Source organism: Pipra filicauda, unplaced genomic scaffold (genome assembly GCF_003945595.2).
Source record: "Pipra filicauda isolate LSUMZ 115617 unplaced genomic scaffold, ASM394559v2 scaffold167_size3244652_pilon, whole genome shotgun sequence".
NCBI classification, from domain to species: Eukaryota; Metazoa; Chordata; class Aves; order Passeriformes; family Pipridae; genus Pipra; species Pipra filicauda.
The window spans coordinates 2,351,039-2,600,634 of record NW_024104184.1 but is presented as its reverse complement, the minus strand read 5'-3'; the positions used below and the strand labels follow the sequence as shown (position 1 = coordinate 2,600,634).

General features: G+C 39.6%; 2 protein-coding genes and 2 long non-coding RNA genes across 14 annotated transcripts; 2 read left to right on the top strand and 2 right to left on the bottom strand.

The window, feature by feature from the left end:
* The first annotated feature begins 2,610 nt into the window (after positions 1-2,610).
* LOC120322904 lies at positions 2,611-7,705 on the top strand. The gene is made up of 2 exons (XR_005562858.1): positions 2,611-2,721; positions 7,523-7,705. It is a non-coding gene; the product is annotated as an uncharacterized LOC120322904 (long non-coding RNA).
* A 36,399-nt stretch (positions 7,706-44,104) lies between these two features.
* On the bottom strand, positions 44,105-46,386 carry LOC120322903. Its single transcript, XR_005562857.1, has 3 exons — positions 45,352-46,386; positions 45,100-45,166; positions 44,105-44,876 (listed from the first exon to the last, which is right to left on the bottom strand). It is a non-coding gene; the product is annotated as an uncharacterized LOC120322903 (long non-coding RNA).
* Positions 46,381-109,445, top strand: KMT2E (lysine methyltransferase 2E (inactive)). Of its 8 annotated transcripts, XM_027751800.2 has the most exons (30): positions 46,381-46,979; positions 55,565-55,621; positions 60,092-60,213; positions 64,992-65,176; positions 72,294-72,405; positions 72,755-72,984; positions 74,588-74,668; positions 75,695-75,753; positions 79,750-79,922; positions 80,932-80,970; positions 82,586-82,798; positions 84,100-84,230; positions 85,317-85,434; positions 85,583-85,692; positions 87,672-87,933; positions 88,716-88,814; positions 89,539-89,703; positions 90,682-90,990; positions 92,830-93,084; positions 93,262-93,406; positions 94,148-94,401; positions 94,552-94,608; positions 95,510-96,073; positions 98,979-99,280; positions 101,022-101,110; positions 101,212-101,325; positions 101,475-101,566; positions 102,450-103,916; positions 105,284-105,392; positions 108,226-109,445. In XM_027751800.2, the coding sequence occupies exons 4-29, from the start codon at positions 65,106-65,108 to the stop codon at positions 105,353-105,355; spliced, it is 5,583 nt and encodes a 1,860-aa protein (XP_027607601.1). In that variant the 5' UTR covers positions 46,381-46,979; positions 55,565-55,621; positions 60,092-60,213; positions 64,992-65,105; the 3' UTR covers positions 105,356-105,392; positions 108,226-109,445. The 8 variants fall into 8 exon arrangements, with proteins under 8 accessions (XP_027607601.1, XP_039235378.1, XP_027607600.1 ...); XM_039379444.1 differs by lacking the exons at positions 55,565-55,621; positions 60,092-60,213 and adding an exon at positions 62,792-62,840; XM_027751799.2 differs by lacking the exon at positions 60,092-60,213.
* Positions 106,478-248,985, bottom strand: SRPK2 (SRSF protein kinase 2). Of its 4 annotated transcripts, XM_027751805.2 has the most exons (17): positions 248,853-248,955; positions 248,662-248,746; positions 151,466-151,617; positions 144,559-144,667; positions 143,945-144,032; positions 143,739-143,826; positions 138,249-138,355; positions 134,587-134,752; positions 132,551-132,576; positions 130,871-131,117; positions 129,409-129,897; positions 125,563-125,663; positions 125,362-125,469; positions 116,044-116,113; positions 115,236-115,328; positions 114,707-114,799; positions 106,478-108,129 (listed from the first exon to the last, which is right to left on the bottom strand). In XM_027751805.2, the coding sequence occupies exons 1-17, from the start codon at positions 248,866-248,868 to the stop codon at positions 107,945-107,947; spliced, it is 2,223 nt and encodes a 740-aa protein (XP_027607606.1). In that variant the 5' UTR covers positions 248,869-248,955; the 3' UTR covers positions 106,478-107,944. The 4 variants fall into 4 exon arrangements, with proteins under 4 accessions (XP_027607606.1, XP_027607609.1, XP_027607608.1 ...); XM_027751808.2 differs by lacking the exon at positions 115,236-115,328 and having other exon boundaries at positions 248,853-248,985; XM_027751807.2 differs by lacking the exon at positions 114,707-114,799.
* Between the last annotated feature and the right edge of the window lie 611 nt (positions 248,986-249,596).

The following is a 249,596-nucleotide window of genomic DNA, read 5'->3' as shown; positions in this document are numbered from 1 at the left end:
AAGCTACTCAGATAAATATGACAAAAATGTGTAAGTAGGAGGGTCATTCATTCTTAGTACATAGCAAGCTGCCTCCATTTCAAGTTTTGACTCAAGATTTTCAGCAAAGCAACATTTGTCCTTGATCAGGGCATTTCTGAGTACAGTGGTATGTGTATGGAGATGTGTATCACTGCACGTAAAACCCAGACAGCCCTGACAGACAGGCTTTAGGAAATCTTCCTGCTGTTCTTCAAGAAGGGCTTGCCCCTAGCTCTTCCCTCCACCTCCCTGCCAGGGGTTCCTGAGCCCATCACGAGGCTCACAGAAGGGAGTTTGCCACTTACATATAAAAAGTCATGTGATTGTTAGAAACTGGCAATTAAGATGAGTATACAGGGTCATCTAGTGACTCCTCTGAAAGCATTAACATCAGCAGAGGAGTTAGGAAGGAGGGGAAGAGTCACAGACAGAGTTAGGAGGGAGGAGAGGAGCCATGACTTGGGAGAAGCAACTTAAACTGAAGGAAGGGGATTAATTGGAGTTAATTTACCAGCACACTCCAAACAGCTCACAAAGCAGCCTGGCTTTCAGCTGACATAAGATATGTTATATGAATGTAGTATAATTAATGTTATATGGCTGAAAAAGTATTTCCAAGTTTCAGTAAGCTTATATGAACACAACCTCAATTTTAGATGAACATTCCTGAGCAATAAAGAGTTGTAGATTCATGGTTGATGTTGTTTGCCATGGCGAGTTATTTATGTATAGATGCTAGTGAAATTACCCAAAGAAGGCAGGAGAAGCAAACAACCTTTGGTTGAATGTGAAGCACGTGCATTGCACTGAGCACCATCCTTCCCTCAGTGTGTTCTGCTTTCCCTCAGTATCCATTTTATCGAAGCTTGATTGAACTCAGGGTTCATGAGAAACAAGGGAGTGAGTCCCAGCAAAAGGATATTTTCCCCTTGTTTTCCTGTGTCGTATACAAGCATGAGCAGTGAAAACAATGAAAAGCCAAGCTGCACCCTTTTGCTCTGCACAACTTCCTGAAATTTCTCCTGAGCCAGATAAACCCGGCTACAGCAAAACACAGGTCAAGGTTAAAATGGCATCTGCTAGTATGCTGTGGAATTTGGGAACAGTCACATTTTCACACCATCTGCTTCTTTACGATAAATTACTTTGTAACCCAGGTGTATAATAAGGTGTAAAGGGGAAATTTAAGATGAATGTCCTTCTAGCTTTTACTACTCTCAACAGGGAAACAACAGAAGTCTTGTTTTGAACTAAGGAAGGACAAAAAGCACTAAAAACTGCACGGGAAATGGCCCAGAACTGCACAGGATCTGGAGGAAAGGCTTTCAGAGCTGCAGGCGGAGGTCTGGCTGGGGAGCGGCAGAACCAGCCGCTTTGTCACTGCCCTGGAGCCACGGCCGACCTTCACCCAGAGCAGCGCATGTGTCAGCCGGCCCCGCCAGACCGACCGACCCGCTCGGATTAACCAGTTCAAACTGGGTATTTGAAATAAGCCGCAGGAACTTTCCTGGAGGGGATTAGCGAGTCCCTGCAGTGCCTGCCCTGACCTGACAGCAGATCTGAGGGCATCCCTGGCATCGCAGCTGCAGCGAACAGCTGAGAAGGGGTCACGTCTTCATCGGGCACCAACCAAAAACGTGGCAGGCAGGACGGCGCTCTGTGGGGAGCAGTGCCAGCTGGAGGTTTCCATTCCCACCCCAGCTGTCACTGCCCTGCCTGAGGGCACCACGGTGCTGCCGCTCGCTTCTCAGGCTGCCCACCAAATGAACAAAAACAGGGAGATGTGTCATGGCATGGGAGGAAGTCCAAGCAAGGACAACCTGCCAACAGAGGCCCAGAGGGAGCTGCGACATCCCCGAAGTGCCCATATCTGTTTTCATTTTAAACCAGTTTTACAGTCTGGACTGGACTGGGATTCATATGCATTTCATGTGGCCTGCACTACCCACTGTGCCTCACAGGAGATGACAGCTGCTGCCACGAGTGGTTTACAGTCCCAGAGCGACTGCAGATGCCCAAAGACCACGGCAAAGCCTGCTCACTTCTTTCTTTCTGTGACTCTTCCCATGGCTGGCCCGATCACTTGGTGGTTTCTGCATCCCTTCCCTGCCTTGAGGCAACTACAGCTTCTCTGTACCAGCTTCACAGGCTTCACATGCTTTCTCTGGAGTCTGGAGCAGCTTTACAAATCTCAGAGCTCTGCATAGGTACAGGAAATGTCCTGCTGGCTGCTGCTACCACCCAGGACGAGAGGGTGAAACCAGCCAAGTGGGAGGTAGTGGTGGCAACATCCAGAAGGAGGCCTTGGGAAGGGGGGGACCTACTCAGCACCAAACCTTACAGCATCTTTGCTGAGGACACCTTGTTTTCTCAGGTTTCCTGTTTGTGCCCTGCTGTCACCGGTCTGTACAATTCCACAGACTAAAAGTTGGAGGTTTTTTTCAGGTGAATTTTGGGGAATTAGGAACACAGCTCCCAAGATCATAATTTTCCCAGTCCAGGACTGTACCTGCAGACCAACGACCAGTCTGGCACATGCCAGCCCACTGATACGTTGCTCCTCTGTAACTGCTGTGGGACAGGAGTACATTAGTGCACAACAGAAAAAAGACCAGCATTGAAGAAGTGTGTAATAGAGGAATGTTGCACACAAAATAATGTTTGGGGTCATCCAAGGAAGATGGACAGGATGGAGGGCAGGTAGAGCATGTACAGTATATTCCTTATTACGCTCTTGTGATGTTCAGCAATTTACAAAGATACCAAACCAATGCCAGACTCAAACTGTCTCACCAGGAACTGACACGTTACAAACCACAAGCTAAAAAATCAAACACAAGGGCCTCACCTTCTTGATAAAAACAGTGAAAGTGGTTTCTTTATATCTAATCACTGATAAGGAAAGAGATACATGGTCTGGGACAGCAGAGGTGGAAACTCATAGAAAGTAATATAATCCAAAGTCCTACGTATTTTTAACCTGTTCAGCCCTGCCCCCTCATAAAGCAGGCATTTCAGTATTCAGCACTTATGTTAATTGAATGCCTTCTTAAATGCAAACGAGGAAAGCCACACATAAGTCTCTCAAGACTCCAGATAAGATTTGCAGCTAGCATAAATAAGCAAAATGTCACTAAGGCCAGAGGAATTGCTCTGTTCCTCCCTCTCCTGCTGCTGCAATCCCTGAACTTGCCCCTATATTTCCATGCTCCTACAGGAGTGGAGTACAGCACCAAGCACGTTGCTGCAATCCTCCTCCCTCCCGCTCCAGCCTGCCCTGGCCGTGCTGAGCTCCAGCCCTGGCCCTTCCCCAGGGACACCGGCGTGTCAAGCGGGCTGGAGGGAAAAAGAGCCAGGGAGTGTCTGGCCGGGGCGGGAAGGGAGGCCTGAGTTCCTGTCATTTCCTCTGTGATTATTTCAAGATTTTTTCAGTTAAAGTCTTTACAGGATGGGTTGGGCTGTTTTATCCGAGCCAGATTTTGGCAGATCAGTTTTCAGGGAGGTCCTTGTCACCCTGCAGCCCTCAGCCAGAGCCTGCAGACCTCACCTCTCCAAATCCAGCACGGCCTGGCCCAACTGATGGGCAAATTCAGTCCTGCTGAGGGAGACAGGAGGGACTGCCAGCTCTCCATGCAGGAGGACAGACTTTTGATTTCATTTAAGAAATAACACTTAGACCTCAACTGGTGACAGGCAGTGACTGATGGTTCAAACACAAATCTGGTAATTTGCTTGACAAGGGCAAGCTTAATCCTTCATAAGCAAGGAGAACACTTGAAACTTTCCAAATAGACTCTGCTTTCCCAATCTTTCTCTTTTTGGCCTCACATTTTAAGCAGAACAACAGCCAGTAAAGTGAGCAGGAAACAACAGCTCCTTCCTGCTGTGCAGCCCCATCCAGCAGGGAGCTTGCCTGCTCTGGGGCTGGGCTTGGGTAAGGGCCAGCACTGACCAGCATCCCTGTCTGAATCACGGAATCATACAATAGTGTGCGCTGGCAGGGGCCTTTAAAGGTCATCTAGTCCAACCTACTGTCACTCTCCTGTTGACATTAAACCTAAGTAAAGGACTGGGAGACAGATTATCCCATCTGAATCCCAGTAAATGGCAGCAGAGCAGTAGCTCTGTGGCAGACGAGATAGCTAATGCTTTTTTGTCCAATCATTTCTAAATTCTCTACATTTCACTTGTGTTCAAAATTTCTAGACATTGTATGTGACACATGACAGAAGAGTGTCCAGATAGAGATTGGTGACAAGTGGTGTCCCTCAGGGGTCTGTACTGGGATCAGTGCTAATCAATATCTTCATTAATGACATAGTGAGATCGAGTGCACTCTCAGCAAGTTTGCAGATGACACCAAGTTGAGTCATGCTGTTGATATGCCTGAGGGATGGGATGGCATCCAGAGAGACCTGGACAAGTTCAAGAAATGGGCCCACGGGAATCTCATGAGGTTCAACAAAGACAAGTGCAGGGTCCTTCATCTGGGTTGGGGCAACTCCCTATACCAATACAGGCTGGGGGATGAAGGGATTGAGAGCAGTCCTGTGCAGAAGGACTTGGGGGAACTAGTGGGACAAAAGCTGGACATGAGCCAGCAATGTGCACTTGCAGCCCAGAAAGCCAATTGTGTCCTCAGCTGCATCAAAAGCAGCATGGCCAGCAGGTCAAGGGAGGTGATTTTCCCCTCTACTGCGCTCTGGTGAGACACCCTCTGGTCCAGCTGGGCCTCTCAGCACAGGAAAGGCATGGATCTGTTGGAGCAGGTCCAGAGGAGGGCCATAAAGATGACTGGAGGGCTGGAGCAGCTCAAAGAGTTAGGGTTTTTCAGCCTGGAGAAGAGAAGGTTCCAGGAAGACCTTATTGTGGCCTTCCAGTACCTAAAGGGGGCTTTTAAGGAAGATGGGGCAGACTTTTTAGCAGGGCCTGTTGCAATAGGACAATGGATGATGGTTTTAAACTAAAAGAGGGTAGATTTAAACTAGATATAAGTAAGAAATTTTTTACAGTGAGGGTGGTGAAACACTGAAATAGATTGTCCAGAGAAGGTGTGGATGTCCCATCCCTGGAAGTGTTCAAGGCCAGGTTGGATGGGTCTCTGAGCAACCTGGTCTAGTGGAAGGTGTCCCTGCCCAAGCAGGGGGGTTGGAACTAGACGAACTTTAAGGTCCCTTTCAACCCAAACCATTCTATGATTCTATGAGACAGCATCTGTTAGGGGAAGTGAATGTGCTGTGCCAAACACTGAGTCCAACTGAGATGAGAAATATAATAATAAAGCAATTAAATCAGAAGGATACCAACTATTTGAAAACAGAAAAAAAATTACTGAGAGGAGGACTCAAACTGCAGTGGATTAGAGGTTTATTCAGCATGAGGGAGGGAAGATGGGGGGATGACATAGAGTGACAGGATTATAGCACAAAAGAGGTTTTTAACACTTACACTAATTTTACTGAGCACAGACATCAAAGTCCCTATGTAAGATATGTATCACGTGTCCTGAGTGAAGAGAGCAGAGCTGAGCCACATCCCTTCTCCTGCTCCATGGTCTAGCTTTTGGAGTTCAGTTGTTACATTATGCTTCACTGGATGCTCTTTATCTTGGCTCTTACAAAGCACATGTGAGGGAGCAGTACTGGGCACTTTGGTATTTTCTGGGCTTTCCCCTGTACAAGCGTGTCCTGTTTGTGAGGATGCCAAAACTCCTCCTTCCATTTTGTCCATAATCCACTACCTGAAGGGTCTGGCTCTCTGCCTAGGCAGCTGCAAAGAATTAGCCCAGCTGAGGTCCAGCACACAGGGAAGGAGTGCAGAAAATACTTCTTTTTTTGCCATACAGTCCACTCAACCTTCAAGAAACTCTGGAATGAAGAGCCCTAAGTACAAGTGTTGAAATTGACTGTAGGGTCTGTGGCAATCTTGATTTCCCTGGTGCAGATTTGCATCACTTCAAAAGTGCCCTGAGAGGCCCTATTTCTTATTTTTGCCTTGCATCCCATCCTTGGGATGCACTGGTACCTACAGGTTTTAAGAATTTGTTTAGATTAAAGCATTTTAGAAAGTACGTTTCCCATCCATCCTCGTATCAGTGGTCTTTATCTTTCACAATGCTTCCAAGAGTTGTAACAGTTGAATATTGGCCTTGAGAACTTCTGAAGTGTTCAAACATTCAGGAATTCTAGAAAAAAGTCAAATTATAAGCCATTCTCTGCTGAAAAGAAAGGTTTTCTAAATAACTTCTATAGCATTATTCTTAAAATCATACCTGAAAAAGACCTCAAAAAGCATCCCAAGCCACCATTGTCCCCAAGACAGGGTCAGCTATGCACACCAGATATGCTAGCCTCTTAGCCAGTTCCAGCAAGGATAATTACTTGCTGATGACCAAGTCAGAAAGTATTTCTCCCTGGACAAAGCAGTGGATTATTTATTTCTTGCCCTGTTACTGATTATTTTTAGTAGTTCTCATGTTTCAATTTCAGAGCTGACACGAATTGGTTTGAGGTGAACTGAATTATTCCTGCGTACAAAGGGGTTCGATTTCATGTGTGGCAGGACACAGTATAAACTGGAAAAGGAAAACTACTTGCAAGTAGGGGGAAATACAACCTTTGCTACTTCTTCCACCATCTTCTTCAATACTGATCAACACAGACTCCATCCTCTTGTTAGTCTTATGGGGCTGATGCACAAATCTGCCCCGTGGTCTGTCCCTTTCCAACCCAGCATGGTGTTAAACTCAGGTCACCCTTGTTCCCCTCCTGCGGTCTTCCCAGAATAATACCAATACAAACCTGGCTCTTAGGATCATCACCATTATTAACACTCCAGAATAAAAGGAAGGGAAGATGTACCAGACAGTGGACAAGATGGGGAGAACTGCACATCCTTGTACTGTCACAGGGAGAGTCTCTGTAGTATTATCAGTCCTACTTGCCATTCTCCTGGTGAATGCATCCACCCTGACAAAAATAATCTGCAAACAGCAAACAAACCCCTCTCTAGTAATCTGTCCCTTTACAGGAAATAAACAATGGCCCAATTACTCAGTAGTATCTCACAGAAGTCATGCTAATTGTTTTTGCTGAAGCTTCAGCCTTCCTTATCAAACCTGCCAGGCTGAAGTAACTGAAAGTCTATAAAACAGTAAATAATTAGCTTTGAAAATCCCCTTTTTGCATCTCCTGGTGCCTCTTTTGCCTGCAACAGGGAATCCTTGAGCAGGAACTCACAGGATTTCTGAGGAGAACTTGTTTGCTCTTTGTGCTACCTTGATGAACACTTTAAATCAACTTAACACTTCCAAAAAAATTAAGCATGTAAAAAATATTCAAGAGAGCAGGGGCTGGAGGTGCTGGGGACACCCCTCCAACTGGGCTCCTGCTACAGCAAGAGTGAGGGCTGACATGGCAAGGGAGTAGTACTCAGCCCCCCAGCACCATTCCTCTGGGTAGTCTTTTCTCTAATACCTCTGCATACTTACTCTCCTTTGCAGGAAGGTGCCAATGGCTGACATTTGGGCGAGAGGTCCTCTCTGAAGCAAGCATCGCTCTCCAATCCGTCGCAGTCAAATCCCATGAGGGAACACCACAAGATGCTCTCCTTCCCGAGGAATACCTGCCTTCTCCTGCTCCCCTCTGTGGTTTAATTAAAGCATTTTAGAAATTTCTGCTCAGCAGCTTCACCTTGTAGGAACTCTGATTTTGGCTTAGGAGTGTAGCCTGGGCATCAGGGCCTACCCCTCACTTATTTTTACTAGCTCAAACATGCTTTAACCCACAAAACCTCCTTAATGAAGCTGCACATTCTGAGCAAACCCAGCTCTTTCAAGACCATACTGGTACTTTATCGTTCCAATCACCTTGTTTTCTGATAGGGCCCCAGTGCCTGCCTGCAAGCATGTATGTTTACACAAGAGATGCTGGTCCTCAGCAGATTTCTTAGTCCTGACTCAAAACAGCCACTGCAAAGGTACAGCAGCAGGAGGCAGATGGGGGTTTGTACCTGGTAAACAGTTCATACGCTTAGATGCACATACGCAACCATAGGTACCACAATCTTTTTCCCATCCTGCCAACCTGTGTGGGTCAGTAGTGATGGGTTTATCAACACAGAGTAAAGCTGAAATATGCCTAAAGAGTGGCCTTCATCAGTCATTGACACCTGGTTCACAGGTTCTCCCCACCAGCACAGAGATAGGACAGCAAGTCTCTACATGAGGTCCTACTCCTTTGGGAAAGGTTTCCTTCCCTCCCAGAAGCTGATCTGTAGCTGGGGCCTCCGGCAGGGAGCCAGCAGTGCAGGGTAATGCTGATGCATTTGGGTGTTGATACCACTCCTGCAATGGCCACTCTGCTTCCTCACACCTCCCCCTTTGCTACCACACTGTGTGGAAGTTGGGAGCAGGAGACACGCTCCTCCTGTGCAGCAGCAGAGCATCCATGAACACGAAGGAAATCTGAATCCCCTGGGGCAGGAGGAAAGCCAAGGCAGCTGCAGTGCCCGTCTCTCCAAGGTTTCACCTACACTCCACAGCTCCATGTATACAAATTAAAATTAACTTATTAAAGTAAATTAAATTTGTCTGAAACCATTCTCTGGCAGAGAAAGGCCCACACCCTTACTATTGAAGTCGCAGCCTCCAAAGCAGCATGGCTTCTTCACCTGAGCTACCCACTGGGAAGGCAGCCTGGCACATGTTAATTCTCAATTCTTAGCTCAAACTCATCTGGACCACGCTCTTTGCCTCAGGCCAAAGCCAGGCTAGGAAACACTGTGCTGGTATAGGTGGCTTAGCTCCACTCCCCAAAAAAAGCTCCCTGATGGTATTTAGTTTGATGCAGAACGTTAGTCTCACCCAAATTTACCTCCCTACTGGACTTGCGATGCCTACAAAGATGAGGTCTGACTCTGAATTCAGTGGCCCTGTTAGTTCACTGTCCTTAAAAAAGAGAAAACACTTCTGTGGATGTATGTTATTTGTGGATTTCTCAGATCAACCTGGGTCTTAAAAAATCCAATTTAATCAATCAGTGTGACCAAACCTGACTTTCCTATAATACTGCACCCATCTGGTGCTCTTCACATTTGGGACAAAAGAGGTTTGCAGCTGACCTATAAAGTATGTTATTAACTTACACCTTGTTTTGGTTCTCCAGAAACCAGTTTCTGGGAATGCAGACCTGCCACAGCAGATCCGAGAATAGCCCATGGTGCCTGTGTTCCTCCTGGGCTCTGCTCCATTCTTTAGGCAGCTCCCCACACACGTGACTTCTTTTTCGGAAGAGGGAGTACCAAGTCAAAGATGAAGGGAATTAAGGTCACCAAAAAAGTACAAGTTGTCTCCACACAACTTTCTGTCCCATGTGCTAATTGTGCTTTGCATAGGGCTGAGACACTTTGCTGAGAAACTTCTGAGGGAACTTATTTTAATAAACAAGTTTAATTTTTAATAAGGATGCTAAAAAGTTTGTTAAATGCTGTGGGCAGGCAAAGTGATGGCATGAAATCTGAGAGAAAAAAATACATACACATATATACACACAAAATACCCCCTGGTACTACAGAGGGAGGAGTGATTTTCAGTAGGATTTGGGTAAAACCCTCAATTATTAAAAAAAGTACCAAATGACTAACACTGACTCACTGTCTTGGCATACTTACCTCCAGTAGGTAGGTTTCCTACTGTTATTTATAGTTGTGTTCTGGTCTGGTTATGACATGCTGTCAGTAAAGTGGTTTGAAAATTGTTAGCCTGGGGTCCAATAGTTCTTTTGTGCTGTTCAGTGTCCTATAAAACATACTTTTTAAAATTTCCTCCCATAACTCAAAATTCAGCCACCAGTTTTCCTCCTGCAGTCCTCCATAATCCCTGTAATTTGGCTTGCTAGCACTAGTGGAGTTCAATTTACAGGTTTCTTTCCCTGTTAGCTGTTAAGTCCTGTCTCTCTTCCTGGCTGCTTGGCCCAGAAAGGGCCTCTTCCTTATGCTGATTGGGAACAAGAACCCTTGTGAGACACAGAGATTGTCCTGTTTTGTCTTGCAAACTCACAACCCAAAAATCAAGTTTCAGAACACTTTGTTTGGAAAGAAAAGCTTTGGTCTGCATTTATAAAAGTGGTCACGTAGTTCAGGAGCTATTTTTGTGACTAATTTTTTTAAGGGAATTAGGTGCTTACACAATTTCTAGGCTCTGTGGCCCTCGTGTAACATTAAAGAGCAGCTGGTTTGGCATTACAGGATATCCTATGTTCTTAAGGAGACAATAAAGAGCAATGGTATGTTTTGCTTCATCTTGAAGAGCATAGTAAGGTATTTATATGAGAATTACTTCATTGATTAAGACAGAGATAAATATAGGGAATTATATGTTAAAGTACAATATTATACAGAGAATTTTATCTAAACAGAATACAGAGAAAGGGCATCAGAGCTGTGCCTAGATTTAGGGGAACTGGATGCTCTGACCTGCATGGTACCTGGTAAAGCATCTCCCTTTTGGCCAACATGACCGGGTTTCCTTCCCTGGGGAGCCAGGAGAGAGGGAGGGGGAACATTTAGTGCATATTGTTGTGAGTAAAAAACTAGAAGATAGAAAGTGCTTAGGAGCTCCAGCATATATCTTGGTATGGCAGGCAAATAAGGGAAAAAACAGTGAAATGGAAAACAAGACAATTGCAAATGGCATATTTGGAAGAGCAGAGAAGGGTGACACCTTAAGCTAACCTACAAAATCCCTGTCAATAGGTATTGTTGAGATTTAGGATCCAAAACATCACTAGATGGCTAAGCAGGTAATGGGGATGTCTGACAATTTTTAGACAGGATTGAAAAAATGCTGGAGTCATAAACCACTATTCTTCAGAGCCCAGTCCCTCACTAAATGCTCAAAGGTAGAATTCAAGATTATTTTATATTTGTCCTCTAAGGAGTTTCTTAAATCTGCTGAAGCAGCTGGCACTGGCTGCTCTAAAACCAAAATACTGCAATACAATGCCTTGGGTTGTATTTGAGATTAAAAGAACTCCTGTGAATTGACTGAACAAATCCTGACCCAATATTTAAGTTAAACAATATTCTATATAAAAAGGCAGGAAGAACAGCCCTTTTTCTGTCAAAAAGAATGGTGGACTACAGCATCAGGGGAAATCATCCCGTTAGTTACAGATGCCAGATACAAATGTGGAAACCTTGTGTTTTTATCTGCACAAAACCCATCTAGCCATAATCCACTGTTGAATGAAAGAAGGTCTATTTGCTCTGCCACAGTAGGTGCAAACAGGATTCATGGATTGATTGATGTAATTAAGCATCATGGCTTCAAATAGGTGCTTTTCTATGTTTGGGAATCAGTTTCGAGGTCATTTTGCAACTGGCAGCGTCACAGAGAGAAAGAGCTCAGTCCTATAGCAGGGAAGGCAGTATCTTTCTCTTGTCAGTAGATTAACCAAGAAAATGTTGATACAAGGCAATGACACACTGTCCTCCTAAACATGCAGATGAGTCTACATAATATTTGGATATGGAAAGTGCAGTGCTGTTATCAGGACCCTCTGCTGCCACCATTTTAGAAATTTAGGTGAACTAAGGTCATGTAGCCACAGAGACAAAAGGCCAGGGCAAAATGTATTGACAATAAAATATGTCTAGTAGATTGTGGGCAATTTCAGATGCGTCACTTGGACAATAATGGAGTAAATCCCAGTATTGTGAAGAGCAATCCCACCTACATATTTTGGAACCATTCCAGTTTGCTTAGCACTTTCCACAAGGATTTTAGCAGGGATGCCCTTTCACCATTTTGCTACATGACTCTTCTGCTTTTGTGGCTTCAGTCAGTTCCCAGACTATAAATTTTAAGTCTCAGATGTTACATTTATGCTACAGTTTGTTTCTCTGGGTTTTTTCATGCAAGATTTAATAATTACAGTGATATTTAACACTGTAAAAATCTGTAAGTCTTTGGGAGAAATTCAAGTCTTTACAACTTGCTGCAGAGAGTCATATTACTTCTATGGTTTATAAACTTATTTCCTCTAACTCCTTGTTCTACTGCCCAGAGGGTAAAACACTGGGTTAATTTAAAACTTTTGCTTTATTTCATGCTAACTCACATCATTTGAGAAGGTCTAGCTATATGTGTTGCTGGCTGATGAGTTCTGCCATAACTTAGCTTCCTGTTGTATGTCTGACCTTATTAATCCATGTGCCTTGTTTACATTCTGTTGGAGAAACGTTCTCATGTAAAGCCTTTGTAACTCAATTGTCTGTCAGATGAAATTAATTTGATCCTCAGCTTGGAAACAGAACCTCCACATAAATTAGATCTATGTGGATACTAATGAAATTATAACAAATGTTGGTATGTAGTTTCTCTTATTTTCTTTTTAATGATAACTGGCATAGAAAAATAAGCTTTTAGGTGATTGCTTTTACTCACAGTTGACTAGAGTAAGAGAAAGAGCCTTTTTTTTTTTTTTTTTTTTTTTTAGTAAGCTGTTAAAAAAGCAGTTTTGTGTTACAAAACTTGAGGTAGTTCTATCTCACCTAGTATTTCAGTACCTGAAATGGTTTCTGTCTCCTCTCCCGTCCAGTATGACAAAAGAAAGTTATAGCTGTTTAGTTGACTGTATTTCCATTCTTTGTTGAATTTAAACTCTCCTCAAAGTCTCCTTACTGAACTCAGTGTTGTAACAGTGCTATTCCAATAGAAGAGGTGACACAGCACTGAGCAGCTTTGGTGGAGCTCAGATAGCAAATTGTTACCTACACCTGAAGTTCCCCTAAGCCTCCTCAGTTGCTCTGAAGCACAGAGACATTACATTTTATGATACTACATTTTCCCAGGAATCCTAACACAATCCTCTTGGTGTTGATAGCACTGAATGCAGGTAAGATCCAACACACTTTACAACCAGGCACTCCTCTCCTGGCTTTGCCTGGGGGCCCTGCAGTTTTCAGTAATCAGAGCAAACAATACGTCAGAGGTCATCTTCACTCAGCCTCATGGTTCATGATTTGACGAAGTTGGAGCAGAGCCTTCTAGAGCAAACCTACAGGCTTAGAGTGAGGACCTTTTTCAACACAGTGGGCAAAAGCACCACTTACCACGCCATGGATGAGTGAGGACATCACCTGCATGCAACCCCTTGTGGATTCATGCTGTAAATCAGATCAGTGTTGGGCTTCTCTGGCTTTAAAGAACATCACCACCCTGCCCCACAAGTGTTCTGGTCTTCAGTGCTGTTTATAGAAAGATGCATTAATCCAGCCACAAGTATGGTGCCCCATGGCATGGAAATCAGAAAGGAGGAACAGAGAACAAGACAGAAATGTGTAGGCTGGTATTGCCACCAAAATTGCCACATCATCACATTGCAGGATGATTTCAGCTCTGCCAGATAGTTCCCTGAAGCACCCAAGGCAAGAGACACTCTGTGATCCACCCCTCCACCAACAGCATGGACATCTTGCTCGTATTTTCCCTGTACCCAAAGCTCTGGGGCTGGAGCATCTAACAATTCAGTGTAGGAATGCTTGTGGGGCAAGTTCAGCTTTCCTTTTGCTCTGATGGTATTTTAGATTGAAAGGATTTGGAAAAGATTTTCCTTCTAACCATATTGAACAGTCTAGGGTGAGGGAAGGGTGGAGAAAATGTAAGAAACAAACAGAGATTTTTCTCATAGGATTTCTTACTTTCATCCTACTTTAAAGTCTCCCTAATAAATAATTCTTGCATCCACACAGTGCCAGGGTATTTCAAAAGGACAAGCTGAATTTTTTCCTTATGCAATAGAAACTGAACTCCCTTTTTTGAATATACTTGATCAAGGCATGCTGCTATCTTACCATATGCATCAACCAGATACTCTCCAAGGTACATATGTCAGGAACAGGAAAGAGTAAAGTCACACAACCAGCAAATCACTTTGGGTTTGTGCCTCACTCTGAAGCACATGTTCAAAGTATTACCGTAAGACAGACAATCCTGGGAAGTAAAGCTGCATCCTAAGGGTACATGGCAACAGACTCATTTTATATCAACATAAGAGTTTGAATGAATCCAGGCTGAAGTGTTCAAAGGTTTGCTAGATCGGAGTAATCTATCAGGTGAACAAGGCCAAGGCATTTCCATTTATGCAGTTAACCCCATCCTGGAGGAAAGAGATTAACATACCACCTGGCTTCCTTGCACTTAAATAATCCCAAAAGACCTCTTTCACCTTGTTTGGTGAGGGGCTAACACATGAAGACATATACTCACATATCTGGCTACAGAGTGGGATGCCCTTTATTACTCTGCTTCTCCACCCTCTCCTATGCAGAAGAGTGTGCACAATGCCAGCCCAGGGACCCACAAACTCCATGTGTCACTGTATCTATCTTGTTTAGGAGATTGAAAAGCTGACAGCAGATAAAGCAGATACTCCAGACATTCAACAATTTCCTGTTCCACATGAAAAGACAGCTTCCAGGTGTTGACTCCAGACTGCTTTTCCTACATAGCACTTGCCAACTGGGCTCCTGCTAGCAGGTACCTGTTGGGATGGCAACTTTTTTTTTTTGGCCATTGCCACATGCAGAGGACTTATAGGAGCACCAGCCTTTTCAAACCAGGCTTAAAAATAGCTTGTGCGGTCAGAATCGGGCAAAACTTACAGGAGTTAAGGATTTGGCTCCAGTATCTTCATAACCGAGCCACTCCCTGCAATGATCAATTTCTCCAACCAAATTACTCTTACACAAAATAAAAAGCTAGGATATAAGGTCTACAGAGAGTAAGTAGACCGAGGTATCCGTGCTATTTATAAGGCTTATCTTGGAAGGAAAAAAGCAGCTCACAAAACTATTCTGTCAGAAACATGCATATCTTTTTTTCTCCCAGAGGGGTAACTTTCAGTACAAACCTGTACAGTTCAGGAGATTTGGACACTCAGGGTCTCATTCATGATAGCACCTCAAACTCCAGATAAGCTCATGAAAATTACCAGGCTGTGAGTTCTGCAGCACTCCGCTTCTTTTTTTCTAATCATTTTCGCAATCTTGAAATTACAGGTCAGTTGACTGCTGCCAGACTCACCTTGTGTTATTTCTGAAAGCTTTTCTTTGTAACAAATCACCAGTGAATAGCAACCACTGCCTCCTTGAATAGGCCTCACGTATTTCATCCCTGATAAGATAGGATGATTACAAACTTCTGCTACTCTCACGGCTGAGAGAACAACTAACCTTTATTTACTTCATAGATCCTGACAATTACTGGTGCAGTTACACTGGAAAGTTCGTCAGAGGTCTTAATTAGGCTTCTTACAGCTGTGCATCCTCATCCCCGCGACAGCCATCTGCCCACAGCTCTGTCACCCCAGGCCCTGTGAACTGATGAGTTTTCATAAGCAAATTAATTTCTGAGCAAGAAATCTCCAGGTGAAGGTGCTTCCAGGAAAGCAGCACTGGGGACATTCTTCTCTACTGCAGAGCTGAGTCACTTGCCCCAACATGTCAGTGGAGGAGCCGTCTGACTGGAAACTCCCACTCCTTGATGAGATCTAAGGATAATACTCCACCTACCTCGGAAGTGAAATTTCTCTGTAGTTCTGCATGGCTCTCTGTATATATAAACCCCCTCTCTTGTAGCCAATACCTTTCTGTTCAAAATTCCTATACCTACCATAACAATATTCTACAATCAGTTATGCAACCATAACAAAACCCACACCTCCTTCCACTGCCGTTTTTATAATCCCAAAGGTTTTCAGACTGTGGGAAGCACAAGACGTCACACAGGTCTCTGATCAATCCCAGGCTGATGAAGACAGGGCAGTGGGCCTGACAGCTACCCGTCACTCAGGCTAAATGTAACCGCAATTCCTTTACAGAGGAAGATGGTTGGACACAGCAGGAATCACTGCCCAAGTACACCAGGTGGGACATGAATTTGCCATGGATGCAGGTGCTCAGAGACAACTGGCTGAGCTACAGGAGCCTTTGTGAAAGAATCAGCAGGCCAGCAGAGTAAGCAGCTCCAGTCTTGATCAGAAAGGAAGCAGAGGCTCTTTGAAACATCAGTTTAGCTAAAAATGGAAAGTTGGGCATGGTCACTAGGAAAAGTACTAATTTTTGTGTGTTCCTGCTACATTCAGAGATACTGCACCAAAGATGTATGGATTTATCAATGGGTTTATTCTCCTAGAAGAACCTGGGTAACTGACTGGGTCAGGAGGAAGCACTGTGTGACTGCAAGACACATATAGTGAAACACTGCAAATGTTAGTAGAGAAAAACAATCCTTTCCCGACGTATTATCGAGCCTCAAAACAATAGCACAAACTCCTCTACAGATACTAAACGGCCTGTAAAATCAACACAAGTTATTTTCCTAAAATACAGACTGCAGTTGAAAGGTAAATAACTGACTTAATGAAGAAGTTAGTGAAGATTCTACAGGTTATTTGGGAAGTGAGGATAAAATCATACTTGTACCTCCTGATCTTAACATTTTGATCAAAGTAGACATCTTGTCAAAACAAATATTTTGTTTACTCCTTTAGTTTTTCTTAGAGAAAATATCCATTAAAGCCAGTTGATCTACACTGTGCCTAAGGGGCTGTTTGGCAAAGGACATGAATGGGAGGAGATGCATCCTCTTCCAAGCATGGCATGGGGGAACACTGCTTAAAAGCGGAGGAGTTACTTAGCTTGATACAGTTAACAGAAGTATGTGCCTAATTTGGGAATTCAGTTAATAAAGATGAAAGACAATAGTTCACACCTCGTAAAAATTTATTACAACAGGTTTGGGGGGGGAGGAGGGATTGTTTTGGGTTTTTTTCTGTTTATCCCCTATTAATTACCTTGCTTGTATCTGCTTGTGGATGGCTTTCTGTTGGGTTACTCGCCTTGCCAGTGCTGCATCCATATTTCTTAGGACATAACTTCCTAGCCATGATTTAAAACAGAAGTGATACTGAAGGGGGTGCCCACACCTACTCCACCCATGCCCAGCCACACATACTTGTTTCCTTGCAGACTCTACATGATCATGGATCTGGCTGTACAATAACACAACACTGCAAATAAAGAATCCTTTTCAATCAGAGCAGAATAAGGACCACATGAGCTCCAGAGTCAGTGCAATACTAGTCACGTATGTCTGTATGATGGGAAATGATGGGCAGTAAACGTAGAAACATTAGAGGTACAGACTGTGTGTATAAAAAAAAATATCCAGGAGAGGAAAGAGTGCATGGTAGAAATCAGCTTTCCAGAGACTGTGTAGCAGCCACATTAAGTGTAAAATACACAAAAGGCATTATTTTGCACAGCTGGTTTATTTCTAAGATTTCATATAATTAACATCCTCCACATTCTCTGCATCAAGAAAAGCTTGAGAATTTTTTTTAATCTTTTAATTTTCTTTTCTCTAAGCACTAGAAAATAAATTATCAGTGTGCAGTGCCAAAAGGCAGGTTTCTTTTTATCATGAATGTACAAGAGATTACTTGCATGGCAGAGGGAGAGACTACCTTACACATTTCAGCTCTGCTCCTACAATACTTGGAGTGTGTCCTGGACTTCTGTATGTGTATGGCTCGTGTATATTGCCTGGTTGAACTCGAAGAGCTCTAATTTGCTCATTAATCTTTAACGAATAGTCCAAGTTGCCAGAGTACTTTCATAGCAGGCCAAATTCCATCTTGCTTTTTATTTCATTCTAGTGTAAAAATTCTCAGAGTCACCAGAGGGCATCATTACAGAGAGCTTTATAAGTTTCACCTAACTGATGCTGTAAAAAAGTAGATTTTGGAAAAAGTGCCTGCTAATAGTCATGGGAGTCCTCATAGAGACTGTGCCATTCACAGGACAAGGGAGTATTTCTGTTTGCCCTTTCTTTAGACTCAGCACGGTACCACACATACTCTGCATTGCTGCAAATACTTCAAAGAAAAATTCCACTGAAAATAGTTTAACTTAATTATAAGCAGATCCAAACCAGAGAATTAGCAATGGAGTAATTAAAAATGTGCGTTTCATCTTCAGCCATCTCTTCCTCTCCCCACCTTCCTCATATATCTTCTTCTTTTAGCTGAACCCATTGTGATAAATCTAAGAGATTATGACAAACTAAAATTGAAATCTTACATACCATATTTCCTTTGACTTTATTTATTTAAGATCTTATTTCCAGTAAACACTTATTTTTTTTCTTCTCGATTGTGGCTTTGCCTCACAATGTGTTTCATCAGCAAAGAAAAATAATTTACCATCCTTTACCCAAAGGGACTTAAAAATGAGGAGTCAGTCTCCTATTGGTAGTATACAGCCTCCCAGCCCTCCTTGCCAGCAGGGAGTCTGTTCAGCTAATTCCCACACCTCTTCATGAGCTGTTGCTGCCAGACCCGCAGCTATGTTAAGAATAAAGCAGTTCCTTTCCAAACACATGTTTTCAAGGACTTGTATATTTTTATACAGTATCAGACTTCACATTATGACATCCTTTCCACTGATTATTGATAGATTCATTTGAACTCTATTCATGCTTATCTGTAAAGATAATCTTGCATGCAAGGACAGAATGTGGCAAGAGTCAGAGCTCAGAGTTGGCTCCTAGCACGTCTAGGAAAGCATTTTATATGGAATTTAAACAATTCATTTTGTAAAAGACAGGAATTAACTGCTGCAATACTGAGTAAGGACTGCTGCAAGCCAGCAGCTCTGCTACATACACCCTCTTACCTGCCCCCTCCCTTCTTCCTGTAAATGCAAGATGCTACTTTTCAGTTATGTCATACTTACTATTGTGTATTTTAGGGAAAAGCATACACACACACCTACTGTGAAACACCAGATGAACAGGATGTGAAGCATCAATTTGGATTCAGCCTTTTACAATGTGTTTAGGAGTAAATTGCAAACGATCTCTCACCAGCAGCTACATCAGACATGGCACTGCCAGATTTTCAAACACTGAGGTTAAGTTGCACAGTCACAGGGAGCCTTTTATTGACATTTTAAGGTAGGTAGGGTTCACAAAAGAAAAACAATGACCACACACTTTGCTCAAATTATTAATGACAACATTCTGTGCTCAGGAATGGCTGATTTTGCTAAGGAGATTTGTCTCTGAATTCATTTACATTAGCTATTTCAGCCATGCAAGCCACTCAAGTGAAATCCTGTGCCTTTTGAAGGGCTTCACCAGTACTTTGCAGAATACTCAACTACTCAGAAAACTTTCCTTCTTTATCTCTGCCTGGAGCCTTTCCCCATCCTCTTCAGGAAAATAAAAAGTAAGGACAAAGAGTTCCCTGGGCAAAGGAAAGGTTCTTCCTTTCCCCCTCCCCCCAGTACTCTGCAGATTCCCAAACGGCAGTCTGGACTATTTTACACACAGCATCAGGTACGGTCATGAGATGGTCCCTCATACTGAACAAAGCAGTTAACCACTCATGGCAGACGGCCCCCAGAGCAGACTGAAAACTTCTAAGACTGGACCTGCTCTGCTGGAAACAATCCTTACAATCTGATCCCCCAAAACTGCTCATGCTCAAGTGTGTTTTCAGTCCCAGACCCTGAAAAATTCTACTTGTGGGCTAAAGGAATTTCTAGTCTTTACTGGATCAAATTCAAGTATGCCATCAGGTAGGTACAAGCAAATATTGAAATTTAGTGACTTCAAAATACGTACAAATCCTTTATTTGATCCATTTTGTTGTATCCACGCCGTTGCTGTGATGGGTGGTAACTCCCATTAAATTTACACAGCAACATTAATTCTGTGCATTTCCACAGCATTGTCTTTTTGCTTGAAAATACTTCACAACCATTACTTGCCCTCTACAGACACATCACTCTGGCATTTCTGTGACCTGCTAGATAGAACACAAAAAAGTACTAAAAAATGTAGTCACATTGCCAAATTCATACCACTATTGGCAGAGTAATAAATCTGTACAAAGTTTCACTGATAAGCAAGTAGTAGAAACTATAATAAGGAATAGAATTAATAAACAGATCAACATGATACACTTTGGAAGAACCCAGATGTTTGTTGGGTTTGTTTGTTTGGTTTTTTTTTTGGTAAATGGGAAATCTGTATCAAGTACTATAAGACTTCTCAAAAGGGCTCTGCTTTCAATTGTGCTCCTCAACAAGACTTTTAAGATAACCAAACAGCCATTGCTCAGGAGGGAAGGGTCCTTCTGGGGCAAATAGCTGTTAAAAATAACAGACAGGAGACAAGATGGTCAGTGCTCACCATGGACCAAATGCATCAGTGCAAAAAGGATGCTGTGAATGCAAAAGTTTAACACTAGCTCAGTGGAGAACTGGAAAAATCTTAGAAATTAAATCTGTCAAGGTTAAATGCACAAACACCATATTCAGCTTAGGACGTGAAAATTGTTGGAGGTTGGATAGCAGTAAAGGAAGAAGCATTTATACCTACTTTCTTCTTAGGTTTTTATCAAGGCATCCACTTACAGTGTCTGCTGGAGTCAGGATTGATATCAGCCAGGCCCAGCATGGCCATTCTTCTTTTATACTCTAGTTACTGCTCTGTAGTAGTAATCCTCACGACCTTTTGGGCAGAGAGGTACCTTGATAGAAACTGCTATTTTGCTAGAAATGTCACAGAATGACAGGTAGCCCAGCCTAAAACCACTCTGGGTCAACAAGCCTGAAATAAGCAACAATTTTAATCCTTGAAGAGTCAGGAAGACAGAAGAGTGCTGCCAAGGCATGTTATGTTTAGTTGTGTTTGCATCTTAGTGGTATCAGTAAGTTCAGGACTTTGCATCAGGCCAGGAAAACAGTAACATTTGTGTCCTTTGGACAACTGAGTTCCACATATCAAAAAAAGGTGAAATTTATTTCTTTAGGCAGCAAGCCATCAAAGAATTGTGTTTTCAGATGTGTCATAGCTATTTAGTTAATTTTGTAAACTGATGTACTTCTTTTACTCTGGAGTTTGCATTTCTGCTTATGGTCTGGTATCTGGAGAAATGAGTATTTTCTGACATTTGCAGTGAGCAATCTGAAGAAAAGTATTTGACTAGACCCAGAGTTGACTTCCACAGAGACACGGCACATTTTCCTGATATTATTGCAGCCCAAGGAGGTGAACAATTTTAAACATACAGTATAATCTAAACAAAAAGAAAATCTAAACTTGCATATTATTAACAGTCATTGAAGTCTGAAATCCAACTTAAAATCTGGCCCATCAGAGAAATTTAGTATTTAGTGAACACTGATACTTTTGTGTGAATCTAAAGATTTTATTTTTGTCTTTTGGAAGATGTCTATTTTTTCCCACTCAAAGCTTCATTTTGAATGGTCATACTGTACAGCTGGAGTGAAGTTTGTGAACCCATCAACAAATAACTCCTACACATCAGAACTGCACTGGATCACGATGCAGGTGCCCAAGCACACACCAGTCTCCCCCAGACTAAAACAGAGGCTGAAGCTCGGCTCTGCCTCTGCTCCTGGAGGCTGCTCGCCTTGTGACGCTACCAGAGAAACGGCACAAGAGGGCGTCTGATGCCTCCAACATTTGAAGTCTTGACTTCCACATACTGTCTTTTCTGCAATAGTATGTTATATTTCCTAATGATTGCAGCAAGGGGACATGAAAAAGCCCTGAGCAATACCATAGCCGCATATGGTTTAGCATCACTTTTGTTACCCTACTGAAAGCATTTAAGAATATTTTCATAATCTACTACATAAAGACTGGATTCTCTGTTAACAATTTCACCTTTTTTAAATAAAAGTCTGTACTAGTTTCTGTGGGGGGGAAAATCCTGCCATATGTGAGCTCTAAATGGTAGGAAGCAGGAAAAACAGATCCAGAAACAGTAAGATAAAAGCCAAAAAGGTTAAATAATTTTATGTCAAATTTAGTCTGGCAATCACCCAAACCATGGACTTTGGCAGATTGCTTGTTGGTTATAACAGAAGCCACTTCCTCTGCAGCAACAGGCATATCAACACCATTGTCTGCTTCCTGGGGATGGACTTGGGGTGTTTCAGTCCTCTGGGTGGAAGGTCCAAGCTGCGCAATGTTCTTACGTGGGGCCGAGAGATTGAAAAACACAAAGCCACAAACCCCCACCGGTGCCCCCGTGGGGAATTCTCCCATGTATATCTCGTTAGGCACTGAATCGGGTATTTTTCTCCCTGCCCTGGCTCCGGGCACTCTGACAGCTCCATTGAGTAGAGGGGAGGAAGGCTCTGCCCATGGCTCCTCTACAGCTGCAGATGACTCATGCTGGAAGAGCCCCTTTGAGCCAGATTTCAGAAGTTTTCCCAAGTTCGTTTCAACACACTGAGTTCTATCACTTTAAAGTTCCCCACATAACTGTTGCTTGCACAGCAGAGCCTGGCCTGGTGCACAGGGACAGACCTCAGGAAGCAGCAGGCCGAGGCTGCTCCCCAGGGGTGAGGGGCCGCCTGCTCCCTCCTGGCAGCCACACTCCTCCTTCTCCTGCAGTAACATCCCCAAGGAGGAACTGCTCCATCCATGCTGCCTTCTTGGGAAAGGCAGAAACAGAGAAACAAACCCTGCTGCTCTCCTGGTCTATGAAAGGAACACTGGGCAGATAAGACTTTCTCAGTGCCCTCCTCCCATGACCAGCAGTGCCTGGCCAAAGGAGCAAGGATATGTTTGAAGCTCCCATTCCTGTTTTCCACTGCATCTTCCCTACCCTTGCTTTCTCTACAGCTCCAGACAGGGCTATGGAGGCACACAGAGTTATGCTGGCTCCAGGGGCTCACCCACATCAGGTCAAGACAGACAATCCTGTAAGTAGCTTCCTACCAAAAATGGAATGAGGAAGGTTGCCTCTTCCTCCTGCTCTGCTTCCCACTCCATACAGGGGAGGCTCAAAAAAGGGACTTTCCATTTGGATTTCAGCCATCAGAGCAGAAGCAAAGTCTTCTTGAAGGGCACGAGAAAGCCTTTCTTGCAGGGGGGATTGGGCAGACCACGCGGCCACGCACTCCCCTACAGCAGTGTGCAAGAATGACATCATTACACCAATACATGAGACAGGAAGTGCAACCAAGCAGAAAAACCACTGAAAGTATCTGTGAAGTGCTGCCAAGAATGCTAACGATGGTACTAAACAGAAAACAAGAAAAGAGGTTTGGTTCATCTAACTTCTTCCAGCTTTAGTCATCTCTAGTGTCACTTGTAACAGTAGATAGTAAAAAAATAAGTCCTTGGAAAGACACTGATAGGGGCCATTTTTTTTTTCTCCAGGTGATAGTGACTCTCTATTGTCTTATCCCAGTCCTCAAATTAAATTCAGTACTTTGACACCAGCCTAACGAACCAGATGAACTGTCTGGGATTTTTAAACCTCCCTCTCCGTTGTTTTTTTTTTTTTTAATTATACTAGTGCATTACCAATGATCTTGGTAAGCCATTCTTGCATTTGTCTTCTTACTATGTAGATTCCTTTGTTTTCCAGAAAATTGCACTGAGGTCTACAGTCTCCTTCAGCACGGCTCACTTGTCTAATTGCAGCTGCTCAAGCCTGAGCCAAGGCTTCTTTGTTGTCACCCAAGAGTCACATATTTCATCTTGCATTAATGTAAACATACAGGGTCACCTGAGCCGCACTTGGTCTGTAAGACTTCTTTCCATTAGTCCTAAAGATTTCTAAACAGATCCTAGAAGCTCACAGCCAGCCGAGTTTGTGTCCCCTACCTGCCTGCTGAGAGAGTGGCAGCACCCAGGACAGGGTTGGCACTTGGCAGAGGGGAAGCAAAACCATCAACAACCACAGTTTTCCACCGTTACAAATGTGCACATAACTTACAGATAGGACTTCATGAAACCACAAAGCCAATCTAATTGCTGACTGCTGCCAAAACAGGAGGTTTCTCCTCCTGCTTCCCTTGCACTGGCACTTATTTGACTCTGTAACCAGCCATCCACAGAGTTACACTCACATCAATTGCCCACTGCAAGAAAAGTGAGGTTTCTTCTGCTGACCCAGCTCACTGAAAGTTCACCTGCCTGACAGTGTTGGTATGCAGGTGGACTGACTGGGGAGAGAAGGAAGCTCACAAATCCTTTAAATTATGATACCGAATCTGTACAGCATAATACAAAGTATTGCAGCCTTAGCAATGTATCATTCCCCTCAAAAGCTTGTTCATAAACTGCCAGTTTGTACAAACATAAACCATCCCACGCAGAAATTACTAAATGAAATACTGTTACTCACATGACATTTTCAGTTCTCTGCTGTTGTATCTGTAACATCTACCTAACATTTGGAAAATACAGTAAATATGTCGTTACTTCTCCTCATAATTCAGCATCAGATCTTACAAACCAGCAGGTATGAAAAATATAATTAATTCCTTAACCTTCTGGAAATTTTATTTAACGATCCTGTTTAACTATCATACAGCTGGAATACGATGAAAATATCAATGGATATGTAGCAATTGACAGATTAATTCAGCCCCAGCTTTTACATGGCTTCTGTACAAAATACACCAGAAATCAGAGACCTTCCAAAAAAAAAATCCCAACCTTAAACAGGATTAAGCAGCCTTCAAATAACCACCAGTCCTATCAGCAGTCTGCCATCAAATTAAGTCAGCCTGCTTTCTCTCATTTATACCCTCCTATAGATGAGAGCAGAGAATCTGACCCTCTAGAAACAAAAGCTGTGTACAGCTGTGACAATGACATTATTGAGTGCAGTCACCTGTGGTGTGAGCTACAGGCCCCAAATCTACCTCCCTTAATTCTATAAGTGTGCTCCCCATTGTAAAGGCTTTCAAAAGAAACAAACAACAAGAGAAAGAACAGCAACTCCTGATTTAGAACCCATAGGAAATAATTCTTTGCTTTGGTTACAATGGGGGGTATACAAATGAATGAATTTGCTGGTTTTGACAGTGGCAGGAACTGGGTTGTCTTGCCTGTTCCCAGGGCTGTTCTACTTCTTTGCAGCAGGTGCAGAAACAAAACCCGAGAATTTCTGATGTACGTTTCTTCAGATAACTGAAAATTCTCAGTGCTGCTATTGGGTCAAAGCTCCACAATTACAAGAAGTTTAACCATTTCTGTTCAGAGTCACCCCTAAAACAGGTAAAGTCAGTCAGTGTAAGGCTGTGCTGTCCAAAGGCAGAGGGCAGTCTTCCATTCTGTAGGGATCTCTTATCACATTCCTCACCAATACTCAGTAGCACATCAACAATGCAATCAAACACAGGGCATGTCTGGAACAGTCACCCAAGTGAATTTATGAATTCCTGTTATTTTAAGGACAATATTCACAATTGCTGCTTTTGCCCTGGAAGGAAAGCCTCCATACTGTGGTACACAGCAGCACCTCCACGAAGCCAAGACAAGGCCATTGGCTCCTGAAGCCTCAGGTGAAAGGAGCCTTCCAGTATGTAAAGGAGGCCTACAGGAAAACTGGAGAAGGACTTGCTACAAGGGCATGTAGTGACAGGACAAGGGGGAATGGCTTTAAACTGAAAGAGGGCAGGTTTCAATTACCTATTAGAAAGAAATTTTTTACTGTGAGGGTGGTGAGACATTGGAACAGGTTACCCAGGGACGCTGTAGATATCCCCTCCTGGATATTCCACCCTGGGAAGTGTTCAAGCCCAGGTTAGATGAGGCCCTGAGCAACCTGGTCTAGTGAAAGGTGTCCCTGCCCATGGAACTAGATGATCTTTAAGGTCCCTTCCAACCCAAACCATTCTATGACAAGGGGAACACTACATTCCCCTGGTGACTAGCATCCACCGGAAAGGTAGAAGGACAACATCCATTTGAGAAAAGTTTTTTAAAACTATGACAAAGAGCTAGAAAGGAACCCAAGTCAGAAGGCTTTGTGCCCTGATATCCCACACAGCATAATCCTGTGGAGTAGCAATGACAGTTTGAGTTATTGAGGCCAGGACTGGATGCAGGGAGCAGGTCTGGAAATGTTCCCTGCTGAGACCAATACAATTAGCCTCAACAAAGAACTTGAAAGTACTCAAAATGCAGACTGAACCTATCCCAGGTTGTGTACTTTCAACAGAACAGGCTGAACAGGACCATGAAATCACAGAAATACACTGTTATCCACCAGTATACCTGTGTGCTCACAGAAGCACACAGCTTTTTACCTTCAAGCAGTTACTTACCCTTGAACACAATTCACAAAAGCACTGGGCCACTTTAGCAATACTGTACAATTAATGACTGATACAGTTGTACATTCACTGCAGATTTTTGGCAGCTACAGCCACATCATGAGACTGGTCATTTATTGTTACATACAGACACTGAAGAGACACAGAAAGGATTATTATTTTCCCTTAACTTGTAATTGGGTGTGTCCCTTCTGAAAACACTGCAAAGGGGAGCTTCATTGTGCCAGCCAAGAGGAGACTATCTCCAAAATATGGAGGTGCCCTAAAATGGTCTCTCACTCTTGGGGTCACCAAGAGGAGAATCTGTTCCTGGTGAGGGAATGAGGCTGCAGTGCCAGGCTACAGCACACAGGAGCTCTGCATGGAAAAGCAAATCTCGTCCAGAGGGAATTTCTGTTTACTTGAATGCCTTCCCTATAATCCCATTTTATGGGCCACATGTTTTGGGAATGCTGCACAGTCAGGAGACTGGTAGAGACTAAAGGGAGGTGATTCCTTTCAGAGGGCTGCAGAAAAGCAGGACACAGCCTCAAACACGCTCACGGCACCCTTCTGCTTAGCTACATCTGTATTATCATAACAAATGTTTTGGTCTTAAATAAGTACTGAACTCTAGCAAGAAATACACGTTGTTGCTTTTTTTAAAGTAAGAAAACCGTAATATGAGGATTTTAAAATTCACATTGAAACACTTCTCCTGTTTGAAAACTAAAAATTAAATCATCTTTTTAAAAAATAAGCTCCAAGATGGTAATGGAGGGTAAACACAAACAAAAAAAGGAAAGAGTGAACAGATTTCACCATTTTTGGCTTGATAACTCCTTTCTTTATGGATACATCCATTAACTTGCAAATGGACACATAACTGAGCAATAAACATGGTAGAGATTCAGAAACACTAATCACTATCTCTTTGGAGGGGTATTAGATCTAGATACCCCACACTCTCTCCTTTGCAGTTCATGACTGAGTAGTGGTGAAGCAATGTCGAGGAGAATTCACCATGCCTGAAGCAAAATCCTTACTCTGTGACTCCTCCCCCAAGACAGTAAATACAAACAACTTTCAGGTTGAAAGTATGTCAATTATCAATTGATTCACATAGCTAATAAAAGCTACTTTTACCAACACAAAACCTTTGTTCTCTATCCAGGGAGCCTAACGTTTTAATCCCAGCCCCCCAGCTTTTCGGTAAGAGCCCAGTGCTCAGTACCTGGCAGGACCAAGCACTTGTTAAGCTGCTGTGGTTCCTTTGCATTAGTATTTTCCATACAGTACTTTGAAAGAGAAAGCATGCAGAAAATACAGTGACTTATAATCCTGAAGAACAATGGGCATTTCTGTGAGCTAGTTTTCTACACAGGATGTGGGGTGGGCCTTCTTGAGCTTGTGTAATCTGTCTGGAAGTCCAAAAACCACACTACAAAAACATGCTTTTCCTTTAACAAACAGTCACACACACAGAGAGTCTAACACTAGTTTACACATCTGTCATTCACCATTAAGTAAAATTTTCATTAAAAAAATGGTTGAAAAAAATCATATTATGCCAAATTACATAAACAGACTCTATCTAACTAAAAAATATATCCTTTTTTAACCCAGCAAGAACCATATTTAGGGATGGAAGATTCACTCATTTAAAATGAAGTGAGAATTTGCACCTCTGATAATGCTTTAGGTGCCAGTTCATGTCCTAGGATCACTAGAGCCCAGAGAAGAAAATGCAAAGGCACTGGAAACATTTTAATTGAATGTGCTGGGAGGGATTATCCTATGAAATGGCTTTTCTAGATACTCTAAGACATTAGGTTTAACAACTTCAGGCAGCCCTTTGAAGTCCCTTATTTTGGACACTCTGCTAAGATCAACTCTGTCCCTTTCCTCCAAACAGCACCAGAGGAAGGTCCACTAAAAGAAACTGTTTGCTGCACAAGGCCTGGACCAAGAACAGCAGAGGTTAAAACCTGAGAGAGAAATGCCATCCTCCAGAGCTCTCCTTTAGCACTGCAGGGTAAAAAGACAGCAAATCTGAAATAAAGTGAAAAAAGAGCATACAGGAGTAATGCACTGATTCACACTATTCCACATTTAGAAAGCTTAACTGTCAATTGGAGTTGACCTTCCTGAAAATTTGACTACCACCCCTTCCCCCCAATGCCTTTCCTGTTTGCCTCTTGAAGCTGCAAGACCTGGTTTATCAAGAACAACTACTGAAGAACTAGAGTCCATATGAATTCTCTTGAAGTTTGTCTTCATAGTAAATGCGCCTATCTTATATTTGACAGTAAAACTCAGTACTGTAACAAACTGTTAGGAATACTTTCCTTCTAGGAAGAAAACAGCTGTATGAAGCAGATAGGTATGTCAAAATACTCTGTATCAATTTACTACAGTAACTTCCGGGATTACATATTTTTAATTCCTAGTGAAACTAAACAGTAATTAGAAGATCTATCGTATTTCCAATGCTCACAGTTTACTGAGTTCATATTTTTGAAGCTACAGCGAGTAGCTTTTCTTTCTTTCTGTGGGAAATCAGAAAGAATGGGAATTAAGACTGAGCAACTGGGGAAAAAACCAACATGAATACTCCAGCACACTGAAATTTATTTTTGTACACTATCAGGTTTCAAGTGGCTAGAAAACATCAAGAAATCTCTCCTCCACTTCTATATTTTAATTGACATTAGCATATTATATTCATTTAGGCAAATTATGAAGGAATAAATCCTCAGTAATGTTAGACACAGCAGTTCCTACCACACCCTATGATATTTTGACAATTTGAGTCAGAAACTATTACATTCTGCACAGAACTGTTTGTCTTCAACTTCAGCAAGTTCCTCCCTGAGAGGATGCACTATGCAAAAACAGCTCCTGCAGCCATGCAAGGAAATCCCAAACGCCAGCAGGAAGCAACGTCTCTGTGATTCAACATGTTGAGTCTTTTCCTCTGAGAAACCAGTGTAAAAAGCCCAGCATTAACTGCCCTGAAAAAAATCCTTATCCTGTCTGCAATACAGATCCTGGAACCGCTGAAGTTTTGGGTGACTGAGCCTGCCTCCCTCCTCAGATTTCAAGGAGTATTCCTTTACTGTACTTTCACCTAGGGTAGTTTAAGGGAAAAGAGAGAAAGACTTGTTAAATGTTGCAAAACAACTGCGCTTCACCTCCACCAGCTGTGCAAGAACAGAGGAAAAGCTTTTCTGTCTGGATTAACCAGTTCTGATCCTTTCACTTGGAAAAAAACCCAAACCACTCCACAAAAACATAATATGATTATACCATTGTCTGTCACTGCAGTGGAAGTAAAGCAACATATCTCAGCGAAGGCTTCCAGTGCGCTGGGGTGAACTGCTGTAAGAAGACTGCACGTTACAGTGACTGCACAGAAGGAAGGTACAAGCCATTTTCTAGGCAAAATAACAATGAAAATTACCAAAGAGTTTTGTTAACATCACAAGCCACATAACAGAATTAAATTCCATTCTGCTCCCTGCCGTTCCCATCTGGCTTTAATTTGCTAGAGGACTGAAGCCTGTATCCAAAAAACAGACTTGAGTTGTAAACATTGCTCTCTGCCAGCATTATTAGTAACTCATGAGGTACTGAAGTTACCATGGTAAGGCAAGGGGGGTGGCAGAAAAAGCAGTCCTATGAAAGCAGGACTTGCTCTGTCATTAAGCTCACTGTTTTTATTGCATTATTTTAATCCATGAAATGAAAGTGAAAAGTGTTTGATGCTCAGAACACACACACTTGTAGAAAATCCAGTTCTACTCATCTTTATGTTTTGTAACATCATGAAATCAAGCAGGAGAAAATTAAGAAATGCCAGAACAGCCTGCCTGGATTCCCTTGTTTTATAAAGCTTATAATTAACATGCTGCATACTGTTGCCTAATTTACTTCTTGTCATGTTATCAGTAAAAGATCCCTGCTTCATTTCTTGCAGGAATAGTTTTGTTAAACTGTGACAAACTGAGACTACAGCTAAGAGCATCTCATGGTAATATTTAATTCCTTTAACAAGACTTTGCCCTGTCTCTGCCTTAGACTTCCTATGTGACAAAAGTCCTCAAGCCAAGAGTTTCTAATTGCGTGATGTGCTTTGGAAAATCCACTTACATGCTTTTAAAGAGTAGTGAAAAAAAAGGAGGAAGAGGTGTTTCTGCAGCAGTATGGGCCTGGAGGGACTCTGTTTCACACCGTACAAATCTCTGCCTCTATATTGACTAATCTTAGATCCACTCTGAGCCCCAATTCAAAAATTATATTCAAGGGTAGGAAAAAGTGATCTCCTTGTCAAACAGATCACTCCCTTGTTCACAGCATACTCCCATAAATGATCAACAGCTGAAGCCATGGAGCACTACGCTGTGGTGTCAGAACAATAACCCTTAGGACTGGTGAAGAACACCCCCACAATGCCCCCCCCCCCCCCCCCCCCCCCAGTTCCTAGTTTGGGCACATTACAAAGCTGGCAGTGTTTCAACATTGAGTTGAACTCGTTCAGTCACCTTGATCAATGTGGCCCTACCATTAATCACTTTTTACTGAGTTGGGTTACTACCCAACTAGTTATGTTCTTTCTTCCAACCAGCATAAACACCCCCATGACTCCTCCACCCCAAGGGCCAAGTTAACAGCTCCACCAGCTGTCTCAGTACTTTCTGTCCATCCCATGATTCCAGATCCAGCAGACTTCTCCACTGACTCCTTGATGACAGGTGTCATTACCTAACAGACATTAAGTTTCAGCAGGTTCTCACGTAAGGCTTCCTGTTCTTTTGCTGTTGCTAAAGATGGTTCCCTTCCCTACAGGCCCTTCTCTTATTCCTGGATTAGCTCACCACACTTTTTGCTTCATATCCTCTTACCTCAACAACTCCTCCTTCCCCTTTCTTTAGCTTTCAGTGCTGCCTTCATACCTGGAAGTCCCTAATTTCATCTTAATGCACTCCCTTTAGCCTTAATATGTGTGTGTATGTATATATATCAATTTACACATATATCAATCTACTACTTACATCCTGTTATTTTGATCTTTAAACAACAACAAAATGCTTCAATAAAGTGGTTTCTTCTTCCTTTCTACTCAGATGTTGGTGTAATTATAAGTAATTACCAGTAATACATGGTCATACACAGCTCAGAGCAGTCCAGGGTGTGCATTATATGAAGAATTTACCCAAGTCTTCTAAATTTAGCTAATGTTATTCTCAGCCTGCAAGGGATGTGTGAACAGGCTACATTATACCTGGCTAAATGACATCTGTTTCACATGTCTAAGGTATGTATAATCAGACCAGCATCAGGAATTGTGAAAGGCTCATTGTGAAACACAAGCTTCTTAAGCCACACCCATCAAAACCCCCCACCTACCACACGGATATACCCTTCCATGAAAGGTTCATAACTCAGACAAGTTTTTTGGTGAGTTCCCAAATAAGCAGTAAAAGACTTTATTCTGAAGCGTAAAACCCAGAACTGGAGCATGATTCCCCTTGAAGCCCCAATTCTACCATCTACAACTATCAAGAACAACAGGAGGTGCCCTGCTTGTGTTTGGACCTTTCCATACCCAGAAAGGACTAGTCTGCAGTTTGCAGACTCTGTGGTCTGAAGGGAAAGTATGTTGATTTAAGCCCCTGTCCTTCACGTGACTCACCACCTTCAGCTTATGTTTATATAGTGCTTCATAACAAGGCCTCTTTTTTATCATTTGATAAGGGTACACCTATCAATATTCAACTAGCTCAGAGTTCACACAGTTTAGTTTATTACATAACTGTAAGAAAATGAGAATCCCCTGGATGGAGCTGCAGTGCAAACTGCAGAAGTCCATAGAACTACTGATGAAAAAGTTTAACTGGCAGCAAAAAACTTGATTTTCATCTGCAAGTAAATATATTTGAGGCCAAATAGAATTGCTTAACTTTCTCACTAGTCAAGTGACAACACTGCTATGTCTTTTTAACTGAATGAGCATGATTCAGACATGAGGGAATTAAGGTTTGACTGCCTGTGCCTAAGTAGTGATGCAAGAGGTTGCAAGTCTTTCTGTAAGCAGACACTCATTTTTTTCCCAGAGTTCAAGATTTTGAAAATTGTTTTCTCAGTTGGTATCCTCTCAGATATAGCTGGTTTTCCATGGCAGTTAATACCAGCACGAAATTTTTGCTTCAGCAGGATGAATCACAGTAAGCAAGATCTGTTCAGTTTTCTAAAATCTTGACTTTAAACGAAACAAAACCCCAGACCAAACTGCAAACCAATATCCCTAAAGAGAGTATGACCACCATCACTAAGTGGAAAATATGCAGAAGACTGGAGAAAAAGCACAGTTCTACATCGTAGTGACATTTCTGTGTAGCTGCTGGAGGAGCATGTTAGGACAAGCCTGCTCTTCCTATCCTGTCTCCACACAGGGGGACACTTCTGCATGCCAAAGCTAGGATTTAACTGCTTCTTGCCTGAGTGATTCTAGGTCTGTTCTGCACATGCTTCCTGGTGCCAAGAAGCTTCATACTTCTAGGGGGATTGCTGCAGACTGATTTTTGTCAGGAAGAGTGATTATTTTTACTAAGGGTATGTGCACATCAATTACAAACACAATGAGATACACACAATAGCCCCAGACACTTTTCCTCCCGAAGTTAACACCTGTGTACTGCTGCCAATACTCATGCAACAAGAAAAGAAATAATTGTGTTGTCTTACACAATTTTTACAGTACCAGTAACCAGGACCATATGCATTTTTTGCCTCTGCCTCTTAGGAGAAAATTGAAGGCACTACTATGAATTTCTTTATGCCTCTATGGATTAAGGTAACAAAAACCCCTGAACTGCCAAGAGAAGCGGGTTGGTATAGCTCAAACTAGACAGGTGCTGTTACCAAGTTATCATATTCCTTTGTTTTGTAGCGTGGATATGCATCAATATGTACAATTATGAGTAATTTGTAGCTATGTACAAGAGAAGAAGAAGCAGCTGATGTGAAGACATTAATGGTTGTTACCTAAATGTATCAATGTTTTAATGACTAAGAGGCACTGGAATATTCAGTTTCACTGATTTCTCATGTTAGTCATGGTTGTGTAAGCATCAAAGTTCCCATAACAGCAACTGGAGTTGCTGGAGACTAATTCTAGTTACAAGCTTTAGTAGCCATGTTTTGGGCACTATTCATACCCAGTTATCAAGTAAGATGCAGCTTGTTTCGGTTGAGAGGCCCGATGCCTTTGTGTTGTTTCAAAAGGAATAATATTGTCAAAGTGCTGCAATGTAACTGCTGGGGCTGTTCTCCCCCTTCCACAAACGGGGTCAGGAAACGTACGGACATTGTTCAATTCGAACTGATAAACCAGCTCAGGGGTTGTTACTTTTCTTCTCATCTGAGGTACCCCAAGTTCCTGGGGGAGGGGAAGACAGGAAACAAGCACTCTTCCTGCTCCCCCAACCTAAAAATAACTGAGACAGTCTTGCTGCAACATTTAAGCCACACAAGCAATCCATAAAGCCTGAAATATTTATACTCTGGCCAAGCAGTCACAGAACTCTTGGGGTTTGCCCAGTATTTTTTTTATCCAAACAGATCAGGAGATTGTGGCAGGAAAGTTTACTTTTCTGAGGGCAGACATGTGCCTGTTGCCAACTGTGTTCTTAAACTATAGTTCTTTTCCTGCCAGTTAGTTAAGCTGTAACTACAAGCTACGAGCCTATTCTGACTTGTGAGCTTGAGCACCAGCTTCCCCCTTTGAGCACCTCTTGCTCTCTCTTGAAAAATCTGCAGATTTAGCAGAGTCTCTCTTTCACATTAGAAAACAAAGGAAACAAACACCTCTGTAACAATATTCTGGAGAAAACCTGAAGTTAAACAGTGAGCAAATAGCTCGGAGGGAGGGGGGAAATCACACACATTATAAAATAGAAATTATTACATACAGTCAGCTGCTACCAAATGGATTTTCCATGACACTATATATGGAAAAATCAGATATAAAAAATCAGACTGCACTAAATCATGTTCTTTCTACTTCCATCTACAAACATTGAAATTAAATTCCTAGTAATTGAGAGTTGTAAAACACAAGACTGATCATGCTACTCAGACGAATTTAAGTGATACAGAGCACTGGCAGAACTTTAGAGGCATGCATGCTCACAGGCTTCCTTACTCCAGTTTCTCCTGCATTTAAAAGACTACTGATTTTCTGGTTAGAACTTCCCTTTCAGAAAGCTACAAAAGGAGATTGGGCATGAACACACAGCTCCAAAACAGGATTCAAAGCAAAAGGTATATCTAATTAAAGATAAGCACCTTCCTGTTGTGTAGTGCTGATTCTTCAGCAATCTTCCTTGTTCCTCAGCCAGTTTACATGACTACTTTATGTACTTCTCACAATCTATCTACCGCATAGAAAACCTACAAGCTGATTCTGGCAGTCTGTTTGGCTGGTGAAAATTCAGGCATAAAATTGCAATTCTTTGAGCTAGCCTCCAGTCCAGTCATTTTCTTTTAATGTTTGGAAGTAACACGGAATCTTATTCAGATAGCAAAACTACCTTAAGTTTTTAAGGAAAGAGTCCTTAAGTTTGAGAATAAGAAAACTTAAATAAATTTTACATGCTATATTGTTAGCTCTTACATACTACCAGCTGAGCATGATATACCATAAAGTACACCCAGTTGTACCCATGCAGAAAGCTGGGGAAGGAGACAATCATGGAATTACTTTACTCGCACATAAAGATGTCTCCCAGTCACCCTCCCCACCCTGAGACTCCAAAGCTTACTCAAATTTCACATATGGGCAGGAAACCAAAGTATACCACATGGCCAGAAATCCGTAACAGTTCAGATGTGAGTTCCCAATAGGAAGGAAGTTATAGTTAAATACAAGTCCAATCTGTGTTTCCCTCCACGAGCTCCAGAAGATGAATGGAAAAAAGTTAGGCTTTCCTGTTGCACAACAGCTAGGAATCATGTGATGCAGGATGCAGTGTAACTGCTTGAAATAGGGATGTTACTCACATGCAGATCCCATCTAAACCAGTCTTTCAGAATTCCATAGTTGCAGACAATGCCTCTGTTTTCGTAATTTCTATGATCAGTAGATCAGAGACATACATAGCCCTGAGCTACTTAAAAGTTGTACAATATTCAAGAACTACAGGTTAGGCCTGCTTATTTTCCAACCAAGAGAGCCAGATTTCAGTCAGGTTTCCTTCTTACAGCCCACCCTTTTGCTGCAGCTAGTTCTATTGACGATGTACTCAAATTCAGGCTTTTTTCAGTCCCATTTTTTTAAACATTAAGTAAACAATAGCTTAGAAAACCCACAAATGTTGATGAGAATACTTTTCCATCACCTGTTCTCTGGTTAACATCAGGAGTACATCCTTTGGTTTAACCCATCCCTTTAAAGAGCTGCAGTTACCATCATCCTCCCTTTAGTCATCTGTAATCATAAGCACAGTCATTCACATATATTGGTATTTTGTGCTTTCACTGTTTCAGCTTGCATGTGCTGAAAAACAGCTACTTTAAACAGGTTAAATGGGTATATAATGTGTATGTGCATTCTGTTTTCAGAAGAATATATTCAATTCTTGTTTTTTCCCTTTAACAGTCAGAAAGACCAGGAGTCCCCTTCGAACATTTCCAGTTGAGCATCAGGTATTTGATACTAAAGGAGTTTCAAAAAGGTATCATGCCAGACATGCTCCTGCTTAATGAGACCAAATACATACTAAAATAAATGCTTACTTCAGTCTCATGTAAGGGAAAAGCAAATGAGTTTATTGAAACATCTCATCTTTATTTATCATATGACAAATAGAGCAAGATTTCAGCTTATAAACTGTGTTCTAAGTGTTTCTAAGCGGCAAAGACCTCTCCCTCACTCCAGTGCCAACTGGGCACGTACAAAATTCTGATTCAACCAAGAATCTTAGAAATGTACATAAAGAAAAACGAGGTCTACTGGACCTGCTTTGTTGGACCCAGTTCAGGGGTTTTGCTCCTCTTTGCTTGTCTATTACTATAGCAGGGACTGATGATGCAGAAGGATAAAGAATACCAATTGTAAAACAATACCCATTCTTGCATCATGCAAGAAAAACCCACTGCTTAAACTGTTACTTCAGATATCCTTTAAAGACTTTGGATTTGAAATGTGATCCAAGACTGCAACATATTATTTCTAGAAAGATGCAACAGATATTTTACACATACTAATATGTTCATTCTAAACAGAATGTAGTTTACTTCTACTGAGTGCAATCAGTACATAAATGTTGCTCAACACTATTCAAGCAAAAAAACAGGCACCCAGAGCAAAACGCTTTTTTCAATAAATAGGTGGCTTACAGGGAAAAATCCAACCTTTATGCAGCATCTACAGACACACACAAGTATTTTTCAGCAAGCCACTTCTGTATGGAACCAGCATTTGTAGACAGCTCAATCTCTGCCTACTTGTGATATGTTATTTACAAAATATATTGGAAGGATGTGAGGATTAATCATAGAAGAAATTTGAAGCCTACAGGCCTGATCAGAGTAGGTAAGGCAGAGCCATTACACTGAACAGAAAGAGGACCCAAGTATATGAATATTCTTACTAGCTTACAGAAATATGTGGAATTGAGGGAGTTTGTTTTGTTTTACATGAGGAAACAGTTCTAGAACCCATTTCAGTGTCATTGCATTACTGAAATATGAAGGGCCGGTTAAGTAAACAGACAAAAGGTATTATACCCTTCAAACAGATTACTCCCTGCTTTGCTAACTGTAGGATGAGGTTAAAATGGGTCTGATGATAAGTTCCCCTCCCTTCTATAAGCACTAACACTTAGCCTCAAGGTAAAATTCAGATAGCTGCTCTTCTCCTTGGTTTCTGTTAACAACTTCAATTTACTCTAACGGGAACAGGATTATTAAAACAGAAGACAAGACAAACCAATTTAGACAACAGCTGCACTTATAAGGCCACTAATATTTGTAGTCCACAATCTGCAGTGCACTATTTGTAGAGGACAATCTGCAGAAAGTGTGGAAGAACAGCTTGCCTGTTCTAGAAAAAGAAAAACCAGAAGACCCTGTACTGTCAACTCTTACAAATAGTGCAGGCTTAGCTACAGCCTTCAGGCTACAGTCCTAATAATGCTTTGATTCCCTCCCATCAATTAGGTCTACACTAGCAACTGCAGAGTCCCAGGAGCGTCTCAAAAGAGTTCTAAGACACGTAGAACACAGTATGTTGATTTTACGCTGTATAATTCATTTTATAGCAGCATGTTTTTTTTCTTCCTGTTCATAGTACTTTCTCCAGTTTGAAATATCCCTGCCTGTCAATTTTAAGAGACAAACAAAATCAAGTCTAAATGCTTCACCAGTATTCTTTACTTTTTGCCCCAAGCTATATAATATATATTCTCTGAAGTGGTCTTTCAGTTTTGCAATTCCTGCCCCAGTACAGCAGGAGTATGTTAACACTCATATATAGTGTCTGTATTTCAGGCCTAGTCTAAAGGAGGCAATGTCAGACACAGGGAGAAAAGCCTTAAAATACTAGTTCTGCTTGCCTATGAAACCCAATTGCATTTTTATACAATTTTCTAACGTTAGTGAAAATTCAAAGGTGGCATACAGTAGTGTCACACAATTATAGTAAATTGGTTACTGCAAATCAGTAGCAGATTAAGCAAACATGATATGTTGAAGACTCACAAGGAGAGACCTCCTAAGTGTTCCAGCTCTTCTTGTCCTCCCTTGAGAATAGCAAAGCAGGTGCTCTCACACTTAGCCATCAGGATTCCTGTTGAAGTTTGGCTAGACTGTCAAGCACCATAGAGCTAGAATCACAGAATATGCCAAGGTGGAAAGGACCCATCAGGATCATCAAATCCAACTCTTAGCCCTGCACAGGACCATCCCCAAGAATGACAATATGTGCCTTGAGTGTTGTCCAAATGCTTCTTGAACTCAGCTTGGTGCTGACACCACTTCCCTGGGGAGCCTGTTCCAGTGCTCAACTACCCTCTGGGTGAAAAACTTTTCCCTGATACTTAACCTAAACCTCCCCTGACACAGTTCATGCCACTTCCTCGAGTTCTGTCACTGGTCACAAGAGTGAAGAGACCTGTATCTTTTATTATTGGTACTGACAGTCAAGGACTCAATAGCCCACTACCACTATTTCCTAGTTATTGTCATCACTCCTTCCCAAGAGAAGTCAGTGCAGATTCAATTCTACTACCTCTGAAGAGGACATACTCAAGTTCAAAAATTATTGTTAGCTGAGCCCAGACATTGTGGCTCCTGCATGAAGTATAGCCTTTCCTATGACCACGCAGAGATAGGAGACAGAAGTGTTTCTCAGAAACAGTTTAAAAATAGGATCTGACAACTGCCCAGCATGCCTTTATAAGCTTATGAGCTTGTTCCAGCACACGTATGGTGGGGTAATGGAGCACAGCTTTGGAGATGAATTCAAAGTGTAGCACCACTCTGATAAAAGAAATAGTTTCACTTTATGAAGACTAGTCTTCCAAATCATATTTGTGATATTTGTGACAATGACATTTAGTAACACGTTCCTATAAAATTCTCTAATTAGAAGGCCCATAGTTGTTCTGGATGGAATTTGAGACAGCTTACCCTGGCTCAGCAGATAAGACCACATTGCACAATCTATCATCAGCCTGACAACACCGGGCCACAAACACTGTGACCCAAAACAAAGCAGCACAACCAAAAGCAGCACAGTTGAGCACTTACCCCAGAATAAAGCTGGTAAAAGATCTCTTAGGCTACAGATTCAACTCCTATCTCAGTATCATGACCAGCTATAGTCTCAGTCTTTTCAAGGGATTGCTTTGTCTGCACTAATAAAGAGGTACAGTCCTACATCTCCAATTTTTTTGCCTTATTTCACCAAAATTTGACAGTCCTCTAACCTGCTAAGTAAAGGCAGGAATATGGGAGGAGGGAGTTTAGCACAAGAACTGGATGTTAATGCTTGTTTCCCAGCTAGCTCTTCAGCTTTTCTTGTGCCCTCCCTACTAGTTCCGACATCCCATATCTGCCACATAAGGTAGTTTTGGACTCATATTTGGTTCATCTATAGCAGTTGTACTAAGATTGGATCAAGCAGCTATCAAAGATCCATACACATGACAACCAACTGGATGAAAGACAGATACTGCTTTCTTTAGACAAGATACTAAGAATCAAACTCCACCAATACAAAACTTTATTAGTTGCCAATCTACTGAAGTCTGCTGGAAACAAATCCATTATTATAGCCAGTAGTACTCAATGTCAGAAAGCTACCCATTCTGAGTGCACCATTCTGCTGTCAGACATCATAGAATGGTTTGGGTTGGAAGGGAACTTCAAGATCATAGTTCCTACACTCCTGCCATGGGCAGGGACATCTTCCGCTAGACCAGCTTGTTCAGGGCCCCATCCAACTTTCCCTTAAGCACTTTCAGGGATGGGGTATCCACAACTTCTTCAGACAACCTATTCCAGTGCCTCACAACCCTCTAAGACTCTCTTCCTAACATCCAATCTAAGTATCTCATCTTTTAGTTTAAATGCATTTCCCCTTGTCCTGTCACTATCTGCCCATGCAAAAAGTCACTCTATTTTTCCTAAGCCTCCTTTAAATACAGGAAGGCTGCAATGTGGTCTCCTCAAGAGCCTTCTCCATGTTCAAAAACCCCAGCTCTCTCATCCTGTTGAGTACTTCTGAAACTCTCTGAGCCCTAACAGACCACACCGAGTAGGACTACAGCAGTCCTCAAAAGCTAAACCTTTGAAGAGACACAATATACTGCTGCAATCAAGCTGCGTTTCTACTTTTGAGTAATATCCACTGCATGACCATGCAATATTAACAAGCTTGCAAACAGAGCAGTCACAACAAGAATCTTCAGTAGAGATAAGGGACCTCTTTTATGCAACACTTAATAAGCACACAAATATAGCAGCTAAGATTTGCTTAGTTTCTAAGCTTACAAGGAACACAAACACCTGTGACAGGAGCACGTTCAGCTGCACTTCTGGGGTGCTGGAGCCCACAATTCAGTAACTTCCCAACTCTAGCACAGCCCAAGTCTCCAAAAATGGCAGTATTTTCCCCCATTTTCTTCCTAGAGATCCTCAAAAATCTTATATTACTCAGGAACCACTGGTTATTTTCAGCATCTTCATCAAATTGTTACTGATAGGGCTTGCGCTGCATTATAATTGGGTCTGAGCACTATCTCACTTATGAAAGGAACTACACGGAGCTTAGTACTGCCCTCCAAAGCAACCAGAAGTTCATCAGAAAGACTACTTCAAATAACAAGGTCAGGCTAGAAGGAGAAAACAAACCACTGCCCCACTTCACTACCCAAAGGTCATAGCAATGAGCTGAACCTGGTGCAAATTCCCACTAATCCCAGGATTAGGAGGCCACACAACAGCTTTAAAGTTGCTCCTTTAAGTGAGGAACTCAACTGTTAAGAATTGTAGGACCAGCCAATAACCTGTTTTCCTCCTAAAGAAAAACCTTACCAGTCACAACTTTTTCAGAAGGGCTCATTGTAACACAAAGCCTGAAGTGGTGTGCAAAGGAAGTTCCTGTCGTGCTGCTGTTCGAGTGTTGAACACAGTCTTTCCATACCCAGGTGGATAAACTGATCAGTTGTCAGTCACTAAGACCTCCTTTACTACATGCAAATAATGCAAATTCATTTGACTAGTGACCACTGTGACCCACAAGTATAACTAGCTTATAACATTTTATAACTAGCTCGGAACTCATCCTGTAGGAACAATTCTTCATTGAATACCCCAGCTATTAGGCTACCAGCCACTTCTGGAAGAAGCAAGCCTATTTCAAGTTTTACCCTGTTCCAACAAAATAAGCTGAACTTAACTAGGCTACAGTTCAAAAGTAGTAACATTTCACTTTTGTAGGCTACAATTTCAGTCAGTCTAAAGTGGTCTTGCCACCTACAACTGCAGGTCAATCTAGAATCATGCTCGACCCCTTTAAGCAGTGATTCTAGTTACACCAGCCTTTAAGAGCTGCCTGTCAAAATTCCCTAATAATTGTATCTTTGGTGAGAAAAAGCATACCTAACTTCACTAACAATAAAAACCTGCACATCTCCATTTTCCCAGCAGCTGCTTCTTTCTACTCCTTTTCAAAGGGAAGCATTTGTGAATCCACACAATGAACATTCACATTAGAAAGCCATCCATTACAATTAGGCTTATGTTAGATCCATTCCTCACTACTACTTCCCCCCCCCCTCCCACTTACAGAAGCAAGAATGAACAGCTGAGAAAAGGTGCAGGATCATCTTTCAGCATGGGTACCACTTCAACTGTTTCAGCTATGACATTAATGCATACTCTGATCTATTACACTGTTAGTATCCCTCTCCTTTCTCCCCTAAATACCCTTGAAATCCTGTCAGTCCCTTTGTAGGCTAAAGGTAAACAACAGTGTTTAAATAACAGGTCTTCGCAAAGGCTCAGACCACATATACATGCACAGACAGGCTTCCACGGCAAGTCAGAACCACAACTCTAACTGCTGGGTAACGGCTGGATAACGTCCAGCCAACTGAAATATCCTCATTAAAGGAGCGAATTGTAGTTCAGTAGAAATTGTTACTCTCCCTGGTAAGCTGTGACCATAAAATGTAAACTTACGTGCCCGTTTTTACCCAGTCTCCCCCTCCTACAGCTCTTTTCCCTCCCCTTTCCTTCCAGATTAACACACAGCTTGCATCAGACTGGCCTTTGGGCAAATCCCCTCCCCTAAGGTTTCCGTCTCAGAGAAGTATGCGCATTTGGTTTTTACTCATCGCCCTCGGCAGAAGTAGTTCAGAATACATCAGACGTTGTTTTGAGACTGCACTGCAACACTGCTGGAGCTACTGTTTCTTTCAAGATAACTAATACTGCTTCCCTGTGAACAGCTAATAAAAACACCTAAAAACAAACAAGAAATTATTACCACCTCATTAAAACTTGTCTTCATTTCTATAGCTTCATGAAAGCACAGCCACACCTCTGTTCAAGTACTGCGGCAATAAGCTGCCAGTTACAGAGAACTCTCAAAGTAGTGCATTTCTTGGTTTCCAAGCAAAATCTGATACAAAAGTGAGCTACCTAAAAGGCTGCTTTAAGAATTAAAACTCTAGGTGCCATTTTTAAGTTTTTCATTCCCAGGTATTCTATAACATAAGCATTCAAACAAGTCTCTTACAGTGAGGTAGGCAATTACTCCCTGTTTCATAATTATAGAACACAAGCCTAAACGTAAGTACTAATAAAAATATGGAGGTTTTCCTCATCTTTTAGTTCAAATTAATGCTCTTCCTTTAACACATCTGCAAAGAGTATTCACACATAAATCTGTTCTGTATTAAACGAGTCATTGTACACTGAAAGCCCCTCTGGAAGCTTCCATTACAAAGTATTTTCCTTGTGTCATACTATGACTACACAAGAAGAATCAGTAATCCAGTGGTCAACAAACCAACTGCCTCCTCCTAACACCATTTCCGGGAAGCCACCTTTCCCCCCTCAAAAAAAAAAAAAAAAAGAAAGCCCACAACCTCTAGGACTCAAGAATCCTGTTCTTTATACTAGTATGCACAGAACTAGGTTGGCACAATGCTCAGCTGACAGCCACCTTCAGACACTCAAAAAAAGGGGAGCTGCTGAAACTGAGCTTATGTCCTAAAAGGTAAACTCAAATGAGACTCCGGACTTTTGAAAGCTTCACACTATGTCATTCTTAATTACTGCCTTCTCTCTTTCTTTCCTGGTATCCTCTATATAACCTACAAAGGAAAAATGTAGTGCTATTAGATGCTTCCAATCCTGTTTTTCTACCCCTCCTCCCACAACATAGGGATGCCCTGCAGGCTGTATATGCAACCAATATGGACTGGTTAGAGTAACTCCCAAGGCCCCAGTCAGTTCTTATGTAACTGGACTCCACCTCACCATACTACTTATGTAACACATATTAAGGACCACCTATTATACAGGAATCTTCTATATTACTCATACACTGTTACTTTCATTCCAGTAGTTCTCAAATACCATTCACGAAATATTCAAGCTTTGTCCCCTACCAGCTTACTACTGGGAAAGTAAAAAGAAAAAAAAATCTTATCTATCTGGGGACAAACTAACAGAAAAAGTGAAACATTTTTAAATAGAATAAACCTCCACCCTTAAAGCATCAGCAATTTTAACTGTTAATTTGTTCATTGGGTTAGATGCAGTGGCTAAATTTACACCGTGGCATACAAGAACAAGACATGGGAACTGGCACTGTACAGCTTTGAAAGCTCAAGAACCTCACCCAAACAGTAAGATTTGCATTCCTTAAAGAAAAGCATTAGGATTGGTAAACATACATTTTTCACTTCCCCTGCATCAAAATATTTAAAAAATAGAAGACCCAGAAAATATATTTGCCAATCTTCCAAGCCTACCCAGACCTGTGTAACGAGTTCATTTGCCTGTGAACCTCAGAAAATACAACATGGGGAGTCCTCACAATATTCGCAAACCACAGTTTTCATCTGCACTAAGTATATACATCAATTCCTGTGTTATAGAAACAGGCCCCTGTGACCTGACTTCGGAATACACACATCGCCCCACAGAAAAGCTGCTCAACACCCTACAACAGGATCCAACAACACACAAATAAAAGAACAGCGATCCACTTTTCCTGTTCAAACAGAATAAAGTCATGAACACCTCGCAGATTCTCCCTTGGCCCCCCCGCCCAGTACTCCCAGCAGAGCAACAATGGAGCAGCCACGACCTCCTCGTCAGAAGAACAACTCCGCATAGCCTGTGCGTTTTCCTCAGCGGCTTTAATGAGGTCATTTAAACATCGCTTAAACCGACTGTTTCGGTAGGAACCACTCCGTGACCCCGGGAGCCTAACCGGGAGCAGAGTGCCCTCGCACCGGGCGGGCACCACCGTGAGCGCACCCGGCTCCCACGCTCGGGCGGAGCCAGCAGGCGCCCAGGGGGAACTTTCCCTGGCGGTGGGTAAAGCCTTGCGCAGAGAGGGGGCGGAATGGAAAGCTTCCCCCGAGAGCAGCTACACCCTGGAGGTGGGTGGAGAGTAAGGAGAGAAGCGAGAACCTTCCTCGGTAGCAGCTACACCCTCGTGCACAAGGCTGATGGGGGAAGGGAACCAGCGCGGGACCGACGGCGTGGTGCGGGAGGAGGGGGGGAAGCCCGGGCTGTCCCGGGCAACCGCCGCCGCCTAAGCCAGCTTGGTCCGCAGCCAAACCCCACAGGAATGCAACGCGGTCACATGACCTCCGGCGGACGTGCAACTCCCTTCCCTCTCCAGGGACACCCTGCGCCATCTTGTACTGACGCAGTTACAAAGGCAGACACGAGTTGCTCCCCTCTCGCTCTTCCCCCGCTCCTCTCCGCACAGCCCCAGCACTGTTTGGGAAGAAGCCCAGGCCTGGTTCTCCTTTCCTTTTCCACCAGCTCTTCGCGGACGCCTTGCCCGCGGAGTTCCTCCCTGGCGCTGGGATCATGGCGCCCGTTTTCTCCCTTTGCCTCCCCCGGCAGCTCCCGACCCTGCCCAGCTGCGGCTGCCCCTGCTGCAGGATGATGTCAGCGCCAGCCAATCAGGGCGCGCCGGGCCACCCCAGCCGGCCCGGCCATTGGCTGCCGCGCCGCTCCCGCCCCCCTCCTGACTCGAGCTCCGCCGCGGTTCGCTGCGGAGCCGCAGCCAAGGCACAAGTGCGGGGAGGGGAAGAGGAGGGGAAGAGGAGGAAAAAAAAAAAAGGCAACCCTACACAAAAAACCGACAACCAAACCCACCAAGACGCCAGCCGCCATTTCGCGCAACAACAGGCAGAACCCGAGCGAGCAGCCCCAGCCAAGCGCCCTAAGGAGAGAGAGAGAGAGAGAGAAAGAAACAAGAGACACACGCACAGAAGAGTTAGACAGGAAAAAATACCCATAGACTCCGCCATGATCACAAGACGTTTAATCGCCCCCCCTCCTCCCTTAGACTTAATGCCCCATTACAGCCGCCTCCTCTGCGTCCAACCAGCTAGCAGATCCCTTCACCTCGGCTCCCTCCTGCCGCAGCAGCAGCTGTTTAGAGCCCCAAACTCTCTGTGCTCAAGGTGTGGGGGGACGCTAGTCTATGGCGCTGCTGCTAACTGCTTCTCCAGTCACCCGAATGTTGCGGCTCCATCGAGGCAGGGTAAGAGCTGCCAGCCCAGCTTTTATCTGGTGCCCCGAGTTTGCGCACTGAAGGAGGCTCGCTCAGCCCCTGGTGGGCGTCGAATGAAACCCCAGCCGCCGCCTCCCCTCCCTCAATCAGCCGTATCGCTGGAGGGGCTGAAGTCGGGCAGGGGAGACAGGGCGGTGTGCGGGCAGAGCATGGACCTGGGAGGAGATATGGTGGCAGGAAGAAGGGCTTGGTATAAATGGCAAAAGCTGCATCTGCCCCGAAACGCTGAGCGAGCTCCTGGCTTTGCCAGCGCCGCTGGTCCGGATGGAAGCACGCTATTCCTGCTCCTGAGCGCCGTTCCCTCAAGGGCAAACGAGGCTCGTTCGCTGTTCGTCTCGTTCCCCGCTAAACGCGTTGTGCTGTCCCACTTGCTTTAAGGAAAGAAGCTCTCTCCCACTTGCCTTATATATGAGTCCTAAACGCTTCGGGGAAGATTCTCAGCCTCGAGTGTCTTACTGAGAGATTCAGTCAAAACCTCCTGAGCGGGTCTCGGCCAAAGCTCCCGCTCTTTGCTCGCCCCCCTCTTCCCCGCCCCTCAGTAAGTTCCTCTGCGTGTGTGAGATCCGGCGGGTCTGTCCGGCTTTTCGCGCAGCTTGTGGCGAAAATGTGCTCAGTCTAAGGTTCACAAAGAACATGCATGCCGAGAGCATCGACGGTCGTGAGGAAGAAGCCGGAGGTCGGGGTGGGGGAGAGCGGCCGACGAGGGAGTTTTGGCATTCGTTCATCGGAGGATGCAGCTCTGACTCAGACATCCTCGCTCCCGCCCGCGCTCGGCCCCACAACAGGCCGCGAAGGAGCCCCCGCCCCTCCCGCGCGGGCTGCGCCGCCGGGGCTGCGGATCGCCCCCGGCGCCAGCCCCCGCTGCAGCCACCCCTCCTCCGCTGCCCTACTTCCCTCCTCACGGCCCCCCTGCCCAGCCCCTGCCGCAGTCTGGTGCCGCGGCCGCGCCCAGACCCCCCGAGCTGTTCAGCCGTGTTGTAAAATGGACACTGAGGGCTCGGCGGGCGCGGACTGCGCTCCGGGCCCGTAAGTAAAATGGCGGCTGTTTGGCTTCGCCTTGGTAACCCTGCCCCTGTCAGGCGGGGCGGGTGAGCCCCGTGCAGGGGGAGGGAGGGGAGAGCGGACGCCATTTTCCCAGAGAGAGGCAGTGACATAGAAGGGAGCGTAGGAGGCTGGAGGGAGGGAGGCACGGGAGCAGCGGCGGCAGCAGAGGGGTTTGTACACAGGTCCCAGGGCAAGGGCGCCTCTGAGCTGGTCCCTGTAGGGTTCTGCGCACTGAGCTAGGTTTGGGGGGAGGGGGGGTCTCCTCTTTCCGTTTTCTTTCTTTTACTAGAACCTGCTGAGGGCTGAGTCCTGTCTAGGGTAGGGATATCCGCAGTGGGGCTGTTGCATTGTTTTGGTTGGGATAGAGAAGGGGCTCAGCTGAGGGGTCCTGCTGCCTGGCCTGTGACCATTACAGGTGAGTCTTTGGTTATTATCAGCATATTCTGCTGTGGGTGCTTTGGGGGAGGGGGGGGTGGCAGAAAGGGAATGAAATGCGACGGGAACGTCTCATTACCCTCGGTGCGAGTATAACTCCTTCCCACCATGAAATGCGTTTAATTTCTGTTTAAGTTGCCTTGAATTTGCTTTTCCTTTTGTGGGGGTTTGGTTAAAAAATGGCAGGCTGTCGCTATATCTTGTGAATATGGCGGGTTACTGTAACTGGAGGAGCTGAAGAGAATTTTTTGGCAGTTACGCCAGATTTATGCATTATGCTTGGAAAATGAGCCAGAAGGAGCTATTATGTGACAACATGGGCTTCCTTGGGCTGGCGGATTTCAGAACGGGTTTGTGCCTTATTGGGACTGCGTATTGAGTTTTACGAAGCTTGGGGAAGCCTATTCTTTTCCTCCATCCTGTATATTTTTGCTTTGTGGTACTAAAATGGCTCGTTATAGGCCTAATCTCTCTGCCTTCCACACCCCCGCCTCCCTGCCTCCCTCCCTGTTAATATCTCCGCTTCGAGGTGTAACCTGGACAAACGGAGAGCAGTCCCCAGGAGTTTCTGTGCCAATTTAAAAGGGGATCATTCTCCCCACCCCCTTTCCCCAGGCTGTAAGTAGTTACACTGGTGCATCCCTTTCTTGCTTTAGTTTCTGCAGCCGGTGTTCGTGTTCCCTGGGTGGCATATTTCAGTCTCTCTCTTGAAGCGATAAGTATTGGTGGGTTAGGCCCTATTGCTGCAGACATGGGGGAGGAAAAACAAACGGTTCACTGTGTAGTACTAAATAGGGTAGAGAAACATAATATAGCCTGATTATAAAGGTCTTGTATTCCCCTATACTCGGCCATTAGGGAATGTGCGGTGCTTGAAAGCCCTGAGGTCCCCTGAAATGGTACATACTACGTGTCGTAAAAAGCAGAAGTTCAGTGCTGCATCTAGATTTAGGAATGTTTTAATCTGTTTATTTACACTACCTTAAAAGAATAATAATGAAGCGTTTTTGTTACTCAGGGCTCAGATCGGCGAAAAGAAAGAGATATGCATGGCTTCAGTTACAATGCATGATTAATTGATAATCGTCACTATACTTTTAAAGTTACTTTTAAAAAAATGTGGAGCAAATTTTTTAATTTCCCTCTTTTGTCCTTTAGAGATTCTAAAAATGGCGGCCTCAGGCTGATGTTGTGGTAATCTAATCAGCTCGGGTCCTCCACACCCCATGCAGTGCGTTTGTCTGCAGCATATTAGAGTCTTACTATGTTTAAATGAAAAGGCTGTTCCCTTCAAATAACGTACAAAACATCTCTTGACTTTACTACGATTTAAAAATGCTGTGTTCCAGCTGATTAATGTTATTGGTTATGTGTGTGAAAGGCAAGTGAACGAGACCACTCTGTTCGGGGAGAAGGGGGGTGGAAAGAGGCAACAGACTCAAGCAGCTCCTTCGAGGGGTGTGTATATGTTGCTGTAAGGTTAATATGTATGTCAGTTTAATAATTTGGAAAAGCCCCTGCGTTTGTGATAGACACTGTACGTCTGTCCGTCCTGTTAACGACACAAAATCAGTAATATTTATCAACACAAGTAGTGGATTAAGATCACTAAGCTAAATTCTTTGTGGAAGCACATTTGTGAACGTCATGTTCACCTTCCAGGAAACACCTTCGCTGGACATCAGTGTAGTAATTGCATGTATTCCTAGTGTGAGGATGCAAAATGAACTTAATACTTAAAGGAATAATGCATGCCGGATTATAACCTGTTACTTTATTAAGAAGCGAAATTTCTTTTACCATGTAATCTTACCATTACGTTTTTTCTTCAGTTTATTTTGCGTATTGCTGTATAAATTGTGTATGTGGTAATACACATCCAAATGTTGAGAGAAGGTGCAGTTCATAAGCTCTAATTTTTTTCCTAAATGAAATATGAACCTTTTAGTATCACCACTATAAATATGTTTGAGTGGGGGGAAGGGAGGTCACAAGGATTTATTATTTGGTAGTTGGTGTAGTGTACTCTGATACATACTATGGAGGCTGCAACTGTATGTTTTAAAAAACATTAAAAGAAATTTTCACTTTAATGCTTATCTTTAATCTCATCCTTAACTTAATGAGATATGAATTCCTATTCCAATATAGATTTAGAACCTTCTGGATTTAAACAATCAAAAGTGAGGCATTGAAATGGAAAAACTGTCTTCAATCTCTGAAAAATTTTAATTTAGATACTATTTAGAAGCACTGATGTGTGATTTAAAGTGTACCTAAAGTTGAACAGTAAGATAATTAGACTTCCAGGGTGTTATTAATGCATGCCTTTAGTGTGTTTTGAGGCCAAAGTCTAAGGGATTTTGTTAATTCTCCAGTAATGCATGCTCCTATCATTTTTATTTATAAAGATAGGATTTTTTTTTTCCATAAACCATGTCTTACTCTGTTTGTTTAAAAATACATTTATAAAAGTCCAAAGAGTGTATTGGCCTTTATGGAAACCTTTTGCCTTTTTCTTTCCTCTCCCTAGGTTGAAAACTCCTGTTCTTGATTTTTTTCTGATATTATGACCTAGAGGGCTATACAGCTGCAGCTCTTCATGGCCTCAGTCATGTTCTCAAGCAGACATCTGATTCACAATTAGGAGAAAAGAATTTTGTACAGTTTACAGAAAGTGATGGGGGAGTAATGAAATAAAACTAAAAATACTAATTTTCAAATTTTACAGCTTATTTTATAGATTGCCAAATTTTATGCACTAAAAACCTCTTGGGAATTTATAGAGATCTTCAGAGTTTTCCTGTGTGAGTTCTAATGAGTCAGTTTGCCTTCGTGACTCAGTTTCTCCATTTGTAAAAAGAGATTTGTGATTTGTTTTAAGGAGACAACACTACAAAACAAATTCTACTTTATTTTGTACTCCACTGATGTTTCTATGTGTATATTCATAAAGAATGACATACCCTGCCTGCAAAACTAATGCAAACTTCTTGAAAGAGGGAAGGTTTGAAATCTAAATTTCATTTTTTTTCAAGGCAGACTTCTGTTTGACAAACATTGTGTTACAAATGCAGTAGTATGGACTGGAGTTATCAAACCATTTATGTATCGTGAAGCTTTTCATATCTGAAGGAAAAGTTTGCTTATGTTTCACTTAGCCTTTTGGGTGAGATTTTTTTTGCCATCTGGGAAATTCCAGAGGAGAAATAATACTGACTCTTTAGACTAAATCTGGGGAAAGTTTCTCTTAGAGTAACCTCTTTAGGTTACTTTGAGGTAATGCAGCTCCTAATTTCCTCTTGGGCAATTTCAGCACACACCACTGTTAATATTGTGTTGGAAAGCAACAGAAATACAGAAATAGGTGTGTCACTTAAGGTTGTAGTGTTTCTCCAGGACTGATCTTGGTTTGATTTAAGGGCAGTCTTAATTTTGCATGCATGCTAATACTAATTTTAGTAAGGACTATTTGTGGGACTGATTTAAGGAGTGGTGTATGTAATTGTGAAATCTTAGTATTATTCTAACTAGATTAATGTAAGTGAAGGTTTAATGAAAGTATTTTGCTGTTGTCATGTGCCGTTTTGATAAAATCTGGTGGGGGGATGTAGATGAGTGAAGATATAAAATAGAACCCAGTTTAGATTTCTGGAGTGATCCTAAAGAACTGCATCTATGTTATTGGCCTTGAGACTTCCATACAGATGAGCATTTGTGAATCTCTCAAAAGCAAATTTTGTTGGACAGTGTTTTTTGGACAGGTATAGTGTTTAAATGTTTCCACTATGCAAAGAGTAGTTTTGATTTATTGTCAAGAATGAAACTTAAGACATATCTGTGGGGAAAAAAAGTTTTAGCAGATGTACAATGTGGATTAAGAAAAAAACACAAACTTTTAAATTCTTCCAAATTGTGGATTATTTAAAATAGTAATTGTAGTGGGCTTTTCAATGGTGTAAGATGGATTTTTCTATGTACTTCAGTGTTCACATTTTCTTAGTAACCAAAGAATTGTGCCCACAAAAGTTAACCTAATGTCTTTGAAGATCCAAAATTCTGCTCATGACCTTCATACTACAGAAAAAACCTTCTATAGTTGTGTTCAAAGAAAAACTGTTGTTACCTTTAAGGCATAACAAACAAATTACTTAAAAGGAACCTTTTCAAGATTTCATATACTTGCTAGGAGATACTGAGATTATTTTTATTTCCTTTTGCAGATATTAATGTATTAATGAAACAGGCAAGATTTTAAGCTCTGCTGGTGGTTAGAAAATTTTAATAATTAAGGTTATCTGTAAGCCTTTGAAGACAATTTTATTGAACAAAACGTATGGTTTTTAACGTGCCTGATTTAAGTGTTTGGTTATCTTATCTTTTAAAATTAAAACACCGGTAAGAACTATGGTAAATCACAATGTCCGTTCAAGTTATGTGTTTCAAAAGTGCAAGTGAAAAATATATTGTAGTAGCACACAGATTGCATTTTGTGCCAGTGGAATGTATTGGTTTTGCATATTGTATAGCAAGAGTGCTATCTCATTTCATGTGATAGTTCATACACTGCTGAGATGGTGATGCGGTGTTGTAAAACCGAGGTGAGACTTGGAAGGGCCCAGCAGTTTTGCAAATCAGGCAGTTGCCAAAATAGTATTGTTCCTAGTTTCAGAATTTAGTTTTAAGCTAACACTTTCAGTAGCGGAGACATTAAAATTTCATATTGTAGGCTCAGGTTAAGGAAAGTTTTTTTATTTTATTCTTGTTTTGCAGTTATATTTTGTGTACTTTATGGCATCATAATCTAGGTAATCATTTACTTTTATATCTTCGACGCAAAAATAAATTGCCGTCCAGTTCAAAGACGAGATGATAAGACTAGATTTTAATGACATTATTGTACTTAAAAGGGAAGGTTTATAATCTGTTGTTGGTCCCCTTATTGTAGAATGGCGTGAGTTGGAAGGGACGTTCAAAATCATCTTGTTCCAGCCCCCACACCATGGGCAGGGGCACCTCTCACTAGATCAGGTTTCTCAAAGCCCAATTCAACCTGGCCTTGAACACTTCCAGAAATGGGACATCCACAGTTTCTTTGGGCAACCTGTTTGAGTGTCTCAGCACCCTCACAGTAAGGAATTTCTTCCTGACATCTCATCTAAATCTCTCATCTTTTAGTTAAAAGCTGTTCCCTGTTGTCCTATCTATCACTGTCTACTCGTGTGAAAAGTCACTCTCCATCTTTTTTCATAAGCCTTCTTTAGGTACTGAAAGGCTTCACTGAGGTGTTCCCAGAGCCTTCTCCCGGCTGAACAAACTCTCTTCTCTCGGACTGTCTTAATAGGATTTATGCCTAGGCCTCTGGATCATCTTTGAGGCCTCCTCTGGATCTGCTCTAACAGGTCCACATCTTTCTTGTGTTGTGGACTCCAGAGCTGAACACAGCACTCCAGTGGAGTAGAGGGACAAAATCACCTCCCTGGACCTGCTACCACACTGCTTTTGATGCAGCCTAGGACACTTGGCTTTCTGGGCTGCAGGCGCTCATTGCTGGGTCGTGTTATGCTTCTCATCAACCAACATCCCCTAAGTCTTTGTCTTTAGAACTGCACTCGATCCATTTTCTGCCCAACTTGTATTAGTCTTTGAGATTGCCCTGACACTGGTGCAGCACCTTGCACTTGGCTGTGCTGAACTTCATGAGGTTCACAGAGGCCTACCTCTCAAGCCTGTCAAGGTCTCTCTGGATGACATCTCTTCACTTGTGCATGTTGACCACATCAAAAAGCTTCATGTGGTCAGCAAACTTGCTGAAAGTGCACTCAGTCCATATTGCCAGCAGAGCAACGGTCCCAGTACTGATTCCTGAGGAATGCCAGAATGCCAGTCATCACTGGTCTCCACTTGGACATCGAGCTGTTGACAGCTCACAGCTCTTAAGAGTGAAACCATCCAGCCAGTTCCTTGTCCACCAAAGGGTTCATCTGTCACATTCATGTCTCTCCAATTCAGAGGCAAGGATTTTTTCTGGGTCAGTGTTATGTATCAGTCACAGAAACTGATGAAACAGCCTGTATTGACCAGTTGAGGATTTCAGATGGTGTAAGGATGGTAGGTTTGGATCTTTTACCTTGTGCGGTTCTGAATACTAAAATTGGTCTGATGTTCATTACTCTTTAAGTCTTCTAATTTGAGGAGGGCTAAAGATGCTTTTTAACAAGCTCTTGGTTTGCCTTGAGTAGACAAAGGGACCTAACTCCTAATTAGAATGGTTATAATGGGGTTTGTTTAAAACCATATCACAAGACAGATGATATTCCTTGTCTAGACAGTTAATCCTGTTTTAACTGTTGTTTTAAAGAAACTTTTCCAATAAGGAATGTTTTTAGTTGCTTGTGCTTAAACTGAAGGTGAAGACTTAAGAATTACAACTTATTTATAGCTTTTGAGGAAGGTACAGAGAGAGATTACACCTCTCGTTTGGTTTCTGAACCTATAAGTCTAGAACAGTGAAAGAAATGTGAATACCTTATATACAGCTGATAAACAATACAGTAGTTATTTTACTGGTTATAAGGGTATGGTTTCTCTCTTAGATGCTTTACCAAGTAATTCAGCTAATTATTTTCATTTTTTTTCTCTTTTGCTTTGGGTAGGAATGCTTGATGTGAATGTGTAATATCATTATGCAGGATTTTTATGAATGACTGTGGTGTTGGTTTTTTTAATGTTCTCTACTGCCTTACTTTCCAATCGCATCTGCTGTGCTGAAAGACAAATAAAAGCCAAATGCTGTATCTTTTTGTCCCCTTCTGTGTGGCAGTAGTATTGAAAATTAAAAGCTGTGCATTGATCTTCCATTGCTGGGCAGAATTTCTTTGTGCTTATTCAAAGATTACGTATTTCATATCTCTGTTGCTACAATTCGAAACACATACTGAAATCTCCATTGACAACACAAAGTTATAGAGTTAAAATGCATGAAATCTAAATTACTTCACCCAAATAATACAATTTTGCAAGATATTTGCAATTGGAAATAAATTGGGTTTTGTTTTCTTGAAAATAGGAAAGATCTTTTGATCTTACCCTTCTGTATTTTTTAATCTGTCCTTGAACATGTTCTAGTTCCCCCCAATCTGTTCTCTCACTACTACTTGCCAGTTTCCTCCCCAAATTTTTGTGAAGAACATTGAAATACTGCCAAGTTGTTATCAAAAAATACAATCCAGGTTGAACTCTGGTTAAAATAACACAAAAGAGTTCTAACTGCTAGAAAGAATTAAAAGTTTGTGTTTGAAAGAGTGTGACTTTCTGACTTGCTTGTGTTTAGATTCCTAGGCGTAAGTGTAGCAATTAGGTGAATGTCTACAAAATGCTTCCACAAATAAATGTAGGAGCACTGTTGAGCTGTTCATGTAAATCAAATGCTACTGATAAAACAGGGGAACTGTTTTTTGGAATCTACTACATGAAAACATGTCAAAACAGAAACATGCTCAGCTGAAATGTCAGACTTGAAATAATTTACTTTTTCTGTAGTAGGTAGCTGATAATTACAGCAGACTCCCACATCTTACTAGGCAACATAGACAAAACAAATTAATTAGTTTATTTGATGACATGAAGCTGGCAAAATATTTAGATTGTTGAAGGTAGTACAAATACATATTTTTAGCCATGTGTTTTTCCACCCCAAAAGCCTTAGTTCTTGAGGGAATACTGGTCATTAAATGCTTCCAGTGATTGAATCACCATGAGATATACTGTTATATTTAATAAAAAATAAGTTTACTTAGCCATTACAGTTGTAGGCATGACTTATATTCTTAGAGAATATGGACTGTATATACTTGCATAAATGCATTATATATTTGTATGTTTGTCAGGAATAATAGTTTAGGGTAATAGCTGTAAATGTTTTCTTGGTCAGTAATTGGTAAGTCACATAGAGGCATTTTGTATAAGTTTAATCAACAGCTTTTTATCATTTTGTGGTAGAAGGAGAAATAAACGTTTGGAGTAAAATAGCTAACACAAAGAATGACTTAAAACTGAGGTCTTTTTACTGGGAAACTACTTGTTTTCTTAACTTTTGAATTTTTCTTTAAAGGAATTTTACATTTCTCAGTGATATACTATAGCATGCTAATGTTAGGTAGCTAATACATACTTCTCTAAGCAATAAGCAATATTGCTACCAAAAAGTATTTTTTTTTCTCTTACTCTTCTCATGTGTGGTACTTGTTTTGTATTTTGCAATTCCTTGACTCTCCAGCTCAAATAACTGATGATTTTTGAGTGGAAAGACCTTTGTGTGTGTGATTTATTTTACAAGGTACTGCAGGTCTTTAATAAACTCAAAGACTTCAAGCAGTTGGCAGGTAATTTTCAATCTTGGGCATTGAACTCTGTAAATACAACGTCTAAAATCTCTAAGCATGGTATTGGTCTGTATATCTCTGATTACTGCTTGACTTCTGTTCAATAAACTAATCCTTACTCTTTCTCTAACTGCTTTTACCTTTATTTCCTTTCTATCACTCATTCTTTTTCTCTTCCTAGTCCCATATTTTGTCTAACTTCCACTGAGAGAAGAAAAGGAGTGAAGAGAGAGAAGAGGTAAGGGCAAGTCTTCCGTGTTTTAAGGCACTGGCATAAGTATTTGAGGAAGAGATACCACTTTCCATCATCGGAATGCGCAAGAGCAGCACTGCTGGACTGGATAGAAGAGGGAAAGTAGCCTACCTGCAGGGGAAACCAGCTTTTCTGTATGACAGAAACTTGGCTAAACTGGCAGACTTGAGTCTAGGTTTATACTTGAAAGGGTGGCTCGCTCTTCATAGATTGGAGTCTGTGTAATGCATGACCTGGGTACTGAAGAATTGGTACTCAAGGCTTTTATGCATAAATCTTGGGTACCATGGAGGAGGCAGGGGGTTTTGTCTCTTTGTTCTAGATCCCAAACTCAGGACCAATTCATGAAGTTTGGCTATCATTCCAGATGTGACAGAGGTCTTTGAATTTGAGGTCCTGCATTTGTCTCATGATGTTCATAAGTAGGCCAAGTTGCCCAGAGAAGTTGTGGATGCCTCATCCCAGGAAGTGTTGAAGGCTAGGTTGGATGGGGCCCTGAGCAACCTGATGTGGAAGGTGTCCCTGCCCATGGCAGTGAGGTTGGAACTGGATGATCTTTCAAATCCGTCCTAACCCAAGCTGTTCCGTGATTCTGTGCTAATGAACTCGTTAATTCACTGTGCTTGCTCTTACTCTGTATTGGCACTGTTTCAAAAGCAAAGTTGGAGGAGGAGTCCTACCTTGTAGTTGGTTGTAGTAGCAATGTTTCTTAAACAGGTTGGTCTGATGATCACTAGGTCTGTGTCAGTACAACCAGTAATGTAATAAAACAGAAATTTGATAGGGTTAGCAACTTAGTACCATGGAGTAGCCTGAAGCTTAATGAAAATCCAAAAGAGGATGGGAGCAGCTATGAGCAGTGTCCTGGGAGAAGCTGGGAGAGGAAGCCTAATGATTTTACCCGTTATCTGTCACGTGTGTAATTTCAACCAGCACATAGCCAGTATTTTTTGGGGTTTTTTGGCAGTCTGACAGGGCAATTGATAAGGAAGTTAGATGGATGTGTGATTGCTGACTGTGTAGGTTGCTGTGAGAGCATGGGAGGTTATTGAGGGCCTTGTGAGTGAGGCTGGAAGCAGTTAATATTGTGATGAGGAAGATGAGGAGGAAGATAACTGCTGTGAGAGGTATAGAGAGAATATTAGGTCAATTGGAATGTTTGGGCACAACCTACAAAATACATAGGAAACCAGATTTCTTTTAGAACAAGTTGTTTCTTCTGTATGATTTGCAGAAGTTGGTCATTAATAGATCCTAATTTATATATTTGAGTGTCCTTATTGTGTCTTATTTTCCCTACTCCTCTTTCTTTTTTGTCTCGGCACGAATTAGAAGTAAACTGCTAATTTACCTGTTACCATAGAAAGCAGCAAACAATAGCAAAGGTCTGAATTTGGACTCAGAGTTGTTTTTAAGCCTGCATAGTTCATACTGCAGCTGCAGTGGTGTAACATTTGGAAGTTGGATATCCATCCTGATCTCTTAGCAAAATCTGTACAGTTGTGGAGCATGTCAGGGGAAACAGAGAAAACTTCCTGTGGGTAAGATTAGTCATTTATTCATGTATTCTGCTCCTGGGTCTGATTAAAGATGTTACCTCCGTAGAAACGGACAGCAATGAATACGTATTGGTTACTTTGATAGGTGTATTTATGCTACCTATATGTATGCTGCATATTTCTTCCAGATTTATGTGCTTCTATGTGGATATATATACACATACCCACACCGTGTAGTTCACTATTTGAAGGATATTTAGAGTATGCCATTAAAATGTCAGTTTCTGTCACTGTTTTTGCAAATAACCCAACTACTGTATAGACATGAATGCTCAGAGCAGTATAGAAAGCAGCAGTTTAGCAAAACATACAGTTTTATTTAGTAAAGTCTTAATGTCTTACTCTCTTTTTCGTCCCTCAATTAAAAATAAAAAGTTTTAATAAAAAACGAAAAAGGAGCTAAAACAAACAAACAAAAAAACATAGGCAGGGAAGCCAAGTAGGAAAGCTCAGTTTGTTGGCTCTGTGACAGTTCAGGACAGTACTTTTCACGCTGTGTGTGTGGACTGTGACAAACTGTTGATATGTGCATTTTTACTTAAATTTCTCCTGTATAGGTTGTGTTAGGGCATAGATGTATCGACTTCCCTTACATCTGTTCCTGTGGATTTCTTGTGGGCAGGGGTGGTTTTCAGGACCACAGGTTAAAATTGTTGGCCTGTAAATCTGAAGGAAAGCGTGACAACAATTGCTTTTGCTCATGATTGCAAAACACGTGTACATGTATGATGTAACCAGAGGGAGGGAGGAGGAGAATGTTTATGCTGCATTCTCAGTAAATGCACCTTACACATAGAAGATGCATGCTGTGGTAATAAAACACAATAAAACAGAATACTACCTTTTGGTCATCTGTCTTTATTACCTGAGATGGCTTGTATTAGCAAGTAACGCTAAGATCTGCAGAAATCAGCAGAGGTCTGAAAGCAGTAATATTCTTTTGGAACTCTTTGCACCTTGCCTGAAAAACCCTGTTGAGATGGGAAATTAATTTCAGAGTGATCCTTTGTAACTCTGGAGCCAGCCTGGACTCATAGTACCGTGAATTTTCTACTGGGAGCAAATGGAAGTTCAGAGTTTTGGTTTGGGCTTGGTGCTGTACATTGCTTTTACATTCCAACTGACTTGAAGTTACAACCAGATTAGCATTCTGTGCTGGTTGAACTGGAGGGTCTTGCTTGACTCAAGACTGTCGTGCAGATAATTGGTGTTTTAACTCTGATTTATTTTTATCTGTAAGTCTACCCCTTCCTCTTCTTCCTTGGTCAGTGCTCAAGTGGAAAATTGACTATACGAGTCTGCTTGGTTGTTTCAAGTTAATTCCCTTAAGATTTGTGCATATCCTGTGAAAATGAGCCTTTATGTACACTCTGTGTATTCTGATAATGCTGCTCCAGGAAATGGTTACTGATTTCTTGCCTGGATTGTAAGGGTGTGAGGCAAGGGATTTGCTGGTACTCTCAGTTTAGGAAAGAGAGTCTCTTCTGTACTTGTGCTCAGGGGAAATAAGCACTGCTTAAACATGAGGTGCACTGCCCATTGCTGCATAAGTTGGGAACTGCATAAGGCTGTAACTTTTTAGTTACAGACATTTTAGTTGCTCAGTTTACTACATATGGGCAAATTATCACTTCAACCTTTTATGTATTTTTAATATATATTTAAAGTAATATCATTTGGTTTAAGGGAAAGATAGTTGTTATACGTAGATAGGTTAGAAGGTTTTGATTAATTTTTTTCAGCTCTAGTTATGTGTATTTTTTACATGGACTCTAAAAATACAGAGTAGATGAAGTATAGAGATGGTATTTTGGTTAGTATATTAATATTTCTGTAGTGACATTAGTTAAGGATTTTGAGGTAACGTTAGATACAGCAGCATAAAATCTAAATAATAATTTACGTTAAACCAGCACTGTTTTCTCTCATTAAATAGCCTAATTATAGGCTAATTATAATTAGATTTTTGTCCTTAAAATTCTGTGTTTAGGGAGGTCGTGGTAATTCTCTTTGCAGAGACATTCTGTGATGAAATCTCCCAAGTCTTGAAACATCTAAACTATCAAAAAACTATTTTTTATAATCTTGTAATTGTCGATGGGTGGTGACTAATGGATGGAATTGACAAAGAAATTCTTTGAGAACTTCAGATGTATATTGAAGTCATAAAAACAGTAAAAAAAGACTCAGTATTTTTGTAATGCCTAGTGATGTGAAACTTGAAGTGATTCAACAATCAAATTAGTGTAGTCTTCTGTGTATGTGAGAAAACACTTAGATTTGAGGTAGGATGTAATTTGATCATAAGCTCAGTTCATGATTTCACTGATGTCCCTTTATAAATTAGAAAAATTATATTTGCACCTTGTGTTATATTGCACCTTGGCTTGAATTCTGTTTCTAATTTCTGTAGTGAATGTATTTTCAGTAACTTTTATATGCTCTTTGCTTTTCGTATTTGTCACATGACAAATCTGAAAATTGATTAATGGCAAATGAAAAACAAGCAACAGTGACACCATCTGTGTAAAAAGCTGTCAGATGTATGAAGAAGAATAGTAAAACCACCTTTCATTAAATGTCTTTCCCTTCTTTGTTTTTTGTAGTGTTAGACATAATTGTGGATTAAAAACCCCTGCTATATTGTAATAAAAATATTATTATTATAAGTATTATAAATAACATTATCTTGATATATTAATGTTTTTTCAGGAACTTTTTTTTTCATTAAGGCAAATAAGTTGTTACTGGTGGTGCCACTACCTGTTACCTTTGATTTTTATGAAAAGTTTTGTGTCTGTGCGCCTAGATGAGAACTTTAGTATTCTTAGACATACAGTATGGGTTCTAGGAGGCTTCTTAGTCCTATTTCCTTTCTTCTCCCTTCTTAAAAAAGGTTAAATGTCTTGCAGAGGTGAGCTACCAGTGTAGCAAATGACTGTACCTTTCACAGTACAGCAAGTACTGCTTGGTTTCTTCTGGCTTGAAAAATATGCTTCATGATTAGTAAAAATAAAGGTAAGTTAGAGTTCTCTGATTAGATTTATATTGTTACATTCTGTTTCAATGTGAGGACTGGGAACTCAGTTTCTAAATCTATAAAAGAAAATACAAGTGAAAGTAGGTAAATGTTGAAAAAAATGTTTTTTCTGCCTTCTTGAGGGTAAAAATTTAAAAGAAACAAAAAGAAAGTTACATGTAAAATGCATTGGAAGAATTTGTCTGGACTCTTGACACTTAAAGGATGATTGATAGCTGGGATTATGAAACCTTGTTGGAGTCATCTGGACAGTTTGGCTACACTTCCAAGTTCTTATTTTTCAAGTGTGTTTTCTGTCTAGGTGATCTGTCATCTGCTTGTTTCCTGAGTCTGTTGTATATAGAGTTTGATGGTCCTACAAGAAGAAAGTAGGAGGAGAAAGATAATGCTGATAAGCAGGCCTGGAGTTCCCTCTGCCAGCATCTGAGCATGGCAAGTGGGTTTCATTTGGAATGTTTGGATCCTGTATTGATTAGGTTCAAAACTACTGATGTAGCTTCAGGTGATTACAATTCACCTTCTGATTCAAGAGCTGAATTTGGGTTTTTTCCTCCACTGTGTACCAGTGAAAAGGTTTTCCTCTTGTGATGTGATACAGTTGATCTTAGAAGGACGTGGCAGAAAAGAATCATGTGGTCTTTGTTAGACCACAGATTAATGTTGTGTAAGTGGAATACCTCAGGGATAATATGTAAGTTATTTTCTGTTGTTTAATGCATAAATTATGTTCTCTGTACAAAGCCACAGAGATGAATATTTTGGCATGTATTGTGCTTCTCTGTTGTGAGAGCACAATTAATTTTAAAAAAAGAGTTCTCGTGTCATAAAATGGATCATGAGAAGTATGGTGAGGCTTGACATATTTTAGACTTGATACAGCTGTTAAGTCAAGAAGCCCGTTAGTATTCTCTAGAGAGAAAACGTGCCATGGAAAGCGTAAACCAATGTGAATGAATGGTGAAGTGTGATGGGTTTCAGGCAGGAGGTTGATCTTGCACAAAATACATGGTTTAACCACACTAAACAGAAAGCTTTTTAGGTTTTAGGATGAAAATGGTACTATTAGGGCAAGATAAACTTTTACTGCAATTAAATAAAAGCAAAATTAATTTGAATAAGGAATATTTTTTTCATATAGGGAGGGTGATAACGAGAAAATTTGGTCAATCTAAGAAATTGCCAAAATTCTTTCAAAGCTTAGAGTGTATTATCACTAAAAGAATAGAGTGGACTAGAACAAAATTGGAGGACCTCTACTCTTGTTAATTAGGGTACAGTAGATAAGTTACTTTGCCCAGAAAGAGCTGATCAATGAACTTTGGCCCAGCAGTTTTTATGTTGTGGCTTTTAGCTATATGACCCTGAAATTAACTGGACAAACCAGTGTGACCTTCCTAACATTCAAATTCATGTACTGTTGAAGAAAGACTTTTTTTAAACAGTAAATTGTGTATAAACTGCTTGGACTGTAGGAAGACTTCTTTTGTAGCACCCTTCTTTCTACTTCTGGTCAATTATTTAAATGGATGCACCTATGAAAACAGTTTCTTAAAGACCATGGATGACGGATTATCAGAGTTCTGAAAGAATAACTACTTGAAATAGATGGGTACTTGCAGAAATTGGAAAGTACCAAATTATGACAGCAGATAGTATTTTATGACTCATCTAAAATATCAAGCTTCAAAGGATAAACAGTCACTTTTAAGATAGATAAAGTTCCCCAGTGGTTGTGTTATTTTCTTTCTGAAGTTATAAAAATACTGGGAATATTTTAGTATGTCATGACAATGCTTCTGGTTCTGACTTGACTGAAAATAATTGCTTTCCATCATCCTCAATTTGATATCACTGTGGTGTTCATAAATGGATGGCCTATATATAAGGTCGCAGTTCTGTGTAATAAGTGGGTGTAGTGTAATTAATTTATCCTAGATCCCCCCCACCCCAATTAGAGGCATTTGTTGGGGATGGCTACTCACAAATAACGAGCAATATTCGTTTGAATTAACTTGGCTGTATAGGTGTTGCGAGCAGGTGACTGCCTCCGTTCTTCCAGACTTAACTGTAGGCAAAGAAGAAGCATTAGAGGATTTTGTGTGTGTGATGAAGGGTGGTAAAAAATAATGAAGTAATATTACCATCATGTTCTACTTCCTTTTAGATGAAACAACTGTTTAATGCTATTTAGCAAAATAAATTTTGATTCCTCAATTTTCTGCTTTTATTCCATTTAGGTCAGGCTATTAGAATTTTTGAGTGAATTCTGACAAAGGTCAGAATAGCCTACCATAGGGTAAAAAGTTAGTCCTGGCTGTGTTCCCCTTCTTTTTTGTTTGGTTTGTTTTTTTTTTTTTTTTACCAGAATGGTGATGTATTTGCTTTGTCAGAGATTGTCATTAATTGGGCCATGCATTAGCAATTAATTCCCAATCTATACATTGCTCTAAAAAATATGCATTAGCTCTTCTTTTTCTATATTAGTTCTAAGAAAGATGTCAAATTTCACTTGATTCTCAGATTTGGTAACCAGATCTCTTCTTTCTGCATTGACAGTGGAGGTCACTTGAATATATAATGATTGGGTAACTTCAGTTGTTTTTAGGTAAGTTTGGAGATGTCATAGCCCATGAGACAGCTGTCTAAGCATGTTCTTTCTTCTATCAGTCTCCTGGGCATTTTTGCTTACATGAATTTTCAGTTGTTACTCTACCTGGCCAGAAGTGTCTAAAGAAAATGCTATTAAAAAAATGACACCACCACAAAAAGCAATTTTAAGTGCAAGAAACATCTTAAGCAGTGATGTCCAATATGTCTTTTGGACCTACTTTGAGACACTAAAACTGGGTTTTTTTGGAATTACCTGATAAGAGGTATAAAATAAAAGCTGCATTATGCTAATGCTTTGTTAGCATAGGTCACTCTGCAGCTAGTAATGGAACAGCCCTTAACCGTGGGATAGCCGATTTACCTGGACTTAAAAAATGGTATGGTTTCCTTTCAGTTATTGGGTATATTTTTTACTCTTTTTAGAAGAAGAGAACTAAATGGTAAGTTGATGTTTCCTGTAGGTTGTAGATACGGCTGTTCAGAGTCCCACCCTACAAGTAGAGGAACCTATATGGTGGCAGAATGAGTGCTCATGTAAACTGTTGGGAGGGGCTTGGGGTTTTTTCATACCTGCTCTGAAAAATACTCAGTACCTACTTTTGGTTTAATGGGGTTTTCTTTCTGCTTATTCATGAAAATACTATGTTTTTTCTTAATTTTATGCATAGCTAGTGATACAGGTTGTTATTTGTGGTATTTAGTAAGAAAATGCTCAGTGTTTAAATGAGGAAAGCAAAATACTCCTATGGTTGGTTGGCCTGACTGCTTTCCAGTTCGTTGTGTTTGGTGTCTCATGTAATAGGACCAAAACACAACTTTTTCTGTCTAGAAGGAGAGCGAACTGTAGGTTTAGGCACTTTAGACATCTCTGCATGTTCTTATGTTAATTGCCAAACTTCAGTAGGGTTACAGAATTTAGGAGGTAAAATGAAGACTTGCTGCCATCTCATACTTTAGAGATGCCTTGTACGTGCCACGTTATCACCCTGAAGGAATCAAGTGTAATTCCACAATGCTTGTCTGAGAAGTCCATTTTACACTGGAGGCTTGTTAGCTTTTTTCTTGGCAATCTAGTGTTTGGCAAGGATAAGCATGTTAAAATATGTTGATCTCAAAACTATTAGGCTTTTGTAGAGTTCGTGGTATGAGAGGAGTGTATTTAGTATGTGTTTCATTGCAAGTGAAGGGTTTGTGTTCTTGGAATTTTGACATCTTGGAAGGAGTTTGCATTTGCTCCTTATGTAAGTACTGAAGTTATTGGGCTATTTTACTTCAATTACCTAGTCACTTGTGGAAAACCTTGTCTATATTAGTGTGTAAAAGTGCATTAGTTTACTAATCTGTGAGTAGCTGAGGTGCTGTTTACATCTCCTGTACTTGCTGGGTGTTCTGCCCTGTGCAGTAAGAGAAGTGGGAGACTGGTAGTAGCTAGCAGTCGTTGTGCTCATGCATGTCAAGCAGATTGTAGCTTTGCTCTACAGTTAAAAACTACTACTGATTCTTTTTATTTTACTACTTAAAAAATAACTTCTAAAAGTGACACCAAAGGTGTGACATCTTTTAGTGGCAGTCTATTAAAATAAGATGGAAAATTTTTCATTATTGTGAATCATTAGAATGATTTTGCTTTAAAAAATACTGAATGGAAGCTAAGACGTTGAGTAGTTGGGGTTTTTTAAAAGTACAAAATAAAAGTGAACAATGCTAAGATGTGCTTGAAAAATTCTGTAACCAGGTTTTTGTTGAAAGGTGTATAGCAACTGGGCTTTGACAACATAGGGCAGTAAGCTGATGTACTTCATGTTTGGTAAATCTGCCATTAAAGCGAGTCTCTGTCATCTCCCTGAATATGCTGGGGGTTTTAATCACAAATTTGAATGATAATATTTTTTGTCAGTTTGTAATATTTTTAAGTTCAGACAATAAGATCATCACAGTCTTAAAAGAAGTGTATTGGAAGTTAACTTTTAAAGATGATTGAAATGCAGTGTTTTCCTCTCCTTTTGCTTGTGTAAAATAAAACTAATGAAATAAGTGTGACAGATACAGGTGATAAGTTCTTTGTTAAAATTAATGTGATGTAAAATTGCCTGGTTTTAAAATAAACTGACTCAGTCTCCTGCATGTTTTGTTTTGTTTTTACCAGGGTTTGTGGATGCACTTAGATGTTTGCAATGAGCACTGTGGCTGGCATGCCCCAGTGTTTTGGATACCAATGCATAGGACTCCGTAGTAATCGAATTTATCAGAAACGAACGTCATGAGCATAGTGATCCCATTGGGGGTTGACACAGCAGATACTTCTTATTTGGAAATGGCTGCAGGCTCAGAGTAAGTATGTGAACATGATTTGTAAGCGTTCTTACTTATTTTTAAATTATTTTTATGTTTTCCTTCGTGAGTATTTTTATGAATACAGTTGGAAAGAACTTAGGAGTCTCCTTAGTTTTGTTGAATCTTTAATTACTTAAATTAATAACTGTCACTTTATTCTTAAGTCAGTTTCTTCCTCTTCAGGGGGAGCAAAGCAGAGAAGCTAAACTTTACTGCAGATGCATATTTTTCTTGGTCATCAGACTGAGAAATAAAGATGCTGCTTGTTTTGTTTTTCATGCTTAAAATACTTGCCATTTCAGTTTCCTTTTTAACTGTGTAAAAAATATTTTTGACTTCGCATGTTAGAAAGGTAAATTAATGTTGTGTCTTAAACTGCAAAACAGTGGTAGTAATTGAGACAAAGGTGCCTTTATTTATGAAAATTGAAGGCCTAGCTTAATTAGTTAATACCATGTCTTCACAAAGTTATTTCTAATTGGAAACCTAATAGAAATTCATTTGTTACTCATTCATTTACTTAGTAAGTGCGTATAAAGGGTTACAAAAAGCCAGTGAAATCCTGAATTCAATCAACTCTGCTTTGCATGTAATAAATGGAGTGAATTTTTGTGTTTTGGGGGATTGGGAGGACTTGTGGATTTTTCTGTTTGTTTTGTGGGAGGTTTTTTTGGGAGGTTTCCCCCACCACCACACTGGTATTGATGGGTCAGAGTTTAGGTACTGATGGGCTCCAGTTTAGGTATTGGTGATCACTGACTGTTGCTTTTGCATTAGTAGAGTGCGTGATTGGCAAGTTTTTTGGGGAAGAGAGGTGGGTGTCAAAAGATACTAAGGATCGGGATAGTTTGTGTAAGCCACAGACAATCTCATATAACTTCTTTGCATATACAGATGAAAAGACCAACATGAATTTATTAGCAGAAACGTGAAATTCATCATTTATATTGGATTGGGTTTTGGTTTGGTTTTTTGGAACCACTTGAGATGGTGTTACTCTTATCCTTCCTCTGAGCCTTTCTGTAGTAATCTTAAAGGCTCCCTATCTTTGGTTGCCACAAACATACATTTGCTTGCATTAGATACTGAAAAAATGGATTAGACTTTTAGTTTACATACATGCTTGAGATTTTTTTATAAATGTAAAACATTTGAATAGGTGTATTGGATAACAAATTTCAGTAGCTTGCACACAATCTTCGCTTGAGAGCATGTGCTAAGCAATATTAATCTGTTTAAGAAGTGTTTTTCTTCCAAACTTTGACAAAAAGTTTGAACAGAACTCTTGAACAGCTTTTAAAAGGAATGTTTCTCTCCTGTGTTTCCAGATATATATAAGGCTATTCTAAGTTTACACCATTTCTCTGAAGAGAACCAAGAATTTGCAGTTCAGTTTTTTGTCACATTAAATTTTTAATGTTTTGTTTATCTCTTCATATAATGAATACTAATTACCTTGGTGCAGAAGATTTTTTAACTTTAGTGAACTGTTCACAGCTCTTTTCATTATCTTTTCCTGTACTTTTCTTTTATGTTTAGAGAAGGTCATGATTCCTGAGGTTGCTAACATTCCTTGCAGACACAGCATGCCATGCTGGAATTAAGATAAATAAATATAGTTGTCAGTATAAACAAGATAGAGTTCATAGTGTGTTATTTGCTTGATACCGTGGCAGAGCAACCCAGTTAGGAATTGCTTTTCTTCAGATGTTAAGTGACTGTTACCAATTAGATTAATTCTTATCATCTCTGCTGTACTTACACTGAAATATGTGTAGTAGTTGTATGATTGGCTCACGCTGATTCAGAAGCCATGTCAGTGTCTAAAGCAGTGTGACAGAAAGGTGTGTCCCTAACCTACTGGCTTACACAGTTGTAAACCTTTTTTATCACCATCTATATGACTTATATATTTTTTTTGTACATTTTCTTCCAGAGAGTAGCGTGTTGGATATAGATTGTATTAATAACAGTCATAGATGGTCTTTAAGCAAGTTCTAGGGTTTTCCCAAGAGGGAAGAGTTGGAATTTCTCCACTGTGACCGGCAGGTCTGATATTGCTTCATCAGTTGCTGAAGCATGAGCAAACACAAGAATGGGGGAGTGGCAAACCCAATTATGCAGGAGAAGGAGCCCGGGAAAATGCTCTTTGTTTAGTACTGTTTCTGCTAAAAGATTCTACCCTATGCTTTGAACCAAGGCATAAGCCTCTTAAAAAAGTGGATAGTTTATGTGACTGATAGTTTCACATATTATTTTAATAATTGTATCAAGTAGGTATGTGTAGAATAACTTATTAAAAGGTTTAAACATCTTAAAAATTGGATTAAATACTCTTGTTTCTTATGTGTGCTTAAGTGGGATCTCCAGATAGATGTTCATAATACTGCAATAGTCAGAACACACATATTTTGCTTTAATTTGTAGATCTTACTGACAATGAATATGTGTGACTGCTGAACTGGTAAGGACCAATAGCAGAACCAGCCATTTCGGAAGGTTCAAAATATGCTTCCTGACTGCAGAGAGTACTAGTGTAGCTTAGAAGATGAGTATAAGCTACACATTGGGAAATGCCATTGATGGTACTGTTTTTCTGAGTTTAGTATCTGTATATGTTTTTTAGATAGAAGGCCTGTATAATAAACCTCACAGTCACAGTATACAGATCACTGTGTTGAGTTCAGTATCCCTAAGAAAAAATGATGAGCATTGTTGTAGTCTTGCGTACAGACGATAGCGGGCCAGCCTGGACTTGCAGAGCCTGCTACAAGGTGCTTAGGTAGCAGAACCAACTCCCTGGTAGAGGAGCAGTGCTTGGTTCTTTGTTGTCTAGGTGTTGAATCCTGACAGATGTGTTTGGTTAGGTGAAGTGTCATACAAAATATATTGTATTCCTTTATCTAAGATGACCTTTAGGCAGATACTGCTCAGGTGTGCTGGTACAAGTGGAAAACAAACCTGAACTTGAAAATCAGACCTATCAATTGGCATGTGGCAGATTGATATTGCTGAAGCATGTGTGAAAGCAGAAGGTTCCATTTAGAGTTTTGACACGTTTTCAGAAAGTACTGTTAGTTAAGTGTTCATAGCCTAAAGCTTGGATACCCACTTGGCTTTGAATATTTGAGTTCTTAGTGAGATTTTGAACACATACATTTTTATAGAAGTCGTTAATAGCCCCAAATTCTAAGGACTGATTGTATATTGGGTATTAGTCAAAAACACACTTTTTAAAAAAATTATTAAATGGTCAGAAACAAAGCAGTAATTAAAAGGAATGGGGTAGGGGAGGTCACGTTTTAGGGAACAATTGCTTCTAATCGTTGACAGTTGATTCCCTTAATATAGGTTAAGTGTAAGGTTGTAGGGACTGTTTTGGTAAACTGCTCTCGTGTTGTTTTTGATTTCTCAGTAATGCCATCTGCTGGCAACATGCAGAAGTGACCCAGAACATGAGTTGTTTCACTTGCAGAATGAAAATTCTGTGAAGTTTTATTTCTTGTTTTTTTTTAAAATACAGGCATCTCTCCTTTTTTAATTGATTTGATAAAATACTATGTTCCTGTTTTCAGGTTACAGGAATCTCTTAAATCATTGCAGCCTAGGAGCATTTTATTTTGTTCCTTGTGAATATTTTGCACCGTTTTGAATTGCTAACCACAGTGCTTAATAAGTATATATGATATTTTAGCAAACTATGAGGGTCAGTTTATAACAGTAATGATTGTTTATTTTAGGAAATGATATTAGTATTTTGGTCAAACTTCAGATATATTGTAATGCAGACACTTCAGTTTTGATGAATACCAAAAATAACAAATATCTGCCTTAGTTAGACACTGAGACTGTAGTTGTTTGAGGTGAAGCTGAAAAATGTGGTATGATCAGAAGGCTTACAGGCTTAGTACCTCAGTCTGTTACAGAACTGGCTTATGTCCAAAAATGCAAGCAAGGAAAACCTTGTAGTGTTCTCACACATCTGAATGCTTACACTTTTCTTCCTGAAAACTTGCTTCTCGGGATGCCTGTAAGAACGCAATGGTGAGATGGGGGGGTGGGTGTATAATACAGTAGTTTTGCCTTGCTGCCTGGGCCCTGCTACTTGAGCCCCCCAAAAATTTAAAACCTGATTTTTAAATTAAGTGTTATCTCATGCTTTAATCATCTGTGCAATTAAATGTTTTACCAAGAGGTACTCCTTCACTAAATGTCCAATTCTGAGATGCCCCTTTCAGAAGAAAGATTTGACCTTTGAGCAAACAATAATGTAGAATGTGTGTTTTCTGTTTTAAGGTCATGCACATGGTGGGCATGACAGGGGTGATAAGGAATTTGGTGACCTGTCTGCCAAAGTTACTTCTGTGTGTGGTTCTCTGGAGAAACGATACTCATTCTGTACTGCTTATGGGATCCTTATCACTCTTCTGTTGACTGTAAAGGAAACCTGTGAGGGTTAATTTCTGGCTTCAGTGAATGCTCTGCCACCTCCTTCCCCAGCCCAGTGCAGTGTAGTGGATAAATGGAACAGCAGCAGTTATGTTCAGAGCTCTAGTGAGCATCTGTTATAAATTAAAGTAGTATCTGTGCCCCCCAGATAAGCCGACTGTGCTCTTAAATTTGTATTTGTTACAGCTCTTTTAATGAAATACTGAAATGCCTTTTTGTATCACCTGATTTTTCTCCCACTGTTTTCCTGATTCTCCTTGTTCAAGTAAAGCTGTGCTTTTTCCTTATTAACCTTGTGATCTGAATCTGTTTTATGAGTATTTAAATAGTTGAAGATATATGTATTTTGGTTTTGGAAGCCTAATGCTTCTGCTACCCACAACTCTTATATTAAACTTTGTTTAATAGAACTTTTGCCTCTAAATATTAAAGTTTGTTCTCTTAAGTGGTTTATAAATTGCTAGAGTAGGTAGAAATGGATTTAGGGAGGAGACTGTACTGTCTTGCCTCAGATTTTGCAAGAGATTTAGAGTATCTTTTCAATTTTTTAGATAGTAGATGAAATACACGACCTCTCTTTTTAGGACACTTCCATTCTGGCATCTTTCACTGCGTATTCCTCTGTTAAAGTAGATGGTATTTAGGTCATAGTAATACTTATTTTTAATGAAGGAAGTTCTCCTAAATTAGTTGTGGCATTGCTGAAGGGTGAATTGTACCAGAATTCCCCCTGCCTGTCCTGTATCAGTAAGCCTTCCTGCTCTGAAAACTGAGTTTATCCCAACAAGACCAAGGCTGAGCATTGAAGGCAGAGTGGGTAAGAGTAACTTTGCTACCACTTGTCTCATTCAGGAGAGGGTGAAGAACAGCAGTAGAAGCGACGCAGTGGTCAAGACTCATGTACAGGAGAAAGAGAACTTGATTTCTGACCTAGCCATGATGGAGGGCAGCTAATGCCTCATTCATTGGCATTTTGTTTGGCTTGATCATCAGAAGGATTAACTGGGTGACAGAAGAGATGTATGTTTACCACACAAATGTTGGTGAAGGCAAATTGGTTGGAAAGGTGCAGCTTTTTCATCTTTTGTGGTTTTCTGTAGTAATGGGTTTGATAAACCTGGCAAGTTCTGAGCTGCTTCTAGAAGCTAATTCCAGCAAACTCTGAATAAATTCATATTTTCAAGTTGTGAAGTGGTATAGGAAAGTAAATGAGAATTTTGGGGAGTTTATGAGGTAACAAAGAGCAGGTGTTGTCAGAGTTAGTCTCATGCTAGTCAGAAGTTGTATTTTTAACGTTAGTACTTCATATTCTTTGTGTGCTCACACGTTTACTCACTCTCTACAAAAGGCAGCTGATGACTGTTGGAGACACTGATCTTTTGAAAAAGGTTTTTTTCTTTGCACTCTAGAAACTGAAGTCTTTACCCAGTAGTGCTTTTAAATAGAGTTTCTTTTTAAACAATTCTGTCACGTAGTGATCTCACATGGGGAAAAGCTCATAAGAAGAAAGGACCTACCAAAACCTTTAGTAGAACACTTTCAAATAGATGTCAAAATACTGTATTTTGTTTTGAGAAAGCTAATAATTAATTATATTTTTACAAAACATATTACCAACAAATATAGGTTGCTGGTGTCCTTCAAATCAAGCTAGTATAGCTTCATGGCATAACAAAACCTTTATTAAATATTTTAGTGTCTAAGAAAAAAAAAACATCAGTCTCTATTCCTTTTCAGAAATACCGAGTTTGTTTTCAAAATCAGCTCAAGGAATTAGTAAGATATATGTGATGGGAAATAGACTTCAGTTTTAATAAAAATAAAATTAGAAAAGTGAACCAGGCCTGATTTGTGATGGGAGTCAAAGCCACCTTAGTTTTAGGTGTTTATATTTTGCTATGCTTTTCAGTGTAAAAAAAAAAAAAAAAAGGGCACTTTAGGTAACCTGGATTCATTTGTCCTACTGTGATTGAATTGTATGGTGCAGTGAAAAAACTTCAAGTTCTCTGTCATGAGAGTATGCTTGCATGCACTCATGAATGTAACTGCTGAAGAAAGGTAATAAAGGTATAATTTCTTGTGCTCAAATTGTGTTTGTTCCTGTTTTAGTATTCCTTTATCTTGTCTTTCATGTTGTGGTTTAGTGTATATGACACATAGTTTGTATATTGAAGAAGGCCCTGCCTTTGATTACAAAACCTTCTCTCACAAATTGTTAGCACTTTTTTTTCTTTCTATTTAAAGATAAATCGATAGAAACTACCTCATTTAGTTAGATTTGCCCTAGTTAGGATTTCTGCTTGTGGAAACAGTAGGTGTGGGTGGTGCCCTGTCACTGCCACTGTGTGTCACTGCAGGGCTCTATCCATGAGCAGTGCTTGGAATTACAGCTTCAGTCCTCGGTCACAGTTCCTTTCTGCAGATTCTGTTACTGCTCAGTGTGGTTTGGTTGGGGTTTTTTTCTGTTACCACTCTTGGTTTTTTTGGTTGTTGGTTTTTTGGTTTTTTTTTGAGTGAGGGGTGCAAGTTTGTTCCTACCCCTCTATGTGCCTTTAAACAGAATCAGCAGGGAATTAATTAGAAGTTGTGCAGCAGATACTTCCAATTTATTAATATAAATTACATACTAATTGCATTTGTTCTTCATCTGTCTTTTGCCTTGCAGACCAGAATCTGTAGAAGCTAGCCCTGTGGTAGTTGAAAAATCGAACAGTTATCCGCACCAGTTGTATACCAGCAGCTCGCATTCACACAGTTACATTGGTTTGCCCTATGCAGTAAGTTTGGTGCTAAGTGTTCTGTACAAAATATACTATGTAAAATCTGCTGTTCTTAGCTGGAAAACTGATTCATGCTTATATTTCTATATCTTATTGGGAGCTGGGTAGGTTGACTAAAGATGGTTGATTAGCAGTAGAATACAGAACATAGTGCACTTACATGTTAAACATAGTTAAGAAGTTAGAAAATAAGATTGAATAATGATAAAAATAAAACTTTAACTTTTCACTAAAAAATAACACTCTGAAGTTCTTTGCCAAGTGAATTCATACACTTGGGCTTGAATAACCATCAGTGTATGAGCATTTATGAGTTGTTATAACTTACCTTTTAACAAAAATCTAGGACCATAACTATGGTGCTCGGCCTCCTCCAACGCCTCCAGCTTCTCCTCCTCCATCAGTGCTTATAAGCAAGAATGAAGTAGGCATATTTACCACTCCCAACTTTGATGAAACCTCCAGTGCTACTACCATCAGTACGTCAGAGGATGGAAGCTATGGAACTGATATTACCAGATGCATTTGTGGCTTTACACATGATGATGGATATATGATCTGTTGTGACAAATGCAGGTAATGAATATTAAAATAATTTAAAAGGTAAAAATTACTTAAAATTTCAAGCTGCACTGAAGGAAATGTAACTAAATGATGTTTTAATTCTGTCCAGGGACAGGGAATTTCCCTCCATCAAAAAAGAGTTTGTAGGTTATGTGGTTTTTCTAATAGGTAAGATAGCTGATTAAGGCCAGTGAATATTTTATACTTTATTCCAGTCTGTCTTGACTACTCCTTCTTTTGTTCATGCCTTTACTTGTGCACTACAGCTTAATAAGGGCATATCTTTTTTTCCCTCTAAAAAGGATGTCTCTCTGGTATTTTGTCCAAGTTGTTTGTTACTATGATAAAACAAAGACCTAGGAATCACTTCATCTGCATGTACTAGTAAAGCATCTTGGTGAATTATGTATGTGTAAATCAGGTAACTTGAAGGATGCAAAATAACATGAAAGAAGGTTTTCAAGTATTGATTTCTCTGTGCATGATCTTTCTGATAAGAACTCTTTAATTTTCAAAGGATATAGTTTTAAGAATTTTTATTAAGTATGAAAAGACTAACCTAGATTCTTACTGGAGAAGCTGAAGTTAAATGTTTAAACTTCTGTCATTATGTGTAAGCACCTATTTGATCATTGTATAGTAGAAGACTGCTGTTAAATACTTGGAGTTGGAAAAATTATCAGAAGACAAATCTCATGTTTCTACTAAATATTAGCCTCTATTTTTACATTCAGTATGGTTAATGAATGCTGCTGAATTTATTAGATCTTCATGTATTTAATGATTGTTACAGCTAATTAAAACACTAATTTGAGTTCCATTTTTTTGTCTGCTTACGTAACAAGCTTGTTGGTCATTTCTCATGGTTCTTGATTCTGATAACCTTTGCCCCTTATTTTGAAACATATTAAGGTGTTCTCTCAGCAATGGAAATGTAGGCAGTCACCAGTTAGTCTGCTTCCTTTGAAGAAGCAATTATCTGTGAGGAGTTGGAAAGAATTGTGGTAAATCCACAACTGGGAAGATAATGATTTTTGTGTCCCTGATCCTTCTAGCAATGCAGGGGTGAGCACAAACTACTGTTTTAGGTTAGCCTTCAGCAAGCAACCTCTCTTCCCTCACTGTGGGAATCAGTTAAAGCTCTTTCTGTGCTGCACAACGGTACTACCAGTCATGCCAGGTGTATTTTTATATGTTCTCTTAAAATATGTAAGTAAATAAACCTATATCTTTCTGTTTATTTCTGTATATAAAAATAAAAGTACATATCTATTCCTAAAAGAAAATTGAATCCTTTTGTTTAAAAACAAAACACTTTTTGCTATGTGGAGCATAAGTGTTATTGCTGAGGGTATTTGTCTGTCTCGTTCTCTATTGTGATAATTTACCATTTTATTTCTGGTGTTAGAGGAAAATTTCCAAGAGAGAAAATAGGTCAGCTGGCAGACTGGTGGCAAAGATGGTGACTGAGATATAGGCATTCAATTTGAGTAAAGATCAAAAATGATAGAGAAAAAAAAAAAGAATGGCTTGCTTTCTGTCTCTGTGTGTTGTGCACATAATTTTTAAATTTGTGCTTAGAAGTTGAGGGTTTGTTTTTTTTTTTTCTTAAAAGCGTCTGGCAGCACATTGACTGTATGGGGATTGACAGACAGCATATTCCTGACATATATCTGTGTGAACGTTGTCAACCCAGGTGAGTAGTTTGGTTTATTTTGAATTCTGAATTAAAGTGGATTGAGTAGAGAGATGAAAAAGAGGAGTTGTTGGGGAAAACAAAATTGGTTATTCTAACAACCAGCAGATAGACCATGTAGCATAGTCCTGACAATTCTAGTTAAAGAGCTACATTTCTGATATAGGCAGTGTTACCAGCCTCCATTCCCTTGTGCACAGTAGCCACTGTTTCACTTCACTAGGCAGCAGGAATAAACCCTTGGAATGCATATGAAAATAGCAGTGATTCCTGGATACTTTCTCAGGCAGATTGATACACAGACAGTCCATTCCATATTTCATTTCGTGGCTGTCATACATTAAGAACTCTTAACAGCAGTGTTCTCAGGTTATGGCCCTGTTCTAATATGCTGCAGGGATCACTTGGAGGATTTCTTGCTCTTGAACAAGTACTTGCATGTGCTCCCCCTCTGCCCACCCCCACCCTCCATTCTCCCCAACTTGCAGTCATATGACATGGCAAGGAGGGCTTTTTGTTCTGACTCTGGTAGGCAGGTTATACCTGACTGTCATCATAGTTGCTGTCCTGTGATGTAGAGTATAAAATGCTGCTGTTGCTTATGTTGCAGATTGTTAATTAAACAGCAAAAAAAACGTGTTCAGAAAATTTTAAATACCAGGAAATTGTTCTTTTTTTTTTTTCTGAGAAGTAATTTGGAGCTTGTCATCGTAGAATATTTGTTCAGTATTGTATTGTGATGATTGTTCTCAAGAATCTGCAGGAAAATGGTGTAATGCCTGCTTATCTGTAATCCCTGGACCAACTGTCAGTCTCTGTTCTGAGCTATCAAATTTTATTTTGTTTTCAAGTGATTTGGATACGTGTATGTGCCTTCCGTCAAAATAGAATGGAACAGTGCACAACTGATGTTTTTCTAAGTATCTGAACATTCAGTTAGTTTACTGTTTATTCTGTAATAGTCATTGGGAAATAGTAAAGATCTGTTTTAATACTTAGATGCACTGATTTATTTTCTCGTTTCAGGAGTTTAGATAAAGAAAGGGCAGTGTTGTTGCAACGAAGGAAAAGGGAAAATATGTCAGGTGAGTAGAACTTAAAAGCTTTTTCCTCAGTAAAGCTTATATGTATAAATCAACTGTATAGACTTAAGACTGTATACATGGTTCCTGCAGCTTTGACAGACTTCAGCATATAAGGTTCAGTAAACCAATGCCTTTTACTTGACTGTATTATTACCAGAATAATATTGTATCAGAATTGTTATAGTTCCATGTGTTTTGTTAATGGCTGTCAGAACTACTTTTTTTTTTGTATTAGTCTGTAGTAATTCAATCTGTTGAACATTCGGGTTTCTTTTGAGGTGAGAGGATTTCTAAGTCAGCTTTCTTTTTGAAAAGAAGTTTTGAGGAAATCCTAATTCTGATTTGTTGGATGTAGATTGGGGGCATGTTTTGGTATGGTTTTGGGTTTGTTTTGACAATGAGAACAGTTGCTTGGGTAATACGATGTAGGTGATAAGATGTTTTGAGGGTTTATTTGCCTTTGATAACTAGATGAGGCTTGTAGTGCAAGTACCCACTTCAGTCTATGTGTTTTATGAAATTAGCTCTCTTACCCGTTCACACAATTTTAAAACTCATCTAGCCTAACTTGTCAGGAGTTCTGTCCAGCCATTACCAAAATGTGTTGTAGAAGTCTTGATTGACCGGGGGTACTTTCAGACTCTTATTACAGAAGTAATAAATTGGGAGGAAGTCATCTTCCTAAACATGTTTGACTTTTAAATCATGTCTCTAAAGTAATGGAGTGTGTTTTAAGATTTCTTTAAAAAATACCATGTACGTAAGGTCCTGATGCCCACTTCACATGCCTTCAGAAAATCTGAAGTGTGTGGTCTGGCTTAATTGTGCTTCTTGGTGCAGTTGACACTTGATGTTGTCTGGGGCTGAACTGCCTAAAATCTGTTAAAGGCATTAATGTCTTACTCATAAAACTAAATCATGTGGTTTTTTCTGTTTTTATTTTAATGAAACCAAACTTCTTTTATGAAGTTTTTGCTAACCTACTAGGTCAACAAAACTTAAATTCTAAAATTTTTTTAGAATTTAAAATTATTTTTGCTGACTATTTAAAGAATAGAGCAAGTAGGTTTATAATTCATGTGGAGTTAATGCGTTTACTGAGGGATAGGATGATACTGTGACGATGAACTTGAGTTTACATACAGGATAGGGGAAGTTGATGGTCTGAGCTATTTCAGTCATCTCTTGGGATTTGTAGGCACACTATCTGATCATTTACAGTAAACTTAAGGGAAGAGAAATTGAAAATCTTAACAGAAGCTGAAGAGATTGTACCTTTGAAGTTAGTGTTCAACCCTCCTTATTCCTGATGATGAGTCTTTTAAATCTGTTACATGCATTCAGTAGGAAAAGAGATTACTAAGTGGTAAATCTGAAGTATCCAGAGTTAAAAATAAAGACAAATACTGGTTCCTCTTTAGTCTAAAACTCAAAGTGTAGTGTTGATTACTGTGATTTATAATACGTAACTTGAATGTGTGTGCTTGCACCTGTACCTTGGCTAAATCCACTTCATTTTGATGGTTGTTACACAGTTCAGGAGGACTTAGTGATTCTGGATATGAACTATCACAAGACATCAGTAAAAGGGCCAGTTTTCATAGAGGATTCCAATTAGGAAAAGCAAAAGTGACATCAATTCAAATGCATCTTTTCAATGTTTTAAATATTCAACAGTAGCAGAATGTTCCTTGTAATTTGCTTGTTATTAAGTTACAGGTGTTTGATAAAAAGTAAGATTGTATTATATGAATGTTTTTTGATGAGTGTGTATATATAGGGCTTTTCATTTAGATATGGGAATTCTTTACAGTACAGTGGTTTTTATTGTAAAGATACCTAAAATATTGCTGGTTTAGCAACAGTGGGGAGCAAGTAGTAGATCAGTTGGTTTGCTTCAAGAAAATAGCTTTTGGATGAACATTTCACATGATACAAAACTGTGTGTCCTAAATTTCTGTGTGTAACCACATCACATCTTTTTCTGGCAAAATATTTAGCCTGTGGTTGTATGTGGTGATGCTGATTTTTGTTGTTCTGTTATAAAAGTGTAATTCTCATGCATCTTACTGTCCATTGGATTGTGTACTGTGGTTCAGTGAAGGGAGCACCTTTGTTAATCCCCTACCCAGCTGAATACTGGATGTTTTGGATTTGGGGTTTTTTTGTGTTTGGTTTTTTGTTTTTTGCTTTTTTGTTTTGTTTTTTGTTTTGTTTGGTTTTTTTTAAGATAAAGTATCTAGATGTGTAACTTATTCAAGGATGTTGCTTCAAGCTGCCTGGTCTTGAAATTGTTACTGTCGAGGTCACTTGCTGCCTATGGATAAATGAATCTGGGCCCATAATGTTGTGAAATTTGGAGAGTTTGTATCTTGCCTTCTGACATGCAAACTCATGATCTTCACTTAGTGTGCTTTACTAAGGCTCTTCAAAGTGAAAGCAGGTTATGTAGGTTAGGAAGGAGTGTCCCAAAACAACTCTATGTAATTATATGTTCAGTCAAGGTAATTATTCTTTACAGTAAGTTAGAGCACAGTGTAGACAACAATGTTGAAATGTTGCTTCCCTAAGGAAGATGCTGTTTTGTGGGGTTTGGGGCAAGGGGGAGAGGTGTGTGGCAGTGACATCATGATTCTGCAGGCATTAGTGTATGGACTACAGACCTTGACAATTGCAAGAGGTCCTTGGGTTTCTATTTCTCGGGCTTTGGTTATTCTGCTGTTCATTCACCTTTGGTTAGATATTTCTTCTTTCTGTGTGCTTTTTATTCTAGTTTAGAAAATATTCCCAGCAAAAATGTAAACAGATTCAGAAATCATCATCAATTCCTAATTCATAAAACATAATTATGTACCTGACAAATAGTTGAAAAGAACAGCCAGGATGGTACAATAGGATTGTTTACTATGCACAGAAGAATCTTGTTAAGGAATGTTGTGAGCAAGAAAAATCCAGAGTAACCAATAGCTGGAGTTCTTTATTTAGTAAAGAAGGTTTCAAGAATTAGGACTGAGTGCACTGATTAAGGCAACATCCTTCTGAGCTCAGAAGGAATGTTTTCTCTCTTCTCATATTAAGTATTTGTAAATCTGGCATCTGTACAGTTTGAGGAAAAAGTTTTGCTTAGTGTGAAGTATATTTATTGAAGGCAGAATATTTGGAAAAGCTGCTAAAATCCAAGAGATCTGTACTGAGCACATATGAACTTTTCTGCGTGCACCATCTCTCTTCCAGTCCTCACCATCCTTCACAGCCTTTCATCTTGACAGAACTAGGGTAATCCTGTTTCAGGTCAGGATATGTGTTTGACATAAATGCTGATGAATGCTAAATTTCAGGCTTTGGCCTTCAGGTCTCTGAGTGCACAGCACAAAGAAAAAATGTCTGTCAGTTTGTATGTCATCATCCGTTTTCTTTTCCCCAAGTAGCAGAATGTTACTGTTAGGGGATTTTGAGCAGAAAGGGCTTTTGGCTAAATTGACAGATTTATCCTAAAAAAGCACTTGATACTGCAAATTACAGCTGAAATAGTTGATTATGACTTACATGTGATTAATTAATATGGCTTCACAAGAAATGCTTATCAGTCATTAATTTTAATCCCTTCTAGAATACAGTCATCTGAGAATACAGTCACCTAATGCCATATTTCAAGTAAAAGCTAGATATAAATGAACAAGTTAACAAATATATTTTTTTAAGCTTTTTGTTCTGATTCTAATTTTGCTTATAATGGAATATGGTACTATAATTCCATTCAAAAAATGGAATTGATCTGGTACCTTTTTCTTACCTGGCATTACAAACATCTGTTAATTACCAGTTCCTCATTGGTTCTTCATTTTCATGCTGTTGCAGCTGTTGGTCAACTTTGCATATGAGTGCTTGGAGCATTTGTCAGTATGAATTTTTGGGTTTTGAAGGCAGATGTAGAGTAACTAGTGAATGTTCTTTCTGCAGTACTTGATTATTTACAGAATATTCTTTGTTTCAAAGATGGGGATACCAGCGCAACAGAGAGTGGTGATGAGGTTCCTGTGGAACTGTATACTGCTTTTCAACATACACCAACGACAATTACTTTAACTGCTACAAGAGTTACAAAAGTCAATGATAAGAAGAGGAAAAAAAGTGGGGAGAAAGAACAGACCATAGCAAAATGTAAAAAAGTAAGTGAATGTAGTTTCTTGTATTACTCTGTGTTATAAATTATAACTGTCTGACATCTCTTACCGAGGGACACTGGTTTTTAAAAACCAGGCTATTTTAACACTTGGTTTTAGCTTGAAATGTATTACTCTTCAGTAAATGTTTTCCCTTGGTGGCCCCCCCCACTTATTTCAAGTTAATATATGTTAGCTATGAAAGTTTAATTTTATAATTGAGGCAGAATTTTACATCAGGAATTGCATTTACTGGACTATTTGATATAGTTAGAGATGGACAGAAGAGGCTTTGGGATGCCCAAAGAAGAATTCTTTTCAAGTGTTCATTTGTGGTTGTTTTACATTCAGAAATGGTTACCATCAGTTGTCCTGATGTGACTCCGTGTCCATTTATTTCAGTTGAAATTGTGTGGAAGTGTGCTCCCTAAGTTAGCCAGTAAACTGCTTTGGTAAACAGGATAATGACATTATATGGTTTAGCTACAGGTGTAAACAGTATCACATACGTGAAGACAAAATATATATTAAGAAGTAAAGTACATGGAACCTACTGAATGAGGTTGCTTTTTGTAGTTCTGTTTCATTGGCTTGGATGAGAGTTTTGTCTTTTAAAAGAAGTCAGAATTAGTTACTGATGTCTTGTAAGAAATTTTTAGTAAGATGTTTCCTCTTCAACAGGCAATTCTGAACACAAATTTACTGCCATGTGTTATTCTGTTACCTCCTATTTTGGCTTGGATTCTGAAATTCTAGAGAGTCAAGTTGTAATGTGGGAGAAGGGTAGAGGTACCTGGACTCTCCTATGGCTTACGTTGAAATGCTGAATTGGTTTTTAAAATGCATTCTGTGAGATGTAACAACCTCTTACCTTCTTGAGATTTCACCATAGTTTGTTCTGTTGTTTTCGTCTTGCATATTTCACTGAAAAGCTGTTAATTTGTTAATAGATTTTGAATTCCTTAAGAGAGTTTGTATTTCTTCCAGTGAATATATATATCTAATTTTATTCCAGGCATTTCGAGAAGGATCCAGGAAATCTTCACGAGTAAAGGTAATGTGATTTTGTTTGGGTTTTGTGTCAAACCTTAATTGTATATTATTTAAATAATAAGAAGCATTAAGGATGTAATTGGGACTATACATTAAACACTAAGATATTCTGTTCTTGATAACTAATGTACTACATATGCATCACAGTGATTTTAAATTATGCACTACATCTTTATGTCCTGGAATTTAACTGAAATAATGTAGTGCAAATTTTTATCCTGAGAATAGGCCATTTTCAAGAGCCTAGTAGATGAATTTGGGCTCATTTGTGCTATATAAGGGAGTAAAGTTGAGTACACACCTCATTCAAACTTAGTAGCTCCAGCTTTTTATAACTCTTAAACAGCAAAATAATGAGATATCTGTATTGCATTTAAAAGATAAATTAGCATTTCTGCTCTGTCATACCCTTCGTGTATACATCTGATTGGACTCCACTCACTAGTACTTTCACAGCCTGAGGAGTCATGCTGGGAGGTCTGTTTTGTAAGATTTAAGTGTTACAACAGACTTTAAATTTTCTGTGAGATAAAAATATGCATGGTATGAGAACTAGGTATTTGCCATAGTTCACTCATGCTTGGGATGTATAAAAACAAGTGGGATGCAATTTATGCCTCAAATTTATAAAATGTGGCTTCTGAGTAGTGAAGATAGAATTGGGGAAGAAAAATCTCTATTGTATGGGGGTTTTTTGAATATGGTGCTCCTAAGGTTCCATTGTGGTTTTTTCATGGTTTTCTTAGCATCACACCTTTTTTAATGCTGTTTGTGTGTATGGTTTTCTTCATGCACAAAAGAAATGTAAACAGGTAATTTGAATTGCTGAACTACTTGTGTTTTATTAATATTTAATAGTGTCTCTGCTCAGGTGGATAGAAAAGGGAGCGTTGGCTGGCTGCTGCTGTCCATAAGGAGCTTTGGTTGGCTGCAGCCTGGCTGCTGCTTGTGAGGTCTGGAGGTACAATGGCACTTTCTTTAAAAGTGAAAGGATCTGAAGCACTGCAGAAGAGAATTGTGTAGTGAGGAGCAGAGAAGGAGGGAAAAATACGTGCAAAGCCTGTGACGTTGAGTCACAACCTTAACGTAGTTGGTGTAGGATTAGTAAAGTTTAGTAAGTTGTGCAGTGGAAGAAAAGATACAGCATGACCCTTGAAGTTAAAAGGGGAAAACCAAGTCTGTGTATTACAGGATAAAAGCTGGAGTTCTGTATATTTGCATATGTTCACAAAAGTTGAGTGGGCGGGGAGATGTGACCCTCCAACTCCCGCACTCATAGATTCGTGATACAGTGCAGTTGTGGGAGGAAACAGTGTCACTCTCCATTCTCATCCCACTGAAAGCTAGAATCTTTGTTGAGGAGGGAATGTATTCCTGAACTTGGGTGATATTAGTGAAATAAAATTCTTGAACAAATGTGATGTGACTGAATTCAACTTGAATGTTTTTAAGTAATGCAGAGTTTTATACTAGACTTCCTAAAAAACCCAAATCTTAAATCAATTCAGTCAATACCTCTGCCCTTCATTTTGTGTCTTCTTGTAGAATTTTTTTTTTTTTTTTTAATTTTTGTATAACTTGCCTCCTAATATCTGGTCACTTACTTTAATTTTTAGGGTTCAGCTCCAGAGATTGATCCTACTGACACTTCAAACTTCGGGTGGGAAAATAAAATCAAGGCATGGATGGATCGTTATGAAGAAGCAAATAATAACCAGTACAGTGAAGGTGTCCAGAGGGAGGCACAAAAAATAGCTCTGAGATTAGGCAATGGAAATGACAAAAAAGAAGTCAGCACCAGCAATTTGATTTTCAAACCTCCAGTAGAGGTAATGAACGGTGCCTTGTTGTGTTATTACGTGCTCTGTTTGCCATGACAAAAAATATTCATATAGATGCCTTTAAAAAAAAACAAGTAAAAACCCCCAGAGACTTAACATCAGAATTTTAACATTTTTCAGAATTTGAAATTTATTTTTATACATTCTGTATCATCCCTGGTTATGTTTATATTAGCATATCATTTACCCTAAAAAGCAGCTAAGGTGTTAGTCAGAGCCTGAACATTGGATTGTCCATATACTGGTTTTTGTCAGGCAGTCAACTTTGTTGCTGTTTCTCTGTGAGGAATATAAGGAGTGGTTAGAATAGATAGAAGCATAGAGGCTGAATCCGTTTGGTTTTTTTTTCTATGTGTATCAACATGTTCACTGTCTACATTTTTCTTAAGGTGTGGTAAGTGTTCTGAATGTTCATGAATGATATTTCTTATACTGATTTTTTTTTTCTTTTTTTACTCACATGATCCTGTGATTTCTAGTTCATGAAGAAAATGTGCAATGTCTTTTTTTAGCCTTACTCTCAGTTACTTGCAGGCTTAAAATCAGAGCCATGTAAAAGACCATAGCACTTTGTAGCAGAAATCTTGAGGAATAGTTACTGTAGCAGATTAATGGAAGCATCTTTGCTTCTTTTTCTTGAAGACCATCATGGCATATGGGACACCCTCCTTAGAGGAATATCCCTACTTACAGAGCCTTTTGCCTACATAGAGGCTACTTCCTTTTTGGTTGGTGATGACAGTTATGAGGTGTGAGTTCACTAATTGCCAGGGTATGTATTGGTTTTTAATTAAAAGCCGTCCTTCCGTCTAAAGACATGCAAATAAATTTGGAAACTCTCTCAGGATTCTGTTATTATGTTACTTTCCTGTTCTGTTTTTCCTTGAATGAATTGTGAATGTCATTTTATGTGTGCATGTTTTGTTTTGTTTGAAGGAATTGGAGCCTTTTGAAAGTGTTGTGCAAAACAATGCAGCAATTCTTCCTAGTCATGGTGATAGTTAAGTGCACTAAGGGATATATAGTACTTGAATTGTGAGAACATGAATAAGTTGGTTTTCAGCCATGTGCTGGAGAACTAGGGCTGAAGCATTCCTTTAATCTAAATTCATAACTAGTCACATTGGTAGGGGAACAGGACAGTTCGGTCACTTCAGTCTGGAGGTTTACTTACTAGAAGGGTTTTTAATTCACATAAAATTGCTTAGTAGTTGTGAAAGTGTAATCTGCTGTTAATAATAGTGGAAAAATTATACTGATACCTCATAAATGAATCTATGTCTTTGCAGAGTTACGTGCAAAAAAACAAGAAAATTTTAAAAGCTGCCAAAGACCTGCCTCCCGATGCACTTATTATTGAATACAGAGGAAAGTTCATGCTGAGAGAACAATTTGAAGCTAATGGATATTTCTTTAAAAGGTTTGTTTATTCCAGATGTTTTAGTAAAGTAACTGTTAAAATGGTGTTTTGCCAAACTCTTGCCTCAAGTACAAGTGGGTCTTAGTTATCAGCACTGTCTTGCATTTTACTGTTGTCTGATTAAAAGTAATGGCAGCTGGAATCTGGTCTCCCCCTTTCTCTTCTGAATATCCTTACAGATCTGTTCAGGAGCTAGTTTCCTCTTTCTTTGTTCTTCCCTGGTTACAGGATTCCTACATTCTCGGTTGGGTAGTTTTGTACCTTAAACCAGGGGTTGACAGGTTCTACCATCCTAAAATAATTCGTAAGTTAATGGCAAAGATATTATCTTTTGTGAGAAAAACAGATTTTAAGTGCATCAGGCTGAGAATGAAATTGGACAATGGTTGACTTGGGGTCACTTTACTGCCGGAGTTCTCTAATTGGTTAAATTATTGAGCCATGCGTGACTGCTGCCTTCTTTCTGTGGGTTGTTTTCAATGCTGCCACTAGCTGCATGGACACACCTAGTTGGGAATTTTCAAGAGGCCCGTTGGAGGAGATAGAACACATGGCTTTAGCTCAGTAAAGATGGACGGGTTCCCTGGCATTTGCAATAGCAGAACTTAAACCATGTCCTGGCGAATTATTTGAATGTCCCCTTGCTTCAGGAGGGTTAAGTGCTAGTGGTGCTGCAGGTGTTAGCCAAGCACATGGAGGTGTTACTTTTTTTATATGGTTCTACGTGGTGTATAAATTTCTGAGTTTCACTTCAGGGCCTGTCAGAAGTTTTACGAAATCTCATAAATCTTAACCTTGTGTCTTCCATGTCTGGTGGTTGACCTGTTACTGTTCTCCCTTTAGATCCTTTGCATAAGGTACTGTAATTCCAACTTGAGGTATTCTGAGAATAAATTTGGAGAATGTACCAGTTAAAATCATGAAGCTTAAATGCAAGCATGTCATTCTTAGATTAACCCACAAATTTGGTGTATTGTGTCAAACAGCATGTTATCATGTCAAACAGCACATGACTAATGTGAAGAATAAGTGCTATTTAGCATCTTTAAAATGATAAAACTACTGGGGTTTTTGTATGTTTTTCAGGCCCTACCCATTTGTTTTATTTTATTCCAAATTCCATGGGCTAGAAATGTGTGTTGATGCAAGGACTTTTGGGAATGAAGCTCGATTTATCAGGCGTTCATGTACACCAAATGCAGAGGTGAGTATATATATGAAGTTAAATTAGGTTTTATTTACTTAGAAGTCCCCTTTTCCTTCAATAATTTAAGCAATCCCTACAGTTGTTATACACGTACTTAGAAAAAAAGAAAGTAACTCATGATAATATGATATTCCCTTGAATATAGGTGAGGCACGTAATTGAAGATGGAACAATTCATCTTTATATTTACTCCATCCATAACATTCCAAAGGGAGCAGAGATTACCATAGCGTTTGATTTTGATTATGGAAATTGGTAAGTGTTTGAGAATTGTGTTCTAAAATACATCAGATGCTCATTTGGTTACTTTGCAATTCAGAATGGCTTTGGTTTTATGTCTTTTACTTTCTTGCATGCTCTAATAACACAGGGCTCCTTAGGCACTGTATTTACAGTAAACAGTGTGTGTGTGCGCAGTTTCTTCTGTATTTTTATTACTGCACTTCTGTGGTCTGCTCTTTTAAGCCAACTTGGATGCAGTGCTGTGTAGACGTGCCTTTGCTTCCTGACCTGAACTGAGTATGACCATAGAGTACTATTTGCATTAATCAGCTTTGGTTCAGACTGCCTCAGGAAACCTGGCACTTATAAGAATTGTTCTACATCCCTCTTTAATATCTTTATCAGTGACATAGACAGTGAGATCGAGTGCACCCTCAGCAAGTTTGCAGATGACTGGAAGCTGAGTGGTGCAGTTGATACAACAGAAGGACAGGATGCCACCCAGGGGGGCATGACAGACTTTAGAATTGAAAACACATGAACCTCCTGCAAGTCTCCCTGCACCTGGATTGGGACAGTCCCAGTACAGACTGGGAGAAGAACTCGTTGAGAGCAGTCCTGCAGAGAAGGACTTGGAGGTTCTCTTGGGTGAAAAGCTGGACATGAGCCAGCAGCATGTGCCTGCAGCCCGAAAGCCAACCACAACCTCGGCAGCATCAAAACAGTGTGACCAGCAGATTGAGAGAAGTGATTCTCCCCCTCTGCTGTGTTTTTGAGATCCTGGAGTACTGCATCTAGGTCGGGAGTCCTTGGTACAAGAAAGTTGTGGACCTGTTAAGAGCAGATCCAGAGGAGGGCCACAAAGATGGTCAGAAGTCTGAGAACCTCTCCTAAGAAGACAAGGCTGAGAGAGCTGGGGTTGTTCAGCCTGGAGAAGAGAAGTATCAGGGAAGACCTCATTGCAGCATTCCTGTTCTTAAAGGGGCCTTTAAAAAAAAAAGGGGGAGAGGGACTTCTTACATAAACAGATAGTGATAAGACAGGGGAGAATAGTTTTCAACTAAAAGATAATAGAATGATAGCATGGTTTGGGTCAGAAGGGATCTTAAAAGATCATCCAGTTCCAGTCCTCCTGTCTTGGACACCTCCCACTAGACCAAGTTACTCAGAGGCCCTGTCCAGCCTGGCCTTGAATGCTTCCAGGGATGGGGAGTCCACAGCCTCTCTGGGCAGTATGTTCTGGTGCCTCACCACCCTCACAGCAAAGAATTTCTTCCTAATATCTAATCTAAGCTAAAAAAATTGGAGAAGTGTTCAGGGCCCGGTTGGATGGGGTCCTGAGCAAGTGAGTGGCATCTTTGCTCATGGCAGGGGGTTTGGAAGCAGATAATCTCTAAGGTCCCTTCCAAAATGAGCATTTGTATGACTCTGTGATCTCTCACGTGAAAAGAACCTGAGAAATTGCTGGTTGATAGTTTTTTTGGGTTTTGTTATTTATCCTTTTAAAAATGCATCGTAGTTGTGTTTAGTACCTACAGCTGACAGCTCTGTCAGTTGAATGTGTTTGAATAACATTTCCTATGTATCCCAAGTGCAGCTTAAAATTGTGCAAGTGACTCTTGAGTTCACTGTGCTCGTTCTGTAAATTGTGTCTGTCTTGGCATAAAGAAAGAACTCTGCCTTTCGTGCATCTGTTCATTTTGTGGTGGTTGTATTTCCACCTAGGATTATACTCAGATTTTAGATGTCTTCTGTCTTTTAAGCAAATACTGAACTGAATTTAAAAGAATTCTGTGTGGCAACCAACCAGTTAACCGGTAGATGGGATTTTTGAGTTACAGCAGTATTGTATATCGTGGTGAAAACTTGAGTCACCTGCTTTTTAATGTGGTTGGTTTACATTACAGCAGATGTCTAATGTGAAGTACATCAGCTTATGTGATTTAGTATTGAAAGATCTCGTTGCTGTATAGCCTAATCAAATACACCTTCTTGCATTTAATTACTTGCAGTAAATACAAAGTGGATTGTGCTTGCCTCAAAGAAAATCCTGAATGTCCAGTTCTCAGACGTTCTGAGCCTACAGAAAACATCAATACTGGATATGAAACCAGAAGGAAAAAGGGAAAGAAGGAGAAAGATGTTTCAAGAGAAAAGGAGACTCAAAATCAGAACATCACACTGGACTGTGAAGGAGCAGCCACCAAAATGAAAATCACAGATAATAAGCAGAGAAAGCTCTCTCCTCTCAGGCTGTCCATTTCTAATAATCAGGTATTGACACAAAGATGCTCAGAAATAAAAGCTTTTAAACACAGATACTCTCCTTTTGTAACTACTAAAGGAATTTTAATAAGTCACTGAAAAGGGATATGGAGATCTATCAGAAATCAGAATGGTGGATAAGCTGTTCAGAATTTTGTATACTATTCTGAGTTTTCCTTAATATTTGATTGTATTTAAAAATATGTTGGTTCCCATACCACCTTTAACTATACTTTTTTCCTCTGAATTTCTTTGTGGCTCTCTAATGTGAATACCTCATGTCGTGCTTTCAGGAGCTCATTTTGTCCTGAAGTGCCTTTTGATTAGTTGCCTCTGTTACTTAGGAGCAGAGTATTTTAAACATGGCAATAATTAACCCTGCTCCTGTAACAAAACTCCAACCCAGAATACTAAGTGTTGAATGCAGCTAGCTCCATGTTTAATAGAGCTCTGCAGCTCTGTGTTTAATTCAAAACATACCTTACTCCTCCCAACTGAAGCTGAATACTGGATAATGGGCAGATAGTATGGTACAGCCACCTGGTAATGTACCATGATGGTAAATTTTAAATTGATCTTTCTTTTAATATATCCATATTTGAAAGAGCTGTTGGAAGAGGTCTGTGACACATAAATTATGAACTTGTATTGCAGAGCGGCTATTAAAGTTAACTGTTTAGCGTTACTTTTGATATAATGATCTGAGGAATCTTAGTTCTGTGTAGCTTTTAGTTTTCCGTAGTTTGCAAGAGGGGTAGAGCTTCTGTAAAACAGTCGTTTCCATCTTTCAGGAGCCAGATTTTATTGATGATATAGAAGAAAAAACTCCCATTAGCAATGAAGTAGAAATGGAATCAGAGGAGCAGATTGCAGAAAGGAAAAGGAAGATGGTAAGTAGCTGCCTAAAGTCATCACTAGGGCTTAGTGACACCTGCTATTCCCATGCTAATTGCTGCCTTTTTGTAGGCGTGTAGAATCCGAGTATGTGTGAAGTCAGATCCTTACATGAACTTACCCTTAAAATGCAAGAGTTTCTATTTGAGAACATTTCATCTGGGTTGATCACTGCTTTCTGACAAAACCTGCTTTTATCTTCAACTGTCTGTTACTTTTTAACTGCCTTTAGATGATTTCTACAGTGTCTCTCTTAGATTTAACTATTTGTTCTTTACTATTGTGTGCTATTTGCGATGGTCATTTTTAGAGAGAGTGTTGGGAATTAGTATTTTGGCTGTTCTATTTGAGTTCTCAGCTTAAAAAGCCCCAGAAATCCTGTCTTTTAGAGGTTGGTAGAACAGTGTTACAAAAAGTAGCATTTAAAAATATGGGGGGTTTTGTTAGCATTCAAACATTTTTAGCATGTTCTTAAATCTGAAACTTGTTTTTTTGTCAGGATTGGTCTGATTGCAGGCCTTTCCTCAGCAGTCTCTATTAATGGCAGTGATTGTAACATCTCTCTTTAATCTGAGCTTCTACTGAACTTTATCTTCATGTCAACATATGTTTAACACATTCTGAAGTACTTTAAAAATTGGGAGAGAGTATTTAATTACATATTTATGTGCATGAAAGATTATGACCGAAATTGATCATGATTATTGTTAAATCCATCAGACAAGAGAAGAACGGAAAATGGAAGCTATCCTGCAAGCTTTTGCCAGACTAGAAAAACGAGAAAAAAGAAGAGAACAGGCTTTGGAAAGAATCAGCACAGCAAAAACTGAGGTTAAATCGGAATGCAAGGAAGCACAGATTCTCAATGATGCTGAATTTATTCAGGTAGTTATCTGGAGCTTTATTTTAAATCTAGCTTTTAACATTGCATATTTTGTCAGTTTGGATGTCGAACTGCACTTCAAGATGTAGGAATACGTTTTTTTTCCCTCCCTCTGAACTCAAATATGTTTGACCAAAGTCTGGGTGCTTCTTTGACATTATATTAGCTCCTAAATTTTTTTCCTAATAAGACACATATAGAATTATTTAATGAGGAATATCTGTTACATGAATTTATGCAGACATGCACACACACCCCAGCTGTGTAATTCAGTCTGTCTTTGAAGTTCAGGATAGAAGCATTTACCAGTGTTGACTTTAGCCACAGGAAGGGGCTTTCCTTAGGCACTGTCTATAACCAGTGGAGAACAATTTGCTTCTTTGGTGGTTTATTCAGGAACTCATTATAATCCTTTCTGTTATTTTAAAGGAAAGAAGTTATTAAAATGTATTTTTTTCTGAGTTCTTGCAGATGATACTTAATGTCTTATAAACAGTTATTTACCTTATTGTTGCTGGATGCTTCTTAGTTTGCAAATACTCATACAGGTTCTCAGTTCAGGTCGTTTCCCTGAACAGTTCCTGTCAGCATTCTGTGAAGTACCTTCTGTGCAGTGCTAAATACCTAGTAAACTATAAATTGCAGAAAGAATATTGGACTGAAAGACATCATGATGTAAGCAGTTGATTTTGAGCTTACAGATAAATTAATGCGGTGTGTCAGTTCTTACACAAATCTGTCCTGGTCTGACTGGTGTGTGTGAGTACTCTACAAGTGCTTGGGAGGAAAATACATGAAATCTTCTCATTTGCCTTTAAGAAGGAGAGAAATATTATCTCTGAAATATCATAGTTCTGACAATAGAAATTAGAGGCTTTTTGGACCTGTAAAAGAAGAGGGAACTGACATCTTCACCTAAGAAAGATAGATAGCTCTAAATGTGTGTGGGATCTGCTTATGAGACTTCTGTGTTGTACCAGGAACCTGCAAAAGAAGAAACTGCCACCAAGCCTACCCCAGCCAAAGTTAATAGAGCTAAACAGAGAAAAAGCTTCTCACGGAGTAGGACTCACATTGGACAGCAGCGCAGGCGGCACAGAACTGTCAGCATGTGTTCAGATATCCAGCCATCTTCTCCTGACGTGGAAGTAACTTCACAACATAATGAAACTGAGAATGCTGCACTGGTAGCTGAGCCTGAAGCCGAAACTGTTGTTACAGAAATGGTTACTGAAACAGAAGCTCCAGCACTTAGTAAATGCCCTACTAAGTATCCTAAAACAAAGAAGGTATGTGTCTTGAGGTATGGGGAGAAGAAAATGGACTTTAACAAGAGTTTTAAAAAGTTACAGATTGCTTCATCAGTATGCAACTGCTTTTTTTTTTTTTTTTTTAAACACTGACTCATTTCTTTAAAAATCACCATTGTATAGCCAGTCACTGGTAATAGATTTAAGTTTGTAACATCCTCTGGTAGAAGTTCTTTTGGATTTTAAGAGACGTCCAAAATACATCTTTCAGAGCAATTTTGGAATAAAATGTTTCCTAAGTGGGCTTTCTGAATGGATTGAAATACTACACATAATCAAAACATACTTAATTTAAATAAAAAAACCCAGGGTAATAAGTTGCCTTTCTGTCCTTTGTTCATTGTATGCTTCAGATAGCAAACAGAATATCTCCAAGGAAGTAATTAACTTATAGTACTTTCCAAATGTCTGTTCTGAAGTGAATGGGTTTAAACACTCAAAATTTATGTGCATGTTTGGAGAGAACATTCTTCTTTAGTGTTTTGTTTTTAAGGTTTTTTCCATTGGACTACATTGCAGAAAACTTCTAAGAAATGGCACAATATTTAGAGACACTTCAAAATCTTAAATCTGCAAGTGTGAATAAAGCAGTAAAACTTTCTGCTTTGAAATTCTACAGACTGCATTAAAAAGTGTTTGTAGCTTGATTTACAAGAAGTTCTGGAAATTTTATATAGTGGAGGGAAAGGGGAAGGAAGTCATAGGTTGAAACTTCTTGTCAGATGAACAATAGCAGTTTTAAGATGGTTTTATCTTAAACCCCCAAACACACCTTAGATTTTTTTTTTTTTTTCAAGAGGCACCTGAGTTGTCCTGTAACACTGCTTATTGCATCCCTATTAAATTCTTATGAGAAGGAAGACTAGGATCTTTCTTCCTTTCTTCTGCATTGCATAGCAGGAAGGAACAAAGATGTCCCAAGTCTGAATTTTACTGCACTTCTTTGTTGTTTCATAGTATTAAGGATGAATATCTGTGAAGTGTCTCATTACATTGCACTCAGTGTACTTTAAGTGCAGAGAAAGTCCTGCTTTAAAAATTAATTAAATAGGTTTGTAAAAGACAAGCAACTTAAATATATTATGATAATCTGTGTTAAAGCCTTACTATCACATTATTATTATTTAGTGTACTATTTTTGAATGTCCTTAATTTTTAATCATTGTAAAATTTAGGAGGTTAGTTTATCTGTTAATAGAAACTCAAATCCACTGGCATGTTTTTTAAAAACACTGAACTACCTAAAGAAAACCCTTTTTTGACTAATGTGCCTTAGTCCATGTGCTATAATTTAATACAGCTACAGTTGAAGATTCATGTTCAGGGCACCTGCCTGAGATGTTGACTGAGGCACAGTCCTGACAGTACAGAAATCTGATGAGGAGTTTAAGTTTGTTATATTAATGTTACAATATTTCTCCTCAGCCTAGTTGCTCAGGCACAAGTTTAAAATTTGCTTTGGAATTTTATTACTAAATTGACATTCTTAAGTACAGTTGATAGGGGCACTTGTATAGTATGTTCAGTGAGAATTAAATTCAGAAGAACTAAATGTAGTTTACAACAACAACAAGAACAACAACAACAAAAAAGCCCCAAACTGGTACGTAAACAAATCTGTAGTGATTTCTTCTGCTATCCCCACTATTTCACTGAAACTGTCCTCATTCTCGCTGTGTATTTTTAAACTTGCAGCCTGGACACTAACTGTTTAATTTGTGTAATGGTTGACAAGATGAATAATTAGACTAAAAAATTTTTAAATGCCACTAATAAAAACCCTCATAAAACAGTAATTTCTTTTCTCTCTCTGTTTAGCACTTGGTCAGTGAATGGTTAAGTGAAAAGAGTGATAAAGCAGGGAAACCTACAGACAGTCTACCAGAAAGGCCTCTACGCATAACTACAGACCCTGAAGTTCTGGCTACTCAGCTGAATTCTTTACCTGGTCTCACTTACAGTCCACATGTTTATTCAACTCCAAAGCACTATATTCGTTTTACTTCACCATTCCTTTCAGAAAAAAGGAGGAAAAAAGAACCTGTGGAAAACATTACTGGCTCTTGTAAGAAGGTAATGCTTCCCTTCGCTATGGTTCCCCATCCCGTATTAATTAAAAAGCAGTCTATTTGCTAGCATAAATTTAGGCAGAAGAAAAGCTGGTTGGCAAACCATTTCGGTGGTGATACGCGCTTTGAAATGTTCATCATTAAACTTCTAAGTCACTAATGTGAACTTGTTGTCTTACAGCGTTGGTTGAAGCAGGCTCTGGAAGAAGAAAATTCAACAATGATTGATAGATTTAATTCACCATCACAAGAGAGATCTAGAAGTCCAGCCATCAATGGTGAACATAAAAGTCCTCTATTACTGAATGACAGCTGTTCCTTAACAGGTGTGAAACTTTTACTAGTACACTGCATAAGAGTTATATCAACGTAGCTGAATGTGGAGAACTGTGTTTTTTAAAGTGATGTTACTTTCTTTGAAAGAAATGCTTCATTGCATAGGACTTGGGATTTTTCCCCCCTTTAATGTACATTAGATAAGAAACCACCATATCTCATAGCATTTACAGTCAACAAAAGACTAATGTTTTTGACTGTTAATAGTAAGAGATCAGGTGTTTAAATTACTTTCCATGCTGTTCTGTATATTTAGATTCCTTTAAAACTCATTAGGCCTGTGTAGCACACAGGGGAAAAGCTGTGTAATCTTGTAGGCATAATAGAAAATGGGAATGGACTAAAAACTAAACACACTTCCATAAAGATATGGAACCTGTCAGATGATTGCTGTTTACAGTCCTGAACTTACAATCTCCACTTTTTAGCTGAACAGTCTTAAAAATGCATAGAAGTTGACTTTCCCTTTTCTGGAGACACAGACAGTTCTTCCCAGCATCTTAACACACAGATTTCAGTTACTGATATATCTGTAGGCTGTTAAAGAGTTTATTTTTCAGGAAGTCTGTAGGCTGTTAAAAGTTCATCTCTCAGGAAGCCTGCCCTTAAAAGATTTTTGTAACCATGCAGGTTTTTAATGTGGAATTCGTAATTTCATTACATAAAGTGACAACTGTAAGTGATTGCTCTATCTAGATATCTTCCAACTTTTTTCTAATTTTAACACACAGATCTAACCACACCACTGAAAAAGCGAAGACTGTATCAGCTGTTGGAGTCTGCATTCTCAGAAACCTCCACACCTACTCCTTCTCCCTATGCCACACCAACCCATGCTGACATCACTGCCTCCGAGCCATCCTTGTTTGCTACTCCTCCTAGGGTAAAAACAGAAGATGAAGCTTGTAGAAATGGTTACAAACCCATATATTCACCAGTTACTCCTGTAACTCCATGTATACATGGAAATACCATGCACTTTGAGGTGAGATTTATGAAGAATTTTAATGTGTTCAGAGAATGTGTTTGGACATTCCAGTGTCAATCGGTATTTGTACTCCTCTTACAAGGGGGGGGTTTATATTTCTCCAAGGTAAAAAATAAATTGACTTGCAGTTTCTTCTTCTTTATTTAGAATATTTCCTCACCTGACAGTTCCCCAGAAATAAAAAGGCGAGCTTACAGTCAAGAGGTAAGGAAACATGCACAAACCTGCAAAGGGTATCTTGATTTCACCTGTATGGCTGCACTGTTCTTAGTAAATGCTGTTCGCCAGCCATTGCAAGTTTCTCACAATGTAAAGGGTAAATTCCCTATAGGTTATTTGCGTACTGCTTTTTATTTCCACTTTACCTGTTACATTCTCTATTTTAAACTGGTTTCTTTCTTTTTCCGTATCATTTAAAACTCCTCATGACTGTAATGGAAAGGAGTAACTACTGTAATTTCCGGACAAGAACAGAAAAAGAACACTTTGCTTTCCAGGCTGTAGTTAGATTCAGATTAACATTTCTCCTTGTTACCAGCGTCTCTTAATTGTTTTTGTTGATCCCAGTTATGCTCAGAGTGAGAGAGCAGAGCACAAAGGTAGTAAATGGGCTTAGGTGGATTAACTGAGAGCCATCAAGTGCTGTTGGAATGTGCCTGGGTACTCCCAGTGTGCAGAATGCATGTGTCCTGCTTTGTCTCAAAATTCAAAAGTATCTTGGAAAAACTTTTCTCCCTCTTTGAAATAAGTGTTTTGACATTGAGGAGAATCTCTTTTATGTTGAGTTGAAGCAAGTGCTTTGTAGCTTCCTGGCCAGGGACTTACTGCTGTTACCACTGCTCTCCTCCTTCTGCCAGTCATAAAATAAAATCTGGCAAATAATGTTTATTTTTACTTTGATTAATGTGCATTTTGTTAAAATGCTTTAACCTAATACATGGGAACAGTAGAAATAAGTGTCTGGCTGTAGAATTGTTTCTTAAAACAGATAAATTCATGGTACTTTAAGACTTTTAATCCCACTTAGAGGCACAGCTGATTGTCAGAGTAGTTGCAGTTTTGATGGAGTGTGCAAAAATAGTTGATGTGTGTTTTCTTCACACAGGGTTATGACAGAGCATCGATTCTAGCACTGAATTCTTTCAGAAATTCCAGCCTGACAGAAATGGGCCTGCAAGAAATAAAGACTATTGGATATTCTAGTCCAAGGAATAGGACTGATGTCACACGGCAGTGCACTGGAGAAATGGAATCTGTGTCAGACCTCCAGCTGGGACTCGAAGTAATTGAGCAAAGTGCACTGCATAAAAACCTGGAAGCCCCCACACATGATAGGACTGATGCAAACAGCCAACTAGAAACTGCTCATTGTGGACGGGGCACAATTTATTCTTCCTGGGTAAAAAGTCCTGACAGGACAGGTGTAAATTTCTCAATGAATTCTAATTTGAGGGACTTGACCCCTTCACATCAGTTGGAGGTAGGAGGTGGATTCAGAATAAGCGAGTCCAAGTGCCCAATTCAAGATGATGGAAGAGGCATGTTCATGGAAGCATCTGTTTTTTGTACTTCAGAAGATGGAATTGCACCTGGCTTTGGAAGGACTGTCAGTAACGACAATTTGATGGATGGAAATTGCACACCCCAGAATCCTCCACAAAAGAAAAAGGTTATAATTTTAAGAATCATTTGGTCTGCCTTTCGTCAACTGCTAATGATACTTCCATAACAGAGAGAGCCCTAATGTAATAAAAACCAGCTGGTGGCTCATCTTTACATACTACAGTGTAATAGACATTTTTGAGGGGAAATAATGAAGGGCAAAGAGTAAAGCTTAATACAGCCACCAGTAAATTTATTTTTTCCAAGTAATAGATACAAATTAACTTCTATTTCATTTGAGTCTTAAATTAATTGCTCAATAAATTGCTTTGCAGGTTTGAAAATGGTTGCTTATGCCATTTGGTGTTACACTGTTCTATTATACAGGATATATAGTAGCATCATAGAGATGATATACGTGAACATCTGTTATGAATTACTGCAAGAAATTGCACTAACAGATTTAGGATACTCTGACTTTTAAGTCAGAACTGCACAGAAATACTTAGTTCCAAGGAATATTTTTCTTGACTTAATTTGGTTGTTGGTTTGGGTTTTTTTTATCAAATACTATGTTTGAAAAATAAGTGCAATTTAAATTTGCTGCTCTTCATGAAACAGTTCTTGTGGGTAAGTGGTGTGGTCATGGGCAACTCGAACCAGGATTGGAAGTTGCTTTGCATAGCTCTTAGATTGCATTGTAGTGTCAGGTGAGAGTCCCTTTGCAGGAAGGGCAACAGACATGTAATGCAATGATCTCCAGAGCAACAGCTTGCCAGTTCTGTCTCATCAAAGACTGTAGTATTCTTTCTTGTTTGAAAGATGTGATTTATTTTCTTTATGGAAGTAGTGATGAGGGGGGTGGGGGCATTTTCTGTGTGTGTACATACATGCACCATGGGGTTTTGGTTTTTTCGTCACATTACAGCCCCTTGTATGTGCCTTTTCCCTTGTGGGCAGGGAGCATCCTGCTGGGGAGCACTTGGGATTCTTCCTTCATCAGTTCTCCAGCAGAACTGGGTTTTTGTTTACTTTGCTTCAGGCTGAGACATAAACAGAGCGAGATTGGTAGGAATTCTGTTCTTACCTGGTCAGGGTCCTGAGAATTTTATAGATCTGTGTGTTTTACTGTAGCCCTGCTGTTTTGGCAAACCCCAAAAGAAAACATAAGCCAAAATTTCTGTAACTTCACATTCTTCTTTGTCTGAAGGCTAAATCAGTCTTAACAAATCCCAGCAGCACTTCATGCTTCAGTAATCCTCCTCCTTTCTCTTGCTGACAAGGATTCTTCCAGACTGTCACTGATGAGGGCTGATGCTACACTAATCCCTGAATAAAAAAAAGGTGTGGCTGCCCCCTGTCACCCCTGAATCCTGGAATTCCTGTCTAAAATTTTCAGTTTGAAGAAACAACCAGAGGAACTTGTATCTGTATCGCTGAAGGAATGGGCTTTAGGATTTCCAAAGACACACACAAAAAAATTTGCAGGTTTTGACAGTATAAAAGGAGGTGGTGGTGGGCTAGATCTCACCAAAGGTGAAAGGCGAGAATTCAGGGATTTTGTAGGAAGTAAATAGAAGCCTTTTTCCTAGGATCACATAAGACAGGAATATCCTAGGGCAGGTCTTTGGAGGAGTTTTTTTCATATTTCAGTGTTCCTGTGAACATTTGTTTCACTCTTTTCTCTTACCATTGCACAAGTTTTTCCCTTTTCAGTACAGTCCTGTATATAGTGGCCACACCACAAAGGCTTTGTCTGCTCTTAACATTTAAGCTTTCTTTAAATCAATATTCTTCAAGGGGTCTCTGTCACATGGTGTGGAAATACAAAGTTATTTGAAAGCAAGATCAGTTCTTAACCTGAACTTTTTTATGAAAAATCAGGTGCTTCTGTTTTTACCCTGACATGTGGTTGAGTCTCTAACAGATAGAGATCTGTTTGAAAGCAAACAAAGAAAAACCCTTAGGACTGCAAACAAAGCAGGCTGCCTTGCTTTTCTCTGTGTGTAAAAATGGATGACGGCTTTTATTGAGGACTAAGCCAGTTAAACATTAATTTTTTTTCATTATTGCACATTAGTTTCTTGGTTTGGATGTTGTGTGGTTCAGAGTAGGTTGTTGATAACTAGGAGAATTTATAGATATTAAATGTCATTTTCACCAAACTAGTGTAATTTCTGAATAAAGTAGGTCTGAAGGTCAGTATTTCAGCTCTTTGCTTCAAATCCTGAAGATTCATAGTGAAAATGTTGGAACATTATTTTTCTCACTGATGACAACTTACTATTTAAACTGATTTCTATTCTGTGGAAGGTCTGCGTAGAGATTTTACATACATATATATAAAGTAGAAACCACTTTTCATGTGTCATTATTTTTGGTAATTAACTTAGAATTAGCTTAAGAATATGTTCTTAATCAGTCTCTTTTAGCATGCAGTAAAGACAGAAATTCAAAATAAACTCTGGGGAAAGAATGAAAATTTAAGTTGCAAATTCTGTATGTTAAGAAAAATGTATGAAGAGCTTTGATACATGCAGCAGAGTGAAGCAGAAGGGTAGTGGGTTTTTCATACAAGGGAGTCAGGCTGAGAGCAGGATGTGACCTCGAAATTTGCTTTACTGTATCAGTATACTCTTACTAATGCTGCAGTTCCAGGAGAAACTGTCCCTTGTAGCTACAACCACAGGGAAACTTTTTGCTGACTTGTGTCATCTGCTTCTTCCCTGAGGCAGAATACATACTTGTTCTCTTGGCAGAAGCTTTTTTATAACATCGTCTTTACAGTTTTTAGTAGCTCAGTGCTCTGTAAATTCACTGCAGATGTGGTGAAATGTCTTCATTATATCCTCATTTTCTTTTAGAACCAATTAAATGGTCTTACTAAAATATTACATTTAATTGAAACTGAGAAATGAAAGAGGTAAAACTTCCCTTCTAATGTTTGTTTTCTGGGTTTTCTTGCTCCTTAGGTGTCCTTGTTAGAATACCGTAAGAGACAACGAGAAGCTCGAAAAAGTGGCTCAAAGACAGACAACTTTCCCCTGGTTACTGTATCTCCTCATGCTGCTGGTGGAGGAAATACAAGTAATAACAATGGTGCTAATGATGGGTATAACAACAGTGGTGAAAATGGGGAGCAAACTGATAACACTGCAAGCCTGCCTTTACCACTGCCAGCTACTGTTTATAATGCAGCTCCAGAGGACAATGGCAACAACTGTACAATTAAGGAATCTTCCTCCAGTGAGAAGAATGAACCAGAAGTTCAGTGGTAAGCCACAAAACTATAGGACTAAAATTCAGAAGAATTATGTACTTAAATCCAAGTCTTTCCTGTTTGAAAGTAGTTTCCATTAAGGGTGCAGTGGCAGATTACTGACTGGAAGTCCTTTCAGATTAGTGTTGTCGTCTCACCTCTTTCCTCAGAAATACAGAAGATACATCATAAAGATTAAAATATATTAAAAATTACCCATAAAACATTGGTTAAATTATTTTAATTCTGCTTTCCTTTTTTTATTTTTTGAGAGCAAAAGAGGTATTAATTTGAGCATTTGTGTCCTTGTTTCCACTCCTTTGTCTGTGGACTGAAGAGAATGTTTTTCATGTTAAATTTCAGACCTTTCCAAAAGTGCTGTAGAGGAAGAGGGTGGAACAGGAGAGTTATCTGTATTGATTAACAAAAGCTTCTGGAAGACCTTAGGAGGTCTGTGTTTCAGTCACGTGGCTGGAGCATGTGTGGGATGTTTGCTGTAGCTCAGTTGCCACGTGCAGGGCTGCAGCCTGGCCACCAGCTCCTGCTCAGGGAGGGAGCGTGTGATGACACTGACAGTGTTGTTCAGGATGGTTAAACGGTTTGCAGACCATGTGGTCAGTTGAATGCCATGCCAGGTACTCCTAACAACCAAAAATCCTGAGGAGAGATGGAGTATGGATGGGGATGAGATAGAGTGACTTCAGTCTGTATAAAACACTGCACATATTTTTCACTGTGGTTTTGGTAGCCTTAAAGTAGATGGTCAGCTGTGGTGACAGTGTTTCCAAAATGTTAGTGCAAAATAAACCCTGCAGATGTTCTTCATGCTGTAGTGAAGACCTAACTGTGTTGGGGATGAACATGGGCTGAGGAGTTGAACATCCTTCTGCTCACATGCTCCAGCTGTTCTAGAAACTGTTCCAGAAGGATTTTGTAGAGCCAGTTGAAGGGAGAGAACGTTAATTAAGTGCAGTCTTAAGCATTCCACTGAAAAGTAGCTGTAAGTTCACTGTGCAGAAGACACTGCACTATATTGTAATCAAAGGATGTGGAAACAGGCTAAACAGGCTAAACTGCTAGGATTTTGCAGTGACCCTGCACAGCAGCACCAAAATTTATTTCAGTGCACCAGTATCATGGAATAATGCCATATGTCCTTGCCATAAAGGAAAGCAGAGTTTTGTGGAGTGTTGTTACTTATGATGTTCTTGATCAGGTTGTGATTGAGAGATGTAATTGATTGTAAGAGAGAAGATCACTGTCATTGTATACCCACTGTCTGGCAAGTAAATGTAAAAGCTTAAACAGAGGTATATTTGTAGTAGTGCACTATTTACAATTCTGGATCCACTGTTAAAGAGAAGATTCTTAACAACAAACAAATAAGGTGATTGTTTCTAGTTTCCAGTTTTGGAAGAAGACAGTTTTCTACAAATGGACACTAGGAACTAGTACCTGTGACCTTTATTGTTTTACTTTTCAGTTGTTTAGAAAACAGTCCCACAGATCTACAGGTATTCCCTGATTGAGAGGAATTACCAGTTCCTGTAATGTAATCAGGAAATCAGTGTATTTGAAGTGGGAGAAAATACATACAAACCACTTAAGTAATAATGTCCCTTATGTACATCCAGTTATTTGGTTTTTACATGCAGCCAACACTGTAAACTCTCTGACTCTGTATTTGCATATACATTGTCCTAAATTTGGTCCGTGGGAGTACATTTTAAATTTAAAATGTGCTTTTCTCTTGCAGGACTGCATCAACCTCTGTGGAACAAGTAAGAGAACGAAGTTATCAGAGAGCTTTACTTCTCAGTGATCATAGGAAAGACAAGGACAGTGGTGAGTTGATTTATCATGTTGATGGTGTATAAATCTAACCAGTTCCCCCATGGTAGTCTGTAATCATTCTAATACTGTGTTTGGGTCTGCTTCATCTGTAGGGGGAGAATCATCTTGTAGGCCATGCTCACCGTCTCATGTTCAGTCTCCATCTCATTCAAATCTCATTTCCCAGTTGCAGCTTAAGGTCCCTTCTTTGACTGAATTTATGGAAGGTCAGTAAGCAGATGACCTTGTGTGACACTTAAAATAGTCTCTTGTAACAGCTTTAATAGCTCTTTTAAAGTCACATATAAAGAGCTTAGTGATCTCTGCAAAAGATTTGATTTTCCCACTTTGATTTATCTCTGCTTTATTTCTATAGAGCCTGATTCTGAAAATCCAGAGCCAACTTCTGAATGTCCGTCCCCAGATTCTTCACAAAGGACTTGTAAGAGTCCGTCAAAAGCAAGCAAGGTAAAGCGACAGTGTTTGCACAATAAGCATAGGAATAGCCATATACATCTGTGATTTATCTTTAAAAATGTTAATCTTATTATTTACTACTTAGGTTACATACATACACGTTCATCTATCTGTGCAGTAATTTTACACAGGTAAACACTTGTAAGAATATTTATCCATACACTCTGAAAGTCGGTTTGTGTGCTGTTCCTTCAGTATCTGTACGTATTTATAGATGATCTTGCATTTAGACAGAGAAGAGATGGTGTCTGGATTCAGTACCAGTGCTGTTCTGAGGGGTGAGTGCTGAAGAACTGGCACTCGGAACCACCAGCAGGGATGTGATTTACCCTTAACAGGAGGTTGCTCTTGTCGTGACAGGGTCTGGCACTGTTTTGTCAGTCAGGGCACTGATAATACAGAGGAGGATGTTGAGTAATTGCCTGTGCCATATTAAATGAAGTAATTCAGGTTGTAATGTTTAGTCTGCTTACTTGCACTACCTCAGCTTTAAAAAGTTAAATCATGCTAAAAATGGCTTTATTTTTGTAAATGGTCTTCTCTGGAATTCTTTCAGATTCAGAAATCCAAAAGTTTGACATATAACAGATTCAGACTTTGACCTGATGGGTCATATTTCTGTTACAACTTTAAAATACCATTGCTAGTCTTTGACTTTGAAGACTTATTGACACATACTTGCTAAAAGTAATGTCTTTCTAAGCTTAATCTTTCTCTTGTTCATGTTTTTCTTACACCATATTTTCTTATCCTGCACCTTGACGCTTTTTTTTGCCATTGGGGAGGGTATTCTGAGATCTTCTTTTCTCTCTGCTGCATGCATAGTTGAATATTTTGAATGTCTAGCACTGACTTGACTTTCTTTTCATTCCAGCCCTCTTCACCGAATCCTGTAGTTTCAACGCAGTCACTTGGGAAAACACCCACAAAACCAGATTCGCACTGGGAAACTGCAGCTAACGCACCTGAGACCGAATGTGCGAACCATCCAAAATCTGAGCTGCAACAAAAACAGCTGACAAACAATGTCCAAGCACTTTCAAAGAATCATCCATCTCAATCACATCTGCGCAGTTCTGCTGAGCAACTCTCACATTCACAGAAGTTGCCTTCTGCACCTTTGAAGCTGCATTGCCCCCCTTCGCCTCATGTAGAAAATCCTCCCAAGTCTTCTACCCCTCACGCGCCTGTGCAGCACGGTTATCTGTCACCAAAGCCTCACTCACAGCAGTTGGGATCTCCATACAGACCTCATCATCCACAGTCACCTCAAGTTGGAACACCCCAGAGGGAAACACACCGAACCTTCTATCCGGCAGCACCGACCCTTCAGCCCAGTAATCAGCCACAGGCGAGCGGGCCCCTGTTCACTCAGACAACATCAGGACAATCCTCAGCTTCTTACAGTCAGTTTAACCAACAAAATTTGAACAGCAATGCGCCACCTCCCCCACCCCCTCCACCCCCTTCTTCTACTTACTATCAAAGCCAGCAGCCCTCTGGAAACTTTCAGAGCTACAGCCAGCTGAAGGGCAGCATACCCCAACAGACTGTGTTTTCATCTGGACCAAATCAAGCACTTCCTGGCACTGCAGGTCAGCAAACAGTGCCGGGACACCACGTAGCTGCAGGGCATTTTCTGCCGTCTCAGAACCCCAGTATTCATCACCAGGCATCGGCATCCGCTGCTCCGCCGCCGCCTCCACCACCGCCTGCGCCAGGGCCTCACCTTGTCCAGCAGCAAAGTACTCATCAGCAGCACTCTGTAGCACATGTTGTCGGTCCGGTCCATGCCATGGCAGTGGCTCCTGGATCGCACATTCATTCTCAAGCTGCTGGTCACCATTTGCCACCACCTCCTCCGCCACCGGGTCCTCTCCCCCACCACCAACCTCCCCATCCTTCAACGGGACACCAAGGTTTGCAAGCACAACACCAGCATGTTGTAAACTCAGCACCTCCCCCCCCTCCACCCCCTCCCTCCAACGTTATCGGTTCGGGCCACCACCCGGCATCAGCACAAGGGTTACACCACCCCTCTCATCAAGGACCCCCCCATTTCCCTTCAAATGCTCACACAAGCGTGTCCTCCTATTCCTCGCAAGCCCCACATCACACGACGTTAGGACCTGGACCTCAACATCAGCCTGCTGGCACAGGACCTCATTGCCCACTCCCTGGTCAGGGTCCTCACATCCAACCTCAAGGACCAAACAGTATTGCAACACCTACTGCTTCCGGGTTCTGCCCTCACCCCGGCTCCGTGACCCTTCCCCACGGAGTGCAAGGGCAGCAGCAGGCCTCGCCGGTGCCGGGACAGATCCCCATCCACAGAGCACAGGTGCCGCCCACTTTTCAGAACAATTACCATGGGTCAGGGTGGCATTAAAACAGATCCCTTTAGTTATAAACATTTTTAAAATGTTCTGTAATATAAACTGTGTATATTTAATATGTACCTATTCAAGGTACTTTTTAAAGCTTGTACATGATACTTTGTATAAAAGCAAACACCAGTGCTCTTCCATTGTATCCTTTCCATTTTTTGCTTTTTAAAATTCCTGAAAATGTGCTGTTAAGCCAGTATTAGGTATTTCTTTTTATTTTGTAAGTGGACATTCCAGCTGTTTTTTCTGGCAGTAGGTTTGATGCTGCATAATGTTTAAAATTTTATTGTTGCAGTTAAATTCATTTAGTGAAAGTTTTCTATATTACTTTTATACATATGTAATTAAATAAGTACACAGGCTAAGTGATGGCACTAACAGGTTTTTTTTTTTCATTTTCTTCTGTCAACAGTTTTTTGTGTGCATAGAGATAGGAAACAATGCAATACAGATTTTTATAGTTTTGGTGTGGACATGGCTTTTTGTTTCATCAGTTATTTGCAGAAATTGTAATTTAATGTATAGACTGTTTCTAATGTCTGACGAGTGCTGTAAATACTGTATTTCTTTCGCTTGTAAAGTTGCTTAAAGCTTCTTTCATTTGATATAGTATTGTATATAATAAGTCTTTTGCAAAAAAAAAGTGTGATCTTTGTGAAAGTAGTACAGTATATGATCTTTAATTTTTTTTAATATACTGTCACATTGCAGCACTGGTTGGGCATTTTAATTCATGTTAATAAATCACAATTATGTCAGTTTTAACTACTTGTCCTGAAAGGGTGGTATGTCAGCAGGGAAGTGGCCTTAGGTCTGTGGAACACCCCCTCTGCTCCCTGCGAGGCTGTTCACTTCCCTGCAGTTTCCAGCTGTGGCTTTACTTCTGTAGCACAGACAGATGTGGAACAGGCTGGAGGAAGAATCCCCCCAGGCACAGCAGGGTCTTGGGTCAGTTTACTGAAATTAATCAGGGGCAGTGATGTGGTACAATGTTGTGTGCTAGAGGTGTTCTGACCTTGGTTACAGCCGTGGAGCCACCTGCAGCTGTAGTTCATTGTAGTTCCTCTTTCCCTTTTTGTAGCTCTTCAGGCCCTGCTGTTGGTGCAGACTTTGAGGAGTTGAGTGTGTGATGCTGCAAGGGGGCACAGACTGTTACAAACTATGTATGTAGCACTTTGGTTTTTTAAGGGCAGTGGTTTTTTCCTGCAGCAGAAGAGCAGCAGCTGCTGTAGTGCTTATGGGTGCAGTTATTCTGTAATGGGTGTGTGACAGTGTCCTTCTATCTCAGCAGTAACTGCTCTCAATTCTGCTCACATAACAGGACGGTGCTCAATGGCTCCACCTCAGAACCAGAGAGGAGAACCAGTGTGGGAGGAAACCTGAAACGGGATAGGAGGGGAAGTGGCTGCTCCTACTCACTGAAAAAAGTGGTAATTCTTTTTAACCTGTAGACAAGACTGGGGCCACTTTTATTTCTAATTTGCCTCTAATTAATTTTATTAGTTAAAATCACACACTTAGAAATGCTTTCCTGAACACCTGCTGGCTCTGCAGAACACACACTGTGGGGAGTGCACTATGTTTTGCACTAGCCTGATGTAGGACAAGATTAGGCCATCAACAGCAGAAAAACTGAACCCACTCTAGCTAGGAGTTGCTCATCACTGTTTTTGAAAAAAATCTACATCAACCTCTTGAGCTCAGTATTCAGAACTGGTTGTCTGCCCCCGCTTCCACACCTCCATGAAGTGACAACATCATTTTGAGTGTAAAACACACACTGCAGGGCAAGGTCTTAAGTGCAGCACAAGGAGATGCTGCACTGGGGTGCAGAGTGGGACAAGGCCTCGCTGCCCCATGTGCTTCTGCAGTGCCATGGCCAGGCTAGAGGGGAGGGCCGTGATTGTTGTGCTCACTTGCCTGCCCTGGCTTGACCTGGCACTTTAATCCAGTGCCAGCATTTTCTGTGTATTCAAGAACATGGTTCTAACGTGCAGCAATGGGCACTACAGGGGCCAGGCTCGCTGTGAAGTTGAACATAATTTTTACCTCCAGTTCAAGTCCATTGTGGCATCATCCTTCGCACCAGTGTTGTCCTTGCAGCCATTACAAGCAGTTCCAGGGATGCGGGTGAAGGCACATGGTCCTGAAACCCAATTGCTGTCAGGGCCTCAGCACTGGATGAGTTTCTCCCACCCGGGGCTTTGGCAGTTCTCTGGAGGAGTGGCTGCCCCAGCCCTTCGCTTGTGCCAGGAGTTAAACAGCCGGTAGGAAAGGCTCTTGTTTGCTTTTGCCAGGTTTCACCCAGCAGCCACTCCAGCCCTCCTGCCACAACAGGACTGCTTGGGCTGCTCTCACTGACACCGGGGGGGGGGGGGGGGGGGGGGGGGGTATTTCATAAGGAACACAGGAAGCTGCATTTCTCTGGCCAGGCTATGCCAGCCCCCACCCCCCACCCCTCCAGCACAGCAGCTGAGTCGTGGCTAGGCAAAGATTCCAATGACCAGCAACACTGTCTGAAAAAACAAAACACTTTAATTAGACAACTTGCAAGCACCTCAAACAACTGGTTATTGTTACAGCATGGGGCTATCTTCTCACAATCTAGTTATTGCAAAGGCATGTGAATAAATTTCATATGGACAAAGTCAAGAAAAAAAGTGGCACTGTAGTTACATGAAGATCAGGAGTAAGCTTACATTCATCCCACTGACTTCTAAAAGAGGCCCAAACACACCTCCATACTGTACATTCTAAAATCTGTATTGCCTATAAGCTTCAGCCTATGCAGCCTTTCCTAGAAAACACGTAATTGTTGCGTGCAACTTACAATGGGCAGTCATATGTCTACGGATGGGAAAGAATAAAGCTAGTGCAATTTCTTTTAGAAACATGTAAAGCTATGAATGGAATGAGCATGATCTCGCTTCTTGGATTATTTTACCCACTGCCCTGTAAATATCTGCAGCTATATCCTTCCTTAACTGACGCCAAGCACACACTTTTATTATAAAAGATCAGTAATTCTACACAGAGAGTGGTTCTCATGCTCTACTTTTAATTTTTTTTCTTTTTCTTAAGGTATAGTACAACTTACAGTGCTTATAAAAAGGCAACACCATATGGTACCATGTCTTCACTATCACATTGTAGGGAAATTGCTATTTTTCTTTTCTTAAAAGCACTTAAAATAGGCAAAAGTTCTAAAAGGGAGTGCTAAATGATAATGCATACTTTATTAGAAAGAAGTCTAGCCTTCCTTTAAAGTGCCATTTGGGGAATGAAATCCTGTAAACCAGAGCCACTTTGTTTAAAATCCAATGAACGGGAACTGCTACAGAATAGAAAGTTTACACAATTCCTTAAAGCAGTTTAAAGTCCACTACATGCAATTGGTTTGCTATAAAGCTCTCTAAAACTTAAGTCGCTTTACTCTGAAATTGAGTCCCCAGTCCCATATTTAAATGGAAATAAACATTTACAGGGTGCATTTACATACACTATAATACAAGAATGATGTCCCTTTGCCAGAAGATAAAATTGTACAATTCCTCACTGTAACTCAATTCTGACTTGATAAATTTCTTACACTCGTAAATTATATAATATGCATCAGCTAAAATATTTTTTTTTCATAAATAGTTACAAAACTTGCCAAAACACATGGGGGGAAGTTTCCTTTGTTCAAAAATCTGACATCTGAATGTCACACAACACAAGAAACAATGCTTAAAGACACGTTAAGTGTTTTCTGAAGAAAGTGGGTGAGTAAACTACTAGCTGAAGACAAAAAGACTACCCTTCCCCAAGAACACAGTGCACAAAAAGCAAAATGTCAAACAGTACCTCAAGCAAAATAAAGGTCTGAGGATTGAAGCCAGCTCACGTGTGATCCTGCTAAAGATTTTGTGACAGTCACCGTTTAGGTCCAACGCATTGGAAAGTGGTTGCTGGCTTTTATTTTACAGCTGGGAGATTTCTGCTAAGAATTCAGCCATGGATGCCTAAGGCATTCTCCAGCTGAAGCGCGTTTCTCTGGGACCATTTCTAGCATGGGGATCAGGAAATCTGTAAACTGTGCAGCATCTTCATGAGGCCAACCGTACTTCTCCACAAGCACATCAAAAAGACTCCAAGGTTTCAGCTTGGTAATGTGTCGGAGTTCTCCTGCAAACAGAAAGATGAATGGCATTAAAAAAACACCTCATTATCCCTGTTAGTGACTAATCCCTGTTTCGTTTTTCTCCCACTCTGCATTCACAGCACCTTGACCAGGCTGAGAATCATTGCTGATGAAGGACAGCACACAGCAAGCTTGAGGTCCTCAAAGGAGACGAATATGTCCGATGTAAAAACCAAGAAACCATTCCTACAGCAGACAGCACGTTATACCTGGACTCCACTGATGTTTCCTGCTGTCTCCACTCTCCCACACACAAAAGACTCACACACAGGCTCACCCTGTGGGCAAAGAACACTGCAGGCCTTTCCTTCTTCATCAGCCAGTGAACCCAAGTTTTACAAAATCTGCTCTGATCCCACGACAGAGGTCTCAGAAACACAGGTCCCTGCCTTGCTCCATGGCACTTGCCAACAATGCAGCAGAGCAGCGATTCATTCCTAACCAAGCAGAGCAGGGAGGTTTGGCACTCAAGGGATTCTACTCCGTCTCCCAGGTAAACACCCCCAGGAGGCTTGGTCCAAATCCTTCCTGAGAAGGAAGCACCTGCTGCTGCACACGTCTCCTAAAACCAACCACTGAGACAAGTGGTGGCAGCAGTTGCAGGATCTGAGTTCTCACAGAGGGGGGAATTGTACATCTGGCCAACCTGGCAACGTGTCTCAGACCAAAGCAGAGGCGAGCACCTGTCTGCCATTAAAACCAGCAATATTGTCCAGGTCTGCCCACAGCTCATCTGGCATGATGGGGAAGACTCTTCAGTTTCCTGCTCCTTCACTGCGTAGGAATGAGGCCTAAAGCCATGAGATGGACCATGAGGTATGTGATGAAGGGATTACCATGGATTACCAGGTTATCAAGCCAGATGACCCTTACTGCTGCAATCAGCTGGGTGGAAGAGGGACTGAGGTGTCACCTTGTGCAAGACCCGCAGCCTTTGTAATTGAGGCTCTTGATATCCCTTGTTTACGTATGATGTGGCTGCCCCCCCACCGTTTATGATGGCAATAGCAGGGAATTTGACTATGGTATCGCCTCCACTTCTACCAAAAGGATCAATCTGACATTTGAAATCCTCTGTGAGGAGGATGAAACGAGTCAATGGGCTCGCTCATCTCTCTATCCCAAAGCAGAGACACCCGTCTAGTAAGATTTGTGCTTCTGACTGTGTTGGAGCATACCCAGGAACACTTGTACGCAGTGCTTGCTATACACTTATATTTTGTACATCTAGTACATTTATCACCAGCAATCTCACGACAACCTATAGCCTGTTGTTTCAATAAACTATACTTGTCACAGATCTGCATTTGTGAAAGTTCTTACTGAACACAACCAGACTTAAGAGCGCCTGATCTGTTCTAAGCAGTAACAAAGCCCAGCGGCACCCAGCCCTCTGATCTCTGAGGACCAGATGCAACACAAAGGGCAGTTGTTTTCTGCCATATTTCTATACTCTTAAGGCAAGCCATGGCCATCTCCCTTCTTCTCAGGCGTATGTCTGACCCAGACAGTCTCCACGCGACACAGCAAAAAACTTGAGACCTAAAGCCATGAGATGGACCATGAGGTATGTGATGAAGGGATTACCATGGATTACCAGGTTATTCTGGTAATAACCATGGTACCAGGTTACCCTGTGGTGTTTCTGCAATGTCCCCTGAACTGCTGAGGAGAGTGATGGGGTCTCACCCACAACAGGAGGCTGAACATGGCTCCTCCACAGTTTCACAAGCCCACTACGCCATCTGGTAAGGGGGCATGCAGGCCATACTATATTTAAGCAAAGTGGTCTGCCAGCTTGGTGGTTATGCGTGGCTGTAACCTACTGCCCATAAAATGCCATCAGACATCAGCTCGCAGTCAGAGTCTCTGTACATCCCTGTGGCTAGAGAAGCTCCAGGGCAGGAGAAGAAACCTGTGTCAGACTGCCCAAGAGTCTGAGCATCTCAGTGCAATGGAACAAAACCCCCAAAGGCTCAGCAGGCCACATATCTGCTGGCTCAGCCCTCAGCAGGTCCTACAGGGTGAGGTGCCTGAAAAGGAAGCTCTCCAGCCCCTGTCACCAGGTCCCCAAAAGTGCAAGTCTGCAAATGATCCATCACTTGCAAGTGAACAAAAATCCTGCTGGTAAGAGAAACTCAGGATGTGCTACCCACAGCTGGCCCACTGTCCTCTTTCCATCTCACAGGGCAGCAGGGTTTCTGAGAGGGGACTGTAAGCAGAGGCTGTGTTCTCCTGTTTTATGTCTGAACATTTACAGCACAAATGTGTCCCGTCAGTACCTGCCAGTCAAACACAAAAAGGCTCCACTTTGGGCCCACAGCTGTCCCACAGTATGAACGTACAGGAAGGACAGCACATCTCAGAGCAGCATATTCATTTCCAGCCTCACTCTCAGCCCTTTAAATCTTTGTGCAACTATGAAACTTAACTGCTGAAAATCTTACCTTTTGGAAGGTTTCCAAAAGTGTATACTGATGACTACTTACAAGAACAGGTAGTAAATTATGTAAGCACAGACTCAAATACTGCCTTAAAAGCAATAGAAAACAGTGATTTATTATTGAGTGCAAGCAAAAATTTACTAAAAAAAAAAAAAAAAAAATCAGGCTGTGTCCATGGCTTCCCCAGCTGACAACAATCATTGCAAGGGTTGTCGCAATCATTTACCAAACTAGGCTATCTCTGGGGGAGGGTGTGTGTTTCCATGCAGCACTGTCTTCCTCTCTGCATTATATTGTTTCCCATTATATTGTTTCCAGCATCTTTCCTCCCTCAGATTTGGTAAGGTAAGACTGCATGATGAGGCTCCTGGCATCACTGTGGAAGGCAAGTTCATGCTGTTTGAGTACTCCTTATTTTGTAAATGCTCACACTAAGACCAGCACAATATTCTGTAGAGTTTTTCTGCTGAGGAAGGAACTGTTTTAGCACTGTGGACTCAAGTTTTCCACAAGAAATTCTATGAAGATTGTAAAAGCGTTTAAGAAGGTAGGATACAGTAAAAATTATGTGTGGGGGCCACAAATTAAACTAGTGCTTCAGTTTTCAATAAGAATCATGATGCTGACCATGGAATCAAAATAGGGTAAGTAAAAGACAATTACCACAACTGAGGTGGACAAAACACCCTAAGAATTAATTTTCATGTGGTGGGTCCTTTTCATTTCCATCCTGAAGCGGAAGAGAGCAGCACAGAAAATGGAGGTGTCTGCCAACATGTACTTTCATCTATTTAATGAGGCAGGGTGAGGAGAGCAAGCCTGTACCTGTATTTAAGGGAGAAATTAAAAGCACAGGCCCCACCGGTCTGATGCCATCCGTATTCAGGGCATTACCATGAATTTTCAAAGAAATGCTAAAAATGTAATACTAAGTGAGATCTTCCTAGCAGAAGCTCTTTATTTAGATTTTTTATAGTGAAGCACATGGGAAATAATCTGCAGAGGACAACAGAGCTGTCAGAGCTGTAAAAACCATGTTGCCAAAGCAGAGGCAGCAATGATCCCTCTGAAAAGTGCAATGTTAAGTCAGAAGGAAATCACTAAAAAAATTGCTGGAGGACCTGGGGGGGGAGATGCTATTTAAAGCTCTCTCTGCTGACGATAACACAAAAAACCAGAACTAGTCTATGAAATTTGCCAAAGACAAATTTAAGATGTGTCACCAGGCAAGAGGAGGACGGATTATTGAACAGTAAGACATGGATGACATGAAGGACTGGGGAAGCAGCAGTGTTATTCTGCATATTCTGCTGCTATGTACATATGACATGGTCCCCAGAACTAACACAAGGACTGCTGGAAAGGTCTCCCAGTACAGCAGATGGAAGCGAGGGAGGTGGAGAAGAGCCCTCCCCTTCCCTTCCAGGATAGCAAATGAGCAGCAGTACTTCTCTTTGTTACATCTTTCAAAAGGCAAAGCCAGCACCTGGCCAGCATCTTGCACAGGTTTAGCTCTCAGGGAAACAGAGTTAGCAAATACTAGAAGAAAAATAAAAGTGTTTCAAGTTTTAATGCCAAAACGTATTAATCATTTTTACAGTCAAAATAACTGCCATGAAGACACTGCAGAAAAGGACTCCCTAGAGTTATTACTGGGCTCAGTCAAGATCAGACCCTATAAAAAGTATGTGAGCATTTGTGTTATAGTGACTAAGAAGTGACTTGCAAATGCTTTTCCTTTTTAAAACGAACCCTCCAGTTTGAATGTCACAAACTGCTTCAGTCAATTACTGAGAAGGGGCTCGATCCTGTAGACTCATTAGTTCCTAACACCTTTCTTTTTGTGCCTGTGACTTCAGTGACTCAACTGAAATGCTTAAAGCTTCTCTCTGAGGTCAAACTTATGGACAGGAGCAAAAATCATGATTTTTTTTTTTATTTTCCCCCGAGGCTGATGTTTTCAAAACAGGGGCCTACAGCAAGTTTTTTAAGCCCACCTTTACACCACAAAGAGAATTCTCTGAAGATCCTCACGCCTGTGCCACAGGGCTTCTGATCTCCAGTGCTCAGGTCACAAGCAGATGAATACAAAATGCATCAGCTTGCTGGCCTATCTCTGCCAGCCCACCACATGCAAATCCCTCCCGGGGGCACCGGAGGCTGGCAGTACTGGGATGGCAGGGAAAAGGAAAAGGATACCTCGTGCCCAATTCAAAGAAAAGATGCTCAAGTGAGAAGGAAACCTGCTACCTCTGTTATTCCTCCACAAAGCACTTTAGTTTTCCCAGCCTGCAATAGCAGAATAACTGGGATGATCTGAATATGCAGTTTAGGCTTATTACTCCTTCATCTTGCATTTGAGATTTTCTGGTTTGAGCAGAAACAGGTGGAATCTAGTCTACTTAATCTTCCATAGCAAACTTGCACTTATGTTTTGTATGGTGGGTGAACCCAAGCCTTTTAAGGTGCTTAAATCCCACCCTGTGGGATTCAAGAGGCACCCTCAGTGCCTCTGAGGAATGTCACTGAAGTTCAGGTCCTAGAGGACAACAGTGACAGTCTGCAGTTGAAGATGCTCATGGAAGCAGGAGAAACTCTCCACTTCACAGGAATTTTACAAACTGCCCTCTTCTGTGCACTGCCAACACTGCAGTTACTGAATAACTGGTCATTTTATAGTTCTGTGACATCACTAGAAAATGCCAACCCATCTGCTGTAAGGTGAAAATTAGGAACATGATACACTTTAAGGGAGGGTCAGGCTGGGGGGGTCTTATTAATTTAGTCGCAGCCTCTGACAAACAGGAAGGGGCAGTGAGGGCTGGCAGAGGAGCCCTTCTGCAGGCCCTGCCTCACTCCAGCAGCCGCACTCTTTGTCTGGGGGTGCCTGTGGGCCTTGAGTTTGTTCATCTCAGTTAACAGGAGATTGTTTTAAGCCTGTTGATAACAGCCTCTCCCTCTGCCCCCTGCGGCAGCTCCTGAAGCTTACTGCCTGCTGAATAGGGAAGTGCTTGTTTTAAAGCCACCCCCTCTAAATTTCACTGGGTTTCCCCCAGCTTTAACGCGGTGGGTGCTGGCAAACAGCTTATCCACTGAATTCCCAGTTACGAAAACCTCGACAATTCCTCCAGCAGCCTTCTCCGCTCCACACTAAAAAGCCCCGGGCACTTCAGACTCCCCTAAAGGGCAGCTGCTCTCTCCTACATCATCACTGCTGCCCTTCTCTGCACTGTGCCTAACACCATTAACAGCCTCCTTGAGGACACCAAGGCTGCAGAGTTCCCTGCCGGACCAGGAATATCCACGCACAGAACAGGCAGCTCTTCTACAAGGGAGGATCAATCACTGGATCTTGTCCTGCCTCATGACCCCAAGCTGCTGCAGCCCAGCACTGCCCCTCGGCCCCCCAGCACCCCACGTGTCCGATGTCACTGCCTGACCAGCGCCAGCCCTGCCGACGAGCTGCACTCAGGCCTGCGGCGTCACGGGCAAGAGGGAATCCTGTCCAGCAGGAAAGCACTCACCAGCTGCAGCTGATAGCCCCAGATCTTCCCCCAACCATGTAGGAGGATGCTTCATACACCCCCTGTCCCTGGATACAGCACAGTGCTGTCTCATACACCGAGGGGACAAAAGACACTTGAGGCATCACCACATTCCCTCACGTGTCAGAGAAGCCCCTGCCCTGCCTGCTCCTGTGAGACCGACTGCACGCAGCCGAGTGTCCACTGCCCGAGTATTCCCTTCCCACCTCCGTTATTTCTTACCAGCACCTGCTGGACCACCACGTATGATCTAAAGTTGCTGACAGAGGATTTTCCATCACATTACAAACTACGCAGAGAGTCCTCACATTTGCACAATCAGACAACAGATTCACACAGACACTTGTTAACATCCACACTTTGTTGAGCACTTCCCAAATGAATTTTAAATGAAATACTGAAATGAATACTGAAAATTGTGGCTTTTCTCAGAAAGCCAAGTTTACACCAAAATTCTTCTTCAATAAGAGCTCTCCATTTAAACGGATATATTTCTTCAGTACCCATAAATGAACATATTCTCCTTTTGGATAGCATTATGCTTTAAATTAGTGTTGCATAAATACCGTTACCTTTTTTGGTGAAAAACTCCTTGGAATATTTCCCCAACATAGCGTATTTTCGAGGGATTTTTCCCAGCAGTTCAATGATCAATGCTATGTGGTCTGCATTGGAGAACATTGCCAGCAAAACAGAAACATACAACAGTTTAATCAGTACATTGCATGCACACACTAACACTGGCCCGGTACAGACAGAAATAGATTGATCCTGGTAAAAACCACATGTGCACACTGCTTGCTCAGTGGCTACTTTGGAAAGATCCTTTCAGCAAAACTTCCTTCTCAAAACATCGTTTGAGTATCAGCTGCCACAAACAAGTTTTGCCACGTAATTTAAAATGTACCAATAGTTATTTTTCAGAACGCGTGGCTAAAAAAATAAAAAATTTGTCAGAGATTCCTGCGCATCTTGCTTTTCAAAAAGAAAATTTTGTTGTATGATTTCAGGAAATGCTCCTCACTGGGACGTGCTATAACCAGCAACAGCAATTCCACTTCTGTCTGCATCACGGCACCTTTCAAAAAGAAGAGGTACTACCTCTGCGATTGAAGAATTCCCGAGAATATTTTCCAGATAGAGCAAAGTGCCTTGGGATATTGCCTAGCAGCTCTATGATGTGTGCTATGTGGTCTATGAGGGAGAGAAAAAAAGGATACGGGAGTGGAAGGGGCAGGGAAAGGATGGGATAAAAAAGAAGAGGAAAGAAACTGGAATTAGTAAAAAATCAGAAATAGTTTCAAATCAACAATGTTTGCAGCAAATCCATGCAGAGGTTTCCAGGATCAGCAGAGCTCTGGCATCATTAGTAGCATTTAGGAACAATGAATGATGCCCACATTACCACTGCAAAGAGCATTTACAAGCAAACAAGCATGAAAATGGACAGGTATACAGATGGAAGCAGGAGTTAACTCTGATTTAAAAAAAAAAATTAGTAATTGCCTAATTCTAATAAGAATACACAATGTAAACATTATTCCAGTGTCACTCTTATAAAGAGGAAATACTATCAAGTTCAAATTTGTCGTTTCTTTTCTAAACTAAAATGTTGTTATTTTCAATCAGGTTTCCACACATATGCAGTCTTACAAGAAGGGCAGTTTAATTCCTTCAGGCAGTTGTTAAGTAGATGAATATCTGCAGAAGGGACTTTTTGCCCACCCATTGCTAGTGGTGGAACTTAAAACTAAAAAGAAAAAAAATCATATTTATATTCTGAAAACAATGTGTATGAACAGTTCTACTCAAACACAAAACTTAAACCCCATGGTAAGCTCACTGGAAATTTAAGAAGAGGAGTATGAAAATATGTAGAAACTCTTACTGTGTCTCAAAAGATTCATACCTTCATCCCTGGAATAGTCTTCACCAGAGTGTGGTTCAAACAAATAATCTCCAGTCGCTAGTTCAAAAGCCTATAACATAACAGACATATTTATGATATTACAGAAATAATGTTTTTGATTGTAAGATGTCAGCAAAACATCACAACTGTCTCAGAACCGAGAGGGAATTAACATTCAAAGGTCAAGACTGAGGAGAGGGACCATCTTACCTGGGGACCATCATTCCTGCAGTGCAAGGACAGCAGGAACCTGGGCTCTGGAGAGCCCCACACTCAGCCTGGGGCTGGAGGCCCGGCAACATGTTCAACGTGGCTTTACATACTAATGTGTTCTCTGGTGATCATGTTAAGATTGTGTGAGTTAATGAGGCTCAGAGGTATTTCTAAATATATAATAAAAGCTACACATGTACCTGAAGGCTCTTTACCTGTCAGATTGCACACTGGAGACTGAACTAAAAAAGTCTGAATCACAAATAAAATCCATTTACAGCTATAATTAACCACCTGAAATAAGCAAACAGGGGAAGCTTCTTGGAAGACTCAAATTCTAGAAAAAAAATTTTTTTAAAGTATTTTTGTTGAATCAGAAGTCATCAAAGTAAATACTGCAATAATGGGGTAAACAGTGAGACTGACGCTGATGGGGAATCCAGAGCAGACAACATAACATTTGATCCCTCCAGGCCATGGCAGTGCTTCAATGGGATGAAAACCCTGTGCCATGGTACAGCAAACCTGAGTTTCTCTTTATGGGTGCAATGAATACGAAATGCCAAGAAGCACTGAAGCAACTATGAGAGCCCCTTGTGTATGGATTCCTCTGTTTAATGGATTCCTCTAGTTTAATTTGTTAAACTATTCTCTTTCAGCTCTGGCTCAGCAATTGCCCAAGAAGCTACAGGAATCTAATTTTTTCCAGGTGGTTTAAACACCAAAATATTTTCCACGTCCAAGACCCGGGAAAACATCTGATCCAGAAAACCATTCCAAAAATCAGGCAGAACTTCCTGGCACAATTCTAGGATGGGATTTCATTCTGTTAGAACATTTACTACAAAATATCTGCCTCCTGAAAATAGACAGTTTTCTGTTGCAATTTATAATCTGGAGTTGTTAAATCACCTGTAAATTTAGCCTATTTATGGGTACTTGTCTTTTTCAAGCTGTGAACTGCAGTGTCATCCAAGTGGGCTACAGCCAACACAATTCACTGCAATCACACATAGCAGCCAAGAAAACAAGAACGCTCCTTGATGACATTTCTGTTGATCATATGAATGGGCCTTTAATTTCTAAAGTCACTATCACTTAATAAACAGCCATTCACTTTTTCTTTTATTCTACTCTTAGCTCAACATTGACAGTTTTCATTTTACAGCTGGAAAAAGTCTGAAGGACTTCATAAAATACCAGATTTCTAAACTGAAATAGATTTTAACAGCAGCCAGAAGAGATCACTGGGAGAGACCCCAAACACAACACAGAGAACATTGTCATTCTCTTGAACATGAGACTGAGAAGATCCAAGTGTCCTCTCCATATCTCATGGACCAGCTTTCCTAGGAGAACACACGCTGATGGGGCTGATTTCTGAGCACATTAAGAAACTCACTGCTGTAACAGATTCCCAGAGAACAACAAAAATGTAGCTGAATTTAGCCACAAAGGTAGACTCCACAAGAATACCGTTTCTGTCCCAAAAAATGACGTATTAATAGCTTGATATGTCTGCGTGGGACAAAAAAGATTAAAATGAAAAACTGTAAAAACTGTCCAGAGAGGAGCACAAGAAGTAACATATCACTGTGCTGCTCTGAATGTTAGATCGGTTTGTGTATCGCAAAAGCTGCAAACTCTCATAGGCTTGGGATATTTATACCACCCTCTCGCTGAAGAGAAACTAAAGGTTTTCAAAATGATGCTGCTTCTTTTTTCCCTTTTGTGTATAGCTCTGACTATCCCAGGAAGGGCTGGAGCCACAGCACCTCACATGTTTACTTCCTGACTCTCCCTAAAGGGTTCTGCACTGAGAACGAAAAAACTTCCAACTCAGATGCACACAGGGAGAGCCTAGAGACAGGTGCTGGGATAAATATTTGTAATAATTCTTAGCATCTATGGAGGACAATGTCCCACAGTTTCATCTGTGGCAACCTGGTAACACGTTCCCAGATATTTGTAGGACGGACTGGCTACGCAGCGCAAGATAAATGAAATTAATTGAGCCTTACTTAGAAAAGAATAAAACCCATATCTAGGTTTTTATCATAAAGAATCAGCATTAAAAATACACTAATAAACACATAAATAGCTGTAAGAAGGACAAGGACACCTTTAGATTGTATCAGTCAGGGTTCTTCTGCTCTTTAAACCCACGTCCAAATGCACGGTGCACTAAAAAGCCCATCCCACTAGTGAGTCAGTGCCGCTGGAAGAGCAGCTCTCTGTCACTGGTTACTCAGAACCACAGTTTTGGCCATACACTGCTGCTCTGGACTGCCTGGTCACTCCCAGTACTTACCCACACTTTACACCCAGTTGTAGGTAATACAACCACCCAGGCCCCGTAAGGGAAGTCGCTGACACTCTGCGATGGCAGCAGGAGGCCAAGACCCACAGGGTGAGCACAGTGCTGTACGTCACAATCCTGTCACCAGCCCTCTCCTCAGCACTCACACGTGTACCTGCAGACCTGTGACCAGTCTGGGGCCACCAGCATGAGGGCGAGCCTGTCAGACTGGAGAAAGGCCAGGGAAAACCTGGCCTCAGGTGTTCTGAGCAGAGGATATAGGATGGGAGGCTGGTGCAGCTGGGTTTGCTCAGGTTGGAGAAGGAGAGCAGGAGGGATTCAGTTGCTGCACTCCACTGCCTGGAGGCAATAACACAGAAGACCAAGATACACTCTTCCCAATGAAAGGACAACAGGGAGGAAACAAGAGCTGCGAGATGGGAAATTCCAATCAAATACAAGGAAAAAAATTCTTTGGCAACACTGGCTGAGTAATGGGACAGGCTGCTCAGAAAGGCTGTGGAAATGCCATCCTGACAGGTATGTACCCTTGAACTGGACGAGGCTCTGAACTTCATCTGAATTTTCATCTCTGAAAATCATCTAATTTTCATGTCAATCCTGGTTCAAGAAAAAGGCAGACTACTAGAAATCTCTTTAAACCTAAATTTGGCTGTATTTTTCATGATGCTACAAATACAGAGTAACCATAATTTACTTAGTTTCCCTTTGAAAGTATTAATTTATGAAAACTAGTTTCTTGACAGAAACTCCAACTTCGAAATACCATAATATTTTTTACTCAATGTTGACATTTACCTCAATAGAAGCCAGCATTTCATTTATTATATGGAGATATAAGCTGAGATGCAGCACACTCAGCATATGCTACAGAAGCCCAAGGCAATCATCCATCCTTACTGACTGTACTTGCAATTTCCACTTACCACTTTCCTAAGGTTATGACAAAAAACCACTTAAACTGCTTTCCTCCATCTGCAGATGGAGAACCTTTAACATCAATAGGCTCTGGAGAGGCTCTGTTTCTTTCCTGCCACACGACTGTATATGAACCTACCACACTACTGAACTGTTGGCATCACTGCTGGATATTATGGATCCATGTCTAATCACGCAATTGGAAATAGCTTCATTTTCACTGTGTGACAGCTGTGTTCTCAATCTGGTCATTCAAAAATGGATGCATGCCTAGGAAAAGCTGTCTGGGAGAGGACTAGAAGAACAATTCACTTGGACTGCATCAGCTTCCCTGAACTGAAGCTCCAACTGGAAAAGGACAACAAGCTACAGGCCAGAATTATTGTTTTGACAGATGAGATCCAGCTCTTGGCCAGAGTTTCTCTGCCCCAGCTGAAACAAAGAGACGTGAATGAGATGACTGTAACTGCTTTAAAAATAGGCTTGTTTTTAAGAATGCTGTTCCACAGGTAAGTGGGAGCATGGAAAGAAGAGCAAAAAGCTTTTTGAGATACGCACACCTCCTGGCAGTTTGTTCTTCCATGGATATCTGAAGAGCCGGACAATGGAAAGAATATGAAAGGCATTTTGCATGGTTAGTACTTGGTAAGAAAGGCCAGATATACAAAACAGAGACTTGAATGGGATGCTTGGAAAGAAAACAGGATTCTTTCATTTGCCATACTCCTATCTCATGCACATCCCATGGAAAGTCAGCTTCTCTGGAAAAATCATTTTCTGTTAAATGTTTCAGGTTGTCCACCCACCACCCTCAAAAAGGGTGTACAGTGATTAATAACAGCATTCTGTACTGTATCTGCCTACTGAAAAATATGTGCATAACGACTTCAGGTTTTTCTCCTCTCAAACCCACATTTTTGATTTCCCATTTTTCCTCACACTACTGCCTCTGTGCAGGCTGAGGCTTGTCATCACACCTTTAGTATGTGCCACTCACACATACTAGCATGATAATACTCATGATCCCATGGAGACATGATCATTTTTCCCTGCTTACAACACTATAAGAGTAGTTAAGGACAGTTACCTCTCCACCCCACGTTAGAGGACATCATACAAAGAAGTAAATCAGGGACATAAGCTCCCAGTTACCTACAAGCACTTACATGTAGGTTTTATTTTGACATCCTAAGTTACTATATCCTGCTAATTCTTCATTCTGTTCCTCCGAGTTCTCTCGCATGAACAGAAACGTTCATACTAAAAACTCACACTGTAAGCTTGCTTGCTTGCTTGCTTGTAGTAGCACCTCCCTCATTTTGAAAGCTCTTTGCCCATCCCCTTCCCTTCGCACTCAGTAGTGTTTTCTTTCATCATTTATATTCTCTTTGGGTAGATAAAACACCAAGTACAATTTTCACCTTCCCTGACTTCCTGCTGATCTGCAGCTATGATCTATTTGCTAGTTCTTATTGTAAAAACAAGATACTGCAGGAATCACCATTCTCCAGAAAAGCCACCTCAGAAAAGCATTAAAAACATATCTTGTTCATGTCCCAGCTTGTGATAAAATCATCTCCTCCCTGCAGCTCAAACAAGAGCGCACATCATGAACAACGAAAGTCATGATGAGACTCATCACTTCAGGTGTTTTTCCTGTCTCAAATCCAGAGCATAAACAAGGAAAAGTGGTAGAATTGTGGTGCAATCATTTCCAGGAGCAATACAAAGGGATGCCGTCTGCCAGTACTAACTCCCCCATCTTGCCAGGATTTCTTGGCAGCAGCAGTGGCCTACTGTGTTCCATGTTTTCTGGGATTTAGGAAATGCTAAATCATGCAGTGTCTGTTCAGTTTCTGCTCTACACAAAGCAACCCTCTCAATACTGCAAATGTGGAAATTCAGCCTGATAAAATTAAATCATCAAGAGTGGTTTCAATCCTGTCAAAGGTACTGCTGGCTCCAAATCTATTCCTTTTTTGGGGTGAAACTGAGAGATGCACCTCCCCATTGGCAGAATTAAATTAAGGCTTAGTACAGCAAGGGAACATTTTCTGGAATTTAATAAATATGGAGAGTGAATCCCATATCTAGCTGTGTCTAGCTTTCCATGAGAGCATCTGGGTATTCCACTTAAATAGGCCACATTGTTAAAAGAAAAATACAAGAGCACTGTACAATTTCCCTAGCAAAATTTATAAACGTCCAGAAAATGACAGCAACAATCACTCCGCCTGAGGTCACCAAAGTCTAGGGAAAAAAATATATGTTACACTTTGTTGCATGCTTTGCTGAGCACAGAACAAGTGAACAACTCCGTCGTGGTCCGGAAAAGCCCACTGACATCCAACCTCCTTCATTAGTTCCCCAGCACTTTGTGCATGCACTGATTATAAGCTCCCAAAGATACATGTCATTCTCTTTTTTTTCCCTTCCTTTTTATTTAGTTTTTCTTAAAGACTGAGACTCAGATCACCTGAGCACAGGACTGGTAGTGGCCTGGGGATACTCATGCCCATCCTTTAAATCTGATTTGAAGAAGTCATGGGCACAAGAACTGGGCCACGTCAAACCATCTCAAATTAGAAGATTCAGCTCAGAGGCTGCTGGCTTTACAATGCTGCTTATTCACTGACATAACATCAAAGAAACGGCACTGTAAGGTTATTAGCGTTGAGTTATTTTGCCCTCTTCTGCTATTTGGGTGGAGGCGTTAACATGTCCCTGATTAAGTCTGCTTCCAGCACAAGTAATCCTGACCAGAAACTCTGGCTACTCACACACTGAAGACAGTACAAATAAAACAGACTATTCTTTCCTGGAAGCGGCATTGAAACCACAGAGCTCATGCCTAGGCAAAGCCAACCCATACCAGCAGAGGCCAGGTAAGGAACCCTCTACACACAGACGTGACATTACATGTCCCAAAAGCAAGATTCATAAGGCGTATTCTGGAAGTTGCTGTGCACACAGGAATACAGATGTTTTGCATGCCTAAGGCCCATTTATCAGAGGCTTTTGTTTAAAAACATCATTTCCATCCTCATTACGAAAGATTATGTAAAACTGATGAGCAAATGGTATGATGAAAAAAAGAGTCTGCTGCTGCTGTGATAGAACACAACCTCTGCGCTTGCCTTAACACACTTTATGCCATAAATACAAGCCAACACAAGAACCAGCAGCTTTGCTTCTCTTTGTCAATGCTATTCTCAGTGAGCAAGACTATTTCATTAGCAAACACAAGGCAGTGAAAACCTGAGGCTCATACGGAGATCCATAAAGCACAAGACCAAGTTAAGAACCCAGGTGAATCCTGGTACCATGCATTCCACATCCTCCATCATAAAATCCAAGACACATAAAAAGATTGATGTTTTTTACATACACATACATCTCTGACACAGAAACCCTAGGGACACTAAATTTATTATATTGCTGGACCACTCATTTTGCATATTACTGCTTCCAAAAATGCCCTTAATGACTCTGGATTTGTACAAGCAATGGAACATGACAAAGTCATCTCTTTGTCCCATGTCTTGGACAACATGGCTAATCGGGTACCTGAGCTGTATTTTGGCTGAAAATAAACACCTCCCGGTCCAGCAGACAATCCTTTTGAAAACACACTTAACAGTAAAAATTATGGAACAAAGTGAATTAAGTATGAAAAAGCACAGTAACCTCGAAGGGCATTTTCTAAATCACAAGCAGGTACAACAAGGAAACCAAACCTGAGAAAGCAAGTTTGTAGTGGCATTAAAACACTTTGGTACTTCACAGTTCTTGACTGCTCTAGGGATTGGGGAGATTAAAATCATAATTTCCAAAGACAGCCTAAATAAGTTATTTGGGAGTTTGCAGTTCCACATCAGGAATGTTTCCCTGGCTGTTAATCTCTGTTACAAGTCCTCTGCAGAAAGAGCTATTAAGGTCTTCAAGGCAATCCCTACCTCAGAGCTGTTTTCCATCTGATGCAGGATCAGTGTTCACAGTGCTCTGACCCATTTTCTCAGCCACACAGGAAGGAAAGCAGATTCTGGGAGGTTTCTAATGATGAATTTTTTGGGTGAGCTTGAGAACCTGCTCTCTGTTTTTCACACAACTATACAATGATGACAACTGAATTCAACAACTCTGTCAGTGCTGTAAGTGTATAAAATTTCTACTGCATTTTTTAAGGGGAAAAAACCCAAAGTCTATGGTAGAAGACAGAATTAAAGCACTTCTGTCTCAAATGCTCTGCTATCTCTAAAACCTACATAACACAAAACCAGAAATATAATTTCCTGATTAAAATATTTCATATGTAATTGTGAATCTGAGTTAAGATACCTCCAGGGGCAATGATGCTTTAGGCTTTATTTCCCTGAGTTTGAAGAAAGCAGTAATGCTTATATAACATGGAAGAGAAAGTGTAAGAGGCTGGGCAATCCCAGGTATTTTAAGAATATTTTATTCCCTGGGTACAACATTGCTATTAAGTACCCCACTACCTTTAGACACAATCCTAGACATATTTCAGCCTTCTTTATATGTCTTTAGCTACAAGACTGTACATAAAATTAGCAAGGGCAGGTACAATCCTAAAGAAACGTGAATACAGGGTATAATACTATAAAAGGTTATCAAGTTAACTGAGGTTTACAAAATATCAGGTAATAGGAAGACTCTATAATGATTTTGTAGTTAGTTAAGAGAAGAATCATAAAGGAAAAAAACTGTGGAATATTTTCTATGCTTTGTTTTCAATGTAATAGAAAACTTGTACATTTTGTCCCCAAATGGAAGAGTAAATTTGGAAATGGATCTTTTTTTTCTGTATACTAAAGCGAAAGCTTTATATTTCCAGAATACTAAATAGTTTAGTATTCAACTCCAGAGAAAACATACTTTAATTTCACTTACGGGTTAGTTACTTCCAACACATGGCCTGCTGAGTTTATAATATGCAGGATTTTATGTTCCTTTCAATCCTCCTCCTCCTCTCCCTCTGAGCTGTGCAATTCTTCTCATCACCCACGCCTGCAAACTGTGTCTAGTATTTGAGCCTTCTCCTCCTCCTCACACTCTTACTCTTTTCAGACATGTATTTGTAAAATATAAAGACTTGATTAAGTTTTCACTTTTAAAATAGACAAAGGTATTTTTAATGCATTTTTTTGGAAATACACACTAGCTTTAACGAGAAGATGCACGTAGTTTGTTTGTCCTCAAAGAGATACTACAAAAAAGAGTGTTTCAAAAAGCTGCAAGATTAAGTTTTCACTTTTTCTGCTCTCTAAAGATTTTTAAAAATCTGTCATTTCAGTTCCCATATTAAAACTAATTCTACAGAATGTTACCACATATTTTACACTAATAAACTAAATTCCTTCTCTTCAAAGTTTAGAACTCGAAGCTGTGACTTGCAAGCCTGATCTGATCCATGTTTTCACTACACTTGGCAAGAATTTAAAGTATTTCACTGTTTTGCTACTTTACACAAGAGAAAAGAATGTAAACACAGCAAACAGTAGCACAGATTCTAAGACTGGAAGGAAATATGCAGTTGTACTATTTCAGTTACATTTTCTCATTTAAAATACACATATATTTGCCTCTAAACTTGCATGTTTTTGACTACCAGTTTAAAATGCATCACACGAAAATCAGAAATGTTCTCCAAAATACTTCCTTTTGATTAAGAAGGCTTGAGAAATTGAGATAAAGGGAAGAAATCATCAGTAGCTACCTGATACAACATAATTCATGAAAATGTATTTGTGTCAAAATGTCAAAAGCATCCCCATCAGGTTTCCTCACTAAATAAACCAGTTTTTAGGAGGTTTACTCTCGTAAAATACACATTGTATTGTTCTTACCATACATGCTGTACTCCAGATGTCAGCAGGTGTACTGTAACCTGCTCCTATTAAAACCTCTATGGATCTATACTGTCTTGTCTGGATGTCTTCTGTGAAGTGTTTGTGCTAAAACAGAAAGAACCACATTAATGGGAAAAAAGGACAACAAAAAGAGTTGTTCTAAACAGGGAACAGCTAAAGGGATGTAGTAACACTTACCACCCAGCAGGCATTTCCCAGGTCAGCAATTTTAACTCTAATTTTATCTGCATTTCTTGGGTCCAGTGGATTCACCAGTAAGTCAGCAGCACGAGTTTTTGCTAACACAAGCAAAATGCAATATAGTTAATATTTTGAGTGTACAATTCATTATCTCTAAGCAGTTTTGCCTTGACATTTCATCCAGTGTTCTCATACACTGAGACATCAAAATAATTTGCTGAATGTTCCAAGAAATTAAAGCAAAATAAATAGGATTTCTTACCTTGATTTCTAAATATCCTTATACACTTCGAGTGCACATTTTTTGCATTCTTTAACTGCCAAACAACTATTATTAGAATATCCAGAGTAGCTTCCAAGCAAAACCAGTGCATATTCAGACAGAATTCACACGGAAAATGTTAAAACTCAGACTCCAAGAACTCCACATGAAAAGATATGTTCTTGGAACAGTTTGGTTAAGAAAATAAACCCTGCACTTCCATGCCTGGCTAAGGTAAATGAAATTTGGCTCGATTTTTTCTTTTTTTTTTTTTTTTTTTAATCTGCCCCAAGGGGAAAAGACTCACCAAAACCTGGCTGATTTGAGAGCCTGGGGACTGTCACCCTTTTCACAATTAACTCAGCAGTGAATCAAAGTTCTCTGAAGGTCCTATCTGCATTGAGTATGATCCAGACTGAAAAGGCAGAACTTCAATAGAATTAATCTTGGCTCCTGGGACACTGACAACCTCTACACAGATCAGTGGAGGTGCTGCTTCTCTTTGTTTTGACACACCACCTGCTAGTTCCTAAACTGCATTGGAAAGAAAGCAGATGACTTGATCGTGGAAGACAGAACGAGGTATCACAAACCACAGAGCAGCAGAGAGCTGGTCTCAGTTTCCTTGTCCCTGAGCTACAAAGACTAAATTGGAAATCAATGGTAAGATAAGAAAGAGGTACTAGATCCAAAAAGCACTTGTGATTCTAATGATCTGTTAAATTGGTGTAAGAATTCGACAAGAAAAATATACAAGACAATGAGAAAAAACACTGGATGTCCTAATGGGGAGTCAGGAGTGACTGAAATCAGGTGAGGATCTTCAACTGCTGGCACAAGAAGCCTGAACTGGTCATCAGAGAACTGAATACTGGCCAACCAGAAAAGAAAGTTGGCAGGGTCCCCCAGAGGAGAGAAGGAATGAAAATACAGGACTACATTGCAGAAGATAGAAGGGGTAATGACCTCAACAAATAGTCCTCTAAAAAAGCTGGATTGGAGTCCCAGACTCGAGTTTATGAAAAGCACCAGCATAGGGCACAGAAGTAAAATACTGAAAAGGAACTCGTAAGACTAGTGAGCTTAATATTAAAGTCTTCCCTTACAAGAATGCTGCATAGTGCAGTCTAATTTTTTTTAACACAATCACATGCATTAGTCAAGAAATAACAGGACCTTTCTCAGTTCAGTAGTCTTTGCAAAAAAAAAAAAAAAAAAAAGTCAGTGCTAAATAAATCCTTCCCACACATCTTGCTGAAGGTGAAGGACTGCAGTAAATAAAGTGGAAAGGGGGGGAAAAAGCCTCATGAGTAGAACATCTGAATATGACATTAGAAAACAGCTTTCTTCAACTTTCTTCTAACAGAGCAGGCAATAGGCAAGTGCCTATACTTTTGTGTTTTTCTTAGGAACATATGACGTTTATGTCCTGTATCTTCTGAGAGATGAATTCTTGGATCCTGAATTTGACAAACACAGATCATTTACAACTGAAAGTGAAGTCAGAAGGAATACACCTTTTAGTAAGTATTTGCAAAAAAGTATTCAAAGAAGCTTAAACTAAGCACAAAATAAGTGAGCACTTCTGTGTCCTAATTCTGTAAAACATAAGAAATATCACCTTAATTCTCACAGTCTCAGCATGACAGTGTACTTACTTAGTAAACATTCAAACACTGGAAGGAGGAGGAGAGTCATGAGGAAATTACAGATCTATCTTCAGGGCATTTGGCCATGCAGTGAAAACTTTAAAAAGATAAAAACTGCTCACCCACTGAACATAACTTGGTCTGTGCACCGAATGAGACAAGTACCCCAAAAAAAATGAGACCATGTCACTTACTAATGTATAGCAATGCCTAGACATTAATTAAGTCTACTTCAGTACAAGAAAAGGGCACTAAAGTGAAAAAGTAGCACCATTTAAAAATACTGAATAGCCTGCAACTCTTGTATGCTTTTTCTTTCTAAATACTTCATATGCTTTATTACTGTTTATTATTATTGATATCACTAATATTCATAACATTCAGCTTTTCCTCTTTCTGCAGAAGAAGTGAGCTATCACTGAATTTACTGTCTTTACTCTTTCTTTGCATGAAAGGTGTGTGAACTGGTGAGATAACATCAAGGAAGAATAAAGTAGGTTTGTTTCTCCAGCTATGGAGATAAGCTGCTTCCATGAAGACAAAACTGGTTTTACTCCCTGGAGGCATGAGGATTTTACACATCACCCCAGGAAAACAGCAGTAGACTCTTTCTGCCTATATACAGCTAGCAGAACAAATGAAGAAACTACCAGGCATCCAGGAATCTCCTGTATATTGTTCCAGGGACTTCAGAGTGTAAGGAGATGGACTGGAAGCCTCATTTTCCAGGATCTTAGCATCTTCCAGAAATACAGCACTGTTCAGTTGTATTTTGTTTCACATTTCTTACCTTATCTGTCTGACTCTGTAATAAACTGTGTGAACTGCTCTCATAAAGTCTTAAACCAAGAAATACACTTGGCTGCCTTTTTCAACACGGTTCTATTTAAATTTAGTAACTTCATCTGTGACAATGCTAATGGCAGGCTTGGTGATCTTCTCCCTAAGCTCTCTCATTTTCTTCTATCTGCTTACAGATTTAGTCTCTCAATATTTTCTTTATTAAAGTTGAAACCCATACATTTATGATTTAGCCACGGGCGCTATAAATAAGACCTACGTGTAATACCCCGAAGCTATTTAATTTAATGGCAAAAATCCAGCTCTTTAAAATGACACAGAGATTTCACCTTCCATGTCTTCAAATAAACAGGATTTACAGGCAAAAGTTTTGGATTAGAGCAGTTCTGGTGGCCAGAATTTAGATGTCCAAACAGAGGCTGAATACAGAAAAGTCATAATGAGTTGATGGTTGGCAACATGCCCTGATGAGTTTTAAAAGGTTAAGAGAGGAACTGTTTGACACAGAAAGAACCACTAATGAATGAAAACACAGCATATTACAGATTTTTTCAATATGACTGAGAAAAGATCTGACAAGAAGTAACAGAGAGAAGCTGCAGCCAGACAAATTCAAACTTGCTACAACTCTTCTGAAACAAGTCAGAGTACCAAGCAGTGGAACACACTTCAGCCACACTAGATTGTTTAGAATTTCATCTGTCCAAATCAAAAGCAGGTATTTCTTTGAAAAATATGTTTTAAGCCAAACATAAGGGTTACTGGGCTTAACAGACGGTATATTACTGACTCGTTATAAAAGCAAGTCAGGTTACATGATCTTATGATCACCTGCTACCTTTAAACTATGGGAATGATGCTTACTGGCAACTATCAATTTCGTTCTCTCTTTCCTGTATAGACTGACTTGTCAATGCAAATATTTTATCTATAATAATCTATCTATATTTAAAAACAAGTTCTAGAGGAGAGAAAAATCATAAATCACAGTTCTGCAAGAAAAATCATCCAGTTTACTTTAACAATTTTTTCTTAACCTAACCACTGTCTTTGTATTCCACTTATCTGACTGTTTAATGTAATGTAACATACTCATGCTACTAGACAGAAGTCACTTGGAGGAACACTTACTTTTTGGCAAATCCCCCGTGCTTGAAGCTGAAACTGTTCTGCTCCTGTCATGAGATGGGCTGCTCTCCTCTCTTTCTGTTACAGTTGATCCTTCAGAAACAGCAGAACCACAAGCTACAGACTCTAGAGCCCCAGAGAACACTGAAGCTGAAAATTCAGAGAACTGTGATTCTGGTATTTTATGACGTCCATTTGGCAATTCACCATTAAACTGTTCGTAGGAGCTGCTGTAAGAGTAATCACTTTTTGCATTTGGCTCATCAAGATTATACTCCTCTGGATTTGGACATTCTTCCTCTTCCTCATCTTCATCTTCAATCTGTTGTTCCAATAGGAATGGGCCGTTCACAATATGGCCATTTGTTTTGGGGGACTCTATCCACTTAGGGTCTGTAGAGTCAGTGTTGACAAGATCCTGCTCAACGTCGTCATCCTTTTCAGTGTTTTCCTTCTCTGTGTCTTCTTTTTCATCCTGATCTTCTGCTTCACCTGAAAAATTTCAGTGAGCAACACATTAGATCATACATCAATAAACCAGACTGAAATCAGGCATTCACCATTTTTAACTCTTCAGTAACTACTTGACTTCTGACATATCATACAAGGAAACACTGAATATCAGTGAAACACACAAAGACCTTAAAATCTAAATTAAAGGCAAAAGAAAGAACTAATAAAGCTGTTGGAAAAATTGAGAATGGAAAGTCGCTCAGGAGGAAACAATTCAGAAAAGAATAACGTTATGAAGGGAAATGTATGAGACCCTGAAAGCAAGCTTTATAAATCTACAACTCAACCTGTGTCAATCATGGAGTCATCAGAGAAGTAGGAAAATTCTCAGTAAGAGAAGAACAAAACCAGACCAAACTGAACTACAACCTCAGTAGTTAAATCTTCATCAGGACTGAAGAGCTGTCAAAAAAATGAGGGAAGCCAGAATGGAGCTGGACTGTAACAATTATGGTCCAACTCACCATGACTAAACAGTAATTTTAACAAGACATCTCAAAAATTTTAGTTAAGAAGCTGCAATCATTACTACCTCGTAGGTCATTCAAACAAACAAAGCAAGAAGAAAAGGGGAAAGCAACAATGATTCCAACTACTACATTAATGTTATAGAACACAATGCATCCTATTTTTCTTCTCCCTCACCAGGATATGCAGTTATTCCATTCAATGGGGTATGACAACTGACTGTTCTGTCAAATTTTCTACATGTTCTTTTGTGGTATTTGATAGCTACAGACTGCTATTGATGGTCTTCTTTACGTCTATAGAAAATTTGATTTTTCTTTATCTTTTTAGGCTTTGTAGTTACAATTTTACCTACAGGAGAAAATTAAACAATGATCTAAGACAGTTTGAAAATTTTGTTCTTAGCACCAGATGCAACACTGCACAATTACTTTCCAGTCTGAAACAGTAAAACTCAGGGTCAATAAAAGCAGGTAATACTAACCATCATCATTTCCAGGTTCTTCATCGACTACCTCTTCTATATCAGCTGTTTTTAGTTTCACCTCTGGGTGGTACTCATCTTCTTGTTCATTTGATGGTACAGCTGAGGTTACATTTTCTTCTATTTTTTTCCTTTCCGCTTCCCGCTCTAGTTCTTCTATTTCCTGCAGGCGTTTTTCTAGCAGCTCAGCTTGTCTCTTCTGTTTTTTCTTCAGCTTTTTCTTTTTGTTTTTGGATATTTTTCCAACCTTAAATATTAATAAAAAAAAAATCTTATCAATTATTCTCAAGGCATCTCAAACCAAACTCACTTGCAGTATAATTACTGCAGCATGATTTTTTTTTTTAAAATACTAGATGGCAATTAATTTAGTAGTTATACCACTTTTTCCATTTTACTTCAAATCAGGAATGATTAGGGTTATATGAGGCAAAAAGCCACCAAAATTTTACATAATTAATCATGTTTTTACATGGTTGTTTATTAGCTACATGAGCAAAATACATCTAAGATGCCATAGTAAAATTCCTATGATCCTATAACCTCAAATAGGCATAATAATCTTAAATGTCGATGTAGATTAAGATACGATACTGTATGTGGAAGATAATCTGCCATCATATTAGTTATTTGCATATAAATTTAATACATAACTTCTCTCTCTGTACAATGTAGGTAATGACCAGTAAAAGAATGCTGAGAAAAAAGGCACATGAAAGCTAAAGAGACTGAAAACAGTGAAAAATTTTAAACAAATCCTGTGTTGTTCAGCTATTTCCCTGTGAAAGGAAAGCATTTTTATTATTCCCTTCTGGCCCCAAACATATGAGTCACAAACAACAGATGGCCATTCTGAAGTTTCACATTTTATATAACATAAGGATTGAAAAACTCAGGTACAACAACAAGGAAACGAAAAATTAACACATCTGAGCTAGAACTGAAACACTTTCTTACATTTTAACTTAATTGTGACTTCTATTTTTACTATTTGATAAATGAGATCTATCCAGTTTTCATTCACGGTTAAGATATCACAGCAAGAAATGCTCATATAATTATTTCCTCAAAGGTTTATCTGTAGATCCTGTTATCTTCAAAAGAAGCCATGGGATAGTCAAAACAAGACAATTAATTTGACGGTTCTGTTAATTTTCATCCATGTTGTATGTCCATTGAAATTATGTATGTTCTGTATACACAGAAAGCAGGTTTGACCCTAAATATTTCTAAACAGCTGTATTACCATTAGTTATTTGCTACATGCATATGGCAAAAAGATCTTTCAAACCTCATAAAACTCCCTCTCTTTTAAGGCCCTGCTGATTAAGGCCTTGATGCCCTGAAGCTATCTGTAATGCATAATATTTAGAGCATGCACCCATTTTTGTCAGGATTTGAACGAATGGATTATTCCTCAAGAGATGAAAACGGCAATGCTTAACTTCCTTTGACACAGCTATAGAACTGCATGTCTGTGAGAGTTTCCATCAGAGAAATACTGTGCTTAAAACTGGTAAGGCCAAAGACATGAAAAGAAAAATGTTCTTTGAAAGATAAAAGCTTTATTCAAAGGCAGCCTTTAAAAAAGGTAGAGACTACTAACAGTCTAAGAGCTATTAATACCCACAGACACACAGAAAATAAGATAGTTAATTTGAATTATATAACAATACTTACAGGCTTTTGTTGTGGAGCTGTACTCACTAAAAAGAAAAAAAATATAAATAAAATAAAGACATATTTTTACAAAAACAACTCTTTAATGAAAGCAAAAAGCAGTATAAATCATGTAAAAATATTCTTAACTAAGTAAGGCAGTGATTTTTTTGTTAGCTAGATATTTTACTCTTTACAAGCGTTGCCTGAAATCATTTGATGTCTCCACTAGAGCACCTGGAACTGGAAGGAGCTGGCAGCAATTTGTGTTTAATGTGTTGTGGTTGGTGGAGAGTTTACGAAAGTCAGAAAGGAAAGTCTGAATCTGTAAAGAATGGACAGAAAACATCAAATGACTGCAGAGTTGTCACAGATTAAATGTATGTAGTCAGCTGACTGAGCAGGTATAGACACATTTAAACAGTTCAGGGAATATCAGCAAAGATACAACTATGGTGTATTCAACAGAAAAGCCAAATATTCATGTTTCCTTTATTCTGAAACACGGCAGTTTGACTGCTAGGGCTGGAGGCAAGAAGAAGTGCCTAAGGCAAAAAGTACAACGTCACAGAAAAAGCACCTCCAGCAGGGCCTCTTCCTAAGCACCTCTGAGAAGGATCCCATCAGTGACTAGGTCTGATGAGATTACAATACTGACTGTGAAAACTGCAAGCCACATAAACCCTCCCACCAATAACCAAAACCAGGAGAAATAACCTAATATGGGAGACAGAATCAAAGTGGAAGTGAGAAAGAGGAAGTAAACAGGGCAGAAGAACCTCTCATGAACTTCTTCAGGCAACAGGCATACGGCAATTAACAAACGCAAAATAAAACAGAGACGGAGTTATTTTATGGGTTCAGATCCTGAGTAAGTTCAGGGAAAAACCTGCTTGTGTGTCCCTTAAACCTGAGCACTATCACTGCTATAAAAAGAGAAATTATGCAGAACCTCTTCTTGGAAATGCTGTCAAGAAAACACATCTTCAGCTCCTGTGTGGAAAGCCATATATTTAATTACAACTTTATAAGAACAAAGTGTGATAAGAACCCCATCAGTATATTCCTTAAAGTACTATTTATTTTAATGTCAGCAAGAAATATAAAGGCTGCATGAACAAAATCAAGCTACTTCCCACACAAATAACACATAATCTTTAGCTATGTGATTACACATTATGTAAAATTCAATACAATGTACTCACAAGTTATAAGATTTTGCATCTAAAAATGTATAATGCCGTGAAACGCATTCTGACCACTGTATTTGTCCCTGATACAGCAGGCATTTTTATTATAACTCGGAGATTTTAATCTGTGATATATTTTCTGACAATATTACAGAGGTAATAATTTCTCCACTGCCTAAAACTGATGTGCTCAACTGGCAAATTAATAGCAACCATAGTACCGAAGATCACCAAAAAAGCCACATTTCCTCCCTGTTAATCTTCACTGATTGCTGTGAACCTCTTCACCTTGGTTTCTCCTAGCTAAACATAATGTACAGTTCCTATCCAAACTCTTGGCAAGTTCAACATGGAACGTTTTACACCCCTAGGAAGAAGGGCGTATCACGAGTTCAGTTAGGTACAATACATTCCATTTTCGAGGGTGAAAAACTACAAATCTAAAACTTTTTATTGCCTCTTGAGAATCAGTTTTAACTGACAAGAAGGCAGATAATTTCAACAAGGACGCTGATGAACTTGTAATGGAATTAGACATAATTTAGATAAGATTATTAATTATTGTCAATATTAGAGATGCAAGCTTCCAGTGTGACTAAAACCCAGGCATTAAAGCATGTGGGGTGGGATGAGAGTAAGTTTATACCAATAAATCTTTTTCTGTATCTGGGGACCCAGAGAACTTGAATGTGCAAAACCAGGAAGAAAGTATTTCTCTGATGGTTTCCAGAGCAGGAAAAAGAATTGATCAGACATTCATTTTTCTCACGCCATTACTTAAAATGTTGATTTTCATTGAAGAAAATACTGTTAGCAGTAATATACTGATGGAACTTTACCACACTGCATTTAAATACACTGTCTTACCTGCTGAGCCAGAGGGGGGAGGAGCACCAGCTTTCTGCCACTCGGTAGCCTCAGCAGCCATTCTACGCACATAGGCATCATCCACGCACATCAAAATATTTTCTGGCTTTATATCTGTATGAATGATCTTGCACTTGCTGTGGAGGTAATCTAGACCTTGAAGTACCTAATTACAAAAGCATTTTAAAAAAACTTGCTTGAAACTGCAATTAAATTTCTTATTAAGAAACTCAACTCTTATCCGCATTTTAAAATAAAGCTAGTTTTATCCCAATGCTCAAAAGTAGTCAAAAATTGGAAAAAAGATATTTCCAGATCACAGTGTAAAAACATAATTTTCCATTGTACCATAGAATTATAGAACTTTCTGAAACAAAATTGTTCGAGGCACAGTAACACCAGTGCAATAACTGAATTGTTTCATATTCAACTTTCATAAATCAGTTTTCAGAATGTTCATGGCACGCATTTTGTCCAAGCAGAAGAAGGAATAAGTATCTAGATTATCCTTACTGACATGAACAACCTGGAAGTCTTACCAAACAATGCCACTCTCACTAGTCCAAACTGTTAATTCCAGTCTCACAAAAATTGAAGCTTTTTAATCTCCCAGGACTAAGTTGTTCCTCTTTTCTCAGGTATGAAGTGATTGAATTACTTGTAACTTTTACCTTTTCTTACATTCACAGAGCAATTTAGGTTGGAAGACTGTGTGATTCAAACCCTCACCATTTAAGCCATACAGCTTCAAAACTGTATTTAATCTCAAAATCAGACCAGTTTGCTCAGTCTTTATCCAGTTCATTTCCAACTACCTCCCAAAATGCAGACAGCATAACACTGTAGTTCTAATGCCTGACTACCCTCACTACGAAGAATTTCTTCCTACTATGTAATCAGAATTTCTCTTTCTGTAACTCATAAACACTGCTTCTTGTCTTATCTCTGTGTATTGACAAGAAAAGTCTGGCTCCATTTTCTCTATCTGTGCTGAAGAGATGAAAAGCTTCCCCCTTTATCAGCCTTTTCTTCTTAAAACAAACCAAACAAGTACTCCCAACACCTTTCATTCATCATATGCTGCTCGCCCTCTTCGTTGCCCTTCAATAAACTCACTTCATTAGGCCAATGTCTTACACTTTGAACCCAAAACTGTACTGAGTCCTAAAGAACTGAAACAGACTCCTTATTCTGCTGCCTACAATCCTGCTAATTTGGCCTACTACATGGTTAGCTCTGGCCATCAAAGGAGCCCACCACTGACTCACATTCAGCTTGTCTGCCACAACCCCTCACACCAAGCTTGGCATCCAGTCTTCACATTTTCAACTTGTTTATTCTTATTCATAAGCAGTCCAGCAAGGTGCATCTCCAGCTTGTTTCCCTGCTGATATGCAGCTCACCCCATGCTACAAAGTTGTCCTCTACGCACTCCAGAAACTTCCTTGAGTGCATGTACCCCACAGAACAGACATCAGGGTGGTTAAAAGTAGCCCGAAAGAACTAGCTTATTCCAGTTGTCTGAAGATGCTTATCATCCACTTCTGAAATTGGCAGCCTGTAGGGGATACACACCAGGATGTCACCCTTTTTGGACTCCTCTCTGACTCTGGCCCATCCTACAGCAGATTTAAGCATTTAAGCTCACAAAGGAGGGCTAAGGAGAATCTCCATCCTTTCTGGGATGCAGGGGGAAAACATAGTGACATCAGATGAGGAAAAGGCTGAGGTACTTCATGCTTTCTTCCCCTTGTCCTTCAATAGTCGGATCAGTTGTTCTCTGGGGACCCAGCCCCCCCAGCTGGGACACAGGGACAGGGAGCAGAACAAAGCCCCCATAATCCAAGGTGAAATGGTCAGTGACCTGCTACACCCCTTAGACACACACAGGTCTATGAGGCCAGATGGGATTCACCAAAGGGTACCAGGCTCATTGGCTTGGAGGGGTGCACTGTTTCCTGGGTAAAACCCTGGATGGATGGATGGGCCCACAGAGTGGTGGTGGTGATGGACCAGCTGATGGCTGGTCACCAGTGGTGTTTCCCAGGGTTACATGTTGGGATGGTCCTGTTTCATATCTTCATCAATGACCTGGATGAGGGGATTGAGTGCACACTCAGTCAGACCGCAGATGACACCAAGCTGGGGGAGCATGCTGATCTGCTGGAGGGTAGGAAGGCTCTGCAGAAGGATCTGGACAGGTTGGATCAATGGGTCGAGGCCAGTTGAGTGAGGTTCAACAAGGCCAAGTGCTGGGTCCTGCACTTCAGTCACAACCACCTCCTGTAGTGCTACAGGCTGGGGGCAGAGTGGCTGGAAAGCTGCCCAGAGGGAAAGGACCTGGGGATGCTGGTCGACAGACGGCTGAACATGAGCCAGCAGTGTGTCCAAGATGGCCAGTGGCATCCTGGCCTGTATCAGCAATAGTGTGGCCAGCTGGACCAGGGCAGTGATTGTCCCTCTGTACTTGGCACTGGTGAGACCACACCTGAACTCCTGGATCCAGTTCTGGCCCCTCACTACAAGAAAGGCACTGAAGTGCTGAAGCGTGTCCAGAGAAGGGCAGTGGAGTTAATGAAAGGTTTGGAGCACAAGTGTGATGAAGAGCAGCTGAAGGAGGTGAAAACTGTAAAAAAAGGAGGCTAAGGGGGGACTTTATTGCTCTCTGTAACTCCTTGAAAGGAGGTTGTATCTAGGTGAGGGTCAGTCTCTTCTCCCAGGTAACAAGCAATAAGACCAGACAAAATGTCCTTGATTTGAGCAAGAGGAAGTTCAAATTAGATATTAGGAATAATTTCTTCACTGAAAGGGTTGTCAAGCATTGGAACAGGCTGCCCAGCAAAGTGGTGGAATCACCATTCTTGGAGGTACTTAAAAGATGTGTAGATGTGGCATTTGGGGACATGGTTTAGTTGTGGACTTGGCAGTGCTGGGTTAACAGTTGGAATCGATAATCTTCAAGTCTTTTCCAACCTAGATGACTCTATGACATATGCTTTTTCCTTGCTGAAACACTATTTCTCCTTACAATCATCTCTCAGCAACTTGATTTTCATAGCATAGCAAAAGAAAATATTTTGAAAGAACACTTCCTAGTGAAATGTTCTAAAGCATTTCACCTTTTTAAAACTCTGACTCTATGAAAAACACAGACGGACAGCAATTTTTCAAAGAACAGGTTATTTTCATTTATAGTCTGTTTTTCAGAAAGAGACAATTTTTGTTCTTCATCATCATTCTCATCATCATAATGTATTATTTCCCACAGTTCTGATGATATATTTAAAAAGCATGACGTCAACCAAAACCGCAATTTAACAGGAATATCCTTACATCCATGAAGAAAGACTCATTACTTCAACTTTTTATTTTCTAAAGCGGCTCAGGAAACTCCTTTATCAGTGGAAAACTTTGATTAAAAAAACACAACACAACTCCCCGAAAACCCACCAGCATGCGGAAGTGCAGGCTACCCAGAAAGATGCTCTTGCAAACCCCTGAGAATACCCATAAAATTATCTTATCTTAGATATTAATTAGTAAGAGTTCAGTTCAAATATCATAATTCTAACCTTCAAATTATTAACAATGGTGGCAAAACCTAATTAAATTACAGAAGTAAACCTAATTATTAAATAAACCTGATTATTAACAAATCTTACCTGTCGAATTATACTTTTTACACAACGGATAGGAAGGCCTTGATAGTTGGACTTGATTATCCATTTTAGAAGATGATGTCCAAGTACTTCAAAGACCATACAGACATCTGGGATTTAATTAAGGATAATTTCCAAATAAACTTGTTGATGAGATCAACACAGACATTTGCTTGCGTACTGGCTAAACAATCATCACCCGGTTTAGAGGGAAAGCAGTTCCCCCTGAAGTGAGCAGAACATGGTATATGCTTCAGTACCTCATTTCAATTATATATAAACACATACAAAACCAGTGCCCAACTGCAGAACAAATTAAAGTAAAACATTTTAATTACACAAATCTTATCCATTATTTCTACGTGTTAACAACAGCACCAGGATGAACAATTAAATAAGTAACTGTAAAAAGTAACTAATTAATTTTTGTTCTCTTTGAAACACTTAAAAGTACTGATTCGGTCTATTACCTCTAGTTTCTAATAAATTTTAAATTATCTGCATAGGAGGTTTTAATAACGAAAGCGCACAGCAACAGTGTTTTAGAAAATGAACCATACTAAAAATCCCTATTAGGCTCAATTAAGAATCACTTGACAACAAATTCCAGAGTAGTAAGAGAATGGGTCTCTTACAACCTACAATGCCAAAACATTTACTAATGTGACCCAGCATTTACTACTGGCCACTGACAGAGGCCAACAGTAGGTCAATTAGGGAAGATTATTAGGAAAAAAACAAGGTGCAGGAACTTCCTGTAATTTGTGGTTCAAAGGCTTACTAAGTTAAGCGATTCTACACTTACATACCTGGGTAGATTATCTTTCTATTGAGAAGCTCTTCAGACATTAAAGCTAATTTTAATTTTAACCAACCACAACACTCTGACAAGAAGTTATACAGTTTGACTATACAGAATTAATCCTCAAACATGAACTGGGAATGACCTTAATGCCCCTGGAAATCAGAAAGGATGCTAAAATCTTAACTATACAATACTATAACCTTGCAAAGAATAATGTAATACAAATAACAGAAAATTAATTAATTGATGTATACTGCAGGAAAATCTCAATTAATTAAGTTGAACTATCTCAGAGACCATTCATATGGAACTACACTGTTAGTGGAGAAACCTCACCTAACTTCTCTAAGCTTTATTAACTAGAGTCTTGGCAATGATCTTGAGTCATTGTCTTAACTTGTGTCAAAATGAGACTTACCTTGTCAGTTTATCATTTACATTCTTCTCAAGTACCTACTGACACACATAAAGATAACTTGAGTTTTAAAATCCACATTCCCTATACTGAAATTAGAGCAAAGGTAAAAGGTCTAAAGACTGGTCAAAGCACCTTGTGAAGAACTGTAACGAAACTGCTGCTAAACTTCATCTCGCTTCGTGTTCCTGAATTCCTGTATTAGAGGAGACACTGAATAGTCATTTCCCAATCACACCAATCAGGTCTACTTAGAACATTACAAAATTCTGTTCATTCAGAAGAGGAAACAGTCTTGTTTTCTGTACCCCACAATGAACAGAAGTCACTAGCAGAGCACCCAGCCTTCATAAAGGATGAGCAGAGCACATCAGCTCTGCAAGGCTTATTAACTGAGCCCACGCAGGGAAGTCGCAAAGCTACAGCAACACAGATTTCATAAAGGCAAGACACTGCAACATTCAGAAATGAAATTTAGGACATCCACCCACAGTACTTCAGACCACTGCTGCTTCAGACTCTTCAGTGCACATTCCTGCCATTCCTCACACTTACAGAAGTGTTAAGCCTTGCCAGTAACCAGAAGAAAAAGGGCTGCAGAGAAGTGAATGACTGAAACAGGAGGGCACCAAGAAGTAAGATGTAAGAGTAATGGCAGAGGCAGACAAAAAGAACGAGGGTCACAAGAAAGAGAAGTGATGTCTACCCGAAAAAAGACTGCAACATTTTGCTGGGAGGACTCTGACAAAGTCAAGGCACACTCAGTACTGGAGAGACAACTGGAATGGGGAGAAGACAAAGAGCAGGCTCAGTGTTGGGAGCAGGCATGCAAAAATGTAACTGTTGTCTGATTTACTATCCTGGTCTCAAAAACATTAGCTGTAAGCCAGACTGTCCACAGCCAAGAGTCTGGGAAAAGTTATGCATTAACTATTAGGAAACTAGCCTTGCAAGCCTAGGACCCTCCTACAGCACCAACATCCTGACAGGTGAGTAGGTCCAAAAAGTCCTCCAGCAGAAATAAACCCGCCCAGTGGACATGCCTCTTGTGGAATGCTCTTCAAAGCAGTATGGGGGATGTCTGAAAGGGGAAAACGAAGCAAAGCAGCAAAAGTGAGAGCAAACATAACATTAACTAGCTGACAGGCTTAAGTACTGAGAGCTGTTCCTTCTTGACTCAAATCCTGTTAACTATCTATCTGCAAACACACATTACTACAGCATTTAGGTGAGGGTTAAAGGCTAGTTGCGAAGTCTGGCCATTACATTACAAAGGCTAGTTAAGTTAAATGAAATGAGGCTCTAGTACCAACACAAAAGACTTCAGGAGGTATTTCAGCTGCTTCTGGATTAGGAGCATTTAGGTGCCATGGTATTTAATTAATGCTGTATATTCTTTGGAGATACATTTATTACAATCATTATAATGTCTGATGGTGTGGGAATGTTTCCTTCTTTATTGTGTCACTTGTCTCTCCAATTTCTTGTTCCATTATGTGATTATCTGATCTTTACTTAAAAAAAGCTACACTCAAATGAACCTTTATTAAGGCTCTAATAAATATCCAATGCAAACAAACATAATAATCTACCTTACTGAAAACACCAAAGTGCCCAAGTTCTGGAATTCTGTTATTTCATAACAAAATCGTAACTGCCATCTTTTTAAAATATACAGGTAACTAAAAAATTTTCAGTCTAATGGAGCATAACACACATTATTAGAATTCCTCTGTATATAAACACTTATTACAGCTCCTAGGAGAAAGATGACTGTTTGCAGATACACAGTGCAGGCCAATGGCTCTGCACATTCCCAGCTCTGTTCTACACTGGTTCTTGGTAATTTTTTCTGTTTGGAAGATCCATGATATTTCGTGATATTAGCCATCCAAAGGTTTCACCCACCACTCTTCTGTCTTGCTTTAACTTTTAAATGTAATCCATAACCAATAATTAAGTCTCTAAGAAGCATATGTTGTTTTAATTTATAGTCAAGGAACAGATCTTTAGTGACTTGCCCAAAGGAAGCTGGAAACAGCAGACCATGGAAAAAATCTTAAATTACTCTATTTCTCTCAACCTGTTCAACTCAATGACACTAATGTAGCACCGATATGGTATTTTAAAAATGTAAACAGCAACAAAACATTAAAATCGATTACTTGCTCTCTCCCAAGAGAACATGCACCAAAGATTATTTTCCCTAGAAGATAAAAATGAGTTGATCAAATAATCAGTGCAACCAACCACTGCTCAAACAACTCAGGATGCATAAGATACCTGGTATCCTATTTTCATTGGCAGCCTTCAGACAGCTGCAATTCAAATCTGAGTCCAGTATCAGCTCATCCTGTATACTGGTACTTGTCTGGAAAATCTACTTCTCAGTAAGGCAAGGGCATTTGCCTTCCACAATAAAACTTCTATACTGTCAGAGTTCTCAACATGAAAACTGTAATAGAATAAATCAACATGAGGTGTCCAATTTTAATCTGCTAATACAAAGCTACCTGAACCCTTAGCACATGATCTCTTTTGGCTTTGTCAACGTAAGTGCTATATTTCAAAAAGATACAAGTCTGGATATGCTTTCAAAATATTATTACTAACAAAATCTACTCTTCACACTTAGAAATGGTTCTCACCTTTAATACAGTTGTATACATACATGTGAATCTTAGCAAGAATTTAAGAACATTACTGGGAAACTGCTCTGATAAATGGGTAAGAGTTATTTCTACGTATAGTTATGAATGCATTTTCTGATTCCCTATTTCATAACAGAGTTTTACAATAAAAACAGTGAACAGAAATTTTTGATTTCTAAAAATAACTTTAATTATTCTTCAATTGTACAGCTGTCAGCTGAAGACGTGAAGTACTTTAGCCACATTATATTTTTGTGAAGTTAGACAAAATACAGGTATTTATAAATTACTTCTTCATAAGTATCTAAACTCATAAATTAAACCTATTTTCTGGTAGCACAACAGCAGTATCAAGAAATCCGACCCAGAGTTCTTTGTTGTGTTAAGCAATTTCTTTGATCACCATTTATATTCAGTTTGAAATGACTACTAGCAACTGTATGGTTTATTTTAATTCTTTATAATTTGATAATAAAACTCAGGGGAAAAAAGCAGACTATACTAACTTCACTTACATTTAAGTGCCTTTCTACCATGGCAGCTGACCACTGACGCAACCACAGAACACATCAAACTGGGGAAGAGGAGTTAACACCAGTCTCTAACTGAGAATACCTGACCCCACACTCCCATTCTCACTCACCACATACCCAAAGGCCCCATAACTAATGTCAAGAGACAGATGAATGAGATGAAAACTGCTGCACACTTTTCTCTGGAAAGATGCTTGCTAGCGAGCATTCACATTTACTGAGAAGTCACCTACATTCCTCTCCTAGAAGATGAGAGTTGGTGAAAGCCACCTCAATCTCATCTGCTGAAGATTGAAGGCACATCACCAAAATGCAGGACGAAGCTCTCTAGAGGAAGAACTGTCTCTGTCTGGTGGTATGACACCATGAACAATGAGGTCTGCTATTAGGGCTCCAAAACACAACAAGCATACACATAAATACCAGCTATAACAATTTAAGGAAAGCACAGTAATATAATAAGCCGCTAAAATACGTAATTAGCAAGGATAACTCAGTTTAGCTCAATTCTAAAATCAAATATATTCACAGACCCACAATTTTCCCCAAGAACAATATTCAGTCATATTTTACTTTGTCTCCCTCCTTTCCTCTCCCCCTCCTTTTTTTTTAAAGGAAGCATTTGAAGGTAAAGCTTTACAACTTTTCCAAAACAAGGTTAACACCTGGCCAAAAGATGATCACATGAACAAGACAAGAACCTCCACATCCTCCCACTTCCCACAAGAAAACAGAAACCAGCTTCTTCACACTTTCTCTTTACCAGTCTAGAACAAAACAATATTTCTTGTAAGCTTCAGTTATCACAAATGTTTTCATTAAAACTCTAGTTTTAAAGCGAACTATCTGTAGTTCTACCACACCATGACAGGATTCGTGTGATTTTTTTTTTTTTTTTTAATTTTGCATTGTGTTTAGAAAAACTAGGCTACTTTCACTCCAGGGAGTGCATTACACACCGGACTACTCTTTGCATCTACTTATATTTTGGCGTTTCTAGTTTACATATTTAAAGTAAGACTAACTAGAAAAAAAATCCAGAGCTAATAGACCATTTTAAATGAAGATGCCATGTTTTCAAAAGGATACGAATTCCATTCATTCCAGAAATTTTGAAGTCATCGATTAGCTGTACAACCATGTCCTTGTTGGGGTCATTAGGGTCACTTTCACGAACCTAAACCAATAACGCAAACACTGACATTTTAGGAAAAAAATCACTTTAAAATACTAATTAGTTAGATTATTAGTAGTAGTATTGGTACTGAGCACTGTATTGCAAGAGTGGTACTTACACATTTGAGCAACTTTATTTCATCCAAGGCTGTCTCTGTATAATGCTGGGCACTTTTTACAACTTTCATTGCAACAAACCTTTTTCCCCTTGAAAAGAACAGAAACATTTTTAACACACACATGAGCTAATACAGACATGCTTTGAAGGCTGGGAAATTTTAAATAGAAAACTTCATAGTCTTATGTATCCTAACAGAAAATACCAAAATTACACTTAACAAGAACTTTTAACAGTACTATTTTATTGAATATTTTGTTGTCTTGGTGCTAATGTCTTTAAAAGAGGAATCTGCTTACACATTTTATCATTTAATCAAGGTATATTTTTTTATTAAAGATACAACAGATATAAAAACATTAGCTTATTCTCGCATCTTCAAAACACGAGAATTCAATGACAAAGCTAATTTGTAAAAACAAATAGAATTACATTTATTCTGAGAGCTTTTATAAACTATACCCTTAATCAAAATACTACTGTAGTCATCTCTCTGCATAAAATGATAGCAAACATTTACATAACTTTATCATGCATGTAAAACAAAAGTTACTGCAGACAAAATAAAGTAACATATTAAAAAAGAAAGTGTATGGAAATAAATAGTTTTCTTACTGCATATCCCAGCATAGCCAGACTGTAGAGAAGTGTCCCCATCCTAACTTTCTAATAACATGATACCGGCCATTGAAAAGATCACCAATTTTCACTGGATGATAGCCTCCTTTCATGAAAAAATGAGTAGAAAAAGAATATTCAGAAAACAACAATAATTCCCAGGTTTTCAAGTCATTCTTGTACCATAAATTTTCCTTCTCAAATTGTCCTGAACTATAAATAGAAAATCTAAAGAAAACTTTAATGTCAAAAACTCTGCCTTGCTTGGCCTGGAGGGAAAAAACTCATGTCCTGTAACTACTGTAGAGTTTATTCAGCCTTCTCTCTTATGGCTTTTATTTATGGTAATATTACCATCTGTTCTGTATTTCCTCAGGCTTATCTTCCACTTCACAGACAGTACAGAAGAGATCTACATTATTTCTTTATCGTATTTGAAGCTTCTCCAATCAACATACTTTGGATGATTGCAGAATCTCAACAGAGATTGTTTTAATTCCCATTTGCTTTCTAGTAATAAAAGCAGCAATAAAATACTTCCTGAGAAAATGTTAAGAACAATGCAGACCTTATTGCTGCTCTTCTGCTTGGCTCGTGACCCACAGCAGCAACACATTTTTCTCATGTCTGAGGGTTTTACAGTGAGGAAGAGAGAGCAGGCAGCTATGGGCTTTGTCTGAAATGCTCTTTAATTACTAAAGTCTGCAGTCCTAAATTCCACCACTACACAGGTCCTCCAAAGTCCCATGAGACAGAAAGGCTGATAGGACAGAGCAGGCTGGAGCTCAGGTTTTTAGACAGTGTAAGGAGGTGTAATGAAGCCTTTTATTTCCTTTGTGTCTTAAGAGGCATTCCTCCTCCCAAACACAGGGAAGCCAGTGATCACACAGGATTTTTATTCAGACCTTAACACACCAACAATAACATCCACAATTCTGCCTAAATTGCAAACAAATAATAAAGTTGCGCCATGAACCCTCCAGGACATCACCAGCAGCAGACTCAGAGCAGCTGTCAAGGAATCACTTCTTTGTCTCTTTCTGGTCCTTCACAATGTCATGCCCAGCTGTCCTTTGGCAGGATCCTCCACTATTGACTATTCCATTTGGAATCAGGAAAACCTCAGAATGCAATCTAAGTTGCTATATTTGTTTTGAAAGACCCTGAAAATCTTGTTAGAACTGGTACCCAGTTAAGACAACAATGTGAATTTATAACTTAATTCCTTGGATTTGAAACAGGGATGTCTCTCTTATCTCCTTTTATCTGTGGAAGTGTGATGTCAAATCTGGAAATATTTATATTTTTTTTCCTGCTAATAACATCTTCTGCCTTAACAGAAGCTCAAGGATTTATTTATGAACTTCTCTCAAATGCTTCCATAGCAGATTAATAAATTTAACACAACTGTACAACAGAATTCTAAAGATTACATATTCAACAGAAAGATAAAGCTTAAATAAAGTATTGTGTTAGATGCTGGTATGTCTAACAAACTCTAAACCACACATAGCTTTGATCTATGTATGTTAAGGTGTAACTTCAAGCTTAGCAAACAGCAGACACTTGGAGGCTTGCTCACAGCTTCAACCAAAGCTGACCCACCCAACACGGCTGCAGCTGCCCAGGCTCCCACACATGATCCCACTGCCAGAGACTCCAACAGCTCCAACCCTGCTTCATCAGGGAAGCAGCAATCACAAGTGTTTGACTTGGCAGGGCAGGTCTGAGCCAAGCAACAATTTCAGAAGGGCAGCACAAGTCCCCACTCCCTCCCTGCCCACCAGGCACCAGAATGAGTCTGATGTGCACAGGTAGCATGGACAGAGCACTCTCAGCTCCTTTAGCCTGGCACTAAGGTGAGGAAGTTACATCTTTTCCATGAGAATTCTGCACAAATCTATGAAGACCCTGATATGAGAACAATCTTTATAATCTTAACCCATGAGAACTGCACGCTTACTATGACACACATTTCATTTCACAAATCGTTAGGTGTACAGACACCAACATGTGCAGATAAAAAAGTGCAAAGGAAAAAGAAGGCCCTGGTCCAGGAACAGTAAAAGGCATTACAGGGAGACTGAGACACGGGGATCCAGACTAGGATTAAGTTTCAGGACTGCCCTCAGGGGAAGAACTCCCCATTCCTCCATCACTGGGAAGCAAGTGTTCATGAAAGCTGCCAGGGCAACTCACCTAGCAACCTAAAAAGATACCTCCTACTGTGCCAACCTCAGTAAGGATGCACACATTGCCAAGCGGGAACTCCTTGTTTCCAAAGAAAAAACCAGATCACTTTTGGAACACCTCACCTGTTCTACTCTCCAGGAAAGGAGGGGGACATGGACTTACTGAGAGTAAGTGTTGACTATTATGCTGTCCATTTGCAAAAAGAAACAGTATGAGCCACATATGAAGCCCAAGTCTACTGCAGTTTCATTATTACAGAAATTCTGCTGAGTAAACACACATATGTGAATCCAGACTGATAGAAAAATTAGAATTTTAATTTGTCTTTTTAACCATCCTTCTAGCAATAGCTGATGAAGATATTTAACAATCTGGATAAATATAATCATTATTTAAGGCAGCTATTGACTGTTTTAAAACAAAAAAAAGAAAATTCTGCTATTTGGTAAATTTTTTCCAAAAAACTCTATCCAGAATTATGAAATCATAGAGTGGAAGGTTAAGACAACATAGAGAAATTCTACCTTTTCATTACTGAAAAGGTTTGCATTTGTGAAATGAATCAAGTCTGATGACCTGATACCAAAATTTATGTAAGAGACTTCCACATAATTCACCATCACAGGATCATTTCTTCTGAACTGAGTTTTTGCTGCATTTATCATTGCACGAAAACAGTGTGAAGTATGAAACATTATTCTCTATATAATAACTTTTTCTTTGCAAACAGATAGAATTAAAAAAAATTAAATTTTAACACCTAATTTTAATACCTCTCTATGGTTTGCAAACAGATTTCAAAATTCAATAATACAATTATTTCTGGAACACTTGACAATTTTCCTAAATATCCAGTTCTATTAAGTCATTCTCTAACAGTCAAATGACTTCAGATGTAAAGCACTCACAATTCATTCAGTCTTTTTCACTGCCAGAAGGATGTGGGCCTTCAAGTATACAAAACAATGTCCAGAAATAATTTTTTTGCGCTGAGCGAAACAGTTGCTTTTTTAACATGTTAACAGCATAACACTCAACAATGAAGACTTTAAATACAGGTAAAAACATGATTCTAAGAATAGTTTAGGCGAACAACTGCCTTGTAAGGCAGCTTTTGGCATACTTGTGCTTCAAAGTAATCAAAACTTCTGATAATTTCTTCCCATCACAGACAGAAAAGAAAACACCACACAGAGGAAATCAAAGACACCAAAGTCAAATTAATAAACTGAGGCTTGATATGTTATTTTAGTCAACTCTATGTGTTGCAAGTGTAACACTACTATATATTTAAAACCGACATTATTTTGGTCCCCACACCACTGTCACAACTAATTATAGCAATACACCAGCATATGTGACAGATGTCAACAGTGGCAGCATATTCTCTGAGTATATATATTTCAGAAGATACTTTCCACTGCCCTAAGCCACAACAGGAGCAGTTTTGGAAATAATCAGTTACCACTCCTGTACACATTACTCCCTGATCACTCATATCAGTGACATGTGCACTTACAGGGTTGTGGACAATCAGGTACCAACACAGTTAAATGCATTTTAAAAACTGCTGTCATCCTGAATGTAATGAATGTAATTATTTCAGTTCTTCGGGATACAGAAATTATTTCTAAAAACAGTAACACGAAAATACCTATGAAAAATTAACCGTTTGGGAAAAATTACGTACTTTTGGGAAAAAAACACAGGCATTGGAAAATATACAATGTATAAGTGGTACTGCTGATAATGTAACAAAAAAAAACAAACCTGTTGTACTATTCACTGCAGCACACCCAGGAAAAAAAAAAGTCTCTCACAGCTAGCTAGCTACATGCACGCAAGAAAGAGGGTCAGAAAAATGAGATCATTATTCCTGAATGCCTCCTGAATGTATTGGTAATTGTAGCTGGCTCGTTCTATGTTTGTATAGGGAATTATTCCCTTTGTGAGCGGGATGAATGGGAGACATCTCCAGGGGGCAAGGAAGATGATCAGAGAAGCAAAAAATTCCAATTACATCCATGACACAACAGGCTCTTGAAAAAATTCACCAAGTGTTTCAAGGCTTTACATAGAAGAAGAAAAACTAACTTCACTGTCTAAGTACCCCTTGAAAAATTATGAAGTTGGACTTTTGATATTTCCATTCCTTACACAAATAAATATTTGAGAAGTATTTAATATAAATTCAGTGATACAAACAGAAGTCATGTCACAGATTTAAACAGGCTCTGGGGGAAGCCCCCAGGGAACAGAGGTTAGTCTGTTTTACACAGATGGCTGTAAGCTGTCTTTCACATCAGGTGCTGATTCAAATAGATCCAACCTCCTGATTAAAAAAACTACAGTGAATATTTACTAACCATCATGTTACATGGTCAAGATGCAAGCCCAGCACACAGTAACATACCCTTAAAAATAAAATTAGTAACAAAAATACTCAACAGGAAGTTAACAGGCCATATGTTAAATTCATTAAAAGATTAAATATATACTCCTCATCAAAATTGCCCTCCTATGAAATTTCAGACTGGGATTGAGAAGAGATGAAGTATGCTCTGAGCTTCACTCAAAAACCCTGGAAGGCTGCCATCTTGAAGATAAAATTAGAAATAAAAGAGACACTCCAGAAATAAATAATAATTTCCAAATCTTTACCTACCACCCTGTAAATACAGATTAGGCTACCCAAAACAGAAAAAAGATATTCAAACTAATAAAACATCTCTCAAAAATAATGGAAATAATGTATCTAAAAGCCATCCCTGGAATTCTTTACCAAATAACTTATTCATTCCCTATACTGAATATAAAATATACAAACAGAAAGTCTCTATAGCCCCAGATCATCCCAATCCCATTCAATTCAGATCCTTATAGTGAGCCTCCTGTCAGCTGAACCCCAGCAGACTAAAAGAAGGAAATGTACTGCTCAGTCTTACAGGAAATTAGGGTCAGAAAACAGGTAAATCATCCAACAAAAACAGAACAACAAAAGTGCTGCTCTCATAGAAACAAATAACAATCATGACATCCCAAATCAACCAAAGCGTGAACCGCCTTTAATATACTTTAAAAAATTCAAAGCTTCAGGATCAGAAAAATTTAGAAGAACTTTTATGCATATAATTTTTCAGGAAGCCTGCAAGTATTCTTAGTGTAACGAAGTTTGTTTTAAAAGCATACAGATCTCACTCCTGACCTGCTCTAGTTAAACAGGTAACTCATAAGCAGGCTGTCAACTTAGGAATATTTTTTTTTTGTTTTGTGATCTAGCTTTTGCAGATGGTGGCATTTTGCAAGAGATACTGGAACAGAGACAACAATGGATTGTTTGAAATTAAACGCAGCCCCTATTTCAGGAAAGAATTAAGTTGGGGCCTTGAAATGCTTAATCTCAAGGAAATACAGACTTTACAAGTAAACAGATGTTTAAACAAATCCTTACTCACTGATGGAAGATGTTAGAGATACCAAGAGAGTTATCTTAAGAAGCAAATGTGTTTTAACAAAAATAATACAAGAAAACAAAAAACAAAACACCTGAGCATGCTTTAGTGACACGTTTTTCTTTTCCCTGCTGCAGACTTCAACAGTTAGTTGGAGTTTGCTGGTTTTGGCTTTCATTACTGGCATTTGTAAGCCACTTACACATTTGAAATGTCATATATTAATAAAACTTTTACACCAAAATGAAATAGTCACTTTCCACTGTTAAATCTGAAAATACAAAACACTAATTCCAGGCTGGTAGAAAGGTTTCTTAAAATAGCACATCTCCAGGCTTACACAGAAACTCCTGATTAAGTAAGACTTTATGATATTTGACATAGGAACTGTTTCTTGGTATGAGGAATACAGAATACCAGATATAGTCAGTGTGCATAGAGTGCTTTTCGGCTGTTCAAAAGCAATAATCTGAAGTGATAAAACTTGAATTTAGTTTCCTAAAGTATATTCATATTCTTGAAATCTACAACAATAGAAAACCCAGAGCTGACAGACCTGTTATTTATGGTTTTTTGTTTAAGTACAGTATACATTTTACCCTAATGGGAACAGACGTACAACTTTAGCAGTGACATTAAAATAAACGTAAGTATCGACACTATTGTACTGCAGTCACACTTTTATGCATTTAACAATATTTAAAAAATTAATATAGCAAATACAGAAATTAAGGAAATTGAGATAAAATGAAGATGTAGAGAGCCTCAGACAATGCTGAGGGCTGTGAAAGACAGCAGGTGGAAGAGTATCATGTAATATCTCAGGATAGTGCAGGTAAGAAAAGAAGAGGAAAAAAGATACAGTTTACAAAATAAATGTAAGTAATGTTGTTAAAGGCATCAAGGCATTTTAAAACTTTTTGGAGTGAGAGGGGTTGTTTGTCTTGGTTGGGGTGTTTTTGTTTCTCTTACAACTCACATAAGAAAATTTTCTTCTCTATTCTTTTAACTAGAACATCAGGAGGAGAACAGGGATGGGGTATTTGTATATTTATTACGAAATGAATAAAGCTATGGCTAAGTAAAAAACTACAGTTGAAGACAATTATGCATCTGGACCTGAAATGAGTAGTTGTTCCTAATTCTAGTATAAATAAATTCCATAATTAAAGACCAGCTCTTTAAAAATCTCCCAAGAACCGTAACTAAGACTCGCACTGCAATGTTCACCCTCACCGACAGGGGTGAACTGCACACACCTTTACAGTAATCTGCGGGATCCTCTTGCTCCTCATCGTCGGACCCCAAAATCTCCTCCTCTGGCTCTGGTGGGGTGGGCTCCGGCAGGGGCGGAGGTGGGGGCGGGGGTGGAGGTGGAGGTGCAGAGGGAGCTTTCTGTTGAGGCTCTGGCCTGAAAATAGAAGAGAGACCACACTTGGTAAAGAGCTTCCTCACAGGGGTCACTCCGTCCTCCAGAGGGGATGAAAAAATGCTTTGGGAAATACCAGTGAAGCATCTCATGTCCTCACTGCCATTTTTCATATCCCCCATAGGACCATAGGGAGGCGTGGACAGAGAGGCACCTGACCAAACCAAAAGCAGGTCTCAAGTGAATTTGGACTTACTCGCTGGCACAGCTTGGAAAAGACACATAACGTTTATAACCGGATACTGACAAGCTTTTAAAACTCTTGACAAGCAAATGAGACGTTAGACACATCTTCTTGAGCACAACTGAGAAGAAATACTTTTCAAAGAATATCAAGTTATGGAAAAGCTCCTGCCTGCTAGCTGAAGTAAGAAAGATCTCACTAACACAGAGCGAGAAACAATCTTCAAGGGACACTGACCCAAACCTTAATGCACTTCTCTGCATCTGTAGCTGCTGCTAAGACTATGGAAAGCTGTATCAGTATACAAAGTACTATACAAAAGAGCTATTACAAAATAAGAGAAAAAAATTAATCTTCCTAAGTAGCCTATGATGCATTCCCAGAACATATGCTTTAAGATACCATATACACCATATGCTTTAAGATGTGCTAAATAAAAAAAAACCAAACAAAATCAAACCACCAAACCCCAACACCGCCAGCCAAGAGATGTTCTTCTGTCTTGCAGCTCCATTTGGTTGTTTTTAAAAAAAAAACAACCAAAGAAGTGAAATATATTTTATATTTTATATCCTATTCTGACTAAGGCTGTACCTGGTATTTCTAAACACCTAAGAACTACTCGCATTTCGAAACTGAGTATTTTCAATACGCTTAAGTCCAGGGTTGAAGTGTACCTGTTTGTCAAATAATTTAGAAAAGCCTTCTCCAAACAGGTTGATGTTATTTTTTGTATTCATTCTTCTTACAAATAAAAAATATATACTTGCCAAATACATTTGCAAAGTAACTTCAAGCATCTGTACCATCGAAAGCTGCTTAAATTTATATCTACTTCAAATCTAACATGTCTGAAAAAGAGTATATTAACAGTATTTTGTCAATCATATGATAAAAAACCAGAAACCTAATTTTTCAGCACCTACAAAGAAAATTCAAATACTTCCTTGATCATGAGTGAAAACTGCATTTATCCCACTCCTAAGTCCTCTTCCTCATAATTCCCCCTTTTTCTTTTTAAACACCGCAATTGTTCAAGACAGACAGACAGACAGAGCATTTGGTGTCGAAGGGAACGCAGTTGGTCATAAATAAATTCCACTGGCAACATTCACCACCTGCACAGCAGCTGCTGTTATGCCTTCGCTTTAAAGGACATGGCTGAAAGTTGTAAGCACTCCAAATTTATGTGCCTGCTACCCCTCCCAGATACTAAAATTCTTCAGTCAAGAAATGGTTAGATTTAAGAAGGAGTATTTTGAACTAAGTTATTATGAGAAATCTAACCAAACAAATAAATTTACATAATTTTTAACCACGTAAAGCTTTCAACAGAATAGAAGAGAGAGAAGGGATCCATTTGTAGGATAAACGATAAATACATTTGCACGTGCTCCTACTTACATAAATTATGCTGGGTTTTTGCCTTCCTGTTTGGCTCCCAACAGATGTCTCTATATGGTACATAGCAAGGCAAGCAAACCACAAGAGGAAGGTGCAGCAGATTCTCTGACCAGTTACTCTTACTACAAACCAGATTTCTGGCCCTCCAGCAGCCTGGTTTCATGATGTCAGCAAGCTGACAACACCAATGCCTGGTCTGATGTTGGCAGAAATCTTTACTTAAACGAATTATCATATAAGGATCTACAATTACAAACCTTAAAGATGATTTTGGATACACAGATCAAGAACTAAGAACATTTAAAAATTAAAAATTAACAGCTGGACTCGATGACCTTAAAGGTCTCTTCCAGCCTAAATGATTCCATGAGCAAGAAGGAGAATGCACAGTAAAACAGTCTGCACTTCATCAATATATCTGAAAGAATTGTGTGTCAGGAAACACAGTGCTTGGACTCCTTGCTGTACTATCATTTTACTTTATTCTGACCACAAGTATCCATGTTATTTTGGTCACGTGAGATGGTACAACTATAGAAAAGGCCAGGGTAGAGTAGGGCAAATGCAGTACAGGGGTTGTAAGTTCAAAAATCCACTGAAATTGTGCCGATTTTGTCTTTAAAGATAACAACTACTTACTCTATTCACACAATAAAAGCAATATTTTAAAGAGAATCAGAAGCATTTCTGGAATGGACATTCAAACATTTTGTCACTCATTTTCAAATAAACATCAAGTCATACCAAGAATCTCCCTATGAGAGAGAAAGGAAGTGGACAACACAAGATTTGTAAAAAAAAGGTTAAACTTATTCCTAAGGAAATAGGTTAAGAAGACAGGGTTGCTTCTGAGTCTTTCTCAAGCTACTGTATTTGATTTTGGTTTGAAAAGGGTTATTTTTTTTTTTCCTGTCTTCAATCCTAGCTGATTTTGGTATTCAGGAGTGTTTTCCTACTCTCCTTTGTGCACATCAGGAAGGAAGGAAAGATATCACCTTATTTCCTTCTGGAATTATTTATGATTTTTATCTGCAAAGAACAAAACACTGCTTTAAACTGAGGAAAATCTTTGATTTGCCCTTTTAGCTTTGCTTGCACCTTTTGAAAAAAATCAAATATTAGTACAGAAAGATGAGTGAAGGAAAGAAATGCTGCTAAGTTATATCAGCCTGACTGCAATTCTGCACTCTTGCCTTATTTTGCTGGGTTTTTCCTTCAGTTTAGGATTCTTAGCAAGAGATTCTTATTGTTCTTTCATTTTGTTCACTTTTACTTTCCTGGGGTCTAAGTAAAGATCAAGTTTTAAACACTTGACTTGGCTGCTTAATTTCTGCCTACAAGTTGAATAACTCATCCTGGCATCACCAATCTTGCTCTTCTGCCAATACACAGTTTCACCATTTTAGGCAGGACATCAGGCAATGAGAGCTCCAGTTTTGCCATTTCTTAGTATCCCCTTTATTGAATCACAAAGATAAGCTATGATGAATGTTCCAACAATGTTTTAATTTGCAGTTTATGGCATGAATATATATTTTATTCAGCTTAGATTTCATTTTTTCCAGTATAGAGTTTGCGAAAATGTGAATTATTTTTTCTTGTAAGTGGACTTCAAAACATCATTTATACTAAAAATCCAGTCATTAAGAAAGCTGTGAGCAATAAACAAGTATGTAACCTGCATTTCCTTTTCAGAAATACAATTGTCAAATACTATCATAATATAACAAGCTATTCAACAGCTGTGTTGTTTCAAGTTATTACTCTTTCTTATTCCTAAAATGTTGTTATGTAATGATATGCTTTAGGTAACACATACATGCAGAGATAAATATTAAATTTGTTTTCCTTTTTTTTTGAAGTAATCACTTGGTACTCTGTGGTCTACCACCATTAGGTTATTCATCACCATCCAAGCATAAACACTTAATTAATAGAAGATGACACACCATTTCTAGACTCACAGTATTCTGCCAGCAGGTATGCAGAGAACTGACCATCTCCACAGGCTACAACGACAAACCTTATGACTGTCTTGAAAGAAACATTACAAAAATTAGCAAACATTAATCAGCATGTTTTGTCTTTTAATTACTGCCTTTTCAATGGAAAAAATAAATTTACAGCAAAGTCCAATCAAAATACAATTAAATCCTATTTTTAACCTGCTCTTAGAGGGAATGCTTAGTAAAAAGACAAAAGAAAAGTTGATGCATTTATCTTCTACAGTGAAGTTGAAGCAAAATACGTCAAAACCCTCCATGGAGTCTCATAAAAAATCAACTGCCCACTGTTATGAAACACAAAATTAATGACAACTTAATTTTACTGTTCTCCATCATGGACATGGTGCTCCATGTTCCCACTGGGGAACAGCCAACAGTAAAAGTAATTTCCCTAACATTAAAACCTGGAAATTCTGGGAAAAGTATACTATGAGAAGTTCAGGAAGAACTGTTCAGGTTTTTTGTTGTTGATGTTGTGGGGTCATTTGCTAGTCTTCTGTTCTGGAAAAGTTAAAACAAGAGTAGTGAGGGTGATTAAAATCACAAAATGCCTTCCATATGGGAGGTATCTGAACATACCAAAACTCTTCAGCCAGGAAAAGAGACAGCAGAGAGCTACAAAATCTTGAGAGGCACAGAGAAAGCAAATAGGAAATAGCTGTCCACTGGCCGCTCCTCACACAAACTGAGCCAAGGTGACATAAAATGGAAATAAAAAAACAGTCATGCGATATGATGTTAAAAACTAAAACCACCTTTTCTCCTCGGATATCATGGATAAGAGAAGTTAGTTTCAAATAGGGCTCAGAAAAACTCCTGGAAGAAAGATCAGCTAACAGCTAATGCAAAAACCCCTTGGACTCACGAAGCCCATCAGCCTGAGACCAATGGATTTGGAAGAGCGTTCAGCACATGGGGGCCCAACCCTGTGCTCTTCCCCAGGCAACTGCTCCTGGCCAGAGGGAACACAGATGCACCTTGGGCCTGTGCTTGTGCAGACACATCACGTTCAGACATTCCTTTCTCTTCCTCAACAAATAAATGATTTCCTTTACTAAAAAACAAAACAGACTTCAGGCCTCTTTATCCAAAACTCTCATAGACAAAAATTATGTTTTTATTATCAAATAATGGATAAGAATGTATTGCAGGCTATTTGTTCTATACAAGATTACCTGAAGAAATCCTCATGTTCCCCACGGGGAACAGGCATATAACAGCGGGAGTCCTTCTCTAGGAACACTGCACTGTACACGTGGGGACTAATTTTAAGTAAACAGCTTTACCTCGAATGTAGCTAAAAACTGCAACTTGATTCTTCTACCTTCAGGAAAACAGATTATGTCAAACAAAAAAAAAATCGGGAGGGAGACAAAAATTGGTTGGATTAAGCTAGGAACTACCTCAATCAGAGAGGAAAACAAAACTTCCCTTCAGATTTTCAGATGAGCACAACCAGACATTTTTTTGCTAACAGAAAATGCAATTAAAATTAGGTTAAATGACTTCATATATTTAATTCAATAAAATATGGAATAAACTATATTCTAACAATGTTATTAACCTCCTGACATGTCCACAGAGGCTCTTTAGGGAATTTCAATCTGAAGACGTAAAAAGAGGAAGCAAGGGGGAGAGTGAGCATCAGAAGAAATGTGCTGTAAGGCTCCTGAGAGATGTGAGCTTCACAAAATCTACCAGTGGGTGTGAGTCCATCGGGAAGGAGCTCCAGCTATGCTTCTCTCCAGCTCCAGAAGGCAAAATCTTTCATGCTCCCGGGCGAGGCTTGCAGGTGCTGGAGAGTTTAAAATCTGAAATCTCTATACGCAAGTTTCCTCCAGCTGTTATTAATTATCTTAAAGACTCAGCTGTTTGGATCTCTTTCTCCTTTGTTCAAATGGTGTCTGTTTTACGAGCTGAACTCTTGCCTGCTCTTTTTTTCCAAATGCAAATTCAGTTTAATTAGACAGGTGCCTTGTAACAGTGAGCTCTTTGAACCGGAGGCAGCCTTAAATGGAGGCTTTCTAAATAAATCCACACACATAAAACAAGCAACAAAAACAGAAGAAAGATCAAAACAACTTTGAAGTTCTTGCTCAAGGAACAAAATGATGTTGCATATTTCAAGTAAGATTTTAAATAGGCTATAATCCTGAATAATTATAAAATTTAATAGCCATGATCAATTATTTGTAATTTAATAATTATTTTTAATTATGCCAGAGGTCATCTTACTGTTTTTAGAAACAAAGTTTATAAATACAGAAGGAAACAGAGCATAAAGAGATATGTTTTTAACTAACTCCAAGAAATTGTTAATGTGAACTTCCAGGGACAGCTTTTATTTACACGAAAAGCACTATCTATGTTCTTATTCTAGTGCAAAACTGTACTACAATCTCCAATTCTACAAAACTTACGCATAAAAAGTGAGAGTGCTGGCATGTCACATGACTGAAAGAGTTTCTACATCTGGTCATTATTAAACAAAATCATCATTCCTGCTGGGACTGTTAACATTCCTTTGAAAGATACCATCCTACCATCAAACACTAACAGAAGCACCAGTAAAAAACCCCTCCTGGAACGGAGCAGGCTAAGACATGGTAGCTTTTGTAACCTCAAACACAGAATGAATTTTTCATTCCCATCTTGCTTATTAGCCTTTTGGAGGCCACCTTGGGCTTGAATGCACACTCAAAATCCAAGTAAAATGGCAAGGAACACTGCCTTCTTCCATTCAAAACAACGGGTACTATAAATAAATGCCATTTCACGCAGCAAGCACTGCAGTCTTACCATGCTACCGCCCCAGCCCAGCATCACAGGAAGAACACACGGCCAAGGGCAGAGCTGAGGGGCCCCAGGAGCAGCCTACCCTTACATCAAATCACATCTAGGATGAAGCAATAAAGTCTGCCAGGTTTAGGAGGCAGCTCTTACGGCCTTTCTCTGACACTAAGTTACATCAAGTTCCCAGAAGTAACTGATTTCAAGCTCTGAAAGTGAGTCCCAAACGAAATTTTGTTCTCAAACACATGCAGTTCTGTTAAAATGTTCTTAAGACAGTACACATGAAGCCAATTCTATCTAAGAAGCCTGAGTCTTGAACTTGCCAAGGTAATATGTTTTCCTCCTCAAATACTGTTTTTCTTGCAGACTTGTACTTTCCAGACGAGTCATCCATTACAGACTTGCAGAGGGAAAAAAGTCAACAGTTAAAAAAAAAATCCAGACCCAGCTGGCAAAACAAAAAGAAAATATGTAGATATACACTCAGTAGCTTTCACCCTACCCATATTTCTAGTCACCAGTAAAGCATTATAAAGGCTGAGAATGTTAAACTCTTAGAACATCTTGAGTTGGAAGGGACCAACCAGAATCATCCGGCCCAACTCTTGGCCCTGCACAGGACAGCCCTAAGAATCACACCATGTGCCTGAGAGCAATGTCCAAACTCTTCCTGAACTCAGAAAGCTTGGTGCTGTGACCACTTCCCTGGGGTTCCAGTGCCTGGAACCCCAGTTCCAACTACCCTCTGGCTGAAGAACCTTTTCCTAATATCCAACCTAAACCTCCCCTGACTCAGCTTCATGCCATTTCCTCGAGTCCTGTCACTGGTCACAAGAGTGAAGAGATCAGTGTCTTCCCCACCGCTTCCCCTTGTGAGGATGTTGAAGACCTCAGTCCCCTCTTCTCCAGGCTGAGCAGAACAAGTGACCTCAGCCTCTTCTTCCAAGGTTTCCCCCTCTAGACTCTTCACCATCTTCATTGCCCTCATTTGGACATTTTTTAATCACTTTATTCCCTTCTTATATTGTGGTGCCCAAAACTGTACACAATACTCAAGGTGAGGCCTCACCAGCGCAGAGCAGAGCAGGACAATCCTCTCCCTCACCCGGCTGGCGATGCTTTGCCTGATGCCCCCCCAGACAAGGTTGGCCCTCCTGGCTGCCAGGGCACTGCTGGCTCATATTCAACTTGCCATTGACCAGGACCCCCAGGTCCTGTTCCGTGGTGCTGCTCTCCAGCCTCTCATTTCCCACTCTGTATGAACATTCAGGGTTGCCCCATCCCAGGTGCAGAATCCGGCACTTGCTGTTGTCAAACTTCCTATGGCCGGTGACAGCCCAGCCCTCTACTTTGTCAAGGTCTCTCTGCAGGACCTCTCTGCCCTCAAAAGCTCCTCCCAATTCAGTATCATCAAACTTACTTAGTATTCCTTCGAGTCCTGTGTCCAGGTCATTTATAAAGATGTTGAAGAGCCTAAAACAAAGCCCTGCGGAACCTCACTAGTGACCGGCTGCCAGTTTGAAGTCACCCCATTTGCTAAAAGCCTTTGCACCCGACCTGTGAGCCAATTGCTCACCCACCACATGGTGTGTTTATCCAGCTGTGTGCTGGACATTTTGTCCAGAAGGATCCTGTGAGAGACAATATCAAAAGCTTTACTAAAGTCCAAAAAGATTACATCCACTCGCGTCCCTTGATCAATGAGGTGGGTTACCTTGCCTTAAAATGAAATTAAGTTTGACAAGCAGGACTTTTCCCTCATGAAGCCATGCTGGCTGTGACCAATGATTGTGTTGACTTCCAGGCGGTTTTCAGTAACTCCCAGAATCATCTCCATAACTTTTCCAGTCATTGAAGTGAGGCTGATAAGCCTGTAGTTTCCAGGGTCATCCTTCTTGCCCTTCTCAAAAATTGGGACATTTACCAGTTTTTGGTCATCTGGGAGCTCTCCAGATTCCCAAGACCATTCAAAAATCATTCAGAGAGCTCTTGCAATGACATCAGCTAGCTCTTTGAGGATTCTTGTATGAATCCCATCAGGCCCCATAAACTTATAGGGATCCAGCTGCAGCTGCAAATCCCACAAAAGTTCAGGGTCAACTGGGAGCCAATCACTGTCACAGCCATGTTCCTCCAGCTCAGGACACTGGCACCTCCTTAGCCCGTCATCAGTGTTGAAGAACAAAGCAAAGAAGACGGAATTAAATATCTCTGCCTTGTCTATGTCTCCATTTGTGAGCTGACCACCCTAATCCTGTAACAGGTCCATGTTATTTCTGCACTGCCTTTTGCTATTGGTGTGTTTAAAAGAGCCCTTTTTAATGTCTGCCACAGTGCTGGCCAGCTTCAACTCCAATTGAGCTTGTATGGACAGTGACCAGCTGCCTTTGTATCGAACAGACTTCTGACTTACTGCTTGACATGGTACAGAGCCCACCTGTGTCTCCATTGTAATGGGAAGTTGAGAGTCTCGAGACTGTAGGGTCTCTCAGAACATCTCTCACTCAATTTCTCTCTGATTCTCACGAATCCTGCACAGCCTGCTTAACTCCTCCTGTAAGTCCTTAACCCAGTAACACAGTTTGTCAGCAACAACACACCTTCGTCAGCCCCAGCCTCACAGAGAGGTATCAGGCACTGTTGGCAACTTGAGACCTGAAGAGCTACATCTACCATCAGCTCTGTCTGGGTGGAGGCCTCTGACACAGCTGATGCAGTGACTCCAGCAGCTACCGGGGAACGAGCTCTGCAGCATGACCAGACCATACTGAGCGAGTGTTCGCTACAAAGACTGGGGACGAAGCCGCCCTATGTGCCCTTCTGCACCAACTACTGAGTCTGTCCACTGCCTCTGTTAGCTGCTCCCAGACATCACGAACTGGTGCCCGGTTCCTGGGTTGCAGGTACTTGATTCTTTCACTCAGCCAGTGGAATGGCCTCCTATGGACAGGAGCCTTTCCTCTCACCTTGTTTGCCTGCTGTGGTTTCTTGCACTTCCTAGGGACTGCATTTTATAGGCATGGGAGTGCATTCACTGTGTTTCAATCTCCTATTGCTGCTCTGGCAACACCCAAACCTCATCAGTAGCTCCCACAAGAGCTTTTGCTAAAAAATATTAAGAAATTCCAAAGAGCCAAAGAGGAGAAACACAGTTGTCATAAATCCATGGACTATGTACTGATCAGTGGAGAATACAGTTTCTTATACATGTATCCTAACACGTCAAGATGAAACCTCCACCTGAAGTAAGTCAGATAAGGAATATCGCTCCAATGAAATGATAAAAACCTAGTTAAAAAACATAAAAACCTAGTTAAAAACCAAGCCAGTCTCATAAACCACACGTGAAGCTTCACCTTCTTCAAATCCTCTTGCAACAAGAGTCCCTTCTCATGCTGCATGACTCCTTCCTCCCTCTGTGTGCAGGTACCTCCACTTCTGACCATTAAGACGACCTGAAGAAAACACTGGCAGGCAGTAACAGAAATGGTCCCTATTTTGACTTCTTCTTCCTCTCCCTATGGCTGTGTGATGGATTACTTTTAACAGAATGACTCACGAGTGTAAAAACAGAAATTAATTTTTGACTTTCTTTTTGGCTTATTGTGTTGTAGTATTTAATTTCTGCCTTTCTCTTTCGCATGTTAAATTATAGTGTCTTTAGTCTTTCTATTAATAAGATATATTCCGAAAACATGCTCTTGCTGCTTCAGTATGCAAGAGTTGCCAGTGTACCCTAGAGTTGCCACTAGCAACAAATTTTCAACTTCTGAAGGAGAGGGGGAAGAAGCACTTGCTGCTCTTCAACAGCCCTATCTGCCTCTGGAACAGTTAACAGATTTAACTTAATTTGGCATCAAAACCCCTTAAGTCACTGACCCTTTCAGATCAAATACAGACTTAAATATGAATTAATAACTAAATTAAAAAATACGGGATTTAGTCTTTTTCACAATACAGCAACTCCCTTAGAGTTAATATAAACATACACATACTACAAGGAAGCATATCTTCTATTTATATGGGTTAGAAACCATATGAAGACAACTGTGATAATCTTAAGCAACATGAACCAAAATAAATCAACAAGTGCAGGGTTTCCCACCCCTTTTCACCTATTTTAACGGTCTAGTTGAAAAGATTTCATAGGAACAGTGAAATTGTAACCCTTCACTCCACAACAAATGCAGTCAGCAGCAGGGGATCTCTTGCCCTTTTTTTTGACCCCAAAACCACCATGGTAAAATGTCATCCTGACTTCAAGTGATCATCTAGGGCAAAAAGGTATTTTTCACATCCATGCTTAGTTAATGTTTAGAAGAGCCATGTTAGTGCAAGTGCACCATGCTCTGGATTATGTCTGGGAACTCAATTCTACAGGCAATGAGAAAAGGGTAAGCAGACAGGCATTTTGGACAGGACAAACACTGAGGGACATTAACTGGCAGGTGAAAAAAACAGAGCCTGAAGCAACAAGGCTTCCTGACTAAGACAGCAATTAGAGAAACCTCTCTGTCTGCAGCAAATACAAACCATTGCCGCAATGAAAAATTCTGATTGCACTGGCTGGAACTCTACTGATACCAAACATCACCTTATTAACCTTGCTTTCAAGAAGCTGGAACAAACACTTTACATGTACTGTCTACATTAACAATCCTAACTGCTTTTCACTAACAAGTTCTCTTTCAAAACAAAAGATTGATCTCAACCTTCCTAAAAACGTACAACCCTCCTCCCAAAATTCCAAATGCCAAGATCATCTCTCCTCTATATTTCAACAAATCTCTTCACAATTCCTACTGGCATTTTATGAAAGTACCAATGCCTGCACTGTAGTGTCAGTAAATAATAAGAACAGGCAATTTAAAACTTTTAAACTTAATTATTAGTCATAAGTTGTAAAGATGACTATCATTCAAAACATTTTGCTAGCATTCAAAGGTTCCTAAAATTCTTCCATTTTGGGTATACATGGCCATAAGTGCAATATATGAAATGCCTTCTTTGAGTTTCTCTCTGTATATTGTTCTTTCATGTTAATTTAAGCATCGATTTTCCTAACAGAAGTAAAAGCAGCAAAGAGATTGCCGAGTCCAGGCACAGTCAAAAGCGAGCAAATGGAAAAATCACATATGTGTTTTTCACAAAAACGCATTCTCACCTAAATACAGAAAATAATGAGCAGCTGGTTTTAACCCTTTATTTGATCTTTTGTCTTTTTATTTGGATAATTCTGATAAACTGATCTAGAAGAAAACCCAAGTTCCTTGGGATAAAAAGTATCTTTTTTTAGGTGCCTAGATCTTTGAAGACTTTTTTCACTTTTCATACTTCTTAATGCAAAACTTACAGTTATCTCTTGCCCAACCACCTTATAGAACACAGTGTATTTTATTTTATTCAAATGTCAAAACAACACATTTCCAAAAGCCTTTGCATTCAGCATGCTCTCCTGTCATATGTTCCCTCAATGAAAAGGTCGTCACTCTCAGTCCCTAGGATTCCTCCATGTGCCCTTTGCCTTTCCAGGTGTTTCCAGGGAAATGCCTTTCTGTTCCTTATTCCCATCAATCATTTGTCCTGTGGCTTGTAGAGCCCCTTTTGGAGTTTTCCACTATTTTCGAAGCTTGCAAGTGAAAGGTCTTTCATTTGACAGGATCTTCAACAAGCAGCAGCTGTTTCAGGAGCGTTAGGAAAGTCATCCCAGTATTACAGAGCCCTGTCCAGCTGGCTTGGATGAGGCAGTTTTGGATACCAAATAGTGTGACAATTCATGATGAGATTTTCAGAACCTCTTTTGTGTCAGCAAGTCTGAAAATAAGGGTTATCAGACCATCTGACTCATCCCAGCCTTGGCATGCTTTACCTCACAGCATGGATGCTGGATGACTCACTTATTGGAATATTCCTATTTCCAAGAGCAAGACAGAGTGTCATCAGTGGTAGAAAAGCACTCAAGGAATCCCAGCTCTTCTGGTATCCCAGATGAACCGTCTCCCTAGTAGAGAAGATGCAACTCCTAAAGATGCACTTGCCTCCTAGGGTGAGGTCTTTCCATATCCTATGCCTTGATACCAGAACATTGTGAATGAAGCTTCCCCTACCAGGTCAGTAAACTGAATGGCCCAGGAAAGGAATCTCATCTTGTAAAGGTGAATTCTGGACCCAGTTTCCAGCAAGAAGTGGACAGCAGCTATTACTTCTGTGAGGTTACAGCCTTCAGTTCACCTCTTTTCCATGGGTAACTCCATCTCAGGGTTCCTTAGGGAAGGACAATGGTGTCTGCTGCACCTGACCACCACAAAGAGCTCTCTGAAAAACTGAAGAACCTTCCTATTTCAGGTTTCAAAAGTCAAATGTCCAGGATAATTGGCATGGCACAGTAAAGATCAGAAATACTCTGGTGCTGAATCCTAACAACAGTAAAGGATGGTGACATCATGACCTCAAACCTACGACATATTTCAAGCAGAAACTAAGGTCCAAGGAACATGGCAAGTTTACCGCTGCTGAAAATGGAAATGTTAAGGTGTTATCTTGGCGACAAAGCTTCTGATCTGACTGGTGCTAGAACTCTGACACACTACCTATGTTTGTAATGTACTGCCATGACTTTCTCTGAGTCAGTGCCAAAGGCTGCTAAAGTCTACTCTGCAACTGGCTCAGTAATCGGACGTGCCTCAGAGAAGTCTTCAAGAAGTTATGTAGACTATCAGCATGGAAAAGAGCTGAAGGAAACTCAGAGTTGAACCACTGTGTTTCAAGAGAAGAAGCTGAGAGGAACTGAAAGCATACCAGGCTCATCTCACCTTATGTACCTATAGTTCCTGCAAAAGTTGGTTTTCTTGTCCTAAATGAAGATATGTATATGCAGTCAGTGCCACTGTGCACATAGGCTATCACTGAGAGTTTTGATTTGCTAAACCTCTGAAAAGATAATAGCTGAAACACATGCTGATTGCAGGATGGGATGGAGATACTCCACTATAAAATGAGACACCTTTGAATCATCAGCATGACAAGACAGCCAAGCCACGGACAGCTGCAAAATGCCTCTGAGCTTAATCCTGATTGATAGTGTGGGTGCCAGACATAGGAAGAGGCTAATATTCCTCCATGAACATTTTATCTACTTGGATTTCTGCAAGAGTCCCAGCTAGGATAAATCAGTTCCCTTTAGACATTTGATGAATTGCTGCTAGGCAACATCAGACACAGACTAACTGTACAGTGCCAGGGTTGGGAAAGAAAGATGATGATTCACTGAGATGAACTGAGCCCTTCACACCTCTAAAGAATACTGATTCCAGCTCAGTTCATCTTCTCAGAAGGTTGTGACTTCTCAGAACATCCCACTTCATCGAGGCGGAGCAAGTACTTTGCATGTAGGAGGCATAAGGAAATGCAAAGAGAGCATATAATTGTTTAGGTCACAAAAGACCTTTAAGTCCAACCGTTAACCCAGCACTGCCAAGTCCACCACTAAGTCATGTCCCTAAAGTGCCACATCTACACATCTTTATAACACCTCCAGGGATGGTGACTCAACCACCCACTCAACACTCAAGATCAGCAAATCTTCACCCTAGTCCCATCAAAGATAAAAGAGAAACCACAGGCTTAAGAAATCCCTTCCCTTAATGACTCCTAGTACCCAAAAGAAGATCTAGTGTTTCAAGAAAGCTCCCCAACACCTTCAGAATGTACGTTTCTCACTCTTTTTCATTAATAACAAAGGAAAATACCTGAAGATCTCATCAATGTAGATATAATTCTCCAGAAATATAACCTCTATAGAAGTAAAGAAGCAGCCCTTTATTGTTTATTTTAAACACAAGCTTCACTTTCTTTACCTCTACACCAACTGATGTCTCAGGCTATCCCTATCAGCAATCTTCACAAGTTTGCAAAGACAGTTTGTAAAATCATGTCCCTAATTCTTCCATTTTCATCTGAATTCCCCTTTGGTATCTGTGTATCAGCTACAGTCATTTCTTGAACAAATAGTGATGACACAATACACGAAGAGGAAGTAAAAATAAGCAGGGAGGACCAATTGTGCAGAACTACTGGACAGTCTTCAGCAAATAAGGGGCATGAGGGGTCTGACTTCCTTATCGCTCTTAGTGATGGGGGTGAGGGAAATACAGGAGTCAGTCTCAGAGCTCTCCCCTAAAATCATGCCACAAGTAAAAAAAGGTATACTAAGTACCACTGAAAGATAACAGGTGGTTGAAATAACAAACAAGCAAGGATTATCTTTTGGAAACCCAGAGAAAATAAAGAAAATCTAAGCAACAGGATTGTCATTAAAAAAAAAAAATATTTTTCTGTAAGATCTCAAAGGCCTTTGTGAAAATTATTTTAAAAGAGTTCAGAAGGTGAAAACTAGAATGAAAAGGCCAGGAGACTAAGCCAAAATTCAGTCTGTTTTGTCCCTGTTCTGCCTCAGTACAAAACTTCCTTTGTCCTTAGTACAGAAGTCTCCTTGCTATTTCCATGTAAATACAGCAGTAATAATTGTGTATATATTTAACAGTGCTTTTCTGTAACGTTAGATAAAAATAAAAATTAATTTTCTATTGCAAACAGCAAACAATAGGTTTCAATTTCCATTGTTATATGGATGTACTTTTTCAGTAGATTTATAAAAATTGTTAAATGTTTTTGTGCCTTGAAATACATTTCCTGTCTAAAAATGTAGGTCTGCATCTCTTCCCTTGCATAAAAATACCAACCACAGCACAGCATCAGCCTTTCTCCCAGTGGCACCACGTTGCCATAGAAACTAGCCCTGATTTCTACTGCCAACATAGGTTCCGTGTAAGCAGGAAATGAGCTTAAGTAATATTTATATAATATGCAACAGAGAACATATATACAACATTTATAATTTCATTGGAGGCCTGCAGACTGGCTGAAGTGGCTTATAGAATTCTCAGACTGTTTCTATCAGACATTCAAAGTATATTTTTATTACTAGTCTTAAATTCACAGCATAGGAAATGCACACATATGTGGAATTTAGTATATTTTTTCTCCCTCTTGATTTCAATCAAAAAGACAGACAAGCTCTATAGTTCCTAAGTAAATAAAATCATGTGTTCTTGAATTGTACTGTGAATAAATCAGAATTTATCTTATTCCTTTAAGTGTAAGACAACCCCTCTGCCTTACTCCCAAAAAGCCATGACAGAAGTCTATAAAGGCTTTTTTTGTAACACAATCTGAAACAAAGGAAAGCAAACCTAACTTTCAGTATTCCCCTTCTTCTAATAGGATGGCTTGTCTTATTTTTCTCCCCACTCCTGTCCCCTTTAAAAATTTTTTCCTGTAAAAATAATTGCCATAAAAACACTGCCCCACAATTCTGGTTTGGGTTTGTTGGTGGTGGTGGTTTTTTTTCTGAATACAAGCTGTGTATGCCCAGAATCATAGAAGAGACCTCTGGAAGTCATCTGGTCTAACATCCTTGCTGCTTCAGCAGGACCACCTAGAGCCAGCTGTCCAGAACCATGTCCAGATGGCTTACTTGGAATATCTCCAAGGATGGAGACTTCACCTTTCAACCTTCAGCTTTCAACACCAGACATGAAATCGGGAGACACATTCAAACTTCTAAAGAGCAAACAACCCACTGGCCAATGCCAAAAAAACCTTTTCAATACCACAACAACTTTATTAGGCAGCTTACTGTAAAATGACAGAACAGAAAATACCTTTCAAGTCTATTTAAAGGGGTGGTAAATGCTGCAGACTGTTACATATAGAAGAAAAAAACCAAGTCTAATTTCCTCACCTCTCTTAGACTTTCTCAGAACACTTTTTCAAAGGTAACATGTTTTGAAAAGAACTACTGGTCTTAAACAATTTTTTTTTGTCTGCAAGAATTTCTGACTAGAAATATGAGAGCGGGAGACACAAAGGCACACACACATTCTCCACATGTAGACAGCCTAGGGAAGACTCTCAAAGGCTGATTCAAATTACTGATCTGCAGTAACTTGAACAATTTGAAACAATTTTTACTTCAAGTATCTAGTTCCCTTCTATGCCATAAAGCCAACACCCAAAGTCTATTAGTAAAGTCAAGTCTTACCCTCTTTCTCACCTATATAGCCTTTTTTTCCAAATAAAATGTTTTAAAGTTGCAAACATTAACTAGAATGAATCATCTTGAGACAGAAATCCATTGAAGAAGGAGAAGACGCAAGAACTTGAGCACAATGAAATTAGAAGAGCTATTCTAGGACAGATCAAAGATCCACATAGGCCAATAGCCTATATTTAGAAAAACAGCCACATGCACACGTTAAAGGAAAAGCATAAGAGCGAACTAAGCACAAAGGAATCCTTCCTTCCATAAGCAGTTCCCTGGTGTCCAACAAAAGGCAGCTCAGAGGCCACCTGATGGGATTCCTGTCTATTTAGTAACTCCTACCTGATGTTTATTCCACAAATCTGTCTATCCAGTTCCCTCTTGAGCAAATGGAAACTTCTAACATCTGTATAGTATGGCGTGAAATTCCAGAGCATATTTGTACCTTTTCAAAAAGATGATCATCTCCATGTTTGTAGTGTATCTGCCATGTCAGAGCTTCACCTGACATCCTTTGATTCTTGTCCCGAAAGCCTGCGAACACTCATTCTGCAGTCACCCTCTCCCTGGCACACAGTTTTAGAGACATCTACTGTACACCCTCTGCCATCTGTTTTTCAGCCTTGAAGAGTCCTACTCAATTTTGTCTTTCCTCCCAGGAAAGCTGCTCCATAATCCAAGATCCTCCCCTTCACTCTTCCCTGAACCCTGTCATGCTGTACCCTTTGTACGCAACACTCCACAGGTGACGTGTGAAGAGCTTAAATTTTGATATAATGACATTTTCTGCTGTGTTGTCCCCTGTTTTGTTCCTAATCCTGTATTTGCCTCTTCTTATCACTACTGAACAAAGCTGATGCTTTTATGAAACACCTATTTAAATGGTAGTTTCCTAAACAAATGCTATCACCTCAGAATCCATTATTTTATATGAAAAGTAATAGTTATTTTTCAATGTGCGTCACTTCGACATTTATTTAGGCTGAATTTCATTTGCCATTTTGGCACCCAAAATGCTGGTATGAATACAGCAAACTAGGTTTGATCTGCTTTTTTGACCAAGAACCACCAAGATAAAAAAGGAAAAGGAGAAATACATATGCTTCCACCAAATAATACAACCAAAATAAGTTTCTTTATATCTTCTGGAAAAGAAATAACTAGTTTAGATCAAAGTTCTTTTTCTTGTTTTTAACATATTAGGTCTATGACTGGCTGACAAAACTGTGACTCCCCAGAACTGTCTAATTATTTTCTAATGAGAGTGTGATTATGGTAAGAGTTATTTAGAACTTTAAATAGAAGTAGATTAATCAGTAGCTCTGAAAGGAAATGGCATTTCCTTTTAAAATATCATTTTATATAAAAATAATTATGTATCTCCTGAATTTTAAGTAAATAAGATTCTGGAATCATAAAGAGACCTGAAATTAAAAATATTTAGCAAAGTCATACACAAAGTCCCCTGCTCTGCTTTAGTTAACATCAGACAGCCCCGTAAAACATATACTTTGCAAAATAATGCAGAGAAGACATATTCTCTAAGATAATTTTATCTTTGGCTCAAAGACACTACACTCAGGTGTCATCTCTCTTGAAAAGAACACACACAATTTATCGGTATAACCTGGGGTTTCAAAATAGTCATCACATCCACGGGAATTCAAGTTTAAAGAAGAAATAATTGTCAATGACAGGAAGAAAGTATCAACATGAAAATACTAGATACTACAGACTAAATTAAAAGAGGAGAATAGTCTTCATCATTGCAACTCTGAAGCCATATGCCAGGAAGATAAAATATACCTACTTAGTTTAGAAAGGTGAGGAGACAATTAGAAACCTAGCCGACTGCAACTCTGTCTACAACAACGTCAGAAAAAAGAGGCAATTCACAAATTAGGTGAGTACTAAAAATAGGTATTTACCTTTGAATGAATAATGAGTTCTATATTAATAATAAACTTTAATACAAATAATTTTTCTTTTTTGGGGGAAATTATAACAATTGGGAAACAGGGCTATGTACGTATTTCACTGATAACTGTTTACACTCCCAGTACATTAATAAAATGAACCAAACATGTTACAAAAGTAAGTTTTGATCAGAAAAACAACACTTCTCTGAAAACAGCTGCACTAAAAATATCATAGTGACAAGAGGTAAAGGTAATCAAAAACAACTTTAACAGCAAAGCCCATGTGATTGATTTTATCTGTTTGCAGAAGCCTAGAATCAGTGCAGGCCAAAAAGCTCCAAGCTTAAAGCAGATTTTCGCTAAGCAGTCTAGAGAAGATTGCAGTTGCTTCAGGCAATTTATAAACTAGTAGAAGTCTTCCACATGTTTGTAGCAAGACAATATATTGAAAATTTTAAGTTTTGCAGTGTAGTATGTTTTATTTTTATTTATTATGATTGCAAGGAGGCCTGACTTTACAGTTATTTATTATTTTTCAGTTGATCAGAATATATTCAATTAAAAATACCCTACAAAATAGTAGCAAGCTGCAACTTAATCCAGTAACATAAAAAAGCAATTTTCCCTTCATTATTTCCTGTACAAACTGCTGTTCTCAGAGAGCCTGTTATTTACCTATGACTATCATTAAATAAAAAACAGAATATCTTTATGAATCATTAAAATTTATAAAAATGAATAATGAAACCATTCTAGTTTGAAAGCAACTGCTCCTTTGTGCAAATGAGAACTCTAGTACCAGAGTGACCATTGTTCAGATAGTCTGACATTCAACAGCATTCTCAGCTCTACCTTCCACAAAAGGAGTACCTTCCATTGCACATGAACACCAGACACATTTGTCAATACTGTCAGGAATTTTAACATCCACTAGGCAAAAGGATAATATCACTGTCATAAATACAACTAAATGAACAGGAATGAATCGTTAAGTGAAAACTGTATTTTAAATATAAAATACTTGTTTGCACTCAAATTTCATTGTAAACCTCAGGAAGTTTGCTCTGACTTCACTTTAAAGTTATTTTTCTTACTGTCAGATCCCCCTGGAAATAGCACCTTATATGCTAACACACACTCAATTAATTATATGTAGTTGAAGTGCTTTCAAAATATATTGCCTAATAATCAGATCTTCAATGACCAAAAGCAAAATTGTTATTATAAAGTGGGTTTTAAGCTCTGTGGGTGTTTGGCAGATTTTTTTTTCCCCAATATGTAGAATAAAATACAAGTCTAAGCTAGATCCTGCTGATCTTCAAGGCTTTACGCCCTTGTTGCCCACACAGAAGCAGCCCTGCAGCGTTTAACATCCTGCTTTGCAGACGCTGCTGAGCTCTCTGGGCTGGAAGTCAGCTTAAAGAAGACAGAGGTCCTCCATCAACCTGCACCTCAGGAAGTCCCCCATCATCCCCACATCACCATTGGCCAATCAGAGCTCAAATCAGTCCAACAGTTTAATTACCTCGGTAGCCTCATCTCCTCAGATGGTAAGATTGACGGAGAGATAGACAACAGGTTAGCAAAGGCATATAGTGCTTTTGGAAAACTCCACAAAAGAGTATGGCGTAATAAACACTTGAAGATCAGTGTTTACAGAGCCACAGTGCTGTCTACTCTCTTATATGGTTCCGAATCATGGGTCATCTACCGCCACCACCTGCGACTCCTAGAACGCTTCCATCAACGCTGTCTCTGTTCAATCCTAAACATCCACTGGTCAGATTATGTGACCAATACATCTGTTCTAGAGCAAGTAGTAGTCACAAGTATTGAGGCCGTGTTGCTGAGAACACAGCTGCGATGGGCAGGATATGTCTCAAGGATGAAGGACCACCGCCTCCCTAAGATCTTGCTTTACGGTGAACTTGCCACTGGCTGCCGCAACAGAGGAGCCCCGAAGAAAAGATACAAGGACTCCCTGAAACAACATCTCAGCCTTGGCCATATTGATCACCATAACTGGTCTACTCTGGCCTCCAATCGGGAGGCCTGGAGACACACCATCTATAACGCAGCTGTCTCCTTTGAGAACACACGCAGGATCACTCTCGAGGAGAAAAGGCAACGCAGAAAGAACTGTGTATTGCAGAATACACCATCTAAGGAGTCTTTCTGCTGTGCCTTTTGCAATCGGATATGTCTGTCACGTATTGGCCTCATAAGCCACCAGCGTGCCTGCAGCAAATGTGGATAGAGCCTTCCCAAATCTTCGTTCACAAAGCCCAGCCATGACTCACTCCATCCTCTCCTCACAGAGCCTTCAGCTGACCCAGCCCAGCTAGAGCAGAAAACAGTCATAACATATAAACAGGAAGATACATTCACTTATTTCCTGTATATTTTCTGACTCTGCTAAATGTTTAGATCAATTAAAGGAAAACAGAAACGTCAGAAATGTGACTTAGCTCATGTTTTCTTGCCTGGGTTTGAACTGTGACTGAAAACTGCAGCTTCCATGGCCTTCATCCAGAGAAAGGCTTATGGTTCAAGAGTGAAAATCATAGTAACAAGAGTAAGTACAAAGATTTTGCCTCAGTTCAGAGGCAAAAAACCCTACACTGTTTTGCCCTTTCAGCCTCTGCCGCTCCTTTTTTTACCTTTATTTCAGGCATTTATCTACGGTAAGTGTTTAGCACTTAGTTAAGTAATACACTATCCCCATGAAAATAAACCATAACCTTCCTCACAAAGTGTCAGGAGTTTTGCAAGGTATAGGCTGGTTAAGTTACATAAATATTGGGTTTGCTGAACAGTGTTATAATATATACAAAATTATTTTTATAGAATTAAATGCAACTGTGAATTTTATATTCATTCATCCATGTCACAGAGTCAGACAGTGAAAACAGAGAAGCAAGGGTGCCATATCAGCAGTGACAAGGACCACATGAGAGCAGCCCCTGCCCCTTGTCACCAGCAGCAGAGGTTCTCCTTTGGCATTTTCTACAGCATTACGGATTCTCTAAGTACCTTTACTGTGATGCTGCTGATTCAGAGCTAGAGAACAGACTTATTGGTTGCCAAGATGGCCAAGGCACCTTCCCCTTGCAGCATTCTCTCTCCTACTTTTCTATCACTCAGGTTAATGGTTGTACCCATGTTACCTATCAGAGACATTCCTTGCATTTGTATCAGAGCATGTAAATCAAAAAAAAAAAGAAATCAAAACAGTGGCACATATCAGGCTCAAAGTTCTTCGAGCGAAAATTTAATAAACTCTAAACAGGAATAAATTGCTTCAGGAAATACTTCCTTCACTTTTTCAATATCCATTGCGTTCTATAATGACTGCATAGGAGACCCAACCATTACAATTTTATTTATTTACTGTTTCTCAACAATGGCCTATGAAAAAATAATCTGCAAAACATGGTTCTTAAAACCCTCAACCCCGCTATGTAAAGGAAGGATCTGAACGCAGTATCACTCCGGGTACTGCACTGAAACAAAAATGTCAACAATAAACACATATACAAGAAAGGAACAGGCACACACAACACAACACAGATGCCTCAAAAGATACATAATTTTGGGGGGGGTTCCTTTTCAAAAAACGGATTTGATACACAGCCACCACATGATTTCTAAGCTCCAGACACTTTTTAGCACAGTTCTGTCACATGTAACAAAAGCAAAAGATAATCATACTGATTTTGCAGATGACAAAATTTTGCAACAGAATTTTATGCAGGTTGAGGGAGTTCTCAGGAACCAGAAACAATGTGAGCAAAACTGCTGCTACAGTTTTACAAAAATTTGGCAATCATTTGCACTGCAATTCATGTGCAGTGCAAAACATACGTGGACAGACTACAAAGTGAAACAAAACAACATTATTGAGAAAATCAGAAGTTGGATGCATGTATTTTTAGTGTTACATGTGACTACACCTCAGAGAGAGAGCTCAGCTACAGCATTCTCCTACTCATAAATGCACTCTAAATGGAGCTATCACCTGAAAGGCAGCTACAACTGCCCTGTCTCCATTCCCAGTGGTGGAAGAGCCAGGACAGAAACAAGGAGAGGGGTGAGGCCTGCAAAGCCATACTTTTTTTTAATGCAGAAGGGAATACTGCCGTGGCAACATATGTGAAAGGAATTGCTAGATATTTTTTTCTCAGCTTCTGACAGGCTGCAAGGCTAAATAACTGAGCATATGATTCCATGCCTAAAAAAGGTTTATGGATATAGACAGAGAAAGCCCTATAATGCTTGCAATACTCTGAAGTTTTGGGTTTTTAACTTGAATTACACTGCTCTTTGAAAGACAGTGGAAGAAATTCACTAATGGGAAGTAATTCACTCATGGGAAGGATCAATTCTAAACATTAACAGAGTGCCTAAATTGTTAAAACCTTTGCTAAAACCCCCAGATTTACCAAGCAAACTACCTAAAAGTGCAGGTACTAGAAACACAGTAGTTTTATTTAACTTATGGCTGAAAATAAAACCACAGTTCTTCTGTCTGCTTACTTCTACCTCAGATTAAATAATGATTAGGAACTTAAAACTTCACAGAACTTTTTTCTTTACTGTACAACTGCAATGAGCTTAAGTAAAACTAATAATTTCATCTTCTACAAGCTAAAAATCACCATAAATGAAATTAGAAGAACACTTAATGGTAGTATTTAAATATATTGCTCCATAAGTGACTATAAAGACTGGACTAATTCCTCTGCAAGAAGCTAAATGCTTACAGTCAAAAAGAGAGAATGTGACTACAGTGAAAGAATGCGGCTGCGAACAAAGTGTTCCATGTTTTTCCTCTAAATCAAGATAATGAAAAAAATAAAATGGAAAATAGCAACTAACTAATAAAAAATATTTTCTTAGAACTACACTGTGCATATCCCATTTTTACAGCTCAATAACCAGTTCAAACCAAAGGAGGCCATGTTTTGCAGAATTAGCCTTCTAAAATAAGCATGCACAAAAGACAAGAAATTTTAAAAACTACTGCTGCGAGAGTGTATGAATAGAACAGCAAGTGACAGTTTTAGAAGTTTGCTTTCAAAACAGCAGAATCTGCCCTCAATCCTTCCAGGATAGGGACTGTAGTTAAATCAAAACACGTCTGAATACAGGGTCTAATCCACACTGAAAGCTTATAGATGTGGGCACAGTCTTCTGCCAACTTAACTTCAAAAGTCACGATAGGCTGTACTTCAAAAAGACTTAAATCTAACTCATAATAGAAACAGCTCTTAAACTTTTATCTCCTTTACTCTTCCCACCTAATCCACAATAATTTGGAAGCATTGCAAATAATTAGCTAATTAAAAAAAGGACAAGTTATCCTGAATGGTAGGATCAAGAAATATTTTATGAAAACTTTAAAAGGACAGCCAAACCTCAAAACAAACTCACTCATCCTTTGTTATAGGACTCAGCCTTCACCTTCAAGTGCACCATAGTGGTGTTAAAGTTGTAGTGGCCTAAAGATAAGAACAGTAACAATCTGTTAACAAACAGGTATTGATATTGGGAATGAGAAGCAGGCTAGCATTCAGGCTCAGTTGCTCAACAAAATTGGCAATAAACTGGTTCCTGTTAAGAGCTGAGGAAAAAGCTCTAAGCCCAAAGACACATTCACTGTAACTAAAAGCTAAACGTTTTACATAATGTTAACATTATGTTAACATCATGGAAAGTTATTTCAGAAAGCCTCTCTCTTGATAACCCTGTATCCACCCAGATGATGGACTAGATAGGTGTAGTTCTAACAACCTTACCACACACACACACAACACAGAAATGTTCAGATAAAGGCTCACAGATTTGACTTCATCTCCATTTCTCCATTAGGTGCCTTTCTGCACCTCCTCAGTGCCAACCATTCCAGAACAATACCACCATGTTCACTACAAAAGACCTCTCCACCAGGCTGGCTTGCCAGGCTTCCGTCACTGCGCTCGGGCTCAACTCCATTTCCTGCTCCCCAGCACAGCCACTGACTTCCCACGGGGTGGGAGCTCCACACTCCTCTCTGGCACTGAGTCCCAGGAATTCTGGAAGAGCATGATAAGTGTGAGATTGCATGAGCAGGTACACACTGATGAGCACAGCCAGCTCTAGGCACAGCTATCCCGGGGTATGATGGCACAGCCTGCCTGGGCTCCACTCCACTGGCACAGTAAGGGGGTCACCTCACTGCACCCCGGAGTGCCCTCAAGTCTTGTCACTACCCCTCTACCCACACAGTAAGGTCAGACCACTACAGACACTGGCAGCCTTAGCACAAGCAGGGAGCTTTAGCAGAAAAGTGGAGATGCTACCTTTGAATATAAAAAGCTGAGGGCTTTTCAAGGACCTACTGATTGTATTATGGATTCTTTCCCTTCTTAAATCAAGAAATGAGGGGGGAGAAACTCCTCTAGTAAAGAAATATTCAGGCTCATTTTATACTTAGATTAAAAAAAATGTTCTCATAAGAAACAGGACCACTGCATTTTCTGGACACTGATACAATTACTGAATGTACACTAATATCAAACAAAGCCTGGAGTTTAAGTCACTTGCCAATATATTACACTCTCTCCAAAATCAAAGAGTTTTTGTTAAAACTGAGCATCACTTGCAGGGCCTGATAGTCAACGGGCTGATTAAGAAAGAAGGCTCATTGTAACAACACTGTAGAACAGTCTGTGTAAAAACCAAGCTAAAAATAACCTTGAATTTTGTGAGAAAAAGTCTACTGAGACACAATGAATTAAATTGTATTTTTATGAGGATTTTTTTTCTCCCTTCTTGCAAAAGGAAGAAACTGCAGTCCAGAGTTACACAACTTATACAGTACCCTCAATCCAAAGTCACACCATCTGCCTTCAAAATTGCAAATAGGTCTGGCTGAGTCTTACTCTTCAGCACTGCTCATGAACTGTCATTCAGATTTTTAAAAACTGTTTAAAAGATACGGACAAGTGGGTGTAATATTCAGGCAGCATGCGCTACACGTACACAGTGGTGAAAGGGAACTCTAATTCTCAGCAGTCTACAAGGCACAAATAACATCTATAAAAATCCACACTTGAGAAAAATGCATGTAACATGCAAGGCAAAGATTTGCTCAATGTTTATTTCTAGTTTCTAATTACAACTGACTTTTGCGCTTCTACTATACTTTTGACTTCCTTTCCCAGAGAAAAGGAAAAAAAGTAAGCTCCTATCTTTGTATCTATTAAGCATGGAGAAGGAATGCAAGGCACAGCTGGCATTCACACAATTCCCAGAGTGAGGGACGTGCCAAATAACAAAGCTTTGCATAGTGATTTCTACAAAACCTCACAGAGACCTTCTTTTAGTGAGCTATGCTATGTCTCATTTATATATCTTTCAAACCCAGATTCCCAAACAAGTCTGGGTCCAAGAAAGCATTTATGAAGTTACATCATCATCATTTTTTGAGATACTGGTTTTGTCTTCACAAACCCTAAAAATTAGTTGCATTAATACCACGTAGTTTTTAAGAAAGAAAGTACATAGAGTATTAAAAACTTTTTTTTCTGCTAAGAAATTTTATGAGGAGTTCCAGAAAAGATAAGTGTGTAGAATAAACCAGTGTTTTCCATGCACAATATAATCAGGTTGTCTGAGCGACAGTGTCAAAATTTCACAACTGTCCTAATAAAAGTACCTTCTCATTTTGCTACAAAAAAGGCAGAGGTGTAAAGTATTTTTATACTTTGGGTAATTTTCAGCATTTTAAAGCATTACTAAAGCTCTGGACAAATACAGTATCAGTGAACATGGCCTGTAGCTTTCAGTAAATAAATTAGTATGTGGGTGCAACCAAAAATTTTATGCAATACTACGGCAAACAAAGAATGAAGTTAACTTGCAAGGCTTTAGTCAAATTTCTGAGTGTGAAACTAAGCTGGGAAATCAAGAGAGATCTGATGCTCACACAAATGACGAGATGAATGTGATGCTAGCTACCACATGCAAGCACCAGAGAATGGAATTTGTACACCAGTTAAGAAAACAGGAAAGTTGAATCTATTCAGACTTAAAATGGACCCCACTTTCCTGTAGGAACAGGTCATAGATTAGCTTGAAATTTCTCAACTGTAACAGATGCAGAAGACTGAATTAAAACTAAAGGAGAACTTAAACTTTTTAAGTTCTGAATTTTTAAACCAACTTAAAATCACGATGGCAACCTAAAGCCATTAAGCCCTGAGGTTAAATTCAGTAACTGTTCAAATAAGGAAGACAACAGAACTAAAATTTTCCAAGAATTAATATTCTTCTCACAACAATAAGTTCTCGCTTTGGTTCCCTACATTAAAGAGGGACTCCAAACCACTGCCATTACTTCATTGAGTTTGTTGTATGTACTCCCAGTCCTTCTATTTCTATAAAAATACATATAAAATATATACCATGCACACATAAAGCAACCACAAAAACAGGGAAGTACTGAAAAGGTTTGTCCACTTTTGCATGAACCCCATGACCTTTCATCTATCTCAGATATACTCTAATTATATTACTACTGCCACTAAAAATTGTCTTGCATTTGCTTACCAGTCTGTTGCTTAAAAAATACACACATGTTCCACCAAAAAGAATAACTTTAGAAAACAGGAAGACAGATGTAGGGTTACACCCCCTACTTTTACAACTTCTTTACAAAGCTCGAAAAGTTGTACATTTTCCTTTCGGAATTTAAATACTTTTCTTGCTTGTTCTTACTTTAAGCATAAAACTACCATCAACGTTAGAAGATTCTGTAGGTGGTTAAAACAATGATGCGATTATGACTTTAGAGACAGTTTGGATGATCAACCTAAGAATCAAGATGAGATGTGAGGTTTTATTCTGTTTTGTCCCCTCCACCTCAGTCTGCCTTGAAAAGAATTCAACAACTCTGCCACTTTAATTAAAACAGTGAGAACTACTAATGCACATCTGACTCATACAAAACAGAGAAGATACCAGACTAGAAATTCTATTTAAAAGATGTACAGATCTGGATGAGAGTATCAAAAACATTTTTGCAAGTAGGAGGAGAATAGTTCAGAACACCTTCATAACTTCTGTATACATTTCAGAAATAAGGTATAAGTTTATTTCTTCTTTATTCTGTATATGGCATGTTCAAATTAATAATAATTAGGGAGAGAAGTTATGGCCTTTTGCTTAGCATCTGAAATATCTTAAACGACTCACTGTTCACCATTTCAAAACAGTCTTCACAATAAGGACTATTACAGAAATGCTTTCTAGAAAAAGAATACCAAGTTTGTGATTTTTACTATGTACTACTGACCACTTCCAAACACGTGCACGTTAATTTTTTCTTATGTACAGACACGAGACTTATTCAGTGACCTACACTGACCAAGTTCTTTAAAAACGTGACATGAATTTGCAGTACTCAATACTTTCATATGTGATTTAACCTACGTTCCACGATTTTAATATAAAACAGCACAACAGTTATTCTACTTGTAGAGATATAATAATCAACAGCTGCACATTTTTACCTTTGAAGAAGTATTTTTCTAACCTGAAAAATTCAAAAATTATTGGTGCCATGTATAGTCCATTAGTGCTCAGCAAGAAAAAGTCTAGATTTACTTGGGCCATTTTCATGTTACAACTTAATCTTTCCAAAAACTAAACTTATCCTGACAATCCACTTTTGAGTTCTGCTAGCAGAACAGCCACAGTGAGTCAAATCAAAGTCGCATCTATCTTGTCTATTATCCCATTCCTGACAGTGGCTGAAAGTGGGTATCTTGACAAAAGTACAGGAATGATCAAACAACAGCCAAACATAGGCCCAGTCTGCGACTATTTGCTACAGGGGCCACGAATAAAATCTCTGTATTTATCAGGTTTCAGTGAAGTATTTTTCTAAAAACTTGCTCAGTCGCCTCTTGAACTGATCAAAGTTTAACATTAACATTCTGTGGCAAGAACTTCTACACTCTTAACTGACCACATCTGAAGAATAATTTCCTTTTTGTTTGTTTGTTTGTCTGCAACCTTCCTCTCTGGGAAGAAACAGCAAAAAAATATTTCTTATTTGCTCTTTTCATGTCACTCACCATTTTATATTTTCCATATAATTTCTCTCAATCATTTATTATATTCTTTCTGAGAGGAGGACCATATTTAAGGCTCAAGACACTGCTTATTCATCCACTGATGATTATTTCCTTTCCTGACAGTCCCTAACATCCTCCTAACATCGTCCTATTACAGCACTGAGCTGTGACTTCTGTGGACCCAGTACTCCACAGATAATAACTGGAGCAGGTCCCACCAGCAGACGTAAAGGTTTTTCCCCCATGAGCTTCATTTTACATTTCTTATACTTTTATGTACGTTATTTCCCCCTTGTAGTGTTTTTTCTGAAATTTTTCAACAATCCCTCCATTTTACTATCCAGAACAAATTAGTTTAGTTAGTACTAACATTACAACAGCAGGAAGTCACACTACCTACTCCAGTTTTTCTCACCTGCCTCCTCTCCCACTAAATTCACAAAAATATCCCCCAAAGCAAAGCCAACCTTACTGTCTCACAAGTTCAATGCAGTGCAAAGAAAAGCCACAAGTGATGGAGCTGATGCAAGACAGGGCACAGAATAAACAAAAGCAGAAGAATATGCAGAGCAGAAAAAGGAATAAAACACCTTCCCTTCCTTCCAGTTGTTGGTGGTAGAAAATTAAATCTCCCCTTCTTTCATTCCTGGGGCTGAGAGTGAGTCTGTGGTTTAGTCATACATACAAGATCAACCTAAACTCGCTGTTGCTGTGAAAGAGGCAGTTTGCTTCTCTCAATAGTCACAGGGATACAGCCCTGCCCTCTGCACCAGCTCTAGCAGGCATTTATTCACGTCTTTTGGAAGTTGTTCTAACAAGCTGAAGCATAACGGGCAAGTTGCAAAGTAAGTGCAAATGCAGGAATAAGACAATGTGGACAACTGAGGATGGTTCAGTTATTTCACTGGTAATGAGCTCCTCGATTTGCTGTTATTTAGTGTCTCTTCTGAGTGATATTTACAGGAATTATCGCTTTAGAACCTGCAGAGTTCACTTGCATCCAATTTGATGAGTGACAGGGACTTCCCTGCATTCTGCTTATTTCCACGCATTTCCTCTGCCTGTGTTGGTTCACACTGCTATGCCATGTAGCTCCCTAATCCACATGCAAACCTCCCCCTTCCCCTGTGGCAATTTTCAGGCTGATCAAACCTCGATCCAAGTGAATTCATCAGAAGCACCATTGCCAGTACAAGACAAACAGAAGAAGCAAGTGCTTGGGGACAAGGTAAGACTTTAACTTTAGGCTTAAGCCAACTGTGAAACTGCAGCCTTGTGTATTTTCAATATGAATTATCTCCTCTGTGAAATTTTACACAGAACCTTAAAAACTATGCAGTAACACATACAGGACAAATGACTTAAAGGGGAATACATGTGGTTCATTATGGACTTCTCATGAAGAACAAAACTCAGGTGAGCTGGGTGATTCATCTCAACATTTCTCCTGTTACAATATTGAAACATATATGTATATATATACACACAAATCTTCTCATATTTTCCATCTGTGCAGTGTGGATGGCCTTGTATTGAAAAATCATTAGAATTCCACATAGGCTTAACTAAGCCTTACTGACCTGATTAATTTGACATTCTGTACTGTAAATTATGATAACAAAGAAACAAAGCATTTTTTAACAGATACTGACTTGAATGATGTTGGGGGTATATAAATGAGTGAAAATTTTATAATTATAGGTATTATATGCTATATTATTTTGAGCTGAGATGCTTGCTAGAGGTAGAAAGCTCTTACCTTTTACTATATTAATAGGGTTCCTTTGCCAGCTGTTGCCTTTCTTCTCAGAATGAAACTAAATCGTGCAATATTTTTAGTCACTGATATTTGAAGGTCCCTCCTTTCAAACTGTTCCACAGAGAGCAAATGCCATCACCCTCCCTAAATCACCTTGTCAAAGGCTCAGTGAATTGCAAATATTCTTCTACCTCCGTACAGGACCATCAACAAGGCAGGCCTGTCTCCTGTGGTTACTAAACCTTAAATCAAATGTTGTTTCATACTAGTGTGATCTAGCTATGTACTGTCCTAACTTTAAACTTAAACATCTTTCCTGCAACAAAACCGTAACATTTCGGACACAGTGAACTTGAAACAGCTGTTATGGTCTATAACACGTACTTTCACATTTCAAAGGAGTCTTTGATGGCATTTAGATCTGCAGCTCCTGGCTGACGTAACCAGATCACTAAAATGGGCAAAAACACATGTAAGGTAATTCTCTAGGGTATTTTGGCGGATTTCTTTCCCTTGCAATTCAGAAAACTTTTCTGAAGTGTTACTGTTGAACTAGGGTTAGAATTTAGAAAAATTTTTCATTCCAAGACTGGTTTAAAAGAGCTATAGTATTGATTACAGGTGAGAACACCTTTTCTCGTTCCACAAATAACTATTTGATGCCATTCATGATACATTCAGGAACACGTTACACTGCAAAAACGACATTATTTGATATGAATTCCAACAGGATTGCCAATTCTTGCCTCAGCAATATTTTCCTTTTTAGAAATAGAGGGGCAATTCAAGACACGTGTGCTGGACATGCAACCTTTGTAGGTCAAAATGCTACATTAGTAACTAACCTACAGTTAAACTAAACTACCGATGAAAATCTCACTTGACTGCCACAGCCAACACCGGACCATAGATGTTAACACCCCATTCCTCCACACTTCCCCTTTCAAGAAGAGAGTCACTTTTCTGGAGAATTATAATTATTGTTCCCCAAATATGCAATGTATCCCCAAACAGTGATGGCACTGTTGCACCTTACACAGTTTTTTTTTAAATATCAATGCCTATATTGTCAAAACTTCGTCAAACAGAAACAGAATGCTTTAAAGGTCTAACAGTTCCACTGCTGAGACAAGAAATTAAATGCCTTACACCACACAGGTTGCTGTTGATCTGTAAATTAGAAGATAAGAAAGATGCTGAAAAGAGACTGTAAAAACAGAAACCATCAAAATGAAAGGATAGCCAGCTATCCTAGACATTTTTGGAAAGAGGTGATAAAATGTCATGCCCCTGATGTTCCTATCACACAACCAGGATACAGGGAAGAAAAAACCATAGAAGTCCTTCAATCTCCTCAAATTGGAAGGAATTGGGTGATAAGGATTTACAAGACCAAATGAGCCTGCATTTTGTAGGTGAGTTCTTCTTTCACATCAACCTTCACATAGTGTCTGACTTTGTAATTCCTGGGTGGGAACCATATACCCAAGAATACTTCATGTTTTTTCTTACTGCTTTTTCATTTTAATGTACATTAAACCCAAAAATATCCACACAGTATGCTAAGGTGAAAATCTCACTATCTGATCATTAAGATGAAAGAAATGTCTGCCTACGTAGCAGGTTGACATTGAAGAATTACTAAATAACTCAGTTCTGCAGAACTATGTATAAACTCTATTAGGCATTTGATTACTCAATATGCTGAAAGACATTCCCTATTCTTACTTAATATATTACTACAAATGAGCTTTCATCTAGATCATCATATTCCTTTTTGCATGAATATTACTTAAATCCTAAAATTTAAATTACATCATCTTCTCTTAGCTAATGCTTTAATGTTTGCCAACTGCAGCTATAAAGGTGGGGACTACAATAAAAAAAATCCACAAAATAATGGTGAAGTGCTAGGGCTGACTTAGAACAATCACAAGAGAATCCCAGGTGAAGTTTTAAAACCTAAAGATGAATGTTATGCTTCCATCCAGCATGCAGGCTCTGGCACTCACCTGATGCCCCAGTGAACTACCTCAGCTCCTTGTGGTGGAAAACTTGTGGGGGTAGAGGGGACTTCAGGAAGGCTGGCACTAATGAGGAAAGCTGTGGCAGGACCACTCAGCTGCAAAATCCTTGGGTTGAGGCCAGCCCTCCTCACAGAACCATACACAATAGGTATTTATCCCTTGTAGTTCGGTGAGAAGCATAAGCAATCTGGGTAAGCCTGTCATGTCACCAGTACCAAAATCCTGTTACAGGATTTGCCCACCGGAAATCCAGGAACTACCTAGAAAACAGCCAGGACAGTGTAAGACATCACTAGCTCTCTAGATACTTGTTTCTGTGCCAGAAATCAGCTTTCCTACAGGAAAGCAAACAAACTAATACTATACCCATAATTAATTAATCATTAATCCCAGTACTACCTGAGGCTGATTCCCTAATAATCCTACAGAGGCCCAAGGAGGGCAGCAGCACTGTCACAGTAACTAAGAAGTCCTCACACATGCCTGCTCAGCTCGGTACGGGTGTGCAGACACACAGGGAACAACTGCTGCTTCCTCTTGTAGCATCAAAAAATTCCGAGAAAGCACAAACTTTATCAAAAGGTAAATCAAAGTATGTTAAAACCAATAAAGAATCATCACAACCTTGCTTTAGTTCCTCTCTGATCCGTAACCTCATACAACACAGAGAAATAAAAATTACAGTGGTCTCAAGAATGATCAAAATGGTCTAGAAGTTAAAGCAGTATGAATACAACAGCATTTGATAACCAAATACAGGCCTTTTGCTCTGCCTGTCACAGACTGGCATCACTTCAGCCACAGCACAATCAGATCCTGAGAGACAGTAATGACTTTTGGTGCTCTGCTTAAAACCCTAAGGACAATTCAAATAAATACAGGTATTGATGAGTCCTGGAGGGAGATACACCAAAGCTTTCCTCGAGCAAGGATGTTCTAACCATCAGCCTAGGTAAAAGTAAGCTAGAAACAGTAGCAGAAGATGGAGATAGGTACTTTCAATCAATGTGGGCATAAATTAATAATGTCTATTAAAAGCAGAGTTTGGCCACCCTCAGTCAGTATCTGTTTCTTTTAGGTAGTGCTTTAATGTTTGCAAACCTGCAAGTACAACAACAATTGGGGATGAGATAAAAAGTCACCAAAACAATGCTGAGGTGTTAAGAATGACTTAAAATGAGTGCAAGAGAAGATCAGGTGAATTTATTTTTTTTTAAAAAAGGCAAGAGATACTAAGCTAAGTTAAACACGTAACAAAATTTTAAAGATATACTGCATTTACATGTGCCTTTACACTTACATTTTACAGGAACCCACTAACCAATTTCTCGAAACTGAAATATCACTCCTTCTAAAAAGCAAAAACTGAGGAAAAAAATCCTTCTCTTCAGAGCATATACATACCATGTATCTCCATCTTTGTTTGGAAGAAACTTATATATGCAACTTTTACACTAAGAATCCCTAAGTCTTTAAGAAAAATCAAATCACTTGAAAGACAACCTTAAAATAGACACATCACAACTATACAATTAAAGAAGTGTTAGCATCTCCCGTGAATAAAACACTCCCTTTGTGTTTATATTGTTAACAAATCTAATTACACCATAAGACCACCATCATCTTAATTACGTTTACAGATTTCAGTTCAACAAGAGCTTGGACTGTTCTGAGGTATGCAAATACAACAACGTGCAATTGACTAAAACTTTAAAAAAAAACAACCCACAAGATAAAAAAGAAAAACTATGCAATGCACAACATGACATGCAAAATATAGTATATTCAACAGATTTTGGAAAAATTAAACTAGTAATGTCAGCAACTCTGGAACAGTAATTAGTAATAGCTAGATATATTTGCCAAACTTAACTAGCAGGAAGCTTATAAAACTAAGAAAATAGATACTGATCAACTAAATATTTATTGCAATAGTAAAATGACTCACAACATCTACTTGGACTTGTACAAAGCATTTGACACTGTCCCACACAACATCCTTGCCTCTAAACTAGAGAGACATGGATTTGACAGATGGATCATTCAGTGGATAATGAATTGGCTGGATGCACTCAAAGAGTTGTGGTCAACAGCTCGATGTCCTAACGGAGCCCAGTGAGGACTGCTGTTCCTCAGGGGTTGGTACTGGGACCGGTGCTGTTTAACACCTTTGTTGGCAACATGGATTGAGTGCACCCTCAGCAAGTTTGCTGTTGACATCAAACTTTGTATGTGGTCAACACACTAGAGGGAAGGGATGGCATCCAGAGGGACCATGGCAGGCTCGAGAGGTGGGTCTGTGAGAACCTCATGGAGTTCAACAAGGCCAAGTGCAAGGTGCTGCACCTGGGCCAGGGCAATCCCAAGCACAAATACAGGTTGGGCTGAGAATGAACTGAGGGCAGCCCTGAAGGGAAGGACTTGGGGGTGCTGGTGGATGAGAAGCTGGACACAACCCAGCAATGTGCATTTGCACCCCAGAAAGCCAAACATATCCTGGGCTGCATCAAAAGCACCGTGGTCAGCAGGTCAAGGGAGGTGATTCTGCCCCTCTACTCCACTACTCTATTCCCACCTGGAGTACTGCATCCAGATCTGGGGACTCCAATGTAAAAACAACATGGACCTGCTGGATTGAGTCCAGAGGAGGACACAAAGATCATCAGGGAGCTGGAGCACCTGTGCTGTGAAGACAGGCTGAGAGAGCTGGAGTTGTTTAGCCTAGAGAAAAGAAGGCCCTGGGGAGACCTTAGAGCACCTTCCAGTACCTAAATGTACAAGAGAGCTGGTGAGGGACTTTGTACAAGGGCACGTAGGGACAGGACAAGGGGGAATAGCTTCAAAAAGGAGGGTAGGTTTACATTAAGAAATTCTTCACTGTAAGGGTCTTGATGCACCGGAACAGGTTCCCCTCAGAAGTTGCGGATGCCCCATCCCTGAAAGTGTTCAAGGTCAGCTTGGATGGGGTTTTGAGCATTCTGGTCTAGTGGGAGGTGTCCCTGCCCCTGGCAGGGAGGCGGAATGAGATGCAACCCAAAGTATTTTATGATTCCACAAAATATTACTCTCTCCCCTGTATTTCATTTTTCCCCTCTGTTTAACATTGTGTATTTCATGATTCCTAGTAATTCACATTTTTAAGTCAAATCAACATACGAAATAAAAGATGATTTACAAACTCTCAAGTTCACACCTTCCTATCCAGTTAGCAATTCACTCAAAACAAATCACCTCCATTGACATTTTGTTGACATCACCCACACCTTTACACAACAGCGATTTAAATCCTCCAATCTGGCCCAAGGAAGCCGGTCTGTTTTTCACAGAATTTTAGTAACTTCTATTGCCTTCTGTGAAATAACATTGTAATTGAAAGCAGACTTTTTTATTGCTGTGGAATTACACAACTGAATGCTAACAACAGCAACAAACATGACAAAAATAACCAGAAAGAAACTTGGAGGCTTCCAATCTTCCCTTATATTTTAAATTACGAAGTTCTGATTTCCAACTCTGGAAGACTTAATATGGAAGATTAAAAACACTAGATTATTAGGGAACAAAAAATAAAATTAGATAGATCAATACCTTCCTATGCACAGTATAACTACTGAGGTTTACAGTTGAATAAAAATAGCTGTAGCCCACTAATTACTATAATGTGCCTATCCTAACAAAAACATAGTGCTATGTATCTTACAAGTAAATCCTTGTGTACCAATATCTAGAGCATTTCTAAGCATGTGAAGGAAAAAAAGGTTATCAGGAGAAATCAACATGGATTCACTAAGGGAAATCAGGCATGATTGATCTGATACCCTCCTACGATGGCAGGCCTGGCTGGGTTGACGAGGGCAGAGCAGTGGATTTTGTCTACCTTGGCTTCTACAAGGCTTTTGACAGTGACTCCCATAACAGTCTCATAGGAGAGCTCAGGAAGTGTGGGGCAGTGAGGTGGACTGAGAAGTGGCTGAATGGCAGAGCTGTGATCAGGGGCAGAGTTTAGCTGGAGGCCTGCAGCCAGTGGTGCTCCCCAGGGGTCAGTGGGTCCAGTCTTGTTGAACTTACTCAACAACAACCTGGATGAAAGGACAGAGTGCCTCCTCTGCAATGTTAAATATAATTTAAGCCTCACAACATTTTCATCCTTCAGTATATACTTAGACCACTTTTTTTGCTATATCACAATAAATTCTATTATTTCTCTTGTGAACTCTAACCATCACAAGCTGATAACTGAATTATCAAACATATATATATATGTAGAAGTGAAGTCCTGCTGTATATTCATGTCTCTAACTTTCACTTCATATATACAGTATCTCTTTCAATGCATCAGTACTTTAAAATAAATGTTCAAATAACCAGCACAAAATCCAAGGTATGAGGTAACAAAAACTGATGACAGAAGACTGTGAGTAAATGGAACCTAAACAAAAAGAGGGATAACAAGAATGAAGATGGGGTGGGAGGTAAAGGTAAACCTCTAGGATAAACCTCCTATTGTATTATCTGCATATAAAACTGAACTGCAAATCAATCTCAGATTACATTTTCCAGGCAACAGTACACATATGAACTGCTAATTGTGGACAAAACACCAAGGTCTCATAAGGAGTTTAGAGAGCCAAGAAGTTAGTCTCAGAAGCCTTCAGGAGTCAAGGAAGACAGTAAGTACATCCGCTCCAGCTGACTCATACAGGCTTAGACTAATGGAGGAGGGTGATGAAGTACCAGGCAATAACCTAGTCAGGCTTTCTAGAAGAAAAGCAATCATTTAGGGAAAAAAAAAATACAGCCAAAACCCAGAACAGACTAAATCTAAACACTCTTGCCAGTGAAAACCTGGCAGAAGCCTTGGAAGACAGATCTTAAAGCAGCTCACACCTGTCCATGGGAAAGGTCTGACAAGAGCTATTTGCAGTAAAGGGCAGGAGTCCTCACATGCCACACAACATGACCTGAGAACAAACTGCAGTGTCCAGAAAGTTAATAAAGGTATTACAGTGTGCATAAAGATTTTTCATAAAAGTTGTATTTTAGGTATGGCATTGTTATTCTAAGAAAGTAATGTCTGTGATCAAGCTGCTCTCTAAAGCATTCAGTATTTGGCTACAATCAGGGCTGACGGTTTGGCTGAATATCCTCCTTTCAGGCTCAATAAAAAAGGAACATTAGGTCTTTTACACAACAGCTGAAAAAGCAGGAAAAAAAAAAAACCAGCAAAAAATACTGTGCCTGTGATTCCAGGAGAGAGTTGTGTGGGGTTTTTGGGTGTTGTTTTTTTGAATTTTAAAGGGAGTTTTTTTAGTACAGTACTTGCTAGACAGGCAGACTTGAAAATATCAGTAAAATAGCTGCTCGTTGCACTTTGTTTCTACTCTGCTCAAGCAAATAGACCTCTGTTTACATGTTTTGTGTAAATAAACAGCACTACACATACAGACACACACAAAATCTCACATGATCTTTGAATCGCATAATCTATTTCTCTTTCAGAGAGAAGCAACTTGGCAAAGCCTCAAGTCTTACCTATCTCCTGGGCTCTGAGAGTAGAAATAATACATGCCAAATTTTCCGGATACAGATGTCAGATAGCCAGATATTGGCTAACACACATCATGGCTCTGTGGTTTTTGCCTGCTCAGCTACCTTCCAAAGGAATTGAGCAATCTCTTGATGCCTAGAGGTCAAATTAACTGGCCTTGCAGTCTACCTTAGAGACATAACCTTGTTTAGATATATATAATATAATGGCCAGTCTTCGCGAGCGAAGATTTTGGGAAAGGTCATTAACCCTTCCAGCCTGCGCAGTGGATTTTTAGGTGAGACACAGCGTGCGCTGAACTGAGCCCACCCTTTAGTCCTGAGGTTCATCTGCTGGGGCCGAGCAAAGCTTGGACAGTGGCAGTGAGGTCCCCAGGATGTAGGTTTGTTTAGAGTGACCTTCTCTTAGGTGGATTGCCTACCAAGGCTGACGAGCTCCACCTGCCCAGGGGGCCGGGAATCGAACCCGGGTCGCAGAGGTGAGAGTCAGGCGCTCTAACCACTAGACCACCAGAGGCCCCACCCTGTTTAGATAGAAGGGGAGTAATATGATTGCTTTTTGCCTTTTTTTAAACTCACACTTTCAGACTGCTATTATCAGACAGCTCTTTTCTGGACCAGAACGCAGAGACGCAGGATGTCCAGTTTGAGATGATTTAGGCTCCAGAGCTGCTTACTATTATTATGCATTATCTGTGCTGTGTTACCTCAAATGGGTTTTGCAACAAGCACAGATACCACTTCAGCAGAGTAAGCAGCATTACTTGCTTCTGGTCACTGGTGAGCTTTGCCTTCAGTAGATGTGTGAGCCTAATACATCTAACAGCTCCAAGTCTGCAGCACAGAGTATTTATCACACGGTAAGAAGATACCTCACTTTTCCTTTCCAGAAACACAGGTCTATAAAATGAATAGGAGTTAAGCAGTAGACAAAACTCTGCAATACTAAGCTTCTGAGAGACTGAAAAGTAAAGTATTTGTGCATTTTGTATCCTCAGCTAATGTCAATCTTTTGGATGCCCAAATCAGATGGCCAAAAATCCAAACAGGCCTAGATCCAGTTTTGAGAGGTGCTACTAGGCCCCTGGGAGATCAGTGTTAGTTTATCTGATTAAAAGCTGATCATAACAGAAACAGACCCAGCAAGGATCAGCAGAAAAACAACAGGTAAACTCTAACAACCTCAACAATGAAAATGCAGCATGTGAATCAGCTACTCCCACGACCATCAATTAGATCGTATTCCCCCAGTGTGAAACCCACCAAGATGAGTCAAGGAGGAAACTGTCTCCCCGGAAAACACCTTGAAAACTAAAGGTTATTGTCTTAAGGGGTATGGGATTTTTTATGGGATGCAGGGAGGAAGAACATTTTGGAATTGTGTAAAACTTGCCATGATATTGTTTAGGGGAAGCATTAGAGGTGAAGAAAGGTGTAAAGATGGATAAGTGAGAAATAGATACAGGAAAACAGCAGGGAGAAAGGATAAATGGGGCAGGTCCAGTGCAAGTGAGTGGCTGGTCAGTGCACTTATCTGACTAAGCCCTGCCCTTGATCACGACAGTCTACCCTATATCGTCATCAAACCCTGTATCTGTCTTCCTTGTGGATGCACTTTCTATTTGGGGTGTGTACACATGAACTCAAGTCAACTTCAAGCCAGACTGGCCAGCAAGCAGATGAGGTCCAAGTGCCAGCAACTGGAGTGAGAACAGAAACCTCAGAGGCTCATGGTGTCAGCAACTAGGGGCCACCAGTGGTCAAGGCTTCAGCAACCACACAGAGCATTTAAAAGCAGCTACTGGGGGTGCCCACAGGGCACGTGTGTGTTTCTGTGAAAAGTCCACCAGTGGACTTGCATTGTGAGAAGCTGGAAAGAAGGAAAATGAAGAGGATGTCCATGCAGTTCTTGCTTGAATGCTCTGTGTGTGTGTGTTTATGTGGGTGCCAATAACAGCACTGGTTTGAGCCTCTGTGTGGCCAGCAGCATATGCATTTTCCGTCCATGAGCGTGTGCACATGCACACACCCCTACTGGGAATAGTGCTCCTTCCTGCCTGGCCCTGGGGACACAGAGCTACAGCAATCTTCCACTTACCCATTTAGCTACGACAGGAGGTACTGCCCCTGGGACCCAGAGCCCTCCATGTTTAGCTACCTCAAACAACTGGCATGGCTAAAAGGACACATACCTTTAGCAAGTTTCTTAGCAAAGCTATCAGTGACACTTGGAAGGCAAACTGTCTAAATCTGCCTTAGGTTCAAGTTTGGGGTAGTCTTAAGTCTTTTACTAGACTGCTTAAGCTACTGGAACACACTCCATGCAGTTTTGCTACGGCATTTTGTAAACCCCCGAGTATTTAAATGATAGTCAAAAAATGTATTGGCAATCTTGGACACTGTTCTACTTCAAGTGGATGACCTCTGGTTCTTTTAATAGTCCTTGAAATTCCTATGTGCTAAACACATTGGAAAAGAATCTTGACCGATTCTTTCCTGTATGTTTTCTTTTCAAGTCAGGATTCCACTGTACACCAACAGAAGAGTAACATAAATAATGCAAAAATGCAGGTGAAACGAGGTAGATCTACATTAACTTGTAAAACAGATTTCCATAAAAAGCAACAACACCTTTAAGTATTACTGGTCTGCACAAAAAAAAAAAAAGCATTCTCGGGCACCATACTTCAGCTGGGGTGCCCATGGAATGCAGTCTAAACTAATTCACCATCTCAGTAAGCCACCCACAGGTACTAAGAGTACTTGTGAGAAAGGGGAAGAGTTTTTCCTTGATCACCGATAATTTCTTTGTAAGTTCTCTATTATTTCACTTCTGTTGTGAAAGCGTTCGGAGGAAGGCTGTATCCCTCTTTAGTTGGCTTTCTAGACTAACGCTCTGAAACATTAATTACTTGGAAAGGAGCCAAGTGAGACTTCTAACTAAATCCACGAAGACTGTTTGTACTCTTATTTATAACAGAATAAAAGGTTTTAACTGAGAAAAAATGTACTTCAGAATCACTGTAATTGATCATCTTTTTCATATCTTAGGGAAGTCTTGGACCCAAGCTGTATTAGTCTTCTCGGAAGCTGGCACTTCTCATAGCTAGGACACCGAGCAGCAGTGGAAATTCCTGATTCTTGTCACATATGCAACACGATCTGTCAGAAAGGCTTTACACTGTCATACTGGGGATGACAAAGCACCACTCAGAGGAAACCACCACACGTGGTCTCTTAGGGGTAAGGTAATCCTTTTATAGAAGGATTCATAAAGAGCTGAGCTAATTCCAAACATCTTCCATTCCAGTCCATGGCATGAAATAAACAGAGGTGGATACACGTCTGTCTGGTATGTGGGCATGGCAGGAACTGAACGCTTTTGTGGACAGTGGCTACAGCAGCTGAAGATGACAGACAAGAATCTGCAGCTCCTGATGCTGGATACAGACTAACAGAACTGCTGTCCACTGAAATCCACAGGAATTTCAAACTGCCTTTCCACCTCCACAAAAAAATCATTGCTGGATATTCTGACACAGCAGTTACAAAAGAAAATGATACTGTCTCTTTCCAGTAGTATTAATGACAAAAACAATTCTCCCAGTTTCTGCCAGAACTTTAGCTTTGACAACACAGAACAGACACGTAGTTTAATATTTCTGCAGTAATACAACCTTCTTTGCCCACAGAAAAGATGTACACTCTCACCATGCTCAGTAGTATCAAGCAACAGAAGAAAGGTCAAGTCCTTGCCTTCTTGGGAAGCCTGTGAACATCCCAGTAGATTTGGGCATTGGAAGTTGCTTCATTAAAACAAGGCACTGAATCCTTACAAGGTTTCACGTTACTCCAATGACATTTTACCAAACAAGAAGTAGATTTAAGAAATTCTTTTCCTTTCCACAGCATTATGCTCCAAGTTTCAGAAGAGAAGTCTTCAAGATTAACCACCACAACACTAAAATACAGATGATTCGCAGTGTCTTAAGAGAATACCATTTTTTAGTAAATGAGGGAACCAATTTACAGTCATTTGTTGGTTTAGCAGACATCAAGACAGAATGAGGACACTTTTATCAGTACAGAGAGGTTATTTAATGTGCCTTCTGAACATCCTATTAAACACAATGGCCAAAATTTCATACAAATAGTACATCTACATGGGATGTGGTTCTGGTTTTGAACATTGTCCAGTCAAGAAAGAGAAACAATCAACCAGTCTGACTGATCTAAGGCTATAATCAGACAAAGAAAGCTGTGTAGACAAACTTGGTAAATAACTGGAATTCCTTCATTTGAAGCACATACAACAGGCAAAGCTTGGAACTACACACATTTGTTTCATAACTGGAGTTTTAAAGAATAAAAAAAGAGAAAGAGAATGAAGCAAAAGGAAAGGAAATACCAATTCACTCTCCAACTAGTCAGAAATATCAGCATGACTTTGGCAGGCATCCTAGATGAGATAAACTTCAGATCTGTTTTTAAGGTAACACTGACTTTTTAGATTTTGTCAGTTTAGCCAAAACTAAAGGTGAGTTTTGAAGAAAATACAGAAACACCTAGGGCAGATACTGCCTCAGGAGTGTAAAATTCCTGAAGACAGAACTAGTAAAACACCTTCTGGTCATAATACCCTTTGGACAGAAATGGTACTTTGCAGTCAACTGGAAAGTCTGGATATCCTCCAAACAGCATGTTACGATTCACATCAAGTCAGAAGCTCAGAGATGCCACAATTTCCTGATATTATGCTTATAATACACAAAATACGCAACAAAATGGAATGCTTAAATTGGCATTCATTTCTTTAATCTGTTGCTAGCATGCCTTGGTAACTACATCAACCGCAGATCAGTGAAAATCCACATATCATAACACAATAAATGTACTGAATTATAAGAATGTCTAAATATTTTATTATTGATTTTTAAGTATATAATATGAACGAGTGTATAATGTGAAGAGGCAGAAAATCACAAATTAATTTATCCTGTAAGACAGCACAGCGACAACAGAAATGCAATCACTGGGTACAGTTACACATTTTTTTATGCCATATATCAGGTAACATTCCTGTACCATCTGTCTAGGGGCCTGGAGTGGACATTTTAGCGAAAGCATGACTAAGACAGTGATTAGGCAAAAAGTTTCAAGTCATGACATAGACTGAATTTCTAATACAAAAGGCTTTGCTTAAAATGACCTGTTATTTTTTTTCCTGACATTTCACCCTGAAACGGAATCAGAATCCTTATATTTACCTTAGAAAGTAGATTGTGCAAGTCATAGTTTCCAATTTTTTTTACTTTTTTTTTTTTTAGCCATCAAATAACTGTGTTCTAATCATCACTGCATTGCTTGAGCCAGTTCTCATACAGGAAAACCTTGCACAACCCCTCAGAATCTTCAATCTCTCCCTTTCTTAAAATTCTCTAATTTTACTTCTAACAGGAAGTGACAAAACATGAGATTCTTAGTTTTCAGAAGGTATATTAGAATGCCTCACAATACCTGCATGAGGAAACGTTCCTAATGATAGAATAAAAAATGAGTAGTGCACAGCCCATCTCAGTAGTAGGAATACTAGTGACGTATTTCATTTGTGATTAAATATCAAAGTACCCAGTTTTCTTACTTATAGCAGAAATTCCAGACACACAGAAATAAACAAAGTCTATCACTGAAAACCAAAATACACTTCAAATTCTCAATCTTTTCAAAGCCTACTGATAAACTGACAGAGGCACTACCAGCTCTAAAAAGAGTGCAACGTCCTCTAAAAATATCACTTCAAGTGAAAAAGATGCTCCACAAGTGGCTGCTTCTATTTCCATTTTTTTCCTACACAAGGACAATGGCACGTTGCAGCATTCCTTGCCTCTACATCGCTTTCATACTTCACTTAAAAGCCTTGCATGCTAAAACAATGAGACTGTGAAACCTTTAATATGGAAAGCACACAAAACACAGGATTTATTTTGGTCTAGGACCGGTAACTTAAAATTAAGCACCTAGCCTAAGACAGCTATACAGAACATGGTCACTCAACAGAGTTGGCAGAGGAATAAAGTGCCTCCCTGCCAAACAGCTTAGGGCCAACATTAAGATAGAATGATTTTCTTTCTACTTCTGAGATAAAATACAACAAATAGTGTTAGCTTGTAATTTTGAAAAAAAAAGAGGGAAAAATATACACTGTTAACTGTTATCACATATTAAACAAGAGAGGTAAGTTATAGTTGTATAACTACTAAAAATGAATTTGAACTATCCTGAAATGGAGTTACGCAGTATTTCTTTTACCCTATAAAAAAGAATAAGTAAAGCAGGGAGAAAGCTAAAGAAAATAACATATTTTGAAAACTTGTTTAAAATTTACTGGAACTGATGAAATAGTTGCATTATTCTGACAATTATTTTTTGTTTCAATGTTAGTTGCATAAATAATAGAATCACTATCTTATAATTCTCTATTATCTAATAATTTTTCCAAAATATTTATCTGACACACAGCAATGTCAGCTTGTACTGAATGTTGTGAGCTGATGGTTTTTCTACCTTAAACATTATTTTTACATTTTAGTACAAGTTACATTTCTGCCTTAGGAGACGTAGTGCATCCACAATTAAATTAAACTAAAAAAAGAAAACCACACACAAAAGCAGAATAAAAAAATTCCCTCACGTTCCTAAACCTGAAGGAATCTTTCAGCATCATAACTTGTTTTACAATGCCTCTCTCACAATTAACATTAGGTCTTTTCGAAAAAGAAGCAGACATTACTCAGTCTCCATCTTTTCTCCTCCTCCTCATTATTTTAGATTTCTTCCTCCTTTATCCCTGACTGCATTCTTGGCATGATCTGATGAAGAAACCACATAAAAGCACTGAGAAATACATTAATTTGCTTTGCAAAGATAAATTACAAAGAGAGAGGGGTATACATAGCCCAAGGCTAAAAAAAAGCCCAAAACCCCAAACCAAAACCACCATTCCTTTAACCTTGCCTGCACCACCCCACCCCAAATACTTCTACACATTGATTAACACAAACTTGGCTGTCCTACTGTCACTTGAAAGTATCTTCCCTTTACTGTTATTTATAAAACCCCTCAAAATCATAAAAATTGAATTACACACATACCACTTATCTATTTTAAGACTGCTCATAAGTGGCTGCTATTAATTTTTTTGGAAAACACTGAAGCAGAAACTCATTTCAAAGAAACATGAGCATGCAGCCTTTGCAGAGAGAGAGAAAAAGAGCAGGTCAAACACTTGAGACTCATCAGCCTTGCTAATAATCTTTACCAGTAAACATGCCATAGTCAAACTGCACTGCTAAGACGACAAATTTAGAATTCAAAATCAGACTTAAAAAATACCTAGTTCTCTGTCCTAAAATATAGATAAGAAAAATACTATATACATTAGGTTTGCAGACTAAAGAGTAGAAAGTGATCTGGGAGAAGAACTGACTTTTCTCAAAATGAAACAGAAACTTACCAACAGTTCCACAAAGCCCTTAAAAAGGCAAAAAAGAAAATCTGCAGCTCAAAGGGTTCACTGTACTGTAGATGAGGGCATAACTCATACAAGAGAAATGAAAGTATTTTTCCTTTCTTGGAGGACTCCTGAAAGACCATCCTCCTCTGTCTGGGTGCTGCTACTTGCTTCCTCCTGACATCTGCAAGGTTTGGACCAGTAACCTCACACAGCCTCCAGTGAAAGGTAAAGCACACGGGAGTAGTTAAATTACTGCCTATTAGATAAAGAACTCACGTGTGTGCCACACCGTAAACACCTTGTAGGAACACATTTCCATGGCCTACTTAAAGCTCAGACACCCAAACAAATCAATTCAGTGACACAAGCTGCAGCAGGATACCTGATCCACCACACCCGTCCATGTGCACACACACATCCGCAGTTACCCGGGTTACCTTATCAACAAGGAACAAGGACTTTGTGAGAGGCTGCTAACACATTCATGGGCAGCATTAACTGCTCGGAAATTTAGGTCTTATAGATGCTGTCTGATCATGTCAGCTCAATGAATATCCCATAACACATCAAAAAAACAGGTATCTAATCCCCTCACATCTGCAACTACAGTTTTTCTAGGGAGAAGGGGAAAGAAAGATGAATCTATGAACAATGTCTCAGGTTTGTATTAATTTACTTTTCAAGGCTGCCAATGTCTTTAATATCTCAGAGGTTCCTCAACAAAAGGGTTCATCTTTCTTGTTAATGTCTCCTGAAAGCCTCTTAAAAACGCAACAAACAACTATCCTAAGAGAGCACTGCAGGATTTCTAAAACGCTGAGCTTCCATAACAGCCAAACCATCCATTATATTCCAGCTTCCTTCTCATCATTAGGACGTGACAGCATGTTGAACTTGCCAAATGAGCAGGAAAACCTACAAACGCTAAACTGTCTTGTAAAAACAAAGACCAACCAAAGAAGGAGGCAAGTAATGGGCTTCTCCCTCACTGCTTCTCTATTCCCATTTCATCGGTTTCTGTAAGTGCACAGAGCACCTCCTCTCCTCTCCTCTCCCCTCCCCTCCCCTCCAGCTATGCAAGCACTGTCTAGCAGCCTCTGCTAGCGTGGAAAACAAGAAACAAGCCATGGACTCTTTCCTTCCACCCAGCATTCCCACACAGACAACTCGAGCTTCTCAAAAAGTCCAACCACTAGGAGCAAGGGTAAAAAACTGGCAATAAATAAATAAATATGCAAGTATGAATTCCCTTTCCGTGTTTGTCAAAACCACGCATATTCTCATGTCTGTATGGTACAAGCAGAATTATTCTACAGAGCAGATTAAGGACAGTTCAGCAGTTCAGATACTCAATATTATAATTTTATTTTTTTTTTAAATTCTTACACATCAATTTTCAAAGGGCCTTGAAAGGAACTGGAGGCTAATAGGACAGACAGCACTGTTTCATAACAGCTTGCAAAAAAATTCAATCTGTTTTTGGATAGGTGAAAAGAATGTGGTTATTAAAAAAAAAATCTCCTATAACACATTAAGTTGTTTTAATTTGTAACTGACCACACAGCTGATACGTCAAATCAATCTCCAGGTGAACAGTATCACATATTTAAATCCTTAAAAGAAATGTCCATATATAATATTCACATTTTGATCTTCATTCACATCATGCTGTTTTAAAAAGTCTTACTTTTTAATGAATGGCTTACAAATGAATCTCAGACAAATGCATCTTTTTCTAATTGTGTGTTACAATCCTTTACAAGGACCTCTTCGTCTGGAACTACCATTAGTTCAACTATGAGCATGTTCTGCTCAAAACCACACTGATCAGTTGTAGGGTGCTGCAGAAAATTCATATCGATAAGATAAATCTCTGTATTATATACCAAATTTCCCCACAGCAATGCCAACAAAAGTGTTTCCAAAAATCAAGTTAACACCTGTTTCCTTTACTATTTTCACTCCATCATCCTCTCTGTTAACACCACCATTTTATGAGCCTTGTATTTAAAAATTTTTGGCATACGCTGGGATAAAGGCTAACAAATAAACACTGACATTTTCCCTCATCATTCTTCATTTTGAAAAAAAAAATAATAAAATCTCTCTCAAAGCTCTTCTTATATTTCTCCATTTTGGAAAGGTGACTTAACATCCCATTCCCCCCCACCATTTTCTGTCTCTCTCATAGCTGATATTTTGTTATAACTACAGCTGGTGAAAGGCAATGCAGTTTGCTTCTTCGTATCTTACACAAATATACTTATAAATCAAATTAAATTGCTCATTTTGGTTTTTAAAACCATGCATGCCACACAACACTCGTTCATTCTGAAAGATGTCTTTTAGCCTGTTTCCTTAAGATAGCATGCAGTGCCTTATCACGTTGTACTGAGCCATTCAATAAAATATACTTAGGTAATAATTTCAGCCTAACACACGTTTTTACCTAAAATTAATTTTTTTTCCCAATGTCCCAATGTCCAATATTAAAATGGCAAAAATAGAACATTTGGTGGGTCTTTTGCATACAGGCAAAATCATTACTGTAAATAATTAGGGGGGGAAAATATGATATGTTTCTCTGGATTTAAGCAGTTTCGAAAATAAAAATCTTCTAAAATTCACTTGCAAGGAAAACAGAAGTGAGCAAGGCTGGATTATTTAAAATCAACAAAATAATCACCAGGAGGCTATTTCACGTCAGAAAACTTAAATGTTCATTTAGTACCTCTTAAGTATTTCTTTAAAAATGAAACAGCTACTTGAAATTGTACTAATCTGACTGACAGATAAAATAATTGCTTTAAAAACACTTCTGAGTCATTTTGTCCTTACCTGCAGGCATGAACCATTACTGCATGCAGCGACTGCTCCATTTCCTAGCACAGACTCGAACGGGGATCACATCTATCTTACAGAATGTGACTAATTGGGGGATTTGCGATTCCTGAGCTACTTTCCAAAGGACACTCCCTTTTCCACATGAAACGCTTCACCAAGTTCTATTTCCTATCCACCTAAGCTGGAAGGAGCCCGTCGGAACCGCGGGGTCTTTGCGATGCGTGACAGGAGCGGGCGCGGGGTCCGCACCAGCCCAGCCCGCCCCGCCGGGATCCGCATGCTGCAGCCCGCCGGGCTCCGGGAGACAGGGATGGGACCGACAAACCTCGGCAGAAATGCACAAAAGCTCAAGGAACAGGAGCGGCCGTGGCGGGGTGGGCACGGAGCAGTATCCAGCATGCAGCACGCGCACAATGCCAGCAGCGCGGAGGAGGAGAAGGGAGAAGCCCCTGCGTTTCATGCGGACGGGGGGGATTGCGGCCGTACCTTTCTGGAGAGGACGACTTCTCAGAGTTAACTGACATCAGCAGCTCAGTCTTCTGCTTGATTTCTGGAAAAATCAGAAAACGTTCACCACCGGCGCCGCCTGCCCTCGCTTTTCCGGGGGAGCCGCTTCCCTGCGCCCTTTTGTCCGCCGGAGGCCCGGGACGCGGCGCTCTGCGAGGCCGCCCAGCCGCGCTCGCAGGGCCGGGCCCGCGCACATGACCGCGCGCGGCGGGCGGGCGCAACCATCGCCGCGCGGGGGGCGCCGCCCCGCGCCACGGCCCGCGCGGGCGCCGCGGGGGCCGCGCCACCGCCGCCCTCGCCGCGGGGGACAACGCGGGGGGGACCTGCCCCGGGGAAAAACGCCGAAAGAAAGGGTTCGCGGAACGGATCGCCTGCCCGGTTACCCCGCGGAGATGTGCTGCACACCCGCGAAAACCTTGCAGATCAAAAGCCCTGAAAAATATGGCTCTTTGAATCATTTTTGTCACAAAGAACGAGGTATTAAATCACTACTTTCGTGCACGAGTGAGAAACCAGACATGGAAGGCGCTAGGCAGGGCCGGATTTGGGGTTTTAGTGCTCTGCCTCTAATGCCCTCTGACTATACCTTGAAAAGTAATGTTTCATTTTCTTTTTTCTTTTTTTTTTTTTTTTTAATACCTATTAATCCACCCAGAGGGTGGTTGGGCACTGGAACAGGCTCCCCAGGGAAGTGGTCACAGCACCAAGCCTGACAGAGTTCAAGAAGAATTTGGACAATGCTGTTGGGCACAATTTGTGACTCTTGGTGATGGTCTTGTGCAGGGCCAGGAGTTGGACTCTGTGATCCCTTGGGGTTCCTTCCAACTCAGGATACTCTGTGATCCTGTAATCACCAATCCAGCACCTGTAAGGCCTGGGCTGGTATCTTGTTCCCGAAACGCCTGGCAGCGCACCCGGGCACAGACACCCGGAGTGGCTGTCACCAAGGGGAGATCACCCTGCCAGTCGGTGCACAAGATCCTGTCAAAGCAGGACAGACACTACTGAAAAATGAATTCACCAGGAGCTCTGGAGTCAAGAGGCTGGTGACCCAAAAAATACAAAGAACCATATAATGGATGTGAGCATCATTTTAAGATCCTATCCTCACCAGAGACAGTAGTGCCACCTATGGAAATACTGGTAAGACCTGTGCAACACTATGTCCACTTGTTTACGGCCGCTGTTTGGGAGTAACCGTTCTGTGACAGAAGAGCTTCAATCTGACCTCTCTTCCTCTCTTTACACATATCTCAGGTACAAAGCCTCAGAAATTTCTGAAAACAGAAGAAGAGAAACTGGATAACTAGATTTTTTTTTCAACAAAAGTTACAAAAATATAACTGCTTGAATGAGTTTACCACCCTCATGCTCTGGTGGAAGGGTTGCAAGCCAGCAGTGATTATCACCTCATCAAGCATGTGCCACTAGTTCTTCCCAAAAGATACTGATAAGAGGAAACTCCAAGAAGTATCTCAGTTCTCAAATCCAAAGTACATGCTTCTCAGATCTTTGAAGACATGTCTGTGAAATGTCAGTGAAATGTCCACAACTGGCTCCACTAAGTGACTGCAAGGACCATAAAAAACCTTCCTTTACCATTGTCCATCCCAGGCAGCAGGTGCTCCTACAGTCACAGCTACCAGCAGACTTCCCTGCATACCCAGACGCACATCCCGACCCAGGCAGAAGTCCAGCTGCTGCAGGAAAGTCCAGGCTGCAGTCAGGAAGCCTCCCAGGTTCTGGGCAGCTCCAGAACTGCAGCCTACTAAAGAACAAGTTTGCTGCTCTGGTCTCTTGGACCTCACTACCAAAGTTCCATAGCAGTTCTCATTTAGGCCACGTGCATCTTTCCCTCCGTGCCTCAGTTCTCCAGCTAACAAAATGGAATGACAGCATCAACTAAACTCCCTGGGATACTGTTTGGGGATTTTTTCCAATTAAAAAACAACCCAACAATCTATGATAAAACACCAGTGAGCACCTCGAACACCAAATTATCTACTTTTGTAATCAAGTATAACTGTTAAGTATAACTTAGAAGCACATGGTGGCTAACACCTGAGCACTGGAAAACTCATATTACAGTAAAAAAACTTCTGACGTGTTAAGAACTATGCTGTATGGCACAAAGGCTCCACAAACAGCTTTAATACCTCTTCATTTTCAACTATACAATCATCTGTTATTTTAAAATAGATTTGTAGTGCAACAATAGGACATTGGTGTTGATCACACAAATTATGAAATGCACTGGATATATTGCTACTTATTTTAATTATTGTTTTAAACAAGATCAAATAGACCAAAGAACAGTGGCACAGTATGATCAAAAAGATCTACTGCGTAACTCAACCACATTTTCAGAACACTGCAAAAATATTTCTAAGAAAGACACTGCTTTTAAGAAAATTCAGAAAACAGTTACTGTGACAAGTCTCTGAATATACACCTATTTTGTATCACACAGGTTAAAAGAGAGTACTTCTACTTTTTTTTTAAGGACCAACACACCTGCAATTCTTTTTGGATTCTCTCACTCTGACCCAATATGGTTCAACAAGAACAGGATGCTTTCATTACCCATTGTGATAACACATTTGTATTGTCAGTACTAAAAGCTACATCACAGAAATTTTTGCGGGATGGAGAAGACTAAAGGTTGCAAAAACTTTGTGGAGCAAACTTATCCCTTTAGTACTCAGCTTTTCCTCCCCCACCCTTTTTTATGAAGGAATGTTAGAAGGCGGCGCTCTCAATTGCTTACTCTCACTTTTGGACAGAGATAAAATTGAGAATTCTGAGATGCAAACTAAAGCTCACTTCCCCTACCACAGATCTTTGGCACTGACTGACTATAAAAATGTTCCTCGATCTGATAATCCAACAGTTTTTTTAATTCCTTCTGAACATGCTTAACCCTGTTAAAATTGAAAATTGATTATATAAATGGATACTAACAAGGCAGGACTTTATAGCAAAACAAAGTCTGCAGTTTGAAATAAAGTGATCAACTGATCCACTCCATAATCAAGCCTCCACACAAGCTTTTCAATGGATGTCTAGAGATTATCACAATTAAGACTAACAATACCCTACAAATGTTAAAAACAAAATCCAAAATATAAGTTACTTCACTGCAAATTTTAAGTCTCTAGATGTTCCAAGAGATTCAAAAACATTTCTTCCCCATGGTATTTTAGCACGTAATATAGTTTTATTTTTGGTAACCAAGTGGCAACAAAGATATATTTAATACAGCTGTAAGAATTTAAATGAGATTTCATAGGAGAAAAAAATTCTAGTGTTTTAACGAGCATTCCATTCCACAAGTTGATAAAACTTCCATCACAAGGTTTTGGAGTTTTTTCTTTCCCCTTTTTCTCTTCTGTCAACTTGAAATATTTTCTTATTTGGGATTTACCTATCTCTTGTCTCTGCTATCTAAGACTTTTACAAGTGGACCCATTTTGTTCATTTTTAAAAGCAAATCTGTACCTTTACACATCCATACTGCACCATCAAGGTCAGGCTGATACCATCATTTTTACTCCTGATACAATAATATCCCCAAAATAAGACAGATGAGTTTTACACTAAGTGCCTTTAGGCCATAAGAGACTAATGGCTGCAGAAACAGTAATGTTTTCATTTTTTTATTTTGATTTTTTATAATTTACATATCCAGAAATATGGGCTCATTTACAGAATTTATTAGAACATATAAATTGCATCTCAAGTCCAAATAAAAAAAGAAAAAAACCCTTCAAATTCAGCACCTCTTCCTGAAGGCCTCTTGGTTCAAGACCCTCCAACCTAACAAAGAGAACTAACACTTTCACTTTTGGTTGATCTTCAAGTGCTGTGGCCCAGCGGTAAATGCTGGGCTGTTCAGGACAAAGAACCACACCTTTACAGGCTTTCATGAGTTAATTAGATAATTGCAGTGATCAGCACCCGGAGGTACAGTGAATCTCTGCTTAGTGAGCAAGCACTTATGTTCTCACTGATTTTTGTTCCGTCCTAATTTGAGAGGCCACAAAAAGACAAGTTCTACTGTAAGTAGAACCACACCCAGAAGAATAGATCATAATACTGGCTGAAAAAAAGATGAAGATGAATGAAAATTAGTGCTTGCAAATCTCAAAGCAGCGGTTAATACAACTGATTTCTCCAGTTACAGAATAACACTAAATTATTTTTATAAATTATTATATAAATTATTGGGCAGTATCATTGTCACCAACTCCTCAGTCATTCCATGCACTTTATCAGCCTACTTTGAGGAATTTTGCACTCTGTACAGATTGAGTGGCAGACAACTGGCTCTCAGCCAAGGCCTGAGCAAAGCAGATACACTAAGTCTCTAAAGCCATACTATTCAAGCTGTGATTGAATGAAAACAAAAAACACAAAGGCTCTGCACTGCCCAAAATGACTTCATAATCATCAGGATTTTTATTTTTTTAAACCAAAACAAAGCAGAAACTAACCATTTAGAGGGATCTGTGCTCGGAATTTTTTTTTTCAGCCTAGATGTTTGTGTCCTCTGAGATGTTCAGGTGTAAGTTGTGTGTTAGACCAGACAAAAAGACACCACATTAACTTAAAACAGGAAGGGAACTTCTTTTAGAGAAAGATAATTTGCTTTGTCAAAAAATAAGAGACCAAAGGCTTGGAAAAATGGAGAGCAGAGTTCTACAAAGAGATGCTAGCACTTTCTAAACTCAAAGGGAACTTGTTGGAGAGCATCATGCCAAAGGTTCCAAGAAACCTGACATTTCCACAATGATTCTAGAACAAACCACCTCAGAAAGGGTAAGGGAAGAAACTCTTCAAGCAACACAAATAAGAGAAGTTCTTTTATTTCAATAATGTGGAAAAAAAAAAAGAAAAAAATCCGACATGGGAACTAGGAATCTCTGAGGAATATAAATATAATCTGGAAAAAAAAACAGGGGAGCAGAACTAACCCGGAGTTTTGTTTATTTATTTTTATCAATAAAAAACACACAGAGCTCTCCACAAGAAAAGAAAGGAAAAAAAAAACCCTAGATGCTGCTCAAGAACAGATGGAAAAGTGCGGACAAGGTATATGACACTGCACAAACTGTTCCCTACAACATATGGGTAGATATCAGAGTCACCACAATTTCAAAGTCAACTGACAGAAGTCACTGTTTCACTAAAAATTTAATCATGTCTACCGCAAACAGATTATCTCAATGGTCTACAAAATGTTCATCAGTCAAGATTAAAATATCTTACTGACGGTGCATGTATTAAATTTATCCAGGGCAGAGATCCACTGTTGCAGAACTCAACTAATACAGCTTCTCCCCACCCTCCTTTTGGGAGTAAGGGAAGAGATGAAGTGGCAGCTAAACAGAAGTACCTTCATTTTTTTGCAATGTAAACCCTTACCACCCAAATTTCCATGCATTCTTTTTAAAATAAACATTATACTTAACAGATGAAAGAAAAATATACTTATTTTTTAATTAATAAGTAGGCTCATCCACATGTTTTGTTAGTGTAAGCTGATCATAAACAGATTTAGGGCTTTTCTTCCATTTTCTGTGCGGTATGTATGTTAGGACACAAACTTGAGGTGTTTTTAGTCTTTCTTCTACACTATCTTTAAACATCTTTTTTCCTATCAATATCCATCCTAGTCTATTCTCCATTGTCTTTTCCATACTTATGTCACATTGGTGCTACAGCTGCTTAGATCTTATAATTTGCCTATAAAACCCTTCTCCTGCTCTAAGCTGACTACTTCCAGTGTTACTGTTAAAAGAAATAATCCTGCTTCCCAAATCGATCTCTAAAGACCAACATGAAAATACTACACAAAGCAAATTAATCAAATTACCTATTCTAAGTAAATTTTCAGCCTTGAAGTCAAGAAATTAATTAGGAACTTGGGTATCACTGATGTGATTTTACGTGGACAGATCTATGTTTTGAGCTGTGCCAATTCTCCCAATGAGGCACTGGGTATCACTAGACAACATTAGGCAGATTTACACACAACTTGAGAGGTTCATTTGTTGCTATGTTTTAGATCATGTACTTTTAAAATAAATCGTTCTAAAACAGAATCACAGGCTCTGGCACCAGGGGTTTCAAAATGGCACAAACACGGAGCAAGCCTAAATTTGATAAATATATGAATACTAAATGGGGTAGTATGGAAGCACATAAAATAAATTGTTCTTCCAGATGTTAGAAAGTGAGAAAAGTGAGAAAAAGTGAGAAAAAAAACCCAAACCAGCATGTTTATAGACTTCTTCAGGTGTCTCATGCATAACATTCACAGCAATGCTGAAACACAAGCCAGTGAGTGCCTCACTGAAGAATAAGTGACAGAAAGCCAGCTGTTTGCAATCTCCTGTTGGGGAGATTACATTAATATTTTTAGTATTATTCCTCTTCAGTATCATAAATAATATTTTGCTCAGGGCATGAGGAAATTACAATAGAACTTTTAAGGTTATGCTGTACTTGAAATATTAAAATCACCATTTTAAGAAACTGTTTACTTCAAAATGATAAAGCAAACTCCCTCCTTTCCTAAAGGCATGTATAAGACAAAGTCAGTAACAATGAAATGCACAGCATTTTAAACATTTTTGTAAGAGTCAGGTTTTAGTTACCGCTCTGAATGATGCCCCCCAGGACATGGTTGGCCCTCCTGGCTGCCAGGGCACTGCTGACTCATATGCAACTTGCCATCAAACAAGACCTCCAGGTCCCTTTCCATGGCACTGCTTTCCAGTGTCTCATTCCCCAGCCTGTACAGACATCCAGGGTTGCCCCATCCCAGGTGCAGAATCCAGCCCCTTCCCTTGTTGAACTTCCTATGGCTGGCGATTGCCCAGCCCTCTAATTTGAGGCAAGACATCAGTCTCTCCGCAGGGCCTCCCTGCAGAGCCTCAAGGGAGTCAACAGCTCTTCCCAGTTTTGTGTCATCTGGAAATTTGCTTAGCGTCCCTTCCAGTCCTTGTGTCCAAGTCATTCATTTATGAAGATGTTGAAGAGCACAGGGCCCAAGATGGAGCCCTGTGGACCCCACTAGTGACAGGTCTCCAGTCTGATGTTCCCCCATTCACTACTACCCTCTGTGCTCCACCCGTGAGCCAATTGCTCACCCACCATGTGATGTGTTTATCCAGCTGTGTGCTGGACATTTTGTCCAGAAGGATCCTGTGAGAGACAGTATGGAAAGCTTTACTCAAATGCCAAAAGATTACATCCACTGGCTTCCCTTGATCAATAAGGTAGGTTACCTTGCCTTAAAAGGAAATCAAGTTTGATAAGCAGGACTTTCCTCTCACAAAGCCGTGCTGACTGTGACCAATGACTGTGTTGTCTTTCAGGTGTTTTTCAATACTTCCTAGAATAATCTTCTCCATAACATTACCAGGCACTGAGGTGAGACTGACAGGCCTGTAGTTTCCCGGGTCCTCCTCCTTGAAAGTCAGGACATTCGCCAGCTTCCAGTCAGCTGAGACCTCTCTGGATTCCCAACACCACTCAAAAATCAGTGAAAGAGGCTTTGTGATGACATCAGGATTCTGGGATGAATCCCATCAAACCCCACAGATTTGTAGGAATTCAGCTGTAGCAGCAGATCTCACACGATTTCAGGGTCGACTGGGAGTTGATCCTTCTCGCAGTCATGGTCCTCCAGCTCACGGCACTGAGACCCCCTTGGTCCATAGTCCATGTTGAAGACAGAGGCAAAGGAAGTGTTAAGCACCTCTGTCTTGTCTCTATCGCTGCTTGTGAGGTGACCATCCTCATCCTGTAAGGTGCCAATGATATTTCTATATTGCCTATTGCCATTTATATATTTGAAAAAAACTCTTTTTATTGTCCCCCACATTTCTGGCAGCTTCAACTCCAACTGAGCTTTGGCCACATGAATTTTCTCCCTACAGCAACAGGCAGAATCTTTGAATTCTTCCCATGTCAATTGACCTTGCTGCCCCTGGGCATACACTTTCCTTTTTTGCCTTATCTCCAAGAGAAGATACCTCTTCAGCCAAACCAGCCTTCTGCCTCACCTGCTTGACCTCCCACATTTGGGAATTGCCTGCTCCTGTGCCCTTCGGAGGTGATGTTTACAAAGTGACCAGCACTGATGGATCATTTACTTCCACTTGTATAAACCGAAAGATGGATTTACTCAGTATCTATAAGTACATTAAATGGACTTAATGTTTAACAGTAGTGAATCTTTCACTTTAAAAAACTACAGGTTACATCTGATCTTCTAGTGATCTCAGAGACAGAGAAACATTGATTTTTCACATTTCTGATGTACTAAAAACTCTACTGGAATCATCTGCTCAGGTACTTTTAAAGAATATATTCATAGAAATATCACTGTTATCCTTCCAAACTGAGTTTTCCATACCTGAGCTGAGGTTGAAAAGTAATACTTTTACAAAATATTCTGAGGAAAACCTGTCTTCCTTCAAAATGGCTTAGTATCCTCAGTTAGTACCCAAGAGTTAAATCTACCCTAATTCTTAAAGACAGAAATCTTTCATCCAAATGACTGCTACGTGTTTAGCACTGTTCTCCTTAACATGAAGAGGCCAAAGCTAATCTGAAAGACAGATATATACCTTTATATACCTTTAATGGTAGTCATTGTCTTGTTTTTGCAGACGAAAATGGAAGATCATTCATTGAGGACATACTTAAAAATGGTATTTTATTCAATAAAAACAGCGACAACAGTACTATCATTTTAAAACTTCATTTCGCGGAATCTTCACCATGAGGAGGACCTTGAAAAACACAGGATACAGAAAGGAATGAAACATGGTAGGAAAGGAAACACACACTGCAGATCACAAGAGTGGAAATGAGAAGCTTGAGAACATCCACAATACAGTCAAGTTTGTTTCTGCTTCTCCAAAAAGGAAGAAAGCATACAAAATACACAGATGAATTTGCCTTTTACTTGTTTAAATAATTACTTTCCAAATATATAAATATATAACATAAGTCACATAAGTAATACCTGGGAAGAATTTTTTAAAAGTCAAATTATATATGGGAATCTTTGAAGGAAGTTTGTAGATAAATTTGAGGAAGCATTAGGTATTTAAGAAGAAAAGCATTACGACATGCTACAATTACTCTACAAACAGCCCATTATGAACACAAGAAAGCAGAATTGCAGTTAAACCTAACAATGAATTTGAATTTCTTTTAGTCACCCATGTAACTTAACTAAGCCTTGTTGACATAATCTGTCATTTGATCTTTTGCCAGACTGTACAACTCATTAATAAAGTGCTTACTGAAACACAAAGGTGACAGTAAGAGGAATTCTTCATTCTGGTACTTCTGCTGAGTCTGGCAGCGTTTGCTGTATGCCCAGCACCAAGTTGTTGCTTTTCCCTCTCTCCTCCCATCTCAGGCCACTAACCAACTCTGCCAAAACTTTGTTTGAAAATCTGTGGTTGTACAAAAAGCCTTTCTGCAAAGGAAAAAAAAAAAAAAAAACTTCTTTTTGCATAACTACTTGTCACATTAAATACCAGTAAAGTACACCAAAGAAAGCACTATTAACCCCAAACATGACAGTGCTTGTTATTTCCTAATTATTTATATACTGAATTTCATTATTTATATGTATTTAACCTTCATGAGAAAGGTTTTTGTTTGGAGGGGACAAGGACATAATTGAGAAAATTTCTTAGAGCTGCTGGGAAACAGAAAGGTTATTTCTACAAGTTTATCCATTTTGAGGAAAAAAAAACCCAAAATATTTTAAGTATGTTAAAATGTATCCTCCTGCCCTTGAAAATCAGTTGCCAATTGTTTTCTATTACTAGGCAAAAAACATCTCCATATGGAAACAGCTGGACATTAGGTAGTAGAGACAGAGTAATTTAAGAAGTTATTAATCCAAGTTAAAACACAGTAAGTCATTAGCTGTATTTTCCAAACCTTGTCTAGAGAGAGGCAAATGGTTTGCTGGGTGTGCATGGACAGCTTTTCTGCTGAAGTTGAAAAAAATTCAAGTTCCAGCAAAATAATGGAGTATTAGACACTCTCAAACTACATCACTTCTAATATCTTTACCGACTTAACTCACTAGACAAAATGAGTAATTTCTGATTTCTAATCCAAAATATTTCTAATTTATCCCTTTTACAATCTAGTGTACAATTGTTATTGTGTTAGGATCCTTCTGATAATAGCATTTTCTTTCTAGTCTATAATTTGCCTAAATGCCTTAAGTGCTGTTCATATTTTCAACTACTATTATTTTTCCACTCATTTGTTATGTGCTTTTTCTTCAAAATCCATGAAAAAAATAAATTGCTCTAATGTAGCAGAATGAGAAATTAAATTCCAGCCTTGAAGAAAAAACAGGTTTCTATTCATCCAGATTGAGTCAAGCGCATGTTACCCTACAAAGACTAAAGCAATGACTCATAAAACCTTGCACACAGATTCCTGCCTCTCCTAGGAGATGAAGCTACATGATTTACCCAAAAGGATTAAACTGGGTCACAATTATTGGATACATGTTATGACCTTAAACTTCAGGTTAGAATTTCTCCTAAGTCTTACTTTTTATTATCATTCACTGCTTTGTATTTTCTACTTTTTGTTACAAATTTTACAGTTAGAAATCCCTATAGTAGAAATATTTTTAAATTGAGATATTTTGACAGGATATTCACTTAATGCTTTTCAATAAGTTTTTACATTGTGATGATCACCACAGTATCTACATAACTGGCTTTTCCAAATACTCTTGCAAGGTTTTCGACATTTCTTATCCAGCGGATCATCAGGCTCTTATACTCCTTGAATTCTCAGGTGCAAAGAGATGTTCTCAGCTCAGTTCCTCTAGAACATGAGCATGACACAGGATTTGTTTCACCTTTCCTGGCCTCATAAGAGTACAAGCAGTTCTCCGAAAAAGCTCCATCCCAAAAGCACGTGTCATCCCAAGCACAAAGTAAGCCAAAAACCTCTCCACTTCAGCAGTGATTTGTGCCCCACAGGGACATGGGTCCATGTGGAGATCAGTACACAAAGTGCAACTCTTCAGGAACACCAGGCAGGTTACACAGTTGTCTCTGTCAAACTTCATATAAGATGTTCCTTATGGTTTATAATGAAGGAGACAAAGGGAAGAAGAGAGAAACAAAAAGTGTTTCGTACATGAAGAAGGAGTAAGAGCAAGAGGAACATCCTCAGCCGCCATTAAAAGTGCCAAAAACAAGATACTGATGCCAGCTGTACCATGCCACACTCACCAAATAACATCCAATACTCCTGGGTTTACCTCTACTTCCTATATTTAGACACAACTCCCGTGTAAATAAGCCTGACCACATGCACTACATAGTAGAGGCTCTGGGTATCAGTCACCAGTGAATGAAATATTAAGGATTTGTCTCACAGCAACCTTCCCAATATAACACAAAACTTCAAAATCCTGTATCCAACCAGTCAGCCATCCTTCAGTATGCTCTTGGCAGCTTGTTTCTTATTGAAGAGACAACTTAAGGGCCAATACAAACCCTTGAAGAACACTGAAACCCTCTTAGAGCCTGCCAGACCAATTACTGCAAGGAAAAGGCTTTGGATCATGGCACCTGCACACACCTTTGCTATCTCTGAGGTCAAGCACCCAAGTGGCAGAAGGAACTTAACATGAAACCACCACCGCATTCCAGTCATCCGAAATGCACGTGCACTAACTGTAATCGTACCTGCCTCTCACACATGGATCTGCCTTCCCACTGCCATAACCACCACTGCTGAAAGCAAAAAAACCCAGACACCACACAGAAGGAAATCGTCTTTGTAACACACACACCTAGTAACAGCAATAAAGATGTAATGATTGTACCTGGGAACAAATATGATTCTCCATTAACAGAGTATCCTTTTTTATCTTGAAATATTTTAGTTAAGTAAATGGATCTACCTCTTCTTAAACTACATCTTAATCAAGTTTAAGCTTTTGGAAACAGTATTGTTAGTACAGCTATAATACAGAAAAATTAAATTTCAGAATTATTACTGGAGATAAAATTGTACTGCTAACAAATTTTAAACACTCATGCAATGCACACCTTCTAATTATATTTCAGCTAACTTACACTTCCTTTTTTGCAAGGAACAGAAATACCTTTAATTCTTCGGATGCCTGTCTTTCTGAAGTCTGAATGTAATTACAGTACAATACATACATGTATTAAATATCTATAATTGACTATATAGGAAAAGAACATACTATATTTATAAAAATGGAAAGAAAAAAATACAAGGTGCTTCCAGGTAAGGGAGTAGTATGAAAGCTTTCTAGTCCTGAAGGACTTCCATTAGGAATATCTTTAATGTTATAGATAAAACATACATACATGCAAATACATGTCAAAATATCCCTTTTCTTTGCTTTTGCTCTGTTCTTCGAAAAAACAGGATGTTGATTATTTTTTTTAAAGCAACCTTTTAGATATGCAAAAACAATAAAGGATTGCAAAGGAATCTGGAGAAATATCTACATGTGCAAGATGTCAGAAAAGGAGTAAGTATAAGAAATTTTTAAAAATCTGATCAGAAAAAATTCTGGCTGCTAGAGACAAAATATTTTCATAGGAAACAAAGGAGTTAAAAGTAACCAGAACAATGGAGGTATTTACATAAAGCAGAGGTCTGTACAGGCATGAGATCTGATCTTGCAGTTGGTAAAGCTATTTACATCTCTGCTGCTTGCCTTTTTCTTCGTTCATTAATATCTCATCCAAATTATATCATCAGCAGCCATTGCTGATGAAAAATAAGGAGTGTGCTTTGCTGGTCTGCAAGCCTACCTCTTAAACATTAAGGCTTTCCAGGTTATTTTTTTTTAGCTCTACCTTTTTCTCTTCACACCCTCTCCCCTTCTCCATCTGACTTCCCCAACACTTATTCAGCAATCACATGAGAAACCTGGTATTGTCTTGCCTAAAAGCTGGCTACAAATAGTTTCTTGTGCAGCGAAGACACAGTGATGGAGGTGGCGAGTCATCACCCTCCACTCTGCAAATGTGTGGTGACGTCACTCAGTAGCTCCTCATGGCCCTCCGGTACCTCCCATCCTCTCCACAATCGCATGAAGCAGATTTTACGGAGCAATGCCACTACAGGTGCAGGACATTACCCAGCCCTCTCCTCCCCTGCACCCCTACCCATCATCCCACTCCAATCCAGGTCCCAGCCAATGAGTCAGAAAATGACATCACTGCCACATGCCCGTAACCAGCAGATGCATCTTCAAACCAGGATGTCGGAACTCCTGTACATATCGGGCTTTTCCTGCATACGTGAGCAGAGACTTCACTGTTGGCAAGACAGGCTTTCAACAACACAGTCCTAATTTTGGCAGTTGTTGGAGCAACATTTAAGCAATATACAATGTTGAACAGACTGCCAACAGTGTCAGTTACGTCTTTCATAAAAATAAAACCCTACTGAACTAAAAGAAACTTTGTTTTAAAAACAGACCAGTGCAAATAATCACGAAGACATCAAAAGGAAAAGGAAAATGGAAAGAAAAAACAGATTGGCAGGTAACACTCTATCTGCTATTTTAGGTTTTTGCTGAGGGCTCAGAGAAAGGGTGAATCCCATCCTTAGACCATTTCCCTCTTTATAAATAAAATAAAAAACTTGATGAAAGAGCATGGAAAGTTAAATTATCTGAATTCTCTTCTAGTTTCACTATCCTATTTACCATTGCCTAAAGTATCCAAGTTTACAGTCACAGAAGATAATGTGCTCGAAAATCAGATCATTCAAGTTTCAACAGGACTGGCAAGTCTAGCCCAGACAAATCTCACCTATGATCATCTGGCTCCCTTAAAGGGAAGGAAATACACTTCAAAGATTATATACTTTTAAATGCCACTAGTATTTCACCTTAGTTTTAGGAAACATGGAATATGATTAGGTTTATATAATCTTTATTAGCTCCCGGTATTTAACACTCACAATGAGAAACAATGAATAAACATCAGAAGAAGAGACCATCTTAAAAGTTGATTCTAAACCATGTCATTTTGTTAAATCATAAGAATCACTAATTTACCTTCAAATGTTAATTAATAACTATACTGGGAAATACAGGGAACAAAATAGAATGAGCAGAAATCACTGCAAGCAGAGGAAAAAACTAAGCAGGAGAAAAATACAGCAAATTTTCTGGGGAAGGAGAAGGGAGGAACATTGACAGGGAGAAAAGGTATGTTGCCAAGGCGAAAATAGATAGCTGAACACAGTAGACAAAGGAGAATGAGAAAGCTCAGGAGAGTGTAGGAAGAAAAGCAAACTAAAAAAAGATGAGGACTAAATCTTGCAAGGGAAAACACTGAATGCAGCAAATGTGCTCAACTTAAGTGAGCCAATGTGAGGTTGTTTAGGAAAAGGACAGAAAGAGCATTTTGAATATTTTAAGGAAGATTGATGTGTGCTCTTCTATGCACTGACTACACAATGCCCCAAAATATATACTGTAAAATAGCACATTCTTCCTTTTCCCACAAAAGGACATGACAGTGAGGACGTTACTACAGACCCTAAGCCTGCACTCCCCTCCTTCTATTCAAACAAGCAACTATGCAATGACAGGAGCTGAGGAAGTGGCAAGTCCACAAGTTGTACCCAGCACCACAAATTTAAAACCATGTTTTGGAGATTCCTATATACTGGAAAATATGACACATTGAGTACAATTTACACTTACTTTAAGAGTCCAAAGTATATTCAGAGAACCTGAAGTGTCCGCTTTTCTTAATTAGAAATTCAGCTTTTGCCCATTAAAAACTTGTGAATAAAGCAGTAGAATGACATCGTGGACACAAAAAGGAAAATGTGCATTTAAAAATTGGATCTTTTTCAGAGTTTTGATTACTTTTTGTTGTTATTTTTCATGCTTATTTTACTAGAAGACAAGGGAGAAGAGTTTGCTCTTTTTTTTTCTTAAATATTCAACACCTCCAAATTGCTATGTTAAAATTGGAAAAACTCCCAATCAACATGAGTCAGCAAAGCACTCCTCCAACAAGAATAAAAAAACAAAAAGGCTTTACATTGTCCTGGTTTATTTTCACTTCGAAATATCACCAAGGAAAGTGACTGACAGTGATAAAATATTCAGACTTGTTTTACCCCTTAAGGATATTTATTACAATTTTTTCATTCCTCTGTTAATCTGCTTGAGAAAGCACATAAGGTGACTAGATAAAGAAAAGGCCAGATCCAGAAGAAGTACATAAAAAAAGTGTAAATTAAATTATGTTATGCTTGGCTATGTTCAAAGGTCCTCTTAAAAATCTAGCTAGAACAGTGTTAAAGCTACCAAACCCAGCATCTGTAGTGTATAAATCCCTAACATACTACGGGGATCATTGAGGATATCAGCGTTATTTTTAAGAGAGAAAAAATTGCTTTCCTACGCTAACTTGTTCCCCTGACTGAAGAGGCATGATGGCAATTCTCAACCACTAACTTTCAGAGAGATTAAATAAATTCTACCTTTAGTATCTTCCTCTGAGTTACTAAAATAATCTTCCCACCTATGGTAAAATGGCAAACTCAGGACAGAGTTCAACTCATTACTAATCTAATGCCAAACAGGCTGAACCATCCCAAATGCCAGTGTCTCTCCACCAGCAACAAAGTCTGGGCAACCAGATGGGATGTGGATGCCTACACTGAAGACATTCACATGAGGTCAAGCAAATCCCACCTTTACTGTATGGATTCAGGTAGTTGTATCAATGCATATAATCTTCACCTATTTAGTTACTAACTCCTGCTGTGATTTAACATGGGATTAAAATATCATTTAACTTCATCCTTCTTCATGTATTAATTACACTGACTCACTTTCCTTCCATAAGGTATAAAAAGGAAGGCTATGGCTTTGATTTTTTTTTTTTTCAATTTGTTGAACAGTGGGGTCACTCAGATGTTCAAAATATGTTTTTTAAATTACTGTTATTCATTGCAATCCACATATGATAAAGGTACAGGAACAGGTACTATTATAGTTCCATCAGCTAATAAATCCCCCTATACAGAGGCAGGCCATCAATGACATTAACATTTATTCTTCCTTGAAAAAGAAAATAACATGGATATGACAAAGTTGCAAGACAGGAAAGACACAACAAATCAGGGAGAGTATCAGTGGAGAAAAAGCTAAGCACTTATAAAAGTTCAAAAACAAAAGGAAAAAAGAGTGCACAGAGATATTGGCTAAGAAAAATAATTTTTAAAAGTAAAAAACAAATTTCTGTTGCATTTCCTTCATTCATTATCATTCTTATATTTGTGCAAAGTAACAGAGGCTATTTTTTTTTCAAAGTTCTATGGCAAGATAAACAATGAACTATGCAACAGCATGGGTAAATTTAAATAGTGATGTAACTGCACTCAGGCTGATAAAGTTAAATGGGATATATCTAAGCAGATATATTTGTGGATTAAGAGACACATACAGGACTATAAGAACATTTTCAGCCCTATAATGCTCCAAATCCCCCAAACTCTTATAACCTGTGATGGGTATAGTAAAGGCCATTGCAGAATCAGTATTTTTATTCACTATTCTAGAAAATTTAAAATTTCAGTGGGGGATAAATATATTTCTACTGTCACCAGTACAACAGAACTACCAACACAGCCACTCTGTGGTTTCCAGAGTGTGAGTGCTCCAGAGCAGGTACTGCTCAGGTCTGTATTTTGCAGCTGGGTCAGGCTCTGAAAGACTCTGGATATTGCCACAGTGATAGTAAACATTATTGACCATTTTCAACTCAGTGGTGCATTTTATATTCTTTTTTTTAAAATTTTTAAGCTAATACCACACTATAAATTCGTGGATGAACATGTGAATTCCTGTCAGAAGACAAGGTTTTAGACGCACAACAGGTTCAAGAAACAGAATCCTCATCAGGAAGACTGAAGTATCTTATAGTAGGGCACATTTCAACAAACATCAGTTGAAGACTGACTGAACAGAACAGTTTAACAACAGAAGACTTAGTCCTGTAATCATTCTTTGAACTAAGGTTTTAACTTAACAAATCTAATAGCAGGCAGCTGAATGACAGAATAAAAATGAATCTTTCACAGACCAAGTAACAAGCAAAAGAGAAATAGGTCAATCAACAAAGATGTCATCTTTTGCTATGTAGCAAAATCCATCCCAAACTGCTGACATGTAATGTTTTTTGATTCTGACTTTTCACTTTTATTATAAAAATGTTTATATTAAAGCAAATAATGCAACATTTTAAAATATAAAGATACAGTTAAAATTCAAACCAAAAGTGTGATCATTAAAGTGAAAATATTACCTAAATTGTAGCTAGTTTTTATTATTAAACCATGTCACAAAGTGTAAATGATTTTATTCTGCCAATTAACCTGCAGTGTCAGAACACAGAAATATCTTTAAAGAAGCTAACGAGACGGTGTCTAGGGATGGCACAGAGAGGGCTGGCTCATGTCTTGCACACTGCCATGCATACAGATTGGTACCACAGCCAGCTTAAATTACCTCCACTTACACTCCTGACAGCAGTATGCACATACTGAGTGTCCAAGCAAGTATACTTGCATGAGATAATGAGATAATCACATTTTAAAAACAAATACATACATAAAACACAACCATACCCCAACTACTTTCTGTGCATTTCTGGCACAGCACCCACAAAACCCAGTCAACTGGAGGATGATTGGATGATTTGTTTCCTCCCTTTTCTTTCCTTTTTTTTTTTTTTTTAACGCCTTCTCTGAGATGGGGAAATCAGTGTTTTGCAAAACAGCCTGAAATAGCAGAGGGTGAACACAGGTGTAGGGTTTTTAGTCATAGCAAGACATTTAGTCATTACAAAATACCAGAAGTGCCTAACTTGACCATTTGGCCCTACTTGTACAGCACTGGTGTATGAGCAACTGGGGTGGAGCCTATTTCTCCCTGTCAAGAGGGCTTCCTTTATTAACTACTTGGCTTGAAAGCCAGGGCAACGTTTACACATTTTTTGTAACTGTTTAGAGTTATATTTCTTTGTTGTTAAGATTTCTCCTCAAGCAAGAGCTTTGGGCTTAAACTGGCTTCTCAAAACTGCTTGTCATGCAAAGCTCTTACTTTCGTTATATGCTGGAAGAGGATCTTCATCCCCCCTCTTGTCCTTGGACAACCACCACAATCAAATATTCCAGATTGCTGCTAATTTCACAAATATTGTCCTAAATGTTTTGAAGTTTACAGCCAAGATTTGGCCCTCTTTGCCAATTACAGGGGTTTTGCAAGACTAAAACTGAGAAGAGTACGAGACTTGAAATGTAACTGCACTTACAGGGTTACAAGGACAGATAAAACCCTGCATACCATTAGCTACTAACACATGCCAAAAGCAAACCTGTGATCTGCATGTATTTACTCACATGTAGTGTCATTAGCCACAATCCCAGTTTAAGCCCTCTGGCAGGCCTTTACTCATCTTTCCTTACTCAATTGTGAATACATGGTCTTAAATCATGTCAAGGGTTCCTTTTTTTTTTGTACATCAGATAGACTATCTATATATTTAAGCTGTACGTTAACCTCTTAAGATCTACTCAGAGAGAATATGCTCAGAGAAAACTGTTTTAGACTACTAGTCTCCTTTATATTGTGTGGAATATAAATATATTGTGTGCGACGGCAGTATAAAATTAGAGACACATTTCTGCCGAAATTATATATGAACACTGGAGATGAAGATCCACCCATTAGTAAATTCTGGAAAAAAATAAAAAATATGGATTAAAAACAATGCAAATATTTTTTTTTTCAGATGACAACTTCCATCAGGGTGAGTTCATTTTACCAAATAGCTTTGTTAGGCTGTGGCACTGTTGTGACTGGCTCAAAAAGCAGCAACCTTCTACTGAATATGAAAAGAATATGTAAATTTTTATGTATGAACTAGGAAAACAAAATGGTGAATAGCTGTGTTTTCTATTTTTAAACACAAAGACATACCCCACAGCTACCTGAAAATATTGCTACTGATTAAGTAACATTCACTTCAGTTCACCTGACCTTTGGTCAGTTCTGTGTTTTCCAGGTTGAAGACGTCACAGCAGGTTTCACCACACATTTCCAATGCCAAAACAAGAACCATTTCAGCCCTTCTGTACCAATGGAGCTAATCCAGCTTTCTGGAAGAGGAGAACATGTTTATCACTGACCTGAGTTCTGCCCTGTAAGACTCGCTTTGATGAAGAACAATGAAAACTTTCATTAGTATGGCAGAGTGGAAAAGGGGTTGAAATCAATATTTTATTACAGTCCATGTTTAAATCCCTCTAGTGATCCCTGTTACTTAGCAGTTTGCTTTACTGTTTAAAAAAAAATCATTAGCCATCTTTTTCCTGCGGCATTCCTCAAGGCAGACTGATTATAATAGTGCCTTCTCTCTCTTTGTAAGCAAAACACTGTAGAAGACACTTGGCACTGATGATGCTGTTGAAGCACTGCTTTCCTCTTATCTCAGACACAGCTGCACTGGAGGCATTTCCTCAAAAAAATACCATCATGCCCAATAAGTACAGGATACATTTGTGTTCTATTGACACAGCATTATAGCAGAAGTTCATTCAAAATCCAAAATGCACATTTTTCCAGTGATTATGGAGGGTGCCAACTGTCAGGGAGATGACAGACAAGCCCTTTTGAGAGCTGTTATACTGCCTTCCAATAAAAATCACTTTTTTTTTCTTTGCACATTAGTAAGTACTTTTAGTACCTTTACAAAGAAATGTCAGGATAACTGTGCTCTGAATACATATCTACACTATGGTATTAAAGCCTTTTGAAGATACACTTTCATGCCAAGTCCTTATTTTCATCTCCTTCAGCATTATAGCCACAGAGCATTTGTGACAGACCTCAAAGCCTACTAAGACTCCAGTTTTCCATATTCTAGCTCCAACACTGCTAGAATTCACAGAAAACACTGAGGATCCCATTTACACCAGCCAGAACATCTTACATAATAATGAAGTATTCTCATACAGAGTTTACATTACATTATTCTCAGCTAGGGTTAGAGCATACTGTTCCATATAAAAACACAGAGACAAGACTGCTTCCCTGAATGAAGAGCTTACAGGCTAAGAATACAAGGAGTACACCGTGGGGACGAGAAGGCAGGCATGGGGAGATAAAAGCATTTATAAATGCATCTACACAGACAACATTTACCATTAGAGTAATGCAATTGCCAACCATATCCATCATCCCCTCAACTCCTTATGGGTATGATGGCAGAAATGGTAAGGAGGTTGAAAAAGATGAGTGCAGCAGCTACAAATGTTGGTGATGAAGGGTATTTATAGGAAAGGAACACCACAGCAAGAAGAATGGAGCATTTACAGGAGATAAGAAATGAGTGGGCAAGGCTTACAATGCTGACAGCTATGAAGAGACAGATGATGCAATCAGATTTGCACATGAGGGAGGAACACAGTGGGCAAGTGCAGATAATAGGGGAAAAAAATAAGCTGGATCAGCTTAACAGTGAATGCTGATGAAGAAATTTTAAAAGGATACTTAGTCAAAATAAGAAACAGAATTCATTGTACATTCTTCTGGGAAGGACTCAAAGGGATGATCCTGCAGTGATCAAGTTGGTGGATAAGGCACACATATTTTCTTTCTCGCATAAATTGGTTCTACCCACTTGAGAAGCTGCCTTTTAGTGTATAAATATATTTTATTGCTCCCAGCCTCAATTAAGATGCTCTTCTGCATTTTGTATCAAGTCACAGCACAACATCAAGCACTCCAGGGTCGGGGTTTTTGAGGTTTTGGTTTTTGGAGGGGTTTTTTGTTTGTTTTTTAAGAGCTTTCATGATTTTATACTAACTACACATGAAACTAACTGGTAGTCTAACAATTTCATCTGCAATATGGTATCTTTAGCAGCACAGTGTTATTTAACATATGGGATTAATGTTATGCAAAATACATAATTTGAAGGAGAAGGGATTGGTAATAATCTTACTGTAATGCTTCTGAGAGCAGGAATATGAAAATACTATGAAGTGAATGACTGTGTCTTCTGGAACCATATACTTTAAAATATCTTCCTGTTATTGGTTGTATGACTTCACTAAGATGACAAAACTATGTTGATCTCTTAAATAAATGTGTAATTCCTTAAATCTCAACTCAATTTTGTATTTACTGAATTATATGCCTTAACGGTAGAATATCTCAGTATTATTGTTTAACCTTTATAACACTGGTGCATACATTTAACACTGTGTATATCTGCTTTTTGCCTCTAAGTATGCAGCAATATGGAGAGACTGATACAGTCCATTTATATTCTAATGCTTTTCTTGAAGCACACACTTGCGTATCATGAAGTGAGCAACTGCACAGTGTCACTGACTGCTAGTAATTATCAGTCATACAACCAGTCAACATTTCCTTTCTACGGCTGACCCCAAACCACAAAAGATGCTAAATTACTCAACTAGCTCTCCAAAAGATGATCGTGGGTCCTTTCCCTGGATTCTTCACCGACACTACACAAACCAAAGTAGCCTTTGCCCACTACAGCTTTCACTCTGAATCTACTCTCAACATCCAGCGTTACAATAAACTCCTGTACCTGAGAGGGCTCTAAGCACCACTTCAAGGACAAACTTAGCATGCAGAATTTCTAACTGCATGTGGCTTGCCAAGTCATGTGAGACAAAGGTTACCTGTAACTATAAAAATAGAAGGGCATATACCTAATGATTTTCTATAAACAAATACCAGCTAATAAACCAAGATCAAAACCTTTTTTGCCTATCAATTGCTTCCCTTCTCATTTTTGAGCAGGAAGTTCTATTTTAAATTAAGTCAAATTATGTTAATTAAGTGTAATGATCTTGTAGCATTATCAATGTTATAAGCACTACCCGTTCACTGAGAAGAGTGCCTGGAGACTTCAAATTGCAATAGTCATCAACCCACAGATGAGTGTGTATCATCAGGACAATACAATTCAAGGTCCTTGCTTTTCTAAATTAAAAGAAGTTTCGTGAAGCTAAATCTAGAAGCAAGAAAAACAACTTAGAATAAAATTACTCAAACCGCTGAGTTTTAAGTGCGGTTGTCAGAGATATCAAAGTTTTAGGGACACGCAATATTTATGTAAATTTTAACCGTTTACTCTGCACGTAGCCTGCATACAACCCTGAATCTTAGAATGTCCTACCTCTTCAATGAGCTCTTAACTTATATCTCATTAAAAAATAAAGAAGGTAGGTACAAAGGCAGAAATATAACTTCTGAAATTTAATGGGACAGGGCACAGAATAATGCTTTAATATTTGTAGATCAATAATGAAAATATGCAGAGTCACATCTAAGGGAATTCATTTTCAAAGCAATACTTCTTGCAATCACTTAAATAAACTGACTATTGTACATTAAATCATTACAGTCAAAGAATACAATAATGTAGAAGAATTATAATTCTCTTTGAATTAAGATATCACAAGCAATTCCCAGACTTGGATTTGTGTTTGAGGTATTTTTTCATATGGGAAAGACACATCTCAACATTCAAAACAGCTGACACTGATGAGGCAGCTCATGAATTAGCCTGAGTGAGAAATGTCCAACAGGGCTTCAAGAGCCCTCAGCCCAAAATTACTTTCAAAAAGGAGACAAATGAAAGAATATAAAACCTACTAAGAGGGTAATTTTAGAGAATGCAAAGTATTTTTCTCTGTTGGAGAGCTGGCAGATGGTGAGCTATCACAACGTTCAGCACTATTACCAGAAAACAATTACAGAGCTTATTATCTAAAAGATAAGTCACTATATCAGGTTTAAACTCCTGCAAAACGCAATACATGTATAGGAAGAAAAATGAAACAAAAAAATTACATCACTCTCAATGTAAAAGAAGAAACTTATATATAATATGACAGCTTAATCTGCAATTCTATTCAATGTGCTCCAGGGTGACCCTGCTTGAGCAGGGAGGTCGGATGAGATGATTCGCTGTGGTCCCTTCCAACCTGACCCATTCTGTGATTCTGCAAACAGTTCAGCCACAAATAGGATGAAGAATTTCTAAGAGTGGAGATGACTTAGCACTGCTAAATGCTGATTCACTTAAGAGTTTATTTTGGTTTTGGTTTTCACATATTTTTGCCTTTTCAAAGCAACAGTGAGGGGCAGGAGGAAGCTAAGAGCAGGTAAAAGTGCAGCTGCTCTAAAACATTTCATAACCGTTTGCCAGAGGAATTTCAGTCACATGTGTAACACCAGCAGCCTGTGTTCTGAAAGCTGAAATCAGTGCCAGCAGGGAAACCTTTCAGATAAAGCTTTGAAGTAATGAGGTTCAAACCAAATCTTTTTCCTTTGGAAGGGAGAGTAAAAATCAAATACTCCTCCAAATTTAAACACCTTGAGAACATTTATAAGAATTTATCCTTTACTTACAGGCTATTAGTTAGTTAATTATTTTCTTACCAAAGGAGTGGAAAAGCTTGTTTTCACCTATGATGTATTTGGGCTTCAGGTTTATAACCATACAGTTAACATAAAGATATTGCTATATAGAAGAACTTCTAACATCTTCAGTCATTTCTAATACAAGTATCAAGAGTAGGCAAAATGAGCAAATAATTTCTAAAACACATATAGTAAAAGATATATAAAAGATTTGTCAGTCCAGAGATGAGTCTGACAGTCAGTACACAAATACATCACTTGAAGGCATAAAAAAGAAATAACATTTGTCCTGTTTAAAACATCACAAGTGTTAAACCCACCCTCTTATTTTTGATCTCCTTTAGATCTGACAAGTAATTCCTGCTTTGATGGAGAATCTGACTGTACAAATATTCTGAGTGTCTAAGACAGTATTATTTAACTTTCATTTGGTAATTTAATAACTGTAAATGAGATGCACATAAACAAAGAATTTGTTTGGAGAGCCCCACCAGCTGATGTCTGAGATGAGAATGAAAGGTTTCCTTTGTCTACCTAAAAGATGCTTTTCAAACTGACCTCTGGCATGTCACTTTAATTGAAAGTAGGAGCCTGAAGTTTTCATGAATCTGAGGTTATATTCCTCTGTGACCTTTGCTAAAGGCTTTGAATTTACCCCGTCTAAATTATTACAAAAAAACCCCCAGTTTGTTCAATTTAGAATATCAATGTGCTACAAGTAACATCAAAAATGAACAACACGAAGAGTCCAAAATAAAATTAAAATGTAGGTCTCATGCAAAATAAAATAGTCTGGTTTACTGATGTCTTTCAAACAGTGATTCAAGAACACTTGATTCAAATATATGCATTGCTGAAAGTACCTAAAAATCAGTACAACAACATAGAGATGATAAATCTAATCATATTCATCTCCTTATACGGATTTATTAAATTACCAAAGGTCTTGATTTCAGTTCATCACCAGCAGCAGCACAATCATATAATGAAGCAAATTCAGAAATAGGCTCATGCTGGAATAATCCACCATGATTTAGTATTTTAATTAGTTGTTTCAGCCTGCTATAAGCTACTGTAAGGTTTTCCTTTACAAGTCAGAGGGTTTTTTTCTCCCATCAGTGCCTAAGTAAGTAGCTAAGTATGCCTACTTGCTTTGGGTTTATATTTCTACAGAAGCTTCCATAAATATGAATAAATGCCCTAATGCCTGGCTTAAAACTTCATTCCCCAAAATCTGACCCAGAAAAACTTAATATGCCAATTTATATGATTACCTTTTTTTAATAATTCCCAAGCAGCCTCCTCAGTGATCTAATTTATTTAAAGTAAAATTAGCTTTCTCTCCCTGTTCTTCTGGTATTAAAATTAAGCTGTGTCTCATTGTATTTTTTGGTGTTTTAATTTGATATAGTAAGACTTTGATTGCTCTTCTCAAACAACTGAATATGTGCCTTTCAACCACTTCTGCCCACTCCATGCTTTTCACCTCAGTGCCAAGTACAAAATGCCACATCTAAGGCAATTACGTCATCCTAATGCTATTCAAAAATTTAAATAACACAATAATAGCTTCACTCACACTAGGTATTTCTCTATGCATTGTTAAATAATACCACATCAAGCTAAAGAACAGCATAAAATTCATACCTATGGCTCCCTCTTTGAAATTATATCCCCAACAGACCATAACATACATACTGCAGTCCTGAAACACCACATCTGTAAAGAAAAATCCACATTTCTGATCATTGCAGTTAAGATAGTCAGATAAACTTGTAGTTTAAAGTAAAAAATAAACAAGCATAGGAATACCTAATGCTTGCTTTAAGTTTTAGTTTTAAAAAGACAGTGATAAGAGTTTCCATAAGCTTTGCTTTCTACAGCCATTCCACCACAGCCTGGCAGTGAGTCACAAATGCAGACACAAGTCACAAATACCTGTTAGACACGAGTTCCAGGTTTGCAGAACACAAAAGCCGTTTTCCAAAGCAGCAGATCTCAAGCACTGCATAAGAATAATCTTCACAACAGCGCAGCTCCCTCTCAAGCACGTGGCAAAGCCACAGTACAGGTGGGTCAAACCTGTTCTGCAACCAGACAGCAAAACTCTAGGCCAGAAATTCTCTGTGTGGCTACTGATCCACTATTGATCAAAATCAGCTCTTCTCCAGGGGTTTGTAGAAGTTAAACTCAAATTCTCCATTAAAAATTGCATATTAGTAAGTTGTATTACTAAAAAAGGCTTCTGTTCATGAAATAGCAAATACAATGCAAACCAAAAAGCAGCATCAAGTCTGACAAGTCAGCCCCAATTTTAGCAAAAGGTCTTGCAACCTAACAGGGTCACCATCTGAATTCCCTTTAGATTGAAGAATGAAGGAAAAAAGCTTCAGAATTTCTTCAAACAATATTAACTGAAGTCACACATGCCAAGCACAAAGCAGTTCTCAAACCAGGCACAACTGCTTCACACTCAGAAGAACATGAAAACCATAAAAATCTCACGTTCCAAGAAAACTCAGTCGAATACTCAAACTACGTATTTATATTATGCAATGGCTTCCACATCTCCTCACTGAAATGTAAAAATTAACTCCAGGACTATATAGAGCATTGTAACACAGGGAACTTAACTTTGCTATGAAACATAATTCCAATTTTCCTCATTCCTTGGGAAGTATAAAAAAAGTACAATATGTTATGCACAAAGCACACTTTCAGCAGGAAATGGGTTAACAAAGTTATCCAGGAGTGCTTTTTTCTTACTGACAATTCTGATTAGTATTATTTTAGTAAAAATGTAACCGTGCCCACAATTTAAATAAGACAGAAGTACCATTTTCCCCTTCCTTCCCACACTACTTTTCCCATTTAATAATATTTATTAAGATTGGTTTGAATTAAAATTTTTAGATGTTAATATATTAAGATTTTCAGTATGTTCACTAAATAAATTAAATTGAACTGGGTAGAAATACTTGCAAAAATAACTAATCACAAGAACACTGTCATAATCAAATTGCATAATTAATGGTTCCTGATTTCCTATGATTTGAACCTTTTTTTCCCCACCACTTTCTTACTCCAGTTACTGCGAGCTTCTCCAATACTCTTCTGAAACCCCTTCCTGACATAGGACACCTGCCCAAACTAGGGGTGTTAATCCAACACTCCCTGCCCAGTAGGCAAATCCAATGCATTTTCATGCATCTCTCTTTCTGATTTGGTTTAAAGACTAGCCTAGAAAAGGTAGTCACTTCCAAAACCAGTTAGGTTCCTGAAGGATCTTGAAGGTCCCTTGACTTCTCTGGAATACTACCTGTTACAAAAATAGATATTTGAGCATTCACTACTATTTTCAGTCTATGCCTGATTTATATGCACATCAAGGGATTTATTAACACGTAAAGCTCATCTCAGTACTTCAACACGCTAACACAGAGATCAGTTACATTAGCTGATGCAGTTTAAAGCAAATTAGAATAGAATTTTAAACCTACCACAGCATGAAGAAGTGAGATCTCTTTTACTTCACAGACTATTTTAAACAAAAGCATAAGCCAGTGTGCTCTTGGCTCTTAAATCCACCAAAACCAAAATGTAGTTTCTATACTGAAGAACAAAAAGTTTTGTTCAAAGAAAACCTCATTGTGGAAGAGGACAGCACTCACAGAAAATCTGAACAGGACAAGAGGTGGGACCTTTCACCCATCTCAAAGTAGAATATTACGTGAGAAAAATCAGGCTGTGTACTATATCATCCAGTAACAAGGACAGTTACATTTTTATTATATACTCTCCATGATCCTAATAACCAACTACTAAATATCTACTTCAGTGAAACATTTTAAACAATATATTTTTGACTGATTTTATTTATCATGCAATACAAACAGAAGTAGGAGAAAGTCAACCCAAGTGTGCAGTTTGAGTTGTAATACTAACTGATGGTCAGTGTTCTGCTTGCTCCCATAAGACTGCCAAACCTTTGTGGGAAGATTAAACAGGAAAAAAAAAATTTAAAAATGGTCTAAAGAATGCTAAAAAAAGCAGCTTTTTTTTTGGTGTTGCTGGAACTGACTTCCCTTTACTGTTTCATTTTGTCTTCATATTCAGATTATTCATTAGCACACAGATAACCGGCTGCTTTGCCAGCTAAAATTTCAATTTCAACCCTGTAAACATTACCTATCATTTACACAGCTCTTTATATGTCAAATTTCATTCGTTTTTGACAGAGCAGTCACCTTTTTTTGCAGGAGAAACTAAGTAAAATTCAACATACACCTTGTAAACAAATAAGTACTTGAACGCAAATAAATACTTGAACAAATTTTAATTTACGGGGAATAAGAGATTGTGTAGCATATAAATTGGTTATCTTTCAAGACAAGATCTTGGGCCTAGGCTACTTGGATAATTTCCCTATTAAAATCTGAGACAGCAGAAACATACAGGAGAAAACCACAATAAAATAGAAACACTATTTTAGTTTGTATTCAGTATTTAACTAAATGAGCCATATAATTCCCTGCAGCCAAACTGCATCGCATTTGCTTTTCTTTTTCAAAGAAAAAAAACAAGTAACGAAAATAGTCCTACTAGACATAAAGAAACGTTTTTGTATTGCAGCTACCAAAAACAGATGCAGGCTTTGCTGATCCCATTTCTCAAAAGCATGCAATACTGAAGAGGAATTAAAATCCAAGCAGCAGATGGACTCAGAAGATTTTGGAGCAAAGATCATTGCCATCCTTCAAAATTTCTCAGACCACCACCAACAAACTTTACCGTCAACTTGGTGTTCATTGTATTTCTTCGAAGTCACTGCAAATTGTTTTCCCTGCCTGTCAGGTCACAGTTAAGGAGCCACTGGAACACACATCAACTACAAAGACTTTTTTTTTTTCCAGGGACTACGAACACACATATCCTGGCAGCATCTCCTGAGCACAAATCACCAGGTACAGGAAGGAGCAGTAAACTATTTTAAGCACTTCTGCTGATTTTAAAGAAACAATGGATCAATTAGCTTGGATACTGAGTGTTCAACCTCTACTGCTTTAGAGGATCTCCTCCTCTCCAGGAACCCCGTCTCCCTCACCACAGAAGCAGCCTACAGTCCCTGCTCCACAGGGCTGTATTGCTGCCAGACACAAAACCAGGTCCTGTTCTGCTGGATCACTGGGAGACACATCAAGTGCACACCAACAGAATTTACTCTATCTTCAAGAAGCAGAAGGGAAAATAACAAAACTGTTATTTGCACAGGAAAAAAATAAAAACTTTAAACTGGAAAGGACTGCAAAAAAATGTTAGCATTGGTTTCAATGAAAGGATTTAACAGAGCTTACATTTGCAGCATGTGAGGCAGGAAAAAATAAAACCAGACACTCCACAAAACATCCCATTTTCTGATGTCCCTTAGATGAAAACATAGGGCTCTCTACAGAGCACCAATCCTGATAGGATACTTGCTGAGGCAGGTAGTTCACACAGTCCATCTGTTGGGTTTTGTTGTAGGGGGCTTTTTAACTTATTCAAGGATTCTTGTTTCCAAAGGAAAAAGAGACATGAATGTGACCAGACATGAATGTGACCAGGGACCTGCTTAGTGATTAACCCAGCTAAAGTCAGTAACAGAAGACCCAGCTTTTACAGGAACAAAGGCATTCAGGACTCATCCTTAATGGGAACCCTCAGAAGAAAAAAACAAATCCAACAAAGGACCATTCAAACATTAGAAAAAAATTCTCAACAAGGAAAGCATGACAGACACTGAAGCACAAGGAATGTTCAGTTTGTATCATGTTTGTTCCGGTCCCTATAGAACCAGGAGTTGCCAGAAGAGGCAAGGGAGCAACAACAAGGTGGAAAAATCACAGAAAAGTGTTAGAAAACTGTTACTAGAGAATTATTTGGAAAGGCTGAGACATAGTAAGGCTGTGGTAACACAGACACCATAGTATCATAGAAAGCAAAGCACTCGGAACAAAATTGCCAGGAGAGCACGGACACCCACTGTGCAAAGTACATGCCATACCTGGAAGAAAAACTGTTAAGCAGAAATGACAACATTATTTTTGGTTACAACACACCCTAAGAAAAAGGACAGCTAAGAGAATTATAAGTTTTTCTTTGTAATAGAAGGAGAAATACCACCAGGATTCAAAATTGACATAATCACAGAAAATACACCTTAATATATTACACTAAGATAGTGTAATATAACCAATGTATATAACCAGGATACTTCACCTATAGAAACATGCAACAATGAATACCAATAAGAGGAAAAATATAGCAAGAAAGTCAGCACTGGAGTCTGGATCAGAGTCTAAAAACCTTTAACAGCATTTCCTCACTCATTTTGCATCATGTCCCCCTCCTAAGTGAATGTTAGCATTTACATTCCCTGCTCAGTTATCCCAGATACAGTATTGATGTGGCTTTACTGCTCCTTATGCCTAAGACAGGCCATAACCATGAAGCACTTTCTACGCAGCCTCTAAGAGTATAGTGCATAAATTATAAATTATTAAACTTAATACAAATCTTAATAGCAGCAGACTCCACAGGCATAGGTCTTACCACAAAATAAAATTTTGGAAATATTTCCTTTTTGTCCCAGTAGTGTTTAAATGTTTACTGTAAGGCAGCAAGACTAAAGTATCTACACTTTCAGAGGTAGTGCGTGCACAGAATCACAATACCACAGTGACAATACCACCATGTGTGATGTAATTACTTATCTTTAAAAGAAAATGGAAAAGGAACTGAAGTTAAATCAAACCTGTAAAAAAGAAAAACAAACAAGGAAACAAACAAACAAAAAAAAATCCAACAGGCATGATCCTTATTTGCCTAGACCTCACATACCTACACAGAGCAACTTAAGGGAACACTACCACCAACTTTAAGAAGCACCACTCACAACCTTTCTAACAAGCAGTCCAGTCTGGTCTATGACAGAGTTCACTGGGCACAAAGACCTTCAAATTCAGTGTGTTCAACTCCACTGGAAAAACAGCACTTCAGGGGAATGCTTCTGCTCTGTCATCCACACCAAAAATAGATCTGGAGAAACTGCATGACATAAGGACTGAGAAGCACAGTCACTGCAAAACCCTAATACACAGCAGACAAAAGAATATGGAAAGGTAAAACATAAATCACTCCAACAGAAATTAGTTCCTCTAACCACTGCCTGACAAAATGATTATAAATCCTAACAAAATAAAGACCAAGTATTAAAGCAGTAGACAGTCCTACCTCCTGAAAAATATTCAAGAACCATAGCAGGGTTAGTGACGTACCCACTACTGACAGCACAAAGCATTGGGAATAAACCACAAAGAATTAAAGCTGCAGAAAGGAAGACAGGCTATCACACTCCAATTAAATCTAACAAAACAACAGCACAGATGTTTCAAAAACACACATGGAGTGATAGAGGCAGGATGAAGCAGGCAGACAGAAGCTCCAGTAAAACTGCACTCAAGCAGAAATGCCACTGTTACTGCCTTCCAGCAATTTTATTGTATGTATTCCCAAATTAATAACCCAAACAGGACAGTGATATAAGCTTAAACAGTTCCTAAGCAGGAACACCAGCAACAGTTTCCTCAATAAACATGCTGGAAAAAAAACCCCAGGATACACATATCTAAATAAAAGGACCGGATATCTCTGACAAGACAAGCCCTGTGACATAAGGATACGGTTTCTGTATGTGCTAAGCTGCATTCACAAGCTATTTAATGACAAGTCTCTTCAGTTTATCTCACATACAAACCCAGCCTGTGTGCTGTGCAGTGGCACCTACACCAAAGAAGATACAATCAGCACATCCATTAACAAGTGTCTGTTTATAACACACACATTAAATATTTCAGAAGTTCAGCCATAGCCATAAGTAAATTCATACTGATTTTATATTAACTAGTTTTAAATGTTTAATGTTCACACCAGTGAGGATTTGTTTCTCAAGTAACACAGACGTAACCCAATTTATTCTAACTGGTAGGTTAAAACAAATTTAATCGAGAAGTAGGATGATAATAGTCCACCTTTTAAAATGCATAACAAATATTGCAGACATAGTAAAGTAAAAAACACGTTTCCCCTGTATCCAGACAAATACAACCCAGATGTCCTCAGTCACCAGGCACTCACACCAAGTGCTTTGGCAGAATCCCTCCTCTCTACATCAAGAAAATGTTGCATATGACAAATTGTAATGTTTTCACTTTATTCAAACCTACTGCTTACTGCCCCATTTTAGATGACAACTTTAATTGCATGTCTTGGAATTTTTTAATTGATATTGCCACCTAGTGGCTTGTTTGAACAATATTAAATAATCATAAAAGCCAGCATGAGAACATCAACATCTACAATAAGTTTCTGAAAACCCATGAGATATGGTTTTTCCCCAGTATAGAAAATTCAAATACTGCTTTCCACCCAAAGCAAAGGAAATTTCCAAGGACTACTTATAGAATTAAGTAGTACTTAAAATAAAATTATTTCTATGGGCAGAATAAAACAGTATGATAAAATAATTTGATTTATGTTATGTAATAACCCAGTATTGATAACTCTCTAAACACATAATTTCACAGAAAAAATACCACTACTAAAATCTATTTATAAAGCTTACTTCTTTCACTTTCTTGAATACAAAATAAGAGAACTGGAACATATTTCCCATCTCTCTGGTCTTCAGTTTACTGTAGGTTTGCTGTTATATATTTAATGTCAAGATGATCTAGGTACCCTAAATACAAAAACAAGAATGCAGAACAAGTCCTAATATAAGAGAAAACAACTTTCAAAACATTTCTGCTAGCAAGTTTGGCTTAATTGTAAAAGAAAACAAACAAATTAGACAAGAAGATCTTAGTATTTATACAGGTTTTCCACTGCTATTTCACATACTAATAAAATTGTTTAGGTTGGAAAAGACCTCTATAATCACCAACTCAAACCACTAACCTAGTACCACTGTGTTCACAACTAAACCACGTCCCTAAGTGCCACATCCACATGCCTTCTGAACACTCCCAGGGATGGTGATTCCACCACTTCGCTGGGCAGCCTGACTGCCCTTTTAATGAATAAATTTTTCCTAATACCTAATCTAAGCCTCCCCTGGTGCAACTCGAGGACATTTCCTCTGGTCCTGTCACTTGTTAGTGGGGAGAAGAGACGCACCCCCACCTGGCTACAAACTCCTCTCAGGTAGTTGTAGAGAACAATAAGGTGTCCCTTGAGCTTCCTTTTCTCCAGGCTAAACAATCCCAGCTCCCTCAGTTGCTCCTCACAGGACTTGTGCTCCAGACCCTTCACCAGCTCCCTGGACAAACTCCAGCACTTCAATATCTTTATTGTAGTGAGGGGCCCAGAACTGAACTCAGGATTCGAGCTGTGACCACCAGTGCTGAGTACAGGGGGTCAGTCACTGCCCTGGTCCTGACGGACACACTTTTGCTTATACAAACCAGGATGCCATTGGCCTTCTTGGTTATTTGGGCACACACTGGCTCATTTTGATCCAAACCAACACACACACAGAACAAGAGTCCTACAATTACAGATAACCCTACTCTTTGTTCATATTACAGCCATCCTTGGTATCTTGTGGGAACACAGGTGCTTATTATGCAGCATTAGTAACAGCTGATTGACAAGACTATGTTATTTTAATACTTTCTGTTTCTATGTCCCTATTTCAAAAGAAAAAAAATAATAAATTTTAATGACAAATTAACATTTACAAACAGTTGGCAATATTGTTTCCACAACATTCATCAGTGGTGAATTTAGTACTCCTGGAAATAAAACATGCAAAAGACTAATCAAATTTGAACACATACAATTATTTTTGAAAACGTGGATGGAAACCTCTGAGCTATTAAACTTCTACAAGTTTTGTGGCAGCTGGACAGGCTAGATAGCTGGGCTGAGACCAGTGGTGTGAGGTTCAACAAGATCAAGTGCCAGTCCTACACTTTGCCCACGATAACCCAATACAGAGCTACAGGCCTGGGACAGAGTGGCTGGAAAGTGGCCCAGCTGAAAAGGACCTGGGGGTGCTGGTCGACAGCTGGCTGAACAGGAGCCAGCAGTGTCACCAGGTAGGCAAGAAGGCCAAAGGCATCCTGGCTTGTATGAGGAATAGTGTGGCCAGCAGGACCAGGGAGGGGATCATTCCCCTGTGCTCGGCACTGGTGAGGCCACAACTCAAATTCTGTGTTCAGTTCTGGGCCTCTCACTACAAGAAAGTCATTGAGGTGCTGGAGCATGTCCAGAAAAGGGCAGTGGAGCTGGTGAAGGGACTGGAGCACAAGCCATGTGAGGAGCAGCTGAGGGAGCTGGGGTTATCTAGCCTGGAGGAAAGGAGGCTCAGGGGAGCCCTTATCACTCTGTACAACTATCTGAGACAAGGCTGTAGCCAGGTGGGGGTAGGTCTCTGCTCCCGGGCAACTAATGATAGAACAAAACACAGTCTTAAGCTGCGCCAGGGGAAGTTTAGGTTGGATATTAGGAAGAATTTCTTCACAGAAAGGGTGGTTAGACATTGGATTGGGCTGCCCAAGGAGGTGGTGGATTCAGCATTCCTGGAGGCATTTAAGACTGGACATGGCACTTAGTGCCATGGTCTAGTTGACAAGGTGATGTTCAGTCATAGATTGGACTTGATGACTTCAGAGGTCTTTTCCAACCTGATTCTGTGATTCTCTGAGAAAAACCCAATCCTACTAGTACTGCCCAAAGTCAGTGTAGTCCAGCTGTCATATTTCCACCTGGCTTGTCCAGCTGCTGAGGGCCTGTTTGCCAGCTGAGCAACCAGCCAAATCAAACTCCACAGCAGTAACCACAAGCATGACACTTCCTGCCCAGCTGGCACAGCACACAAAGGTGAGCAGCAGTCACAGGAGGAGCTCAGATCCTCACAGAGGTTGCCATCAGTTTCAGCAAGGGAAGTCCAGTATGGCACTGGGCAGGGTTCAGAAACAAGGCTACATTTATTGAAGAAGGGTCACAAGAATGGGAGAGAGCACAGGCACTGAGGCTCCACTTCAAGGGCATGAGAAGTCAACACACTTGGGACCTGTGGTGAAGAGTAGGGAAGAATACCTACAGCACATGAAAAGAGAACCAAGACTATTGTGGCAGTGAGATACAGAAGATGTTTGATATCATCATGAATATCTAAATGCACACACAACCAAAATTTTTAATACAGCTTCTCAAACTTGTGCAGCATTCTAAAATATGTAACAACACTAAATTATCTGCTTTACATTAACTTTCTTTTATTGGTGTTACCTGCTCTAAACTTTACCTAATTGGTATTGTTACAGCACATCTCATAAATATATATATTTACACACACACACAGAGAGAGAGAGTTTGGTTATTACACCACTTTTTTTTTTTAACACATTTTATATAAAACCACACTGATATCACAGTCAGGAAAGAAAAAAAAATATTTTTTTCCCTTAACCTTGAAGTAATATATAGACCAAAAGGTCTTTTGCTTATAATATCATTCTCAAAAATACTCAAAAGATCTCTCCGTTATTTCCTGCCACATTTCTGATCTAACTTAGAACACAAAGTATTTCTATAATGAAGATCATACTTTGAAAATGCACTCAAGCCCTTACAGCTGTTTTAGCTAAAATGTCTATTCAACACACAATGCTACACAGCTTTGTCCTCTTATACCTAAAAGCCCTAGAGCTTCTTTCATGACAGCAGGTACAAATGTTCTTTTGAGAGAAGAAATAACAATTTTCTAATGAGGTACTGAATAACTACAAGCTAAATATAAGTAAAACCAAAAGCTACTCTGCAAACCACCAATATTTTAAGATACTCCTTCAAAAAGATCCAACCTTCAAAGGTCTTTCCAAAGTTGATTTGCAAATGAGAACTTTCCCACTAGCCCAGATTTTCCCACTAGCTACTGCTGCAGTTCCCAGCAGGGAAATAATTTGAAATGTTAATAAAACAGCTAGACCTCCTGTAAAAACAAAGCAGATGTATTGGAATCTTAACTCAAAGCTAATCCTCTTGCAATTTTTCAAATGCACAGAAAAAGCCCCTTCTCTGATAAAATTTCTGCTTACAATTTCTGCAAATATTTTCTCAAATGTGCTGATTTAAGTACCATCTTTTGAATTCCAAGGTCATCCATCTTCCTGGCAAAAGGTCTAGAATGCACTTTCACTCAGCCATCACCAGATCAGAACTAAATTTATGCCTGGTCACTTCCTAACTGCCTCTTGCAAGCTTTAAAAATCACCTGAGCAGCAACAAGGTTCAGAGAATGGCACCAGTTTTAAGTATTTAGCATATTTGCACCCAGGCTACCTGAACAAAGAACAGTGATTGCTCCTCACCAGGGATCACACAAAGCAAGACCTTAGAACCAACAGAAACTAGTGTTGCTGTTTTTTGTAACAGGCCACAGGCTTTGTGTTAAGCTCGTAACACAAGCCTTGGGACTCACCAGCCTCTGTCTGAACATGTCTTGGCCCACCTGGAGATTTGTTTTAGCATTGAAGAGCAACAGCTTTCTGACCAAATTACTTACCTACTTAGTTTCAGCTATCACTTAGCTTTGTACAGTTGTGCAGTGTAGCACCTGTTATACATATATCTGGAACTAACACAGCAATAATAATTATTCTGTGTAAATGAACTATTTAACATGCTGGAATAAAATGCAGTATAAGGGATTAAAGATATGGAGCAACTGTAGAGGACTAGAAAGTCACAGGATCACAGAGACTTGGGACTATAAACACCTCAGCAATGGTCAGCTGCTGGCCACGAGACTGCAGCCTGGGAGCTGGGCAAAGCCATCACAGAGGGCAAAGAACACGCACCAAACTGATGTAAAATACACCATTATATAGTAAATCTGGATGGCTTGATGTGGGTTGCAACATGGTTTTACAAGGCAGCACAGAAACAACTTGTAGAATCACATACAAATTACTCAAATGAATTTCAGAATGAGGAGGGAGAAGCTACCAGCATCGACCTCATATATCCCAGTGGGGGCCAGGAAGCTGATGACAGGCCATATCCTTCCCTTATCCAAATGAAACCATACACCCCAGAAGGATAGGCACAGCACCTGAGAAAGAGCAGATACTACAAAGTCTGGGCATGGATCATTTTGACTTTAAGCAATTTGAAAAAAATACTATTATCACTGTAACTCAACTATCAATAATTACTTGATGAGACCTTTAAGACTTCATAGCAACCTCTCTGAAACCTGGATGCAACAGAGCAGTGAGGAGAGACTTCCAAGATGTGGAAGAGCAGATACAGATGGATCCATCAGTAGCTATTTAGCCTGAGGAAAAACACACAGGTCCAAGCTGCATTAGCAAATACCTCAGCAGCTGGTGGGTGAGGATCATGCTGCAAACACAGGAGATAGGCAGGGAAGAACTTCAGCCTGAAGTCACTGGATTCCCTCCCTCCCAGCCTCCATAAAGGAAACAGTGAGTTCAGAATTAAGTTAATTTATCTTCCTCTAAGTAAGACACTGTGTTACTAGGAAGAGAAATAGCAAGCCATTTTATTTATACACACATACATACAGAGACATGCTCTATTCACCTCACTAAGTCGCCATTTCCAATTTTCACAGACTTGTTTGAGCATTTTGGGTGTTTGCTCACAGCAGCTGGAGCGCATGCACATTTTTTTCCCCATCAGTGAAACCCTGCATTGTAAATCAGCCTCTCCATCTTCTGATATAGTCCCCTTACTCTGGCTCTGCCCTGTCTATCTCCTTCCTCCAAGTACCCCCCACCATATCCATGTGCATCTGCTTAGATAAGGCAATGTCCCTATTTGCTCACTGACTTCTCATTCTGATAATCTGGATATACATTTATGGGCAGCAAATCCAAGCTTTGCTGCTTTCCATTGCTGTTGATAAAACCCCAAATTAAATTCTATGCTGTGAAATGGGGTTAACATGCTTTTAATTTTTGATTAGGTTTTATTTCCACATTATCTACGATAATTCAGTTTGAAAGAAACCATAGTCTTAAAGCAGAAACAAAGCAGTTTGCTCCATTTTATTTCACTTGCTTGTAATGTCATGTGTTGATGAGAACACCACAAGAAGCAACCAAGTGAAAAAAGGTGACTGGACAAAGAAGTGAGAGGGGACCAGTTTTTTTACTTTGTTGTTTTCAGCCTCTCTTGGAACACTAAGGGATTATACTTTCATTCCTGATATGAGACTATTACTTCTGCAGACTGTTAAGGGACTTTATGTACTCAGTTTAAAGGCTATTTAAATACTCCCAAATTAAGTTTCTTATGTAAAGGCAATACTTTATGTACATACACCTACATAACTATTACTTATTACCTATACCAATGCCAATCAACTACAAAATATGAAGTATAACATATACATTTTCTCAAAAGTAAAATATTGGCAGAGTTGACAAAAACTTTAGAGAAAAAAACTGATTAAGGATACAAACAATGCAAAGCAATAAAATCTTTTTCTTAGTTCTGCGATGTTATTTTAAAACAGCTCCTTTATTACCAATGTAAATTTTACAGCATCAAAATTGAAATATTGCTATGGAACAAAAACTGAGAAAAGCTTTGAAAAACAGACTCTGAGAACTAAGACTTCTTCCTGCTGTAGACTGCTGCTTTGCAGCAATCATTGCTAAATCAAACATGCCAGTGTCTGGTGCACCACAGTTCAGAGTTTAACACAGGAATTCAAACCATGCGCGGTTTCAATTCAACTTATTACCTCAGGCTGTGAACTGTAATTAGGAAGAAGCTGGCACACATTTATCTCCGTTGCCCTTGCATAGGAACATCCCTACGCCTCAAAAACACTCTGAAAAAACCAACAGGACAAGCATGTTCTCTTCCCTTTGTCCATCATGTCCTGATGCTAAGGAGCCACTCTCAGAGGTCCCATGTGATCTGGTTTGCTCTTTTAAGTTTTTGCTAACTCTTGCATTATTCCCATTATTTTGCCATAACTAATCACATACACACTTGTTTGGAATAAGAGAGACACTGTCAGCATATATAAAGGCTCTTTCCAATTTAAAAACTCAGTCACATTCCTTGCTTAAACGTATGTCCTCCAGACAAAATTCCCACTTTGAAGAAATCAGATGAAGTGATTTTTAGCAATCTTTGCATTGCACAAATAAACTGAAAAGATAATTATTTGCTGTCATTAACTTTTCGGTGTTAAAATCATCATGAGAGGACTTTCTTTTACCCTTTTCATAGTTTTTCTAAAGTGACTTTACTGCTTGACATATTTATCTAAAATGTTTTAAAGTGGGAAAGAAGATAGCATAACAATGCAAATACATCAAATGGTTTGATTCCGATTGTGGCACAATTAGAAGGCTGAATTATTCCTTTTTACATGTATACACCCCAAGTTACTGCATTCCTTTTTCCTCATTTGCAAAGGCAGAATATAAAAGTCACTACGAGAGACCTAGAATTTTAACTATTTTCAGATCTTCACAACAGGTACATAAACACAGTACTACCACAATATATGCCAGAATTAAAGCCTCTTATAAAAATATTAAAATACTTTTAAGTGTTTGGTTTGCTGCAGTATTAATGAACTCAGTTACAGCATCTAAAGATACTTTATTTATAACTTCCCTATGATCAGTCATACCAAGTCAGTATCTAAGGAAGCTGTCCTGAAAACAAGCAGTATCAGAAAACTAATGTTACATAGTTATAAATGATGACATATAAGAATTATTACAACAGTCTTCTGGGGGTTGGGGGGAAGTAACTTCCCTTCTCCATTTTTTAAACTACTTTGAATTCACAACCTCAACACACTCATGCTCATCTAATGGGGGTGATGACCTTTGGTTGTACCATACACTTATCATTGCACTCTCCAAAACTGCAGCCCTGTTGCCTCCAAAGTAATGAGCTTTTATTTTATGTATTGTTTATTTCTAGAATCCATATTTTTGTATTCCTGCAACCCCACATGGCATCTCTGGTACACTTATATTTGTGTCCTCAGCAGGGTTATAATGGTGGGCACTAGTGGCAGCTAATCCAAGGCCAGAGAGGCTGGAAAAAGATGCAAACCACCAAAATTAAATGGAAGGCTCAAGGTCTTCTTACAAGGGAGGTCAGCAACATTCAGGGATTGTAATATTGAAAAAGTAGCAAAAGAGAAGCGGCAAAGCCCACAGGGCAGATGTACAACTGCTGGTCAAGTCTTTGAATGGACTCACAGGAAAAAAAACCCAATTTACCAGAAAAAACAATGGATCAAATTAACAACCAAAATTTCACTATCAAACTTATCTGGTAGTTGCTCAGTTGCTTAGTATGGTAAACTCACACTGAGTTTACAATTTGTTATCTTTGGACATAATGGTCACAAATGTGTCTTAAAATTAGACTTACCATTGCATCCGATTAGGCTTAGATTGCCACGCTCTCTCCTACGAATCCTCCTGAAATAGATGAAACTTTGCATACAGGTGTCTTTATTTCAAACAACAAAGGAAAATTAAAACAACAGCATTTGGTTCAATGAAATATTATCCCCAAAATAAATGTATTCCATTGACGTGTCCCAAAACTGCAAAACCCAATCCAAACTGCATTCTAAGCTAATCACCAGTGATCGACGTGTAGTATGAATTCCACACACCACCCGCTGATGCATGGAAAAAACTAATGAAAACAACAAAACTTTTGAAATAAATTTGTGGTTTCGCTTCAATGTACATATTTAGCTGTGTTTTATTTTATTGTTTCTTTTAGTTGTAGTTTTTAAAAATATTCTGTTTTTTCCAAGCCTGGTAAAGCACAAGATGAGGATTAAGACAAGGAGCTGTTGCAGAGAAAGTACAAATGGAGGAGAAGAGAGCGTGATCTACTTACACTTTATCTCAAGTTTTCATAATGCTACAATTAGGACAAGATATGTCACCCTGTGAGACACAAGCTAGTGAGAGTTATTTTGGAAACACAAAATTAGACCAAAATGATCACTTTAAAAGAACAATATCTTTATTCTCAAGACAAATATTCTCACTACACAAAACTGACTTTTCTGGCTTCAGAAATAAACATTAGAAAATACAGTTATTTTATTTTTCAATAATAAGAACAGGATAAATAAAATTTGTCAAGCTTTGTAGCAACATTTTTAGATAAACTAATCAATTCCCAACAACACTTGTTTTAGACAACTGAGGAAAAATAAGTATTGTCTGTTGAATAAATAGTTTCAACCCAGTTTTTAGATGCTGGATTTACTAAACTTGATTTAGCAATGAGAATGCACTACTTAAAAGTAACTGATCCATACTAAAGACCAAAGTAATTATGCAACAGGTATCTGGTGATTTAAAATATAGTGGTAGCCTCAGCTCACTTCTTCATAACTCTATCTCACATTTTAAGTCTACTTGAGATCCACATATTGTGTTTTCACATCCAGCTTCTCCAAGAGCCTTGACTGGCTGATGTGCCCAGATTACGTCTGCCCACAATAGCAATATCCAGCTTATTACAAAGCTCCCAGTTCCCAGGACTGCTCATTTCTGATTAAAGAGTATCTCTATGAAATGCATAGAGAAGCAACTTCCAGTATGCTGGAAGCAACTACCAAAATCACTGTGTCATCTTCTCAACAACGTTGACACAATCCAAGACTTACAAGTTGCTATACGGCAAACATTTCTGGGAAACAAACAAACAGAAAAATTAAAATCTCTAATTAACATTAAAAAAAGAGAGGCAATGCTAGTAGAATTTGATTAAATGTCTAGGACCAGTATCATGGACTTGGACACCAGCATGTGCTGAAACACCATGTAACTAATACATGAAACAGGTCACCCGAAGCAATACACTACCTTAAAAAAAAATCAGATACTATTATCTGTCAAGATAATTTTTGTTCTTTTGAGCTAGAACTCATAACAATATCATGAAGCTCCTGGTCTTACTCAAGTTTCCCTGACACTGCTAAAATTTTACAACATTCACCTGAGAATAGATTCTGGCAACAGGGATCTGTCATACTGTGCCTTGTGACACCAGGAAAAAGAACTTGAAAGAAAGTTTAAGCCTCTGATCTCCTCAGGGCTCCCTCTTTCATAAAAATGCTGAATTGTGACTGCTATGCTAAAAAGAAAAATCATTTAATGACCCAGACAGCCTCACTCTAACCAAATCACCATGTGTTTGCTTTATAACTCAGAGTTACTTGGCAGCAGTCAACTGGCATGCTGATACCTGCATATTAGTAAAACTTAAAAGCAATGCTTCCCTTTTAACCAGTTGCCTTCCAAGTCCTTAATATTCTGCAAAAGAGATGTGAAGTTACCAGCCAACCCTTACACATCGAAGCCTTGCAAGGCCTATAATCCTGTGATTGATACTTGCACAAGGCAGGTTGAAATAATAAGCTTAAAATTCCTCAGGCATCTAATTCTTACTTGACAGGTAAGTGAATTACTGAACTACTACATAAGCATGAGAACAGAAACTTTAAAACAAAGCTACTTGTTCACAACAACAGATGAAATAATATGAATTCTTAAGATTCATGACTTTAAATCCCAGGCTCATTTTGGCATCAAAACTCAGACCTGCAGATGGCATCAAAGTCTACAAGAAAAGTAGCATTTCAGGCATGCCCATTCCTTTAGTATTTTGCATTCCCTAGAACGCTTCTCCTCTGTCATCATTACCTTACTGTTCTTGGGTTCATGAAAGCTCTTCTCAAACACACACCTCTACTGATTCACAGTGCACTCACATTTAATAGCTAACTCCAGTTTCACGGCTCCTTCCTCAGACAGGTACAGGAGTGCCACATGTTAGATCACCCTGTTTGGATCTAGGCTCACAGATACTGTCAGGCTCATGCAGACTATCAGATGCTTCAAGTGATCTACTGAGGTGACCTTGAAAATCTAAGAGCTGCCACACTAATTTAGATCAAACACACACCTAGGCCAGTATTACATCACTGGGTGCCAGAAACATTTGTTAGATATGACTATACAAGTGGGTCACTGTATTAGGACAAACGTACTTGACAGGACTTGGAAAATCAAATTGCACTAACAGTAGCATACTGAAAAAGCACCAATGGTTCTAGTGTCCCATCTTATCCTTCTTAAAGGATAGAAGTAGTACTTCCATTGTACCCATCTCCAGGCAACTACCTAAGAACCTCCTCTATAATGGTTTTGCACAAACATATACTTCTCAGTCTGTGATGAAGGAGTAACATCACATACAGGTGATCACCAACAGGAAGGTAGCAAGCAGGAGACAAACAATTATTTAACAGAGCAATGACTGGAGTGAGAGGTGAGGTTACAGGAAACAGATCAAGGCAAAAGGAAAAAAGGTGTTCTAAGAGAGTTTTCTTTAGAAACACAAATACAAAACCAATATAATTTTAATACAGTTTGAAAAGTAGTAAACAATTTTAATATCAGAATTTAAGGTACAAATACTATAGCTGGACAGCTCTGACCTTTATCACTGTGACAAGAACAATAGAGATATTAAATTTTTTCCTCAGGGATAGGAAAATATAATTGACCTCTAACTATGGAATTCTCCCTTCCATTTTAGAAAACTTCAAACTAAGCATTGACAATAGCTCAAGGCAACTGAAGCCCTTGATTCTTTTAAGCTGCTACATTCAAATTATTGACTTTTCATCGACTAGCTTCAGTTGAGGAAAAAACAGTGAGGCACCAATACTGTCAAGAAGCATTATTTCACCAGGACCTATTCAGCGGTTTGCCTTTAACCAACAACCTCAAGATAAGATTCCTTTAGCATTAACACTCAAAGAGGTTTCCCTAGCAGAACATGACTTCATTATGCAGGACATCAACATAAAAGTCAAAAGTCTGCCAGCTGCTTTGCCGGACAAAAACAGAATATGTGGTATTCAGACATATACACTGTTTAAATCATAGGATTTCCAAACATGTAGCCTAAAATAAAAGCAATACTTAGAAAATGCAAAAAGTTACTACCTTTGCAGAGGTTCACTTGGAAATTTAGACCACCTTTTTCAGCCAAAAGACTTGTTCAGAATGTCTTCCTTTAAACACAGAAACTTTTTCTATGGTTATCTTAGGCTCAGACACAGAATGCTGCAATTCTGTTCTGTAAGATGTGCTTTATTATACTACCCTTATTTTTCCAGCCACTTCTCCCCATACCTTCTCTACACATTTTCAGAAATCCATCCAAACACAATAGTTTCCAAAAGTAGAATTCATCCTAAAAGGCATTACTAGGTTAGAAAGGTGGACATAGGAAAAAGACTGCTACCAAAGCTCTGCCAGCTTCAAACAGCACCACTCCTCTTACAATATGCTATAATTGCTAACAGGTTAAAAGTGAAAAATGAGAAAACAAGGATAAGTGTCTTAGAGATAAAAAAAAAAGAAAAAAAAAGTGTTGCTAGGAAAACCAGGAAGCAAGGGCTATCACTTCAAATATATAAAACCAACAGTACTTTAAAGATATGAATATTTGGAACTGTAATGACAGGTAGAGAGACAGTTTTTTGTTCCTTCAAATATTAATAAAAGATTTTTCTTTTAAACAGCCTAGTAAAACAGGGACCATTCCCAAAGTCCCTAAAGGCAATTAGAACAGAATTAGTTATTGATTATTAAAATATAGGCTAGATTACAAACACGAGTCTGGTAGACTCACAACAGAAGGAACTAGTAATAAAAGGGAACAATTATGAATACAACTGCTATATAGTTACATTTGCATTTTTAATGGACCTGTCCTGTTCTTCTGTAGAGAACTGAGATCACCTCATTTGCTTTCACTAGATATTGGCAAAACTTTAGGTTCTATCCTTCTGAACCTATCCTAGTCCTCTTCAAAAATACAAGACCACCTCAGACTGTGATTGTTTATGGTCATTCTCATACAGAAAGCCAAAGAGGTCTACCTGTAGCCTTTGGTCAGTGAACAGAATACATTCAGGCAATAACCATGGGCACAGGAACTATCTAATAGACGCTGCTTTAAAAAAACAAACAAACAAACAAACAACAACTTATTGAAAGAGGCTGAAAACCACTGTGGTAGAGAAATGCTAACAAACAAAAGCAGTGAATGATTTTCACACATTTCAGATTCCACAGTAATGTCATATATCTAAAACCTTGATAGCTGTACAATACTTGTGGGTCCAAGAAGTTAGTCACCTGGAAGTGCACAGAACAGAAACGTGGCACTTCCCGGGTTACCTTACACAGATACTCTTAACCACTGCAAAGTAGTATCACGTGGTCTCTACCACCTGTTCTAAAGTACTGCTTAAAGACAAAACCAAAAAACAAACTCCACAAGAAAACTAAATTCTGAAAAGTCAATCCTGGTATTTGGATTTATACATTTGTATTGAAGTAAAGACTCCTCTCTCCATAGGTCCACGCATCATCATCTGGATATTTTTACATACAGAATGCTTTCTTTTGATTTTGGATAAAAATGTACAGCTAATGTGTTAAAGATGACAAATCTCTAACTGGGCATTCACTTGGTTTTTTGTCATATTCACTTAGAAATAAGGTCAAGCAAAAAAAGTATCCAAGATGGAAGTTTGTTTCAGTTGAAGCCAATACTAGTATGAATACAAAGAAGAGCCTACCATTCTGCTGAATGTAAAAGGTAGACATACTTGAGGCCCTAGTGCTTAGTGCCCCATTACCTAATGCTAAGTAAAGGACAGTAAACAGACTTGGCTATCTCTAAGCAAATTTACCTCTGAACAGACTCAGGCATCTGTCAAAAACACTACTTCACAGATCTTTCTCAATGCACATCTCAACTTCAAGGAGAAATAATTCCCAGAGGACCCAAATTAACCATTTTGATTAATCTTCTGTCCAACTCAAAAAATATGTAAGTAGTTTGCACACACCACATTCAAGTCCCTCCATTAAAACCAAAATCAAGTGCTAACTGTTATCTTAAAGTGGAATATTATTCTATTTCAGTAGCCTGGATGTTTGAATTCAAAGTAAGGCCATACCATATAGTTTATGATTGCATGCAATTATAGATATAGTCCCGATTTAAGACAACGTGCTTTCTCTTCAGAATGAGACACTTAGCTTCTACTTTCTTATTTTTCCCTCTTATTACACAAAACATACAGATTCACCTCTACCAGTTCTCATCATTGACTTAGGGGGTCAACACTGAGCAGTTACAGGACCAATCTCACAGCGTTCTTCAGCAATTAAAGTCATAACAGAGAAAAAGCTATTCAATTAAAGTGTACTATAATTTTTTCTTCTTCTTTTGTCATCATCTTAATACTCTTCAAACAAAGGCCTGTGAGTAAGCTACAATACAATATAACTCTCCTAGCCAATTCCAGAAGAGGAATCCTGCAGTTCCTTTGAAGCACATTGTTACTAGCAACAATGGAAGTTGCTCCATATAAAGCAATGACCTGGCAGAGAAAAGTCTTCCTAAGAATCACAGTTTAAAAAAAAAAACAACTTCGGATTCAAAAATAAGTCACAATTTTCATGTAGTGAACAAGTTCACTAGAGGGAACTTGCAGTATAGAATTTCCACCCCTCAAATCAACATTTTCGCTTGCAGCTACTGTGCATTTGATGTGCATCACAGATACCATATGGCTCTAAAACACTAGTGTTTGCTGTTGCAGTTGAAGTTAAAGCAAAGCTAGGAACAGCACAAAAGAGATACTTTTGCTGACATTGTCTTCTGAAATAATGTCCGGTACTGACTTTATTTTGGGGGCCTCAACTGTTTAGCCATATGCAAGGAGACTTAAAAACTTGAAAGGAGTTTTGCTTTCATGAAGAAGCATAAAAAAAGAGTAGGAGGTCTCCATAGCATAAAAGTGGTTTGAAGAGAAAACATACATGGCAGAAATGAAGTGATGGCTCTTGTCTACTGCAGTAAAAGCACTTGTTTCATGAGGCAACTGAACAGATTGGGGCATTGCATCTGGAAATGTCGACTCAGTAAGGCAAATGGCCAGCTACTGACTGTGCAGCCTGACTTAACAGTAGCCAATTTCTTCAGCAAACACAAAGAGTACCAGTTCTGTGCTTAATAAGTGTCTGTGAAAGCAAACTTTTAACAAACTCATTCAGCAAGACATCCCAAAGCAGCCCCACTAAGAAGTGTATTAAATGTTCTACTACCTAAGCAGAACAGAAGTTTATTAATAACCTTGTGGTTAAGACTTAACTGAAAGCTACAAAAATAATTCTGAACCTAGAGTTACAATGAAATTTAACCTATTTCCATTTTCAAAGTGCCAAAACAAATCCATGCAATATTACAAACTGAATTTCCAAAAGGACACAAGGGAATTAATGGCAACATATATTGCACAGCAAATTTGTTTCCATTGCAATAACTTCAAATTCAAACAACTGAAAGCATAGTGCAGCCTTCATACAATGCTGGAGGAAACAGTGGTAAGGGAAGAGGATGTGAACAGAAGTTAGCTATCAAAGTCTGATCACCACTACACCAGCTCCTCATCATACGTTATCTTTACCCATCCTAAAAGGGGGAAAAACGTCCATTCATCATAACTACAAAAAAAAAACCCAAACACTTCACAGTCACAGAGGTATTATTATTTCTTCCACTAGAAGTCATAAAGAAAAAGACCTTACCCCTCGAATCAACTGCCATATTTGCCATAGCACATAGCAACATCTCTACCTCACCACATATATATCTATCCATCCACCATGCCCTACTTTCCAGTTCTAAGGACCAAGAGAGGGGAATGAGTGACATCAGGACATATGTTTCCCTGCCAGACCAAAGCAGGTAAACGGGATCCCCAAACAACAAAAACAAAGACAAGACTATTGGCAACTTAATGTGTCACCAATAAAGTCCCACTGAACAAGACACAGTGAAAGCTGGTGACAGAAGCATGTAATACTACAAGGAGTAAAAAATTAATCCAAAACTAGAAAAAGAGTGAAGTGTGAACACTATAGAGATGGAAGAATGTTCCTTCGTAGTTCAGTGAAAACAGAGTATCACGAGAATGAGAAAATCCACTGGACAGTGACAAGAACATGAAGGGCTAGCAGAAGACGAGGAGGGGAAAACAAACCACAACTTCTGTCATGGCAATCAGACACATCTGGGAAGGGGAAATAATCTGATGGTACCGAGCAGGATGAGAAAAGGACTGCCCACAGATGGGACAATGCCACCAGAAAGAAAACTCGGAACAGAAAGCACAGGGAAAGAAGACCACGAAGATGAGAGAACTGTAGGGAGAACCCAGAGGAACATGAGAGCTGTGCAGACCCCGACAACCCGGGGGTTCTCGGAGCCGGAGTGCCCGGCGCGGGTTCCCGCGGGGCACCAGCGGCCCGGCCCGAAGGATGCTGAGCCCGGCGCCCGGGCCGGGGACGGTCCTGGAGGGCCCGGTCCGGGCGGGGGCTGTGTCGGGCCGGGGGAGCCGCCGCCTGTCCCGCCGGCGGCGAGAGCCCCGTGCGAGGAGCGGCGGGGCCGGGACCGCCCGCACGGGCGCCGCGGGGCGGCGGGAGGGACGCGCGAGGGACGGGCAGGCAGCGCAGGGGTCCCGGGGGGAGGCTCCGTCCCGGCGGGTCAGTGATCCCCGTACTCACTTTTTGTGGGGCGCCGAGTGCTTGTCCCTCCTGCCGGCCGCCGCGGACTGCTTGGGCCGCCGCCTGCGGGCCTGCAGAGCCAGCACTGCCGGGAGAACAGAACAGCCGGGAGCCGGCGTGAGCGGCGGCGGCCGCGCAGCCCCCCCCGCTCGCTTCCCCCCCCTGCCCGCCCGGCCGGTACAGCGCGGTACCTTTGCGCGAGTTCATCGCCCCGCGCTGCGCGCTGCTCGGCGGGCGCGCCGCTCCCCAGCTCGCCTGGTCCCGTTCCCGGCCCCGCTCCCGATTCCTTTCCCGGTGCCGTCGCCGCCAGCACCGTCCGGCAGCATCGGCAGCATCGGCACCGCCGCCCCGCGCCGCCGCTGCGCAGGCGCGGCGGGGCCGCGGCGGGGCCGCGGCCGGAAAGGCGCGGGCGGGGCGGGGCGCGGCAGGTGGCGGCGGGACGGGCGCACCTGAGGGGCAGCGGGGCGGCCCCGCCGCGGGGCTCCGTGTGCCGCTGAGGGGAGGCTTTGTGGGGCTGCCGGGCCGAATGGGAATGGATTTCGCCAAGTTTTGGGTAACGGTGGGAGCAGCGAAGCGGTCCGCCCTGTTGCTGTGCCACGTCGGGAGCTGTGGCGAAGGGCAGAGCAGAGAGGTATCCGGCTGGCCCCTCGGCAGCAGCTGGGGCGAGATCGGCTTTAGCTCGTCCCGAGACCTGTGTGGGGTGAGATGCCAGAACCAATTACCCTCATGGCCAAATCCAGGGAAATTAGATTTCCCTAATTCTGATTCTCACTAAGTTGTTTGATTATCGTGACAGACAACTCCTGTTTTTTTCCTGCCAGCCAACCTGACAACAACGTCTTGTTGTCCATGGTGCCAGGCACTACTCAGATTTGGCCGAGTAATGACACATGGAACACTGCCCCTTCTTACTTGTGCTGTGCGCAGCATGGCTC

Excerpts from the sequence above, each read along its gene's own strand:
- KMT2E (XM_027751798.2), top strand. The coding sequence starts at position 65,106 with ATGAGCATAGTGATCCCATTGGGGGTTGACACAGCAGATACTTCTTAT. Across the intron at positions 88,815-89,538 it reads CAGAAAGGAAAAGGAAGATG|ACAAGAGAAGAACGGAAAAT; the intron begins GTAAGTAGCTGC and ends TAAATCCATCAG. Across the intron at positions 93,407-94,147 it reads TGACAGCTGTTCCTTAACAG|ATCTAACCACACCACTGAAA; the intron begins GTGTGAAACTTT and ends TTTAACACACAG.
- SRPK2 (XM_027751805.2), bottom strand. Across the intron at positions 143,827-143,944 it reads AAATAAAGTTGCTCAAATGT|GTTCGTGAAAGTGACCCTAA; the intron begins GTAAGTACCACT and ends TTATTGGTTTAG. Across the intron at positions 115,329-116,043 it reads AGACTATTCCAGGGATGAAG|ACCACATAGCACACATCATA; the intron begins GTATGAATCTTT and ends TCTCCCTCATAG.